This window comes from Heteronotia binoei, chromosome 2, assembly GCF_032191835.1.
Source record: "Heteronotia binoei isolate CCM8104 ecotype False Entrance Well chromosome 2, APGP_CSIRO_Hbin_v1, whole genome shotgun sequence".
In the NCBI taxonomy this organism is placed as follows: Eukaryota; Metazoa; Chordata; class Lepidosauria; order Squamata; family Gekkonidae; genus Heteronotia; species Heteronotia binoei.
This window is the reverse complement of record NC_083224.1, coordinates 19,727,396-19,968,767: the sequence shown is the minus strand read 5'-3', so window position 1 is coordinate 19,968,767 and position 241,372 is coordinate 19,727,396. Positions and strand designations below refer to the sequence as shown.

Genomic DNA, 241,372 nt, shown 5'->3' with positions numbered 1-241,372 from the left:
GCAACTTAAACAAAAATATAAGATGATATCCCTGGCTTTGGATGCACAGCTTTTATAAAAAAAGCTTTAACCTGATATGAAAAGGTACTGATTCTTATTGAAAAAGCTGTCAAAGTCATGACAAACTGAGAATAAGTCCCACGTTCTGCATCCATGCTAGATTGGTCAACATTCAGATTGCATTTAGTACTTGTGGTCACAGTCCCTGAAAAGCTAGCCCCCAAAGTGGGAGATGCTCCAAAGTATTATTCCAGTTACCCTTGTGGGGCTGCAGTTGAAAGGAGAAATTGGAAGGAAAAAAGGTCAAGAGCCTTTGGATTGCTTATAACACTGACGTTTGACACATAGTTTAAGATACCTCCTGTACTAAAACTTGGAAGAGAGTCCCACATCTTACACTAATCCCACACACATACATACCATTTTTAAGGTATCACAAAATGTTTAATGTACATGCATGTCAGATATTCTCAAAATGTAGTTACCTGAGAGTCCCCTCTTTGGATTTTTAAAATTTCACACACACCCAGTCCCTCTCTACCTTCTATTGTGGGCACACACCAGATAGCTTTTTTTAGAAGTATGCATCACAAGCAAGTAGGAAAGGGCCACTACTACATGGGATCAGAAGTGGCACTCAAGTGAAAAGTAATGGCATCTCAGTAAGTTCCCATCCTTCAAAAGTTTGGAAAGCTGCTAGTGACCCTTCCTTGAAGTGAAGAATCTCTGCCCCGAATCCTAGAAACAGAAGGCTCTGTTTTCATGTTAGCCATTGTGAACAGGGCTCTCCTCTGTCCTTACAAAAGCCCTGGGTGCCTCCAGGAGTTATGTCAGGATGTCCCAAGTACCCAGCTGGAGAAACACTGATCCATGGAGGTACAACGTTTACATCACAACAGGTAGCATTCTGACACATAGTAAACCAAACTACAAAAGATGGGACTATTGGCTGCGAGCATCCTGTTGCTTAATTATATATTTGAATTTGGGATTAGAGTATTCTCACCAACAGCTGAATCCATGATTGCAGAAGGGAAATTGAAGTTGATGTAAGAGAAAGAGAACTGAAAGTCACTGCTGAAAACTGATGATGCAGAATCTTAAATATTTCAGGCACGTGTAAAATTAAGGGTAGGACAAATGAAGTCACGAGTTTCGGCAAACTAGGCTCACAAGAAATCACAATGTAATTTTTGAAAGCCGCCTATTGGTTTATTGTGGGAATTATAAAAAGGTCCAAATAGAATTATAAACTGGTGGCTTTCCAGTTCAGATTCCATAGTTAATTTCTGATTATCCTTTTAATTAAATGGGGAAAATTTACATATTACAAAAAAGCAGTCACTATCAACAGGTTAGTACAGTTTAGCATGTTTTTATAATGTTGGGTTCCCCCCCCCCCCTTAAAGTTGCCTAGGAACCTTTAGAAGTCTTTTTCCTTTTGCATCTTCCAGTAGGTGGTGATATTACTCTTTCTGATGGCTAAGATTTGTCTTAATTCAGGAGAGAGGAGGCAGGCTTATAAAACTTAGTGGTTCAGGAAAGTGAATGTGGGAAGAAATGTGAAGGCTTTATAGAGAAAGGGAGGCCTCAAATTCTATGGATTGGTCTCAAGTTTAAGAGGCCAGCTGGGATAGCTCTACGTATGCACCCTTGGGAGACAGAATGAGTTGCAAGTTGTTAACAATTTTCCCAGTGTTCCCTCCAAACTGCACGAGTGGCTGCTTGCTAACACAGGAAGCCCCACCCAGCAGTGATCTGGAACCGTGCAGGGTCTTGCCCCATTGACCATTTTAAGATTACAGCAGTTATATTCTGCTTAGGGTGTGAATTGCTTAGCTCTGTAGGGGAGAAAATTAGAGGATACATTGTTTTCATGCAAAAGAACGAAATCAGTGAGTCGCATGACTTTAGAAATTCGTGATATAGAAATTGGCTCTCTGTATTTGGTAGAAATCAAGGGACCATTTTGTGCAAAGATTGCCATGATAAAGGACAAAAATGGTAGGGACCTAACAAGTGATCAGGAAGAGGTGGCAAGAATACACAGAAGAATTATACAAGAAGGATCTCAATGTCCCGGAAAACCATGACAGTGAAATTGATGACCTTGAGCCAGACATCCTGGAGAGTGAAGTCAAATGGGCTTTAGAAAACGAGCGGAGATGATGGTATCCCAGTTGAGCTATTCAAAGTCCTAAAAGATGATGCTATTAAAGTGATGCACACATTATATCAACAAATTTGAAAAACACAACAGTGGCCACAGAATTGGAAAAGATCAGTTTATATTCTAATCCCAAAGAAGGGTAATGCCAAGGAATGTTCAAACTTTCGCACCATTGCACTCATTTCACATGCCAGCAAGGTCACGTTAAAGATCCTACAAGCTAGGCTTCAGCAGTATGTCAATCGGGAACTACCAGAAGTTCAAGCTGGGTTTCAGAGACGTAGAACTAGAGATCAAATTGCCAACGTTCGATGGATTATGGAGAAAGCACGGAAGTATCAGAAAAAACATCTATTTCTGCTTCATTGACTATGCTAAAGCCTCTGATTGTGTGGATCACAACAAACTGTGGCAAGTCCTTAAAGAGATGGGAGTACCAGACCACCTTACATGTCTCCTGAGAAACCTGTATAAGGGTCAAGAAGCAACTGTCAGGATATGGAACAACTGATTGGTTTAGAATAGGAAAAGGAGTTCTACAAGGATGTATATTGTCACCCTGCTTATTTAATTTATATGCAGAGTGCATCATGCAGAATGCGGGCCCGGATGAAGCACAAGCCGGAATTAAGATTGCTGGGGAAAACATCAACAACCTCAAATATGCAGATAACACTACTCTAATGGCAGAAAGTGAGGAGGACCTAAAGAAACTCTTGTTGAGGGTGAAAGAGGAGAGCACAAAAGTAGGCTTGAAACACAACATCAGAAAAACTAAGATCATGGCATCTGGCCCTATCACACCTTGGCAAATAGAAGAAGAAGACATGGAAGTAGTGACAAACTTCACGTTTTTGGGATCCAAGATCGCTGCAGATGGTGATTGTAGCCATGAAATTAAAAGACGTTTGCTCCTTGGGAGGACATTTGGAATACTGTGTGCAATTCTGGTCACCGCATCTCAAAAAGGATATTATAGCATTGGAAAAAATCCAGAAAAGGGCAACTAAAATGATTAAAGGGCTGGAACACTTTCCCTATGAAGAAAGGTTAAAACGCTTTGGGCTCTTTAGCTTGGAGAAACGTCGGCTGCGGGGTGACATGATAGAGGTTTACATGATAATGCATGGGATGGAGAAAGTAGAGAAAGAAGTACTTTTCTCCCTTTCTCACAATACAAGAACTCGTGGGCATTCGATGAAATTGCTGAGCAGTTGGGTTAAAACGGATAAAAGGAAGTCCTTCACCCAAAGGGTGATTAACATGTGGAATTCACTGCCACAGGAGGTGGTTGCGGCTACAAGCATAGCCACCTTCAAGAGGGGTTAGATAAAAATATGGAGCAGAGGTCCATCAGTGTCTATTAGCCACAGTGTGTGTGTGTATAAAAAAAAATTGGCCACTGTGTGACACAGAGTGTTGGACTGAATGGGCCATTGGCCTGATCCAACATGGCTTCTCTTATGTTCTTATGACAGCTATGGTGAATCTGGGCAGTATAATAAAAAGTAGAGACATCACCCTGCCAACAAAAGTCTGTATAGTCAAAGTAATGGTATTCCCAGCAGTAATGTATGGCTGTGAGAGCGGGGCCATAAGGAAGGCTGAGAACAGAAGAATAGATGCTTTTGAGATGTGGTGCTGGAGAAGACTCGAGGGAGTCCCTTGGACTGCAAGAAGATCAAATCAGTCAGTCCTAAGGGAAATCAACCCAGGCTGTTCACTGGAAGGTCAGATGTTGAAGCTGAAGCTCAAATACTTTGGCCACCCAATGAGAAGGGAGCACTCCCTGGAGAAGATCCTGATGCTAGGAAAGACAGAAGGCAAAAGAAAAAGAGGACGGCAAAAGATGAGATGGCTGGACAGTGTTACTGATGTAACAAATACGAATTTGAGCAGACTTCGGAGGATGGTGGAAGACAGGAGGACCTGGGGTGACTTTGTCCATGGGGTCGCAAAGAGTCGGACTCGACTGCGACTGAACAACAACAACAGATTTGGTAGAATTAGGGTGTAGAGAAGAACAAGGCAGCAGAGTTAATTCACACATGCATTGACTACAATAGTGGAGGGTGAGTCATTTGTACAATCGTCACCACAGGCCGAATACTACACCATACACAATACTTTCTGAAGGAAGGAGTTCCTTTGGTCAGATTTTGTTGTTTTTGTTGTGATATGCTCCACAAAAGGAATTTCTTACACTGGAATATTTAAAAATGGCTTAAAAGTACATGTTTTAAGTTTAAAATTACTTTTATGGTCTGTTTCTGACAATGAAGAATCAATCAAAACTAAATTCTAAACATCTGCAGTGAATTGCTATTTGAAATGTAAAGTAAGTATGAATTTATGATAGTATATTAACCGGGGTTTAAATAATATCTCAGAATTCGTGGGACAAAGTACCATTTTAAAATAGAAATAAAACACACACATGAAAGTTGCTTTTTAAACTCTGTTAATGGTTATGGAGCAGGGTTATATGTATATACAAATTCTTGCTTTGCTAAAAAGATTTCTTTTGCTTTAGAAAACCACAGCTGCCCTCTGAGAATATACATCATGCATCAGATTAATTAATTTTTCTTTAGTCAATTATGTCCCACCTTTCTCCTTATGGATCTAAGGCATTTTACAACAGTCAAACCTACTGGGAAAAAAGTCACAAATTAGCATCAAGCCTCCTATAGGAACTTAGCTATCTGTATAAGAAAACTTTTAAAAATTCAGCCTTCCACAGCTTTTGGAGCTGTGTTTCTTGCATGTTCTGGAAGCCTGTTCTGCAAAGAACCAGTTATACAGCAAGCCCATGAATAGGCCTACAAGAGGGGATAACCATACATGAGCCCTGACTGAGCAAAGTTGCTGCACAGGTTCGTATGGGAAAAAAACCTTTCTGCAGTTAAGGACTTTAAAGTTGAGAGCCAGCACCCTGAACTGAACTTGGGTTGCCAACCTCTATGTGGGGCCTGAAGATCTCCCACTACTATAAGAAGACCTCTAACAATAGAAATCTGTTCCCTTGGAAAATATACAGGGACAGTATGACATAGTACCCTGCTGAGGTCCCTCTCAACCTGAAACCCTGTTTTTACCAAGCATCACCCTCATAAGAACATAAGAAAAGCCTAGGGTTGCCAAGTCCAATTCAAGAAATATCTGGGGACTTTGGGGGGTGGAGCCAGGAGGATGACTGTGACAAGCACAATTGAACTCCAAAGCGAGTTCTGGCCATCACATTTAAAAGGACTGCACACCTTTTAAATGCCATCCCTCCAGTGGAAATAATGGGGGCATCTTCTTGGGGGCTCATAGAATTCGACCCTCAGGTCCAATCTTTTAAGACTTGGAGGATATTTTGGGGAGAGGCACTGGATGCTATGCTGAAAATGTTGTGCCTCTAACTCAAAACACAGCCCCCCCCCACCAAGAGCCGCAAATAACAGCAGATCAATTCTCCATTTTCTCTATGGAAATCATAGGGAATAATGGAGCGTCCAGCAGACATTTCCCTCCCCCCAGCTTTCTGATGACCCTGAAGCAGGGGGAGGACCTCCAAACTGGGGGATCCCCTGTTCCCACCTGGGGATTGGCAACCCTAGAGAAGCCATGGTGGATCAGGCCAGCGACCCATCCAATCCAACACTGTCACACAGTGGCCAAAAAAACAGGTGCCATCAGGAGGTCCATCAGTGGGGCCAGAAGCCCTCCCACTGTTCCCCCCCCCCCCGCACCGCAGCACCAAGAATACAGAGTATCACTGCCCCAGACAGAGAGTTCCATCAATACTTTGTGGCTAATGCCCACTGATGGACCTCTGCTCCATGTGTTTATCCAATTCCCTCTTGAAGCTGTCTATGCTTGTAGCTGACACCACCTCCTGTGGCAGTGAATTCACCCAGGTCAGGCTGGTAAGTCTGGAATTACAACTGATTTTTAGACAGCAAAGATCACTTCCTGGGAAAATGGCTTCTCTGGAGGATGGAGTCTATGGCATTATATTTAGCTGATGAGGGCTCTCTTTCACCCAATACATGTCATCCTCAGGCTCTATCCCCAAATCTCCAGGAATCTGCAACCCTATTAAAACTCAGGTTTGTTGCCTATATAAAGACATTTTTCATTAGAACTAATGTTCCAGCTAGGAGATTTAAAGGAACAACTGGTTTAAACATATTACCCCTTCACGATGTATTAGCAGTCAAGATCATGGTATCAAAATAGAGGGGTGACCTCTCTTTAATTTTCAGTGCAGAGTTATATGGGAAGTGGAGAATTATGCTTTTGTCAGTACCTAACTGGGTAGTGCCCTCTGGATCAAGGTGGAATGAAATGGTGTGTCTTTGCTTTTGAGATGTTCATGTGAGAAGGTCAGCCAGGTTTGAGAAAGACAGGCTAAAATTACTAATTTTAATGAGAGGGGGGAATTACTGGGGTGGTAGGGATGCCCCTGGAATTATAGCTGATCTCCAGATTACAGAGCTCAGTTCCCCTGGAAGAAATGGATGCTTTAGAGGGTGGACTGTGTGGCGTGCTCCACGGAGGTTCCTGTCCTCCCCAGGCTCCGTCATCAAATAAATACATAGCATTGCCAGTTTGGTGTAGTGGTTAAGTGTGCAGACTCTTATCTTAGAGAATTGGATTTGATTTCCCACTCCTCCACTTTCAGCTGCTGGAATGGCCTTGGGTCAGCCATAGCTCTGGCAGAGGTTGTCCTTGAAAGGGCAGCTTCTGAGAAAGCCTCTCAGCCCCACCTGCCTCATAGGGTGTCTGTTGTGGGGGGGAAGATATAAGCGATTGTAAACTGCTTTGAGACTCTGATTCAGAGAAAAGGGCGGGGTATAAATCTGTAATTCTTCTTCTATATCCCAACCTGCATCTGGCAACCCTAGGCGATTATGTCTTCAGGTTGGTGATAATGGTTGCTTTAGAGAAGTTTGGTTATTGGTGACAATTCTAACTTCCACTGGTTAATATTATGAGAAAACAAAATTACGGGCGGAAAAGTGGGTTTTTAAAAATTATTTTTGTTTTTGTTATTTTTTTTTTTTTGCAAAGAAATTATGTTAGGGGACCGGAGAAGTTGGTTTTTTTCATGGTTTGAGTTGTCTTTTTAAAAAAAAAATATTGTGAATGACCTCAAGGAGGACTGTAGAGGTGGCACAGAAATATTCTAAAGAAATACATAGCATTGTACTTTCCGGCATTATAACTTTCAGTCCCTTGCTCAGCACTCAAGGCCTACTCTACAGGGTGCTTTTCGAGCAGGTGGAAAAACTCCTGTAGTATAAAACGTGGAGTACTTATTTTGTGGAGATTTGCCACGAGGTGGGTAAAAATAAACCCATGGTGACCTGGACACAGAAGCCTTAGCAGGGCTTGAAGAAGTGGGGAAGGGGGGAATTGCGTTGGATGCCGTGGTTAGGACTGGAAAAACAGAGGCTCAGCCCCACACCCAGTTACAAAACTCCCTGAGCCAGGGGTGGCCAAACTGCAGTATGATTCTTTCATACGCATTGTGTGGCTCTCCAAGCCCCCATTGCCTCACCAGGTGGTTTGGAGAAGGCATTTTTCTCTTTAAATCACTTCGCCAAGCCAAACCAGCTGACTGCTTGGAGAATGCATTTAAAGTTGCTTTCTTCCCACCTCTCCCTCCCTGCATCTATTTTGCTTTCCTTCCTTCCTCTCTCCCTGTCTCGTGGTTCTTAAACATCTGACATTTATTCTTTGTGGCTCTTACGTTAAGCAAGTTTGGCCACCCTACCCTACCCTAGGCCATTTGTTCTGTCAGCCGAGTCTACCTCACAAGGCTGTGGCCAGGACAACACGGAGGAGGGGAGACCCGCAGAAGCAGCAGCCCTGAGGGAAATTAATAAATGGAAGAAGCGGGCAAGGCATCAATTCAGGGGTCGCAATAACCCTTGCAAGAGGCAGAAGAAAATACCCATGTGAGTGAAATTTAAAAAGGCAAGTTTGTTTTTTTTATATACGGGGCCGAAAAGAGCGGGAAGAATTCCTGAGGGGAAAAAACGGCGAGACTGAGAGGGACGATTTGGATAGCGCCACGCGTGGAAACCGTTGACGCTACGGTGGGCGGAGCCTCCCGACGCAAGCGCCGCGCGCGGCACTCCCACGCTCTCCCCCCCCCACTCCCACCCGGAGGTTTTGTTTTTTCCGTTGAGGAGTTGAAAGAGGGGCATGGCTTTGGCGCGCACCGTTTGGGAGTTGACAGGGGGCGTGGCTTTGGCGCGCGCCGTTTGGGAGTTGACAGGGGGCGTGGCTTTGGCGCGCGCCGTTTGGGAGTTGACAGGGGGCGTGGCTTTGGCGAAGGCCTCGGGGCGGTTTGGAGAGGGTGACCGCGAGCCCGCATAAGGGGGCGGGGCTTCTCTCCTCGGCTAGCCTCCCGTCGGTTGCTAAGCAGGCCCTGGTTACCTGCCTGGGGGATGCTTTGGGGCCTAACCTGAGAAGGGGGTGGTTGGGGTATCACGGTGGCTTTCCTTTTGGAAGGCGACCCCCCCCCCCCCAAAAAAAAAAACTTTACCTACACGCATCTCTCACCACTTGCTGAAGGGTGCCCCGTCTATCAGGGAAGGGATGACATCCAGTTGGGAGGGCACACGCTCCATCCCACCTGGAGGTATTAGAGGAGGTTGCCTGACTGCCCCTCTGTTTTTAAATGGAGGCATTCCACATTTGGTGGGATAGTGTGCAATCTTGATTTTAGTAAGTGGCTTTCCGTTTTTAGGCATTCAATGTATGCACACCCTCTCTTTTTAAACTAGATGATCCCCACCCCGGTGGAGATAACTTTGTGTGGGTGGGTTGGTTGGTGGTTGTTTGCTTTTGGGGGGGAGGAAGCAAAAGATTAGATGTTTTATGCTGTTTTTATTGGGTGGCTTTCAACTTGAACCATTTTTATGCTAAGAACTTGTGGCCTCCGTTTAGTTGTTGACTTTGGCTGGGTGAAACGTTCTTGACATCTGGCGGTGCAGTCCAGACCCGGGAATGTTTGTGCTCCTTTTTCTTGGGGTGCTTAGGCAAAGGACAAGGTGATCCAACATCCGTTTTGTGTCATCAGTCCTTCTCCATTAGGGTTAATCTTTGGTTACAGCTATTGTTGCACATCACCGAGCAGGTGACTTTTTTTCTGCTTGTGTGTTCACATTGTCCAAAGGCTCTGTGGCTCTAGCATTCTTCAGAATCATGCCAGACTCAACTTCCAAGGAGCCTGAAGCTTCAACTCCCCGGGGTGCAGTCCCTACTGCTCCAGCTGCTGAAGGCCCCACTGATTCATCCTTTGGTGAACAAAACCTTAGCTTCACCACCACAGACCTCAGCCTGGTGGAGATGACAGAAATAGAATACACACAACTTCAGCATATACTCTATTCCCATATGGAGGCACAAGCAAATGAAAATGAAGCAGATAACAGATTAAATGTGAACTGCTTCTCAGCCAACAACCCCGTGAACAACCCACAATATCTGTCGTCATGCAATACCAGTCAAGGTAGCAGTTCGTCAAACAGCTCCGGCAACCAGTCACTATACCCCATTATTTGCCAGTCTGGCGTCGCCTCTGATAGCAGTTTCATGGGTCCCAATCAGTGCCTTGGACATATTGATTTCCAGGAGCTGAGAATGATGTTGCTTAGTGAGTCTAACCTTCCGCTCAACCAAGCTGAAAAAACACCTAATGGTAGCTCAGTAGATGCCACCGGGCAGAGTTTAGCGAAAGGTAAACATACTGAAAACATGGGTGGAATAAATTTGGAAAATTCAGCAGCAGGTCCTGAATCCAGAACCAAATCCGCAGTCCGTGTTCGGTTGGAAGATAGGTTCAACAGTGTCCAGGCTGAAATTCCAAGGTGCCAAGAATCACAGGAAACTGGAGTAGCCATTAACAAGTGTGTTGCATTTATGTTTCTTTCAAAGTGTAGTTTTTATCATTTATATTACCCACTGTCAATTGGCCCTTAGAAACAAGGAGCACATAAAAGTTCTGTGTTCTAAATGGCTAATCTCCCATTCTCGTTCATACCTCTTCTTGTGTTTGTAAAAGTGCATTTCAAATGAGTTAAGTGTGAATTAATTTGTGGTGAGTTCAACTTCTATACTTACATTATTTGTGCGTTCCTAGATTAAGCTGACTGTTAAACTAATCATAATTTTAAAACATGGGCCATAAATGATGCTTCTGACATTTGAACCAATCTGTTTCCTCTTATCTCCTGCTCTAATACTGTTACGTTAGTCTGATTTCCATAGCATACGCTTCATACACTTTGTCACAGTTGACTTTCACAATCTGTCTTGTGCTAACAAGATTGTTACAGTCCACATATGTGTGGCAGCATTCCAGCTAATGTTATGAGATCAATTCAGTTCAATTTATTCAAGGAAGTCCATTCAGCACACTGACTCTTAAGACACATAACAGGCAATAAAATTATTAAAACATATAGACTGTATGCTATTAGGACAAGATCGGAATATCAGGATGTCAAGAATGTAGTTTCAGTTCTACAAAGACTGTCCAGAGTCTTGTCTGAGTGTGGTTCCATTGACATCCCTTCCTCATAAATTGCAGATGGCAACTTGTTTAGCAATTAAAAAAAAACTTCATTTGCTTCTTTCATTTACTTAGGATGGCGTCAGATGGTAAATGTCGAACCTCAGATAGAATATCAGGATGTGCTTTCCAGTCTACAAACTTAGTGTCCTTGTTATTTGAGATAAATCCATTGAGCTGTGCTCTCAGTTGCATGTTTGTTACAAATGGTTGCTACTGTGTTGCACAGCTCTTCATCTGAAAGACTTCCTGCACACATTCCCAAGGTCCAGTCACAGTCTATGGATTTGTATGTTCAAAAGGGAGCTGCAGCCAATCCTGGCTCTCTGATGAGTGTTCCCTTATGATGTGTATCCAAACAGGGTTTGATCTGGCCAGCTTTTTAACTCAATATCAACCACTTTCCTTCTTTATTACAGCCTGTATCCCATATAGTGTTTGCCCGGTTGTGTCCCATGATCCCCAACACAGATCTTTTGGGTAATCAAAGGAGACCCCCCTCCTTTTTTCACCAGTGGAAAAACTGTAGGATCCAACCCATACGGTTAAGAACATAAGAGAAGCCATGTTGGATCAGACCAATGGTATACACCAAAATAGTAGTGGTGTGACGGTTTAGAACAGTTTGTAAGAAAACCCAATACTTGGCAAAAAACCTCTAATAATAATTATTATTATTAATTAATGAATAAATGAGTCCAATGCAGTGGAACTGGGCTATAAGACTACTGCGCTAGACTCATTTATTCATTAATTAATAATACTTATAATAATTTTTTTGTATAGTGTCAGGTTTTCTTAAAAATGGATCAGGCCAATGACCCATCCAGTCTAACACTCTGTGTCACACAGTGGCCAAAAAAAAAGTGCCATCAGGAGGTCCATCTGTGGGGCCAGGACACTAGAAGCCCTCCCATTGTTGTCCCCCAGCACCAAGAACACAGAGCATCACTGCCTCAGACAGAGAGTTCCAACAATATGCTGTGGTTTCATCCATATATTATTTTTATCCCATAAGAACATAAGAGAAGCCATGTTGGATCAGGCCAATGGTCCATCCAGTCCAACACTCTGTGTCATACAGTGGCCAAAAAACCCTCGTGCCATCAAGAGGTCCACCATCTTTGTTCAGAGAAGATCAAGATACCTTACATCCTCCTCCCACCCATTTTAGCATCATAAAAGTCCTGTGAGAAAGTTAAGTGGAGAGATAGTGATTGGCCCAGGATTACCCAATGAATTTCATGGCAGAGTGAGGATTTGAACCATGTTCTCTGTGGTTGCATAGGGTTGCCAGCTCCAGGTTGGGAAATACCTGGAGATTTTTGGGGTTGGAGCCTGATGAGGGCAGGGTTTAGAGAGGGAGGGACTTCAGTGGGGTATAATGCCATAGAATCTTTCATCCAGAGCAGCCATTTTATCCAGATGAACGATCCCTTTCACCTGGAGATCAGTTGTAATCGCAGGAGATCTCCAGCTACCACCTGGAAGTTGGCAACCCTGGGTTGCAGTCTACTACTCTACACATTGTACCACACAGTACACATTGTGCCCTATTAGCTCCATTAACTTAGAATGAGCCGCTGATATGCAAATTTGATTAATGCCATGCACACAGTTGCTGTGTGCATAGGGTTAACTAGATATGTAGTAGCCGAAATTATTTGCGAATGGCAACAGTGACATTTCACAGCCCTGCCCTGTATCACAACTTCCCACAATGCCTTTTAGTCTGCTCTGTATAGTAATACCGTTTGATCTGTGTAGTAATATTGCTTGATCTATGTAGTAATAATATTTGCTCAGGGACTGTAACATCAGGTACTAGTTTACATTCCCACAAGCACAAGTTGTGACATTGTATTAGGACAGGGGTAGTTGTGTAGGTCTCTGACCACTTGTTTTTTGTGGGTGAACTTTTCCAGGGAATTAGTAGCATCAAGATTATTTTTACTATGGCATTAGTAAAACTTTTGGTCCAGCTTTCCCCCTAGCTTAAAAAGTAATCAAATATAAACAAAGAATCATTAAATATAATCACAATAACCCTGAACCATGATGAAAGATGGTATATAAATATAGTAATTAATACATTTGTGTGTGTGTATGCTTCCTTTTATTTAGGTTCTGAGATGTTTTATGTATAAATGCTTCCTTTTATTTAGTTTCTCAGATTTCAATACATCTTGCAACATGATTTTGAGACTGATTTTCTAAGAGCCAAAAGAAAAGCTGGGAATAATAGGATTTTAATGATATGTCTCATGTGGAGACACATTATGCAGCCATGTGTTTTAAAAAATGCCATCTAAGCAAATGTTAACATTTTGGTTGCATGAGATTGTTATTACTCTCATTCGTTTTAGCGGCTAAGAAAAGATGCTACTAAGCAAGCTGATCTAGTTAGAAGCATATATAATTTTGTCTAAACTTGTAATCGAATGTGTGTTTGATATGAGCTAGGGTCTGGATGTAGTCTGAAATGATTACAGATATAAAAGACTGCACAATATGGGCTCTGGTATCCAATTCCTTCAAACAACTGCACTTGTTTTATTGATTTCCCCCTCATAGTTTAGTAACCCTCATTCGCCATCCTTCCGAAGTGATGGGTGTTCCTCTCCACCAGCAGCAGAACAAATGTACCACGCTAGTGAAAAATAAGACTGCTGCCACAACTACGACGGCATTACAGTTTACGTGCCCACTGTTTAACTCAAATGCTACTTCTCCTGCAACTGTAAATGCAAACCAGTTACAACAGGTCGGTAAAAAAATAAATAATTTTTTAAAAAAGATTGTTTCCTGTTTATTTTACAGCCCTGTTTTGGTTTTTTTTTTGAATAACTGATCTTGTGAAGATTAACTTTATACAGGAATTTATCAAAAGTCATGATGTAAAAGCTCATTTCATTCGTATTTTGAATTCTTAGAACAGGGGTGTCAAACCCATTTGTTATGAGGGCCGGATATGACATAAATGAATCCTTGTCAGGCTGGGGCATGAGTGTCATAAAATGTAATGCCAGGTAGCAGAGATATAAACTTTATAAAGGAAACAGACAAACACAAAGATTTTTAAAAGGCTTAAAATAAAAGATGCTTCAAACATTAGCATTCGTTGGTCTTGAAGGTGCTTTCTTTGTATCTCTCCTGTGGGATCCAGGGAACTGGGCAAAGGAAGCTCTGGCTCTTTCCTCTCTTCTTCAGGGGACCAGGAGGGGGAGGAGCCTCAGCCAAAAGAAGGAAGAGAGCCTTGGCTCAATAGCTCTGCTGTGCAATTGAGAGAGCCTGGCAAAGCAAGCTCTCCCTCCCCCCTTCCTCTCCAAGGGAAGAGCCTCAGCCAATGGAGAAAATAGAGGTTTTCTCTGTAGCTTCTGTGCGATTGAGCAAGCCTTGCAAAGCAAGCTGTGATGCAGAAGGAAGCAAGAGAGAGGGAGAAGGAAGCAGATGCCAGCCAGTTGCTCAGGGGCAACTGGCTGGCAGGCCTGATTTGGCCTCCCGGGCTGCATGTTTGACACTCCTGTCTTAGAATGACTGATAAATGTATATTTGTATTTGATAATGTATATTGATGATAATTGAAAAAAACACCTTTATACAGGAATTCATAAAGTCTGTGAGGAACCACATGTTTCAGTGCAATTCTGTGACGGTTTTGTAGATTTTGTTTTACAGAGTGAAACAATTGGAGTTAAAATTTATTTATTTGGGTTATATCCTGCCCTATCCCAAGCCAGGCTCAGGATGGCTCTCACAAGGATTGGCTAGACGGCAATAGTCTATAATAAAACCAAGTAAAAAAACAATCAACAATCAGACAATAACGCAAGCAAACAATAGAAACAAGATCGCAGTAAGCCAGATGAAACTCCAGGGTAGGATAGTCCTTAATGTCTCCTGGGAAGAACAGCGGGGGAAAGGTAATCTCATATCTCCTTCATATTGCTTTCCCACTGAAAACTGCCACCTTCAAGCTGATTTTACCGTCTGGCTTGCAGAAGCGAATACCTGTAACGTTGACAGTTTTCAGCAGGACAATGCAATGAGTGGAGAGGGTCTGAAAAACACACCCATTTTAAAACGGTCTTTGGAACTTTTGTTTTCTTGAGTGCCTTTTAAAGGTTTTTTTGTTTTAATATTTCAGAGGTATATTTTAGCTTTGACCTTCAAACCAAAGGTTGACCTTCAAGCTTGGTTCTAGTGGCTGCATGGTTTAACCCATTTTTTACAAACAATAAAAAGTTAGCGTGCACACTCAATTTAGGTCTACCATCCTAAAGCCTTTAAAGTGAAATCCTAAAAACATTTTCCCGGGAGTAGGCCGCACTGACTAAACCTGAGTAGGTTTCTGAGTAGACCTGCTTAGAATTTTTCTCCTGGAATCCAGGTTGAAAGACATTATGAAACAGTGGCTAAATGTAAATTTAATTTGGGGCACTGTACAAAATCTGTGCACTATGAATATAAATAACACTAAGTGATGTGCGGTTTGCTATATAGCCAGCTGTGCAATATTGTGACCCTGAGAAAGAAGAAATTTAAAAGTCAAAAAAATCCCAGTCATGTGTAATGTACAGCGATTTTCAGGAGTGGCTAGATGAAACATAAAAACATAAGAGAAGCCGTGTTGGATCAGGCCAATGGCCCATCCAGTCCAACACTCTGTGTCACACAGTGGCCAAAAAACCCAAGTGCCATCAGGAGGTCCACAAGTGGGGCCAGGACACTAGAAGCCCTCCCACTGTGCCCCTCCCCAAGCACCTGTGTTTAACCATTAGGTGATAGAAGGAGAAACTCAACAAAAGTATCTGGAGATTTTGATGACTGTGCCTGGGGATGGCAGGTTTTGGAGTGGAGGGACTTCAGCAAGGTACAATGCCATTGAGTCCAACCTCCAAAGCAGCCATTTTCCCCAGGAGAACTGATCTCTGTTGTCTGGAGATCAGTTGTAAGAGTAGGCAATCTCCAGGGTTCACCTGGAGGTTGGCACAGCTAGTACAACTAGATGTTATAGCTTCATTTTTTCCATGTAAATGTGTGTGGGGGGGCAGCATTTGTAGAAGGGAAATTAACGAGGTAAGTGGGAGCTTAATCCTTTCCCTGTCCATTGATTTCCCACCACCAATATTTGAAACTGTATGAAAGGAGTTAAGCCGTCTTCCTAGCCACCAATTCCCATTATTAGCAAAATGAGGCTGGGGAACAATTCTTAAAGACTGGTTCACCCGTCCCTCATGTGGGCCTTTGACAGATGTGTTCCAGGGTTCCACACTGGACTGGGATTGTGGCATGCAAGGAGAAGGGGTTTTCCCTCCCTGTCATTTTCCTCAGCTGAAACAGCCCTACGGAACTGCTGTTTGCCAACTTACTAGTCATGATGGGTATATCTCAATTTCCTCAACAAGGCAAAGAGGGCTCTCTAGAGCCATTTCAAGCAGGGAAAATGGTGTCAGATAATGGTGTCTTCTCTCTGTGTGCTGATAGCCTGATCTGAATTGGGCCCACCAATGCCGCAAAATTCCCAGCACAGAACTTCCAGTGCATGTCCCATTGAATGAACTTGTGATGGCTGTTAGTTCAGAGAACAGAGAGGACACAAGGACTTTGTAATGTGTGTGTGTCAGTCTCTTAAAGCTTCAGTACTTATTCTCTGCTCTAAAGGAAACTGACTGTGCATAGACTGCCTTGACCTTTCCATTTGTTGAAGAGAAGGGGAGCAATACCAATTTTAGCCACAAATTTGGTTTTGCTTAAAACTGACACTTTGTTTCTTTTAGAGCTCTGGAACATCTGTTTTGGAAGCTGCTAAGCATCAAGACCTTGGCTTACCTCGGACTTTTTCAATCTGTTACCAGCAGGAGATTGAAGCAACAAAACAGACTGTCGGGCCTAGAAACAAGGCTCTGCCTGAACACGTTTGGATTAAAGTAGGAGGCAAGTTGCCAAATATTGACTCATTTCGTTTTCAGTAGCCATAGCCTTAACATAGTTTTTAAGTCTTAAGAGAAGCATTGGTTAAAAGAGGGGAATCCCAACTGTCACGCATCTTTTTAAACATAACTTTCTGAAATATGATCCCAAAAGCATTTGAGACAATTTAGTTCTTTTGGAAGTTGCAAGCAAATGGATGACTTGGAGAAGAAGCTTATTCTTTCTCAGATCATTATTTGAGAAACTGCAAAAAATATATAATAGTTATACAAGATGGTAACAGATCTACTTGTTAGATGCTTTGCCTACTCTTTAAGAAAGCAGTATATACCACCATGTAGTCCTTATAGGGCAGGGGTGGCCAAACTTGCTTAATATAAGAGCTGCATGGAATACACATCAGATGTTTGAGAGCCTCAAGACATGAACAAATATTACACGTGTAAATGAAAATTTTTAAATACTTTCTTTGCTTAGAAAGATAAAATACATATGTATGCTCTATATAACCGAACCATTTTAGAAGGGGACTTTTTAAAAAACAAAAGCTGGGAATAACAGTCCCCATAAGACCAGCTTAGGGAAGACTTGAGAGTCAGTCTGCATTAAGTTCCTCCTTGACCTCTGGGAGGCACATAATATGTGTGAAAGAGTAGGAGTGTGCAAAAAAAAATAATTTGGAATTAATCGGATTCGGAAATATACGGAGTCAAAATATTCAGAATACCATATATTTCCGAATACTGGTATTCGGAATAGCCATATATATATATATATATATACGAGAAATATACGGCAAAATAGGGTATATTGGAAGCATTGAAATCAATGACTAAATAGGGTATATTGGAAGCTGCCTGGAGGGGAGGGGATTTGAGGGAGAGCCCCCAAATTTGCAGGGGACCTGCAGGGGACTCTCCCCTACAAATCCCCCAAGTCCCAAAAAGATTGGGCCAGGGGCTCCCATTCCCACCATTATACCCTATGGGCCATTGGATTTATATCCCGCCCTCCACTCCGAAGAGACTCAGAGCGGCTCACAATCTCCTTTACCTTCCTCCCCCACAACAGGCACCCTGTGAGGTGGGTGGGGCTGGAGAGGGCTCTCACAGCAGCTGCCCTTTCAAGGCAACCTCTGCCAGAGCTACAGCTGACCCAAGGCCATGGTAGCAGGTGCAAGTGGAGGAGTGGGGAATCAAACCCGGTTCTCCCAGATAAGAGTCCACACACTTAACCACTACACCAAACTGGCTCTCCATTGAAATCAATGGCAACATAGGGCATAATCAGAGGCTACTGGGGACAGGGGGTTTGAGGGAGAGCCCCCAAAACTGCATGGAACCCTCAGACTCCAAAAATAGATCTATAAAAACATAAAAGTGATCCACCACACACAGCCCACACACCAACCCCCTCACACCAACCAGAGGTAATTAAAAAAACCCAAAACGTGACAGAAAGAAACTTAACTTTTAACCCCGCCCCCCCTCCAAAAAAAAAAAAAAAACCAGAACCAGGAAAAGGGACAACAGGACAGGATGCAAAACCAACAACAACAGATCCAAACAAATCCAACTGAGAAAAGGGCAACAAACTCAACTGTTTAAAACTGAACTTTTTAACAATAAAAATTAGGCCAAACAGCACCCCCCCAAGAACCAGAACCAGAAGAGAAAAGGAACAACAGCAGCACAACACAGCAGCAACAAATCAAACACAGAATCCTTTTAAAACAGTAAAAAAACTTGACTTTTAACCATACAGAAACTTTACCAACCCTTCCCTCCCAAAAAACCTTCACCCTAACCCCAAGAAATCCAAGCCACCCAAATCAGGAAAAGTAAAAGGACACTGCACTTTTAAAAGTCCTCTCACTAAAGTAAGATATAAGCAAGTTGGCAACCCCCACCCCCACCCCAGGCCCCCATCCCCAGCAGAACCCCTTAACCCCAAATAAGCTACCCACCCACCCAAATCTGAATAAGTAAAGGGACTCTGAGTCTTAAAAAGTCCTTTTACTTTTATCCTAACTAAAATAAAAACAAGAACCCCAAGACTGTCTTGCCTTAGATGTCTTCTCCAGGCAGGTCAGGCAAGGCTGAGAGAGAGCAGCAACAGCTGAGGCCAAGGGCCAGCACAGCACAATCTCTCTCTCACAGCAACACCAACACAGCAGCAATGGAATGAAGTCCAGCCAGGCAGACTCCTTAAAAAGGTTCTCTGGCCCTACACAGAGCGGTTTCAAAAAATACTACTGCTCTGTGATTGGCCAGAGAACAGTGTTTACTTGGATACCCAAGTAAACAAAAGAACAACAATGTTGCTGATGGCTGGGGGATTAGCCCAGCCATCAGCTACACAACAGCCCTGCAAAGCATGCATTTGCAATGCATTTTGCAAATGCATGCTTTGGATTGGCTGCTGGGGCCCCTCTCCCTCCCTCCCTGATCCCAGGGAGGCTATGGGAGAGGCGAGAAAAGGCTTCCAAAGGCAGGAAAGGAGGCAAGCAGTTTCCCTGAGGCTGCAGAAGCTCTTTCCCGCCTTTTACATTGAGTTCTGTATACTTCCGAATATTGATTCGGAAGTATACGGGGAGCCATATAATGCATGCGAGCTGGATTCAGAAGTATACGGCGCCATATACTTCTGAATCGGGGGTATTTGGAGGTCTCTTTGGTTCAGCCAAACCGAATGCACACCCCCTATGAAAGAGCCACATGTGACTCCCGAGCCATAGTTTGGACACCTCTGTTATAGGGCTTTTCCACATTCTTGTTTTCCTTGTTTGCAAGTTCCTGTTTCTTCAGGGTGGGGAAGAGTTTCTGTTCTGCATGTGTTTTGTTCCCTGAAGACACAATAAAAGAAAATACCTTGAATAGCTCCATACTGTATACTGAAGAAGTGTGCTTCTGGTTATTTGGCAGTGTGTCTCTGAGCTGGGGGAGGGAGCAGCCTGAATACCTTCTCTTGGCACTTTTCAAGCTACCTTGTCTGAGCGTGAGTGGGAACTGGGTTTATAGGGTGCTGAAGTAACTCTGCATAGAATTGCACTGTTGATCAACTAAGGAAAGGAAAGGTCCCCTGTGCAAGCACCAGTCGTTTCTGACTCTGGGGTGACGTTGCTTTCACAACGTTTTCATGGCAGACTTTTTACGGGGTGGTTTGCCATTGCCTTCCCCAGTCTTTTACACTTTCCCCTGAGCAAGCTGGGGACTCATTTGACCGACCTCGGAAGGATGGAAGGCTGAGTAAAACTTGGGCCGGCTACCTGAACCCAGCTTCCGCTGGAATCTAACTCAGGTCATGAGCAGAGAGTTCAGACCACAATACTGCAGCACTGCTGCTTTACCACTCTGCGCCATGGGGCCGCTACTAAAGCCTTGCATTATTTATCAGTAGGGGCCTGTCTAAATAGTGAGAGTAATTTTGGATTGGTATTGGGGCTGCGAGTGAAAGGCCAGTCGCTTATTTCAAGGCCGTTGTCAAGTACATGTCAAGTACATGCTGTTAAGTAAAATGTCAAAGATGCTTTCCCTTCCAGCAAGGAGAGGCACCCCCCCCCCCGGTTGCTTACCTGTAACTGATATCTTCGAGTGGTCATCTGTGCAGTCCCACACATGGGTCTTGCTGCTGGCACCAGTGGTAGGGATCGTTGCCAGCAGCAAGACCCATGTGTGGGACTGCACAGAGACCGTGAGGAAGATCTGTGAGCTAGCTCACATTAACTCAGCTTAGAGGGAACACTGGATAGGATCTATTTTCTGCTGTGCCCATGCAGAATCACAACCTTCATTCACTGGTGTTCCAGATAGCAGGGTTGCCAACCTCCAGGTAGAAACTGGAGGTCTCCTGGGATTATAACTGACATCCACGCAACAGAGATCAGTTCCCCTGGAGAAAATGGCCGCTTTGTAAGGTGGACTCCATGGCATTATACCCTGTTGAAGTTCCTCCCCTCCCTAAACCCCGTCCTCCACAGGCTCCACCCCCCAAAAAATCTCCAGGTAGTTATCAAACCAAAGCTGGCAACCCTAAATAGGGGTGCATGTTTGATTTGGATCAAGACTGATTAAAATAACTTCATAATGCACAAAGCATGTAAAGTACTATTTCCCCCGTTCACGTTTTGCGCAGGAGAGGCTTTGTGTAAGCAAACGATAAACAAAAGGAGCCGCAGCCGAATACAGACGCTGGACACCAGCATGCAGCGCAAGCCCCTTGGGGACATTCAGAACGTGTGTGACAGCCAAAGCCAAAGTGCTGGACCGGCCCAGGGTGCCTGGCAAGCAGCACAGCCCTCTTCAAGTGCCTCCACGCAAAACGGAAGCCAAGGAGGTGTCTCTCAGCGTCGGGAGAGACATAACCGAATGGAGCGAGACAGAAGGTAATTGCGACAGGTGGCCTAGGAGCGCCAAGTCCCCTCTCTGTTTCATTTGGTGCTGACTGGCATGTTACGTTTTACTTAAAGTTTCCACCTAGTCAGATTGCATCAATTTATTTATATCCAGTGCTTTATAGGCCACTTCCAAATAGGGTAGTCTGGAAATGTGCCCTGGCAACAGCAGCAAGAAGAAAGGAAGAGCATCCCCATGCCCTATTCCGTGTCACTCGCTGCCACTGCCCCCTCACTCTCTAGGGTTGCCAGCTCTGGGTTGGGAAATCCCTGGAGATTTGGGGGGCAGAGTGTAGGGATGGCAGGGCTTAGGGAGTGGGGGGGGACGGTTATCCCTCGGCTTGCTTGAAAGGCTGTGGTGCAGTTGGTTCTTACCTGTATAGCTGGTGGCTTTGTCCTGTCTTAGCAGATTTTTGGAGTAGTGTCTTGCTTAGAATTAAGCAGTCAACTGGTCTGATCCTTCCGCTCTCACCTCAATTAATTTTATTGAATATATGGGATGACTTCAACATTTCAACTTCTCGCCCTGAACTTATCTCCATAATGTTCACAGTAGCGAAGCATGCCATAACACTGAAATGGAAGTCGGTTGACCCCCCTTCTATCAGGTCCTGGGCTTCCAGATTATGGGAGTTCTTCCTTTTAGACAAAGTGGCAGACTCTCATGGCTCTACATTGCATCTTGGTAGTAGGGAAAAAAGTATTACGTAAATGGGAACCCTTCTTAAATGGGAAATTCGGGCCCACCTGTGCTTCATCTGCATTGACTCACGAAGATTACATCTCCTGTTTAATTTTGTGTTAATATTGTACAGTGGGTTCTACACATGGAGGAGTCTCAGGATAAGTGACAACAAGCTCTTTAATAGAAGTAGCATAGTGTAAGGCTACATTACAAGACTGGAAACTGGGCCACGGGGCCAAACTTATGTACATCTCTGGGTTCTTGAGCAAGCATGTTATTGGGTCATTTAAACCGGTGGGGGCTTGTGATTGGTCCAGGGCTGCTGAGATTTGGATCCTGCAGCCCATTGTTCCCAAGTCCCCAAGCTCAATCCATATGGCTCCAATGAGCCAGGCAGGAACACTCAAAGTCTTCCCTTGTGTCCACATACATAACAGTTAAATAGCTAAATATTAGGTTAGTACAGTTTGTATTGCATTTGACAGCATACCTCTACAACATGGTTTTCCATTGGAAGGGAAAAAGGAGGGGAGGGACCTAAGTGGGGTACAATGCTCCAGAGTCCACCTTCCAAAGTGGCCATTTTCTCCAGGGGAACTGAACTCTGTAACCTGGAGACTAGATGTAATTCCAGAAGATCGCCACCAACCATCTGGAGACTTGGCAACCACAGTGAGATTCACCATAGGAAGGGAGGAGAAAAAGGCAATGCCTCCGTGAATAAACCGTTCACACAATTCTCTTAAAAGTCTTATCACACCTAATGAGTAGCTTAAAACAGACAGATAGTATTCCAAAAATACAGAACTTCAAAGTACAGAATACAAAACAGAAGGAGGACACCACAATCACTCCAGTTGCAGTTCAGAATAGTAAATACATTTCTTCCTCTTCCTTAAGGGGATGCCCATAGCGCTCATAATATCTGTGTGTTTCAAGCTACTCATTAAGTGATAAGACTTTAAGAGAATTGTGTGAACCGTTTATTCACGGAGGCACTGCTGTTTTCTCCTCCCTGCCATCTGGAGACTGGCAATCTCACACCTCTGTCCCATCTGGGAAAAAGCAGAGATGTGATGGCAAACATATCCTTTCATGATCTTTAAAGGGCCAAAAGGGGAAGGAATGCAGAACTTAACCTTACTATTTCAAGGACCATTCTTATCTTCCCCCTTGCCCTATATTGGTTGTGGGGTGTGTGTGTGGGGGGGGATGATCCATATGGACAATTTGCTCAGAGTGACCCACTGTCCCTCCTTGGAACAGGATCAAATAAGGTTTTTCTCTGATTCTGTTACTGGTAACACTATTTGTAACTAATTTTAGATGATGCTCTAGGTAAAGAGTCAATGGAAGTCGGCCTGTCAAGTGGTTTGTTATATTTCCCCAGTAGAATTTTCTGAAAATGGTTCCTTCTTTCTTTCTGAAGAAAATGTTGATTCCCACTAGGGTAGTAATATTATTCTCTCTTCTATCAGCAAGCAGTGGTTATTTATACAGTGGCATTAATTATTCTGCTAGAAGGAATTTGTAATGTGATGGGAGTCAACAGAGGGAGGAGAGACAAAAAGATAACAAATATATATAGAGAGGAGGGTGAATGTAAGAAAATGCGATGGCATATCACTTAGGCTTCATTGTGGTTGTGAATGAGGTGGAGGGATCAAGCTAAAGGCTTAGTGAGGAAAGTGGTTTCCAAGGAGGAGGGGTTTGAAGGGAGGAGACACACAGAAAACGTTTTTATTCAGCCTTGCAGGAGGAAATAGTTAACAAATTGAAACTTCTAGAAGACCTTCAAGATCTTAAACATTAGTCTCCCTGTTAATACACTGAATTAAGAAATGTTTTGAAAAAAGAATGGCAGTTTTAAGTGTTAGATTTTGAGCATGTTCCTTGTGATTCTAGGCGCAGAATCCGGATTTGTTGTGACGAATTGAATCTTCTGGTTCCTTTCTGTACTTCAGACACTGACAAGGCAACAACTTTACAATGGACAACAGCGTTTCTAAAATACATTCAAGAAAGACATGGGGATTCTCTGAAAAAGGTCATAATTCCAAATTAATTCACATTTTTTTTAAAGAAACCCACGTTACCATTTGAACATTAAAAGCAATAAAGAAGTGAATCATGACAGATACTTTTGTTGAACTTGTACCTAGTTTCACGCAGGAGCAGACTTTTTATGTGCATTATTTCCTCAGTGGGCACAATTCACAATTTATTTATTACTTTAAATGTCTATCCTGCCCTCTCCACAAGCGGACTCAGGGTGGCTGACCACATTCATATTCACAAGTTAAAAACCAGTAAAAACCAATAAAACATAATTACAATTTAAGATTTTAAAAACACTTTGTGGTGCTGTATCACTACAATATAGGCGAGTTGGACTCTCCTTCTTTGGAGGTTTTTAAGCAGAGGCTAGACGGCCATCTGACAACGATGCTGATCCTGTGAATTAGGCAGATCATGAGAAGGAAGGCAGGAAGGGTTGCACCAGTGCTTAGTTCTTGTGGCCCTTTCTTACATGCCTAGAGAAATGCTGATTGCCACTTTGGGCTCAGTCAGCAGTTTTTCTCCAGGCCAGTTTGGCAAGGGATCCTGAAGGTTTTTGCCATCTTCTGGGCATGGAGCATGGGTCAGTGTGTGCCTGAGGGAGGGAGGTATTTGTGAAATTTCTGCATTGTGCAGAGGATTGGACTAGATGATCCCAGAGGTCCCTTCCAACTCTATGATTCTGAGATCTGCTGTCCATATGCACAATTCTGAACCTAGCTCAGCCACATCTGTGAAATATTTTGTTGTACATCAACAGTGCTGTCCTTCCTCAGCCATGCTTCCATCTATTTACCATCTCATAGTAGACCCTTTCTTAAGCCTGGAGATAACACCAGCATAACCTGTGCTCCCGTACAGAAACATGTCTCTAATGATTTGTCTAAAGAGGAAATCTGTGCCCTCAGTAGCCATGTAATGGATGTGCTTTGTCTACTGCAGCACATATTTTATTTAAAGCTTTTTTCCCCCATGCTTGCAAAGGGGTTGATTGCATACCGATAGGCAATATCTAGCCTCTGGAATGTATTCTGTTAATATTATAAATTGCAGTTATTCTGAACAAGTGCAGTTTTCAAAAATGAATGTGCTTTTTGACATTTGGCAAGTACTGAAGGGGCAATACAAGAAACAACTGTGATGTACTGGCTAACAATGTTTAGTAAAACCTTTTTAAGAAACTGTGTGCAGTTCTGGTCGCCGCACCTCAAAAAGGATATTATAGCATTGGAGAAAGTCCAGAGAAGGGCAACTAGAATGATTAAAGGGCTGGAGCACTTTCCCTATGAAGAAAGATTGAAATGCTTGGGACTCTTTAGCTTGGAGAAACGTTGACTGTGGGGTGACATGATAGAGGTTTACAAGATAATGCATGGGACGGAGAAAGTAGAGAAAGAAGTCCTTTTCTCCCTTTCTCACAATACACAACTCGTGGGCATTCGATGAAATTGCTGAGCAGACAGGTTAAAACGGATAAAAGGAAGTACTTCTTCACCCAAAGGGTGATTAACATGTGGAATTCACTGCCACAGGAGGTGATGGCGGCCACAAGCATAGCCACCTTCAAGAGGGGTTTAGATAAAAATATGGAGCACAGGTCCATCAGTGGCTATTAGCCACAGTGTGTGTGTATATATAACATTTTTTGCCACTGTGTGACACAGAGTATTGGACTGTATGGGCCGTTGGCGTGATCCAACATGGCTTCTCTTATGTTCTTATCATAAACTCTTTTTGTACATTACAATATAATGAGAGCTCCATTCATTGAGCACTTGGATATAGGCCCATTTAGTCAGAAAACTTCCTCAGGAGTATTCCTTCCCATTTCCTTCAGGGTTATCAGCCTCTTACTACAATTCTATGTTCATGCTCTCTGCAACATCTTTATTTTCTTCAAGTTCTCTCATCCTCTATGCCCCCGAAGTGTATATATGTATATTAGGAGCTTAAACCAGTCCTGAATTCCTTCTCTAACCAGATGCAAAAGTCTTCTGGATTTTGCTGGCAAAGTGCTCTCTACAGTATTTATATTGGAAGCAAGCCGTTTTGATGGCAAAATGCTCTCAATTCATAATATAAGAGCAAGCCAGCCCTGAGCCTCTTCTCTTACCAAATGCACAAGCCTTCTGGACTTTGCTGGCTCAATGCTCTACAATTTTTATTTGGAGCAAGCCATTCTTGATTGATGGCAAAATTCTCTCAATGCCACTTAAGAGTATAATTTTTAAGCAAGCCAGTCCTATACATACCTCTTCTCTAACCAGATGCAGAAGCCTTATTGATACTTATTGATAAAAATGTGGAGCAGAGGTCCATCAGTGGCTATTAGCTACAGTGTGTATATATGTTCTTCTGTGACACAGAGTGTTGGACTGGATGGGCCATTGGCCTGATCTGACATGGCTTCTCTTCTGTTCTTATGTGACACAGAGTGTTGGACTGGATGGGCCACTGGCCTGATCCAACATGGCTTCTCTTATGTTCTTCTGTGACACAGAGTGTTGGATTGGATGGGCCATTGGCCTGATCCGACATGGCTTCTCTTATGTTCTTATGTGACACAGAGTGTTGGAATGGATGGGCCATTGGCCTGATCCAACAGGGCTTCTCTTATGTTCTTATGTGACGCAGAGTGTTGGACTGGATGGGCCACTGGCCTGATCCAACAGGGCTTCTCTTATGTTCTTATGTGACGCAGAGTGTTGGACTGGAGGGGCCATTGGCCTGATCCAACAGGGCTTCTCTTATGTTCTTCTGTGACACAGAGTGTTGGATTGGATGGGCCATTGGCCTGATCCGACATGGCTTCTCTTATGTTCTTATGTGACACAGAGTGTTGGACTGGATGGGCCATTGGCCTGATCCGACATGGCTTCTCTTATGTTCTTATGTGACACAGAGTGTTGGACTGGAGGGGCCATTGGCCTGATCCGACATGGCTTCTCTTATGTTCTTATGTTATGTTCTTGACAAGTACTGAAGGGGGGCATAATTCTAGGCTAGATGAAATAAAATGGGATTAGCAAACAGGGAGCTCCATTTTAGATCTGCCTAGTAAATTAACATCCAGATATGGAGTAGTACGCACAGAAAGAATTGTTAGCAGAAAGGGCTGCTGTTAACAAATCCAAACCGCTCACCTGTCTGCCTCCTTGGAGATAATTTTGGTGACTTCATGTTGCCATCAACTCACATCTGACTTATGGTGACCCCTCAAGGGGTTTTCAAGGCAAGAAATGTTCAGAGGTGGCTTGCCATTGCCTGCTTCTGTGGAGCAACCCTCATATTGCTTGGTCTTCTGCCATCTAAATACTGACCAGGACCGACCCCTGCTTAGCTTCCAAGATCTGATGAGATCAGGCTAGCCTGGGCTATCCAAGTCAGGGCAAGGTGACTGAATAGGCACTATTTTAAAATTTAAAATGTTTTGGAAACATTAACTTCTGTTGTACACCTCCACACAGCAAAATGTGAAGCCTTCCTCCAGACTAAGTAGACTTCATGCAGTTTAAGTGACTCACATTCTGTATATTCGCCAACTGCCATATTCACTTCAGTGGTAGAGGCTGGTCTTTATGATTGGAACTGTCCCCAACCTCCCATGAACTAGAAAAGGTAGTTGTAGTGCACTGGAACTCTATATGTTTATCAAAGTACTCTTCCCATAACAGAGAACTGAGACAAAGGATTTCTTGGTGGACAACTTTGTACACAAGAGTTTTCTTTATGCCTGCTCCTCTGTAATTCAGCATTGTAATTATTCTTTGTGCTTGATTTTTCTTTTTAGGAATTTGAGACTGTATTCTGTGGTAAAACCGGCAGAAGACTAAAATTGACAAAATCGGATTCAATAGGAACGTGCCCAGCGCAGGAGATTTCACAGAATAGTACATCCATGGAGATTAAATAATTCGCGAACTCCATACTCAGTTGTTGCTAGACAGTGTGAACACCCAAGAATTTGCGTGAGCTTCTGTTTCCAAATTCATTTGCTGGATTTTTCGTGACTGAAAAAAGGTATCGACATTGAAGAAAGACACATGCTATTCAAAACAGTGAGGAAAAAATTACCGACAATGTTTATTTATCAGTGCTGCTCCCAAGATGGGCCTTTCAGAAGAGACAACAGCGCAAGCACGTAAACCTTCTTCCATCCCCCCCCCCCCCCACACCTTATGAGTTTTCTGGGGGTTTTGTTTTGTTTTCCAAACAAAAGAATTTCGATACATTATAGAACAGCATCTTATTTTCCGTCTTGAGTACATTAATCCAAGTAATTATTAGAATGCGTCACAACAACTGATTTGTTATGTATTGGAAAATCTAAATGTTAGAAAAGATGGAAACTTGTATATATAGTAGATTCGATTTGCCTTCCATTTTCAAACGTTTGTCTCCACGAAACTAAACCATATAGAACAGGCTGCTGACTGTGTGTTAGAAATACAAGTGCTATTTAAAATATGTTTTGCCCCCTCTCAACTGGATTCAGTTAAGGAAATGTCACTTTTCTAAACAGCCACTGGAATGAATGAGAAAATTAAAAGCTGTGAGCTTCGGTGCCAATCTCATTTCCTAACTGGAAATCCCCAAGGGATTACATCTGTAATCTTTTTAGTGCAAGAGTGGTATTTTGTAAACAGTACATGGTTTATAAAGGCATAGGATATTTGATTTTTAAGACTAGTATTAGCTATACTTGTTAAGAAACCTGAAGTATTTGAGAAATAGAACATTTATTGAATTGAAAGTGGCTTTATTGATGTATCAAAACAGACGACGCTAGTAGGTTTCGCTTGTACAGAACTCTTCCCAAAATAAATATTGTTTAAATCACGGATATTCACACTTGTGTAGCACCTTTATTCCCAGACAGCAAGGAAAAGGAAGAATTGGCAAAACAAGCCATGAGGCCTATTATAATAGACAGGTACAACATTTTTTAAAAATGCTTATTTTTACAACAATTTATATGGAAATTTTTGGGTAGTGATAGTCTCCTGTGACAGAAGGGTCTTTTACAAATATTAGTGAATATTACTATATATTTTTCTTACAATATGCAAATGTACAAAATTGGCCCCTGTAAAGTAGATATATACATACATTATACCTGCAGTTGAGTCTATTGGTGGGAGGGGGATGACTCTCTAAAAGGCTACGTGGCAACCGTGATGTGCACAGGAAAGCATCCTTATGCTCGCCCGCACTCCCTTTCCTAGGGTAGACCACTGCTGCCTTCTCTCTTCAGAAGTGGCCTCTACTATGGCAGGAGCCGCTGCCAGAACCAAATCCTGTGAAAAAGCCAGGGTATTTTTTTTTTAGCAGGAATGCACAGGAACGCAGTTCCGGCTGGCTTGGCAGCAGGGAGAGGGTATGGCCTAATATGCAAATGAGTTCCTGCTGGGCTTTTTCTACCCCCCCCCCCCAAAAAAAGCCCTGGAAAAAGCATAGCTCCTATGGATTGTGTCTGGAGTATAAACATTCAGGGCAAACAGTTACACTTGCATGCCGTCCGTTTCATTCACTGTTTTTAACATTTATTGGCTCTGATCCTGCCGGGGAACACACACACAGCTGATGAATACCCACGAGCTCAAGCAAGCATTATGCGTGCTGTTCTTGGCCTATTCCAGGAGGGGGGGGAGCTGTTCTTGGCCTATTCCAGGAGGGGGGGGGTGAGCTGTTCTTGGCCTATTCCCGGAGGGGGGGTGAGCTGTTCTTGGCCTATTCCTGGAGGGGGGGTGAGCTGTTCTTGGCCTATTCCCCGAGGGGGGGGAGCTGTTCTTGGCCTATTCCAGGAGGGGGGGTGAGCTGTTCTTGGCCTATTCCCGGAGGGGGGGTGAGCTGTTCTTGGCCTATTCCTGGAGAGGGGTGAGCTGTTCTTGGCCTATTTCAGGAGGGGGGGTGAGAGCTGATCTTGGTCGTTTCCGGGAGGGGGGGGGAAGCTGTTCTTGGTCTATTCCGGGGGGGGGGGGGAGCTGTTCTTGGCCTATTCCAGGAGGGGGGGGGAGCTGTTCTTGGCCTATTCCAGGAAGGGGGGGGAGCTGTTCTTGGCCTATTCCAGGAAGGGGGGGGGAGCTGTTCTTGGCCTATTCCAGGAGTTGATGGAGCCCTGTGCAGATGCTGGTTTGCTGGTAAATGAAAAGGTGTGTCTCTGTGTGGGGGAATGATGGTTTTGTTTCTAGAAATAAAAAAGGAGCCACCGGAAGGCTGCACTGATCTTAGGACTTGGGAGAGCCCCCCACCAAAGGTGGCAGTGCTACGAGTGGGTGTGCCATCGCCACAACTGACATAGGGCGACCCCAGCCAATGGGCTTCTGAGGCGACCGAGAAGCAGAGGGGACTTGCTGTTGCTTTCTTCTGCCTCGCCTTCCTCGGTGATCTCCCAAGTACCCACCCTGCTCTGCTTCCGAGATCTGACTATACCATGCAGCCTTCCCTCCCACCAGTACGTACCAGTGCATACAAAAAGCCTTGGCTGTTCTTGGCCAGACGTGCTTGGTGCAACTCAAGTCCCAGCGTCTCAGGGATTTGCCTTGTGTTCAGTTTAGGAAAGTGCAGATCTAGCTAGGCGACGATGGGCGTAACCCATGCCTGTTGCCCTTCTCTCGCAAACTCTAGCCCTGGCACTGCTGCCCCTGCCTCGGTCGCTTCGGTGGGGGTCTCAGGTGCTGAGCAAAACGGTCTGGTGCGCTGCCGTCAGTGCGCATAATTGGGACTGCTTGCTTCCAACCATGCCAAATAATCCGTGCCATTACCGATTACCTGCACATGCCGCTTGGCCTGGGCTACGTTTCCACAGCCCTGGCTGCACAAGTATTTGGTTGGAGGAGTTTTCCATTAACATCTATTAGCGCAGGATCAAAGCGTCACAAACACTGCCATAAAACGGGAGAAGAAGAAGAAGACCAGATTTATACCCCGCCCTTCTCTCTGAAACAGAGACTCAGAGCGGCTCACAATCTCCTATATCTTCTCCCCCCACAACAGACACCCTGTGAGGTGGGTGGGGCTGAGAGGGCTCTCACAGCAGCTGCCCTTTCAAGGACAACCTCTGCCAGAGCTATGGCTGACCCAAGGCCATTCCAGCAGGTGCAAGTGGAGAAGTGGGGAATCAAACCCGGCTCTCCCCGATAAGAGTCCGCACACTTCACCACTACACCAAACTGGCTCTCTGGGTAAGGGGGATGACCTTAAAATTAAAAGGGCCGTTCACATTCAGGAACAACAGAGCATCACTTCAGGGGCAAATGAGATCCTCAGGAAAACTGGGAAGGAAGGGGAGACATGCTACTTTGCATACATTTCCGCTCAATGTTTTCCCTGTTTCACAGAACTAAAGTATAGCATCAAAAGACTCCACTGTATTCGTTTTCTTGTTGGAGAACCGACTTGCTGTTTTCGCCAGGAGGTGATTTCCGTCTTCTTGTTAGCCATGATTCACTTAAATATCCAAGTTCTCTTTTCCCGCCCACTTCTTTTTAAAAATGCAGCTTTATGACTTTTTGGACTTTCCTCCCCCGGCGAGAGCCGCTCCCATGCAGGCTGATGTATCACAGACTCCGTGGGTTCCCTGAACCCCAATTGCACCTGGTCTTCCAGGATCGCCCGGCAATCCAGGTTCACCGGGAGCACCATCCCGACCATCTTTACTCGTTCCAGGCACACCGGAGGGTCCTTGAAAAAACAGGGTTTGAAAAGAATCAGCATAAAACACATTGTTTAGATGATATGCTTACTTATGAAATAAGGGGAGGCACGGTGGCTCAGTGGTAGAGTATCTGCTTGGTAAGCAGAAGGTCCCTGGCATCGCCAACTCAAAAGGGTCCAGGCAAACAGGCATGAAAAACCTCATCTTGAGACCCTGGAGAGCCGCTGCCAGTCTGAGTAGACAATTCACTATAAGGCAGCTTCATATCACAGAATCACAGAGTTGGAAGGGACCTCCAGGGTGATCTAGTTCAACCCCCTGCACAAAACTCACAAATACCGCCCCCTAAATTCACATATGTTCATACGCTGCCTTGTTCACACAGAAATGGTGACCACCAGGGCATTTTTTGTAGCAGGTACTCCTTTGCATATTAGGCCCACACCCCTGATGTAGCCAATCCTTCTGGAGCTTACAGTAGGCCTTTGTACTAAGAGCTCTTGGAGGATTGGCTACATCAGGGGTGTGTAACTTAATATGCAAAGGTGTTTCTGCGACAGAAAAAGCCCTGGTGACCACCAATGTTCCCTCTAAACTGCAGAGTCTTGTGAGCAAAAATTCTGCTTTGCAAGCTATTGGCATTACAGTTGCGAGCTACTGCATAAATTAGTGTGCTCTGGGGTCATCCTTCCTGAGCTAAGACAAAAATGGGTGAGCTGGAGGCTAAAAATCTGTGAGCTAGCTTAGAGGGAACACGTGTAACCACACATGTCAAGAGGTTCATGTGCTAATGACTGAACAGAAGACTATAGTTTAATTGCATTGATCCACAATCCCTGGTTTGGACTAATCTGTAAAAGGGCCTCTTTGGGAAGGATTTGAGGCCAAAATAAAGATACAGGAATGAAATTCTTTCAAACTTTCTGCCATTCTATTTGGAACCTCTGCAAGCTCTTCCTCACTCCACACTTTTTGTCCCTTATGTGCTCCGATTGCTTCCCCCCCTTTTCTGCATGTATTTTGCTCCCTTTAGTGGTTGCTTTGATATTACAGCATTGGATCTCTAAGATCATAAGAGAAGCCATGTTCGATCACGCCAATGGCCCACCCAGTCCAACACTCTGTGTCACACAGTGGCCAAAAAACCAAAAAAACCCAGGTGCCATCAGGAGGTCCATCAGTGGGGCCAGGACACTAGAAGCCCTCCCACTCTCCCCCCTGCCCCGCCCAAGCACCAAGAATACAGAGCATCACTTCCCCAGACATAAGAACATCAGAGAAGCCATGTTGGATCAGGACAATGGTCCATCCAGTCCAACACTCTGTCACACAGTGGCTAAAAAAAACCAGGTGCCATCTGGAGGTCCATCAGTGGGGCCAGGACACTAGAAGTCCTCACACTGTGGCCCCTCCCAAGCACCAAGAATACAGAGCATCACTGCCCCAGACAGAGAATTCCAACAATGCACTGTGGCTAATAGCCACTGATGGACTTCTGAGCCAGATGTTTATCCAACTCTCTCTTGAAGCCATCTATGCTTGTAGCTGCCACCACCTCCTGTGGCAGTGAATTCCATGTGTTAATCACCGTCTGGGTGAAGAAGTACTTCCTTTGATCAGTTCTAACCCAACTGCTCAGCAATTTCATTGAGTGCCCACGAATTCTTATCTTGTGAGAAAGGGAGAAAAGTATTTCTTTCTCTGCCTTCTCTATCCCATGCTTAATCTTGTAAGCCTCTAGCATGTCACCCCTCAGTCGATGTTTCTCCAAGGAAAAAAAGCCCCAAGAGTTTTTAACCTCTGGCATACGTCCATGCTGGAAATATGCTGGAGGGACGCTCATGTAACATCAAAGCAACCACTAGAAGGAACAAAACACATGCAGGGGAAAAATGAAGCAATAATGGCATACAAGTGATAAAAATAAGAATGTGTAGAGCCCCATGTTTCAGAGGACTCTCAGCCATGTCCTCAGCTCATGAGATAGGCTTGCCAATCCCCAGGTCCCAGCGGGGGTTCTTCCGCTTTCCCAGGCTCCTTCCCGCCCCCAGTCAGCTGGCCGGCAGGGGAAGCCCCGCCCCAAAGGACCATGTGCCTTTCCACCTCTGGAGGCTTCAGTCTCCGATTGAAAGGCTTCCTCTTGGGATGGTGTGTCTGTGTTACTTGGAAGAAGTTGGCAGCAACTTGTGAAAGGCCAATCCCCCTTCAGAGTCCCCAGAAACGGGGGGTGGGGGGGGAGGGAAACGTCTGCTGAGCACTTCATTATTCCCTATGTGGAGATCGATTCTCATAGGGTATAATGAGGAATTGATCTGGAGGTTTCAGGGGCTCTGGGGGAGCTGTTTTTTGAGGTAGAGATGCCAAATTTTTAGTATATTATCTAGTGCCTCTCCCCAAAGTACCCCCCAAGTTTCAAAACGTTGGACCAGGGGGTCCAATTCTATGAGCCCCAAAAGAAGGTGCCCCTATCTTTCATTATTTCCTATGGAAGGAAGGCATTTAAAAAGGTGTGCCGTCCCTTTAAATGTGATGGCCAGAACTCCCTTGGAGTTCAATGATGCTTGTCACACCCTTGTTCCTGGCTCCTCCCCCAATGTCTCCTGGCTCCACCCCCAAAGTCCCCAGATATTTCTTGAATTGGACTTGCCAACCCTATCACGAGAGCAGTGCTGGCCAGGCCTGTTGGCTTTCCTATCTGACTTGTGAACTGACAGCATGTCCTAGCACACACCCAGGACTTTGCTGTTGTTGGGAAAGGCTAGTTGGTGGTGAATAAGAAAATGCGGCTTCTTATTGAGGCACCTTGATAAGCTTCAACAGAATCTCGGGACCCTCAGGGCAAACCCTGAACCATGGCTCCATAGTAAAAACAAGTGGGGGACCCAAAAGAAGAAGAATAAGACCATAGATTTCTGCCCCACCCTTCTCTTTGAATTGGAATCTCATCAGAGTGGCTCACAATCTCCTTCCCCTGCCACATACACCCTGTTAGGTGGGTGGGGCTGAGAGAGCTCTCCCAGAAGCTGCCCTTTCAAGGACAACTCTTGCGAGAACTATGGCTGACACCTAACTGATACTTGGATGGAACATCTTTGGATGGAACAAAATGCTCTTATAGACCGCTGGCTTTATTTTATCTTGTTTTATTAACTATGCTTTTATTGTATCTGTAAATGTTTTAAATGGAATTGTATGAATTATTATGTTGTGAGCCGCCCTGAGACACTTCGGTGAGAAGGGCGGGATATAAGTTTATTAAATAAATAAATAAAAAATAAATAAAATTAAATAAAGGCCATCCCAGCAGCTGCAAGTGGAGGAGTGGGGAATGAAACCTGGTTCTCCCAGATAAGAGTCCGCACACTTAACCACTACATCTCATTTCCCTCCATATTCCCCCTCCCTATGCTATTTCCTCTTTCTGTCCCCCCTGGCAGCCCCCATAGCCTCTCCTCTTTTCCTGCTTCCTTTTCACCCATCCACCAACCTACCTTTATCTGCCCCCAGTCTTCGGCTTTTCCTCCTTTCCTCCCCCAGCAGACTCTTCCCTCTCACCATTTTTCTGTTTGCTCCCTTCAGCTTCTACTCCATCTTTCTCCTATCGTTGCTTCTTTCATTTCATCTTTTTCAGTCTTCCCCACCTACCCCTACTTTTGATTTACACAAACTGAAGTTTGGCAGGCTCAGCTGAACATACGAACCTATGAAGCTGCCTTATACTGAATCAGACCGTCAGTCCATCAAAGTCAGTACTGTCTACTCAGACTGGCAGCGGCTCTCCAGGGTCTCAGGCTGAGGTTTTTCACGCCTACTTGCCTGAACCCTTTTTAGTTGGAGATGCCGGGGATTGAATCTGGGACCTTCTGCTTACCAAGCAGATGTTCTACCAATGAGCCAAGCAGATGCTCTACCAATGAGCCACTGTCCCTCTCCAGTTATATGATTGTGTTGCTCGCAACCCCCTAAATGGCCACCAAGAATACTGTCACACAACATTTCAGTAGGCATTCATCTCTTAAAGCTGCAGGCATCACTTCTATTATTTTAGGCTTTTTAAAAACCCCAATGCATTTTTTAAAAAAAATATTTTTTTTTCCTGCAAATCTGAGGTTCTCTCTGGGTTTGCAGGAAAATCTCCCATTTGTCCCAGTCACATTGTATGGACTTTTTGATGCCCACACTGAAGTCTGGTTTAGAATCTGATATTATAATCATGGGAAGGGGGCAATGAAACTTGGAGGAGGGGGTCTTCCACCCATCACTGAGACCAGTGTGGGCCCCACCATACACCTTAAAATCAAACAATTAAAAAAAATGGGGGGGGGGAATACAACCCCCCAATATATATTTTTAACATTTTACATTTTTCTGCAAACCAGAAGGTCCCGCAAATCTGTTGAGTGTCAGCGTGGCCCCAATCCGTGGAGTTAAAAATCCTCTGGTGGAGGCCAGACTTCACTGTTGAATAGACAGATGATTTTCTGCCAACTTACCTTGAGGTCCTTGATCCCCATCCGGTCCATCGATGCCCTTACCGATGGCACCTTTGTCTCCTCTCTCACCAGCATCACCTGCAGTGCCGTAAGAAAAGTTTATTGAAATTACCGAATGGGAAAAGATTTGGAAAGAAAATTTGAAATTGACGAAATCTGCTTTATTTAAAGAAAATTTGTACAAATTGATTTATCGCTGGTATTATACCCCAGATAAACTGTCCAGAGCATATCCAGAGGTTTCAAATAAATGTTGGAAGTGTAACAAAACAAAAGGTTCTCTCTTCCACATATGGTGGCTCTGTGATAGGGCAAAGAAATATTGGATTCAGGTGTCCATATGGATTCAAAAGATATTAAAAAAACAAATCCCCCATCTACTCGAACTTTACTTATTAAATGTCTGTAAAATTGATGTGTCCAAATCGGAAAAAAAGTTCTGCTCCATATACTAACTATTGCCAGAATTCTGTACGCCAGATATTGGAAGACCTATAATATTCCAAATAGGAATGAGTTTATAGTTAAATTAATGGAGACTGTAGAAATGGATCTCTTAACCATGAGGTTGAGAGATGGTAATATTACGGAATGTAATGATACTTGGAAATCGGTGTACGAATGGATGGAACATTTAAGATTTGAATAGATAGAATAAGATATAAGTGTTAGAAAGTTATCTATACGTTCCTTTGTAAATGGTGGTGGGTATGTTGAATTCTCTGAGTATGTATGTTTGGCTATGTTATATGTTGTATGTATAATATAATAAAACAACTTATTTTTCTGGAAAAAAAAAAGAAAAGTTTAAACCTAGGCAAGGAGCTAGGAGTAGGTTAGTCTGTAAGCCAAAGAATGGGATGCAGTTGCAGAGAAACGGGTTTGTGGATTAAGCAAGTTACTTGATTTGAGTCCTAAACTCAGGGCTTCTTTTGTAGCAGGAACTCCTTTGCATATTAGGCCACACACCCCTGATGCAGCCAATCCTGCTGGAGCTTACAGTAGGCCCTGCACTAAGAGCCCTGTAAGCTCTTGGAAGAGTGGCTTTATCTGGGATGTGTGGCCAGAGCCAGCACGTGGGAGTCAGTGAAGTAGACGGCTGCCTGGGCTGCCACTTCACCACAAGGGACCGAGACCTCTTCTTGGCTCCCTCTGAAGCAAGGGAAGGCAGGGCTGAGTGCTCATGCAAAGTGCACGTGACCTGATGAGGTCATGACGCCCCCCCCCCCCAACAACAGACACCCTGTGAGGTAGGTGGGTCAGAGATCCAGCCAACCCAAGCAGGCCTCACTTGCCTGGGACTCTCCTCCCCGCTCCCCCAGTCAAAAGGCTAGCATGCCACCTGCCATCCAAAATCACATAAGAAGTAGAGAAAGGGTAGCATGGGCTTCTCCAGGGGTTAATGAGGGCTGCTGGGGGTGGCAAAGCCCCTGGTGGCTGGCTGGCTGCCTGCTCTCCTAATCCAGGGATTGTTATGCAGCTGCACCTACTATTCAATGGACAAGGTAGGTAGGTGGGGAGGAGGAGGGGGAACCCTCAGAAAGGTTCAGGAGTTGTGCTCCTGTGAGTTCTTGCTGAATATGAGGCCTGCATCTATCCATCCCTCCATGCACCCATCCATGCACCCACCCAACCATCCATCCACTCACCCCTCTCTCCCTACATCCATCCACACACCCATCCATCCACCCCTCCATCCACCCACCCACCCACACACCCACCCACCCATCCATCCATGCACCCATCCATCCATCCATGCACCCATCCATGCACCGATCCATCCATCCATCCGTCCGTCCCTCCCTCCCTTCCTCCACCCATCCACACACCCATCCACCCCTCCATCCACACACCCACCCATCCATGCACCCATCCATCCATCCATGCACCCATCCATGCACCGATCCATCCATCCGTCCGTCCCTCCCTCCCTTCCTCCACCCATCCACACACCCATCCACCCCTCCATCCACACACCCACCCATCCATGCACCCATCCATCCATCCATGCACCCATCCATGCACCGATCCATCCATCCATCCGTCCGTCCCTCCCTCCCTTCCTCCACCCATCCACACACCCATCCACCCCTCCATCCACACACCCACCCATCCATGCACCCATCCATCCATCCATGCACCCATCCATACACGGATTAATCCATCAATCCATCCCTCCCTTCCTGCACCCACCCACCCACCCACTCATCCATCCACCCATCCATGCACCGATTCATCCATCCCCCCTCCCTCCCTCCCTCCACACACCCATCCACACACCCACCCATCCATCCATGCACCCATCCACGCACCAATTCAACCATCAATCCATCCCTCCCTCCGGCCACCCACCCACCCACCCATCCCTCCCTCCCTCCACACACCCATCCATCCATCCATCCATGCACCCATCCATGCACCGATTCAACCATCAATCAGTCCATCCCTCCCTCCCTCCCTCCACCCACCCACCCACCCACCCATCCATCCACCCATCGTGCTGGCCAGATAGACAGGAGCCTACATATCACTTAGGGTCTGCTTCAGGTAGAAATCTGACTCACCTCGCGGACCAGGATCTCCCAAGTCGCCTGGTGGCCCTCTGTAGCCAGGTGGACCACGAGCCCCAGGATGCCCAACACTTCCCGTTTGCCCGGGGGGACCCGGAGGACCGGCAGGCCCAGCCCGACCAGTGAGTCCAGGAGCCAAGGGCTTTCTCAGATTAGCAGCTAACTGGGCAATTTGTTCTAGAGAGAACACAAACAAACAAAAAAGGACAAGTTAGCTTCCCTCCCCCTGTATGAATCTATGTGTGGTTAATCTAGCTTTTGTTTTTGGCTGTCATGTTGCAGCCGGGTGATGCCGACCCTGAAGGGCTTGCGAGGCAAGGGAAAATGGAGGTGCTTTGCCATGGCCTATCTCTGCAGAGCAGCCCTTGACTTCCTTGGTAGTATCCAGGGGTGGGATTCTAGCAGGAGCTCCTTTGCATATGAGGCCACACACCCCCTGACATAGCCAATCCTCCAAGAGCTTACCAAAAAGAGCCTTGTAAGCCCTTGGAGGATTGGCTACATCAGCGAAGTGTGGCCTAATATGCAAAAGAGCTCCTGCTAGAATTCCACCCCTGGTAGTATCATGTCTGAGTGCTATCCAGGGCTGACCCTCATCACTTCCAACAGGGCTTCTTGTTTTTGTAGAAAGAGCCCAGCAGGAGCTTCCCCATGCCTTCTCCAGTGTGCCCGCCACACAGTGAGAAGAAGAGAAGAAGAATTGCAGATTTATACCCCGCCCTTCTCTCTGAATCAGAGACTCAGAGCGGCTTACAATCTCCCATATCTTCTCCCCCCACAACAGACACCCTGTGAGGTGGGTGGGGCTGAGAGAGCTCTCACAGAAGCTGCCCTTTCAAGGACAGCTCTGCGAGAGCCACAGCTAACCCAAGGCCATACTAGCAGTTGCAAGTGGAGGAGTGGGGAATCAAACCCGGCTCTCCCAGATAAGAGTCCGCACACTTAACCACTATACCAAACTGAGCACACTGGGGAAGGTTGAAGCTATCACCCTATCCAGCTCTCTGATTAGAAACCCTGTACAGAAGAAGACGATGATGAAGAAGATTATATTGGATTTATATCTCGTCGTTTATTCTGAATCTCAGAGCAGCTTACAATCTTTTACCTTCCTCCCCCACAACAGATAGCCTGTGAGGTGGGTGGGGCTGAGAGAGCTCTCTCCCACAAGCTGCCCTTTCAAGGACAACCTCTGCCAGAGCTATGGCTGACCCAAGGCCATGCTAGCAGGTGCAAGTGGAGGAGTGGGGAATCAAACCCGGTTCTCCCAGATAAGAGTCTGTGCACTTAACCACTACACCTCTGTCTGATTCACTCCTTAGATTCTTAGATGTACAGCTGAAAAAAGGCCATGCATGAAACAACAGTGCCTGTGGTCTGTTGACCCTCTCCTGTGCCTGATGGATACACAGCAGGGGCACAAGTCACTGATTACACACGGAAGGATATTTCTTTCTGAACTTGCCTGTTCCAGATTTGGCTCAGGATGGGTAACCTGGTCAATACCGAGGGCCACAGCCCAATATATCCAGAGCTGTGCACGATCCCAAAGTGCTGTGAGGTTGCTTTATTAAGAGGCAAACTTCCTCTCTTCCCCTTCCTCCCCACCATGGTAATTCTGACATTCTTCCAGACTGTACTGTTTGAAAGTGCCGCAGGTTCTTATCTGCCTTCTGATTACTAAGCCCTAAAACTGGGTGCCTTGGTATTTCTGACATTTCTCCCCATGACATTGAGGACTAGAAGATAAACTGGGGAACTCCCTTTTCCCAGGGCGTTTGTGTTGGAGTGAGCAATTCAACATGCCTGGACATAGGAGGGTGGGGGCGCTACATCTCTCGAAATGTGTCTAGGCATGGCTTTTTTGTCGCAGGAACTCCTTTGCATATTAGGCCACACCCCCTGATGTAGCTAATCCTCCTGGAGCTTCCAGTAGGCCCTGTACTAAGAGCCCTGAAAGCTCTTGGAGGATTGGCTACCTAAGAGGGGTGTGTTGCCTAATATGCAAAGGAGTTCTGCTGCAAAAAAAGCCCTGTGTATGGGTGTTGTCTCCTTGAATGGGATGCCTCTCTTGGTCTCAACCTGGGAACTGCCCTCTCTCACTTTGTCCTCTCCCTCTCTGCACATGGCCTTCCATGGAGACACATGTTTCTGCAGTTCTCTCCTGTAGATATGACGCCCTCATACTCACCCACAAGCTGGCCATTTGTGATAGGGAAAGTACTCTTTAGATCGGGCTTCTTTCTCTCCTTTTGACTGGAATCTGAAGGTGAACTGGATCTACTTGAATAAAGGTACCTTTCTTGGAATATACTACTTGGGAGATTTAGTTACTCAGCATCATGCATCTATGACTGGGCAAAACTCTGCTGTATTAACCAAATATCCCAATAATTTGTCTGCCCCTTGCCACCATAGTCTTATGCTGGGGAGTAAAAATGTTTCTGTTTTGCTGGTTGTTCCCTTAGTGACCCTCTCCTTCCTGCCCTATCCTGCCCTGGTTTTTTTTTTAAAAAAATACATTTTTGGTATAAATTGTTTTTATAATGGGTTTTTAACATGTTCCACTTTCAATAATTAGGTTCCTTGGTGGCCCTTTGGGCCAAAATGTCAGGATATAAATCTTGAAAATAAGAGAGAGAGGAGGAGGAGGAGGAGAAGAAGAGATTGAACATAAGAATTTAAGAACATAAGAGAAGCCATGTTGGATCAGGCCAATGGCCTATCCAGTCCAACATTCTGTGTTACACGGTGGCCAAAAAGCCCAAGTGCCATCAAGAGGTCCATCAGTGGGGCCAGGACACTAGAAGTCCTCACACTGTTGCCCCCCCCCCCCCCAAAGCACCAAGAATACAGAGCATCACTGCCCCAGACAGAGAGTTCCAACAATTCGCTGTGGCTAACAGCCACTGATGGACCTCTGCTCCAGATGTCGATCCAATCCCCTCTTGAAGCTGGCTAAGTTGGATTTATATCCACCCTTCACTACCCGAAGGAGTCTCAGAGTGGCTTACAATCTCCTTCCCCTTCCCACAACAGACACCCTGTGAGGTCGGTGGGGCTGAGAGAGCTCTGACAGAAACTGCTGTCGAGAGGAACAGCTCTGCGAGAACTTGTGACTGACTCAAAGTCACATTGGCAGGTGCATATGGAGGAGTGGGGGATCCAGTCATAATGCATCATAAGCACTGGAAGCCATCAGCTTTGTCCCTGAGACTTCTGGGCTGGCAATGTCCTGGATATTTGGGAGTGGAGCCTGAAGGAGGCAGAACTCGAAGAGGACAGAGATCCCTCAGTGAGGTCCAATGCCATAGGATCCACCCTCCAAAGCAGCCATTTCCTCCAAGGGAACTGATTTCTCTAGTCTGGAGATTTGTTGAAATTCCAGGAGATCTCCAGGTCCTACCGGGTGCTTGGCAGCCATAGAAAGATAAGTAGCTATGCTGTGGATATAGCTACTTATCTTACTACAGCTGGTGCAGAACGCAGCGGCCAGGCTGTTACAGGGCCTTCCCAGGTGGGAGCACATTCAGCCAGGGCTGCGGGAACTGCACTGGCTGCCAATAGTATTCCGGATTTGCTACAAGGTGCTGGTTATGACCCTTAAAGCCCTATATGGCCGAGGACCTGTCTACCTTAGGGACCGTCTCTTCCAGCACGTTCCCCAGAGGGTACTTAGATCCGGTATGCGAAATCTATTAACGGTCCCCGGGCCGAGGGAGGCTAGACTAAAATCTACTAGAGAAAGGGCCTTTTCAGTCGCCGCCCCCCTATTGGTGGAGCCAACTACCAGAGGAGGGAAAGAGCCTCGCGGGACCTTGCCAAGTTCCGCAAGGCCTGCAGGACTATACTTTTCCGACTCGTCTTTAATTGATCCTAACATGCCGATATAGTAGCAGGAAGAACATCCGTCATCCAATTGAACTGAAAGGATATCCTGATATTAGTACCATATTGCAGGGGTGGCCAACGGTAGCTCTCCAGATGTTTTTTGCCTACAAGTCCCATCAGTCCCAGCCAGTATGGCCGATGGCTGGGGCTGATGGGAGTTGTAGGCAAAAAAATATCTGGAGAGCTACCGTTGGCCACCCCTGCCATATTGTTTTAAAGCGTTTTAGATTGTTGTAATTAACGGCTGACCTGAACCTGTTTCAGTGTAATTGTTAGCTATATTGTTATTGTGATTTTACAGGTTGTGAGCTGCCCTGAGCCCGCCCTGGCGCGGAGGGCAGGATATAAATCTAATAATAAATAATAAAATGAATATTGCTAGATACCTTCTCTCTTTGGTGTAGTGGTTAAATGCGTGGACTCTTATCTGGGAGAATGAGGTTTGATTCCCCACTCCTCCACTTGCAGCTGCTGGAATGGCCTTGGGTCAGCCATAGCTTTCGTAGGAGTTGTCCTTGAAAGGGCAGCTGCTGTGAGAGTCCTCTCCAGCCCCACCCACCTCACAGGGTGTCTGTTGTGGGGGAGGAAGATATGGGAGATTGTAAGCTGCTCTGAGTCTCTGATTCAGAGAGAAGGGCGGGGTATAAATCTGCAGTTCTTCTTCTTAAAAACTGAGAGAAATCTTGCCTTATTTTAAAAAAGTACCTAGCTATGGTGGCTATGGAGAAGAGCTTGAAAGGTAATGATAGGGTTGCCAAGTCCAATTAAATAAAAATCTGGGGACTTTGGGGGTGGAGCCAGGAGACATTGGGGGTGGAGCCAGGAACAAGGGTGTGACAAGCATAATTGAACTCCAAGGGAGTTCTGGCCGTCACATTTAAAGGGACAGCACAGCTTTTTAAATGCCTTTCTTCCATAGGAAATAATTAAGGATAGGGGCACCATCTTTTGGGGCTCATAGAATTGGACCCTCTGGTCCAGTCGTTCTGAAACTTGGGGGGTATTTTGGGGAGAGGCACTAGATGCTATACTAAAACTTTGGTGCCTCTACCTCAAAAAACAGCCCCCCCAGAGCCCCCAATACCCACGGATCAATTCCCTATTATTTCCTATGGGAATCGTTCTCCATAGGGAATAAGAGTGCCCAGTAGACATTTCCCTCCCCCCATGCTTTCTAAAGGGGGGGGGAGGGCCTCCAAACCAGGGAATCCCCTGCCCCCTCCCTCTCTCTCACACACAAATACTTACTAGATCTTCTTCCTGCAGAACTTTACTTGCTGTGAAAACGAAAGCAAAAGAAAGGGAGGGGCCGTTCTCCATGGAAACTATTACTGACCCTTTCCAATGAAGCCCTTCCTGTTTCCTGCGCTGCCTTCAAGGCACACATTTTACAAACGGATCAGTTTGCATGTTCTTTTCTCTCACTGGCCCAGAGCGAGTGGCACCAAAATTTGCGCCGTTTCTTCCCCCTGCTTCTGGATTTTTGGAGAGCGGGGGAGGAGGCTGCAAATTCGAGGGTCCCCCGCCAGGGCGGGGGGGGGGGGGTTGGGAAGCCTAGGTATTGATGGGTTAGATCCAGAAAGAAGAACTATCATGGAGAATACAGTACTCCCCTCCACCCCCAGCTCTGGCTGCCTTTACTTACCACTGATCATACCCCCACAGAGTTCTCTTATGTGCTGCTCGCTTGCTTCTTTTCCCTGAAATTAAGCAAAGAAATCTTCACAAGCAGGAACTTATTTGCATATTATGCCACACCCCATGATGCCACCATTGTTTCACACAAGGCTTTTTGAGGTAGGAAAAAACCTAGCAAGAACTTATTTTCATATTAGGCCAAACACCCTAGCACCAAGCCAGCCGGAACTGCATTCCTGTGCGTTCCTGCTCAAAAACACCCCTGCATATGGTTCGTTATCTTCTTGTTACCGTGTGGAACTGTGTTGCCCAAGGGAGTCAGAAAGCTCTCCTTCCCCTGGCTTCCCACAAACTACACAAAACGGAACTATTTAAAAGGGCTTTTCTGCACAGGCAATATTGCTGTGCTGCAAAAAAATAGTTTTGCAAACTTGCTTGGATAAATTGTTAGGGACTGTGTATAGCTTATTGTCAGAACATCAGAAGAGCCCTGCTGGATCAGACCAATGGTCCATCTAGTCCAGCATCCTTCTCACACAGTGGCCAGCCAGTTCCTCTGGAGGGCCAACAACAGGGCATAGAGGCTGAGGCCTTCATAAGAACTTCAGAAGAGCCCTACTGGATCAGATCAGGGGTCCATCTAGTCCAGCATCCTGTCTCACACAGTGGCCAACCAGTTCCTCTGGAGGGACAACAGGACATAGAGGCTGAGGCCTTCATAAGAACATCAGAAGAGCCCTGCTGGATCAGACCAATGGTCCATCTAGTCCAGCATCCTGTCTCACACAGTGGCCAACCAGTTCCTCTGGAGGGCCAACAACAGGGCACAGAGGCCGAGGCCTTCATAAGAACTTCAGAAGAGCCCTGCTAGATCAGACCAGGGGTCCATCTAGTCCAGCCTCCTGTCTCACACACTGGCCAGCCAGTTTCTCTGGAGGGCCAACAACAGGGCACAGAGGCCGAGGCCTTCATAAGAACATCAGAGGAGCCCTGCTGGATCAGACCAATAGTTCATCTAGTCCAGCATCCTGTCTCTCACAGGGGCCAATCAGGTAGGTTTGCAAAGTCTGACTCAAGAAATATCTGAGGACTTTGGGGGTGGAGCCAGGAGCAAGGTGGTGACAAGCATGATTGCCAGAATTCCTTTTGAAGTTCAATCACATTTTAGAAGACCGCACTCTTTTTAAATGCCTTCTTTCCACAGGAAATAATGGAAGATAGGAGCAACTTCTTTGGGGGCTCATAGAATCGGACGCCCCGATCCAATCTATTTGAAACTTGGGGAGTGTTTTGAGGAGAGGCACCAGACTGCTATGCCTCTACCTCAAAAATCAGCCCCTCTTGGGCCCCAGGTATCCACAGATCAACTCTCCAGTATCCCCTATGGGAATCAATCTCCATGGGGTATAATGGAATGGCCAGCAGCCGCCCCCAATGTGAACCTCAAGCAAATGGTATTGCCAGGGCTTTTTTTTTTGTAGCAGGAACTTCTTTGCATATTAGACTACACCTCTCCCCCGATGCAGCCAATCCTCCAAGAGCTTACAGTAGGCCCCGTAAGAAGAACCCTGTAAGCTCTTGGAGGATTGGCTACATTAGCGGGGTTGTAGCCTAAAATGCAAAGGAGTTCCTGCTACCAAAAAAAGCCCTGACTTATACAGTGACTTATACAGCCTTTGGGTATGGGGGCTGCATTCCAGACTCTGACCCCACTCCCTCCTCCATGACTCCTGCTATCTCCCCACCCCAGGAGTCTAAGAAATTATCTCTAGTAACCAGGGGTGGAATTCTAGCAGGAGCTCCTTTGCATATTAGGCCACACCCACCTGATGTAGCCAATCCTCCAAGAGCTTACAAAAAGAGCCTTGTAAGCTCTTGGAGGATTGGGTGTGGCCTAATATGCAAAGGAACCCCCACTAGAATTCCACCCCTGCTAGTAACCATCAGGGCACATCTTACATAATTGACATGTATTTTACTTACGGTATTTATTATTTGCATTTATACCCCACCCTCCCCAGTTGGGTTCAGGGCGGCTAATAGGGTTGCCAAATCCAATTCAAGAAATATCTGGGGACTTTGGGGGTGGAGCCAGGAGACTTTGGGGGTGGAGCCAAGATCAAGGCTGTGACAAGCATAATTGAACTCCAAAGGGAGTTCTGGGCATCACATTTAAAGGGACGGCACACCTTTTCAATTCCTTCCTTCTATAGGAAATAATGGATAGGGGCACCTTCTTTTGGGGCTCAAAACTAAACCAACCCCCTGGTCCAATCTTTTTGAAACTTGGGAGGTATTTTGGGGAGGGGTGCTAGATGCTATACTGAAAATTTGGTGCCTCTACCCCAAAAAATAGCACCCCCAGAGCCCCAGATACCCGCAGATCAATTCTCCATGATTTTCTATGGGAATAAATCTCCATAGGGAATAAGAGTTCCCAGCAGACATTTCCCTCCCCTCCCCCCGCTTTCTGACGACCCTGAAGCAGGGGGAGGGCCTCCAAACCGGGGGATCCCCTGCCCCCACCTGGGGATTGGCAACCCTAGCGGCTAACGACAATTAAAACAATGGTAAAATGATAGTGTTAAATTATTACAATAAAACATTATTTAGGAATATAACAATATGAATTAAAATGCAGTTTGTCGTTCCAAGATGGCGTTAGTGGTGCTAGTTGTTAAAATTCTTTGATGTTTTAAGCGATTTCTTTTCTGTCTGGTTCGGAAGAAAAGTTTTTCTGTGGGGTGGTGGGCATTAAGCGCCGCTGCCGGATGTTAAAATGCCTCCAGTTAGACATTAGAAGCCTGTCTAAACAGGTATGTCTTGCAGGCCCTGCGGAATTGTGGCAAGCCCCGCAGGGCCCTGACCTCTTTAGGGAGTATATGCACACACACACACACACAAAAATACCACCTAATCTACAACGTGGAAGTTTCTGTTTCCGGAGTCATATCTTGGTTTCCAAGATGCAAAAGAGAGCAATGAAAAGGGTGGGGGCAGACCTTAGGGAGGGCTGAACTGTGACCCACTTTCGTAGGTGTTGTGACTCACTTTGACCCAAGCCACAGGCTAAGAAACACTACGGCAGAGGAAATAACCTAATAGAAGTGGGAAAATCTGGCCAGCCTAGTCTCAAGGGGATTGTGTTGGAGACGTGCAGGTGACTTACCGGAGGACCTGGTTTTCCGGTAATCCCAGGTACCCCTTGTTCTCCTTGCAAACCCAGCTTGCCTGGATGTCCTGGAATTCCCGGCACGCCAGAGGTCCCATTGGGGCCCTGAACTCCTTTGGGACCCAGCTCGCCCCTTTTTCCAGCCTATAGAAACAGCAAAAACATGTTGCTAAGGTAGCACAGGAAGTGACATCATCATGCCAAGGAAGGTCGTCAAGTCGAATTCAAGAAATATCTGGGGACTTTGGGGGTGGAGCCAGGAGACATTGGGGGTGGAGCCAGGAGCAAGGGTGTGACAAGCATCATTGAACTCCAAAGGGAGTTCTGGCCATCACATTTAAACGGACTGCACATCTTTTAAATGCCTTCCCTCCATTGGAAATAATGAAGGATGGGGCACCTTTTTGGGGGGCTCCTAAAACTGGATCACCTGGTCCAATCTTTTTGAATCTTGGGGGGCGGTATTTTGAGGAGAGTCATCAGATGCTATGCAGCAAATTTGGTGCCTCTACCTCAAAACACGCCCCCCCCAGATACTCACAGATTGGTTTTCCATGGGAATCGGTTTCCAAAGGGAATAATGGAGTGCCCAGTAGACAGACATTCCCCCTCCCACACTTTCTGATGACCCTGAAGCGGGGAGAAGGGCCTCCAAACCGAAAGATCCCCTGCTCCCCACCTGGGCCACAGGGTTGCAGTGAACAACATTTTAATGACTCAGTTTTAGCCCCTGTTCACAAAACCGTGAGAAGTTCAGGGCTGCATTCCACATGGCCACAGGGTGACTGCTTCAGTTAGTGGTGCGCCAGACATCTTTCTGCTGCATCATCGCTCAAAACTAAACCAACCATAAACCTCACGGGGTTCCTTAGGAGAAAGTGCAAGTCTAAGGCCTCGGCCTCCACCAAGGAGAGACAGTGCTGAGGTTCAGGACAAGGTTTGCATTTTGATTTGGGAAATGTGTCAGTTTCCACTGGATCTGGATGGAGGCAACATGGCTCCTAGTCAGGCCTTTTTTTGTAGCAGGAACTCCTTTGCATATTAGGCCACACACCCCTGATGTAGCCAACCTTCCAAGAGCTTGCAGGGCTCTTCGTACAGGGCCTCCTGTAAGCTCCAAAAGGATTGGCTACATCAGGGTGTGTGGCCTAATATGCAAAGGAGTTCCTGCTACAAAAAAAGCCCTGCTCCTAGTTGCAAGCCCCTCCCAAAACAATATGGTGGCCATATTGGTGTTTCATGCTGTAAATTTGAGAGTGCAAGGGAACTTCTGCAAACTATGAATGCTACGCCTGTAGCTTTTGAAGGAATCTTTAGGCTTGTCTTGCGGTACCTTTGTGAAAACTGGTCAAAGTGTGAACAGGCTACGGAGGAATGGATAATGAGGACAAGAGAGCAACACCCCCATTTTAAGCGCAAACTCAACAGAATTTTTAAGAACATTACAGTAGATATGACAGATTAGAGGAGAAGCTGTATTAATTACTATGTGGCTCTTACCTCTCCCTTTTGCCCAGGGGGGCCAAAAGGTCCCTGCAAGTGAAAAAGAGGAAGAAAAAGGTAAATTTCATTCATGGGAAAAGACTACAGTTAGCTTTTCCATATCTTTGGGATCCTTCTGTTCAGGGGCGGGATTCTAGCAGGAGCTCCTTTGCATATTAGGCCACGCCCCCTGATGTAGCCAACCCTCCAAGAGCTTACAGGGCTCTTCGTACGGGGCCTCCTGTAAGCTCCAAGAGGATTGGCTACGTCAGGGGTGCGTGGCCTAATATGCAAAGGAGCTCCTGCTAGAATTCCACCCCTGCTTCTGTTCATAATTATTGGATTGGCCACCTATATATCATTGAAAACGTCAGTTGTTTCAGCCCTTGAACTCAGAGATCCTCTATGCAGATTTCCTTTTTTGAGGAAATGAGGTTAAGCGATGCGTGGATCCATCAAACGGGATGAAAAGAACCCCATTTGCAAGCAGGGGCAGCCTTAGACTGTCTGGCACCCTACGCAAGGCTAATGTCCGGCGTCCCCCTGCACTGATAACATCACCAAGTCAAGTGGCGGCACCCTGTCTGGTGCCCCCAGAAATCCAGCGCCCGAGGCAATCACCTGCTCGCAAGAAGTCAGGACAAAGCAAGGCCAAAGTCTGGGAACTGATCGTGAAGGTTGGCCGATTATTGAACTTCTGAAGTAATCAACAGCTATTTGATCACCGTGACCTGTCACCTCAGGTGGGCTAGTTCACGCTGCATACAGTTCTTGAAAGTGCCTATGGCGGAAAAGAGATGGACTCCTCCTGCCTCTCTTCCTTTGCTACAAGGACTGAACAAAGAGTCATAAAAGAAGAAAAGCAATGAACGGACTTTAAAAAGGTCAAGGAAAGGTCCCCTGTGCAAGCACCAGTCGTTTCTGACTCTGGGGTGACGTTGCTTTCACAACGTTTTCACGGCAGACTTTTAACTTTTTTTTTTTAAGTATATTTTTTATTATTATTATTCATTATCCATTTCTCTACGTGCTTTCTAGTATCCATTTACAGCAGACTTTTAACTAACTTTACCCAGGCCCATTATATGGCCGGAAGACCCCTGCTCTACCAATAAAGAGGCTGTTCTTCAGCCCATCTGAACTGGAGTACTCTAAACTACATATCCCATGATTACTTGGCCATTTAAAGGCACAGAACTATTTTTCCTACTTCATACGCTTGGCTCTCTGCCCTGCAAAAGCACAACAGTTACCGTTGTTTTGTGAGCCTTAACACAGCATCTTTTTGTTCTGCATGCATTTCGTGTTGCTGTGATCCTTTGTGGTCGTGATCTCAGCACGAGCAGCGCAGTTCTAGATTGAATGCCACTTACCAGCTCTCCCTTGTCACCCGGCAGGCCGTCCGCTCCCGCAATGCCCTGAAAGTGAAAACTGACATCTCAGATAGTGTTTTCCTTCTGCATGACATCTGCTCTCATTTGGGGAGACTCCGGGCATCCTTATAATATACTGGAAGTTAAGGACTCTTACCTCCAGTTTGGTGTAGTGGTTAAGTGTAAGGTTGTCAAGTACAATTCAAGAAATATCTGGGGACTTTGGGGGTGGAGCCAGGAGATTTTGGGGTTTGGGGCCAGGAAACACAGGGGTGGAGCCATAAGCAAAGTTGTGACAGGCACAATTGAACTCCAAAGGGAGTTCTGGCCATCGCATTTAAAGGAACCGCACACCTTTTAAATGCCTTCCCTACATTAGAAAGGATAGGGGCACCTTCTTTCGGGGCTCATAGAATTGGAACCTCTGGTCCAATCATTTTGAAACATGGAGAGCATTTTGAGGAGAGCCATCAGATGCTATGCTGAAAATTTGGTGCCTCTACCTCAAAAAACAGCGCCTCCAGAGCTCCAGATACCCCCAGATCAATTCCCCATTATACCCTATGAGAATCGATCTCCGTAGGGAATAATGAAGTGCCCAGAAGATATTTCCCTCCCCTGCCCCCGTTTCTGACAACTCTGAAGTGGGGGATTGGCATCTCTACTCACAAGTTGCTGAACTTCCAACTTCTTCAAAGTAACACAGAGCAACCATCCCAAGAGGAAGCCTTCTCAAGCCTCCAGCAGTGGAAAGTCACATGGGGGCTGTGGGGGCGGGGCTTCCCCCCGTCGGCCAGCTGACTGGGGGCAGGAAGAAGCCTGGGAAAGCGGGAGAACCCCCACTGGGACCTGGGGATTGGCAAGCCTAGTTAAGTGTGCAGACTCTTATCTGGGAGAACGGGGTTTGATTCCCCACTCCTCCGCTTGCAGCTGCTGAAATGGCCTTGGGTCAGTGAAATCTCCTTCAGATCCCCGGACTGAAAGAAGTTCGATTGTCCACCACTAGAGCCAGAGCATTTTCAACAATAGCCCCCACTCTGTGGAATGCCCTCCCCGAAAACATCAGGGCCCTGCGGGACCTGCCACAGTTCTGCTGGGCCTGTAAGACCGAACTATTTAAGCTTGCCTTCAACAGTTAAGGGGAGGTAGCAAATGCACCACAACACTGGCAATCCCATTGGACAAATACAGATATCCAGAAACACTGATGTGCATCTTGGATTTTACGGTTAAAAATGTGTGGAATTGATTTTTTGTATAGTGTTTTTAATATTCTGCGTGTTGTTAACTGCGTGTTGTCAACTTTAACTGTTGTTAGCCGCCTTGAGCCCGTTAGGGGAGGGCAGGATATAAATTTGATAAAATAAAATAAATAAAGTAGCTATCACAGAGCTTGTCCTTAAAAGGGCAGCTTTTGTCAGACCTCTCTCAGCCCCACCTACCGCACAGGGTGTCTGCTGTGGGGGAGGAAGGTAAAGAAGATTGTAAGCTGCTCTGAGATTCAGAGTGAAGGGTGAGGTATAAATCCAATATCTTCTACTTTTTCTTCTTTTCAGAGTTGCACCTAATGCACTCTTTTGAACATGAAAAACACATCTGACAATTTTTTTTAAAAAAAAACCCTCCTCAAGAACTGCTGTAAGTCTGTAGTTATCAAAATACATGCATAGCAATAGTCATCATTAGTAACTTATAAATCACTCCTGATACTAAATTCACAAATACCCATAATACAAACGCAGCTGGAAAAAGAGAGCCGGAAACAGAAAGAGCAATTAACATGCATTGATTCAAGTTGTTAAATGTTGTACTGAGGCTCCAGGATAAAACACTGAGAGAAAAAGGCTGACGAAGGTCTGAAACCGTGAGGAATCCCGGGCTGCGATCCCTTACTCTCTCAGGGACAAGCTGTGCTGGATATTTATGAACTCCACCCAAGCAGCTGAACATAAGGGAGAACAGCAGGAAGGCAATTGCCTATGAGGAACTGTACCTTGTTATCTTCATACAGCAGACAGTGTGTGGGAGTGAAAAGAACCCTTTTTCCAGCTGTGTTTGTGAATTTGGTATCAGGAGTGGTGTATAAGTTACTAATGATGACTATTGCTATGCATGTATTTTGATAAATGTAGCTTGCATATATACTATACTGTGTAAAAGTGTTATTGTTATTCCGGTGGTTTTTTACTTTATTATTCACTCACATCGGAACCTGTTGATATTTACCATCGTAAATCTGTAGTTGGCTTGTCTTAGGAACGTTATGACTTCATTTGTGTCATATTACAGAGAGTGCAACTCATTTGGCACAACACCCCTGCAAGGCAGGTCAAATTTAAGAGATGTTTCAGCAGAAGTAAGAATTTGGAGCGTTCATTGAAACTCTACAGACCTAAGGTCAGAAGTTCAGTCTTGTTCCTACGCCTGTCATATGTACTTCTTTGTGTATATGTGGGTGGGGGGGGGGCAGAAATATGCTCTGAACATTGAGCTAACTACTTAGGAATATTTATTTTTAAAAACGTTTTTAATGTTAAAATATTCAAGAAAACAAAACAGAAGGAAAACACACTGCAGAATGTGAACCCCTTTCAACTAAATTGCATTCTTTACATCACCATGAATAATAATACCCTTATTTAAATTATGCAGTTCCCAGGAAAAAAAACCCCACATACTAAATGTTGCAATTTCAATTAGGGAAAGATGGAAGGGAGGGAGGAAGGAAGGAAGGAGGGAGGGAAGGAAGGAAGAAAGGAAGCAGGGAGGGAAGGAAGGAGGGAGGGAAGGAAGGAGGGAAAGAAGGAGGGAAGGAGAAAGGGAAGGAAGGAAGGAAGAAAGAAAGGAAGAAAGAAAGAAGGGAGGGAAAGAAGGAAGGAAGGGAGGGAGGGAAGGAAGGAGGGAGGGAGGGAAGGGAGGAAGGAAGGAGGGAGGGAAGAGAGAGAGGGAAGGAAGAGAGGAAGGGAGGGAGGAAGGGAAGGAAGGAGAGAGGGAGGGAAAGAGGGAAGGGAGGAAGGAGGGAGGGAAGGAAGGACGGAAGGAAGGAAGGAGGAAGGGAGGCAGGGAAGGAAGTAGTGAGGGAGGGAGAGAGAGAAAGAAGGAAGGAGGGAAGGAAGGAAGGAAGAAAGGAGGGAAGGAAGGGGGAAAGGAAGGAGGGAGGGAGAAAGGGAAGGAAGGGAGGAAGGGAAGGAAGGAGGTTGCTTTTAAGAGAAGGGAATATCTGGTCACTGGTCAATTATGATGCAATATTCCTCCACAGTTACTCTTATATCAGGGGGAAAAAATTTCTAGCCTGCTGAACCACTGCTGTCTGTGCGCATTATACTCTTCTATCCATTACACATTTTCATCAGAGCAGCCTTTACCTCTTTGAACCAAAAGAGGGCGCTTGCGGGTCAGGTATGTGCAAAGACCTGACAGCAGTACAGAATTTTTTTATTCACAGAGATAAGGATTTCCTGTGTCACGGGGGCTGCAAAAAGGCCTTTTGGCTGCTTTTAAGGATCGTGTCAATGCCAGTTGCAGCTCACAAATCACCCCAGAAGTCCTTTAGCTTGTGGTTTGCCAAGAGCAGGAGCTTGGCTTTTCCTGTTGCTACCATATCCTGAAATGGTTCTTAGAACAGGGGGGAGGACATTTCAGCTGAAAACAACATCCCTGTAATACCTTTGTTAGGGTAAAGGTTGCCGGCTCTGGGTTTTGGGAGGGGAGGGACATCAACCGTAGAATGCCATAGAGCCCCCTTCCAAAGCAGCCATTTCCCCCGGGGGGAACTGATTTTAATTGTCTGGAGATCAACTGTGACAGTGGGAGATCTCCAGGGGCCACCTGGGGGTTGGCAACTCTAAAAGTGCACCCATGTATGCCCTCTATCATCTGAAAATCCCATTCATAAAGGTTTTTGAAGTTAGCTGAAAGTCATAATCAGGGGACGTTTTGTAGAAAAATGTGGTGGAGCTCATTAGCATTACTCATTAGCAATCTGATGCAAGAAAGGAGAGCCCCGGGAGGGCAAGACCTGCTTGGGTTGGCTAGAGATCCAGCCAGCCCAAGCAGGCCTCGTTCACCTGGGGCTCTCCTTGACCCCCCCCCCCTCAAAAGGCCAGGAAGCCACCAGCTGCCCAAAATCACATCAGAAGTGGAGAAAGTGTGGCACGGCCTTCTCCAGGGGTTAATGAAGGCTGCTGGGGGCATGGCAAAGTCCCCGGTGGCCAGCTGGCTGCCCGCTCTCCTAATCCAGGGATTGTTATGCAGCTGCACCTACTATTCCATGGACAAGGTAGGTGGGGAGGAGGAGGGGGAACCCTCAGAAAGGTTCAGGAGCTGAGCTTCTGCTGAATTCAAGGCCTGGCCGTAATAAAGCTATGGGTGAATTACTGAGGATGTGTTGAATCGAAAGCTTTTACTTACCTGGTTACCTTTGGGACCAGAAGCTCCCCCGGGGCCCTGGAACAAGAAGAGTAATGGCGACAAATCACCCAAGGGGGGAAAACTGGTTTAAAGAAAACATGTGAGATATTACACTAAAGTAGACACAAGAAGCCCAAGGCTTATTTTGAGCAGGAACGCAGTTCCAGCTGGCTTGGCATCAGGGGTGTGTGGCCTAATATGCAAATGAATTTCTGCTGGGCCTTTCTACAAAAAAGCCCTGTGTGAAACAATAGTGATGCCAGGGGGTGTGGCCAAACAGGCAAATAAGCTCCTGCTGGGCTTTTTCTACAAGTAAATAAAACTCTGCTCAGAGTTTTTTGAGCAGGAACGCAGTTCTGGCTGGCTTGTCATCAGGGGGTGTGGCCTAATATGCAAATGAGTTCCTGCTGGGCCTTTCCTACAAAAAAAGCACCCTGGATTCAATCAAGGAAGTGACAGCCCTCAGTTTTCAAGATCTAAGCAAGGCTATTCTTGATAGGATGGAGGTCATTTATTCATAGGGTCACCATAATTCGGAAACAACTTGATGGCGCACACACACAAACAAGTCCCACTGAAATCAATGGGTCTCTCTTCCAACGAAACGGCAACTGGTTTCCCTGGATCCTCGCTGATCAATTCTCTATTATTTCCTATGGGGGTGGAGCCAGGAGACTTTGGGGGTGGGGCCAGGAGACATTGGGGGCGGAGCCAGGAGCAAGGGTGTGACAAGTGTAATTGAACTCCAAAGGGAGTTCTGACCACATTTAAAAGGACTGCACACCTTTTTAAATGCCTTCATTCCATAGGAAATAATGGATAGGGGCACCTTCTTTGGGGCTCATAGAATTGGACCCCCTGGTCCAATCTTTTTGAAACTTGGGGGGTATTTCGGAGAGAGGTGCTGGATGCTATTCTGAAAGTATGGTGCCTCTACCTCAGAAAACAGCTCTCTCAGAGCCCCGGATCCTCACTGATCAATTTTCTATTATTTCCTATGGGAATAAGTCTCCATAGGGAATAACAGAGTTCCTAGGAGACATTTCCCTCCCCTCCCCTTGCTTTCTGATGTCCCTGAAGCGGAGAAGGGCCTCCAAACTGGGGGATCCCCTGCCCCCACCTGGGAATTGGCAACCCTACCAAGGGGTGCCCAATTCGGCGGTCCCCCTAAGGTTGCCTAATGAGCGCGCTGGCCCTTACCAAGGGAGGAGGGGCCTATTCAAATGTGCGGAAACTACCCTGGGTATGTTTCTCTTTTCCCCTGATGAAGTCAGCCCTGTTTTGCTGAACGGCTCCTTTGCCAAGGACCATCGTCTTACCCTCTCCCCGTATCCGCCACGGATTCCAGTAGGACCAGGAAGGCCAGGCTCTCCGCTTGCACCTTTACGACCCTGGGGGGGAAAAAAGAGGCATTTAATCAAGACTTTTTGTGTGGATGGGGGAATAACAATTCCTCTCTCCTATGGTGCTTTCTTGTCCCCCCAGGAGCAATATGGGGGGCATTTGGGGCTACAGTGAGAGGGGAGAGCAGGGAAGTCACACTCCATGATAGCAGGCCTCTTTCGGGAGCAGGAGCTCACAGGAGTGGAGCTCTGGAGCCCCTACATTTTATGGTGCTCTTTCTTTCTCACCTCCCCCCTCCATACACTTGCTTCTGGGCTCCATTGTTCAAATCCCCTGTGAGGATTTTGCTGAACTCTAAGATTGGACAAAACGTTCTAACGTTTTTCCCCACCCCCAAAAAATGGGAAAACAACCAAAAAACGTATCAAGCAGACAGATGGAAATCGTCATCCTGCTGCTGTGGCCACATAGGAGAAAGTCATTTTAAAAAAGTATGATGGGAGTAAGGTTTCATCGTCCCAATTCTAATTCAAGAAGCCTTTTAAGGGAGATATAATTGAGCACACCTTCCGGTGATGTCAGCGGTGTGTGGCATATGCAAATAAGTTATGCTCAGGGGTGGAATTCTAGCAGGAGCTCCTTTGCATATTAGGCCACACGCCCCCTGATGTAGCCAATCCTCCGAGAGCTTACAAGGCTCTTTTTTGTAAGCTGCAGGAGGATTGGCTACATCAGGGGGCGTGTGGCCTAATATGCAAAGGAGCTCCTGCTAGAATTCCACCTCCGGTTATGACAATGAGCTCCGGCACCTCTTTTTCTACAAAATGAGCCCTGCGTAAGAAAGTGCTCCCAACGGCACACATTTTAGGTGGGGCCCAAACCAATATTTAATTGAACTACGATTAATTGTGATGCCAACGATCCGCTTGAAGGTAATCACTGAAGCACTGGTCTGCCTCAGTGAATGCTGGTTTCGTCACCGCTGCTTTCTCTGGCTTGGACCACAGAAGCCTGGCCTACCATTATGGAGAAAGAGGTGGCCAGAGAATCAGCCAGGATGTCCCTGTTCCTCTGACACATGACACCACCATCACGATTAACCGCCATCAAGATAAAATGGCTTCCACCATAGAGTTTTTGCCCAAATACTAGAGCATTCCAGCATCATTGGTGAGATGATGATGTCACTTCTGGAGTGCACCAGACGTTACATTGCTGTGATGCCCAGCTAGGCCTTCCTGCTACTGCTAAGTCCCCCCACCAGTTGCTATGTGACAACCCCATTTTGACGGATCCTAGCTAACCTTAGTTAGTAGAGCAGCCCACGTTTGGATAATCATGCAAGGCATTCTTGATTTAATGAAACAAAGGTTTCATGTGACATCCAAGGCTGCACTGGTGTGTGTGTATTGGATGAATCATAGAATCATAGAGTTGGAAGGGACCTCCCGGGTCATCTAGTCCAACCCCCTGCACAATGCAGAAAACCCACAATTACCTATCCCAAATTCACAGGATCTTCATCGCTGTCAGATGGCCATCTAGCCTCTGTTTAAAAACCTCCAAGGAAGGAGAGCCCACCACCACCCGAGGAAGCCTGTTCCACTGAGGAACTGCTCTAACGGTCAGGCAGTTTTTCCTAATGTTGAGCTGGAAACTCTTTTGATTTATTTTCAACCCATTGGTTCTGGTCCTACCTTCCGGGGCCACAGAAAACAATTCCACACCATCCCCTGCAGGACAGCCCTTCAAGTCCTTGAAGATGGTGATCGTATCACCTCTCAGCCGCCTCCTCTCCAGGCTAAACATGCCCAGCTCCTTCAACCTTTCCTCATAGGACTTGGTCTCCAGACCCTTCATCATCTTTGTCACCCTCCTCTGGACCCGTTCCAGCTTGTCTATATCCTTCTTAAAATGTGGTGCCTGTGTACTCTCACTAGATAGATTTCTAAAGGTGTCACATTGGGTGCTTTAAGCCATGGATGAAGCAAGGTTGTCCAGCCTTGGTCTTACTTAACTGACCTGGAATCCTCTCACACCTGGTGGTCCCGCGGGGCCCTGTAGACCAAGCGCTCCCTGCAGGAAAGAGAAGAAAGAAAGGACATGCATGGGTTTAGCAGGGATACTTTAGCTTGGATCTCTTCTCCCGCTGGCCAGCTTTAGGTATAATGGCCAGCTTTTGCCATTATACAATGAACTAAGGTTGCCAACCTCCAGGTGATACCTGGAGATCTCCTGGATCTCCCGGAATTGCAACTGATCTCCAGACAACAGAGATCGTTCCCCCTGGAGAAAACAACTGCTTTGGAAGGTAGACTTTATAGCATTATATTATACTGAGTTCCCAAACCCTGCCCTCTCTAGGCTCCACCCCCCAAACCTCCAGGAATTTTCCAACCCAAAGTTGGCAACCCTGCCAAGAACATAGGGTTGTTGGCCCTTGGAAGTGAAATTCCTGGGGATCTGGCGGGGGGGGGGGGACACATGAGGAGTTCTGGGCTTGGGGAGGGAAGGGAATTCAATAGGGTATAATATCCTAGCATCCGCCATTCATTGCCATTTTCTCCAGAAGAACGGATCTTTGTCATTTGCCAATCAGTTGTAACTTCAGGAGATTTCTAGGCCTCATTTGGATGCTGGCAACTCTAAGAATACATTGCACCCTAACCTACTCAGCAGTTTGGGGCCCTTCCTAGTAGGGTTGCCAAGTTCCTCTGCTGTTACGGTGAGGGACTGTTCTCTTGCACGCGGTGCAATGACGTCACCCAGAAGTGATGTCATCACACTGGGGATGTTGCGCCAGGGACGCTCTAGGACTCGCGATAAAACTCTATGGTACCATAGAGTTTTACTGAGATTCCTAGAGCATCCCTGGTGTGACATCCCCAGCATGGTGATGTCACTTCTGGGTGACGTCATTGTGCAGGGCATGTTGTGTGCTGATGGGGCTCTTTGGGGGCAGGGATCCCCCCCAGTGGACTGCTCCCTGTCGGTGGGTTGGGGCCCTCCAGACTGGAGGATCCCCTACCCCTGGTGGGAGCTTGGCAGCCCTATTTCCTTGGTTCAAAAATCTCATTCAGTTTCCCACTCGGATGGGTTTCCTCCAGCTGCTCAGCTGCTCAGCAGCTTCTCATAAGGTTGCCAAGTCCAATTCAAGAAATATCTGGAGACTTTGGGGGTGGAGCCAGGAGACTTTGAGGGTGGAGCCAGTAGCAAGGGTGTGACAAGCGCAATTGAACTCCAAAGGGAGTTCTGGCCATCCCATTTAAAGGGACAGCACACCTTATAAAATGCCTTCCTTCCATAGGAAATAATGATGGATAGGGGCACCTTCTTTTGGGGCTCATAGAATTGGACCCCCTGGTCCAATCTTTTTGAAACCTGGGAGGTATTTTGGGGAGAGGCATTGGATGCTATACTGAAAATTTGGTTCCTCTACCTCAAAAAACAGCCCCCCCCCCGAGCCCTAGATACCAGTGGATCAATTCTCCATTATTTCCTATGGGAATAATACTCCATAAGGAATAATAGAGTTCCCAGCAGACATTTCCCTCTCCCCCCTACCGCTTTCTGATCACCATGAAATGGGGAGAGGGCCTCCAAACCGGGGGGGGGGGGATCCCCCGCCCCCACCTGGGGATTGGCAGCCGTAGCTTCTCAACACAGAGGCCGCTGCAATCTGCAGATTATAAGAAGGGCCCCCAGCTCTCTCCCACTATGCTGCAGTTTCTAACACATCATTTCCCTCCTCGAATGTTTTCTTTGCTGGATGCATTTAAATATTTTAGAAGCCTCCTGCAGCAGCATTTCTGCATAGCTGCAGGACATCACAGCTTTTTTGGGGGTGGGGGGGCAGGGAGGACAGACTTCCTTTTGGTTCTATGGTGTTACAACAGCGTCATTAACGACAAGGAAGCATCTAAGATAAGTGGCGTTTCAAAGCGACTGCACTGAAATCTAGCCTCCGGCCTGTCTAGCAATGGCTCAGCGCCTCCCACAGCCTCAAGAACGTGGGCAACACTTTGATAAAAAGAACGATATTGTCACACAAAGTTGCCTTATGCCCAGTCACTGGTCCATCCACCTCAGTATTGCCTGCTCACGCTCTCCAAAGTCTCAGGGCACAGAGGTCTTACATACCACTTGGGTTGCCAAGTCCAATTTAAGAAATATCTGGGGACTTTGAGGGTGGAGCCAGGAGACATTAGGGGTGGAGCCAAGATCAAGGCTGTGACAAGCACAATTGAACTCCAAAGGGAGTTCTGGCCATCACATTTAAAGGGACCACACACCTTTTCAATGCCTTCCTTCCATAGGAAATAATGAAGGATAGAGGCACCTTCTTTTGGGGCTCATAGAATTGGACCCCGTGGTCCAATCGTTTTGAAACTTGGGAGATATTTTGGGGAGAAGCACTAGATGCTATACTGAAAATTTGGTCCCTCTACCCCAAAAAACAGCCCCCCCAGAGTCCCAGAAACCCATGGATCAATTCTCCATTATTTTCTATGGAATAATAGAGTTCCCAGCAGACATTTCCCTCCCCTCCCCCCGCTTTCTGATGACCCTGAAGCAGGGGGAGGGCCTCCAAACCAGGGGACCCCCTGCCCCCACCTGGGGATTGGCAACCCTACATACCACCTATGACCTGATCCTTTTAACTAGTAAGGTTGCCAGCTTCCAGGTGGGGCTTGTAGACCTCCAGGATTACAAATGATCCGAGAAGAGACATCGATTCCTGGAGAAAATGGCTACTTTAGAAGTGTGACTTCTATGCCACTGTACCCTGCTGAAGTCCCTCACCTCCAGGATTAATCGATTTAATTTTTCCTGTTTCGCTTCCAATACTTTATCCAAGCCAAAGCTTCCTTCCCACGGATAAATACTTTTACTTCCGGATCAATGCATTTCCTTTTTGCTCTGCACCCAGCTCTAGAGCAAAAAAGAAATGCGTTGATCCGAAAGTAAAAGTATTTATCCGTGGGAAATAAGCTTTGGCTTGGATAAAGCATTGGAAGCGAAACAGGAAAAATCAAATCGATTAATCCTGTCGCATATTTGATCTATCTGCTGCAAAAAATAGAACCCACGCAGCTGAAGAGGAGGAGTATTTTTGTGAATAATTATATATAAACTCTGTACAATATGCACTTTTCTAAAGCTTATGGCTTCTGTGGATAGGGTTGCTAAGTCCAATTTAAGAAATATCTGGGGACTTTGGGGGTGGAGCCAGGAGACATTAAGGGTGGAGCCAAGATCAAGGCTGTGACAAGCATAATTGAACTCCAAAGGGAGTTCCGGCCATCACACTTAAAGGGACAGCACACCTTTTCAATGCCTTCCTTCCATAGAAAATAACGAAGGATAGGGGTACCTTCTTTTGGGGCTCATAGAATTGGACCCCCTGGTCCAATCTTTTTGAAACTTGGGGGGTATTTTGGGGAGAGGCACTCGATGCTGTACTGAAAATTTGGTGCCTCTACCTCAAAAAACAGCCCCGCCCTGAGCCCCAGATTCCCGTGGATCAATTCTCCATTATTTTCTATGGGAATAAATCTCCATAGGGAATAATAGAGTTCCCAGCAGACATTTCCCTCCCCTCCCCCCGCTTTCTGACGACCCTGGAGCGGGGGGAGGGCCTCCAAACCGGGGGATCCCCTGCCCCCACCTGGGGATTGGCAACCCTATCTGTGGAATAAATCTGGGTTGGAATATAGACGTGTTCAAGTGGACTTTATTGTTTCTAAGACACTGTGGAGGCTGATATATACACGGAACCCGTTGGGGTCTTTTTCCTGCATTCCATTTTTCCGTGGGACTTTTTTGGTTGCTCACCACCTGGAGGTTGGCAACCCTAACTCTATGGCATTATACCGACTGGGGTCCCTCCCCTCTCCAAATCTAGGCTCCACCTCCGAGTCCCCAGGAATTTTCCAGCCCAGAGTTTGCAACCCATTTCGACAGTCACACCACCTTCTTTGTTCCCAGTTCTATTGTCAGTCTCCAATTAGCACTCGTTTCCTTTACCCCAGATTTGTGACAAAATCTGAAGATCCATAATAATACATTGTTTTCTCCCCTTTGCAAACATTAGCAAACCAGTCAGGTAGTGCCATGTCTTATTTGGACATGCGCGAACTGGCGCAGGGCATCTGCGAGAAGTCAGCTTAGATGCTGGGTGAGCTTTCTGTATTTTTTTTTAAAAAAGAAGCAAAAGCAGAAATGAGATACAGAAAACAACTAAATAAAATCTCAGGACAACCCCAGCTGCCTGCTGTGAGCAAATTGCTGGAAAGTGCTTATGAGCTGCAGGAGGAAAATAAATATTTATCTGAGCATGGAAGTGGCTTCTTTTCCAAATGATGTTGGGAGAAAAGGTTGCCCAGATGTGGAGACGGCTTTAGGGCTGAGCCTAAAGGCTTCATGCCAGTCACGGCTGGGTTTGTAGTGTCTGGCAACCAGTGGAGGGGGGGTTGTTGTGGAGCTGCAAAAAACACCAGAAGCAATAACACTTTCACCAGGGCTTTTTTTTTTTAGCAGGAACACACAGGAACACAGTTCCGGTTGGCTTAGTGTCAGGGGGTGTGGCCTAATATGCAAATCAGTTCCTGCTGGGCTTTTTCTACCCAAAAGTCCTGTGTTAGACAATGGTTATATCAGGGGGTGTGGCCTAATATGCAAATGAGTTCCTGCTGGTCTTTTTCTACCAAAAAAGCCCTGACTATCACACTGTAAATGTGTAAATGTATTCTTGTTTAGTGCAAACATAAAATAAGACAAGGGAACATGTATTGTTTGAAACCCCCCACAAAGTCACTGCACCAATCTCTCACTGGCAATTGCCTCTTCAAAATAAACTGTAGACGTGGGTGGAGTCTTTTGGTGTTCTGTTCGTGATCTAGACGGAGAGAATAAGGGACCGCTTATTAAAGGAATCCTCATGGTTTTGCTTATGAAGTTCTTCAGCCTTTTCTCCTGACATTACAAGGAGTCACAGTACTTTTTCCTATAACACAGATCAACGCATGCTCTCAACATCTGAGAGCCGATAGCAGATGTTGAGAGCATGCGTTGATCCGTGTTATAGAAAAAAGTACTGTGGCTCCGTGTAACATCGGGAGAAAAGGCTGAAGAAAAACTTGTTAAGCGAAACCGTGAAGATTCATTTAATAAGTGATTCCTTATTCTTTCCATCTAAATCAGGAACGGAACACCAAAAGATTCCACCCACATCTATGGTTTATTTTGAAGAGGCAATTGCCAGTGAGAGACTGATGCAGTAACTTTGTGATGGTTTTCAAACAATACGTGTTCCCTTGTCTTATTTTATTTTGCACTAAACAAGAACGCATTTTCACACTTACAGTGTGATAGTATTACTGCTTCCGGTGTTTTTTGCAGCTCTTTCTATATACACCGGTCCCAGTCCCAGTTGTTCTAATCCGTTCTGACCACAGAGCTGCTGGTGATTCCTAGAGCTACCCTTGTCATTTATGAGTTACTCTAGAACTCTGTGGTCAGAACTTCCTGTAAATAGACAAGGCCTTATTTTTCTGATCCTTGTAACAGTGTCTTGTGCAGGAAAAATGTTCTGGGTGACTTGCCCCATTGCCAAGGAGTGAAGAATCATTGGATCTGACCCTTGGAGGTTTTGCTCTCTCTCTCTCTCATTCTCTGGCCTTCCTTTCTTTTATCAGGCAGCCTTGTTGTGTGGCTTTAAAAGAAGCACCAGACCAACAGGGAATGGAGAAAGCAGCTGAGATCCTAAGATTGTTTGGCAGCCAAAAGTTCTAGCTCTTTTAGGGTTATGCACCACAAGGTGGTGAGCAAGACTCGCTTTTTAAAGCAAGGGACATTTCAGAGGTGGTTTGCTATTGCCTGCCTCTGCATCCCGCCCCTGGTATTCCTTGGGGGCTGTTCATCCAAATACTAGCCAGGGCTGACCCTACTTAGCTTCCGAGCTCTGACGAGATTGGGCTATCTAGGTTAGGGCGGCTTGAATGCCCCCCACCCCTGCTGGGTTAAGAACCCTGGAACTACACTTTATATATGGTATCCAACTTCATAAGTCAAAAGAGACAAAGTGGCGTAGAAAAAGAAGATGATATTGGATTTATATCCCACCCTATACTCAGAATCTCAGAATGGTCACAATCTCCTTTACTTCCCTCCCCCTCCCACACACACACAACAGACACCCTGTGAGGTGGGTGGGGCTGAGAGGGCTCTCTTAGCAGCTGCCCTTTCAAGGACAACTCCTACGAGAGCTATGATGGACCCAAGGCCATTCCAGCAGCTGCAAGTGGAGGAGTGGGGAATCAAACCCGGTTCCCCCAGGTAAGAGTCCGCGCACTTCACCACTACACCCAACTGGCTCTTAGTGATTAAGAGTGTCAGACTAGTATTTGGGAGACCCAGGTTCGAATCCCCACTCGTGCCTCGGAATCTCACTGTGTGACCTTGGGCCTGTCGTGCTCCCTCAGCCTAACCTACCTTACAGAGTTGTGAGGATTAAATGGAAGTTATGATAATGATATCAGCCGCCTTGGGGGTCCCCACTGGGGAGAAAGGCAGGATAGAAACGGATTAATCAATCAATAAGTCTGAGGTCTTAAAAATTAATTCTGGGACAGAGTCCTCACTCAGATTAGGCTCTGAAGTTACTAATCCTACATGTGGAATTAATCCTACATGTGGAATACTACATGTGGAATTCACTGCCACAGGAGGTGGTGGCGGCCACAAGCATGGCCACCTTCAAGAGGGGGTTAGATAAAAATATGGAGCAGATGTCCATCAGTGGCTATTAGCCACAGTGTGTATGTGTGTGTATATATATACATATATTTGGCCACTGTGTGACACAGAATGTTGGACTGGATGGGCCATTGGCCTGATCTAACATGGCTTCTCTTATGTTCTTATGTTCTTATCCCAGGTCCCCATGCTTCAGGATGATTGTTTGCCCCGTGTGTGGGCTGCAACATTTTGCTGGATACTTACAGAAGATCCCCTTGGCCCCGGATCGCCTCTCTCACCGGCAATACCACGATCCCCCTGGGAAGAATCATACAAAGGGAACTGTTAAACACATGACAAACACTGATGAGAAAGGAAGAGATGGTTTGAGAGACTGCCAATGGTGACACCAATGATGACACTAGCCTATTACACAAATGAGTTCCTGCTGAGCTTTTTTCCTTTTATTTTTAAAGCCCAGCTTTTAATCCTATTGGGAGTAGCAAGACTGGCCCCGGAAGTGGAAAAATCATACAAAACCATTGACGGGGTGGCACTGGGGTTTTTGCCGCCCCAGGCTGCCCCCACGCCTGCGCACCCACCCAGGGGGGTTGGAGTGAGGCCACGCTGCCTCTTTTGTCCCGCCCCGATTCCAGGCAGACGGAAGAGGCAGCGCAGTTTCGCTTTGGGCTGCCTCCCTTGCAAGAGGAGGCAGCCTCAGAGAGAGGCCGCTCTCCTCCGAGCCCAGCTAGAAAGCTGAGCACACACTGGCATGTAGTCCCGCCACTCTCAGCTTCCCGGGTCTGCAACCTGGGAAGCTAAGAGCGGCAGAGCAAGTGGAAGTTCCAGGGACTATCTACAAAGCAAGAACTGGTCGGGAAAATATCGGAGACAGCTGAGATGGACTGTTTATCTTCTTTACTTGGTGGCAAGTCTAAAGAGGAAGGAAAGAAAACATTGGGAGCCATTATATACCTGGCTCGATATTTCCAGCTGATTCTCAAAATGGTATTAACTGATGGTAATTGCTGTTGTTTACTATGGTGTCTATTGGGGGAAGCGGCCCCGTGGCGCAGAGTGGTAAAGCAACAGTACTGCAGTACTGTGATCTGAACTCTCTGCTCACCACCTGAGTTCGATCCCAGCGGAAGCTGGTTCAGGTAGCCGGCCCAAGGTTGACTCAGCCTTCCATACTTCAGAGGTCAGTAAAATGAGTACCCAGCTTGCTGGGGGGAAAGTGTAGATGACTGAGGAAGGCAATGGCAAACCACCCCGTAAAAAAGTCTGCCGTGAAAACATCGTGAAAGCAACATCACCGCAGGGTCGGAAACGACTGGTGCTTGCACGGGGGACCATTCCTTTCCTATCGAGGGTAAGATCCAATTTAGATATGTGTAAGTTTGAACTTACAGTACACATGCCAGATTTGCTATTCTAACTGTAATTGGAATTCATTAATTTATTTTTATTGCCCTTTATACTCGATAGTATATTGATATGCAGAATGTAATATTTTTAATGTATTTTTCATTCGTCTTTATTCCCCTTCCCTTTGTCCTTTCTATATGGAAACTTAATAAAACTTTTAAAAGAGAGCGGCAGAACTGTGGGAGAGGGTGCCTGAAGGAGCCCTATAGGCGAGTTGGTGCTCGAGGCGGTCATCTACCTTGCCTACTCCCACCCACCGGCCATTGATAAATGACTGAAGAATCAGACTTTGGGACTACTTCATCCTTGGGAAAATAAATAAGTATTCCTGCAGATCTCAGGATGCCTTTGTGAAGTCATGGCTTCTGATTGTCACCTATTCAACAGACATTGATAGCCTACCTAAGACTCGAGCAGATATTACCAAAATCTGATATATTTCTAATGATTTAAATCTGAGATGAGATTGGTTGAAGAAAGCTATGGATGTTTATGATATGGAGAGCCAGTCTGGTGTAGTGGTTAAGTGTGCGGACTCCTATCTGGGAGAACCGGGTTTGATTCCCCACTCCTCCACTTGCAGCTGCTAGAATGGCCTTGGGTCAGCCATAGCTCTGGCAGAGGTTGTCCTTGAAATGGCAGCTGCTGTGAGAGCCCTCTCCAGCCCCACCCACCTCACAGGGTGTCTGTTGTGGGGGAGGAAGGGAAAGGAGATTGTGAGCCGCTCTGAGACTCTTCAGAGTCGAGGGCGGGATATAAATTCAATATCTTCATCTACCTCACAGGGTGTCTGTTGTGTTGGGGGGGGGGAGGGAAAGGAGATTGTGAGCTGCTCTGAGACTCTTCGGAGTGGAGGGCGGGATATAAATCCAATATCTTCATCTACCTCACAGGGTGTCTGTTGTGGGGGGGGGGAGGGAAAGGAAATTGTGAGCCGCTCTGAGACTCTTTGGAGTCGAGGGCGGGATATAAATCCAATATCTTCATCTACCTCACAGGGTGTCTGTTGTGTGTGGGGGGGGGGGGAGGGAAAAGAGATTGTGAGCCGCTCTGAGACTCTTTGGAGTGGAGGGCGGGATATAAATCCAGTATCTTCATCTACCTCACAGGGTGTCTGTTGTGTGGGGGGGGGGAGGGAAAGGAGATTGTAAGCCGCTCTGAGACTCTTTGGAGTGGAGGGTGGGATATAAATCCAATATCATCATCTTCTTAACTACATCACATTTCAGAAATACGGAGCCCTCTGTCATTTTCATTGCTTCGCTGTACACCCACCAGCATAATTCAGAGTAATTTGTAGTTGTATGGTGCAATTTAGATACAAGAATATAAGGACTGTAGTAAATTATTCAATTAGCTGTAAGGATCATTATTAGATATAAGGTATACTGATCCTAGACAGGTTTATGATCAAATATTCAATTTGGGGATAGGTTTTAAACATGAGATTAATTGCAGTTTGACGTATGTGATTTACTGCTTTAATATGTTGAGGATGTTGGGAAATTAAAAATTAAAACAAAAACAGAATTAAAAGAAAGAAAAAGGCCCTTGAGTCACAGGAAGAGAAGCAGGTTCCAGGCTGGTATTCGGAATCCCTGCAACGCATGAAGAATCAGAGGCTGCCTGCATTTTGGTGGACAACATGAAAATGGGTGCAAGCGTTCCTTGAAGCGGAGGAAAAACAGCTCCTCTTCTCACTTCGGCACGGAAGAGAAAGGGGCAGCCCACTGGGGACTCTGCCCATGGAAACCATGCCGAAAAGCAGCAGAAAGTGCACAAGGTTTGATTCCTGTTCAAATAAACCAAAGGGCGTGCGGGGAGATACGTACAGGTATACCTGGCTCTCCTGAAGGGCCCGATTCTCCCATCTCTCCTTGACTCCCCTGCAGGAAAAAGAAGAAAGAAAATACGAGCTGGTCATTTCTATAAGATGATTTGTAAAAGCAAAGGTTATTCACTCACCCAGACAGGAAAGAATGGGTTGGACCTAACAAATCCAATTCCACTAACCAGGGGTGGAATTCTAGCAGGAGGCGGTGCTCCTTTGCATATTAGGCCACACACCCCTGATGTAGCCAATCCTCCAAGGGCTTACAAAAAAGAGCCTTATAAGCTCTTGGAGGATTGGTTACATCAGAGGGTGCGTGGGCTAATATGCAAAGGAGCTCCTGCTAGAATTCCACCCCTGCCACTAACTGTATATCTTTCCTCTGGATCACGGAGCTTTCCTATGATCTCCTTGCACCAGAGAAAAGCCCTACTGCTTCTAAAATAGCTCTGTCCTTACTGCTTCTGAAATAGGACAGGAGGATCCAGCCCAAAGCTATTTTCTCCACCAAACTGATAAGTGCAGATAAAGGTATGGAGAGGACAAAAGACATTGTCACTTTACACTTCTCAATTTGGCGGAGAAAATAGCTTTGGGTTGGATCCTCCGGTCCTATTTCAGAAGCAGTAAGGACAGGGCCTTTTTTTTTGAGCAGGAACGCACAGGAACTCAGTTCTGGCTGGCTTGGTGTCAGGGGGTGTGGCCTAATTCCTGCTGGGTGTCAGGGGGTGAATTCCTGCCGGGCTTTTTCTATAAAAAGTCCTATGTGGAACAATGGCGACATCAGGGGTGTGGCCTAATATGCAAATGAGTTCCGGCTGGGCTTTTTCTACCAAAAAAAGCCCTGAGTAAGGCTTTCCTCTGGTGCAAGGAGAGCATTGGAGTGCACCTGGAGTGTTGTGTGCTGTTCTGGGGGCCTCATTTCAAAAAAGATTTGGCCAGAATGGAGCGCGGGCAGAGGAGAGGGACGAGGACGATCAGGGGCCTGGAGACCAAGCCCTAGGAGGAAAGGCTGAGGGACTAGGGGTGGTTCAGTCTGGAGAAGAGGAAGTTGAGGGGGGACAGGATCGCTCTCTTGAAGTATCTGAAGGGCTGTCCCTTCGAGGAGGGCAGGGAGGTGTGCCTCTTGGCAGTAGAGGAGAGGACTCACAATAATGGGTTTAAATTAAGGGTGGGAAGGCACCGGTTGGATATTAGGAAAACATTTTTTACAGTAAGAGTTGCACAACAGTGGAATGGGCTGCTGAGGGAGGCGGGGAACTCTCCTTCGCTGGCAGTCTTAAAGCAGCAGCTGGACAAACCCAGCCAGTTTGGTGTAGTGGTTAAGTGTGCGGACTCTTATCTGGGAGAACCGGGTTTGATTCCCCACTCCTCCACTTGCACCTGCTAGCATGGCCTTGGGTCAGCCATAGCTCTGGCAGAGGTTGTCCTTGAACGGGCAGCTGCTGTGAGAGCCCTCTCCAGCCCCACCCACCTCACAGGGTGTCTGTTGTGGGGGAGGAAGGGAAAGGAGATTGTAGGCCGCTCTCTGTCCTTGAAAGGGCAGCTGTTGTGAGAGCCCTCTCCAGCCCCACCCACCTCACAGGGTGTTTGTTGTGGGGGGAGGAAGGTAAAGGAGATTGTAAGCCGCTCTGAGACTCTTTGGAGTGGAGGGCGGGTTATAAATCCAATATCTTCTTCAAACCCTCATCAGGGATGCTTTAGGCTGATCCTGCATTGAACGGGGGTGGATGAGATGGCCTCTATGGCCCCTTCCAGCTCTATGATTCTATATTACCACTTGGCAACTCTAGGTGGCCACACAGGACTGTGCTTTATAGCAAACAGACCATCCAGACTCTCTACTGGGTCAGTATTTGTGTTTGCAGCTGCCTAAATCCCATTCAATGAGGGTTTACTTACTAGTTGACCCTTTTCGCCTTTCAGTCCTGCTCTCCCGGGTAGTCCCTGAGGGAGGAAAGTTGTTGCCATCAGTATCACAAAATATGGAGTCAAGTAGAAAATGACATTTACTGTTTTGCGCCCGAGAACACAAGAAATCGTTCCGGAGAGACAGGCAATGTTTTCAGAAACAATTCTTCGCAGTAACAGCAAGAAACGAACCCTGAATTGTAAAGAACACCACGCAAAGTGTTTGCTCCCCACCCCCTTAACGAGGAGATGTAGTGAACACGTAGCCGCAGGGGTGGAATTCTAGCAGGAGATCCTTTGCATATTAGGCCACACCCCCTGATGAAGCCAATCCTCCAAGAGCTTACCAAAAAGAGCCTTGTAAGCTCTTGGAGGATTGGCTACATCAGGGAGGTGTGGCCTAATATGCAAAGGAGCTCCTGCTAGATTTCCACCCCTGTGTAGCACTGTTAAATTTCCCCACTTAGGGTTGCCAATCCCCAGGTGGGGGCAGGGGATCCCCCGGTTTGGAGACCCTCCTCCCGCTTCAGGGTTGCCAGAAAGCAGGGGGAGGGGAGGGAAATGTCTGCTGGGAACTCTATTATTCCCTATGGAGATTTATTCCCATAGAAAATCATGGAGAATTGATCTGTGGGTATCTGGGGCTCTGGGGGGGGGCGGTTTTTTGGGGTAGAGGCACCAAATTTTCAGTATAGCATCTAGTGCCTCTCCCCAAAATACCCCCCAAGTTTCAAAAAGATTGGACCAGGGGGTCCAATTCTATGAAACCCAAAAGGTGCCCCTATCCTTCATTATTTCCTGTGGAGGGAAGGCATTGAAAAGGTGTGCCGTCCCTTTAAATGTGATGGATAGAACTCCCTTGGAGTTCATTTATGCTTGTCACGCTCTTGCTCCTGGCTCTGCCCTCAATGTCTCCTGGCTCCACCCCCAAAGTCCCCAGATAATTTTTTAATTGGACTTGGCAACCTTATCCCCACTTGGTAGCAAGCTAAGTGAGCTGATCAACTTGTTGATGGTGGTGGCAGGACTCATCAGGTCAGTCATGGGGACACCGTGGGGTTTTCAAGGCAAGAGACACACAGAGGCGGTTTGCCATTGGCTGCCTCAGAGTAGTGACCCTGGTATTCCTTGGTGGTCTCCCATCCAAATACTAGTCAGGGCCAACCCTGCTTAGCTTCCGAGATCTGACGAGACTGGGCTAGCCTGGGACAACCAGGGTAGGGCAACCCACTTTTTAGAGACATCATCTCTTTCTTTCCATGAAGACAGTTTCAGACAGGAGCTGTGTTGGGCCTGTAGTAGAAGGGCTCGATTCAAGTCCAGTAGCGCCTTGAAGACCAACACGATTTTTGGGATAGAGAAGATAGAGAAAAGAAGGGCTTTCCCTCCTTTCTCACAATACAAGAACTCGTGGGCACTCGATGAAATTGCTGAGCAGTCTGGTTAGAATGGACAAAAGGAAGTACTTCTTCACCCAAAGGGTGATTAACACATGGAATTCACTGCCACAGGAAGTGGTGGCAGCTACAAGCATAGACAGCTTCAAGAGGGGATTGGATAAACATATGGAACTGAGGTCCATCAGTGGCTATTAGCCAGAAGATATAATTGGAACACTCTGTCTGGGGCACTGATGCTCTGTACTGTTGGTGCTTGGGGGGGGGAGCAGTGGGTGGGCTTCTAGTGTCCTGGCCCCACTGATGGACCTCCTGATGGTCCCTGGGTTTTTTGGCCACTGTGCGTCATAGAGTGTTGGACTGGATGGGTCATTGGCCTGATCCAATATGGCTTCTCTTATGTTCTTGGGGGTATATGACGAATGGAGCTTTAATTCTTCAAAGCTTATATCCTGAAAACCTTGTCGGTCCTCTAAATTTTTCTCCTGTTTTCCATTATTTCCTAAATCTTTGTCTTCAGGGAGGTCCTGAGATCCCATCTGGAGATGGTCTCCGACTAGGGTTGCCAAGTCCAATTCAAGAAATACCTGGGGACTTTGGGGGTGGAGCCAGGAGACTTTGGGGGCGGAGCCAGGAACAAGGGTGTGGCAAGCATAATTGAACTCCTAGGGAGTTCTGGCCATCACATTTAAAAGGACAGCATACCTTTTTAAATGTCTTCCTTCCATAGGAAATAATGAAGGATAGGGGCACCTTATTTTGGGGCTCATAGAATTGGACCCCCTGGTCCAATCGTTTTGAAATTTGGGGGTACTTTGGGGAGAGGTACTAGATACTATACTGAAAATTTGGTGCCTCTACCTCAAAAAACAGCTCCCCGAGAGCCCCCGAAACCTCTAGATCAATTCCCCATTATACCCTATGAGAATCGATCTCCACATAGGGAATAATGAAGTGTTCAGCAGACGTTCCCTCCCCCCCCCCATTTCTGGCGACTCTGAAGTGAGGGATTGGACTCTCTACTCACAAGTTGCTGCCAACTTCTTCCAAGTAACACAGACACCCCATCCCAAGGGGAAGCCTTTCCAATTGGAGACTGAAGCCTCCAGAGGGGGAAAGTCACATGGGGGCTGTGGGGGCGGGGCTTCCCCCCACCAGCCAGCTGACTGGGGGCGGGAAGGAGCCTGGGAAAGCGAAAGAACCCCCACTGGGACCTGGGGATTGGCAAGCCTATCTCCCACTCCTTTGGCAAGTCCACAGTGAGATGATTGTGTTGCAGACGTGACTTCTGTGGAAAATATGGGGTGTTTATGTCACAACATCAGAAGCATAAAAGTCCTATGGGATAGGCCCTGCTCTTCCTGTGAAGGAAGGCTGGCTGTAGGTTTGTAGGCCATCTCTCAGTCCTCTAGAACTCACTGGATAAGATAGACATCTCCTCGACTTACAGGAGGACTGAGAGGAGAATTCTCCCACTCCATCGGCAAGTCTACAGGGGGACTATTGTAAGCTGCTCTGAGTCCCTGATTCAGAGAGAAGGGCGGGGTATAAATCTGCAGTCTTCTTCTTCTTCTTTCTTCTTCTTCTTCTTTCTTCTTCTATCAATGTTCCCTCTAAGCCATGGAGTCTTCTGAGCGAAAATTCTACTTTGTGAGCTACTGGTATTAAAGCTGAGAGCTGCTGCATAAATTATTGTGCTCTGGGGTCATCCTTCCTGAGCTAAGACAAAAAATGTGTGAGCTGGAGGCTAAAAAAATTTGTGAGCTAGCTCACACTAACTCAGCTTAGAGAGAATGCTGGTCAGCATGAGTTGGTACCACTTTAGACAAAACAAACACTTTGTGTCTTTGTTTGGATTTTCGGGGCAGAAATACTCACAGGCAGTCCATTTGGCCCTTTTTCTCCGGGACCTCCAAAACGAGCTGCATCACCCTGTGGAAAGCAAGAAGGTGTTAAGATGGGAGATGTGCCGGCAAGGGAAATAGATGATTATGAAAACTATCAGTAGGAAATTCAGTGGCACTTAACATTAGATCTTATGGTAGTAGTAATAGCAGAAGACGACCGTAGATTTATACCCTGTCCTTCTCTCTGAATCAGAGTCTCAGAGCGGCTTACAATCTCCTATATCTTCTCCCCTCATAATAGACACCCGGTGAGGTGGGTGGGGCTGGAGAGGGCTCTCACAGCAGCTGCCCTTTCAAGGACAGAGAGCAGCCTACAATCTCCTTTCCCTTCCTCCCCCACAACAGACACCCTGTGAGGTGGGTGGGGCTGGAGAGGGCTCTCACAGCAGCTGCCCTTTCAAGGACAGAGAGCGGCCTACAATCTCATTTCCCTTCCTTCCCCACAACAGACACCCTGTGAGGTGGGTGGGGCTGAGAGGGCTTTCACAGCAGCTGCCCTTTCAAGGACAGAGAGCGGCCTACAATCTCCTTTCCCTTCCTCCCCCACAACAGACACCCTGTGAGGTAGGTGGGGCTGAGAGGGCTCTCACAGCAGCTGCCCTTTCAGGGACAACCTCTGCCAGAGCTATGGCTGACCCAAGGCCATTCCAGCAGGTGCAGGTGGAGGAGTGGGGAATCAAAGCCTGTTTTCCCAGATAAGAGTCTGCACACTTAGCCACTATACCAAACTGGCTATCTAGAAGCAGAAAGTTCACTCAAATTGCTGCTGACATATGGCAACCCTGGAAAATTTTCAAGCAGGAGTTCTATCAGGAGCTCCTTTGCACATTAGGCCACACACACCTGATGTAGCCAATCCTCCAAAAGCTTAGAAGGTTCTTTCTTGTAATCTCTTAGGGGATTGACTACATCAGGGGTGTATGGCAAAAAAGCTCCTGCTAGAATTCCACCCCTGTACAATAGCCTCAATTTAGTCATTTGACCTTCTAGGGAGAGTTAAGGCTTGACGATGTAGAATTATATTTTTGGCAGTCCAACAATATCTGCGCAATTCTCCTCCAACCTCCCACCCCACATTTCAAAGTAATCGCTTTTCTTCTGGTCAGCTTTCTTCATTGTCCAACTTTCACACTTGTACACAATAGCGGGGGATACCGTGGAATGAGTTAATTTGTTCTTGGTCACCAGCAATGCATCCTTACCTTTAAGAACCTTTTCTAGAAATCATAAGCAGCGTGCTACTACTGTTATTCATTTCCACAATCATTATATTTTTTGCTTTAACAGTTTGATGTTTTAAACATTAGGTGATTTTTTTTAAAAAATGGTTTTTAATCTGTTGCCTGCCCTTGGGTCTTAGCTGCCTGGGAGGCTGCTGGGATTATAAACGTGTGTTAAACAGATAAAATAACAGGTTGGATCCTGCTGCGAGAAAGATAATACTAATAATAAGACAATGACGACAGATTTATACCCCGCCCATCTCTCTGAATCAGAGTCTCAGAGCGGCTCACAATCTCCTATATCTTCTCCCCCCACAACAGACACCGTGTGAAGTGGGTGGGGCTGAGAGGGCTCTCCCAGCAGCTGCCCTTTCAAGGACAGAAAGCGGCCTACAATCTCCTTTCCCTTCCTCCCCCACAACAGACACCTTGTGAGGTGGGTGGGGCTGGAGAGGGCTCTCACAGCAGCTGCCCTTTCAAGGACAGAAAGCGGCCTACAATCTCCTTTCCCTTCCTCCCCCACAACAGACACCCTGTGAGGTGGGTGGGGCTGGAGAGGGCTCTCACAGCAGCTGCCCTTTCAAGGACAGAAAGCGGCCTACAATCTCCTTTCCCTTCCTCCCCCACAACAGACACCGTGTGAAGTGGGTGGGGCTTAGAGGGCTCTCCCAGCAGCTGCCCTTTCAAGGACAGAGAGCGGCCTACAATCTCCTTTCCCTTCCTCCCCCACAACAGACACCCTGTGAGGTGGGTGGGGCTGGAGAGGGCTCTCACAGCAGCTGCCCTTTCAAGGACAGAAAGCGGCCTACAATCTCCTTTCCCTTCCTCCCCCACAACAGACACCCTGTGAGGTGGGTGGGGCTGGAGAGGGCTCTCACAGTAGCTGCCCTTTCAAGGACAGAGAGTGGCTCACAATCTCCTTTCCCTTCCTCCCCCACAACAGACATCCTGTAAGGTGGGTGGGGCTGAGAGGGCTCTCACAGCAAATGCCCTTTCAAGGACAACCTCTGCCAGAGCTATGGCTGACCCAAGGCCATTCCAGCAGCTGCAAGTGGAGGAGTGGGGAATCAAACCCGGTTCTCCCAGATAAGAGTCCGCACACTTAACCACTACACCAAACTGGCTCTCAGTACACTGAATGCCAGAAAACGGTTATCACACAGTTGAATAAAGTCTATCTGCTAGCTCTGGACTGGAAAATGCTTGGAGATTCGGGAGTGGAGACTAAGGAGGGTGGTGTTTGGGGGAGGGGAGGGACCTCAACTGCGTATATACCCATAGTGTCCACCTTCCAAAGCCACCATTTTCTCCAGGTGAACCAATCCCTGTCTCATGGAGATCAGTTGGCAACACTACAAAGCAACCAGAGGTGTTTAAAGACAGAGGGTGAGCATGATATGTGGATCAGGATTCATACAGCTAAGCTGCGAAAAGGCAAGCCTCACTGCAACATAATCACAACAAACTGTAAGATAATTCAATTGTCTAATCCAGGGGTAGCCAAACTGTGGCTCGGGAGCCTCATGTGGCTCTTTCACACATACTGTGTGGCTCTCGAAGCTCCCACTGGCCCCTCAGCTGGCCTGAAAAAGGCATTACTTCTGCAGTGGCTTGGAGAATGCATTTAAAGTTAAAGTTGCTTTCTTTCCACCTCTCTCTCTCTCCACCATCTTCCTTCCTTCCTTGTTCATAGGGTTACTGTCTGTGGGTTTTTGGGGGGGGTGGAGCCTGGGGAGGAGAGGAAGTTCAGAAGGAATGTGATGTCACTCTTCAACATCCATTTCTTCAAAGACTCTATGGTATACCATAGAATCTAACCCCCCTGCCTTTCCTCCAGGGGAATTGATGTCTATAGTGCAGGGGTGGCCAATGGTAGCTCTCCAGTTTTTTTTTTTTGCCTACAACTCCCGTCAGCCCCAGCCATTGGCCATGCTGGCTGGGGCTGATGGGAGTTGTAGGCAAAAAACATCTGGAGAGCTACCGTTGGCCACCCCTGCTATAGTGTGATGAATACTTGTAATCTCCCAACTTTACTTTTTCAGCATTCGTCCCGACCCTGATCATAAGCAAGTAATTTTAAACTTCCCCATGAGAAGGATCTGTGTTGGAGATAGATGGATTTTTGGATCGATTCAGCAGTCCAATCCTTAACACTTTAAATGCCTCTTTTTAAACTGGGTTTTTAAATAGGACTACAAACCTTCTCACCATCGAGTCCGGGCGTTCCATCTCTCCCATCTTTTCCAGGCATGCCCTGAAACAATACAAGGCATTCTATTAAAGCAGTGGAAGGAAAGACAGACAAAAAGTGGACAGAAGTGCTTATCGATGCATCACAGAAAGCAAGAAGGGGTAGCTATTTATTAAAACATGCCAACCCCACCCTGCTCTCCCGTAAAAACACTGCAGAAGGGCCTGCGAGCGTGCATTGAAATAATCCAGCACAATACTTTAAACCCCAAGAGAACAGCAAGGGGTAAAAGACAAATCAGCCTAGTCGAAAGACACACACTCGCATAAACCCCTGGATACCGGATCAGATATAAGGACGTTCAGCTACCCAAGACATAAGAACCAAAACTAGCTACAAACTGTTGGTGGAACACTGATAAAGAAGATGCTTATTAGCTAGATCTCCCTTGGAAAGGCAGCCTAAATCCACGGTTCTTTCTCTTTCTCATGCAGGGGTGGAATTCTAGCAGGAGCTTCTTTCCATATTAAGCCACACCCCCCCCCCGATGTAGCCAATCCTCCAAGAGCTTATGAAAAAGAGCCCTTGTAAGCTCTTGGAGGATTGGCTACATCATGGAGGTGTGGCTTAATATGCAAAGGAGCTCCTGCTAGAATTCTACCCTTGCTCTCATGGATCTTTAGCAGGCCTTAGTGGCGGTGGAGGAGACAACACAAAAAGAGGGACTTCAAATGATGGCCTCAGCTTCTGAGTAGGCCTGTGTAATGTAAGTTATGTAAAATTACGGTTTCAGGTGGGTAGCTGTGTTGGTCAGCAGTAGGAGAGCAAGATCTGAACCCAGTAAGTAGCACCTTAAGCTGTCCAGGATACCAGTTTAGCTGTCATTTTTAGAGAAGAAAGACTTACCGGTTCCCCTAAGGGCCCAGCAGTCCCCGGTGTCCCTCTTGGCCCAGAGGCACCCTGGAAGTACATACAAGAAATTATTAATGGCCAACAGAATACTCTCCAAGAAACAAAAAGGAGACAGGCTCCTGCTGAATGCGGAAGGGCGAGAAGCATCATCGTTGCGATTCCTTCTTTTTGGTGGCGTCAGGAAACCTTTAGAACTGTAAATATGGAAGTGCAATGTTCTGGGCACTCTCTGTTGAGCATTTTGGTAACTGGGGCTTTCACCGTACTTACCGTGTCGCCTTTGGGTCCTCTGAAACCCTGGGGCCCTCTGTCTCCACGGGGTCCCTGAAAGGATAAAACCAGAAGCCTAAGAATAGCTCCTTCCTGACTAAAGGCCAGTTCACACATCAATATTTATTTAGACACATACCTAATCTGTTTTACATATGCAGTTCAAGAAGTAAAAAATGGAACAACAAATAGGCACAAATCTGTGTTTGCAAACACACATGTACTGTACAAAGCCACAATTTAAACGAGGGCTGCCAGACACCTCTTCCCCGTCCCCCCCAGTGGAGGTGTGGGGGACCCTGGTGACAGGTCCCACCTCCCTGCTGCTGATAATCTAGCCAGTGTGTGTGTGGGGGGGACTTACCAAAGAGGGAGATCCATCCAATGTGCAGCAACACATGCTGAGGAAGTGATGTCATCACAACTGGGGCATCAGGGCAACACTCTGGTATTTGGGCAAAAAACTATGGTAGGAGTCAAATTTACCATAGAGTTTTTGCTCAAATGCAAGAGCGCCACCTTGTGGTGACATGTCGCTGTCAGATGGGCCTCCCTGCTGTTCCCGGTAAGCCCCCCCTCTCCCGCCGGTTGCCAGGAGGGACCTAACAACCCTAATTAAAACTTGACGATAAACCATAGCTTGCGGAGATTGAGCAAGAATGGGGGACTACAAAGTAAATAAGTGCATGAAATTGTTATGGGAGTGAGACTGGGGGCAAGCCTCAGGTTTGGTATGCACCTCCTTCCTGTTTAAAACTCAGAGTCGGGTTGACAACCCTGACTTGGGAAATTCCCAGTGATAGGGGGTGGAGTTTGGGGAAGGCGGGGCTTGAGGGGAGAAGCTGCCTTTTCTCCTGGAGAACTGATCCGCCGTAATTCCAGGAGATCTCCAAGAGCTTGGAAATCCTAACTTAGGGAGCTTTCAGGACTTTGTGGTCTGAGTCCACTGCTCAAAGGGGGAGGGAACCCAAACATTGTTATCCTGCTTAAGTTAAACAGGTTATTGAATTATTTCAAACAAAATCTGAAGCACATTCTCTAAAACCGGCTATCCATAGGTCAGTTGTATGACTACATCCACTAAGAAAATTATGACCACCCCTAGTTTTCTGTAAGCGACTGTAAATGAGCAAATAGAATTCCAAACAGATGAGCTTTAAAGCGGCCCCGTGGTGCAGAGTGGTAAAGCAGCAGTACTGCAGTACTGTGGTCTGAACTCTCTGCTCACCACCTGAGTTCGATTCCGGCGGAAGCTGGATTCAGGTAGCCGGCCCAAGGTTGGCTCAGCCTTGCATCCTTCCAAGGTCGGTAAAATGAGTCCCCAGCTTGCTGGGGGGAAATTGTAAAAGACTGGGGAAGGCAATGGCAAACCATCCTGTAAAAAGTCTGCCGTGAAAATGTTGTGAAAGCAACGTCACCCCAGAGTCGGAAACGACTGGTGCTTGCACAGGGAACCTTTCCTTTCCTATCTTTCTTTTTAGGCAAAAACTAGTTTCCTAAGCAGCTCACGGGAATCAATACGCAGGGCTTTTTTTTGTAACAGAAACTCATTTGCATATTAGGCCACACCCTCCTGATGCAGCCAATCCTCCTGGAACTTATGGTAGGCCCTATACTAAGAGCCCTGTAAGCTCCTGGAGGATTGGCTACATCAGGGGTGTGTGTGGCCTAACATGCAAAGGAGTTTTTGCTACAAAAAAAAAAGCGCCCTGTCAATAGATAATACAAATGGCAATTAAAGTTGGACAGGGGGCTCTTGGGCTCAAGCACCGTGAAGGGATATCTACTTTCCTCCTGTTTCTGTGGCTGATTTGATAATGAAAATTCAACAAGAATTTGTACTTAATTAAGCCGCAATCTTAAAGCGTGATCGTAGCTAGACAGAAAGCCTGAATGTACACGGATAGCGTTGTTCTCTTATTTGTAGTCATTTTGCTAGTAAAAAAAGTGTAACAGTAGGGTTGGGAAAGAGAAAGAAAACCAACAGAGCAGAAAGAGATAACTGAATTTCCTGAAACGAATGAGTCACGTTTACATAGCTGTCTTCCAGGGATGCTAAGCACCGGTCGTTCTAGCCCAGAAGGGTCTGCTTTGCTTCCAGCTGGCTATCCAAGATGATGGACAGATGTCCTTTCTGGTGCTACCTGAGATCACCTTTGGACACTCACGAGAAAATCTAGCAATGTAAGAAGAGCATCATACCGCTTTTCCTGGAGGTCCTGGAAGTCCTGGCGGCCCTCGAAAACCTAGGGTTCCCTGAAAATGAGGTCATAAATGCCTGGTTTAGAAGGTGAAATCGTCTTTAAGGGAATTGCTGTTAGAAGGCATAAAAATGTGAGAAAGGAAGACCGATTTCGCACTCACCTAACGCTGCTCTCACGTTCGTCTTCTCAGCGCAGTTTCCCCCCCGATTTCCCACTATCTGCCTCCGGGCTGCAGCAAGGATCGGCGTTTTCACACAGCAAACAGAAACTGGGTTTTAGCGGTTTCTGTTTGCTGCACGAAAACGACGATCCTTACTGTAGCCCCGGGGCAGGTAGTGGGAAATCGGAAGAAAGCCGCGCTGAGAAGATGACGTGAGAGCGGTGTAAGGTGAGTGCGAAATTGATCAAAGTGTTTGACACATCCTGGTAATTCATAGAGTATTCCTGAAAAGTCGGCTGGCTTTACTGCTCAAACTGATTAGATCACATATCTCATTTCCTTCTGCCCATAAGATGCAAAGGACAGACTTGTGCTGCCTCAATTCGCCTCAGGACCATGCGGGGAAGGGAAGCTGCATTTAACCCTTCACTTGTTGTCCCTCTCCGAATTCCTGTTTTGTTATTTGCATTTTTAAAGACATATCTTTTGTCCCCTAAAATGCTAATATAATGAAGTCGCACAAATCAGATCCTTAGTCAATCTAGATCAGTATTGTCTACTCGGACTGGCAGCAGCTCTCCAAGGTCTCATGACCTGCTAACCAATGTTCCCTCCAAGATGCAGAGTCTTGTGAGCAAAAATTCTACTTTGTGAGCTACTGGTATTAAAGTTGTGAGCTACTGGCATTAAAGTTGTGAGCTACTGCATAAAGTATTGTGCTCTGGGACCATTTGTCCTCAGCTAGTACAAAAATGTGTGAGCTGAAGGCTGAAAATCTGTGAGGTAGCTCACGCTAACTCAGCTTAGAGGGAACACTGCTGCTAACTGGTCTTTTTAAAATGGGAGATACTAAGGACAGCTGCAGTCTGTGAGTGTTTTGTTAGAGCTATCTTTTAAATAATTGTTCTTAATTTGATTGGATTTATTCAATTTTTAGCCCGCCCTTCCCGCGAAATAATGTTATTTCATATCACAATCCCTTACTGACGTTGGTCAATTTTCTCATGTTTCAATTTTTCTCTCCCTTAATTTATTTACCCTATTTTATTACATTTTTATTTATCTTCACTGCATTTGGAAGCCCAGGACCTCTGACCTTTCCCATCATTCTTCAAACTATCCAGGTGGTTCAAGTTCCCCAAAAGAGAGTCTAATTCGTTTACTAAGCTAGGCCTCTCTCTGTTCAACTCCTCTCTCATTCCCCCCTTCATTCTGTAATTTTCTGTGAAAATGAGATGCCTTCTATCTTCCCATTATGTCCAAAGAAGCGAGCTCTTTCTCACAAAAGCTCTTGCTGGATTAAATTGAGTTGGTCTTTAAGGTGCCAACGAGTGTTCTATTTTGCTTTGTTAAAGAATTACAGGTTCAAGATTGTTGGAATATTTAGCAGCATAACGAAGGCAGCCCCACACGTGTGTATTAGTTTAAGAAAAAAAAAAAACTATATAAAGGAGAAAAAGGGTTACATTTGGAGAAAAATAGCAAACATCCTGTCTAACTAGTTCTAAATTTCTTAACAGCTTCCCTACTTCCTGCATAGGTGCCCAAACACTAGGGTTGCCAAGTTCTCTTCATCCCCCGGCGGGGGACATTCGCGTGCGCGATGCGTGCATGATGAAATGACTTCACCCGGATGTGATGTCATCAAAATGGTGGCACCTGTGCGGGGCTGCTCTAGGCGTTTCCGGGAAAAAACTATGATTTTCCCAGATGCTCCAGCCATTTGGGAGGTTAAAACTCTATGGTACCTATTGTACCACCATTTTGATGACATCACATCCGGGTGACATCATTGCGCCAGCGATGCAGGGGGAGGTTCCCCTTGCCGGCCCAATGTGGGCCAGCGGATTGAGAACCTCCCGGGCGGGAGATTTCCCATCCGGACCGGGGGTTTGGCAGCCCTACCAAACACACATAGCACCTCAATAAAACATGAACTGCCAATAGACATTGTAAAATTCTATTTGTCAGGGGTGGAATTCTAACCAGTGCTCCTTTGCATATTAGGCCACACACCCCTGATGTAGCCAATCCTCCAAGAGCTGACAAGGCTCTTTAAGAATTGGCTACATCAGGGGTGTGTGGCCTAATATGCAAAGGAACTCCTGCTAGAATTCCACCCCTGCTCTTCATTAGGAATAATATCACCATTAGGGTTTGTAGAATCTTTCGGGATCAAGTGCCGTGTTCTACTGGAGAAAGTTTTCCTACCAGACGTTTCGTTCTCAGCTGCGGAGAACATCCTCAGTGGCGCTGCAGCCGGAGCAGGCGCTCAGACCTTCTTGGCTGCTGTGCATCACTCAATGCACAGCAGCCAAGAAGATCTGAGCGCCTGCTCCGGCTGCAATGCCACTGAGGATGTTCTCCGCAGCTGAGAACGAAACGTCTGGTAGGAAAACTTTCTCCAGTAGAACACGGCACTTGATCCCGAAAGATTCCAGAAATCCTAATGATGTTACCAGCCGTGAAAACCTGAAATCTTTGATAATAATGTCACCTTCTTTCTAGCTATATGTGTAAGAGTGCATTGGTCCTAACCTCAATAGCAAACATTACCATGCCAACATTAATAAGTTAAATCTTTAAGGATGAACTTGCAAACTCAAACATAGGTAGTGGCTTGCGAACTGGTGGCCTGGCAAGAGATCTGGATTTAACCTTTTCCCACCTCCCTCTCTTAACCACTACAATACACCAACCTACTGCAGAGTCACCAGAATTCTTGAACAGAAAACCATTGTTTGGGCAATAAGTACATGGATCTGAGGGGAAAAAACAGAGGAAAAAGAGCCAGACTTACTCTGTCACCAACCGGACCGACTGGTCCAATAAGCCCTCGTAATCCTCTTGGCCCCTGAGGAAGAAAGACAATTGAGAACAAGGTCTTTCAGTTGAGTATCACAGCTGAGTGGGAACTCAGGTCTTATCTGATACCCTAACCCCTACACCATACTGAACTACAACTAAATTAGAGGATTTGTAGCAAAGTCAATAGGTAGGGTTGCCAGATAGACTTACCTGGCCAGCAGGGGGTCTCCTGACGCCCTTCCGGGAAACTGGAACTGATATTGGGCATTTTTGGACCTCCTTCTGGTTTCAGGCCTACTTCCAGTTTGGGTGACACTGGTTTTTGGACAAAACTCTATGGTAAATTTAGCTTCAAACTATAAAGTTTTGCCCCAAAACCAGAGCATCGCCCCTAACTGGAAGTAAGCCTAAAACTGGATGTAAGTCCAAAAAAGTCAATTTGGGGTGAGATTCCCCCCCCCCCGGCTAGCTAGCCAGTAGTGGGCAAAAGTCTATGAAAGTGGGGATTCCCCTGCTGCCACGGGGGCCTGGCAACCCTATCCATGGGCTTAGAAGGGTGTAACTTTGTTTAGGATTGCACTATTACCTTCCAGGTACATCAGACTTCCAGAACATTCTCTTTTATGACTTAAGCACGCTAAAAAATTAGGGGTGCCTTGAAGGAAAAATTAACAGGCCACAGGCATTTAACAGGCAGGCTTCTGGAAAATGAGATTTTAAGCAGTGTATGAAAAGGCTGGATACAAAACCATTGGCAGCTATAATGTATGCAGAGTGGTGGGACAGAGGAAATCTTGAGTTTAAGTGCAGAGGGGAAAGGGTAAAGAGTAACATGTAGAAGGCCAAGAAGTAGATTTTGTCTCGATGCTACAAAAGGCCGGACCGAAAGGGCTCCAGAGAAGGCACCCTGGTTGCTGAGGTGGATGCATTTGGTGTAATTTCGCCCTACCTGAGGGGTTGGCAGACCTGTTCCAAGGCCTCATTCACACTGAATATATGTATAATCAGAGTACACTTTATTTTCCTTTACATGCACATCAAGCAATTCTCACATCACATTCAGTGCATGTCCATTAGAACATGTGATTAAAACCTCATATTTATCCAGCTACTGGGCCCTTGTTTCATTTATAAAGTGAATATACCTTTGGTCTTTCTTTAAGCAGTCACCCCCTAGCATTTCTCACTTGCTCTAATGAAGCAGTTTCCATGCCACCTCTGCATCCCGACTCCTTTCTCTGCAATGCCCCTTCGGCCCCCTGAGATATAAAGACGCAAGGGCCTCCATTCCTGCTTGTATCTGACGAAGGCCACGTTGGCTCTCGAAAGCTCATAACCCAAAAATCTTGTTGGTCTCCGGAGCTTTCTTGGCAGAAAAAGCCCAGCAGGAGCTCCTTTGCATATTAGGCCACACCCCCATGACATCACCAGAAATGGCATCACCTGTTCAGTAGGTTACTTTCCGCATATTAACACAGAACAGTACAGTGCCATCAGCTGCATTTCAAGGATGTGTGTTCTCACAGCCCAATGAGAGATCTTGTTTTGCCCCCCCACCAACACGGCCAGAGAGAGAGAGCCACGTGCAGTGGAGTGGGCAGTGGCAGGCCCAACGTATCCTGGGAAGGGGCACTCATGGGTGGCGCCATATCTCTCGCTCACTTCGCAAGCCCAGGGCTCTTCTTCTAGCAGGAGTTCCTCTGCATATTAGGCCAAGCCCCCCTGATGTAGCCAATCCTCCAAGAGCTTAGAGGGCTCTTAGTACAGGGCCTACTGTAAGCTCCAGGAGGATTGGCTGCATCAGGGGTGTGTGGCCTAACATGCAGAGGAGCTCCTGCTGGAAAAAGAGCCCTGCGCAAGACCATTGGAGGCAGGACCGGATCTACATGTTTTTTGAAAGGGGGGTGGAAATTAAAAAATAGCACCCCCGTATGGGCCCATTCTACCTTATGGGCCCATAGAATAGAATGGACTCCATACCCAATTTGGCGCCCCACCTCCGGTGGCGTCTGGGGCAAGCAATTGGAGGATGGAGGCGACAGAGAAGATGGAACGTGCAGTCTGGGAGCACGTGGGTGCCTAGTGTCTTCCCTCTGCCAGAGTCCTTTTTTTTGAGCTGGAGCCCTGACCAAGCCAGCTGGAACTGCGTTCCTGTGCGTTCCTGCTTTCAAAAAAGCCCTGTTGGTCTCTAAGGTGCTGCTGGACTTGAATTTAGATGACTGCATGGGCATGGAGGGACAGGGCGTAACTAAGCCACTCACAGACAAGGCTTAATCCCATCACACTTTCAGTGAGCGGACATTCTAGCCATCAAAAAAGGTTAATTGTGCAGTTGCTGACAGCTGAGGCTGAACACTGCATCATGGAAAGGCCTTGGGCAGCCAGGCCCTTTCAAACAAGGCATCCGCAGCCAGTCTGTTTCCAGTTCACCGCTATGCTGTCGGCAAATGGTTCGTGCCGTTGGCAGCCCTGGTGGAAACTGCTGATAAGAAACCACAGGCGGCAAGGGGGCCAGAAGGTTGTTTGGACACAAGCATTTCCAGCTGGTGAATTCTAAGAAAAGGCCCAGGGAAATCCTAAGATGTAGGACATCGGTTTTACCTGCAAGCCAACACTTCCTGGAGGTCCCGCAGGGCCTGGCGGTCCTGGTGGTCCCTGAGAGCAAAGAATAACACAACACATGAGACAAGGTGCATTGGCAAGCCCCGTGTCTTCAAAACGCTTCCCAGTTTTCCTCTAATTTCATCATCCCAACCAATGCAAGAGGTAAGAGCTTAGGTGCATGGCATTGCCTTGTCCAATGCCATCTACGGATCAGACAACCACATGCAGCTGAGTTCTTAGGGTTGCCAAGTCCAATACAAGAAATATCCGGGGACTTTGGGGGTGGAGCCAGGAGATGTTGGGGGGGTGGAGCCAAGAGCAAGATTGTGACAAGCATAATTGAACTCCAAAGGGAGTTCTGGGCATCACATTTAAAGGGACCGCACACCTTTTCAATGCCTTCCCTCCATCAGAAATAATAAAGAATAGGGGCCCTTTCTTTTGGAGCCCAAAGAATTGAACCCCCTGGTCCAATCTTTTTGAAACTTGGAGGGTATTTTGGGGAGAGGCACTGGATGCTGTGCTGAAAATATGGCGCCTCTGTCTCAAAAAACAGCCCCCCCACGAGCCCCAGATGCCCACAGACCAATTCTCCATTATACGCTGTGGGTATCGGTATCCATAGGGAATGATGGAGTGCCCAGCAGATATTTTCCTCCCTCCCCCCCGCTTTCTGATGACCCTCCAAACCAGGGATCCCCTGCCCCCACCTGGGGTTTTGCAATCCTAGTTCTTCTAGGTCTCCATCAAGCCTGGAATGATCTACTATGACAGACAATGGCCTCTTGATTCAGGCTAGACTGCTCGAGGTCCCTTCACCAGATATGTCTGGATCTGAACTCAGGACTTTTTGTAGGCAAAGCAGGTGCACCACCCCTCAGACACAATTTCTTCCATAAACATATAAAGCTGCTTCATGCTCCAAGCACAGAAAGCTTGAAAAGGGGAGGGGATGAACATATGGAGCAGAGGTCCATTAGTGGCCATTTGTAGGCCACAAGATGGGGCACTCTGTCTGGGGTAGGGTTGCCAATCCCCAGGTGGGGGCAGGGGATCCCCCGGTTTGGAGGCCCTCCCCCCACTTCAGGGTCGTCAGAAAGCGGGGGGAGGGGAGGGAAATGTCTGCTGGGAACTCTATTATTCCCTATGGAGATTTATTCCCATAGAAAATCATGGAGAATTGATCTGCGGGTATCTGGGGCTCTGGGGGAGCTGTTTTTTGGGGTAGAGGCACCAAATTTTCAGTATAGCATCTAGTGCCTCTCCCCAAAATACCCCCCAAGTTTCAAAAAGATTGGACCAGGGGGTCCAATTCTATGAGCCCCAAAAGAAGATGCCCCTATCCTTCATTATTTCCTATGGAAGGAAGGCATTGAAAAGGTGTGCCGTCCCTTTAAATGTGAGGGCCAGAACTACCTTTGGAGTTCAATTATGCTTGTCACAGCCTTGATCTTGGCTCCAACCCTAATGTCTCCTGGCTCCACCCCCAAAGTCTCCTGGCTCCACCTCCAAAGTCCCCAGATATTTCTTGAATTGCACTTGGCAACCCTAGTCTGGGGCAGTGATGCGCTGTATTCTTGGTGCTTGGTGGGGGGCAACAGTGGGAGGGCTTCTGGAATTCTGGCCCTACTGATGGACGTCCTGATGGCACCTGGTTTTTGGCCACTGTGTGACACAGAGTGTTGGACTGGATGGGCCGTTGGCCTGATCCAACATGGCTTCTCTTATGTTCTTATGTGACACAGAGTGTTGGACTGGATGGGCCATTGGCCTGATCCAACAGGGCTTCTCTTATGTTCTTATGTGACACAGAGTGTTGGACTGGATGGGCCGTTGGCCTGATCCAACATGGCTTCTCTTATGTTCTTATGTGACACAGAGTGTTGGACTGGATGGGCCACTGGCCTGATCCAGCAGGGCTTCTCTTATGTTCTTATGCTATTTCAAGTCTGAGAAGGGATTTGGACTGGGTATCTCCCCCGTATCTCAAGCTAATAGCTTATTCTATCCTGCAAGGCCTCTCTCTTTCTTTATCCAAAAATATTTTCCAAAACGTCGCCTGTTCTTTCTACATCCACTGCTGTTGGGTGACAGTCTGAGGAAGGGTTCTATTTGTACATCTGGAGAGGGGCCTTGATATTTGTCATATAATTTTATTGTTAAATTTAGGAGTTTTTTTTCATATTGTCTCATTCTCAAGGTGTGTCTGAAGAGAAAATTCAACCATCACACAAACAAAAAAAAATAAAAGCTATGAAACTAGCAGTAGTATTAGCACAAAGGCAATAAAAGCAACTATAGTAAGGATCTGTTGAATATAATATTACTCTCATTTTCTCTCCCACAATTCAGCCCTTATTTGAGAGTTGGTGAGTTACGTATATAAAATAGCTGCTGAGGTGTGCACAACATTAGTGTTATTATACAAGTCCTTAGACACATCTGAGCATCCATAGATTTGATACTCTAAAATTACTGCTTTCTCGTAAGAACATAAGAAGAGCTTTACTGGATCAGACCAGTGGTCCATCTAGTCTAGCATCCTGCCTCACACAGTGGCCAATCAGTTCCTCTGGAGGGCCAACAACAGGGTATAGGAGCTGAGGCATTTCCTTAAGGTTGCCTCCAAGGAGACAAGGAGGATCATAGCAGTAGTGACAGACAGTACTGGTTGCATTATCTGAGTTGTGTGGAAAGAAAGTCATCAAATTCCCTTTCAAGCCAGACATCTGCCACATTCTTTATTCTGTCTTGTTCCTAAAAATAACTACTGACTATTATCCAAGGCTGAAATTCTCACAGGCAGATGGCGTTCCTCATAAGTATGGTTACAATGGGCAGCTCTAGGAATTGCCAGAAACTCTATGGGTTTACCATAAAACCATAGAGTTCCAGCAATTCCTAGAGATACCCATTGTTAATTCCAGGTTGTGCAATCAACGGGAGGCCTGGTACTCCTACTCATAATGCTGTTGATTCTGAAAGTCTGCCTGGTCCTACACAAATCAGTTAAAAACATCTTCAGTGCCCTCCCCTACTAAGGGTGCCATATACCCACCACTGCAGTGTCCCCTGGGTGAAAATAAAAACCATTTTTGATTGCAAGACATCACTTCCCATATAAACCTGGACATGGCATCATGCTTTGCTAGGAATCACTGGAAACTCTATGGTGAAACCATCACATTTTTGGCAATTCCCAGAGAGGACTGGCATTACTTCTGGGGAAAACCAGTGATTCCTAGAAAGGTGTGATGTCACTTCCTTTTTTCAAGAAGTGACATCATGATATTGCTGACAGCCACCACCACCCCACCCCACTCCTGCTGGGTGGACATATTGGAATACAAGCAGAAGTCACTCAAGACTGTGCAGCAATAAACTACCCAAACAGGTTACAGTGACCAAAAATTACTTAAGTGTAATGTACTACAATTTACAACATTGACAGGCAAAACATAGTTCATAAGAACACTCTCAGTGTTAGATAAAGTCCCACAAGGGAGTTTCCAATAGGGTTGCCAAGTCCAATTCAAGAAATATCTGGGGACTTTGGGGGCGGAGCCAGGAACAAGGGTGTGGCAAGCATAATTGAACTCCAAGGGAGTTCTGGCCATCACATCTAAAGGGACAGCACACCTTTTTAAATGCCTTTCTTCCATAGGAAGAATTGGACCCCCTGGTCCAATAGTTTTGAAACTTGGGGGGTACTTTGGGGAGAGGCACTAGATACTATACTGAAAATTTGGTGCCTCTACCTCAAAAAACAGCTCCCCGAGAGCCCCCGAAACCTCCAGATCAATTCCCCATTATACCCTATGAGAATCGATCTCCAAATAGGGAATAATGAAGTGCTCAGCAGACATTTCCCTACCACCACCACCCCATATCTGGCGACTTTGAAGCGAGGGATTGGCCTCTCTACTCACGAGTTGCTGCCAACTTCTTCAGACACACCATCCCAAGAGGAAGCTTTTCCAATCGGAGACTGATGCCTCCAGAGGGGGAAAGTCACATGGTGGCTTTGGGGGCGGGGCTTCCCTCCGCCGGCCAGCTGACTGGGGGCGGGAAGGAGCCTGGGAAAGTGGAAGAACCCCTGCTGGAACCTGGGGATTGGCAAGCCTAGTTTCCAATGTAGTGTAGAGTTCCAATGTACAGGAGGTCGACTTGCTATCCTGCCTCGAGGTTTCTTCCAGCAAAGGTATACTCTACAATCTTTTCTTCAATGAAGACAACTTCAGTGAATTCAAGACCACTCCAATTGGAAGGCAACTTCAAGTTCTTCCTCCTCCAAATATTGTAACGGAAGTCTCATACAGTACATTCACAAGTGGACACAAAGTCTCTGTATCAATTCTCAAATGGCAACAGCTCAGAAACGGCTCAAGGTGTCCATATTGGCCAGGCAACCAAATTCTCTCCTTTCAGAAGTGGCTGTTGGCTGATATTCTCAGTTTATGGAATTACCTACTAGCCAAGCACCTGCCCTTGATTATTTGGCACCAGGTGAAAGAGATTTTACTGACCTAGACCTCCCTCTGGTAGAACCTAAGCAGATCTTCTGGAGTTCCACAACAGTTTGCGCTTCTGCTGTCTTATTAATTTAATGTTCTGATGCACTTATTTAGTTTTATTATAGCAGATGGTAACCTGCCTCGAGACCCCACTAGATTGTTAGGCAGAAGATACACATTTTAAATAAATATGTTCCAGCTTCTGTTCTTTTTCAAACACAATTTTTTTCGAATTATTCACCAGAAACAAAACTGATGGTTTAAAGCCTTACCTTCTCTCCATCTTTGCCTGTTTCTCCAGGCTCACCTTTGTAACCAGTATGGCCCTAAGAATAAAGCCACAATAATTAGAATCACATTCACGTGACCATGTGGATCATTTGACGAAAAGCGAGGGCTAGGGCTAGTGAGGGTTTTAGAACACTTTTAGAAGAAGAAGAAGAATTGCAGATTTATACCCCGCCCTTCTCTCTGAACCAGTCTCAGAGCGGCTTACAATCTCCTATATCTTCTCCCCCCACAACAGACACCCTGTGAGGTGGGTGGGGCTGGAGAGGGCTCTCACAGCAGCTGCCCTTTCAAGGACAGAGAGCGGCTCACAATCTCCTTTCCCTTCCTCCCCAACAACAGACACCCTGTGAGGTGGGTGGGGCTGGAGAGGGCTCTCCCAGCAGCTGCCCTTTCAAGGACAGAGTCTCAGAAAGGCTCACAATCTCCTTTCCCTTCCTCCCCCACAACAGACACCCTGTGAGGTAGATGAAGATATTGGATTTATATCCCACCCTCCACTCCAAAGAGTCTCAGAGCGGCTCACAATCTCCTTTACCTTCCTCCCCCACAACAAACACCCTGTGAGGTGGGTGGGGCTGGAGAGGGCTCTCACAGCAGCTGTCCTTTCAAGGACAACCTCTGCCAGAGCTATGGCTAACTCAAGGCCATTCTAGCAGGTGCATGTGGAGGAGTGTGGAATCAAACCCGGTTCTCCCAGATAAGAGTCCACGCACTTAACCACTACACCAAACTGGCTCTCTTTAGTAAGATTGAAACAAAAGACTGTCAGTTCAGCTTATTAATTGAAAAATTTCATTCTTCCCTGTACGAACTCAAATTTTGGTGGTGGTGATGCCGTTTCGAAGTGTTTTAAAAGTTCCCCATCATTTATTTATTTTTTTGAAATAAAAGTTCTCCAGAAGTCAGAGCAAATGCTAAGGGCAGAATCAAAACACCATGCCATTGGAAGCTACTTTAGACAAAGACTGATTTCCCACTACCCTTATGCCGCTCTCACTCTCCTCTTCTCCGCGGGGTTTCCGTCGGATTTCACGCGATCTGCCCCGGGACTGCAACTCGCTCCACCTCTTTCACACAGCAAACAAGATCCTTTAAAAATCAGTTTCTGTTTGCTGCGCGAAAAAGGTGAAGCTAGCTGCAGCTCCGGGGCAGATAGTGTGAAATCCGACGGAACCCCTGCGGAGAAGAGGAGCATGAGAGTGGCATAAAGCTAGTGGGAAAGTCAGACCACATGGGCTTTTACCAAAGAGTTTTTGCCCCAAAAAACTGAATGTCACCCCTGACATCCTCATTGTGCCAACATCAGTTCTGGATCATGTAGGCATGTAATTCCCCACCACCACCAGCCAGCTGGCTGGTAGCAGAGAGGTGCAGCCTGGCAGAGGGAGACCCACTTCCCCAACTGGGGGGGTCTGGCATCCCTGTTAGGGTCTGTACTACAATGTACAGCTTGCTGAAAGAAGGATCCTACTGTGGAATTTTGCATCGTTTCATGTGTTGCATTAAGACTTATGCTTTGCTGCAGTTCTGTTTTCAGACTTCTGGTTGGTTCTATGACCCCAGTCTTATTTCATTGTTTATTGAATGCCCTGTCTTGTTTTTTTTTTTTGTAATTTTTATGTGCATGTGAGTTTGTGTGTGTGCACCTGGAAGTCATGGTGACCTCTGGTGACTGACCCCTACTGGGGGCATGGAAGATATTCAGAGACGTGGCTGAATAAAGCCTGCCCCCCCTCCCAACCGCTGGTATTCCAAGGAGGTCTCTCATTCAATTACTCGCCAGAGTTGACCCGGCTTAGCGCCCGAGATCTGACCAGATTAGGCGTGCCTGGGCTATCCAGGTAAAGGCAAACGTCACATCTTGTTGATTGTATCGGCTCACTCCTTACAATCCACCTCGAGCCCAAGGGAGAAAGGCAGACTATAAATGATATAAATACATAAATATTGTACCCAAATGTCTCTTTACCTTGAATCCTGGTACTCCTGGTGGCCCTGGAGGGCCAGGAGGACAGAGGGCCGGACACTAAAGCATAAAACAAGAGAGAAGAAGTCATATTTAACTATCACAAAAGAACCCACAAGAGGTTCTGTCTTCCCTATTATCCCTTCTGAGGAAGAAAGAAGGCCGTCATGTAAATGACCCACCAAACATTAACTGCAGAAAGGAGAACCTCATGAGAAGAAGATGATGTTGGATTTATATCCCGCCCTATACTCTGAATCTCAGAATCTCAGAGCGGTCAATCTCCTTTACCTTCCCCCCCCCCCCCCCGCACACACACAACAGGCACCCTGTGAGGTAGGTGGAGCTGAGAGACCTCTTACAGCAGCTGCCCTTTCAAGGACAACTCTGAGATAGCTATGGCTGACCTAAGGCCATTCCAGCAGCTGCAAGTGGAGGAGTGAGGAATCAAACCTGGTTTTCCCAGATAAGAGTCCGTGCACTTAATCACTACACCAAACTGGCTCTCACATCAAACTTGAGCAATCTTAGCAAAGTGGAAAGATGGTAAAGCCACCAGTGACCACTACTGTGAAGAGTCTCTCGATTTTCTGTATTATATCCGAAGTGTACATAGTTATTCCACCCCCTGCGCTGCCTGAATTTGATCACACGGACATGTGATGCTGCCTTATACTGAATCAGTCAAAGTCAATGCAAATAAACTGTGATCACAAAGCGCTAATAAAGTACGACAGCATTTACGGGCAAGTAACAGACAAAGCAGTCCTCTTAAATAAGCACACAAATATATCAGAATTTCAATAATAAAAGTCCATAAAAAGTTTCAACAGCATAGAGGCAATGCATCCATAAAGGAATCCACCAAATTATACATGCATTCCGGATTAGGGGTGTGAATTCTGTTCAGCCAAACTAAATACAACCCTGCAAAACAGTTGATTCTGGCCGCGTACAGCCGAATTCTGGCCATATACAGCCGAATCAGATTCTCAGAAAGTGCTTGTGCAAAGTCTTCTTCAATAATTGGTGCCAAAAATGGAGCATTGTATTGGACCTCCTAAACCAATCTTCTTTATTGGATGAGTACCACAGCGTTGGAATTGATTGCGCTGAAAAATCATTTGGACTAATGTGTATGAACTGTGATTGACTTTGCACGAATATGCTTTATGAAATAAGAATAGCAAGTGTCTTTAGTAATTAGACCATGGTCTTATCTTTGTATTTGTGCTGAACCTTTCGGTGGTGGCTGGAGATCTCCCACTATTACAATTGATCTCCATCCAGCAGAGATCAGTTCCCCCAGAGAAAATGGCTGCTTTGGACATTGGTGGCTACGCAGGGGTGGAATTCTAGGAGGAGCTCCTTTGCATATTAGGCCACACACCCCTGATGCAGCCAATCCTCCAAAAGTTTACAAGGCTCTTTTTTGTAAGCTCTTGGAGGATTGGCTGCATCAGGGGTGTGTGGCCTAATATGCAAAGGAGCTCCTCCTAGAATTCCACCCCTGTGTCTACGGCATTATGCCCTGCTGAGGACCCTCCCCCAACCTGGCTTTTCCCAGTCTCCACTCCCCAAATCTCCAAATAGTTTCCAAGCCCACATCTGTCGACCCTCCTCCCGTCACGTCCCATCCCCAAACCCTTCCCTTTCCAGGCTCCGCCCCCAAATCTCCAGGAATTTCCCAATTGAGTTGGCAACGCTATTTAAGATTATTAATGTTATATACAGGAATGAAATATAGAGGCTCTTTTTGAGCAGAGACATAGAGTGATTCCTCACCGGCATTTGCTCCGCCCCCATGCTTCTCCCTGTACCGGCTCAAACGATGGATTCCCCATTAGTTGCTCCGCGGACGCCTCTTACATCGTGGCTACTTCCTATTACTGTCGCAGTAACAGGATGCTGGTTTTTTGGAGTTCCAGTTGCTGCAACGGGAAACGGAAGTAGTCCGGAAGCAAGAGGAAGTGCGGAGCGACTGGTGGGGAATCGATGGCTTGTGCCAATGCAAGGAGAAGCACAAATGCGGAGCAAAGGCCGGTGAGGGATAATCACCCATAGTTTTCAGCCTTGCTTATCTTTGTCGGAAGTCAGATGTGAGATTAGCTATATTTTGGGGAGTGGTTGTACAGTAGCGGCTGAACAAATCCGCTGGAGTAAAAACGAGACATTTCCCCAGTGTCTTTTGTCTTCCAAGCATGTAATTTCATGCCAGGGGTATAATTTTCGATTAACTTCTACAGGATGTTCTTTTTGTAAAGAGAAAAAGGAAAGAAAATGCTGTCATTTCCCACCCAGCCTCTAGAAGATTTTTCAATAAGGCGGTACAAGGAAATTATCGGCTTCTCCTCGAGTGCTCCAATTAGGAAACTAAAGAAGCTGTCATAACAGCAGATGGGAAATTCTTGAAATGCAGCTCGCTGGCTCATTAATGTCATGTTTGTTTCATCGCGAACCATCCAGACATTTTTTGCTCAGAACTGAAAAGAACAAACAACAATCGCCACCCCCTCCCCGCTTGGCTCCTGTCACCTCCAGAAACAAACCGCTAAATAAATCTGACTTTTCCCCAATTTCAAAGGTGAGCTTGAAAGGGAGGCCTTAAAAAAAAAGAAGAGATACTGTCGAGCGATAGGCTTCTTTATCAAGATGCCAACTCAAGATATGCAGAACCAGCGCTAGCCGTCATAAATCATATTTCATGTTTTCTGGCCTGAAGTGAACACCTGCATTTTGGAAAGGATCCAAGAATCGTTGCGGGAATGAACTGGGGGATGGCAGGAGGAGAGAGAAAACTCTTTGCAAAGCATCCTTACAACAGATCTCTCTCAGCATATGCAAAGCATACTTCTCTCTCCCCTCCCCCCCCCCCAGGCTTGCCAACTCCGTTGGAAAATTCCTGGAGATATGGGGATGGAGCCTGGAGAAGGTGGAGTTGGGGGAAGGAAGGGATGATCTTGAGAGTCCCTTAGACTGCAAGATCAAATCAGTCAGTCCTAAGGGAAATCAACCCTGACTGTTCCCTGGAAGGTCAGATGCTGAAGCTGAAGCTCAAATACTTTGGCCACCCAATGAGAAGGGAGCACTCCCTGGAGAAGACCCTGATGCTGGGAAAGAGAGAAGGCAAAAGAAGAAGGGGATGGCAAAAGATGAGATGGCTAGACAGCATTACTGATGTAACTAACACGAATCTGAGCAGACTTCGGAGGATGGTAGAAGACAGGAGGGCCTGGCGTGACTCTGTCCATGGGGTCGCAAAGAGCTGGACTCGACTGTGCGACTGAACAACAATAACCAATGTGCAGGAGTTTTTGAGATGGAAGGAAGATGCATTCAAATATACTCTTCCTCCAAACCACATGCCTTCTGGAAACTTTGCAAACTCTTCCCAATGCCCTGCTGAACATTTGCTATTTGCTGTCATTCTTGCTTCAAGACAGAACCAAGGGAGCTGTTAGCTGAGATCCCCCATTCCCCTTGAATCCCAAATCAAAACCCAGTTCCACCCAAATAAGCCTGTCTGTGATGCAGGAATGGCTGTGACCTTATTTTGCATAACCACTTAGGCAGAGATTAGCTTGATGGGTATGCAGAGTAGGGCCCTTTCAATGGCGGACCCCAGACTTTGCGACGGTCAGTGCAATATGTCGATGTGCAATAGCTCAAAAACTTTTGCGCAATACGTCAGTGCATAATACCTCAAAAACCTTTTGCGCAATACAGCAGTGCGTAAAACCTCAAATGCTTTTGCGCAATACGTCAGTGCGTAATACCGCAAACGCTTTTGCGCAATATGCCATTGGGTAATATCTCAAAAACATTTGAGCGGGTATAAGAAGAAATGTTACCTGAAGGTCTCCGTTGCCATCAGGAAGAACTCCAGGCACACCCTGCAACCAAGAAAATTTGAAAGTTTTATTCATCTACATCCACAAAGTATGTCACAGACAAAGGGTATTGTAGCAGTTACGTGTACACAGCATTGTTCAGGATGTCATTGTCACTGCACTCAGAGAACAGAGAATCCTCTTATCAAGTCTGAACACTCATATGAACATACAAAGTTGCCTTATACTGAATCAGACCATCTGTCCATCAAGGTCAGTACCGTATCTACTCAGACTGGCAGCAGCTCTCTAGAGTTTTGGGTCTTTCCCATCACCTACCACCTGATACTTTTAGCTGGAGGTAGCAGGGACTGAACCTGGGACTTCCTGCATGCCAAGCAGAGACTCTTGTACTGAGCCACAAGCCCTCCCCTGAAGTTCAGCTTCCAAAGAATCGACAACTGTGAATGAACACAAGGTCATCGAACAGCCTTCAACTATGAAGCAAGACCATCCACCAGCCCACCAGCTCAACAGGCCAGACCACAAGGGAATATATGTAGGCGACCCAGCAAAGTCTCACTGTATCATGGATGTCTAGTCCTTATAATTCCAAAGACTGTACTCTTCAGTTCTTGAGTCAGCCAGTGTATTTCTTTCCAATTCAACAGCACCGAGGTGCCCTGAAGTCTATTATGGTTGTTCATCAGCTGCTGCTATACAGAAAACAATGCTCTTATGCAGGGGAGGAATTCTAGCAGGAGCTCCTTTGCATATTCGGCCACACACCCCTGATGTAGCCAATCCTCCGAGAGCTTACAAGGCTCTTTTTTGTAAGCTCTCGGAGGATTGGCTACATCAGGGGTGTGTGGCCTAATATGCAAAGGAGCTCCTGCTAGAATTCCACCCCTGCTCTTATGCTAAGTAAAGGAAGTGTAAAGGAAGTGAGCCTGCCCCGGCGAGGAGGGCGGGATATAAATAAAATTATCTATCTAATCTAGTTGGGCATGGATGTTAGGCACTGAATGGATCCATCAAGTTGTCAGTACACTGCAATGATCTAAGAATCTTGACTTACTGGTGGACCTGGAGGCCCAGGTGGTCCAGCAAATCCTGGAAGTCCAGATGGTCCCTAAACAGAAGGAGAAAAGGACAAATTCCAGTATAACCACTTTATAATTATCTAATGACCATCTTCTGCACAAGCCAGGTAGAAAACCCTAGGTAGATGAAGCACATATGATACTTTGGGGGTCCGTCAGCCATTTTTCTCCAGGCCAGTTCGGCAAGGGATCTTGGAGGTTTTTGCCATCTTCTGAGCATCCCCTGGGTCACTGGAGATATAAGTGTGTGTGTGAGGGTGGTATTTGTGAAGTTCCTGCAGTGTGCAAGGGATTGGACTAGATGACCCTGCAGACCCCTTCCAACTCTATGATTCGATGATATGGTAATAAGAACATAAGAGAAGCCATGTTAGATCAGGCCAATGGCCCATCCAGTCCAACATTCTGAGTCACACAGCAGCCAAATATATATATATACACACACACTGTGGCTAATAGCCACTGATGGACCTCTGCTCCATATTTTTATCTAACCCCCTCTTGAAGGTGGCTATCCTTGAGGCTGCCACCACCTCTTGTGGCAGTGAATTCCACATGTTAATCAACCTTTGGGTGAAGAAGTACTTCCTTTTATCTGTTTTAACCTGTCTGCTCAGCAATTTCATCGAATGCCCACGAGTTCTTGTATTGTGAGAAAGGGAGAAAAGTACTTCTTTCTCTACTTTCTCCATCCCAAGCATTATCTTGTAAACCTCATCATGTCACCCCGCAGTCGATGTTTCTCCAAGCTAAAGAGTCCCAAGCGTTTCAACCTTTCTTCATAGGGAAAGTGTTCTAGCCCTTTAATCATTCTAGTTGCCCTTTTCTGGACTTTCGCCAATGCTATAATATCCTTTTTGAGGTGCGGCGACCAGAACTGCACACAGTACTCCAAATGAGACTGCACCATCGATTTATACAGGGGCATTATGATACTGGCTGATTTATTTTCAATTCCCTTCCTAATAATTCCCAGCATGGCGTTGGCTCAAAATATATAGATGACAGAAGTCCCCAGAATGTTTAGTTGCTAACAGTGTTCCCTCTAAGTAGAGTTAGCATGAACTAGCTCACAGATTTTTAGCCTCCAGCTCACACATTTTTGTCTTCGCTCAGGAAAAATAGCCCCAGAGCAAACCAATTAATGCAGTAGCTCACAACTTTAATGCCAATAACTTTAATACCAGTAGCTCACAAAGTAAAATTTTTGCTCACAAGACTCTGCAGCTTAGAGGGAACATTGGTTGTTAGTTGTTAATTGTTTCTAGCTGCTTCTTCTTAAGATAGGGTGAAGGAGGAGGTCTGCTAGTTTATGCTTCACCCAGAGCCAACCCGCTCTTTAATACCGTCCTGCATGTGATCCATGTTCAGAGAAGGAGGAGGAGGATTTATACCCTGCTCTTTACTCGGAGTCATAGAGCAGCTTACAATCTCCTCCCTTTCCTCTCCCCACAACAGATACCCTGTTTGTCTGGCATCGTGTGTGTATGGGGGCATCATATTTCCAGGAGAGATCTGCAGAGACATGTGACTCCATGGGAGGCCATGAGGATAGAGGGAGAGAACAAAGGGAGAGAGTGGAGGAGGTCAGAGGGCAGCTCCCAGGTTAAAACCATGAGAGGCATCCCATTCAAGGAGGCAATGCCTATATGCACTTAGAGTGATGTAGCACCTCCCAAGGCCCAGGCATGCTAAGTCACTACCTCCAACACTGGACACCCATCTAATTCCAGCATTGGGTTTTCTACAGAGCCCAACTAGATGCTTTTGAGAAACCAACAATCATACAAAGGCCTCAGCTGGCTCCAGAGCTCTTTTTCTAGCAGGAGCTCCTCTGCATATTAGGCCACGCCCCCTGATGTAGCCAATCCTTCAGGAGCTTACAGGGTAAGCTCTGTAAGCTCCTATTGTAAGCTCCAGGAGGATTGGCTACATCAGGGGGCGTGGCCTAATATGCAGAGGAGCTCCTGCTAGAAAAAAGAGGCCTGGCTGGCTCCACTATGAACCCCCAATCTCCTTCTCCTCTGCCAGAGCTGGAGTTTGAGGAGTAGGGTTGCCAGGTCCTCTGTGACCTCCATAGAGTTTCCCTCCCAAATTGCTAGAGCATCTGGGAAAACCATAGAGTTTTCCCAGAAGCTCCTAGAGTGGGAAGCACGCAATGTCACTGGCACGATGACATCATTTGCGAGTGAGGTCATCGGGTCGGCGACGTCGGGAGGGGATCCCCCTGCTGGCTCAATGCAAGCCGGTGGGTTGGGGACCTCTGGAGTGGGAGAACCACCTTTCTGGGAGCTTGGAAGCCCGATTGAGAAAGTATGCTCAGGGGGTGCTGGGTTGAGGAGATACATGAAGATGGCCGATGGCAGTGAAGAGGCTGGCAGCAAGGGGATCAATGCAGACAGGAAACTTTGGTAGAAAGAGACACTCACCGGTGGTCCTTGAAACCCGTTTGCACCTGGGAGGCCACTGGGTCCAGAAGGTCCCTGTAAAAGAGAGACAACAAAGCATCTATCACAAAATAGCCACAAGGAATCTTCAGCCTGAAAATATGTCACATCTAGATTTCAAACTGGGCTGGTTTCTCTTTTCAGTCCTCACAACTGATGACTGGGTAAGACCCAAGAGAGTATACGTTCTATTGCAGGGCGCTTTTTTTTTGTAGAAAAAGTCCTGTGGGAACTCATTTGTATATTAGGCCACACCCCCTGATGTCACCATTGTTTCACATAGGGCTTTTTTGTAGGAAAAGCCCAGCAGGAACACATTTGCATATTAGGCCACACGCTCTGATACCAAGCCAGCCAGAACTACGTTCCTATGCGTTCCTGCTCAAAAAAAGCCCTGGTTCTATGTATTTTTAGAGGTGTGCTTCCACATCTTTGTTTCTTCCTCCCAAAAGGCCAAGGGTGCAAGGTGAATATGTCGCGGTGTAAGATGCGCTCCTATTTTTGTAAGTAAAATTTCTTACTCTTCTTATCCTTGGAGTCAGATCATCTCTGTCATTTGTCTGAACAGCATTTTCCCCTTAACTGGGAAACATGGAGGATCAAGCATAATATGTAAAGCTTCTGTGCTTCCAAGGCAAATTATATATATATAGATTTACATTTAACCTTACGAGAACAAGGATAGAATACACAGACTTTGGGGACCTGCTTAGAGACTCTGTAAAAGGAAATGCAAAAATGTGAGCTTACACAATGTCATTATCCAACGATATCATTATCAAAATCTCCTTTCTAAAGAGGGCTGGCCTTACTTACCGGAGGTCCTGGGAGTCCTCTGTCCTGCAAAACAGGTTAAAATAATATTTTAAGAAGCACACCACTTTTTGCAAAACAGGCCACCATTTGCAAAGTCATCCCCTTTCCCTTCCTTTTACAAAAATGGACAACTGGAAATGGCTCTTGAGGAACCTGTTAGTACTTTGCATGACCTGAATGCTAAAGGCTTTTACCTGGCAGTGAATTCCATTCTTTTTAGAGGATCTTAAAAGATAGGATTCTGGCATATGGGTTATACTCGGAATCTGCCATTTTAAAGTGGGGGGGGGGGGATTGCCTGCATAGTTCATGGCTATTCCCCAGTTACAGTCATGGGAGATGTCACTCGAGTCTCTAATCTGTCCAGATGTTATACAAGGACTCCCAGTCTTATCCGTTCCACTTTTAATCAACACAATTTTTGTTTCAGTTTTGATAAAGGAAGTTGGAACACACAGGATCCATCCTACGAGCAGTTTCCCTTTCCTCTGGGGCAGGCAGCCTTGTCTCAGTGGAAGAGGCTCATGTGTCCAAGGGAAGGCCCCTTCCCTTCCACCAGAGGAAAGCGTCACTGCTACTGGCACAGGTCCATGAAACCCAGCCCACAGTGCTTGGGAGAAGTCAGAGGCTTGCAATAAGCATTAGAAGCTAAATGTGCTCAAGTGGGCTTGGTGCAATTCCACTCCCCTTCTTTCCAATCAGGGCTGGGTTAACAATTAGGCCAAGTAGGCACTGGCCTATGGGCCCCCACGCCCCAGGCCAGCTTTCCCCCCTGCTTGCAGCCCTCCCAGCCTGCAAGTGCAGCCAGCAACTGAGCCACTCTTTGCCTGCCTTGCCTGATGTGGCTACTGCTGGTGTCGTCACCAAGTTTGCCTCTCTCTGCCTCTCCCCTGCAGCTTTGTCAAAGGGGCTTTGGAGAAGGTGCCTGCAGGCTACAGTGAGAGCTGCGAGTGGTTGGGTGGGTGCTCCAACTCTGAAATAATTTGCAAGATGCCCCCATGATTTTGACTGCCTAGGGGCCTCCGTAGGGTTTAATCCGGCACTGTTCCCAATCCTGACACTTAGAATCATAGAGTTGGAAGGGACTTCCAAGGTCATCTAGTTCAACCCCCTGCACAATGCAGGGAAACTCACAAATACCTCCCCTAAATAAAGCTCCGTGGCGCAGAATGGTAAAGCTGCAGTACTGCAATCGGAGCCCTCTGCTCAGGACCTGAGTTTGATCCCAGCGGAAGCTGGGTTCAGGTAGCCGGCTCAAGATTGACTCAGCCTTCCGTCCTTCCGAGGTCAGTAAAATGGGAACCCAGCTTGCTGAGGGGAAAGTGTAAAAGACTGGGGAAGGCAATGGCAAACCACCCCGTAAAAAGCCTGCCGTGAAAACGTTGTGAAAGCAACGTCACCCCAGAGTGGGAAACGACTGGTGCTTGCACAGGGGACTACCTTTACCTTTAAATTCACAGAATCCTCATTGCTTCCCCTTGCAAAGATAACTGTGGAAATCTCAGACAACTCAGCGTACCAGACTGCCCACTGCTCTTCCTCTCTAAGATTTACATCCGCTACAGATTGGCCCCACGTCTATTTATGACAATAGGAAGAACATTCCCAATTGCTCCTTGTTAACCAGCAACAAGTAAACATTTGCACAGTTGATGTCCTATCTCATTATGGAAAATATATCCAGTAGGGAGGATATTCACTTACCGCTGGTCCAGCTGGTCCCGGAGGCCCAATGGCTCCCTGAAGAATTGAAACAGAACAGTTAATACTGAGTTCCTGAGAAGGTCCATTGTTTGGTGAGGTTTTGCTTTTTCACAAAGTTGTCTTTTCAGGGAGGGGAGAGCAGAAAAGATTGCAGGGGGAGAAACCCTACCGATCTCAATGATTTTCATCTGGACTGACTTTGCACTAGGGCTTGTTCCGAGCGGCGAGCCCTTTTGCTCCCGAGTCTTCTTTCCGTTTTCACGCAAGTTGCCCCTGGAGCTGCAAGTTGACACGGAGCTTTTCCACAGCAAGCAGAAGCCTCTTCCAAGCAGTTTCTGCTTGCCGCAGGAGAATGGCATGCTAACTGGCAGCTCCGGGGCAACTTGTGTGAAAACGGAGAGAAGCCCCAGGAGAAAAGGGGTTCTCCACCCGGAACAAGCCTTGTGCAAAATTGGTGCTGGTTTCTGAAGATTGCTGTCCTTCATGTGATCTTTGTGTTTGCGGAGGTTCCCTTTGGTCCCTAGTAGCCACTAGTAGACCTCTCCTCTATGAATCTATCTAATCCCCCTGTTGTGTCCTAGGCTCAAATGGGAGAACTGTTACTTTTGGAGGGAACTGTTACTTTTGGAGGGAAGCCGAACAAGCCAGAGCTTGAACTCCACACCAGGGTTCCAGAGAAGGCCTAAGAGTGCCCAATCAGGGGAAGGATTGAAACATAAGTAGCCAATCAACATCCAGGCTCATACTGTACCCTGATAGGCCCTTAGGGCCCTGTAAATAGCCAATCCGTGTAGATAGTTAAGGACCAATCAGAAGGGGGCAAGAATTGTATAAAGGAGCGGGAAGTTTGAACAGAGCTCAGTCTGTGTGTGTGTTCCTGAAGTAAAGCTTGCTGAAATCACTCTCTGACTCTGGTCTCTTACTGCGCCGACCCCAGTACTTTACATCCCCATTTAAAACAGTTTATTTCTTTGGCCACCGCTACATCCTCCAGCAGCGAATTCCACATTCAAACCACTCTCTGTACAAAGTAGTCTTTCCTTTGTCCATCCTGAATCTCCCTCCCATCAGCTTCACCGGATGCTCTCGAGTTCTAGCTTTTTGGGAAAGGGAGAAAAAGTTCTCTTTGGCAACTCTTTTCCTCACCCCAGTGCATAATTTTATACACCTCTAACCTAAGAACAATAAATTGCCGGCAGAAATTTTACAATTGCTTGATTAAGCAAAGTTGTAAATCTCCGCACTTCTTTCTCCCTAGGTGCTCACATGTAATACACCTCTAATACCACTGTTATTTTCTTGCAATTGGTGCTATTTGATCCTTCACGCAGGGCCTGCAGCTGCTGATCTTTGGCAGCATGTACCTGCGCCGAGAACATTGGGCAATTGGGATCGTTATTTCATTGGACTCCCTTAAATTTTCAGACTTGACAACCAGCAGATGGCTAGATTTGTAAGCTGGCCATAGGACTGCCCGCCGGTTGCGCTTTCCACATCCACAACCATCTCATTCTGAGCTCAGCACTGCAGAAAGATTAGGGGAGGGACGGTGGCTCAGTGGTAGAGCATCTGCTTGGGAAGCAGAAGGTCCCAGGTTCAATCCTTGGCATCTCCAAAAAAGGGTCCAGGCAAATAGGCGTGAAAAACCTCAGCTTGAGACCCTGGAGAGCAGGGGAGGGATGGTGGCTCAGTGGTAGAACATCTGCTTGGGAAGCAGAAGGTCCCAGGTTCAATCCCTGGCATCTCCAAAAAAGGGTCCAGGCAAATAGGTGTGAAAAACCTCAGCTTGAGACCCTGGAGAGCTGCTGCCAGTCTGAGAAGACAATACTGACTTTGATGGACCAAGGGTCTGATTCAGTATAAGGCAGCTTCATATGTTCATGTATGTGTGCGCGTTCAAAGATTCACAAGCTGTTCAGGTTTTCTACCTGTTGATTGCACCTTGAGGTCAAAACACCTTCTTCCGTTCACTCCTTCGGATTCTTGAAACTAAGCTGTGCTTCGGAGAGCGAGTTTGCGATCTAGAATCTGACTGCGAATTCAAGTTCACGGTTCAAGTGCATTAGTTTGTGTCTCATTAGGCTGTGGTCACACATGTTAAATAACGCCTTTTCAATCCACTTTCAATGCACTTTCAAACTGGATTTTGCCAGTTCACACAGTAAAATCCAATTGAAAGTGCACTGAAGGAGGATTGAAACTGCACTATTTAGCACGTGTGATCGCAGCCTCAGAATCATAGAGCTGGAAGGAACCTCTGGGGTCATCTAGTCCAACCCCCTGCACAATCCAGGAAATTCACAAATGCCTCCTTCCCACACCCCCAGTGACCTCTGCTCCATGCCCAGAAGAAGGCCAAAAAACCCCCACACCCTCCAGGATCCCTTGCCAAACTGGCCTGGAGAAAAAATGCTTCTTGACCCCAAAGGACAACCAGCATTTCCTTGGACATGTAAGAAAGAGCCACAAGAACGAAGCACTGATGCAACCCTTCCTGCCCTCCTTCTCATGATCTAGGGTTCCCAGGTCCAACTCAGAAAATATCTGGGGACTTTGGGGGTGGAGCCAGGAGACTTTCCTGTTCCCTAAATTAAATAAATAAATTTTTAAAACACAGTAGTGCAGCTCCCCTGAATACAGTCATTATTTCCTTGTCCCCCAGCAGCGGGCTGCACTTCCACTAAATGAAACTGAACAAAGCAGACAAAATAGACAAAATAAGCACAATTTTGCAAGCGCACACTTTTGTGATCTCACTGGGGCAATTTACTCATGAGAATTGTTGAATGTAACCATCTACTGTAATTCAACCACGTTCTTCAGACTAATGCTTGGAAATGAAAGGTTATTCTTTACTATCTATTTTACTGTGCAAATGACTTCTGAAATGAATGCAAAACAAATGGAAGGACTGGGTTCCTTCCTTTCTCACTGCTTCACAGACTCACCAGGAAGACATATATTACTCTGCCTGCTAGCCCCACCCCCATACACCCTCTTCTAGCAGAGATTTAAAGGCACACACACCTTCCAAAACACAAGGACTTTCCAAGCTTCTTCTAAGCCTTCCAAGCACATGGGGGCTGTTGGGGTGGGACTTCCCCCGCTGGCCAGCTGGCTGATGGTAGGGAGGAGCCTCCAAAGTCATGGCAAAACTTTAGCTGTTGCACTTGGTCAGTGCTTTGAAGCATTCTTACCATGTCATGATTGTGAAAAATTCAGCTACAGAAGAAGCAATTGTGAAACGGGGACAATGGAGTACTATCCTGTCCACTAAATAACTCCTTTGCATAGCTGTGTGGAAACTTTATGCTTCAGTGCATTTGGAAATATCATTGGAAGATTTGTCTTCGTTATCATTGGACTGGAAATTTTTGAATTTGCATCCTTCATTGGACTTTTACAGACTTTATTGAAAGGTGGTTCATCCCACTGTGTGAAGTTCCCTTCTTTATTAGTTTGATGTGGTTTACTTTCAATTATCTGTGGCTTAATTTCCAAAGTTAATATGTGGCTTTATTTCATATTATATGAGGCTTAATTTTCTACTTGATTATACATATTTGGGATGGCCTTTACCTAACTGAACGACTGATAATTCGCCTTAAATGATTCCACCATAGTATTTACACCTAACAGAGTAGCACTAGGATTGTTAATTTTAATTGGAATGTTTTTAAGTGAATGTGATTTTAAAACCTGTTGTATAATTTATTGTATGGATCGATGTTGTTAGCCGCCCTGAGCCTGCTTCGGCGGGGAGGGCGGGATATAAATAAAATATTATTATTATTATTATTATTATAAATTTTCTACAGTCTTGTTTCTTTATTGAGGCTGCTTACACAGAACCTTTGGTTTTTCCTTCTCCACCTGGGGATTGGCAACCGTATTGCCAAGATCGCCTCTAGCACGGCCAGTTTGGTGTAGTGGTTAAGTGTGCAAACTCTTATCTGGGAGAACAGGGTTTGATTCCCCACTCCTCCGCTTGCAGCTGCTGGAATGGCCTTGGGGTCATCCATAGCTCTCATGGAGGTTGTCCTTGAAAGGGCAGCTGCTGTGAGAGCTCTCTCAGCCCCACCCACCTCACAGGGTGTCTGTTGTGGGGGAGGAAGGGAAAGGAGATTGTAGGCCGCTCTCTGTCCTTGAAAGGGCAGCTGCTGGGAGAGCCCTCTCAGCCCCACCCACCTCACAGGGTGTCTGTGGGGGGAGAAGATATAGGAGATTGTAAGCTGCTCTGAGACTCTGATTCAAAGAAGGGCAGGATATAAATCTGCGGTCTCCTTCTTATAGGAGATGCATTAAAAAATTGTTGTGTGTCACAGAGCCACATATAAACAGCCCCTCGACTTCCTTGAACAGACAGCAGGAGCTTCATTTACGGTATACTCAGAATCACAATTTTATGACTGGGCAAAACCCTGCTATATGCATCACATATCCCAATACACAGTATGAATAAAAGCGCCTTTGGCTGTCGATTTGTACCCAAGTCACAACAAACAAATCCCTGCTACTCCTATGGGGTTTTCTCATAAACCTGACAACGGAAGACCTTCAAAACGACGCAAACACCGGCCTCTCAAGGTTACCGGAACAAAAGATTTTAATGATCGTCTTTGAAATAATTCTGTGGAGATACTTTTGGATCTTAGGGGAGAGGGAAAGCAAGCAATGTTATCCAAAGTGTCAGTGGACAGAGACTCAGTTTTGGGAGAGCATCCAAGTAACCGTTGGTTTTATCTGGAGATCAAAAGCAAGCACCCCGGTATTCTGCATACCAAACCAGATTAGCGATGCTTTTGTTTCCTCATTGGATTTTAAAGAGAGACCTAAATCAGAGGGACCGATTTGGAGATTCAAAAAGCATAATTAATTTCGCACCCCCCCTCACCCCTTGAAGAACAAGCTGTAATCCTGTAAAGATCAACTAGTAATTTTTGTCCGGGATTAAATTTACAAGAGACCACTGGAAGCCACTCTTTCTAACATAGAGCTGCCAGTCCCCAGGTGGGGGCAGGGGATCCTCCACTTTGGAGGCCCTCTCCCTGCTTCAGGGTCATCAGAAAGTGTGTGTGGGGGGGGAGGAAATGTCTGTTGGGCACTACATTATTCCTTATGGAGACCGATTCCCATAGGTTATAGTGGAGAATTGATCCATGGGTATCTGGGGCTCTGGGGCAGTTGTTTTTTGAGGTAGAGGCACTACATTTTCAGCATTACATCTGGTGACTCTCCTCAGAATAATTCCCAAGTTTCAAAATGATTGGACTGGGAGGTCCAATTCTATGAGCCCCCAAAGAACGTGCCCCTATTCTTTATTCCAAACGGAGGGAAGGTGTGAGGGGGTCGCTTTAAATGTGGTGGCCAGAACTCCCTTTGGAGTTCAATTGTGCTTGCCACACCTCTACTCCTGGCTCCACCCCCAAAGTCTCCTGGCTCTACCCCCAAAGTCCCCAGATATTTCTTGAGTCGGACTTGGCAACTCTATTCTAGCAAGTACACCAAGAGGCCCACATATTAGACAATATGCACCATCAGTACAGACAAGGAAAAGCTTCAGTCTTTTGGGTCAGCCACAAGTTCTCTCAGAGTTGTTCTGCTCGAGAACAGTTTTTGTCAGAGTTCTCTCAGCCCCACCTACCTCACAGGGTGCCTGCTGTGGGGAGGGGAAGGGAAAGGAGATTGTAAACCACTCCGAGACTCCTTCAGAAAGTGAAGGGTGGGGTATAAATCCAATCTCCTCCTTCCTTACTCTTAGGGTTGCCTGGTCCAATTCAAGGAATATCCGGGGATTTTAGGGGTAGAGCCAGGAAACTTCAGGGGTGGAGCCAGGAGCAAGGTTGTGACAAGCATAACTGAACCCCAAAGGGAGTTCTGGCCATCACATTTAAAGGGACCGCACACCTTTTCAATGCCTTCCCTCCATTGGAAATAATGAAGGATAGGGGCACCTTCTTTTGCGGCTCATAGAATTGAACCCCATGGTCCAATCTTTTTCAAACTTGATAGGTGTTTTGAGGAGAAGCACTGGATGCTGTGCTGAAAATTTGGTGCCTTTATCTCAAAAAGCAGCCCCCCCCCCCAGAGCCCCAGATACTCACAAATCACTTCTCCATTATCTCCTATGGTAATTGATCTCCATCAGGTATAATGGAGTGCCCAGCAGCATCCTCCCCCCCCCCTGGTTTCTGACAACCCTGAAGTGGGGGGAGGGCCTCTAAACCACAGGATCCCCTGCCCCCAAAAGGAGATTGGCAACCCTAGTTCTAGCCTTTTCCTATCATGATAGTTCCCTATATAGAGGTATTTCTGTTTACTACAGAGCGGCAATTAGTCATATGAGCCCTGCCCCGTCTGAAATGGGTAACAGTCCAGACACTTTGGTGAGAATCAGGGGTGGAATTCTAGCAGGAGCTCCTTTGCATATTAGGTCACACCCCCCTGATGAAGCCAATCCTCCAAGAGCTTACAAAGCTCTTTTTGGTAAGCTCTTGGAGGATTGGCTACACCAAGGGGTGTGGCCTAATATGCAAAGGAGCTCTTGATAAAATTCCACCCCTGGTAAGAACTATTTCTATGTCACATACCACTGTCAGGCCAGTACTGGCAGCCAGTGGGGGACTGAAGAAGAAGGGACATTACCTGATTGGGGAATTACCTGACGAGTGTCACAACAATAGCAGGGCATTGCTAGCTCCAACTGGAAGTGGCATAACTAGGTCAGTGCAATGCTTAACCATTCACCATAGAGTTTGGGTGAATCCTAGAGCGATGTACCAACATGATGGCTCATGCCAAAAGTGATGCGGTGGGATTGGCGTGACACTATATCACCTACACATTTCACTCTTCTGCCACACTAGAAGACCTGTAACACAAAGGTGAGCTACACAGTAGCAAGAACAGTCATCCAAAAGAAATCAGTGTGATCCACTTCAGAGGACTGTTGAAATTATGTCCCAGTTGAAATTATAAGAGAGTGACTGCCTGGAACCAAATCTAAACAAACCAGAAAACACCAGATATCTCCCTTGTATAATGAAAGCAATGTACAAATATCTCCAGCACATAAATAATACACATAACACTAGTATTAATTATGAGAAAAATTCAAAATGTTGTAACACACACACTGTTGCCAAGAAATACAATATCCAGAATAACATAAACCAAACCACCAAGTTCCTTTACAGTTCCAGGTTTCCAAGGAATATGTAAAGACTTGCGCAACACTCAAAGGTGATATAAATATATTCTCCAACTGTGCATAAAATATGTTCTCAATGGAATTTGGAATCCTTCTTCACCACATGTGGAATTCACTGCCACAGGAGGTGGTGGCGGCCACAAGCATAGCCACCTTCAAGAAGGGTTTAGATAAAAATATGGAGCAGAGGTCCATAAGTGGCTATTAGCCACAGTGTGTGTGTGTGTGTGTGTGTGTGTGTGTATAATTTTTTTTGGCCACTGTGTGACACAGAGTGTTGAACTGGATGGGCCATTGGCCTGATCCAACATGGCTTCTCTTATGTTCTTATGTGACACAGAGTGTTGGACTGGATGGGCCACTGGCCTGATCTAACATGGCTTCTCTTATGTTCTTATGAATTTACATATTCCTTGGAAGCCTGGAACTGTAATGGGACTTGGTGGTTTGGTTTATGTTATTCTGAATATTGTATTTATTGGCGACAGTGCATGTGTTACAACATTTTGAATTTTTCTTATAAGTAATACTAGTGTTATGTGTATTATTTATGTGCTGGAGATATTAGTACATTGTTTTCATTATACAAGGGAGTTATCTGGTGTTTTCTAGTTGTTGTCTTTCTCCCTGCCCCTGTTTTTTCATTGGAACAAAATCTAATCAGATCGGCTCTTCAAGAAAGCATATGGGAAACGTGTTTGGAATAAGCTAGCATTCACATCAGAGAAAGAAGGAAGATCTGTATGGTGAAGAAGAAAGTTTTGCAGACTAAAATTAAATACTTAAGGAGTTGTTCCTAATACTGTGACTTGGAACTACTATACTCCTTCTTTATGTCCTTTGAAGACAATTTGTATATTTATCTGTATGGTACAGTCTTTTCAAACATACAGAATTGTAGTGTATACTAATTTGTAATATAATAATTGGGATTTTATGTACAGTATCAATGCATAGTTCTTTTGGATTACTATACCAGAAGACTTGGCTGCCCTAATGTCACAGCTGGACTCATAGGCTACCTGGTATTTTTTTCTAGGAGTGCCATAAATTTACCACTTTGGGTATCTTTGCCACAGGTTGGTGACCTGTTTAATAGGCTAAAAATTTCTATGCTTGCCTGTAATGCTGTTAAACAAGGTGTCTTCTGTGCAGGCTCACATTGAGGCTGCGCTCGCACAGGCCAGCCACCGGAGGCTCTCTTCCAGCTAGTCTGGTATTTCTTTCACACTCCAAAGGGATCCCACCCCTACACAGCTCATTAGAGGTTGTCTAATGGTCACCTGCCCTGCATGGAGGAGTCTCTCCCTTTCCCTTAGTCTTTCTGAGCTGCTGCAAGTGTCATGAATGTAAACTGAATCCTATGAACTCACAGCAGAGTAGGAGGGAGGAAATGTGTGCCTTCACAGAAGACACCTTGCTGAACAACAGTTACAGGTAAGAGGTGGGAAGACAGTCTCTAATGAGGTCTACAGGGGAGGGGCTCTCCTTGCGGTGTGAAAGAAATACCAGAGTAGCTGGAAGATAGCCTCCAGTGGCTGGCATGTGCAAGTGCAGTCCAATGTGGAACTGCACAGAAGAATGAAGATGAACAGATTACTATTCTGATTCTACTGCAAGGGGGGGAGGGCGGATAACATTTTGCGATGGGTAGTTCTGGTTCCTTCTTCCCTCACCAATAAGGTCATGGCACTTACTCTTTCTCCAGGTAGTCCAAGAGGTCCAGGCGGGCCGTCCACCCCTGTTAAACCCTGAGAAAAAGAAGAAGGCAGAACAGCAGCAAAAACAGGGTTAGTAAATAATAGTTCTAAGAATTTTCATTTGTTTACATCTCCCTCATATTTCCCCCCACAAAAAGGGCCTGCTTAGAACTTTTAAAGAGGTACTCAAGGGATTAATAATAATAATAATAATATTTTATTTTTATCCCGCCCTCCCCACCTCGGCAGGCTCAGGGCGGCTAACAACATTTCATAAAAACATACAATAATAATCAAAACAGTTAAATTTAACAATATAAAACAGTATAAGACATTAAACTTAACAATTTTAAAAACCAGTCAATACAATTAATACAATTAACTTCATCTTCATCTGCCAGTACTGATGGAAATTGACGCTAGTTCTGCTAATACCAGCAGTGCGGTATAGATCTTTAAACCGCATTTGGCGGATCCCTGTTTTATGGTCCTCTCTGGCAGTCCGAATGTGCAAGTCTGAAAAGGGAGGTCTTGCAGGCCCTGAGGAACTGGTCAAGGTTCCGCAGGGCCCGCACCTCCTCAGGGAGTTGGTTCCAAAGGGCGGCGGCCGCTATTGAGAAGGCCCGTGCTCTGGTCTTTTGATATCTAATCTCTCTCGGCCCCGGGATGGTCATTAGATTTTTTCCGGTTGACCTCAGTGCTCTCTGGGGCTCATATGGGGAAAGACGGTCCCTCAGGTAGGCAGGTCCTTGGCCATATAAGGCTTTAAAGGTAATAACCAACACTTTGTACTGGACCCGGTATATAATCGGCAGCCAGTGCAGTTCACGCAGCCCCGGCTGTATATGTTCCCATTTCGGGAGTCCCAACAACAGCCTGGCCGCTGCGTTCTGCACTAGCTGCAGTTTCCGAGTCCGGCACAGAGGTAGCCCCAAGTAGAGGGCGTTACAGTAGTCCAATCTTGAGGTGACCATTGCATGGATCACTGTTGCGAGGTCCCGGCGCTCAAGGAAAGGGGCCAGCTGCCTCGCCCGCTTCAGGTGGAAGAATGCTGACTTGGCAGTGGCTGCTATTTATTTATTTATTTATTTGGGATTTATATCCCGCCCTTCCCACGGATGGCTCAGGGCGGCTTCCAACAATTAATCAACATAAAATTTAAACAATTTCAGGTATAAAAACAATTAAATATTTAAACAGTTAAAACTTTAAAACAGAATATTTCAATTTACTGTAAACAGATGGCTGGCCAGTTACATCAGTTGTCATTCTAGCTAGGTATAGGCTAGCCGGAAGAGGGTCGTCTTACAGGCCCTGCGGAACTGCGCCAAGTCCCGCAGGGCCCTCACCTCTTCCGGCAGCTGATTCCACCATACGGGGGCCATAACGGAGAAAGCCCTTTCTCTGGTGGCTTTCAGATGGGCTTCTTTTGGCCCGGGGATAGTGAGGAGATTTTGTGTTCCTGACCTCAGTGCTCTCTGGGGAACATGTGGGGAGAGACGGTCCTTCAGGTAGGCAGGTCCCAGGCCATATAGGGCTTTGAAGGTGATAACCAGCACCTTGTACCGGACTCGGTATATCACTGGAAGCCAGTGCAGAGTCCGGAGACCCGGCCGGATGTGTCCCCACTTTGGGAGACCCAGTAACAGCCGGGCCGCGGCATTCTGCACCAGCTGCAGTTTCCGGGTCCGAGACAAGGGCAGCCCCATGTAGAGGGCATTGCAGTAGTCCAACCTTGAGGTGACCGTAGCATGGATCACTGTTGCTAGGTCGTCGCGCTCCAGAAAGGGGGCCAGCTGCCTTGCCCGCCTAAGATGAAAAAATGCGGACTTGGCAGCGGCTGCTATCTGAGCCTCCATCTTTAAGGAAGGCTCCAATAGCACCCCCAAGCTCTTGACCCTGTCCGCCGCCATCAGCGGCGCACCGTCAAAAGCCGGCAGGGGGATCCCCCTCCCCAGGCCGCGGCGACCCAAGCAAAGGACCTCTGTCTTCGTAGGATTTAGCTTCAGCCCACTCAGTCTGAGCCACTCAGCCACGGCCCGTAATGCCCGGTCAAGATTTTCCGGGGCGCAGACAGGCTGGCCGTCCATCAGTAGATAGAGCTGGGTGTCATCAGCATACTGGTGACACCCCAGCCCATACCTTCGGGCAATCTGGACAAGAGGCCGCATGTAGATGTTAAATAACATCGGGGAGAGAACCGCCCCCTGGGGCACACCACAATCGAGTGTGCGCCTCCGGGATAGCTCCCCCCCAATTGCGACCCTTTGTCCCCGACCTTCCAGGAAAGAGGAAAGCCACTGTAAGGCCAACCCCTGAATCCCCGCGTCGGCGAGGCGGCACGTCAGTAGCCGATGGTCTGGGCCTCCATCGATAATGAAGGCTCCAGTAAAACACCCAGGCTCTTTACCTGGCGCGCTGCTTTCAATGGCGCGCCGTCGAAGGCCGGGAGAGCTATTTCCCTTCCCAGGGCGCCGTGACCTACACAAAGGACCTCTGTCTTCGCTGGATTCAGCTTCAGCCCACTCAGCCTAAGCCATGTCGCGACAGCCTGTAAAGCCCGGTCGAGATTCCCTGGGGCGGAGTCGGGCCAGCCGTCCATTAGTAGATAGAGCTGGGTGTCATCTGCATATTGATGGCAACCCAGCCCAAACCGCCGGGCAATCTGGGCAAGGGGGCGCATATAGATGTTAAACAACATCAGGGAGAGAACTGCTCCCTGAGGCACCCCACAGTCCAGTGTGCGCCTCCGGGACCGTTCACCCCCAATAGCCACCCTCTGTCCCCGACCCAGGAGAAAGGAGGAAAGCCATTTCAAGGCCAACCCCTCAACCCCAATGTCGGCGAGGCGGCGCGTTAGTAGCCGATGGTCGACTGTGTCAAATGCAGCCGACAGATCTAACAGCATCAGCACCGCAACGCCGCCTCGATCCAGTTGCCGCTGGAGGTCATCACTAAGGCGACCAGCACCGTCTCCGTCCCATGGCCCGGCCGGAAACCAGACTGGCATGGGTCTAGGATTAAGGTGCAGGAATGGAATCCAAGGTGGACATGTTGTTTTAAAGAACAGGTGAAACCTATCTTGCTATTATTATATTGAAGTAGGGTTACCAGGCGAACAACAGGAGTCCGAAGGTAGCAGGAAAGGGAAGGGGCAGCCATCAATGAGGGCATGACATCACTTCTGGGAAAACACGGAAGTCATGTCAGTCCTCTCTAGGAATCATTGAAAATTCTATGGCCTTCCCATAGAGTTTCCTGCAATTCCTAGAGAGGTATGACATGTCATGCTGTAAGCCAATGATACCCCCATGTCCCTCGGTCTGGCCTCAAGCCAGTTGCCAAGCCGTGCCTTTAGTATTTTCCCCATACCTCTCCCATCCACCCAACCCCTGTTATGGTATTGCTGACCTTTTTTGTTGTATTTTGCAGTTAACTTTATGACTTTATTTTTCAGCTATTATTTTAAACTCATGTGAGTATAGTCTGTACTGGACCTTTGTTAGCCACTGGAGAGACACCTTCAGGTTGACAGACAGTGTAGCAGTGTTTCAAACCAGCAGGATGGATATTTCAGTCTAAACCGCACCCTATAGTTGGCCATTTCTTCAGACTGACCTTCCTACATATCACTTCCAGTGTTTCTGTCAACTCCCATTGTAGTCTCACTAAAATTCGTGTTTCCATCAAGTGCATACATCGGGTCCCCAGCATGGTGTCCAGTAGAAACAACACACCTTTCTCACCCCCACCAAGTACTTTTAGAAAATGGATTGGGCTTGGTGGACCTTTTGCCCAGCAGGGCTTCTGATTGGCTCTGTTAATAAAAGGCATCCTGTTATCCAGAACTTCTACCTGACATGTTGAAGAATCACTGTTAGAGTTCTATATAACCTTTATCTCTGATATTTTGTGGTTGGCTCTACCTCCTCCAGCAGCTATTTTGTGACTGTTTCCACCTGTTGCGGCAGCCATTTTGTGGTTGCGTCTACTGTCCCATGTCAGAATTCCAACTGTGCCTGAAGTCTCAAAAAGGCTGTGGACCCCTGACTTACACCTTCTCTAATTCAAAGAATAAAAGCCCCACTTGGGTGTTTCAAAGAATAATCAAGACCCTTCACAAAAGATGAAGAATATTCAGAGAATGGTTGCCTTTCAAACTCTGAGGAGAATTGCAAGGGAGGGAAAGTGAGCCATTTTAAAAACCAGATGATTGTGTCAGCGAAGGGGCATCGAAGTTTCAAGAAGAAACAGACTTGGCTTTGTTCAAAACAAAGTTTCCATTTATTGATTACAGCAATGCTATTCTCTACGCAGGTTCATGGATACTAATAACGAGAGGGGTGCAAGCATGAGCATTTACGGATACACATCAAAGCATAGGGGTTTTAAATCACTTCTCATAATAAAACTGGGGCTCTTCCGCTGAAAGTAACCAGTTCACATATCTGTTATCTCCCACATACATAGTCTGTCTCTCCTCCCCTGCTGTGGCCTTGCTTGGCTCTGCCAGGCGCCTGGGAACTAGCTAGATGTTTTGCACTTCAAAGACCTTTGGCACCTTAGTTCCCCCTCCCGGCCATCCTTCACATTCTCCTGCAATACTATGGTTAGTAAAGAAAGGGGTTGTAGGGTTAGTTAGCAGGAAATAAACCAGGGGTCCTCAAACTACGGCCCGCGGGCCAGATGCGGCCCGCTGAGGACGTTTATGCGGCCCGCCGGGTTATGGCAAAATCAGACCGGAAGTGACGTTCGACCTGAACTCGCGTTAGCAACGCACACTTCCGGCACTGGGCTGAGGCGGCGGAGACAGAGTGTGAGGTGATACCGAAGTGAGGTGAGTTCCCAGGCCGGGATGTGTGGTGCGGGGAAGGGAGAGAGATGCAGAAGACGGAGAACTGACGGCCCGCGGCCTTGTACAGTAACGGCAGTCCGGCCCTCCAACCGTCTGAGGGACAGTGAACTGGCCCCCTATTTAAAAAGTTTGAGGACCCCTGAAATAAACATTTCATGCAATAAAGCAAACTTCAAGGCATACAAGCTGACAGATTGTCTTAGACAATATAATTTTTATATTTCAAATCGCAGACATGAGAAACTGCAGGAAATGAGTTTAGCCTCTCTCATGGGCACAGGTTTCCAAGGGCAGAAATGCACTCTGGGAAATTCTCTCACAAGCAAACAAGAAAAAGAATTCTACTTACATCCACCCCTGGAAGGCCAGGTAAACCTGCATCCCCCGCCTTCCCTGGTTTTCCTGGTGTCCCTTTGGGCCCCTAAACCAGATTAAGAGGCAGGCACTGTTAATATAACAATCACAGAGATATAACACGATGATAGGACAAAGAAGGTCAACACTTCCTTAAAGCATCAGCACAGAAGTTCTTAGAGTCCATGCACTCAGCTCTGCACATTTTACACCGTGCAAGCATGTTCACAAACTTTACACAACTGGCAATTCCCCAACAAAATCCCACCTATTTTATAATCGGCTTAGTTTTCCCCTGTAAAAGCCAGTTTTGGTCTCAAATCAAAAAGAGCAGGAGTCCAGTAGCGCCTTAACGACTAGCAAAATTTGTGGCAGGTTTTGTGAATCATCTCCAGAAGCGAGCTGTGTGACTCACAAAAGTTTATCCCCGCCACAGATGTTCATTTTTAAGGTGCTACTGGACTCTTGCTCTTTTCTACTGCTACAGTTAGCCTAACACAGCTACCTATCTTGATCGATCAGTATCAGTCTTCCAGCTTTTTGGGAATGTGCTCCAGCTCAGACTTTGGAGGGCCTCCCACAGGACTGCCCAGAGTTCAATGACTCAGACTAGTCTGATATTATCAGATCACGGAAGCTAAGCAAGGTCAGCCCTGGTTAGTAATTGGACGGGAAGTCTACCAAGGACGTTGAGGGTCGCTACACAGAGGCAGGTAGCGGCAAAGCATCTTTGTCTCTTGCCTTGAAAACCCTATGGCAGTGGTGGTCAAACTTGCTTAATGTAAAAGCCACATAGAATAAATGTCCAATGTTTGAGACCCACAAGACATGAATGTCAGATGTTTGGTGGGGGGAGGAAGGGAGGAAAGGGAGGGAGGAAAGGGAGGAAAGGGAGGAAAGGGAGGGAGGAAGGAAGGAAGGAAGGAAGGAAGGAAGGAAGGAAGGAAGGAAGGAAGGAAGGAAGGAAGGAAGGAAGGAAGGAAGGAAGGAAGGAAGGAAGGAAAGGAAGGAAGGAAGGAAAATAAATTGATGGGAGAGGTGAGGTGGAAAGAAAGCAACTTTAACTTTAAATGCATTCTCCAAGCCACTGACTGGCTTGGAAAAGTGATTTAAAGAGACAAATGATGATGATATTGGATTTATATCCTGCTCTATACGCTAAATCTCAGCGTCTCAGAGCAGTCACAATCACCTTTACCTTTCTCCCCCGCACACAACAGACACCCTGCGAGGTAGGTGGGGCTGAGAGAGTTTTCCCAGAAGCTGCCCTTTCAAGGACAACTCTGCCAGAACTATGGCTGACCCAAGGCCATTCCAGCAGGCGCAAGTGGAGGAGTGGGGGAATCAAACCCGGTTCTTCCAGATAAGAGTCCGCACACTTAACCACCACACCAAACTGGCTCTCCAAAATGCCTTCTCCAAGCTGGCTGATGGGGCAGTGGGGACATTGAGAGCCACACAATATATATGCAATAACCACATGTGGCTCCTCAGCCACAGTTCGGCCACCCCTGCCCTATGGGGTCACCATAAGCTGGCTGTAACTTGATGGCACTTTTCACTACCTCAAGAGGATGAGATTCCCCAGTTCATGACCAATGCCCCCTCTAAGCTGTGGAGTCTTGTGAGCAAAAATTGTATTTCATGAGCTACTAGTATTAAAGTTCTGAACGAGCTATTTGTAGGACTGCCAAGCCCCCAGTCTGGGAAGGGGTTCACTCGCCTGGGAGGTTCTCAATCCGCTGGCCCACACTGGGCCGGTGGGGGGAACCTCCCCCTATGTTGCCAGCGCAATGACATCACCCGGAAGTGGCGGCCACTCTAGGAGTTTCTGGGAAAACTCTATAGTTTTCCTGGATGCTCTAGCCATTTGGGAGGGAAAACTCTATGGCACAATAGGTACCCCCTGCTGCAGAATGCAGCGAACTTGGCAACCCTAGTTATTTGGCTAATGCATAAATTAGTTTGTTCTGGGGCCATCCTTCCTGAGCGAAGACAAAAATGTGTGAGCCGGAGGTGGAAAAAAACTCTGAACTAGCTCACGCCAACTCAGCTTAGAGGGAACACTATTCATGACTTCTTCCCCTGTGCCTTTCTGGGGCATTTCTGTGAGTCTGCATCACAACTCACAAACCCATATCATTCCTTGTAAAAATGCTTGCAAAGGAACCAGATCTTGCTTTGATTGGTTCTCTTTCCCATGAATATATGACCCTTTGTTTTTCTTCCTGACCAAAATTTCTTATGCCTTGTGCCTAATTCTATTTTTTCCCTCCAACCCTTGAGAAAAAAGAATTAGGTAAATACTTACTGGTGGTCCGGGCAGGCCAGGTGGACCAGGCTCTCCCTAAAGAGAGAAGAAAAGACAACAGACTTAATTTACACACTTCAAAGTGACCCTTTCCCCCAGGGCTTTGTTTGTAGAAAAAGCCCAGCAGGAACTTATTTGCATATTAGTCCGCACCCCCAACATCACCATTGTCTCAGGCAGGGCTTTTGGGTAGAAAAAGGCCAGCAGGGACTCATTTGCATATTAGGCCACACCCCCTGGCACCAATCCAGCTGGGATGGCATTCCTGCTCAGAAAAAGCCCGGCTTCCTCAGGTTGCCAGCCTCCAGGTGGGGCCTAGAGATCTCCCAGAATTACAACTGAACTCCAGACTACAGACATCTTCCCCTGGAGAAAATGGCTGCTTTGGAGGGTGGACTCTGTGGCCTTGTACCCCACGGAGGTCCTTCCCCTGCCCCAATGTTGCCCTCTACAAACTCCACCCCCAAATCTCCAGGAATTTCCCAAGCAGGTGTTGGCAATCCTATCATGCACACATGGAATGCAACACACCAATATCTCCCAGAAGATACTCTATTTGTGCTTTAATGTGCATGGCACAGGGCTTTTTTTGAGCAGGGATGAGCAGGGGATGCACAGCACAGTTCTGGCTGGCTTGGTGTCAGGGGGTGTGGCCTAATATGCAAATGAGTCCCTGCTGGGCTTTTTCTACACAAAAAGCCCTGGCATGGCATATTGTTCGACTTGGCTCTAGAATCTTTGCACCGGGATTATTTGCTTGAGCTGCCTATAAAATCTACTTTTGCAAAACGGAGAAGGAGAAAGTGTGACTAAACAGAGATACGGCATGGGAAAAGGCAGCGTTCATTTTCCATGGAAGCAGGGCTCTTTTTCTAGCAGGAGCTCCTCTGCATATTAGGCCACGCCCCCCCTGATGTAGCCAATCCTCCAAGAGTTTAGAGGGCTCTTAGTACAGGGCCTACTGTAAGCTCCAGAAGGATTGGCTACATCAGGGAGAGGAAAAAGGAAAAGTCCCCTGTGCAAGCACCAGTCATTTCTGACTCTGGGGTGACGTTGCTACATCAGGGGGGTGTAGCCTAATATGCAGAGGAGCTCCTGCTAAAAAAAGAGGCCTGCATGGAAGAAATCCCATGGCTGAAGCCACTTTTCATCAGGAAGAAGAGAATGAAGGATTGGATCCTATGAACAAGTTCCTCGTGACAGGGATGCCAGCCTCCAGGTGGGACCTGGGGATCTACTGGATTTACAGCTCATCTCCAGACTACAGAGTTCAGTCCCCCTGTAGGAAATGGAGGCTTAGGAGGGTGGATTCTATGGAATTGTACCCCACTGAGGTCCCTGCCTTCCCCTGGCTCCATCCCCAAATCTCCAAGGACTTTCCCACCAGGATCTGGCAACCCTACGGTTGTGCACTAGATACCCTCTGCTGTGGAGTGTGCTTTCTCTGAGTGTGTCCATTTGTACAAGATCTGTGGTTTTCAGTAGCAGAGAATTTGTTTATAGGATTCAAGCCAATGAACAGAAGAATTCCAAATGTCGTCTCCCCCCGTGCTGAAATTTCTCTGCAGTGCAAAAAAGGGTTTAAAGAGATCCTAAAATTACAAAGCAAGGTGGATGTTACGATTGCCTAGAGAAAGTAGATCAAAGAAAACAGAAAGCAGCAGCTACCTGGAGAAAAGCCAGGAAGCCCAATCTCTGACCCCATGATAAAGGTTGCCAAACTCCAGGGGGTACAGGGGAAAGGTACAAAACCTCCATGAAAACCAGCCTCAGAAGGTAACACACAGAAATGAACGAATAGAAAAAAATGAATATATTCTTGAAATGAGTGAAATCAATCACATAGAATTTAAAGTGACAAAACACTAACCATGCCAGAGTCTTAAACCGGCAATTAATGCAGAAAAATTCCAATTTGCGGTCCGGGGTGTGGTATAAGGTTGGTTTCCCAACTGAGTCCAATGCTCCAATTCTTTCCAAGAAGACGGGTGGAGTGGTATGTTGCAGCAAGGCAAATAAAGACAACGACAGAGCTGTAAGAGATTCCCTGCATTTTGAAGCTTGTGGGAGCTTTGGGTGAAACAGAGAATCTCGTACAGCCCTGTCTCGCTTTCCCTCCCCAGGGATTGATAACCCTGCCTCCTGCAACTTTTGATCACAGAGTTAAGCCCAGCAGAACCATCTGTTTATGATAAGAGCCAGGGTACCCTATGGCACAGAGTGGTAAAACTACAGTACTGCAGTCCTAAACTCTGCTCACAACCTAAGTTTGATCCTGGTGGAAGCTGGGTTCCGGTTGCTGGCTCAAGGTTGACTCAGCCTTCCATTCTTCTGAGGTCAGTAAAATGAGTACTCAGCTTGCTGGGGGGAAAGTGTAGATGACTGGGGAAGGCAATGGCAAACCACCCCGTAAAAAAGTATGCCGTTAAAACGTGATGCGACGTCACCCCAGAGTCAGAAACGACTGGTGCTTGCACAGGGGACTGCCTTTACCTTTTTTTTACCACAGCATTGGAGCTTACAGTAGGCCCTGTGAGAAGAGCCCTGTAAGCTCTTGGAGGATTGGCTACATCAGGGGTGTGGGGCCTAATATGCAAAGGAGTTCCTGCTACAAAACAAAGCCCTGGGAAATAGGATAAATTGGTTTAGTACAGTCATTCTACAACAGGTGCCAAATGCTTTTAGGGGCTAATTGCCAGGCTCTCAGTCTTCTGAATCCAAACCTTTCCTTTTCGAAAGGTCAAAAAATCTGATGAAAGAGGTAGGATCATTTCCAGCCCACTAATAAGTTACAATTAATGACTTCCAGCACAAACTCGCTTTCTCAGGAGTTTACATATTCCCAGCAGGAACTCATTTGAATATCAGGCCACACCTCCTGATGTCACCATTGCTTCGCATAGTGCTTTTTTTGCAGAAAAAGCCCAGCAGGAACCTATTTGCATATTAGGCCACACCCCTGGTGCCAAGCCAGCTGGAACTGCGTCCCTGTGCTTTCCTGCTGAAAAAAGGCCCTGGATATTCCCCCAAAATCTGCATCCAGCTGTAGATGGGGGAGATACTGTCTAAAAACTGACATGTTAAAACACACTCTCTCTCTCTATAATCTTTAAAGTCAATCATTTGATTGACAGAATTATAAGAATTTTCTATTCTTGGGAGCAAAGCAATTACCTTGTTACATTATGTCATGTCAAGCTCATTAGTTTTTTTTAAAAAACAAGGATGCTATAAAAAAAAAATTAGGGGGTTGAAAGTTATGAAGCAAATCCAGTCCCAAAGTAAAAGAAACAGCCACATTGCAAGGGACTCATTAGAAAGAACAGTCTCCTAGTTTTTACTTAGAGGACCAGCTGTGGAATTTTGTTTTCGTTCCAAACAGTAGGTTCAATCTCATCGCTGACCTGAAAATTTTGTTTTTCGAAAAAATTAATTGGCCCCTGCAGTTGCATTGTTCCCAGCACCCGATATTATGTGATCCATGAAAAGGTATTTTGAGGTCATTTGGGGGCTACACTCCCTCCCCCTTTACATGATGGAGTCCCTTGACTAAAATAAAGAGCTTTCCGTTCAGTGCAAGTCGCAAGTGAATCCCAATGTCCAGGGGTGGGATTCTAGCAAGAGTCCCTTTGCATATTAGGCCACACACCCCTGATGTAGCCAATCTTCCAAGAGCTTACAAAAAAGAGCCTTGTAAGCTCCAGGAGGATTGGCTACATCAGGGGAGGTGTGGCCTAATATGTAAAGGGACTCCTACTAGAATTCCGCCCCTGCCTATGTTCCTGATCAGTTTCGCGCAAGCCACTTTGGGTCTCCTTTAGGGTTACAACCTGGAGAGAGATCTCCTAGTCTTTAAACCAGTTTGGTGTAGTGGTTAAGTGAGCGGATTCTTATCTGGGAGAACCGGGTTTGATTCCCCACTCCTCCACTTGCACCTGCTGGAATGGCCTTGGGTCAGCCATAGCTCTCGTAGGAGTTGTTCTTGAAAGGGCAGCTGCTGTGAGAGCCCTCTCCAGCCCCACCCACCTCACAGGGTGTCTGTTGTGGGGGGGGAAGATAAAGGAGATTGTGAGCTGCTCTGAGACTCTTCGGAGTGGAGGGTGGGATATAAATCCAATATCTTCTTCATCTGGTGTTCTTTTGAAGAACCTCTTGCTTCAGTGAGGTGAAGGAAAGCTAAGATTGGCTTTTTGCTTTGAGAGAGAAGTGAAAGTCATTGATGGGCCCCATGGACTAAAAGTAGGGAGACTATTTGTCCATTTGTAGCAGGAAGTCTCTAGTGGTTGAGTCCTTCCTCGGAAAAAACAGGAAAAAAGATCTGGGTCAGAAATGACCTCCGGCAAAATGTGATATCACATCTGCCCAATGTGCTTACATCATGTCCAGATTTTTGCAAGGATGTGACATCACACATTGCCAGATGTTATTTCTGTCCAACCTCCCACCTACAAAACTAGAAGAAGACTGCAGATTTATACCCTGTCCTCTCTGAATCAGAGACTTAGAGTGGCTTACAATCTCCTATATCTTCTCTCCCCACAACAGACACCCTGTGAGGTGGGTGGGGCTGAGAGGGCTCTCACAGCAGCTGCCCTTTCAAGGACAACTTGCCCTAATATGCTAATAATAATAATAATAATAAATTTTATTTATACCCCGCCCTCCCCGCCGAGGCAGGCTCAGGGTGGCTTACAGGACATGGCATAAGCCATGTTATAACAATAAAAACAGGATAATACAATTAAATACAATTCACAATTAACATTAAATAATCTAAAAACAGTCTAAAACAATATAATTTAGTGGTGCTACTATCTCAGTTGTGTTAAAGATGGTGTGATGCTTATGCCAGGTTCCATCTCAGAAGGCTAGTTGGAAGAGGGCGGTTTTGCACGCCCTACGGAATTGATTAAAATCCCATAGGGCCTGCACCTCTTCCGGCAGCTGGTTCCACCATTGGGGAGCCTTTATAGAGAAGGCCTGTTCTCTAGTTGTTTTTAATTTGGCCTCCTTTGGCCCAGGTACTTCCAGGAAATTTTGTGAGCTAGATCGTAGTGCTCTCTGGGGAACATATGGAGAGAGGCGGTCCCTAAGGTAGGCAGGTCCTCGGCCATATAGGGCTTTAAAGGTAATAACCAGCACCTTGTAACGAACTCGGTATACAATTGGCAGCCAGTGCAGTCCCTGCTGAGCGTTTTCTACAAAAAAAGCCCTGGGCAAGGCCAATAAAATTTTGCATTTAAAAAGACACATTAGCCGCCTGTTTTACACTGTAAAGCACATTTGCATATATCAGGAGTTAAAATGACTCTATAATTACATTTAACTAGAAAACAGCACCAAATTCAGTTGCATGACTGAGAAAATGGATGGATTTGAAAGGGGGCATGATGGAGGTTTATAAAATTACGCACAGGGTCGGAGAGAGTTGACAAAAAGACATTTTTCACCCTCTCTCAAAATACTAGAAATTGAAGGCACCCAACAAAGCTGATGGGCAGTATGGTCAGGACAGACTACTCGACAAAGAGAGTGATTAAAATGTGGCATTCATTGCCAGAGAATGTAATGATGGCTGCAGGAACAAACAACTTTAAAAGAGGATTCGATACATTCATGGAGGATAAGTCTATCAATGGCTACCAGGCAGGATGAATGAGAGGAACCTCCACATTTGGAGACACGAAGCCTTTGAATCCCAGTGTCAGGAGGCAACATCAGGGGAAGGAATCAGCCTCTATGCCCTGTTCTGTTGTTGGTCATCCAGAGGAATTGCCTGGCCACTGTGTGAGACAGGATGCTGGACCAGATGGGCCACTGATCTGATCTAACAGGGCTCTCCTTATGTTCTGATGAAGTGTCCTTTCCAGGGGTAGAATTCTAGCAGGAGCCCCTTTGCATATTAGGCCATGCCTCCATGATGCAGCCAATCTTCCAAGAGCTTACAAAAAAGAGCTCTTGGAGGATTGGCTACATCAGGGGTGCATGGCCTAATATGCAAAGGAGCTCCTGCTAGAATTCCACTCCTGGTCCTTTCTAAACCATCACTGACCATTTATGATGTTATCCTTCTGAATGCCCAGTTCTGGAGAATTTTCATTACGGTACGGTTTTGGGTTTCACTGGACTTGAGCATAGGATTGCAAACTCTGGTTTGGGAAATTCTGGCAGATTTGGGGGTGGAGCTTGGGGAAGGTGGGACTTGAAGAGGGGAGGAGCCTCAGTGGGCTAGAATGTCATAGAGTTCACCCTGCAAAGTTATTATTTCCTCAAGGGGAACTGATCTCTCTAGTCTCTAGTCTGGAGATCAGTGGTAATTCTGGAAGATCTCCGGACTTCACCTAACTGTAGATGTTAGAACCCACTGTAGCCTGCCACTCTAGATGGTGACCCTATGTTTCCTCCTCTCCCTCTCCCTAGTATCCTTTGGTAGAACAAAATATGTTGTAGAAAAAGAAGAAGATATTGGATTTATATCCCGCCCTCCACTCCGAAGAGTCTCAGAGCGGCTCACAATCTCCTTTACCATCCTCCCCCACAACAGACATCCTGTGAGGTGGGTGGGGCTGGAGAGGGCTCTCACAGCAGCTGCCCTTTCAAGGACAGAGAGCGGCCTACAATCTCCTTTCCCTTCCTCCCCCACAACAGACACCCTGTGAGGTGGGTGGGGCTGGAGAGGGCTCTCACAGCAGCCGTCCTTTCAAGGACAACCTCTGCCAGAGCTATGGCTGACCCAAGGCCATTCCAGCAGCTGCAAGTGGAGGAGTGGGGAATCAAACCCGGTTCTCCCAGATAAGAGTCCACACACTTAACCACTACACCAAACTGGCTCCCCAGAATTGGGGTCTGAGTTTCCCTGACCCTGGAAATGGCAGCTAATGAAATTCAAAATGGAAAACTCCAAGTCTGATGTCCAACAATTTATGAATCTGTATTATAGGGTGAGAGAACAGGAGACCCAAGGATACTGTTTTGACAGTAAGCCCTCATCCTCTACAATGCCAAGTTCCTCCCTTTGACTGAGCAGATTCAAACCTGTTTGTTCCACAAGAAAAATATCCATGGCATTTCTATTAAATTCATTTACACAACATAGCTCTCGTACACGTGCATGTACTACGAATGGTTCCTTATAATATAAAGGGAGTGGGGAGGGGGATGACAATCTAGTCTGAACAATTGCCAACAGCAATTTCTAGTTCAATTTGCCTCACTCTGGGAAATTAGTTGAACAATTTGTTTTGTGTAAGCAGCACTTGACATTTCTTTTTTTTTTCCTCTCCCAAATTTTGAACTTCATTCCGTTATGCAGCCGATTAGAAGATCTGTGACGATGCAAAATAAAATAGCAAAAGATCTGTGGTGCATTACCAGGTTTACCAACTCTGAGCTAACCTAAATGCCCACTGATTGAAAGGTAAATAGCTAAAATCAACTGGATTCAAAAGGCTTCAAAATGGATAGATGGGAAAGCTGAATATTCAAGATTTGGTTGGTCAGATATTGCTTTTCTGGATTTTGTCCAATGGAAAAAGGTGACCATTACAGAGGACACCAAAACGGAATCAGATCAGACGTCTTGATCAGAATTTATGTCTGAAATGCACAAGATAATCTGAATTTACAATAATTTCTGAGTTCTTCCACAGAGTAGCAGGTTGGCTCGTCCTTGTGCAACCTTCAGTAATTCCAGCCATCCTATCAAATCTGTCCACCCATGACTCCACCCCTTTAGTCCCCTACCTCAAGCCAACTATAGGCTGCCCAGCACTTACATCTATGCCATCCTTGCCAGATGGTCCGGGGGGGCCTTGCGGTCCGACAGGGCCTCGTAATCCTGGCCTCTGAGAAGTGAAGGAGAAAAAAAAATGAGTCTTTGCATCACAGATATACATCCAAAAGTTCAGGTACAAGAACGGGATTATAAATCCCTACACAAGACACCAATGGAACTCTAAAACTATAGGGTGGTACTTGAGGAACCAAATAGAGTGATATTCAGACTCTGCACCAAAACTCTTATAGTACCCAGATTCTCTTCAAGTTTTTTAGTGTTCTTGAAGCTGCTCCTACAAAAGAACTCATTTTGGAAACTGACTCTATGCCTTAGAATATTTCCCCCCACAAAGATGCCTTCCCCAATCCACAGCGTTTAGTAATCCCCTTTGTTATTTTTACCTCAGAAATGTGGACAACCCATATCTACATAACCACCCAAGCAACAAACATTAGTTACATTTACATTGTTATCCTTCCTCCAAACACCTCAGGGTGGCATATGCTGTGTTATCCCTTTTTGTTCCATTATATTTACTTTTTTTAAATTAGCGTTAGCTTAGGCTGACAGACAGCTACTAACCTGGGCCACCCAGTAAGCTTCATGACAGAATACTGATTTGAGCAATCCTAATCAAAGTTAGACCCATTCACTTTGGGTGACCATGTCCCCCCCACCTCCGGCCATCAGTGGGGGACAGGAGGGTAGGGTGGCCAGCTTAGTTTTGGGGAACTCCTGATTTGGGGATGAAGTCTGGGGAGGATAGGGACGTCAGTGATACAACGCCTTAGAGTCCACCCTCCAAAGCATCCATTTTCTCCAGGAAAACTATCTCGGTAGTCTAATTAGCTGTAATTCCATGGGATCTCCAGGTGAAACCCTGTTTAGGATTGCGCCATTGGTCTCCTTGGCTTAAGTCTACCATGCTAACCACTCTTCTGTGCTGACGGTCAAGGATTTTCTTGGTGCCTATCACATATCTCTAGGTTATCACTCCCTCTCCCTTTCATTTACTCCGAAATTTCTACTTAATAGCTCCAGGTTCTTTTCAAACCACTCCAGCTCCCTCAAAAATCAAGATACCCACACTTACCTAGAACAAAACATTATCGAATGTAGGAGGAAAAACTCAAATGGTTTAGCAATCTCGAAGTCAAATCATTTTAATGGCAATTTTTAATCTGTCCCCGGATCGCGCTTGGTTTTCATGTCTCTGACCCCTCATAACCTCCTCTGAATGGTGCAGTTGTTGAGGGGGACTGCTAAAAATACAACGATGTATAAATGCTTTTCTTTATGAGACCTGGTGGTAGGAGAAAGAGGTCTTTCCTGCGGGTAGGGTGAACACAGAATCCTACACAAACGGAGCTGCTCTGTGAATGTGCCCAGTGTCTGAGCTTTCTCAAAGAAAAAAAAAGGCAGTAAATGTTTCTCAATGTGGGGTGGGGGGGAAAGCCCTTGAGAGTAACTTGCAACCAGACTTGAAGCACAAACGTTCCATTGTACAGCCAGGGTTGCTCATGGAAGATGAGAGACGACTTCAGACTCCTGCGTCTGCCTGAAGAAAGTGCCTTAATTTTTTCCCCAAAAGCAATAATTGCAAATGTTCCCTCCATTATCTAGTCATTAATACCCTTCTGGGGGTGCTTGTTAAGAAGAAACTGATGTTCGCTGCATAAAAGGCTTCACCATAAAGGCTCTTTTCTTTTTAACGTGACTTCAAAATAGACCAACTGCAGCAGAAGAAAGGGGGGGGGGAATCAAACACACCTCTGGAGAGTAGGGGAACTGAGAACACTGGAGGTTTTGTTCGGTGAGAAACTGAATGCTTTTATATGAAGCATTTTCTCTTTCAAGTCAACTTTTTCTCCTCTCTCACATTCCTATTCTACAGGAAACCAAATTTGGAAGAAAATAAAAGCTTGTAAGAAAATAAGTTCGAGGCTGTTGTTTTGGATGCGGGGTGTGAATCCAGCGCCAATTAAAACACAAAAGGAATAGAACCACTCATCTACGATTACTGCTGTGTCGATCCATATCCAGAATCCGTAAAAACATTCTTGGTATGGTCATCCCATTTATCAGAATGCAATTAAAGGAAGGCTCTCTAACCCTGATCCTTTGATTAACTGAGCAGACAACAAGGAAGTGATTAATATAGACCCCTCTCTACTTAAATCACTAGCGAACCCATTGATTTCTTGCTCATTATTTACTCAGTTCTTGGACACAGATATACAAAGAAGTGAAACTTAAAAAAAAAAATTCAAGAAGATGGAGCTAGTGTAAGCTGTCAGATGTACGCCTTTTTTTTGGGGGGGGGGGGGGAAGCCAAAAGGGTAAAAAAAATTCCTTACCTGGGCAGAGGAAAAAGCTAACATTTGAAAGAGAAAGAGTAATCCAAAACTTGAGAATCCAGCCATCGTCTCCACCATCAAATTCTCCTCAGCTTAGCAGGAAAGCCAAAAAGGCTCACCTCTCTTCCCTTTCCCCTCCTCCCGGGGCCAACAAGCCACTTTCCACTTTTCAAGCCTCCTCTCCGAAAGGAGTACCCTCCACCTCCAGAGAAACCTGCATCTCCTGGTTCGGAGGGGAGAGAGGCCCACTGGCAGGAAGGCACAAGGGGCTGAACTGGGGACTGAGACACAGCCCAGGTTACCAACAGGGGAGGGGAGGGAGGAAGGAGGGCTGGACCAGTTCTCTGCCTTGTTACAGTTAGCCGCTCAAATCCAGAGCCTGCTGTGCTGCAGTCAAAGGAGATCAAGGAAGGGGCCCATGCAGAGAGAAACAGTTAATAAGAACGTAAGAGAAGCCATGTTGGATCAGGCCAATGGCCCATCCAGTCCAACACTCTGTGTCACACAGTGGCCAAAAAAGAAAGGAGGTTCACAAGTGGGGCTAGAAGCCCTTCCACTTTGCTCCCCAAGCACCAAGAATCCAGAGCATCATTGCCCCAGACAGTTCCAATAATATGCTGTGGCTAATAGCCGCTGATGGACCTCTGCTCCATATTTTTATACAAACCCCTCTTGAAGCTGGCTATGCTTGTAGCCGCCACCACCTCTTGCGGCAGTGAATTCCACATGTTAATCACCCTTTGGGTGAAGAAGTACTTCCTTTTATCCGTTCTAACCCTACAGCTCAGCAATTCAGTTCCTTGAATTATGTCCCGCTCAAGTAGCAATCTTTATTGGAGTTTTCCATGTAGAAAACGTTAATATTCCTCACTCAGTTTGGTGTAGTGGTTAAGTGCACGGACTCTTATCTGGAAGAACTGGGTTTGATTCCCCACTCCTTCACATGCACCTGCTGATGTGACCTTGAGTGTCAGTCACAAGTTCTCACAGAGCTGTTAAGAACATAAGAGAAGCCATGTTGGATCAGACCAATGGCCCATCCAGTCCAACACTTTGTGTCACACAGTGGCCAAAAAACCAGGCACAATCAGGAGATCCATCAGTGGGGCCAGGACACTAGAAGCCCTCCCACTGTTGCCCTTCCCCCAAGCACCAAGATACAATTCCTCTCAAGAGCAGTTTCTGTCAGAGCTCTCTCAGCTCCACCTACCTCACAGGCAGTGTTTTCTCCAAGCTGAGAAGAAGAAGAAGATGATATTGGATTTCTATCCCGCCCTCCACTCCGAAGAGTCTCAGAGCGGCTCACAATCTTCTTTACCTTCCTCCCCCACAACAGACACCCTGTGAGGTGGGTGGGGCTGGAGAGGGCTCTCCCAGCAGCTTCCCTTTCAAGGACAGAGAGCGGCCTACAATCTCCTTTACCTTCCTCCCCCACAACAGACACCCTGTGAGGTGGGTGGGGGCTGGAGAGGGCTCTCACAGCAGCTGCCCTTTCAAGGACAACCTCTGCCAGAGCTATGGCGGACCCAAGGCCATGCTAGCAGGTGCAAGTGGAGGAGTGGGGAATCAAACCCAGTTCTCCCAGATAAGAGTCCGCACACTTAACCATTACACCAAACTGAGTTAGTGTGAGCTAGCTCACAGATTTTTAGCCTCCAGCTCACACATTCTTGTTTTAGCTCAGGAAAAATGCCCCCAAAGCACAATAATATATGCCGTAGCTCACAACTTTAGTACCAGTAGCTCACAAAGCAGAATTTTTGCTCACAAGACTTTGCGGCTTAGAGGGAACATTGCTCACAGGGTGTCAGTTGTAGGGAGGGGAAGGGAAAGATTGTAAGCCGCTGAGACTCCTTTGGCTAGTGAAGGGAGAGGTATAAATCCAATCTTCTCCTCCTCCCTCTTTCTGTGTTAAATGCCATCAAGTCACCTCCAACTAATGGTGACCCTACAAATTCATACCCTCAAAAAGTCTTGTCATTAACAGTCTTGCAAACTGAGGGCCGTGGCTTCCTTGACTGAGTCCATCCATCTCCTGTTGGGTCTTCCTCTTTTCTTGCTGCCTTCAGCTTTTCCTGGCCTTATTTTCTTTACCTGTCTTCTCATAATGTGACCAAAGTATGATAGAAGCCGTGTCGGTTTGAAGCAGAAGAAGATATTGAAGAAGATATTGGATTTATATCCCGCCCTCCACTCCGAAGAGTCTCAGAGCGGCTCACAGTCTCCTTTACCTTCCTCCCCCACAACAGACACCCTGTGAGGTGGGTGGGGCTGGAGAGGGCTCTCACAGCAGCTGCCCTTTCAAGGACAGAGAGCGGCCTACAATCTCCTTTCCCTTCCTCCCCCACAACAGACACCCTGTGAGGTGGGTGGGGCTGGAGAGGGCTCTCACAGCAGCTGCCCTTTCAAGGACAACCTCTGCCAGGGCTATGGCTGACCCAAGGCCATTCCAGCAGGTGGAAGTGGAGGAGTGGGGAATCAAACCCGGTTCTCCCAGATAAGAGTCCGCACACTTAACCACTACACCAAACTTGAAGCAACAGAACAAAGTTTGAGTTCAGTGGCATCTTTAAGACCAACGGAGTCTAAGTCTGGGTATAAGCTTTTGTGTACACGCACACTTCTTCACACAAAAGTTTATACACAGAATTAAGAAGACTGCAGATTTATACCCCACCCTTCTCTCTGAATCAGTCTCAGAGCGGCTCACAATCTCCTTGATCTTCCTCCCCCGCAACAGACACCCTGTGAGGTGGGTGGGGCTGAGAGGGCTCTCACAGCAGCTGCCCTTTCAAGGACAACTCCTACAAGAGCTATGGCTGACCCAAGGCCATTCCAGCAGGTGCAAGTGGAGGAGTGGGGAATCAAATCCAGTTCTCCCAGATAAGAACCTGCACACTTAACCACTACACCAAACTGGCTCTCAACTTTGTTGGTCATCTTAAAGGTGCCACTGGACTCCAACTTAGTTCTACAGACTCAGTTTAGTCATTTTAACTTCTAGGGAGTGTTCAGTCACTATCTGATCTGGAACCCACTGATTTGTCTTTTTGGTGGTCCATAGTATCCATAAAACTCTCTTCTTGGTGCTTGAGGGGGCAAGAGTGAGAGGGCTTCTGGAGTTCTGGCCCTGCTGGTGGACCACCTGAAGACACTTGGGTTTGGCCACTGTGTGGCTTCTCTTATATTCTTATCCAGAGATTCCGGGAAATCTCCAGGCCCCGCCCAGAAGTTCTCAAGAACTGCTAATGCCATAATGAGAAATTGATTAATGTGCATACATTGTTCTTGAGCATTGGTTCCAGATTTTTGAAGTATTTTGGTCAGAGGAAGTTGGCATTGAAACACGTAATTCTACCTAGGAAACGTGTTATCGATTATATTGCACTTCAGTTACCCAGTCTTCACTACATTGCAGCATTGTTGTTCTGAGAGTTCCTTGCACAATAACGTCACTTTTCTACAGAGAGGTCTGCGCGTCAACATTAATACTCTCCAATTTGAAACGGTTCATCTTGGTGGACTCTTAGTGACTCATGCCTTGTACTGTTGAAATTTGTTGTACTATGTCTTTATAAGTAATATAAGTTTGTATTTTTGGTTTAGTGCTTCAAATGTACAATACAGTTTGAGATTTAGTCATGAATTTATTTTCTGCATTATGCCTGTGTAATTTTCTGAAATCTTAAGGAATACTTTGAGTGATATTGATCAATTTTAGAACATGGGCATCTCCAGGCTTTCCACCCAGAAGCTGGCAACCTTACTAATAGGGAATGTTGGAGACAGTAGCTTAATAGTAACCCCTGAATCAGAGCAATTCCACATAGGATTGTGCTGAGAGCCATTGGCACAAGTCCTCAAATACAGCAGCATTTAACTGCTGACTTTCAAGTGTCGTTTGATGCACAAAGTCATCAGACATACCATTGAAATGTAGACTTTTCAGTGCTGTTTGAGGACAGAGAAAATTTCTCTGGGTTTGAGCTACCTCTATCTCTAGTAAGAGGCTGTATACAGAAAGGTAGGTGAGCCCAAACAATGCAGCTAATGCCTTGCGGTTACTTATTATGTTGGCCTTCCAAATAATGAGAACAGCACATTAGTCCATCTTCCTAATGGAGCTTGAAATGAACATTTTGGCTTGCCGCCCTGGGATCCAGACATGGGCATTTTTCTTGAGAAGTTCTTCTTGCACTGGTGATTGTAATTTGCAAACTTAAATGGACACATCCTATCAGTGGAGTATCTCAAAGATTCCACTGCAAAAACATTTACCCCCAAGCTCCCTCAATGACTTCAGGGAACCAATTCACATACAAAACAAAGCAGGAAGGTACCCCCAAGGGTCATCTAGTCCAGCCCTTGGCACAATGAAGAAAATTCACAGCTACTTCCTCCCCCCACTCTCCTAATGACCCCAGCTGTATGACAGAGGAAGCTGATATAGTAATATACAGGCTTCGGTATAAACATGGCAAAACTGAAAAATCTACCGAGGAAAGGAAAGGAAAAGTCCCCTGTGCAAGCACCAATTGTTTCCGACTCTGGGGTGACGTTGGTTTCACGACAGACTTTTTACGGGGTGGTTTGCCATTGCCTTCCCCAGTCATTTACATTTTCTCCCCAGCAAGCTGGGTACGCATTTTACTGACCTCGGAAGGATGGAAGGCAGAGTCAACCTCGAGTCGGCTACCTGAAAACCCAGCTTCCGCCGGGGATTGAGCACAGGTCGTGAGCAGAGCTTAGGACTGCAGTACTGCATCTTTAAACAAAGCAATATACACTTTACTATATATATAATCCATTAGAATACCAAGACATTCACACACACTACTGTATTCAAAAACAGAACTTTACAAGTACATTCACCAGGGGTAGAATTCTAGCAGGAGCTCCTTTGCATATTAGGCCACACCCCTGATGTAGCCAATCCTCCAGAAGCTTACAAGGCTCTTTTTTGTAAGCTCTTGGAGGATTGGCTACATCGGGGGGGGGGGTGGCCTAATATGCAAAGAAGCTTCTGCCAGAATTCCACCCCCGACATTCACACACACTATGTTCAAAAATGAGTTTTACAGCCATACAATTGCATGCACTTTCAATAATACATTCACAACAGCCACTTCTCTAGGATTCTGTCTCTTTAAACATTCAAGTGTTGCTCCAGAGCGCTAAGTATAAGCTTCTTCCCTGCTGTGTATCAAATTCATGGGGGGGAAAACAACTGAAGAGAGGAGAACTCGTCCTTTCTGGAACTCAGAAATAGTTTCAAATGTCTTCTTCTGCTCAGTCCCTCATTAATGCGAAAATTCTTCTCAGGGTGTCTGTTGTGGAGGGAGAAGACATGGGAGATTGTAAGCTGCTCTGAGTCTCTGATTCAGAGAGAAGGGCGGGGTACAAATCTGCAATTCTTTTTCTTTTCCACAAAAAAAATATTTTCCACTCTCGGATCAACACATTGCCTTCAAGGAATCTGCACGGGGGTCTTGGCACATGTTGCCTCCAATTTTTGCACACAGCAGTTATTTTGAATACAGTGTGTGTGAATGTTTTAGTATTCTAATGAATTATATGTATAATATTTCAAGGTGTATATTGCTTTGTACTTTGGTAGATTTTTCAGTGTGCCAGAGGAAGAAAAAGATATTGGATTTATATCCCGCCCTATATTTGTGAGTCTCAGAGTGGTCACAATCTCCTCTACCCCGCCCCCCACACACATACAACAGACACCCTGTGAGGTGGGTGGGGCTGAGAGAGCTCTCCCAGAAGCTGCCTTTTCAAGGACAACCTCTGTCAGAGCTATGGCTGACCCAAGGCCATTCCAGCAGCTGCAAGCGGAGGAGTGGGGGATCAAACCCGCTTCTCCCAGATAAGAGTCTGCGCATTTAATCACACCACCAAACTGGCTCTCAAGGCCAGACAAAACAAAACCTCCAGGATCCCTGGACCAGTCTGGCCTGAAGGAAAATTCCTTGCTGTCCCCAAAGAGGGATCAGCCTTAGCCTGGGCATATAAGAAAGCGCCATGAAAACCCAGCACTGGCTCATCCCTTCCTATCTCCCTCTCACAATCTGCCGAAGTTCATAGTGAGAAGTAGAGGAGTCCGATTTCATACCCTGCTTTTTCTTCAGAGCCCCATGGCGCAGAGCGTTAAAGCTGCAGTCCTAACCTTTGCTCATGACCTGAGTTCGATCCCCAGAGGAAGCTGGGTTTTCAGGTAGCCGGCTCGAGGTTAGCCTTCCATCCTTCCAAGGTTGGTAAAATGAGTACTCAGCTTGCTGGGGAGAAAATGTAGATGACTGGGGAAGGCAATGGCAAACCACCCCGTAAAAAAAAAGGTTTGCCCTAAAAACGTGAAAGCAACGTCACCCCAGAGTTGGAAACGACTGGTGCTTGCACAGGAGACCTTTCCTTCCTTTTTCTACCATAAGGAGCCTCAGTCTTCCTTTCCCCACAATAGGCACCTCGGGAGGTAGGTAAGGCTGAGAGACTTGAGACTCCTGTGACAGGCTCAAGGTCACCCAGCTGGCTTTATATGAAGCAAGGCTTTTTTTGTAGCAGGAACTCCTTTGCATATTAGGCCACACACCCCTGATGTAGTCAGTCCTCCAAGAGTTTACAGCAGGCCATGTAAGCTCTTGGAGGATTGGCTACACATGGCAACATACACAAACCGACAGTGCTCAGAACTTGTGGGAGAATGAATACGTCCTTCAGAGGTGCAGCTACAGGGAGATGTATCCCAGGAGTGCCAAACCCAGTAGCCAAGGTTCTTTAGCTTGGAGAAGCACTGACTGAGGAGTGACACAAGGGAGGTTTATGAGATTATGCATGGATAGAGAAGGCAGAGAAATAAGTCCTTTTCTCCCTTTCTCACTGCACAAGAACCCGTGGGTACTCAATGAAATTGCTGAGCAGTCAGGTTAGAACGGATAAAAGGAAGTACTTCTTCACCCAAAGGGCAATTAACACATGGAATTCACTGCCACAGGAGGTGGTGGCGGCTACAAGCATAGCCAGCTTCAAGAGGGGATTGGGATAAACACATGAAGCAGAGGTCCCTCAGTGGCTATTAGCCACAGTGTATTGTTGAAACTCTCCGTCTGGGGCAGTGATGCTTTGTATTCTTGGTGTTTGGGGGAGAGTTTTTAGTGTCCTGGCCCCACTGATGGACCTCCTGATGGTGCCTGGCTTTTTTAGCCACTGTGTGACACAGAGCGTTGGACTGGATGGGCCACTGGCCTGATCCAACAGGGCTTCTCTTATGTTCTTATGTGACACAGAGCGTTGGACTGGATGGGCCATTGGCCTGATCCAACATGGCTTCTCTTATGTTCTTAACACTTATCCTGACTACATGGAGAGCGTCTTTTATTGAAGACAGCAGCAGAGCTGACATTGAGAATTTAGCTCTGCAAGGACTTGGGATTGACCCAAGGTCACCCAGCTGGCTGCATGAGGAGTGGGGAATCAAACCCAGTTCTTCCAGATTAGAGTCTGCCGCTCTTAACTACTATACCAGATTGGTTCTTTGAAGTATACATGCTAAGATTTTGAAAAAGACAACCAAACATTTATATCCTGCCCTTCTCTCTGAATCAGTCTCTGAGCGGTTTACATTCTCCTTTACCTTCCCCCCCCCACCGCACCAGACACCCTGTGAGGTAGGTGGGGCTGAGAGAGCTTTCAGACACCCTGTGAGGTAGGTGGGGCTGAGAGAGCTTTCGTAGAAGCTGCCCTTTCAAGGACAACATCTGTGAGAGCGATGGCTGACCCAAGCCAATCCAGCAGCTGCTAGTGGAGGAGTGGGGGATCAAATCCAATTCTCCCAGATAAGAGTCCGTGTACTCTGGGGTGAAATTCCAGCAGGAGTCTCCTTTGCATATTAGGCCACACACTCCTGATGTAGCCAATCCTCCAAGAGCTTACGAAAAAGAGCCTTGTAAGCTCCAGGAGGATTGGCTAAATCAGGAGGGTGTGGCCTAATATGCAAAGGAGGCACCTGCTAGAATTCCACCCCTGCGTGCACTTAACCACTATGCCAGCCTGGCTGGGACCTGAGCTGCTGAGTCACTTCCTCTGAAGACCATTTTGTACAGCTCAAAGCCGAAGAAAGGAAGCCAGAAGCAACTTTGCATCCAAAAAGTTATTTATTAAAATGTTAATTTAACAATAAATTGCTTCAGATAAGCTATTAACATTGAAAAAGTCAGCCGAGAAAGGGACTGAAGTTGTCAAAACGTCTATTTAATTCACTACCCTCCCTCCCAAACTCATCTTTTTTCAACCCGAGATGCTTGAAATCGTTAGCAACGAATGCAGGATGAGGAGAAAAAAAAATATTTTCAGTGCCTCTAGTGAACGTTGCGTCCAACTTAGGTCAGAAAATAACCACCCTGAAAAGGTTTTCCCCCACCCCTGCTCAGGATAACCCACTTTGGTACTTTATAAAACAGGCATACAAATAAAACAACTCAACCAGGAAAACACATATATAGAAGACACACACACATACACACCACAGGCAGTGTGAACTGGAGTCGTTCTGTGCTTGTGTGAATTTCACAACCAGTCACCTGCCTTCAGAGTTAGTTGTTTTTATCTGGGTTCCCTTTCTGCTTCTGGTTTTGCTAGGGAAGCGGCGCTGTCTATACCTTTTTTTGTTCCATCAAGATAGACTGCCTCCTCGGCCTTTCCTTTTCTTCCTGCCTTTTCCTGTCCTGGACTACCCTCTTCCTGTCTTCCTTTCATCCTGGCCTCTTCCTGTCCTGGACCACATTCTTCCCGCCTTCCTTTAATCCCCACCTCTTCCTGTCCTGGACCACCTTCCCGCCTTCCTTTAATCCCCGCCTCTTTCTGTCCTGGACCACCTTCCCGCCTTCCTTTAATCCCCGCCTTTTCCTGTCCTGGACCACCTTCCCGCCTTCCTTTAATCCCCGCCTCTTCCTGTCCTGGACCACCTTCCCGCCTTCCTTTAATCCCCGCCTCTTCCTGTCCTGGACCATCTTCTTCCTGCCTTCCTTTCATCCCCGCCTCTTCCTGTCCTGGACCATCTTCTTCCCGCTTGCCTTTCATCCCTGTCTCTTCCTGTCCTAAACCACCTTCTTCCTGCTTTGTTAGCAGAGCTGAACAGGACTGGGATTCTTTGCCCTCTGTTGTGGAGGTAGCTATGCGCTTCTTAGATGTATCTGGCTCAGAATCCCCAGAGGAAAGGCCCAAATCAGCAGCGCTAGTTTCAGAGTTCACCAAAACATCCACCCCTCTTGCAGTCCTGCAATCATTTTGCACTTCTGAGGGCACGCTGTTGCTTATTTGAGGGCAGACCTCAGCTGTTTCCTCAGGACTGGGGACTTTGAAACCCAGTATTTGGCTTTTGAAGGGAGTGGCTTCAGCTTCCAGCTTTGCGGCCGTTTCCACGCTCCTCTCGCCGAGCACCATCTCATCGACTTTCCGCCTTTTCACCACAGTGCTGACCGTGTCAGCTTCTTTCAAATCTGGACCAACACTGCTGTCTCCTTCTAGTATGGACGGTTTCAACTTCTCCGCGAGCAGAAGACTCTCTTGGCCTTCCTGGTCAATCACCACCTCTTCTAGGTTGGAAGAGATCTTCTCGATGTCAGTGGGCGATCTCGATAACCTGGCACTTTCTCCTCTGTGCTTGCTCGCCTCAAACTTCCTCTTCTTGGATTCCTTGAGGCATTCGCTGTCTGTTCTGCCACCTCCAAAATCACCGGCAGGGGGATCCTTCCCGTCTAGTTTCAGTTTACCACCTGGAGAACCTGCTTTCATATCTTCCCCTTTAGCCTCGGCATTAGCTCCTGACCTGGCATTAGCTCCCTCTGTCTTTTCTGAATTCTTATGTTTGCTTGCAGCCTGTGTTCCTGCAGCGTCCCCACCAGAATTAGGCTGTCCCTTCACATTATCCTTTGCTCTACCTGCAGCATCCCCAGCCTCGTCTGTCTCATTCGGCAACTGGGATTCATTCTGTTCCACACCTTCCTCCGCTCCGTCCTTTGCCAGCTCTGGCTCTTCCTTCAGGACCGCGTTATTCAGGAGCTCTGGAGATCGAGGCCTGTATTCCAAAAGTTTCTTCCGGGGCCCCCAGACAAACTCGTGCTTCGGCTCGAAGTGCTGCCACGCAAAATGCACCAGCTCCCGCCTCTTCTGCTTACTCCGGACAGTGAACATGAAGTAGTCCAAAGTGCTTCTCATGACCCGCGGGAGCGTCTGGTGAACCAGCGTCTCGGTCAGGAAGAACTTCACAAGGTGTGCCTGATAATGCTCCATCCCCATCTCTCCCAAGCATTTCAAGATCCGAGTGATGCGCAGATTGTTATGGGTATACCTGCAAACAGAGAGAGAGAGAGAGAGAGAGAAAATTAGAGAAATATGATCATGTTGATTTCAAGACCAGCATAAAAGGGAGAGGTAAAGGGATGTCTTTACACCACTGTGGTCATCTTTGGAAGCCCTGCTTCAGGTGCTACCTTGCCTTAGAATAGAAGAAAAGCCATGTTGGATCAGGCCAGTGGCCCATCCAGTCCAACACTCTGTGTCACATAAGAACGTAAGAGAAGCCATGTTGGATCAGGCCAGTGGCCCATCCAGTCCAACACTCTATGTCACATAAGAACATAAGAGAAGCCATGTTGGATCAGGCCAATGGCCCATCCAGTCCAACGCTCTGTGTCACATAAGAACATAAGAGATGCCATATTGGATCAGGTCAATGGCCCATCCAGTCCAACACTCTGTGTCACATAAGAACGTAAGAGAAGCCCTGTTGGATCAGGCCAGTGGCCCATCCAGTCCAACACTCTGTGCCACATAAGAACGTAAGAGAAGCCATGTTGGATCAGGCCAATGGCCCATCCAGTCCAACACTCTGTGTCACACAGTGACCAAATTACCCAGGTGCCATCAGGAGGTTCATCAGTGGGGTCAGGACACTAGAAGTCCCCCACTGTTGTCCTTCCCAAGCACCAAGAATACAGAGCATCACTGCCCCAGACAGAGAGTTCCAACAATACGCTGTGGCTAACAGCCACCGATGGACCTCTGCTCCATATGTTTATCCAACACCCTCTTGAAGCAGTCTATGCTTGTAGCTGCCACCATCTCCTGTAGCAGTGAATTCCATGTGTTAATCACCCTTTGGATGAAGTACTTCCTTTTATCCATTCTAACTCTTCTGAGATTAGGTGGGTGGCAACCCAGCAGATGGCCTTCTTAGGGTAGCACCAAAGCTCTGGAAACTCTCTTCCCCAAGAAAATTCTCCTCTCCACTTCTGCTGCCCTATTCCACCAGTGGATGAAAACTTTTTCGTTTAGTTTGGGATTCCCTCAGCGAACCCACTTTCCTCCCCCAGTTTTATCTCATTTTTTACATTTTTAAAGTTCTGGGTGCTGGTCTGTGTGGCTTTTAAGGGGAGATTTTGATTGATATGCTTTAATTTGTCAGCAGTCTTGAGGGCAAAAAGGCCAGGGTAAAAATCTTGTTAATGGATAAATACACGTAAGCCAGAGTGGGCTAGTTCACCAGGAGGTGGTGGGCTCTCCTTCCTTGGAGGTTTTTAAACAGAGGTTAGATGTCCATCTGACAGCAATGAGGATCCTGTGAATTTAGGGGGAGGTGTTTGTGAGTTTCCTGCATTGTCCAGGGGGTTGGACTAAATGACCCTGGAGGTCCCGTCCAACTCTATGATTCTAAGGGTTCCAGGTAGGGATGTGCATTCGGCTAAAACCAAGCTGAAAATATATCTGAGATACATTCGGATCCTCCACACAGACATGGGAGTTTTCAGGATAGCAAAAAATTTGGGTTCTAAAATATCTGGGGAATACTTGGGATTAACCACGAATATAACAATCAGGTGTTAGCAGGCTCCCATTGACATTTCCTCCATTTTCAACCGCCTGCTCCCGTGTTTATGTCTCTGGGGCTTGGTATGGGCCTGCCAGGCTGCAAAAGGTAAGACCTGTCACTTTCGAGTGCTTTTGTTGTTTTTTAAAAGTCTGTTCTTTGCTGGAGTTGGTTTGCGTATAGTTTGAGGGTGTGGATTCTCGAGTCTTCCATCGCCTGAGAGTCACATGCATCACACAGCTTGAGATTCACATGTTTTACAGAGGTCGGGTTCGGCAGTAACTTCAATGGGGTTCCTATGAGGGAGATTCTTGCATGTTACATTTTTTATGTCCCCCTCCCCTCATGGGAAGCAGTGGAGGGTGGCTGAGGGCACCTTCTTCAGGGCTTTTAGTCCAACTGACATGACATTTGGTGGGCTTTTTTAAGCAGGAGTCCCCAACCCCCGGTCTGTGGTCCGGTCCCAGTCCGTGGCCTGTTAGCAGCCAGTCCATAAGTTGTATAATTACTTCATTATATATTATAATGTAGTAGTAGTAGCAGTAATAATAATAATATAACATTGGATTTATATCCTGCCCTCCACTCCGAATTTCAGAGTCTCAAGAGTGGCTCACAATCTCCTTTACCTTCTCCCCTCCCACCCCCACAACAGACACCCTGTGAGGTGGGTGGGGCTGAGAGAGCTCTCCCAGAAGCTGCCCTTTCAAGGATAACTCTGCGAGAGCTATGGCTGACCCAAGGCCATTGCAGCAGCTGCAAGTGGAGGAGTGAGAAATCAACCCCGGTTCTCCCAGATAAGAGTCCGCACACTTAACCACCACACCAAACTAATAGAAATAAAGTGCATAATCATCCCGAAACCATCGCCCCCACTCCCCGGTCTGTGGAAAAATGGTCTTCTACAAAACCGGTCCCTGGTGTCAAAAAGGTTGGGGACCACTGTTTTAAAGGACAGGTATCAGCAATTTCTCTGCAGTTCTGGTGCCAATGTCTTTAAAAGTATCTTCCTGCGCCTCGAAAAAATTCCCCAAAGGGAATTATGGAGCAGAAAAATATGGAAACTTCTCCCCCCAAATCCAGATCCAAATATCATATTGGTATATGGAATCCTGGATACTGGGAACACTGATATTTTCCAGCTCCGATAATCCTGTATTTTAAAAATACCAATTTTTCCTTTTTTTGGGTGGGGGGGGGGAGTTTGTGCTGCATGTACCTAGTCCTAGGCACCTGAAGTAGTGAGCTGTGACTCAGGAAAACTCATGCTGTAGTGTAGGGGTGTCAAACTCCTTTATGATGAGGGCTGGATCAGACATAAATGAGACCTTGTTGGGCGGGCCACGCATGTCATAAAATGTAATGCCAGGTAGCAGAGATATAAACTTTATAAAAGGACACAAACATTTTTTTAAAGCCTAAAACATACTTAAAAGATTAGCACTCCTGCAATCTCTGATAACTGATATTTCTTGCTCTGAATTATTGCACCAAAAACTAGAGACAATGTCTGTGCTGTAGCAATCTTCAGTATGCTGTTCAGGTGTGTATCTGTAAGTTGCAAACCTGACAAAGCAAGCTGTGATACAGAAGGAAGAAAGAGAGAGGGAGAAGGAAGCAGATGACAGCCAGTTGCTCAGGGACCTGATAGGAACCCTCCGGGGGTCTCATTCGGCCCCTGGGCTGCATGTTTGACACCCCTGCATTAAAGTGTCAAGTCATCGAGAAATATGCACAGAGGTATGACTCAGCACAAATGGAGGTCAGCCAAAACTTACTGGTTGAGGTTCCAGAACCGCTCAAGATAGTTGTCAGCTCTTCTCAACTCGCCCGTTTCTTCGTTGATCAGTTCGATTCCATAAAAGCCCAGCATGAGCTTGTACGCTCGGACAAACCTCTCCATGACTTCCTTGGATTTCTTGAAGGCCTGAAATAGACAGAGTGTCAAATGCCCTGTGTCTGGGACACATGGATCTAGGGGGGCGGAGGAGGAGACTCTAGGGACAGGATAGAAGAAAACTTGCATGGAAACACATGAAGTCCAGATTTTAATGTAATTTACAGCAGGGCTTTTGTTGTCGCAGGAACTCCTTTGCATATTAGGCCACACCCGTGATGTAGCCAATCCTCCTGGAGCTTACAGGAAGCCCTGTACGAAGAGCCCTATAAGCTCTTGGAGGATTGGCTACATCAGGAGTGTGTGGCCTAATATGCAAAGGAGTTCCTCCGACAATAAAAGCCCTGATTTATAGTAAGAGGTGTCAGTTATTAGAAACTGTTAAATAAACATAGTAGTGCAAGAGTGCTAATTTTTAAGCCTATTTTATTTTAAGTTTTAAAAAAGGTATTTCATTGTGTTTGTCTGCATCCTTTATAAAGTTTGTATCTTCACTACCTGGCATTACATTTTATGACACACTTGGCCCAGCAAGGACTTATTTATGTCAGATCCATCGCTCATAACGAAGGAGTCCGACACCGCTGAGTCCTAAGTCATCTTCTGGCCGCACATATCAGACTGTTAAGCAGTGTGGTGTAGTGGTTAAGGCGTAGGACTAAGATCTGGAAGACCCAGATTCGAATCCCCCCATCTGCCGTGGAAGCCTGCTGCGGGACCCTGGGCCAGTCACACACTCTCAACCTAACCTACCTCACAGGGTTGTGGTGAGGATAAAATGGAGAAGAGTGATATAAGCCACCTTAGGTCCCCCCATTGGGAAGAAAGGCAGGATACAAGCAAGTAAGGTTAAAAAGTGCGGCTTGCAGCAATTCTGCAGAAACCTGTGCCATGAAGAGGACTCCTGCCACCAGGCGTCATTTTGTAGAAAAACAGGTGGTGCTCATTAGCATAACACATTAGCATTTGCCACACACCCCCTGCAACCAGCCCAAAGCAACCTGACGCAAGGAAAGAAAGCCCCAGGTGAGCAAGGCCTGCATGGGCTGGCTAGAGATTCAGACAGCCCAAGCAGGCCTAGCTTGCCTGGGGCTCTCCTGGGCTGCCCCCCCTCCCCCAGTCCAAAGGCCAGCAAGCCACCTGCTGCCCAAAATCACATAAGAAGTGGAGAAAGGGTGGTATGGGCTTCTTCAGGGGTTAATGAGGGCTGCTAGGGATGTCGTAAAGCCCCTGGTGGCTGGCTGGCTGCCTGCTCTCCTAATCCAGGGATTGCTATAAAGTTGCACCTGCTATTCAATGTACGCGGGGAGGAAGAGGGAGAACCGTCAGAAAGGTTCAGGAGCTGTGCTCCTGCTGAATCTGAGACCTGCCTTTTACAGAGAAAGCTCCCTTCTGCAAAGCTGTCTGCTGAGTCAGATCCTTCATCTACCAAGGTTAGTATTGCCAACTCTGACTGGCAGCAGCTCTCCAGAGTCAGAGGTCCTTCACATCACCTGCTACCTGATCTTTTTTTAACTGACAATGCCAGGAATTGGAACCTGGGATCTTCTGAATTCATAGAAGACAATCTTATCACACAGCAACAATCTCTCCCCTCCCCAAATTTCCTGGTCAGCGGTGGGATGCTCAGGGGAAACCAAGAGATCCTGCTGCGTGAAACCTGGCAACGCTCAAAAGGAACCTGCTGCAGGAAGAGAATCCAAAATGGCCACCAAAGCCCTGACTCCTACCTGGATCTCTTTACACGTGAGAAGCTTTGCACGCCAGTTCATCCCTTGTTCGCGTAAAGGGAACAGCCTTGAAAGGAAGAGACATGCCTCGGTTTAATACATAATAATAATAATATTTTATTTTTATATCCCGCCCTCCCCGCCAAGCGGGCTCAGGGCGGCTAACAGACATGGGAGTCCCATGATTCATATAAAACAACATAAACAATTTTAAGTATATCAATTACAAATAAATTATTTAAAATAGATAAAATATATAAAATAGGTGCTAAAATACTGTAATCATAATGTACACAAAATGGCTAGGTGTCCGCTCGTTGGATTAATCAGGTTCTATCTCGAATGCCAGCTGGAAAAGAAATGTTTTGCAAGCCCTGCGGAATTGGTTCAAGTCCCGCAGGGCTCGCACCATCTCTGGAAGGTCGTTCCACCAGCGAGGGGCTATCACCGAGAAGGCCTGCTCCCTAGTAGCCTTCAACCTAACTTCTCTTGGCCCAGGGATTGTTAGTAAGTTCTGAAAACTAGATCTCAGTGCTCTCTGGGGCACATATGGGGAGAGGCGGTCCTTTAGGTAGGCAGGTCCTCGGCCATATAGGGCTTTAAAGGTGATAACCAGCACCTTATAGTGAACACGGTATACATAAAGCAGGGCAGGCGGAAAGTCACAGATCAAACACAGAACAACAACAAAAAATTAAATTCGAAAAACAGCAGAATGCGGGGACAGACAGAACGTCACGATTCATGACTATGAAGTGCACAACTCAACTCACTAATGGGGCTTCCCTTGACCCTGCTCCAGAAACTCCAGCGGTTGCAAAATGCAGCAGCCCGGTTGTTGGCATCGAGGTCTATGCGGGCGTGGGTGCATCCGGTGCTGCGCGAACTGCACTGGCTACCTCTTGAGTAACGGATCCAGTTCAAGGTGTTGGTCCTTACCTTTAAGGTCCTTTATGGCCAGGGGCCTGCATATCTTCAGGACTGCCTCTCGCCATATGAACACCACACCCCTCCCCTGGCTCGGAGGTCTGCTGCTCAACACCTTCTCATAGTCCCTGATCCTAAAGATGCCCAGCTGGCTTCAATGAGGGCCAGGGCCTTTTTACTCTGGGCCCCTACCTGGTGGAATGAGATCCCACTGGAGATCCGGGCCCTGCGGGACTTTATCAAAGTTTTGCAGGGCCTGTAAGAAGGAGCTCTTCCGCCAGGCTTTTAATTAATCCAGCGGGCGTCCTCTGAAAGTCATCGCTTCCCCCAGCATTTCACCATTATGGTGTTATGTCATGCTGCTAGCCGTCAGCTGCGTGCTGCTTACTGTGCTGTTCCTGTTTGTAATGTCTGTTTTTACAGTATTGTCTTATTGTTGTGAGCTGCCCTGAGCCCGCTTGCGGGATAGAAGAAGAAGAAGATATTGGATTTATATCCCACCCTCCACTCTGAAGAGTCTCAGAGCGGCTCACAATCTCCTTTCCCTTCCCCTCCCCGCCCAACAGACACCCTGTGAGGTAGATGAAGATATTGGATTTATATCCCGCCCTCCACTCCGAAGAGCCTTAGAGCGGCTCACAATCTCCTTTCCCTTCCTCCCCCACAACAGACACCCTGTGAGGTGGGCGGGGCTGGAGAGGGCTCTCCCAGCAGCTGCCCTTTCAAGGACAGAGAACGGCCTACAATCTCCTTTCCCTTCCTCCCCCACAACAGACACCGTGTGAAGTGGGTGGGGCTGAGAGGGCTCTCACAGCAGCTGCCCTTTCAAGGACAACCTCTGCCAGAGCTATGGCTGACCCAAGGCCATTCCAGCAGCTGCAAGTGGAGGAGAGGGGAATCAAACCCGGTTCTCCCAGATAAGAGTCCGCACACTTAACCACTACACCAAACTGGCTCTCCAAACTGGATAGGGTGGGGTATAAATCTAAAAATTAAATTAAACGAATGTTCAGATGAGGATATGAAGAAGCTGTTTAGAAATAAAAACTACAATTTTTTTTTTTAAAAATCTGTACTAGTTGTGTGGCCTATTGAATTTGTTCGGCTTGCGTGGAAACTTTTACTTGTGGAGAGACGTTCCAAAGATGTCTTCGTTTCTGGGTGTTGTATCCAGGTCTTCTTCGTAGGAACTCCTTTGCATATCAGGCCGCACCCCCTTGATGTAGCCAATCCTCCTGGAGCTTTCACTAGACACTGTAAGAAGAGCCCTGCAAGCTCTTGGAGGATTGGCTACATTGGGGTGTGTGGCCTAGTATGCAAAGGAGTTCCTGCTACAAAAAAAGGCCTGGTTGTATCTATTTACCTTAATGCCCCATCACATCCCAAGGGCTCAAACCGGGAAAATAAAGAAGTATTTTCTCCAATTCGTAACACCTAGGAGAACCATATATGCTGATATGAGCTCCTTAGGGTAAGGCCAGGATTGAACACAATTAAGGTCAAAAATTCAGTAGAGAAGAGCAAGCGCCTAGCCTCTAGTAGCACCTCAAAGGCCAACAAAATTTGGAGCAGGGTATGGTCTTTTGTGAGTCGCTGTGCCCTTGGAGCACTGCCTCACAAAAGCTCATACCCTGCCAGGATTTTTGAGTCTTTTAAGGTGCAGCTGGAGTCTTGCTCTTTTCTGCTGTGAGAGCCAGCTTGGTGTAGCGGTTAAGCGTGCGGACTCTTATCTGGGAGAACCGGGTTCGATTCCCCACTCCTCCACTAGCACCTGCTGGCATGGCCTTGGGTCAGCCACAGCTCTTGCAGAGCTGTCCTAGAAAGGGCAGCTGCTGTGAGAGTTCTCTCAGCCCCACCCACCTCACAGGGTGTCTGTTGTGGGGGAGGAAGGGAAAGGAGGTTGTGAGTTGCTCCCAGACTGTGAGATCTGGAGTAGAGAGCGGGATATAAATCCAATATCATCATCATCATCTTTAATTTTAACTTTTTACTCTTATTGAAGGATGGTGGGATTTCTGGTGGCAACCAGGAGTATCCTGGCTGGGCCAAGCAGGCCGGAAGCACCACCAGGGGAAGGGCCTTGGCCACCACACCCTGCCTGTTAGCCTTCCAATGGGATGCTGCATTGGGAGCCCATCCGGAACTCATTTGAATATCAGACTACACCCCCCTAACAGCACCATTATTCCACACAGGGCTTTTCTGTAGAGAAAGCCCAGCAGAAACTCATTTGCATACTAGGTCACACCCCCCTGGTATATCCCATTGTTTCACACAGGGCTTTTAAGCCCAGCAGGAACTCATTTGCATATTAGGCAACACCCCCTGACACCAAGCCAGCCGGAACTGCATCCCTGAGCCTTCCTGCTCAAAAAAAAAAAAAGAAGCCCTGGATTTGACCCAGCAGGGCTCAGCTTCCTTGCTGAAGGATGCTCTGGGTCAGACTGCGAAAGAAAGAGGGGACAAGACAGAAGGAGAGGAAAGAGCAGCACCATTTCAGACGCTGTTACAATCTGCAAGCAGAACTACTGACCACTGAATGTAGGAATGGTTTTCTTCCATGACCGCATAATCGTGCTGCCACGTCTCGAGGAGGTCTTCTATAAGGAGGCCTAGAAAAAAAAGGAAAACGGATGTGGTTGGGAAGTTGGGGAAAAGGTAGATGCGCTTTCAGATCTCTTTGGGGAAAGACAACTGGCCTCGGGCAGCAAAGAATGATTGGCTTTTATGCCCTGCTTTCCTCTACCTTTAAGCGGCCCCGTGGCGCAGAGTGGTAAAGCAGCAGTACTGTGGTCTGAACTCTCTGCTCACGACCTGAGTTCGATTCCGGCGGAAGCTGGATTCAGGTAGCCGGCCCAAGGTTGACTCAGCCTTCCATCCTTCCGAGGTCAGTAAAATGAGAACCCAGCTTGCTGAGGGGAAAGTGTAGGACTGGGAAAGGCAATGGCAAACCACCCTGTAAAAAGTCTGCCATGAAAACGTTGTGAAAGCAACGTCACCCCAGAGTCGGAAACAACTGGTGCTTGGACAGGGGACCTTTCCTTTCCTTCCTCTACCTTGGCCCCGTGGCGCAGAGTGGTAAAGCAGCAGTACTGCAGTACTGTGATGTGAACTCTCTGCTCGCGAACTGAGTTCGATCCCAGCAAAAGCTGGTTCAGGTAGCCGGCCCTAGGTTGATTCAGCCTTCCATCCTTCCGAGGTCGGTAAAATGAGTCCCCAGCTTGCTGGGGGGAAAGCGTAGATGACTGGGGAAGGCAATGGCAAACCACCCCGTAAAAAGTCTGCCGTGAAAACGTTGTGAAAGCAACATCACCCCAGATTTGGAAACGACTGGTGCTTGCACAAGGGATCTTTCCTTTCCTTCCTCTACCTTTAATTTAATTTTTCGATTTATATCCTGCCCTATCCCACAAGCGGGCTCTGGGCGGCTTACAACATTAAAAAATCTTACAAAACATCAAACTAGATAATCTCATAATTACAGAACTGACAAAAACCATGATCCACAACATTGGCAACAAGTCATAAACCACATATAGGCTGGTAATGTTCAGCATAACATAAGCATAAGGGGCTGGGGGCAGCGAGGATTTCAGGGGACACCTGCTGGATCAATTAAAAGCCTGGCGGAAAAACTCTGTCTTACAGGCTATGCGAAACTTAGATAAGTCCCACAGGGCCCGGATCTCCAGCAGGAGCTTATTCCACCAGGTAGGGGCCTGGACCGAAAAGGCCCTGGGCCTTGTTGAAGCCAGTTGGGCATCCTTTGGCCCAGGGATCACAAAAAGATCTTGTGCAGCTGCCCTAAGAGTCCGGGGGGGGGGGCTCATATGGGGAGAGGCAGTCCCGAAGATATGCAGGCCCCAGGCCGTAAAGAGAGAGCCAGTTTGGTGTAGTGGTTAAGTGTGCGGACTCTTATCTGGGAGAACCGGGTTTGATTCCCCACTCCTCCACTTGCACCTGCTGGAATGGCCTTGGGTCAGCCATAGCTCTGGCAGAGGTTGTCCTTGAAAGGGCAGCTGCTGGGAGAGCCCTCTCCAGCCCCACCCACCTCACAGGGTGTCTGTTGTGGGGGAGGAAGGGAAAGGAGATTGTGAGCCACTCTGAGACTCTTCGGAGCGGAGGGCGGGATATAAATCCAATATCTTCTTCTTCTTCTTCTTCTAAAGGCCCTTAAAGGTAAGGACTTTTTCAGACTACCTTAAGGAGTCTCAGAGCAGCTTACAATTTCCTTTCCCTTCCTCTCCCCGCAACAGGCCTTGTGAGGCAGGTGCGGCTGAAGGAGTTCAGAGAAAACTGTGACTGGGTTGAGGTCACCCAGCAGGCTTCACGTGTCTCAAAGAGGCTTACAACTGTCTTGCCTTCCCCCACAACAAGCACTTTGTGAGGGAGGCAGGGGCTGACAGAACTCAGAGAGAATGGTAACTGGCCCAAGATCACCCAGCTGGTTTCACGCGGCGGAAGAATGGAGAATCCAACCCGGTTTGCCAGATTAGAGTCCACAGCTCTTAACTGCAACACCATGCTGGCTCTCAAAGATCTAGCACGTTGTAGTGGACAGAAAAATCAGGCTCTGATCTGGGAGATCCATGTTTAAATCCACACTCTGCTATGACACTTGATGGGTGACATGAGACTGGTGACTCTTTCAGCCTGACCCACCTCACAGGGTGGTTGTGAGAGTAAAATGTTTCTTACGCTAAGCAAGTTTTGCCACCTCTGATTCACCTACTGATACTGGCCCATCTAGCTCCAGAAATCTACTAAAGTGATCATTCACTTTTAATCCACCACCGACCATACAATATTATCACTGAATGCCAGTCAGAAAAGCCAGGGAAGGAAAACAGCTCTCCAATCAAGACAAATATATATTCCTATAGATGTAATGATGACCCATGCATATTACAGTGTGGTACACATGCATGAGCCAACATTGTGTCGAGGTTGCTGCGTGCATTGGGCTTGATACACTGAGGGGATAGTAGGCTTAGAGAAATCAGTGTTGGTAATAAGACAGAAAACCCAGGTCTTGATTCAGTCCAGGAGAACACACTGTCTTGAGCTACATTATCGGTGGCAATTCAGCAGTCTCTTTTTCTAATCTCCCTTTGAAATTCCTTTGTAAGAGCACTGCTACTCATAGGTCAACAACTGAATGTCCTGGAAATTTAAAATACTACTGGTTTTTGAAAGTTGTGGTTTCTAATGTCAGACTTGTTTCCATTGACACTTTGTCACAGGGACTGGCCTGTTAGATCAATGCAGAGGGTGGACAGGCATAGCTGACTTTACTTCTCATTTCCTTATTGTCTCCTTTGCAACTACCACAGCAACTTCTCTCCACTCTGTTTTGTGGAGTATCAGGCATGCATGAAACTTTACTCTGGATCTGGGGCGGCCAAACTTGCTTAACACAAGAGCCACACGGAATAAATGCCAAATGTTTGAAAGTCGCAAGACATGAATGTCAGAGGTTTGAGAGCCAGAAGGTGGAAAGAAGTAGATGGTGGGAGGGAGAGGCGGAAAGAAAGCAACTTTAACTTTAAATGCCTTCTCCAAGCTGCCGGCTGGCTTGGAGAAGCGATTTAAAGAGACAAATGCTTTCTCAGAGCTGGCCAACAGGGTAACAGGGGCTTCAAGAGCCAGACAACATGAAATAGCTGCAGTTTTGTCACCCCGCTCTAGATAAACAACACTTTCCCCCCATCCGCTCCTCTACCTCCACATCCCGCCCCTTGCTCTAGACTGGGAAAGGAGCATTTCCATTCATTCATTTATAGCCCACTTTTCTCCCCCACCAAGATTCACAGCTGCTTTGAACATCGCTCACCCCTCTTTCTGTTTTCTCACAGCCGCCCTGTGAGGTAGGCTAGGCTGAGAGTTTGTGACAGGCCCAAGGTCACCTGGTGAGCTGCCATGGCAGAAGTGGGGATTTTGAACCTGGGTCTATCTACAACACACTGGTTCTCCAGTGTGTGCTACTGACTCTATCCCGATATGTCAGAGCTGCTGTTTTCCTCTTCCAGGGAAAACGCTGAAGGGAGGTGCATATTTTTCCTCTGCAGAGCAGGGCCTTTTTTGTAGCAGGAGCTCATTTGCATATTAGGCCACACCTCCCCGATGTAGCCAGTCCTCCAAGAGCTTACAGTAGGCCCTGTACGAAGAGCCCTGTAAGTTCTTGGAGGACTGGCTACATCAGAGGGGTGTGGCCTAATATGCAAAGGAGCTCCTGCTACAAAATGAGCCTTGCTGCAGAGTAAGTTAAATCTGGGGCCTGAGAGATTGGTTTGCTTTGGTAAAACAGCAGAGTAGCCGTTTCCCCATAATGTTGCTTGGTACGAGATGCAATTTTGTGACTTAGTATCTGGAAATCACTTAAGCACATTTCTGGGCCTGGGGGAGAAATCTAGAACGCGGGAATGAATCCTCAGAGCGACATAAAGCAGCTCTCCTGGGCTGGTTGCTGAGAGAAACGGCAAGCAAGGAGAAAGGGCTGCCTCAAATAATAAATTATCCTCCATTTGCCCACCAGAGTTCCGAGGGCCCCTCTGGGTTCGTTGATTACCCCCTAGAGGGCCATATAGGCTCTGTTTAAAAACCACTTGCTCTGTTCTCGAGGTTCCTTAAAAACAAATGTTTATTTCAACATGAGCTTTTGTGAGTCACAGCTCAGTTTCAACGATTCCCAAAAGCTCATATTGACATAAACATTATTGGTCTCTAAAGTGCCTCTGAACTTTCAGGTTTTTTTGTTACTGATGTTAAGAACATAAGAGAAGCCATGTTGGATCAGGCCAATGGCCCATCCAGTCCAACACAGTGTCACACAGTGGCCAAAAAAACCAGGCGCCATCAGGAGGTCCACCAGTGGGGCCAGGACACTAGAAGCCCTCCCACTGTTGCCCCCCCCCCCCAAGCACCAAGAATACAGAGCATCACTGCCCAGAAAGAGAGGTCCAACAATACGCTGTGGCTAATAGCCGCTGATGGACCTGTGCTCCAGATGTTTATCCAATCCCCTCTTGAAGCTGTCTATGCTTGTATCTGCCACCACCTCCCACGGCAGTGAATTCCACACGTTAATCACCCTTTGGGTGAAGAAGGACTTCCTTTTATCTGTTCTAACCTGACTGCTCAGCAATTTCATTGAATGCCCATGAGTTCTTGTGTTGTGAGAAAGGGAGAAAAGTACTTCTTTCTCTACCTTCTCTATCCCATGCATAATCTTGTAAACCTCTATCATGTCACCCCGCAGTCGACGTTTCTCCAAGCTAAAGAGCCCCAAGCGTTTTAACCTTTCTTCATAGGGAAAGTGTTCCAAACCTTCAATCATTCTAGTTGCCCTTTTTCCAATGCTATAATATCCTTTTTGAGGTGTGGTGACCAGAATTGTACACAGTATTCCAAATGAGACTGCATCATCGATTTATACAGGGGCATTATGATGCTGGCTGATTTGTTTTCAATTCCCTTCCTAATAATTCCCAGCATGGCGTTGGCCTTTTTTATTGCAATCGCACACTGTCTTGACATTTTCAGTGAGTTATCTACCACGACCCCAAGATCTCTCTCTTGGTCAGGCTCTGCCAGTTCACAACCCATCAACTTGTATTTGTAGCTGGGATTCTTGGCCCCAATGTACATTACTTTGCACTTGGCCACATTGAATCTCATCTGCCATATTGACGCCCACTCACCCAACCTCAACAGATCCCTTTGGAGTGCCTCACAATCCTCTCTGGTTCTCAGCGGCATTATGATACTGGCTAATTTGTTTTCAGTTTGTTGTTGTGAGAGACTAACATGACCACCCCTTTTCTAATAGACTTGAGAACCTAGCTACACAATGCGTTATTTCCGGGTCCACCCCAGGTCTAGCCAAGCACACACGTGCTTCAGAATTTAATTACGAATCGAAACATTCTCCCCCCACTCCCCCATGGTTCAAGGAAGCTTACGAGAACCGTTAAGTTCAAACTAAAAATAAAACAGCAACCCCCCAATCCCTCCCCCTCTCAAAAGAGTCCTGCCATTCACCCCCCCTGAGAAGCCCAGGCAGGCAGGCCTTGCAGCACATTCTGAGGATCTCCAAGGAGAGGACCCCCCCCACCTTTTCGGGTTGCCCATTCCACAGAGCTGGAGCCACAACGGAAAAGGCCCCGGCTCTGATCGATGCCAGACAGGGCACCCTTAAGTAGTGGGCAGCTGACAAGATGGCTGCCTGACCATTGTGGCTGGCACACCCAGGGAAGGTGATGGTACTCAGTTTAAACTTTGTTTCTCAGGCACATGAGGACCAATTTGAATCAGGACCACAGAATGTGGGGAGAGCAGCCATTTTCCTGACTTGGGAAACAGCTGTTTGTCCTAACGGGGACACTTACGAATACTGATGGTCTACACGAGGGGTGTCGAACTCATTTGTTATGAAGTAGAAGAAGACTGCAGATTTATACCCTGCCCTTCTCTCTGAATCAGAGCGGCTTACAATCTCCTATATCTTCTCCCCCCGCAACAGACACCCTGTGAGGTGAGTGGGGCCGAGAGGGCTCTCACAGCAGCTGAAAGTGCGGTGAGGAATCAAACCCGGTTCTCCCAGATAAAAGTCCACGCACTTAACCATTACACCAAACTGGCTCTCTGCCAATCTGAGTAGACAAGATTGATGGACTGATGGCACGATGCAGTGTTAAAGCAGTTTCAGTTGTTTCTTTGTGTAACTGAAACACGATTACCTCCTACAGCAAGGGCCAGCAGAAAACCTGATCCCTTGGGCAGCCATTTCGCCAAGAAAACAAAACAAAGCCGAGGCACTTACCACGAGGCACGAACGAGATTTCGTTTTTGTAAAAGCTCAGATTCCACATTTCGTCCTCTTTGGCTTCGGTGTCTGTTTCTTCCAAATCCTGAGGGAGACATTGAGAAGCAGCATTCAGCAATGAAACACTAATGTTAGAAACAATGGAACAACAATCAAAGAACATCAGAAGAGCCCTGTAGGATCAGACTGATAGTCCGTCAAGTTCAGCATCCTGTCTCACACAGTGGCCCCAACCAGTTCCTCTGGAGGCCAAACAACAGGGCATAGAGGCTGAGGCCTGCCCCTGATGTTGCCTCCTGCCTCTGGGATTCAGAGGTTTAGTGCCTCTGAATGTGGAGGCTCTCCTCAGCCACCATGGCTAGGAGCCATTGAAAGACTTAGTAGAAATGGCCACTGACAGATCTATCTAGTTCACCTGTCTTCAAATTGGTGTCCCAGGACTCTTACCTTATATGACCTGGGACACCCAGCCAACTAGATATGTCTGTCAGTGGCTACTAGCCATGGCTATTAGATCTTTTAATGACTCCTAGCCCTGGCGACTGAGGGGAACCTTCACATTCAGAGGCACTGATCCTCTGAATCCTAAAGCCAGGAGGTAACATCAGTGGAAAGGCCTCTATGCCCTGTATGACCCAGGATATACCAGATGGGAGTCCCACATGGGATTGATATTGGTCTGGAGCTATTTCGTTTGTTCGAAATCGGTGCAGTTGGCAAATGATACCGAATTATTCGAGAGCGAAAGGCAAGGCGAATCGATCTAAACTGGGTAAGGAGCTCTCTAAGCTGGGTAACAATCTGGGAGACAAAAGTTCAAGATGGGTAAACGTAAGGTGATGCACGCTGAAATAATCCTAACCTTAAATATACGCTGATCGAGCCTGAACGGGCCGAGCCAGAGAGATCTTAAGGTTGTAGTGGAAAGCTCAAAGAAAATGCTAACGCAGCACGCAGCCAATAAAGAGGAAAATCCCATGCTGGGGATTATTAGAAAAGGGAATGAAATAAAGTGGCCAGTGTTGTAGCGTGCGTGCATATGAGCATGTCAAGTGCTATCAACCTGCTTCTGACTTATGACCGACCTATATATTGTCCTCCAAAACATCTTATCGTTAACAGCCTTGCTGAGGTCTTGCAGACCGAGGCTGGGGCTTCCCTGACAGAGTCCATCCATCTCGTGTTGGGTCTTCCTTTTTTCCTGCTGCTTTCCACTTTGTCCTTGCATTATTGTCTTTGCCAGTGACTCGTATTGTTATGCCTATATAGAAAACGACGGCGTGGCCTCACTGTCTGACAAGTAACCTACTGAATTTGGGGACTGGATAAACATGTGGAGCAGAGGTCCATCAGTGGCTATTCAGCCACAGGGTACAGATGGAACTCTGTCTGGGACAGTGATGCTCTGTATTCTTGGTGCTTGGGGTGCAACAGCGGGAGGGCTTCTAGTGTCCTGGCCCTACTGATGGCGCATGGATTTTTTGGCCACTGTGACAAGAGTGTTGGACTGGATGGGCCATTGGCCTGATCCAACAGGGCTTCTCTTATGTTCTTATGTGACACAGAGTGTTGGACTGGAGGGGCCATTGGCCTGATCCAACAGGGCTTCTCTTATGTTCTTATGTGACACAGAGTGTTGGACTGGATAGGCCACTGGCCTGATCCAACAGGGCTTCTCTTATGTTCTTATGTGACACAGAGTGTTGGACTGGAGGGGCCACTGGCCTGATCCAACAGGGCTTCTCTTATGTTCTTATGTGACACAGAGTGTTGGACTGGAGGGGCCACTGGCCTGATCCAACAGGGCTTCTCTTATGTTCTTATGTGACACAGAGTGTTGGACTGGATAGGCCACTGGCCTGATCCAACAGGGCTTCTCTTATCTTCTTATGTGACACAGAGTGTTGGACTGGAGGGGCCACTGGCCTGATCCAACATGGCTTCTCTTATGTGACACAGAGTGTTGGACTGGATGGGCCACTGGCCTGATCCAACAGGGCTTCTCTTATGTTCTTATGTGACACAGAGTGTTGGACTGGAGGGGCCACTGGCCTGATCCAACATGGCTTCTCTTATGTTCTTATGTGACACAGAGTGTTGGACTGGAGGGGCCACTGGCCTGATCCCACAGGGCTTCTCTTATGTTCTTATGTGACACAGAGTGTTGGACTGGATGGGCCATTGGCCTGATCCAACATGGCTTCTCTTATGTTCTTATGAATATAAAGCAGAATATTTAGATTTCCAAACTACTGAAAAAAACCCCAGATGAGAACCATGTTAAACTGCAACTTGAGATTTGAGTTGTTATCCTTTATAATATACTGAGTTATTATCCTTTATAGTCTCTTGTGGCTAGGAAGAATAGCTGAGATTTTTATCCTTTATAATATACTGAGTTATTATCCTTTATAATCTTTTTGCGGCTAGGCAGAACAACTATCATATAACTGGTTTTATTGCCCAATATCTTACTTCTATTTTGGAGTATTCCTCTTCATAAGGAGATCAATACTTTAAATCCGGGGACAACAAATCTTGTGAAATTTTTATGGCAAGGTCCTCTTAAGAGCGGCTGAGTTGTATCACCATCCGTTTTCCCCATTTAAAAGATGAATGAAGGTCTAAACTATCACATGTGAAGCAACACAGATTTACTTTCAGCTATGAAAGTCCAGAAAGAATTTCTGCAACTTCCCTTCATCCTGCCCGCTGAGCTGCACCTTTCAGAATACCCTGTTCTGCCCAGCTATTAAAAAGTGACAAAATATATTGCTATTTTTGTATTTTTTGAATGTGCATGGGTGTGTGCACCTGGAAGTCATGGTGACCTCTAGTGACTGACCCCTGCTGGAGGCCTGGAGGATATTCAATGAGATAGCTCAATACAGCCTGTCCCTGCATCCCAACTGCTGGTATTTCAAGGAGGTTTCCCATCCAAGTACTTCCCAGAGTTAGCCTTGCTTAGCTTCTGAGATCTGGAGATCGGTCTTGCCTGAGCTATCCAAGTCAGGGCATGCGGAACCCGTTTCAATCCCACTCACCGATGAATGCGGGAAAGGAATCTTTCAACTAGGTCAGGGGTCCTCAAACTACGGCCCGTGGGCCAGATGCGGCCCACTGAGGACATTTATGCGGCCCGCCAGGTTATGGCAAAATCAGATCGGAAGTGACGTTCGACCTAAACTCGCGTTAGCAACGCACACTTCCGGCACTGGGCTGAGGCGGCGGAGACAGAGTGTGAGGCGATACCGAGGTGAGGTGAGTTCCCAGGCCGGGGTGTGTGGTGTGGGGAAGGGAGAGAGATGCAGAAGATGGAGAACTGACGGCCCGCGGCCTTGTACAGTAACGGCAGTCCGGCCCTCCAACAGTCTGAGGGACAGTGAACTGGCCCCCTATTTAAAAAGTTTGAGGACCCCTGAACTAGGTAATGACATCATTGTGACAAGGGCAGAAACAGGAACACGTGATTCAACACCATACTGAGGCAATCCCCAAAGATCCAAACTCTGGCGGGTGAGCCAAACCACCCATAATTCAAGAGAGGGTCACCCCTTCCCAACCATCTCTGTTCAAAATAACAAACCTCAAAGAGACACATTCAAGCCTTCTTATAGTATTCCCACTGGACACATTCTGCGGCTCAGTGGAAGAACCTCTGCTTGGCATACAGAAGGTCCCAGGTTCAATCCCCAGCATCTCCAGTTTAAAAGGACTGGGCAGGAGGTGGGGCTTTTTGTGTAGCAGGAACTCCTTTGAGTATTAGGCCACACACCCCTGATGTAGCCAGTCCCCCAAGAGCTTACAGGGCTCTTAGCGTAGGGCCTACTGTAAGCTCCAGGATGATTGGCTACATCATGGGAATGCGGCACAATATGCAAAGGAGTTCCTGCTATGAAAAAAGCCCCAGCAGTAGGTCATGGGAAACACCCCTGCAGAACATCCTGGAGAGAAAACAACAGATTTATATCCCGCCCTTCTCTCTGAACCAGAGTCTCAGGGTGCATTCACACGCTACACTAAATTATACATTTTGCAACTGGATTTTTACCGAGTGTGAATAGCAAAAATCCAGTTGCAAAATGCATTATTTAGCATAGTGTGAACGCACCCTCAGAGCAGCTTACAATCTCCTTTATCTCCTTCCCCCACAACAGACACCCTGTGAGGTGAGTGGGGCTGAGAGAGCTCTTCCAGAAGCTGCCCTTTCAAGGACAACTTCTGCCAGAGCTATGGCTGACCCAAGGCCATTCCAGCAGCTGCAAGTGGAAGAGTGGGGGATCAAACCTGGCTCTCTCAGATAAGAGTCCATGCAATTAACCATTACACTAAACTGGCTCTCTCTGCCAACCTGAGTCGACAAGCAGCTGCCAGTCTGAGTAGACAATACTGATGGCACGATGCAGTGTTAAGGCAGCTTCAGTTGTGGCTTTGTGGGCCATGCGCTTCCAAGCAAGAAATTCTGTTTGACTTTGCCAAGGTGACGCTCTCCTCTATGCGGATGGGAATTCCACCAACCTCATCCTCCACCACCGGACTCAGAAGCTGAGCAAAGGAAATGACAGAACAAAGTCGGGGAGTCCAGTGACACCTTTAAGACCAACAAAGTTTAATTCTGGGTAAAGCTCTCCTGTGCACGCACACCCAAAAGCTCATACCCAGAATTAAACTTCGTTGGTCTTAAAGGTGCCACTGGCCTCCACAACTTTTTTTCTGTTGCTTTAGACCAGGGGTCCTCAAACTTTTTAAATAGGGGGCCAGTTCACTGTCCCTCAGACTGTTGGAGGGCCGACTGCCGTTACTGTACAAGGCCGCGGGCCGTCAGTTCTCCGTCTTCTGCATCTCTCTCCCTTCCCCACACCACACACCCCGGCCTGGGAACTCACCTCACCTCGGTATCCACCCCCTCAGCCCAGTGCCGGAAGTGTGTGTTGCTAACGCAAGTTTAGGTCGAACGTCACTTCCGGTCTGATTTTGCCATAACCCGGCGGGCCGCATAAACGTCCTCAGCGGGCCGCATCTGGCCCGCGGGCCGTAGTTTGAGGACCCCTGCTTTAGACCAACTCGGCTACCCGCCTTAATCTGTGTTCATTAAACAGTGACTGACAGCTGCAAGTCCTTACCGGGTAGTGATGTCTGTACCTCTGCATGTCTTTAGCAGCCATCCAGTTGCGTCTGCTTGTGCTCTAAGGAGAAGAAGAAGATATGGGATTTATACCCTGCCCTTCACTACCTGGAAGAGCCTCAGAGCAGCTTACAATCTCCTTCCCCTCTCCACAATAGACACCCTGTGAGGTAAATGGGGCTGAGAGAGCTCTTTCCACAACAGCTTCTGACAAGTTATGGCTGACCCAAGGACACACCAGCAGCTGCTTGTGGAGGAGTGAGGAAGAAAACCCAGTTCTCCCAGTCTGTGCACTTAACCACTACACCAAACTGGCTAAGGAGAAAGAAGAAATCAAAAGTTGGGGGAGAGGGGGGAGTCTAAATCACTAGAAACTGAACTTTCCCAGAGGGAAACAAAGCTCCCTTCTTTGTTTCTGGCAAAAATCACTTGACTTAGAAGGGTATAATTCTACCCAGGGGTGCACTGTTAACTAGGGATGGGCACAAACCAGTTCACAAGCCAGAATTTGGCATGAACTCGGCCCAATTAGAAGCCCCCAAACCAATGTTCAGGGAAAGAGCCTTCCCTGAACATTTCCCAGACTTTTGCCCAGTATGGCTGCCCAGGCCATTTCCGCCTAACAGTGGATGGGCGTGCCCCCCCTGCTGTTATCTGAACCTCAAAACGAACCGGAAGTTTTAGGTTTGTGCGCATCCCTACTGTTTGCTGCCCATCTTTTGACAACTAAACTTCGCCTTCATGGAGCCGACAGAATGGACTCCTTCGACTGTGCTGGATATAATGGCTGTCTTCTGCTACCGCATGGTGCTCCTTGTGTGCCGTGGCCCCCGCCAACACCTTTCTTGATGCCCCCAAGTGTTTTCAGGAGGCAGATATGACCAGGGGGGTTTTTGTAGCAGCGACTCCTTTGTATATTAGGCCACAAACCCCTGATGTAGCCAATCCTCCAAGAGCTTACAGGGCTCTTCTTACAGGGCCAACTGTAAGCTCCAGGAGGATTGGCTACATCGGGGAGGTGTCGCCTAATATGCAAAGGAGCTCCTGCTACCAAAAAAGCCCTGTATACGACCAAGCGGGGCTTCTACCCTGCAGGGCTCCTAACTGGCCACTGGAGATCCAACTGCCTGGGCAGATTTTTCAGAAGCTGCTTTGGCAACAGCTGCCACAAAGAGTCTTCGCTGCGTGACTGAAAGTGTGTCTGCAAGACAATATTTGCCAACCATACAATCCTTTCAAAAGACATCTTGTTAAACAGGGCTTCTTCTTGAAATGCCAAAACAGATGCTATGACCTCACTCCTGGATATTTCGCGGTTGGCCCTGCCTCTTGCAGCAGCCATTTTGTCACTGGCTCTGCCTCCTCCTGCAGCAGCCATTTGTCCTTGTGGCCACCACCACCACCACCCTGTCTCAGAATTCCAAAGGTGCCTGCAGGCTCAGAAAGTTTGGGGGTTTCCTCTAACCCAGAAGGGGATTGCCACTGAAGTAAGACGGACAGAAAGGAATCATTGGATCCAAGTTGTCAGGAGCAGGTAGTTGACTCCGACCCACAGTTCATTGAATTGGACCCACAATTATCTTCTATCTGTGCTTTTTCATCCTGCCCTTCTGCCAAGGAGGTCAAGGTAGATTCAGGGACATGGTTTCCTGCTTCCATTTTACAACAGCCTTGCTAAGTTGTAGTGGAAATTAATCATGAGGAGAGAGGCTGTATGGCTCACCACCTTTCTCCAAGTGAATGACAGTCCTAGGGCAGCAGGAGGTTAAAAAACAACAACAACAAGAAGATTTATTTTAACCCTGCCCTTCTCTCTAAATCAGAATCTCAGAATGGCTTACAATCTCCTTTATCTCCTTGCCTCACAACAGACACCCTGTGAGTTAGGTGGTGCTGAGAGAGCTCTCCCAGAAGCTGCCCTTTCAAGAACTCACCTACAAGAGTTATGGCTAACCCAAGGCCATTCCAGCAGCTGCAAGTGGAGGAGTAGGGAATCAAACCCGGTTCTCCCAGATAGGAGTCTGTGCACTTCACCACTACACCAAACTGACTCTCCTGGGATGAGAGGGCTGTGTAAATAAGAAGCAGGCAACTTCGAGAGAAAGGCGGCTTCAGACAGCAGAGGGAGAACAGCTTCAAGCACAGAAGAGGCCTCAGCGAGAGAGGACAAGCTGTGTGGAAGCTGCAGAGAAGCTCTGCACTCCAGCCTGGTTTCCTGGACAGACTGCTAGCCTAGTAAAGTAGACTCTTCTTTCTCCTCATAAAGCTCACTGGGTGGGTGAGAGATATTCTCACTGTTATCATTGTTAAAGCTGCATTCCTTTATTCACAATTATTTCTTATAGAAATTACCATGGGTAATACCGAAGTATGTTAGGCTGAAAGCAAGAGGGGCTACTGGTACAAAGTCCCCCAGTGATTCCCCCGTTGCTAGTGCAGGCCGTTGCTAATGCTTTCGGGATTTGTCTGCGGATCAACAATGCCAGTCTCTCATATTACAAGCTGCCCGTCTGAGAAAAGAATGTTTGTGCATCCTGAGAAAACACCACGTCTCTTGAACTATTCCCATCTGGTTCCTGCTTTAGAGGTGCTTACCTACTGAGCTCTTTCAAAAGAAGGGATTTATCTGTTTCTAGGAAAGTCCTGACCTTATAGAGAGAAGGCTGCTTCCAAGTGACGTCCACTGACTCAGCTGAAAGCCTGGCGAAACAGCTCTGTTTTAGAGGCCCTGGGGAACAGAAGTAAATCCTGCAGGGCCCAGATCTCCAGGGGGAGCTCATTCCACCAGAAAGGGCCTTTTTGGCCCTGGCCCTTGTTGAGGCCAGAGAGAAGTCTCTGGGGCCGGGTATCACCAAAAGGTGTTGGTTGCTGATCGTAAAGACCTACAAGATTCATAAAGGGAGAGGAGGTCTCGAAGATATTCTGGCCCCTAGCCATATGGGCTTTAAAAGTAAGTACCAGCACCTTGAACTGGATCCAGTACTCAATAGGTAGTCAGTGCAGTTCGCGCAGCACAGAATGGGTCCGTGCCCATGCAGGAGACGATGTCAACACCCGCGCAGCATATACTAAGAGACATAACGCTGTATGAAAGATACTGTTCCATGTCTTAATGGTGAATTTTTAAAAACTGTTTTAATAAGACTAGGATATTTATAGGCTTAAATTTTATATCATAAAACATTCTTATGAGCTGCATCAGGGGTCTCCAACCTTTTAGAGCCTGTGGACGCCTTTGGAATTCTGACACACTGTTGTGGGAACAACTACAAAACGGATGACGCTGGCTCTTATCTTCAGCCACACTGCGAGGGTCCTTGTGTTGTGGTGCAACTGCTGCCAATGCAACTTTTTAAAAAGGCCTGCACAGCCAATCAAATATCGAAGGGCCAATCAGATGCTTTGTTGGGTAAAAGATCATCTGGCCCTGCCACCCACTTTCTAAAAGTAGTTGGTACGTGCCAAGAAAGCCGTCTGAGGAAATTTTAACCCAGGTTCTCCTATTAATACTTTTTAGTCTTCTTATCGAAAGCTTACTTTAGTGTATTAAAACCCTCAAGTAAGCTTTAAATGAAATGAATAAAGAGTACTAATGGGGAAACCTGGGCTCAAATTCTCATCCAGCCACGAACCAAAGAGCATCTAGTAACTGTGGGAAAAACTTTCTGATCCACAGCCGAGTCTCTTCACTAAGCCACTTCCCTAAGGGACGACATGACCCACAGTGAATTAGAGGTTTTGTTAAATGCTCTTCAGCTGAACCGCTGTAATTGCTCAGGTGAACCCAATTAGAAGGTCTCTCTCGTTTTCCCAAAGAGCACTTATCGAGTTTCTTCCGGGATCCTGAGTGACCTTATTGCTCTGAAAAATTAGTATGGCTAGGTCGTTTGCTTGCCGTGATACCAATTCATGTCAAGGTGAACAGACGTGGCGGGAGAGCAGACGCTTCCGATAACCTTTCAGCTTCCATAAGGCAAAAAGAACCCTTTTCTTCTCTTGAAATTCTTACCTTGTACCTTCCGAAACCCATGGCAGAGCGATTCAGCCTTCGCCGCTCCTGAAGAGAAAAATATTCATTTCAAGACAAAGTTTTTGACAGAATTCAATCCCTGAGCATTACAAACGCAGGCATCTGCACAACCTATGTATCTTTCCCCACTGCACTGCACTCTGAAAATTCTGAAAACAGAGATGCGGAACAAACGGTAGCCTTTGCCAATTTACCTCAGGCATTTCTACCCCAGCGACATGGTGGAACAGCTACTATTATCATTATTATTTAAAACATTTTCATGCCACTGTTCAGCCTGACCAGGACCCAAAAGGTAGTGAACGTTTTTAAAAGTTGTGCAATTAAAAATGAACTTTAATTTATAATATAATTCAATCAAAAACACATAAACATAGAAGGAGGACCAGGGATCTAATAACACAGCGGAGAATTGTGTAATTATTTCTACTGGGGCTTTGCAGAGTCCCCAAAACACGCCCTTGGGCAAGTCCCACACTCTCAGCCTAACCTACTTTACAGGGTTGTCGCGAAGACTAAATGAAGGAGAAGAGAAGCTACTTTGGGTCTTTTCTGGGGAGAGAAGCGAGATCAAAAATGAAGAAAAACAAATAAGCAAGTAGCTCTTGCCCAGAAATAGTGTTTTACCTCACCTGCAAAGTCAGAACCCTGCCCGGCTGTGGGAACAGAAGCATAAGACTCCCTCTTCTCCCTTTCTTCTCAAAGCAATACTCACCTGAAGGTACAAACAAAACTCACTGGCTGGCGATCGCCAACACTGGAAGGATACTCTATATCAGTGGCCCCCAACTTTTTTGGCACCAAGGACCAGTTTTGTGGAAGACAATTTTTCCACGGACTGTTGGGGGTGCCAGGGTTTTTGCTGCCCCAACCCAATCCTTGCCCCCCACGAGGGTCTTCAAATGAAGAGTAGGTGAAGGTCTCTGCCTCACCCTGTGGCCCGGTTGCTAACAGGCCACAGAACGGTACCGGTCCACGGCCCAGGGGTTGGGGACCCCTGTTCTATGTCTCTCCCCCTGGAAAAATATGGGGAGAGTTGGGGGACACTTGTGCTGGGTAGGCAATTGGCAAATTGAGTACTGAGACAAGAAACACTGTGGTTCCAATATAAATCAAATAGTGTACACCAAGTCACAAAAGGAATACATATAAAGCCTGTATAAATCACAAACACAATTCAGCAGCGATGTTATTGTTGTTCAGTCACACAGTCGAGTCCAACTCTTTGCGACCCCATGGACAAAGTCACGCCAGGCCCTCCTGTCTTCCACCATCCTCCGAAGTCTGCTCAAATTCGTGTTTGTTACATCAGTAACGCTGTCCAACCATCTCATCTTTTGCCCTCCCCTTCTTCTTTTGCCTTCTGTCTTTGCCAGCATCAGGGTCTTCTCCAGGGAGTGCTCCCTTCTCATTAGGTGGCCAAAGTATTGGAACTTCAGCTTCAGCATCTGACCTTCCAGGGAACAGTCTGGGTTGATTTCCCTTAGGACTGACTGATTGGATCTTCTTGCAGTCCAAGGGACACCACAGCTCAGAAGCATCTATTCTTCTGTGCTCGGTCTTCCTTACGGTCCAGCTCTCACAGCCATACATTACTACTGGGAATAACATCGCTTTGACTATACAGAGCGATTCCATTATTATGCTGTGAACCTGATATCCAGATGCTGAAATCGGGTTCCACTGAAGCAGCCTACTAGATGAATTTTGCAACCGATGAAGAGACACTGAAACACCTCAATCCCTGAAATGAGTGTCTTATTTTTGCTTAATTGTGAACGGAATAATAAAACTGCTTACAGTGGAAAAAACCCTGCCATTTCCATGCAAGTTCAATGCAGGCTGAACCCCTCAGATGTCCCAAATCAGAACTTTTCTTGTAGCAGGAACTCCTTTGCATTTGAAGCCACACACCCCTGTTGTAGCTAATCCTTATTATAGGGCCTACTGTAAGCTCCAGGATTGGCTACATCAAGGGCAGGGGTGGAATTCAAGAAGGAGCTCCTTTGCATATTAAGCCACACCTCCCTGATGTAGCCAATCATCCCAGAGCTTACAAAAAAGAGCCTTGTAAGCTCTTGGAGGATTGGCTACGTCAGGGGTGTGTGGCCTAATATGCAAAGGAGTTCCTGCTACAAAAAAACTGCTACCTTGAATGATCCTGCAGCCCCAAAGCAATCCTGGCTCTCAGTGTCTGGCACTGCGACCCAGAACAGACCTTCTCCAGTTGCAGCACAGTTCAGGCTGTGCCCTGCCTCTATAAAAAGAATGCTCCGATTTCAGTTTCACTTCTCAGAAGGCAGGAAAAAAATCTCAAGGAAGAAACTGAATATAACCTTCAGGTAGCTTTAGAAGAACATTCTGGATTTATACCCCACCCGTCACTCAGAGTCTCACAGCATCTTAAAACAGGGTTGCCATTAAAATTTTATTTTTCATTTCCCTGATTTTTCCTGACCAACGTTTGTCAAGTTCCCTGACCACCATTCAAATATAACCACAAGTTTAAAAAGGAATAGCCCCGTTGCATTAATGCAAGGCTTAATGAAACGTTCAACGCTACAACTACAAGAAGTCTCAACTGCAGAAACATTTGTCAAAGTAAGTGATTTAGTATCAGCTTCTTTCAACATTAACGGCAGCAACATCTGTTTTGCAACTGCACCAAAAATCAGACCAAGATACAAACTTCAATTCAAGTAAACTCTGAATGCTAACAAGTAGGAACTTTCCAAAAGTAACAAGCACATTAGGCTGGTTGCTGAGGTGGAGTTGAGAAAAAGGTGGTGCTGGGAAAGGGCATCATTAAGTTTTACTTGTGTTCTGCCACTTCTCTATTCCGGTTGCTGCAAGAACAGATCATGCTCTTGCGGCAGCAGGTCAAAAATCCATGGCTTGAATATATTTTAGTCACAATTTCCCTGACTTCAGACCAATTTCCCTGACCAATTTCCATTTCCCTAACTTTCCTGAAAGCGGCAACCCTGTAACATCTCCTTCCTCTCATCTCCCCATAACAGACACCCTGTGAGGTAGGTGGGGCTGAAAGCGCTCTGAGAGAACTGCTCGAGAGAACTTGATTAGCCGAAGGTCACCCAGCAGCTGCACGTGGAGAAGTGGGGAATCAAACCCAGGTCTCCAAGGATTCTTATCTGACACTACTCCATGCCAGCTCTCATGAACCTGCTGTGGGGTATTTTAAAATGGTTGTCTTTTAGCGTCCCTCTTTCTCATGGCGACTCAAAGCAGATGACATCATGTGCGTCACAACAACCAAAAGGAGGGGGAGACAGGCAGTAATGTCTGTAGATTGAGGATGGAATTGATGCTAGGTACTCTAGCCCTGCACATTGCTGGTCCCCCTAAATCTTCCACCACAGGGGACCAAGTCCCATGAATAAAGATTGAAATAGCTGGGCATGTTTAGCCTGGAGAGACGGCGGCTGAGAGGTGATATGATCACCATCTTCAAGTTCTTGAAGGGCTGTCATCTAGAGGGTGGTGTGGAATGGTTTTCTGTGGCCCCAGAAGGTGGAACCAGAACCAATAGGTTGAAATTAAATCAAAAGCGTTTCCGGTTCAACATTAGGAACAACTTCCAGACTGTTAGAGCGATTCCTCAGTGGAACAGGCTTCCTTGGGAGGCGGTGGGCTCTCCTTCCTTGGAGGTTTTTAAACAGAGGCTGGATGGCCATCTGACAGTGATGAAGATCCTGTGAATTTAGGGGGAGGCATTTGTGAGTTTCCTCAGCGGAACAGGCTTCCTCCTTGGGAGGTGGTGGGCTCTCCTTCCTTGGAGGTTTTTAAACAGAGGCTAGATGGCCATCTGACAGTGATGAAGATCCTGTGAATTTAGGGGGAGGCATTTGTGAGTTTCCTCAGCGGAACAGGCTTCCTCCTTGGGAGGTGGTGGGCTCTCCTTCCTTGGAGGTTTTTAAACAGAGGCTGGATGGCCATCTGACAGCAATGAAGATCCTGGGAATTTAGGGGGAGGGATTTGTGAGTTTCCTCAGTGGAACAGGCTTCCTCCTTGGGAGGTGGTGGGCTCTCCTTCTTTGAAAGTTTTCAAACAGAGGCTAGATGGCTACCTGACAGCAATGAGGATCCTGTGAATTTAGGGGGAGGGATTTGTGAGTTTCCTCAGTGGAACAGGCTTCCTCCTTGGGAGGCGGTGGGCTTTCCTTCCTTGGAGGTTTTTAAACAGAGGCTAGATGCCCATCTGACAGCAATGAGGATCCTGTGAATTTAGGGGGAGGGATTTGTGAGTTTCCTCAGTGGAACAGGCTTCCTCAGGAGATGGTGGGCTCTCCTTCCTTGGAGGTTTTTAAACAGAGGCTGGATGGCCATCTGACAGCAATGAAGATCCTGTGAATTTAGGGAGAGGTGTTTGTGAGTTTCCTGCATTGTGCAGGGGGTTGGACTAGATGACCCTGGAGGTCCCTTCCAACTGTATGAGTGTATGATTCTATGACCTTGGGTCAGTCACGCCCCCTCAGTGTGAACTATCTCACCAGGCTGCTGTTAGGATAATAAGGAGGGGTGAGAACAAGTTTTCCTTGGGCCCATATGGGGAAGAAAAAGTGGTCTGTGTATGAATAAAATTAATAATAGCAGAACTGTAGAAATGCTGCCAGAAACAATGAATTAGTGTTCCAAACAGAAACTTGAGCTTTGGATACCCATTTTACAGCCTCATGAACTGTAGAAGACCAGGGGTGTCGAACTCATTCGTTACAAGGGCCAGATCTGACATAAATGGGACTTTGTGGGCCGGGCCATGTGTGTCAAAAATGTAATGCCAGATAGTCGAGATATAAACTCTATAAAGGACACAAACACAAGTAAAGATTTTTTTAAAAAAAACTTAAAACATGCTCAAAACATTAGCACTCTTGCAATACTTTGCTTATGTAACAGTCTCTGATAATTGACAACTCTTACTCTGAAGAGCCTAGGCCAACAGAAAGAAGAGAGGCTTGGCTCAGTAGCTCTGCTGTGCGACTGAGAGCCTGACAAAGCAAGCTATCCCATCCCAAGGGAGGAGCCTCCGCCAATGGAGAAAACAGAGGCTTTGCTCTGTAGCTCTTGAGCAAGCCTTGCAAAGCAAGCTGTGATGCAGAAGGAAGCAAGAGAAAGGGAGAAGGAAGCAGATGACAGCCAGTTGCTTGTGGGCCTGATAGTACCCCTCCAGGGGTCGGATTTGGCCCTCAGGCTGTATGTTTGACACCCCTGGGCAAGACCGTCTGGGAAGCTGGATTTATCTTTTTGTTTTAACACCCAGGTTAAAAAAACACTGTGTAAGATTCAATCCTAAAAAGAGAAGTTCTTTACAAACTCCCATTACAAAAGAGGGACAAAAAGTGTGTGTGTGTGGGGGGGGGGGGGAGAGATGCTCCTAAAACTAACTTCTTTACTGGGTGCTGTGGCTCAGCGGAAAGAGCCTCTGGTTGGCATGCTGAGAATCCGTGGTTCAAGCCCTGGCATCTCCAGTTAAAATGACCAGGTAGGATGAAGTGGAAGATCTCTACCCGAGACAGTAAGAGGGAAAGGGAGAAATGTGAATCAGTGACCCACAACGTAGCTGGGTCTGTGAAGGTCAAATTAAAAAAAAAAAATGTGGGGGAGCATTTGAGCCAAAACTGTTATCTGTGTTTTCAGCTGAAGTCTCCAAAAGTCTGCATTTCTCATAGGGCAAACTAACCTAACCTTTAACACAGATCCTGTTTTCTTAAACTACAGGAGTCAGCAGTTTATGCTGCATTTGTAGTCCCATAGCTAAGGTGGTAGTATTCTTAATAGTACATTAAGAAAGAAGTGGAACAGCCTTCCTCCTTGGGAGGTGGTGGGCTCTCTTTCCTTGGAGGTTTTTAAACAGAGGCTAGATGGCCATCTGACAGCAATGAGGATCCTGTGAATTTAGGGGGAGGCATTTGTGAGTTTCCTCAGCGGAACAGGCTTCCTCCTTGGGAGGTGGTGGGCTCTCCTTCCTTGAAGGTTTTTAAACAGAGGCTAGATGGCTATCTGACAGCAATGTGGATCCTGTGAATTTAGGGGGAGGAATTTGTGAGTTTCCTCAGTGGAACAGGCTTCCTCCTTGGGAGGTGGTGGGCTCTCCTTCCTTGGAGGTTTTTAAACAGAGGCTAGATGGCCATCTGACAGCAATGAGGATCCTGTGAATTTAGGGGGAGGTGTTTGTGGGTTTCCTGCATTGTGCAGGGGGTTGGACTAGATGACCCTGGAGGTCCCTTCCAACTCTATGATTCTAAGTATGCATTGATTTCCTACTGGTTTAGAGTTCTGGACTTAAAGCTTCTTTAGAAAACCACTATCCTCTCCTCCACTCTCCTAATATTGGATTAAATTAAAAAATATATATATCATTTGCCTTAGAATCACAGAAGCTTTCCACAGTATCCCTAAGCCCTCCACATTTCCCAGTTAAGGGGAAAATGCTGTTCAGACAAATTACAAAGATGATCCGACTCCAAAAGTAACAAGAGAAAGAAATTTTTACTACCAAAAAATGGAAGCACATTTTACATCGACGTATTTATGTAGGTACAGATAACTTATTGTGAGCAGACTATTTTCAAAAATTTCAAAATGTAACTTCAAAAACCTTGCTACAGCTCCAAGCCTATGTGTGAGAGAGAAGAGAGATCCTATATAAAATGAAAAAACACAAGGGCCAAAGAGACTCAACATCTAACCCCTGGGCTATGGACCAGTACCGGTCTGTGGCCGAGCCATGAGTTGTATCATTATTTCATTATATATTACAATTCAGCAGTAGTATTAGTAATAATATCCTGCCCTCCACGCCAAATCTCAGAGTCAGAGCGGCTCACAACCTCCTTTACCTTCCTCCCCCACAACAGACACCCTGCGAGGTGGGTGGGGCAGAGAGAGCACTTGCAACAGCTGCCCTTTCAAGGACAACTCTGTGAGAGCTATGGCTGACCCAAGGCCATTCCAGCAGCGGCAAGCGGAGGAGTGGGGAACCAAACCTGGTTCTCCCAGATAAGAGTCCACACACTTAACCACCACACCAAACTAACAGAAATAAAGTGCACAATTGTATCATCCTGAAATCATCGCACCCCCCTACCCCCCCCCAAGTCCGTGGAAAAATTGTCTTCCACAAAACCGGTCCCTGGTGCCAAAAAGGTTGGGGACCACTGATCTAACCAGTGAGAGGGTGGGACTAACTACCAAGTGTATCCAAGTGAGAGAATTGGGGCTCTTTAGCTTGGAGAAACGTAGACTGCGGGGTGACATGATAGAGGTTTACAAGATTATGCATGGGATGGAGAAGGTAGAGAAAGAAGTACTTTTCTCCCTTTCTCACAATACAAGAACTCGTGGGCATTCGATGAAATTGCTGACCAGTCGGGTTAGAACGGATAAAAGGAGGTACTTCACCCAAAGGGTGATTAACATGTGGAATTCACTGCCACAGGAGGTGGCGGCGGCTACAAACATAGCCAGCTTCAAGAGGGGGTTAGATAAAAATATGGAGCAGAGGTCCATCAGTGGCTATTAGCCACAGTGTGCGCGCGCGCGCGCGTGTGTGTGTGTATATATATATATATATATATATATCAATAAATTTTTGGACACTGTGTGATACAGGGTGTTTTCGCACTCACCTTCAGCCGGCGCCGCGACCCTCTTGACGACGGAGGATCTGTGCTGATTTCCCACACGAAGCGCTGGAGCAACCAGAAGAGCCGCCAATTTCCGGCGCGAAGCCCGCTCAAACGTAAATCGCCAAGAAGCAGGAAAACGCTTGAGCGGGCTTCGCGCCGGAAATTGGCGGCTCTTCTGGTTGCTCCAGCGCTTCGTGTGGGAAATCAGCACAGATCCTCCGTCGTCAAGAGGGTCGCGGCGCCGGCTGAAGGTGAGTGCGAAAACACCCACAGAGTGTTGGACTGGATGGGCCATTGGCTTCTCTTGGCTTCTCTTATGTTCTTATGACTCTCTCCCTCCCAGATCCTTTTGCATGCAGAGTTAACAATATCCAACAACCACAACAACAGCCATGTAGGATAGGCAAGGGTGAGAGTTTGCAAGAGGCCCAAGGTCACCCAGCTTCCAGGGCAGAAGCAGGGATTCAAATGCAGGTTTCCCAGGGTCCTAACTTTACCCCTTGCACCACAACAGCTGTCTGCTGTTCTGAAAGATACTACATCATCACCACTACACCAGTGTTTCCAGAAAAGTACGCATAATTTTAAAAAACAGGGTAAATAAGATCCCATAGCCAGAAAAATAAGACCTCTCACACAGAAACCAGAGCAAATTAGTATGCTCAAGATTCGGTTCTTCCCATACTAAGCCTGTAGAAAAGCGATCACGTAACTGGACCTTTTGCCACCAATGACTCTGCACTGTACACATGGAAACAGAAGTCAGGCTGGTTGACCTGGAATTTAGGACTGAATTAAAACACTCCGTGAAATCACACAAATCCATTCCTGCCCTGTACTAGTTCAAATCGCAGGTGGGCAGAGGGCATTTTAAGTCCGCTCAAGTCATATACAGAACTACTAGTTTTGTTTCCACAAGAGAGCTAGCACAACTTTTAAACCCGGAGCATTAAATTTCTACACAAAAGTACTCAAAACAAAATAAGGGTGAAGACTTAAAAGCACAATTCACCCTCTCAGCTTGAAATGCTGATTACAACAACAAAGGCTGACCTTGGGAAACCCAGCTTCAAACATCCACTTTGCCGCTGCCTCTCTAGGAGGCCTCAGTCGCTGCCTCCCCTCTAACTGCCCCAAGAGCAAAATGAGAGCCACCACCATCTGAGGCCATGCAGAACAGGGGCAGCCAAACTGTGACTCGGGAGCCACATGTGGCTCTTTCACACATGTTGTGTGGCTCTCAAAGCCCCCACCACCCCATCAGCCAACTTGGAGAAGGCATTTCTCTATTTAAAACATTCATTTAAGCCAAGCCAGCTGGCAGCTTGGACAATGTGTTTAAAATTAAAGTTGCTTTCTTTCCACTTCTCTCTCCCCCAACTATTTGCCTTCCTTCCTTGCAGCTCTAAAACACCTGATATTTATGTCCAGCGCGAGTCCTGACAAGAACACCATGGCAGCACATATTCTACCTGTGCTGTGCCAGCTACACTGATTTCTGGTTGAGTACCGGGTTAGATCCAAGATTTTGGTTATAACCTTTAAGGCCCTGAGCAGTCTGGGACCGATGTATCTATGGGACCACCTCCTCTACTATATCCCAGGAAGGGTGTTGCGCTCCAGTATTCGAAATCTGCTGATGATCCCTGGCCCAAAAGAGGTCCGGCTGTCCTCAGCAAGGGCCAGGGCTTTTTCAGACCTGGTCCCAACTTGGTGGAACTGTCAAGTCTGTCTGTAAACTCTGGCTCAGTCAGAGAGCATTCTGGGTAGAACCAAAGTATAACCAAATGCTGCTAGTTCAAACCTTCCCTACCCCCCTCCTTTCCTGTAGTGGATAGCTTTGCTTTGAAATGGAAAGATGTGAAAGTCTTATCTGTACCTTCTCAGGCCTGGCTCTCAGGAGGGAGTCAAGAGCCCAAAACGATCAAGGCCATGCAGGCCTGAGAACGAATTGGTAACATCAATGTGTGAATGTTCCCTGCATAATCCCCCCGCCCTTAGGAATTCCTCAGAAGTAACCCTTATATGCAATGTATCATGATATGCTCTTTAGTCTCTCAATGCTGGCTTAGCCTCAAGTATCAGTATCAATAAAGTAGTTTCTTTGTATCAACAACGACTCGTTATTGAATCTGCCGACTTGACAGGAACGCTCTGCCAGAAGATATCAGGGCCTTTTGGGATCTTTTAGTTTTGCAGGGCCTTTGCTTAACGACAATGACGGGTGCCGTGCTGGCACCTTTTCCTCTCCACCCCCTCTTTGGGGAATCCCCCCCACCCCTGGCGTGATGCAGTGACTGAATAAGAGCACTTTAAAGACACGAGCAGGGATTGTAATTTTTTTAATGTAACTGATTTGGGAGGGACGGTGGCTCGGTGGTAGAGCATCTGCTTGGGAAGCAGAAGGTCCCAGGTTCAATCCCCGGCACCTCCAAAAAAGAGTCCAGGCAAATAGGTGCGAAAAACCTCAGCTTGAGACCCCGGAGAGCCGCTGCCAGTCTGAGAAGACAATACTGACTTTGATGGACCGAGGGTCTGATTTAGTAGAAGGCAGCTTCATATGTTCATATGATTTTATATGTATTTTTATTGTTGTGCATTGCTCTGAGCCAGGCGCTAGCCAGGATAGGGCGATTAAATGTAAATAATAATACTATTAATAATAATAAGATGCCTTGCGGCTCTCAAAAAGCTGACGTTTATTCTATGTGGCTCTTACATTAAGCAAGTTTGGCCACCCGCGCAGTAGAAAGATGTTCAAACAGGTTCATATGCTGCTGCACAGACCAGTTCACAATCGATTGGTCCTCACTCACTTGTTTTAACTCAGTCTCTCTTTCTAACATCTTCTCTTTGGGCGGTTTGCAGCTCTGTATATAGATGCATCTGCCTAGCAGTTAAACGTTTCATGCATCTGATGAAGTGAGTGCTGAATCAACGGTGTTATCTTTCAATGGGCCGCTGGTCTCCCTCCCCAGTGGACTCCTGTTCTAGCCTTCCTCTCCAATCACCATGAAATTTTAGTATTATTTTCTTAGGCCACTGAAATACACCCTGGTCAGTTAAGAAGAAGATGATATTGGATTTATATCCTGCCCTCCACTCTGAAGAGTCTCAGAGCGGCTTACAATCTCCTTTACCTTCCTCCCCCACAACAGACACCCTGTGAGGTGGGTGGGGCTGGAGAGGGCTCTCCCAGCAGCTGCCCTTTCAAGGACAACCTCTGCCAGAGCTATGGCTGACCCAAGCAGCTGCAAGTGGAGGAGTGGGGAATCAAACCCGGTTCTCCCAGATAAGAGTCCGCACACTTCACCACTACACCAAACTAACACACGGCAGAGGTCAGCGAGGGAGTGGGGGGGGGGGGGGGGGAGAGAAGTAGCTGTGAACTCCTTGCATTGCACACAGGAGGTTGGTCTAAATCAGGGGTCCCCAACCCCTGGGCTGTGAACCAGTACCGATCCGTGGCCTGTTAGCAACCAGGCTGTGAGTTGAATAATTATTTCATTATATATTACAATGTAATTTTAATAATATCAATAATAATAATAGTATCCTGTCCTCCACAACTCAATGTCTCAGAGTGGCTCACAATCTCCTTTACCTTCCTTCCCCACAACAGACATCCTGTGAGGTAGATGGGGTTGAGAGAGCTCGCGCAGAAGCTGCCCTTTCAAGGACAACTCTGCAAGAGCTATGGCTGACCCAAGGCCATTCCAGCAGCTGCAAGTGGAGGAGAGGGGAATCAAACCTGGTTCTTCCAGATAAGAGTCTGCGCACTTAACCACTACACCAAACTAAATAAAAATAAAGTGCACAATTGTATCATCCCAAAACCATCATGCCCGCCCCCAGTCCGTGGAAAAATTGTCTTCCACAAAACCAGTCCCTGGTGCCAAAAAGGTTGGGGACTGCTGGTCTAAATGACCTTTGTGTCCCCTTCCAGTTTATATTCCTCTCCAGCTACCTCATTTCCCAGTAACTCACAGACTCGACAAAACTTTGACATGACATGTATCTTTTTCAAATATTATTATTAGTGTTAATGATGGACAACTGCTATCTAAGAAGCTTCTATAGCAGGGGTGGCTAAACTTGCTTAAGGTAAGAGCCACATAGAATAAATTTCAGGTGTCTGAGAGCCGCAAGGAAGGAAGGAACGTAAGAGAAGCCATATTGGATCAGGTCAATGGCCCATCCAGTCCAACACTCTGTGTCACGTAGTGGTAAAAAAATCCAGGTGCCAACAGGAGGTCCATCAGTGGGGCCAGGACACTAGAAGCCCTCCCCCTGTTGTTGTCCCCCCGCCATGCACCAAGAATACAGAGCATCACTGCCTCAAAAGGAAGGAAGGAAGGAAAATAGATGAGGGAGAGAGAGAGAGGTGGAACAACTTTAACTTTAAATGCATTCTCCAAGCCACAAGCTGGCTTGGAGAAGAGATTTAAAGAGAGTAATGCCTTCTGCAAGCTGGCCAACAGGGCTGTGGGGGCTTCAAGAACTACACCGATATGTGGGAAAGAGCCAGTTTGTCTACCCCTGTTCTACAGTATTTTTTCACCCGTGGTGGTGGTGGTAAGGTCCACCACTTGACTATATTAGCCGTTTTGCAGGATGCGTTTCTCTTTAAGGGGTTTTTAAAATAAATCTAGGGAGAATCGAGGGTTATATTCCTTTCTACAACCCAATGTCCTGGTCACAGCCAGTGATGATTCTTTAGCCCGACTGTAAGGGGAAGGGGGTGTCTATTCTATTGGTTGAAAAACAGAAGGAATGGACCTTCTGGTGAAGCTCTCTCTCCGGGCAGCATCCAGCCAATGCTCCCCTCTCCCTAGGATTGCCAAATCCAATTGAAGAACTATCTGGGGACTTTGGGGGTCGAGCCAGGAGCGAGGTTGTGGCAAGCATAACTGAACTCCAAAGGGAGCACCGGCTATCACATTTAAAGGGACCACACACCTTTTAAATGCCTTCCCTCCACTGGAAATAATGAAGGATAGAGGCACCTTCTTTGGGGGGCTCATAGAATTGGACCCCCTGGTCCAATCTTTTTGAAACTTGGAGGGTATTTTGGGGAGAGGCACTGGAAGCTATGCTGAAAAACTGGTGACTCTACCACAAAAAAACAGCTCCCCCCAGATCAATTCACTATTATACCCTATTGGAATCGGTCTCCACAGGGAATAATGGAGTGCCCAACAGACATTTCCCTTCCCTCCCCGCTTTCTGATGACCCTGAAGCGGGGGGAAGGCCTCCAAACCTGGGGATCCCCTTCCCATACCTGGGGATTGGCAACCATTCTCCAAGGAGAGCCCTCTCACCTGGCCGCCGAAGGCCTGCTTGGCGGAGGGTGACCGCCCCCTCCGAGGCGGCCGGAGCTTGTCGGGCTTTTCAGGCTCTTGCGCGTCCGCCTCCGAGCTCTTCTTCCTCGCCTGCTTCTTCTCCCCCTCCTCCAGATGCCCTTCATCCCTTCCTCCGCCTTCTTCCTCCTCCTCCTCCCCTTCGTCTTCCCAGGTGGAGTCGTACTCCCAGAGGCCTTCCTCCTCTTCCTCGCTGCCCGGATCTTCCTCGGCCCCCGCCTTGAACCACGCCGCCATCATCATCCCGGGAAAGGAAAGCGAAAGGAAAGCGGACCCGGCAGCACCAGCCGCCCGCCCGCCCACCTACCTCGGCGAGGAGGAGGCGGCGGAGGAGAAGGAGGTACAAAGCGAAAGACACGTGCAGAGGCGGGGTGAAGAAGGGGAGGCGCGCGGCCCCGCCCCCTGACTGCAGCCATGGCCGCGCCGCCCCCTCATTGGCCGGGGCCTCTCGTTCCGAACGTTGGCGGATGTCTCGGTGTTCCATTTTCGAACGCGGCGAAAGGGGAGTGGGCGTCTGTGATTGGCTGTGCCTAGGCGGTGGCGGTTGCTCCATTCAGGCTTTAAAGCCGTGCGCTGGCCTAGGGCCGGGTTAGATGACTTCATTATTTATTAGTTTTGTCGCCCGCTTTCCTCGGAGACTAGGCTCAGAACCGGGAATGTCCTAATCTGGCTTTTCCGTTGATTTTTGTCCAATTCATTCATAACGCGTCTTTCTCCACAATATATTATTATCATTTATTTGTATTTATGTCATTGGTAGAATCATAGAGTTGGAAGGGACCTCCAGGGTCAACTAATCCAACACCCTGCACAATGCAAGAAACTCACAAACACCTCCCCCTAAATTCACAGGACCTTCATTGCTATAGTACTCCATCTTTCTCCCCAGTGGGGCCCAAGACACCTTACATCATTCTCTCCATTTTTATCTTCACAACAACCTTGTAAGGCAGGTTAGGTTGAAAGAGTGGGACATGCTCAAAGTCATCCTGCAGGTCAGTGTTGGAAAAGTGGGAGATCTCCAGGCCCCGCCTGGATGCTGGCAGCCCTAGTAAGGACTAAGTTTTATTGCTTCGAGAAACTAGCCTGAGACACACCATGTATGAATATGAACGTGGTGGGATGGGGGTTTGAGTAGGAACGCAGTTCCGGCTGGCTTGATATCTGGGGTGTGTGGCCTAATATGCAAATAAGTTCCTGCTAGGCTTTTTCAACTAAAAAGCCCTGTGTGAAACAATGGTGACATCGGGGTGTGTGGCCTAATGTGCAAATGAGTTCCTGCTGGGCTTTTTCTACAAAAAAGACCCTGAAACTATCTGTTCTCTAGGTTCAGAAATACCTGGAGATTTGAGGGTGAGGTTTAGGGAAGGGCAGGGATCTTGGCAGAATATAGTACCATGCAGTCCACTTTCCAAATATCCAGCCGGTACCTTCCCGCCCTGAATTTAAACCCATTCTTGTGAGTCCTCTCCTCTGCTGCCAGCAGGAACCTGGCACAAAACACATGAGAAAAGGCAGCTAGCGTGGGCAAAAAGTGCCCCTGCTGGTGGAAACGACCCACAAGATCCAGTCCACACGCCAGGCCTACTCAACTTTCTTGAGCTTGTGGGTTCCTTTGCAATTCTGGCCCAGGGTGGCAGGCGCTGGCACAAAATGGCTGGCACAGGAGGCAGAACCATACATACAGAAGAAGAGAAAGATATTGGACTTATATCCCGCCCTATACTCTGAATCTCAGAGTGGTCACAATCTCCTTTTACCTTCCACCCCCTCCCCCAACAGACACTCTGTGAGGTAGGTGGGGCTGAGAGAGCTCTCCCAGAAGCTGCCCTTTAACGGACACCTCTGTGAGAGCTATGGCTGACCCAAGGCCATTCCAGCAGCTGCAAGTGGAGGAGTGGGGAATCAAACCCGGTTCTCCCAGGTAGGAATCTGCACACTTAACCACAACACCAAACTGGCTCTGAAGGACTTGCCGGGCCTGCCTCCACCCACTTTCAAAAACACTTAGTGAGCACCAAGAAAACTGTTAGCGGGACCACTGCACCCACGAGCACCGCGTTGGAGAAGAGTAAACAGGAAGGAAAAACCCACAGTATGACTTTCTATCTATCTGACTCTCTTGTAACCTGCCTCTGGAGGCTGAGGCTAAGAGACAGTGGCTGGGCCTTCTCTTCCAACACACGGCATCCTTTTTCTATGAAGGAGACCAAGAATATTAAGCGAAAGTTGTGCTCAGATGTTCCCCCTGCCCAGCACCTTATGCAGGAACATCTGTGGAAGACGTCATCAGTACTGTTGGAAATGTAGCAATATCAGTGGGTCAGACAGAGGCAGTGTTGTCTAGCTGTGTTGTTGTTGTTCAGTCGCACAGTCGACTCCCACTCTTTGCGGTCCCATGGACCAAGTCATGCCAGGCCCTCCTGTCTTCCACCATCCTCCGAAGTCCGTTCCATAGATCCAAGTGGGCAGCCGTGTTGGTCTGAAGCAGTAAAACAAGGTAGGAGTCAAGTGGTACCTTTAAGACCAACCAAGTTTTATTCAGAATGCAAGGTTTCGTATGCAGGTAGGGTTGCCAAGTCCAATTCAAGAAATATCTGGGGACTTTGGGGATGGAGCCAGGAGACTTTAGGGGGTGGAGCCAGGAGACATTAGGGGTGGAGCCAAGATCAAGGCTGTGACAAGCACAATTGAACTCCAAAGGGAGTTCTGGCCATCACATTTAAACGGACAGCACACCTTTTCAATTCCTTCCTTCCATAGGAAATAATGAAGAATAGGGACACCTTTTGGGGCTCATAGAATTGGGCCCCCTGGTCCAAGCATTTTGAAACTTGGGGGGTATTTTGGGGAGAGGCACTAGATGCTATACTGAAAATTTGGTGCCTCTACCCCAAAAAACAGCTCCCCCAGAGCCCCAGATACCCACAGATCAATTCTCCATGATTTTCTATGGGAATAAATCTCCATAGGGAATAATAGAGTTCCCAGCAGACATTTCCCTCCCCTCACCCCGCTTTCTGAGGACCCTGAAGTGGGGGGAGGGCCTCCAAACCGGGGGATCCCCTGCCCCCACCTGGGGATTGGCAACCGTATATGCAGGCATACTTCTTCAGACAAGGGGATGGGGTACAGTGGGCTGAAATAGATGTAGTTGGTGGGTTAAGAGTGTAAACTGAGACAAAGTTAGGATCAAATGGCAAAATAGTGTAATAAATTGAAGGACCATTTGGTCAAATTCATGTTAGTTACATCAGTAACGTTGCCCAGCCATCTCCTCTTTTGCCGTCCCCTTCTTTTGCCTTCTGTCTTTCCCAGCATCAGGGTCTTCTCCAGTGAGTGCTGCCTTCTCATTTGGTGGCCAAAGTATTGGAGCTTCAGCTACACACCAAGCGTCTAGCTATACGATATTGCATTTGGGGTACTGGGAAGCCAAATCCTTATTTATCTGTCCAGACCTGGCTTTTGTCTCCAGTTACGTGGGAACCCGAAGGGCCTTACATCATACTCTCCCATTGTATCTGCACAACAACCCTGTGAAGTAGGTTAGACTGTGTGTGGTGTGTGAGAGAGAGAGACTGGTTCTAGGTCACCCAGCAAGCGTCTCTAGCAGAGATTTGAACCTGCCTCTCCCAGATCCTAGTCCAACTGAGAGCCAGCTTCGTGTAGTGGTTAAAAGCAGAGGACTCTAATCTGGAGAACTGGGTTTGATTCCCTTCACACGCAGCCAGCTGGTGGAGCTTGGGTCAGTCACAGTTCTCAGAGCTCTCTCACCTCCACCTACCTCGCAGGGTGCTGGTTGTAGGGAGAGAAAGGGAAGGAGACTGTAAGTTGCTCTGAGACTCTGAAGAGTAAGGTATAAATCCAGTCTCCTCCTCCTTACTGTTTGAAACACATTTTTTAAAAAAAGTAGGGGGTTTTTTGGGTGTGGACAGGCCTTGAATTCAGCAGGAGCTCACAGGAGCACAGCTCCTGAACCTTTCTGACAACCCCCTCTTTTCCTACCTACCTTGTCCATTGAATAGTAGGTGCAGCTGCATAACAATCCCTGGGTGAGCTCCACCACCTGTTTTTCTACAAAAAACGACCCCTGGGTGTGGGTGGGTGTAAATGTGCACCTGGAAGTCTGATAAAAGGAAGTACTTTTTCATCCAAAGGGTGATTAAAACGTGGAATTCACTGCCACAGGAGGTGGTGGTGGCTACAAGCATAGACAGCTTCAAGAGGGGATTGGATAAGCATATGGAGTAGAGGTCCATCAGTGGCTATTAGCCACAGTCTATTGTTGGAACTCTCTCTCTGGGGCAAGTGATGCTCTGTATTCTTGTGCTTGGGAAGGGGCACAGTGGAAGGGGCTTCTAGCCCCACTGGTGGACCTCTTGATGGCGCTTGGGTTTTTTGGCCACTGTGTGACACAGTGTTGGCCTGGATGGGCCATTGGCCTGATCCAACATGGCTTCTCTTATGTTTTTATGTGACTCAGAGTGTTGGACTGGAAGGGCCATTGGCCTGATCCAACATGGCTTCTCTTATGTTCTTATGTGACACACAGTGTTGGACTGGATGGGCCATTGGCCTGATCCAACATGGCTTCTCTTATGTGACACAGAATGTTGGACTGGATGGGCCATTGGCCTGATCCAACATGGCTTCTCTTATGTTCTTATGTGACACAGAGTGCTGGACTGGATGGGCCATTGGCCTGATCCAACATGGCTTCTCTTATGTTCTTATGTGACACAGAGTGTTGGACTGGATGGGCCATTGGCCTGATCCAACCTGGCTTCTCTTATGTTCTTATGTTAAGTCATGTCGACCTCTGGTGGCTGACCCCTACTGGGGGCCTAGAGGATATTCAGGGAATTGGCTGAATAAGGCCTGCCCCTGCCTCCCGACTGCTGGTATTCCAAGGTCTCCCATCCAAATACTTGCCGGAGTTGGCCCTACTTAGCTTATGAGATCTGATGAGATCAAGCTTGCCTGGGCTATCCAGGTTAGGGCGAAACACAAACATTCAGTATTCTCTGATGTTGCCATAGAAAATGAGTGCTTGAGATTGTCACTTCCAAAACTTCTGGAGCGAAGAGGAGGAGGTTTTAAAAAATTAATCTTCAAAAATTTACTTTACAACTTGCAAGGTACACGTAGACAATACAAATAAATCTCCAGACATCTTACGGGAGCAGCCGAAACTGCGGCGTTCTTCCGCCTCATCTTGTGCTGTTAGTCAAAATATATTAAAAGAACTTTGTCAATATTGTCGAGCAGTGAAATTTCGCTTTGTATAACCGCATTCTGTGCTCAAGCAATTCCAAGTTATGAAATCATAAATTATAAAAATGTAATGCTTCAAATATGTTCCGTTTGGACTGGTTGTACCACGGCGTTCTGTTGCTCAGTTGAAAGTTACTGTTCTTCGACAAATCCATTTCAAAGGGATTGAAATCCGGAGAGAAATTGCTGAATTAGAATTTATCCCTAGGTTTAATATTTATCATTCACTAGGTTTGAAACAGGAGTAACATTTTTCTTAAACTACGACAGGTCTTAAATTGCTAGACTTAATTGCATTATATCGAGTTAACACCACCTCTGAACATCTTGTTTGGTGTAGTGGTTAAGTGCGCAGACTCTTATCTGGGAGAACCGGGTTTGATTCCCCACTCCTCCACTTGCAGCTGCTGGAATGGCCTTGGGTCAGCCATAGCTCTGGCAGAGGTTGTCCTTGTAAGCGCAGCTGCTGTGAGAGCCCTCTCCAGCCCCGCCCACCTCACAGGGTGTTTGTTGTGCATGTGTGGGGAAGGTAAAGGAGACTGTGACCGCTCTGAGATTCAGAATATAGGATGGGATATAAATCCAAAATCATCATCATCTTCTTCCCTCTGATTCACATTTTCTGTGAGGAGGAATATTTTCCTTTCGCAAGCCCATATGACGTCATGCAAGCCCTCACTTGCAGTATGGAACAGAACAATCAAGACACATGTTTATTAAAGCCTCTGCTATGTGTAAGAACCCAACCTTTATCAGTAAGGCAGGATTCAGATAAGGCTGGTTCTTATTTACGCAGGTTATATGGAATGTACCTGACCTCATTTATCTAGGTTATTCTCATTTATTAAGACCGGAGGCAAAACCACAACAACGCAGACTCTCTGGAACTCTTTTATTGAACTGTAAAGTTAATACAAAAATGAAATGGGCAACTCTTTAGCTGCCTTCATTCATCAAATCATTTTCTTTTTTTCTTATAAAAAAATATGCTTTCCACCCCAATAAGGGGAAAAATTCATTATCTGGACATCCAGAAACTACGAATCTAGCATAAACAACTAGCATAAAAAACAACAACAAAGCACTTTAAAAACTAATATCCACTGAATTCTAGTAGAAACATGACATTGCCGCTTTCAACATTATCTCCATCTAACAACTCCAGATGGTGATAGTATTTTTTTTTTAAAAAACCATGGCTTTATTTGTAGCAGGAACTCCTTTGCATATTAGGCTATGCCCCCCCCTGGTGTAGCCAATCCTCCAAGAGCTTAGAGTACGCCCTGTAAGAAGAAGCAGCCTAACATGGCCTAATATGCAGAGGAGTTCCTGCTACAAAAAAAGCCTTGTTAAAAACTAAATTAAATAATGCATACAAAAATATATACGCACATACATTTATTACCCCAGTGTGGCAAATGCCTTTGATGCAAGCAACTTCAAAGACTTTAAAGGAACACCTTACATCGAAGACACAGAAGTTCAGGGCATTAATACAGTACGAAAATCGGATGCAACAACTTGTTTCGTCTACTCCTCGCAGCTTGTGCTGAACCTCTCGTTTCACACATCACGTTGTTATTTTAAGCTCCCTCTGGATAATCTGCAGCTCAGACATTAAACAACGTTGCCTGGTTTTTAAGACGTCTAATGAGCTATTCTGTCTTGAAATTGTACCTTCTTTGTACTGCTTAATGGTACACTTCTCTACAATCTGAACAGTCATTTACGCTGGCAATTTCCAAGAGACAAAGCTTAGCACAAAAGAAGCCAAGAACATTTATATACAGGTGGTCTCTTTTTTGTGTGCGCTTCTCTGATGAGATTCTCTGGCCTTTGGCACATCTGGTGTCTCACAGAGCCGATAACTGACTTAAGACGATGTTGCGGTTGTGAAAACTTAGCAATGCCAGTGCATGCGACAAATGTGTCTCAAAGGGCAGCCGTCTGAGTCCTCCAAAAACTGTACCTCCTTCCCATCAGCTGACAAATACTGGATTCAAGAAAGGTGCTAAATATATAGCGAGAAACTGGTATGTAAAAAATGCTACCGCCTGACTTGCTCAGTAAACATCCTGGCTTGTAAAGCTGCCAGACTCCTACTCATCCCAGCATTTTGAGGATAAAGACACCGTTCAGCTGCTCTCTGCAGATCAGCAAACTATCTGTTCTCGGGGGAGACAACCAAGCTCATGCTCACCCATGGGGCCCAAGCATTTTCCACTCATTTTTTTTTTCCCTTTTGCTAACTAGAGGCTACCAAACTTTCTGCTGCCCAGGTTTCGGAGTTAAACGCGCTCCTATCTTTTCCCACCGCCGCTCATGTTCTGCGCCGTTTTGCGGCACTCGGACTGGAAGGGTTGCTGTTTGCGTTTAAGACCTTCTCGGTGACTCTGTTCCGCTTTCTTTTGTCTCCTCCTTCTTTGGATCCGGACTCAGAGGAAGTTCTCTCTTTCTCTTTAGTGCTTGGCTTTTCGGCTGCTTTCCCCAGGCTTCCCAGAGATGCGTACACTGAAGGAAAAGGAAAACAATTAGGGGACCGGTTAAGTACTGCGCAACATCCGTCCTATCAAGGCAACAAACGAAGGCTGCTGGTTCCAGCAATGGGGCTACTGTCTGCGATCAAACTGCTCCTGTTCCGTCGCTGTTCATTATTGACAACATTTACAGTATATCACACCTTTCTGCCATTAACTGTAAAGCCCCCTGTTTATTCTTAACCCTTTGCAGCAGTAATTTGTGTTTTACGGCTTAGGCCTGTGTTGTGTCATGGACATATGAAGCTGCCTTATACTGAATCAGACCCTCAGTCCATCAAAGTCAGTATTGTCTTCTCAGACTGGCAGCAGCTCTCCAGGGTCTCAAGCTGAGGTTTTTCACACCTATTTGCCTGGACCCTTTTTTGGAGATGCCAGGGATTGAACCTGGGACCCTCTGCTTCCCAAGCAGGTGCTCTACCACTGAGCCACCGTCCCTCCCCTTGTCTTTTAAAGCAGTGGCCCGCAACCTTTTCGGCATCAGGGACCGGTTTCATGGAAGACAATTTTTCCATCGACCAGTGAGGGAGGTGGCACTGGGGTTTTTTTGCCACCCCAGACTGCCCGCCCACGCCACATCCCTGCCCCCCATGGGGGGTCTTTAAATGGGGGGAGGGAGAGACTGCTGATCAGCTGATCGGTGGCCTATAAATGAGGGGTAGGCTAAGGTCACAGCAGTGCTGTCCCTTCTGCCGGGCTGACCTTGGAGCAAGACCGTGCCATCTCTTTAGTCTGGGGCAGCTCTGCCTCGCTCCGTGGCCCAGTTGCTAGCAGGCCACGGCCTGGTACCGGTCTACGGCCCGGTGGCTGGGGACCCCTGTTCTAAAGAATGTGAGATGGTGAAGCTAAGGTGTTCAAGGTCTCTGATCCCCCCTTTCGGTTCTCAGGTCTTTCTCTCCCATATCACTTCCTGCGTGCCCCATACTATTATTAGTGATGCAGTTGTATTATTCTAACCCTGTAACCTTTTAGCAGTTTGAAATATGTGCGCCATCATTTGATTAGTAGTAACGGCCGTCAGCTACGTATATAATTCCTTGCTTTGATTCCGCTAGCCAATTTCCTCACTGATAGTGTCTACAACATGTCATACCCTTCTACAATAATGAGCTTATTTAAAAATACAAAGCGTCTCATTATTGAAAGACATGGTGACTTGGTCTCCCAAGGTGGCTAAACAGTTAAAAAATGATAAAATTACATTTAAAAATAATTAAAAACTGCCCCCCTCCCAAACACACACCATTAAAACTATTTAAAAAAGAATTAAAATACATACAAGACATAGAAACACTCAGGGCTTTTTTTTGTAGCAGGAATCCCTTTGCATATTAGGCCACACACCCCTGATAAAGAAGAAGATAATTGGATTTATATCCCACCCTCCACTCCGAAGAGTCTCAGAGCGGCTCACAATCTCCTTTACCTTCCTCCCCCACAACAGACACCCTGTGAGGTAGATGAAGATATTGGATTTATATCCCGCCCTCCACTCCGAAGAGTCTCAGAGCGGCTCACAATCTCCTTTACCTTCCTCCCCCACAACAGACACCTTGTGAGGTAGATGAAGATATTGGATTTATATCCCGCCCTCCACTCCGAAGAGTCTCAGAGCAGCTCACAATCTCCTTTACCTTCCTCCCCCACAACAGACACCCTGTGAGGTGGGTGGGGCTGGAGAGGGCTCTCACAGCAGCTGCCCTTTCAAGGACAACCTCTGCCAGAGCTATGGCTGACCCAAGGCCATGCTAGCAGGTGCAAGTGGAGGAGTGGGGAATCAAATCCGGTTCTCCCAGATAAGAGTCCGCACACTTAACCACTACACCAAACTGGCTCTCCAGTTTGCTGGATGTAGCCAATCCTGCAAGAGCTTACACTAGGCCCTGTACTAAGAGCCCTGTAAGCTCTCTGAGGATTGGCTACATCAGGGAGGTGTGGCTTAATATGCAAATGATTTCCTGCTACCAAAAAAGCCCTGGAAACACTGGTTAGGAAGGAGAGGTCACCGAGGAAATGCCAAACAAAACAGAAAAGTCTCCACCCACTGGCAGAAGTCAGCAACAGAAGGGGACAGACAAGTATTGCTGGGGGGAGAGTTCCGGAACTTTGGTGCCGTGACTGAGAAGGCCCTGCCCAGGGTTGCTTACTGCCTCATCTCAGAAGGTAGGACAACTGAAGCGGGGCCTCTGAAAATGACCGTAATGGTCAGACAGGTTTTTAAGGGATTAGGTGATCTTTCAGATCCGTTGGTCCCAAACTATACAGGACTTTGAAAGTCAAGACAGCACCTGGAATCCTGGTTGGAAACAAACTGGAAGCCAGTGTAAACGGCAGCTAAATTTGGAATGGAGGATCCGTGTGTTGGTGAACACTGCAATCGTTCATTTTCCTTATTTCCCCATCCACACGGCGTGCGCGTGTTATGGAGCACGTGTCACGATCGTGAATCTGCTTCCATTTTTGTTCACGTACGCTGGCCAAGGTCTATTTTTGACCAGGGCCGTAAGCCAGGATTTTACAAGTCGGGGGGCTTTTTAAAATGTCAGGGGGCACCCTTTCCCATCCACTGCGGGGCTTGCTGCTTCTCAGAAGCTTTCTGGGGTAGGGGGCGAAAGCTGGAGGCTCTGAATGTGGCCAAATTGAGGCAGCCGATCCTAAAACTCTGGCGTCAAGAAGGGACTGCAACTTGCGTGCCAGCAGGGTGGGTTTCCTTCCACCCCCCTCTCTCCCACCCTGGCACTTTGCAGCCAGGAGCTCCATCTGCCCTCCCCCCCCTCCCAGCCCATTCCACAGGGCTTCGTCTGCCTTCCTCCACTCCGCCTGCTGCTTTTGCTGCTGCACTGCACTGTGCCCTGCTCAGCTCTCCTGGCTCTGGCTGCCATGGATGACGCTTCTCTAGTCAGGGTAAAAAGAAAATGAAAAAAGCAGACTGCACTCAGGAGGCCCCCGGGAAGACAGGGGGCAGTGCCCCCCCTGTGGCTACCGGCCTGCTTTTGCCCCAATGACAGTAGTAAGCAGCGCTATTACACACCAGAATAGCATATCGCTATTCGACTGGTGAATTTCCCCATCTCCCCTGTCATGATCCTGGGCCTAGGAGGCTTGCAGGCCCCAGGGAAGCCTGCTTAGGAGTTATTGGGAAGAGCCTACACTTCCCAGGATCCTTCCTATCCCTCTGTTTGGGTGGCCACGTTTCGGAGGGAAACTGGCCCAGAGAGGGGTGGGGCCTGGGAGGAGAAGATAAAAGGGCCAAGCCCAGGAAGGGGTGTTCTTTTCCCAGGAGGCAGAGCTGGGGAAGAGCTGCTGCCAGGAAGAGACCCTTGCCCTGTGAGGAAGGGTGAGTAGGCCCAGGTCTGACTGACAGTTTAGGGACAGTAAGTTCAGACGCTTTAGGGCATTTGGTTATTTTCCCCTTCACCCCTTTTACTGTTTTATGCACCTTGTTTGTTATATTGCACTGATCTTTTAAATAAATCCTTTTTCCCCTGTTGTTCACTCTGCCTGGTCCTCACGCCCATTAGTTGGCCTAAGCTAAGGTCGGCCTGGAAGGGCTTGGGAGGGGACTCTGGGCCTTCTCAAGGGAGACCCTTAACCCAGAGTGGTGGCAGCAATCGGTAAGGCCCCCCTGAGTCGTGACATCCCCGAATGCCAAGGAGATCCAAGAACTCCTTGTGCCACCTCAGGAGAGACCATGCCCTCCTCAGATATCCCGCAGGAATATGACCCAAGCGTAGAAAGGGCAGCAGTTTGGACTGCTGTCATGGAATAATGAACAGCAGCAATGCTAAAAACGTACAAATAAAGGTTGTATGTGTGTGACTGCGGCAGAAACTGAACACCGGGTTATTTCCTGATGCACAAAAGCCTACGTCCTTCTGAGAACACGGCAAAATTATTATTATTAATAGTTTATTTATATTCCGCCCATTCCCCCCGTACAGGCTCAGGGCGGAGCACAACATAAGTAATAAAATCATATAATAAAAATCAATTACAGTTATTCAATAAACAAAATAGCTCGGCAGAACGATTATGATGAGATGGCGCAGCTGGACAGCGCAGTGAATCGGCGTAGTGAGGTATACCGATCTAATGGGCAGATGCCCGCCGGCTCACCCGAAGACCTGGCGGAACAGCTCTGTTTTACAGGCCCTACGAAAGGCCAACAAGCCACGTAGGGCCCGGATCTCTATAGGAAGCTGATTCCGCCAGGTTGGGGCCAGAACCGAGAAGGACCTGGCCCTGGTAGAGGCAAGACGGGCATCTCTCGGGCCGGGCATAGTCAGCCTATCCTGGGAGGCCAAACGAAGCGACCTCTGGGGCATATACAGGAAGAGACGGTCCCGCAGGTATGCTGGTCAGAACTAACACCTTGAAGCGGATCCGGTACTCTATGGGCAGCCAGTGGCAGGCCACGGAGCACCGCCCCCATGCTCACCCGTATAGGTGATGCAGTCAGCAGGTGGGCTGCCGCGTTCTGCACGGCAGTAATGCAAAGACAGCTTCTATTCTGCACTAAAGCAAAAAAATCTCAACGAAACAGCTCGGGTGAGGCCTGGATTGGGCAGCCGTTAAGAGTGCACCTGTCTCTTTCCAAAGCAGCAAAGGAAATGACTCGCAGGGTGCTTTTCCATGGAGGACTTTGGGATGTCAGGCCCACTGATTCAGGATGCGTGAGAACTACAGAAGCTCAGCAGGTTCTCAGGAGCTCAGACATTCCTGCCCCACAGTATATACATAGGCTATGCTGCAGACTGGTGGTGGAAAGTGGCGTCAAGTCGCAGCAGACTTAATGTGACCCCGGTAGGGTTTTCAAAAGCACAAGAAGAAGAAAAAGACATTGGATTTATATTCCGCCCTCCACTCTGAACCAGAGTCTCAGAGTGGCTCGCAATCTCCTCACCCTTCCTCCCCCCACAACAGACACCCTGTTAGGCAGGTGGGGCTGAGAGAGCTCTCCCAGAAGCTGCCTTTTCAAGGACTGCTCTGCCAGAGCTATGGCTGACCCAAGGCTACTTCAGCAACTGCAAGTGGAGAAGTGGGGAATCAAACCTGGTTCTTCCAGATAAGAGTCCGCACACTTAACCAAGACACCAAACAAGGTGTTCAAAGGCGGCTTGTCATTTGCCTGCCTCTGTGTCGTGATCCCTGGACTTCCTTGGAGCTGGTCTCCCATCCCGATACTGACCAGGGCCAACCAATTCTCCCTCTAAGCAGTGGAGTCTGATGAGCGAAAATTCTGCTTCGTGAGCTACTGGCATTAAAGTTGCAAGCTACTGCACAAATTAGCTTGCTCTGGGGCCATTTTTTCCTGAGCTAAGACAAAAATGTGTGAGCCGGAGGCTAAAAAACGGTGAGCTAGCTCACACTAACTCAGCTTGGAGAAAACACTGAGGCCGACTGTTCTTAGCTTCTGAGATCTGGTCAGGGCAGACTAGGGATCAGCAAAATCATGGGTGGCAACTAATTGTCCTTCCAGGGCAGGGCTTTTTTTTGTAGCAGGAACTCCTTTGCATATTAGGCCACACCCCTCTTATGTAGCCAGTCCTCCAAGAGCTTACAGTAGGCCCTGTAAGAAGAACCCTGTAAGCTCTTGGAGGATTGGCTACACAAGAGGGGTGTGGCCTACTATGCAAAGGAGTTCCTGCTACCCTGTTCCGGTGTCCCAACCTGACTGCAAATTGGCAACTCCTATTTGTAGCATCTTTTCTCCCTCTTGTCCAAACCACTGGCAGATGAAACCGCTGCATTCTACAATGTGCTAGCAGCCATTTCCCCACCACTATGCCAGCCCAAATATATATATATGAGGTTCCTTATAGGATGTGCTTAAAGACCAGGATGCAGGAATATTACAGATCTTACAGATGACCTGGTCTTTGGAGGACTAAAATTAATTGCTCTGACCTTCATCGGGCCCCGCGTGAGATTCCATCTCTTCCTTTATTTCTTCCTTCACATCGTCTTCAATCATCACTTTACCTGCAGAGATGATTACGAGTGAGTGATGGGACAGCGAGCATTGATAACATGTTCAATTTCCTCCTACTTGTATTAAAGTGTACAGGATTTGCTAAATGTGCTTATGGCAACAATCTCGTATTGCATTAAAGGGAACTGCTGCTACCTCCCCCCACTCAAGATTCTTACAAATCACTTACAAGGAAGGAAAAAGAAGAAGACTGCAGATTTATACCCCATCCTTCTCTCTGAATCAGAGACTCAGAGCAGCTTACAATCTCCTCTATCTTCTCCCCTCACAAGAGACACCCTGTGAGGTGGGTGGGGCTGAGAGAGCTCTGACAGAAGCTGCCCTTTCAAGGACAAGCTCTGCCAGAGCTATGGCTGACCCAAGGCCATTCCAGCAGCTGCAAGTGGAGGAGTGGGGAATCAAACCCAGACTGGACGGACCATTGGCCTGATCCAACATGGCTTCTCTTATGTTCTTAAGCAACCACTGGGTAACTTATTACCACTGACATATATGACTCACCCAGGCTTGGCTGCTTCTACTGCTTCACCACTCTACAAAAGCCAGTATGGTGTTGACGTTGGATTTTCAAACCAGCATCTGGAAGACCCAGGGTTGAGTCTGCACTCTGCTGTGGAAGCTCACTGGGCAATTTCAGGGTAGTCATATACACAATCAGTCTAACCTACCTTGTAGGATCGTTATAGGAACATAAGAGAAGCCATATTAGATCAGACCAGTGGCTCATCCAGTCCAACACTCTGTGTCACATAGCGGCCAAAACCCAGGTGCCATCAAGAGGTCCACCAGTGGGGCCAGGACTCTAGAAGCTCTCCCACTGTTGCCTGCCCGCCCCCACCCAAGCACCAAGAAGACAGAGCATCACTGCCCCAGATAAAAGAAGAAGATATTGGATTTATATCCCGCCCTCCACTCCAAAGAGTCTCAGAACGGCTCACAATCTCCTTTCCCTTCCTCCCCCACAACAGACACCCTGTGAGGTGGGTGGGGCTGGAGAGGGCTCTCACAGCAGCTGCCCTTTCAAGGACAACCTCTGCCAGAGCTCTGGCTGACCCAAGGCCATTCCAGAAAGTGCAAGTGGAGGAGTGGGGAATCAAACCCGGTTCTCCCAGATAAGAGTCCGCACACTTAACCAGTACGCCAAACTGGCTCTCCAAGCATAAAAGAAAATAAAAGAACACAGGAGAAGACATTTGGATCAGGCCAATGGCCTATCCCATCCAACACTGTGTCACACAGTGGTCAAAACCCAGGAGCCATCAGGAGGTCCACCAGCAGGGCCAGGACTCCAGAAGCCCTCCCACTGTGCCCCCCCAAACACCAAGAAGACAGAGCATCTCTGCCCCAGATATAGTGTGCCCTCTATACTTTGTGGCTAATGGTCCTTTGCTCCATATGTTTATCCAATCCCCTATTTAACCCGTCTATACTTGTTGCCACCACCACTTCCTGCAGCGGTGAATTCCATGTGTTAATGTCTCCTTGGGTGAAGAAGCACTTAACTTAGCCTACTTCTCCCTAATTTCAAGGAGTGCACACAAGTTCTAGTATTGTGAGAAAAGGAGAAAAGGACTTCTTTCTCTGCCTCCTCTGACCCATGCATCATTTTCTCTGTAAGGTCACCCCTCAGTCCTCATTTCTCCAAGCTAAAGAGCCTGAACCTAAGTTTGTGAGGATAAAATGGGACGCAAATGCTGTAAGCTGCTTTGGGTCTCCATTGTGGAGAAAAGCAGACTATAAATGAAGTAAATAAATAATAAATATAGCTGAAGAGGGGGGGGGGTCGATAGGAGACAGGTTAGTGAGTGAGCGTGAAGGAGAGAAGGGAAAGGAGGATATGGGAACTGCTAGGAGGAGGGAAAGAGGAAATTACATGGGGAAGGGATTCAGGAAAAAATAAAGCGTCAATCGTCAAGTTCTTGTGGGTTCCCCCCAGTACAAATGGGCGCAGCTCAGCTGGCTCTGTGCAACTGGGCCAGTTTTCCTGGGAAGAGGTGCCAGGGTAGGGAAAGGAGGGAAAACTGAAGATGGAGGCAGGTAAAAGCAAATTGGCTGGTGGGTGGAAAGGAGATAAAAGAGGCAAGAAAAGGGGAGAGGCTGTGGTGGCTTTCAGGAAAGAGAGTAATAAAAGTTGGTTTTATACCCCGCTCTTCACTACCTAAAGGAGTCTCAGAGTGGTTTACAATTGGCTTCCCTTCCTCTCCCCACGACAGACGCTCTGTGAGGCCGGTGGGGCTGAGTTCAGAGAACAGTGACTGACCAAAGGTCACACAGCTGGCTTAATGTGTAGAAGTAGGTAATCAAACTCAGTTCTCTAGATCAGCCGCTCTTAACCACTACACCAGGCGGGCTCTCAAGGAAATAAATAATGGAGAGAAAATAATGAACGGGAAAGAAATGAGATACCCCCCTCAAGTCCTTGTAGGTCCTCCACTTGTTATTATATACCAAGGGTTAAGCATTATTGGTATGAAACAACTGCTATCAAATCTTACCTTCTTTTACCTCATGAATAATATCTTCAGGGAGGATGAAATTTTTTTCTGAATTCGGGAAGGGAAGAATCTCAGACTCATGCTTAAAAAGGAAAAAAAACCCCTTTAAACAACATGTTTACACCAACAATTCGTATTTTCTGAACACCTGGCTAGCCCAATCTCTTCAGATCCTGGAAGGTAAATAGGATTGGCCCCTGGTTAATGATTGGATGGGAGACCACCAAGAAAAGCCAGGGTTGCTACACAGAGGCAGGCAAAAAGGGTGATTAACATGTGGAATTTACTGCCCCAGGAGGTGGGGCATAGCCAGCTTCAAGAGGGGATTGGATAAACATATGGAGCAGAGGTCCATCAGTGGCTATCAGTCCATCTTCTGGGCCTGGAGCAGGTGTCGTTGGGTGTATGTATGGGGGAGGCAGGGCTTTTTTTGTAGCAGGAGCTCCTTTGTGTATTAGGCCACACACCCCTGATGCAGCCAATCGTCCAAGAGCTTACAGGGCTCTTCGTACAGGGCCTGCTGTAAGCTCCAGGAGGATTGGCTACATCAGGGGTGTGTGGCCCAATATGCAAAGGAGGTCCTGCTAGAATTCTTTACAGGGCTCTTAGTACTGGGCCTACTGTAAGCTCCAGGAGGACTGGGTACACAGGGGTGTGTGGCCTAATATGCAAAGGAGTTCCTGCTACAGAAAAAGCCCTGGGGGGAGGTATTATTTCCTGCATTGTTCAGGGGGTTGGACTAGATAACCATGGAGGCCCCTTCCAACTCTATGATTCCATTTTTTGTTGTGGTTTTCACATTTTCCCGCAAGCCTGGGGAATGCCTCAGATCTGCAGGTGAAAGTCCCTTATCTTAACCTGGCCCCATTGTTTGGGTCTATCAATCCACACGGGGACCAGCTTTAGTGTTAGATATGGCCATGCGGTGAATAGGTCTCCAGCAGGCAGATCAACAGCAGGCGACCGACTTCAGTTTCTCGGCAGGCCAGACTCACCAGGGCTTGCATGTCATACATAGTGCTGAGATGATCCCAGATGACTTTGGAAGAGATCTGCCTCCCAATATTCTGGCTGAATTTATCTCTGATGCAGATCATATGGAAGTGGCGGTTCACACCTGAAGGTGGGAAAGGGAGTAGGAAAGGAGAAAAAGAAGAAAAAACATTCAGAGAGAAGAAGAAGAAGGTTTTGGATTTATATCCCACCCTCCACTCTGAATTTCAGCGTCTCAGAGCGGCTCACAATCTCCTTTACCTTCCTCCCCCACAAGAGACACCCTGTGAACTGGGTGCAGCTGAGAGAGCTCTGACAGAAGCTGCCCTTTCAAGGACAACTACGAGAGCTATGGCTGACCCAAGGCCATTCCAGCAGGTGCAAGTGAAGGAGTGGGGAATCAAACCTGGTTCTTCCACATAAGAGTCCACACACTTAACCACTACGCCAACTGACTCTCAGAGTCATCTGATAACAATGCTGATTCTGTGAATTTAGGCAGATCATGAGAAGGAGGGCAGGAAGGGCTGTACCAGCGCTTAGTACTCATGGCCCTTTCTTACACACCCAGGGAAGTGCTGCTCGCCACTCTGAAGAAGGTGGTACTGGATTTATATCCCACCCTCCACTCTGAATTTCAGCGTCTCAAAGCAGTCACAATCTCCTTTACCTTCCTCCCCCACAACAGATACCCTGTGAAGTGGGTGGGGCTGAGAGGACTCTCACAGCAGCTGCCCTTTCAAGCACAACTACGAGAGCTATGGCTGACCCAAGGCCATTCCAGCAGGTGCAAACGTGAGTAGTGGGGAATCAAACCTGGTTCTCCCAGATAAGAGTCTGCATACTTAACCAGTACACCAAACGGGTACATTTTGGGGACATTTTGCATCACAGCACACAACAGCCACAACCATCTGATTACGAAACTGGGCTGTGGTGCCTTTATGGAGAACATCTCAAAGCAGATGGACAATAAACCTTAAAACAAGTGGGATCAACAATGAGACCATCACAGGACAAAACTCCATGGGTAGTATAACTCATATGCTGATCTTCCCTAGGAGCAGGGCTGTTATCTCTCAAGGGGGCCTGGAGATCTCTGGAATTACAACTGATTTCCAGACTACAGAGAACAGTTTCCCAGGAGAAAGCAGCTCTTGTGGAGGGCAGGCTCCATGGCAGGGGTGTCGAACATGAGGTCTGGGGGCCGGATCAGGCTCTCGGAGGGCTTCTATCAGGCCCACGAGCAAGTCTGCTTCCTTCTCCCTCTCTCGTTTCCTTCTGTTTTGCAGCTTGCTTTGCCAGGCTTGCTCACTCACACAGGAGCTACAGAGCAAAGCCTCTACGTTCTCCATTGGCTGAGGCTCCTTCCTTGGGTGGAAGGGGCAAGGGAGAGCTTGCTTTGCCAGGCTGTCTCAATCTCACAGCAGAACAAGCCTCTGCGGGTTTGATTCCCCTTTCCTCCGCTTCCAGCTGCTGCAATGGCCTTGGGTTAGCCATAGCTATTGCAGGAGTTGTCTTTGAAAGGGCAGCAGCTCTGAGAGCCCTCTCACCCCCACCCACCTCACTGGACGTCTGTTGTGGGGGGAGAAGATATGGGAGATTGTAAGCTGCTCTGAGTCTCCGATTCAGAGAGAAGGGAGGGTTTATATTTGCAGTCTTCTTCTCTTCCTTCTATTGGCTGAGGCTCCTCCCCTTCGTCGCCTGGAGGCGGAGGGAAAGAGCCAGAACTTCCTTGGCCCAGTTCCCTCGATCCCACAGGAGAGATACAAAGAAAGCACCTCTGTGTCCTTTATAAAGTTTGCATCTCCCCTTCCTGGCATTACATTTTATGACACACGTGGCCTGGCCTGATAAGGTCTCATTTATGTCACATCTGGCCCTCATAAATGACCCTTCTCTATGACACACCCCGTTGATATCCCTCCACTCCACAAACACCAGCCATTATCCCAAGCTCCTCCCCTACATCCTCAGGAATTTCCTAACCTGGAGCTGGCAACTCTGCAAGGAGCCCCAAAGTCAACAGCCTCTGGGAGAGGGATGGTGGCTCAGTGGTAGAGCATCTGCTTGGTAAGCAGAAGGTCCCAGGTTCAATCCCTGGCATCTCCAACTAAAAAGGGTCCAGGCAAATAGGCATGAAAAAACGCAGCTTGAGACCCTGGAGAGCTGCTGCCAGTCTGAGTAGACAATGGACCAAGGGTCTGATTCAGTATAAGGCAGTTTCGTATCTTCATATCTTCAAGTTGCATTAATACAGCTAGGCCTACACACAGGCTTTCATCAGCTTGCCAGTGGCAGGTAAGAACTGCTTCAAGGTGGTGAAGCGTCCTCACATCAATGCACCCCTCCTGCTCACAGAGGGCAAAAAATGCCACACTAAAAGCACACATCTCCATTAGTCCAAGGACCACCGTCCTCACTACTTGAAAATGCATTGCTCTTTCCCTAACCTGCACAAACAGCATTAGAGAAAAGCCAAAAGAAGGGCATTTGAACACCAATCTGAAGCTGCTGCAATTGGGACAATCCAGGAAACGTCTAAAGCTGGGGAGTCGAACTCATTTGTTATGAGGGCCGGATCTGACATAAATGAGACCTTGTCAGGCTGAGCCATTTAAGATTAGGTTGCAGAGATATAAGGACACAAAAACAATTGAAGATTTAAAAAAAACCCCTTTAAAACATGCTTAAAATATTAGCACTTGTTGGTCTTAAAGGTGCTTTCTTTGTATATCTCCCGTGGGATCCAGGGAACTGGGAGAAGGAAGCTCTGGCTCTTTCCCTCCTTCCCCAGGGGACCAGGAGGGGGAGGAGCCTCAGTCAACAGGAGGAAGAGAGGCTTGGCTCAGTAGCTCTGCTGTGCGATTGAGAGAGCCTGGCAAAGCAAGTTCTTCCTCCCCAAGGGAGAAGCCTCAACCAATGGAGAAAAGAGAGGCTTTGCTCTGTAGTTCTTGTGTGATTGAGCAAGCTTTGCAAAGCAAGTTGTGATGGAAAAGAAAGCAAGAGAGGGAGAAGGAAGCAGATGACAGCCAGTTGCTTGGGGGCCTGATAGAAGCCCTCTGGGGGCCTGATTTGGTCTCCAGGCCACATGTTTGACACCCCTGATCTAAAGCTTGGGGTAAATGGTAGGGACTGCAGACTATACCACTGTGTATAGCTCATACTATCTGTTGCTGTAAGTAGGTTCCTAATATGCGATTCTTGCTTTTGTTTAATGTATCATGTTAATATTCCTGCTGAGCTTTACCTTTTGTTGGTTTCCAGATTTCTACACATTAAATCCTATTGCATTGCCTATTGGATGTCCACCCCTGTTGACTGTATTGACACTTCTGTGTAATTTGCTTTAAGTCCCAGAGAGAAAAGTGGACTATAAATAACGTAAATAAACTGCCTGTGTGTTTAACAAGATTCTCAGCTTCTCTGAGTATAAGGAGATAGGAGAAAGGAGGAGGAGAAGAAAGAAGAAAAAGAAGGTATTGGATTTATATCCCTCCCTCAATTCCGAATCTCAGAGCTGTTCACAATCTCCTATAACCTTCCTCCCCCACAACAGACACCCTGTGAGGTAGGTGGGGCTGAGAGAGCTCTCCCAGAAGCTGCCCTTTCAAGGACAGCTCTGCGAGTGCTATGGCTAACCCAAGGCCATTCCAGCAGCTGCAAGTGGAGGAGCCGGGAATCAAACCCGGTTCTCCCAGATAAGAGTCTGCACACTTAACCACTACAACCAAACTGGCTAAGCGCAGGAAAAATAAACCCCAGAGCAAACTAATTTATGCAGTAGAACAAAGCACCTTTAAGACCAACTACATTGCAACTAAAGTGCACCTTTAAGACCAACTACATTTTATTCAGCTTTCATATGCTTTTAAGCAGAATTCATCAGATAAATGGGAACGGAAGCAGCAATTCTTAATATAAGTGGACTGTGTGTTATCATGGGAATGTTTTTAGCAGATTAAAAGAATCACAAATAGGGATCTGTGTTTGTTAGTGTTAGGACAAAACGGCTGAAAAAACACTAGCTGGTGATAAAAAGCAGACTGCTGTCCTAGCTCACAACTTTAATGCCAGAAACTCACAAAGCAGAATTTTGGCTCACAAGATCCCACGGCTTAGAGGGAGTATTGGTTTTGAGTCTCTTTTGTCTCTCACACACACATGGAAAGAAATGCGATTATTAGGGTTGTGAGTGACAAGAATATACTGGCTACAGCTGCGAAAAGAAGGAAGGAGGCCAAAACTGGAAAGAAAGAAGAGGCCAAAATTGGAAGGAAGGAAGGAAGAGGCCAAAATTGGAAGGAAGGCAGGAAGAAAGGAAAGAAAGAATACGGAGAGACCCAGCCTCCCTCCCTCCCTCAGGAGCTCGTAGCTTTGCCCACTGCGGCCCGCCTGGAGTCGGCCCCCGCCCCCTATCGCCCTTCCCCGGCCGGCGCCTCTACTCGAGCCCGCGGCTCGCGTGCGGCCTACCCGCCGCCTTGGCTCACCGACGGGCTTGTGGCCCAGCATGGCGTGGAAGAGGCACACCTCCACCTCGGGGCTCCAGACCACGGGCACCGGCGGCACGGGCAGGGGCGGCGGCAGCGCAGGAGGGGCCGCGGCTGCCGCCAAGGCTACGGCGGTGGGAGTGGCGGGCGTCGCTTCTTCGGCCGCGGCGGCCTGCAAAGCCGGCTCGGGTGGCGCCGACACGGAGAGCGGGCCCACCCCCACCGGGCACGGGGGCTTCGCCTCGCCCACCCCCGCCGAGCCCTCCGCTTCGCCCATCATCGCGGCGGCCTCGGAGCCCGAAGAGGCGGCCCGGCCGAGAGCGGAGCGCCCCCTGGCGGGCGGCCCGGTCTCTGCTGCAGGCCCTGCCGAGGAGGCTCTCTCGAGGACCCGGGTGGCGGCCTCGGTTTCCCGCCCTCGCGGCGTCCTCCAGCGCTGATGAAGGTCCAGAGGAAAGACGTTTTCTGGCTGCGAGCCTTCCCTGTGCCTCCCTGCGGAGGAAATTGGGCGCTCTGCCCGTGCTCAGGTTCTTGTTGCCATGGAACGACTCTGGGGGTAATGCTGCAGGGGCGGGCATTTTGCACTCTGCCCATGCTCAGGTTCTTGTTGCCATGGAACGACTCTAAGGTTAATGCTGCAGGGGCGGGCATTTTGCACTCTGCCTATGCTCAGGTTCTTGTTGCCATGGAACGACTCTAAGGGTAATGCTGCAGGGGCGGGCATTTTGCACTCTGCCCATGCTCAGGTTCTTGTTGCCATGGAACACCTCTGGGTGTAATGCTGCAGGGGCGGGCATTTTGCACTCTGCCCGTGCTCAGGTTCTTGTTGCCATGGAACACCTCTGGGTGTAATGCTGCAGGGGCGGGCATTTTGCACTCTGCCCGTGCTCAGGTTCTTGTTGCCATGGAACACCTCTGGGTGTAATGCTGCAGGGGCGGGCATTTTGCACTCTGCCCGTGCTCAGGTTCTTGTTGCCATAGAACAACTCTGGGGGTAATGCTGCAGGGGCGGGCATTTTGCACTCTGCCCGTGCTCAGGTTCTTGTTGCCATGGAACACCTCTGGGTGTAATGCTGCAGGGGCGGGCATTTTGCACTCTGCCCGTGCTCAGGTTCTTGTTGCCATGGAACACCTCTGGGTGTAATGCTGCAGGGGCGGGCATTTTGCACTCTGCCCATGCTCAGGTTCTTGTTGCCATGGAACACCTCTGGGTGTAATGCTGCAGGGGCGGGCATTTTGCACTCTGCCCGTGCTCAGGTTCTTGTTGCCATGGAACACCTCTGGGTGTAATGCTGCAGGGGCGGGCATTTTGCACTCTGCCCGTGCTCAGGTTCTTGTTGCCATAGAACAACTCTGGGGGTAATGCTGCAGGGGCGGGCATTTTGCACTCTGCACTCTGCCCATGCTCAGGTTCTTGTTGCCATGGAACGACTCTAAGGGTAATGCTGCAGGGGCGGGCATTTTGCACTCTGCCCATGCTCAGGTTCTTGTTGCCATGGAGCAACTCTGGGGGTAATGCTGCAGGGGCGAGCATTTTGCACTCTGCCCATGCTCAGGTTCTTGTTGCCATCGAGCGACTCTGGGGGTAATGCTGCGGGTGCAGGCATCTTGCGCTCTGCCCAGGATATTGTTTCCATGGAGCAATTCTCTGGGTAATCCTGCAGGGGCAGGCATTTTGCACTTTGTCCATGCTCAGGTTCTTGTTGCCGTGTGGAGCAGCTCGGGGTAATGCTGCAGGGGTGGGCAGCTTGTACTCTGCCCGTGCTCAGGTTCTTCACACCCTCGCTTGTTGCCGTGGAACAGCTAGATCCAAGTTCAGAATAGGGTCGGCAGCTCCCACTGGCCACTTGTGGTGGATGTGGGTTTCTTTGATTTGTGTTCTCCATGTGGTAGTCCAGTGCTGTCAAAGTAATCTGTTATACGGGCCGGATCTGACATAAAGGAGACCTTGTCGGGCTGGGCCATGTCGGGACAGGCCATGTGTGTACTTACGTAAGATTCGGTAGCAGAGATATAAACTTTATAAAGAACACAGACAAAGATTATGAAGATTTTTTTTTTTAAAAAAACCCCTTTAAAATATGCCTAAAATATTAGCACTCAGTCTTAAAGGTGCCTTCTTTGTATTTCTCATATGGCATCCAGGGAACTGGGCAAAGGAAGCTCTGGCTCTTTCCTTCCTTCCCCAGGGGACCAGGAGGGGGAGGAGCCTCAGTCAATAGAAGGAAGAGGGACTTGGCTCAGTAGTTCTGCTGTGAGATTGAGAGAGCCTGGCAAAGCAAGCTGCCCCTCTCCCCACTTCTTCCCCAAGGGAGGAGCCTCAGCCAATGGAGAAAATAGAGGCTTTGCTCTGTAGCTCTTGTGCGGTTGAGCAAGCCTTGCAAAGCAAGCTGTGATACAGAAGGAAGCAAGAGAGAGGGAGAAGGAAGCAGATGACAGCCATTTGCTTGGGGGGCCTGATAGGAGTCCTCCGGGGGCCTGATTTGGCCCCTAGGCTGCATGTTCAACACCCCTGTGGTAGTCCTTTGTTTTGGCTACCCACTTGGAGGTTGGCAACCCTATGATTCCCATGGTGCAGAGTGGTAAAGCTGCAGTACTGCAGTCGGAGCCCTCTGCTCACGACCTGAGTTCGATCCCAGCGGAAGCTGGTTCAGGTAGCCGGCTCCAGGTTGACTCAGCCTTCCATCCTTCCGAGGTTGGTAAAATGAGTTCCCAGCTTGCTGGGGGGAAAGTGTAAATGACTGGGGAAGGCAATGGCAAACCACCCTGTAAAAAGTCTGCCATGAAAACGTTGTGAAAGCAACGTCACCCCAGAGTCGAAAATGACTGGTGCTTGGACTGTCTTTACCTTTTTAACCCTACAAGCTCCTGAGGCACCGGTTGCATGGCTGTATCTGGGCTGTCTTCCAGAATGTCTTATCAAGTTCAAGTACAATGACTTCATGTCTGCTTCCCCACCTCCCCCAGTTTAATACTGGGTTTGATGCATGAGGAGGCTGTTTGCATAGGGATTAAAGCTCTTTATTAGTGATACTGCATGTTTATTAAGTGACTACAAACTACTTCCAAGCCCTCAGAACATGTGACAATATATCCAGTTGGGGCAGGGGAAACCCGGCCTCGTGAAGCAGAGACCACCCTGTGATTGCACCCTTTTTTGAATCCTGTATTAGAATATGCAACCTCATTGGCAGATCCTAGGATCTTCTGATACTGCCTCCCGATTGGCCAGTTTGAATTATGCAATCAATCGGGATGCAGATCTTTGGATCCCCTCAGTCTGTTGTGTTCCACCTTAAGCTCAAGACACACTATTCAACATGTCCAGGCATGCCTTCACATACATAACACCGCCCCCCATCACTGTGGTTTAAAAAATTCGTTAATCCTGCTATGTACTTAGCAGTGGATGTTAGTGAAAAACCTGATCTGTCTTAAACTTGGAAGTGTGTCCTTACTCTTTTTCTGTCTTGATGGTCTCAAGAGGCAGGAAAGGTAAAGAAGGAGGTGAACAGTATTAGGGGTGAGAAATAGCTATGACAGGGGTGTCAAACATCTGACCTGGGGGCTGAAGCAGGCCCCAGGAAGGCTCCTATCAGGCCCAAGCAACCGGCTGTCATCTGCTTTCTTCTCCCTCTCTCTTGCTTCCTTCTGTGTAACAGCTTGCTTTGCAAGGCTTGCTTAATCACACAAGAGCTACAGAGCAAAACCTCGGTTTTCTCTATTGGCTGAGGTTCCTCTCTTGGGGAGGAAGGGCGGGGGGAGGAAGAGCTTGCTTTGCCAGGCTATCACAATTGCACAGCAGAGCTACTGAGCCAAGCCTCTCTTTCTTCTCTTGGCTGAGGCTCCTCCCCCCCTCCTGGTCCCCTGGGGAAGGCAGGAAAGAGCCAGAGCTTCCTTTGCCCAGTTCCCTGGATACCGCAGGATAAATACAAAGAAAGCACCTTTAAGACCAACGAGTTCTATGTTTTAAGCATGTTTTTCTTAAAAAAATGTATATATATATTTAATTGTGTTTGTCTGCATCCTTTATAAAGTTTATCTCTGCTATCTAATCTTACATAGGTACACATATGGCCCAGCCCAACATGGCCTGGCCTGACAAGATCTCATTTATGTTAGATCCAGCCCTCATAACAAATGAGTTTGACACCCCTGAACAATGGCTTAAGTAACTTCTGGGCTGGCCCTAGGCCATCTGGCACCCTAGGCAAGGCTAACTTCTAGCACCCCCCCTCCCGCATTGATAACATCACCGAGTCACATGGGGGGGCACCAGTGTTGAGCCCCCAGAAGGCTGTTGCCCAGTGTTCCCTCTAAGCTGAGTTAGCGTGAGCTAGCTCACAGATTTTTAGCCTCCAGCTCACACATTTTTTGTCTTAGCTCAGGAAGGATGGCCCCAAAGCACACTCATTTATGCAGGAGCTCATATCATTAATGCCAGTGGCTCACCGCTTGAAGGCCCGTAGCTCACAAAGTAGAATCTTTGCCCACAAGACTCTGCACCTTAGAGGGAACATTGCTGGTGTCCTAAGCAGTCGCCTCGTTCGCCTAGTGGCAGGGCCCACCGTGACTGCAGTTAGGCTTGCCAACCTCCAGGTGGGGTCTGATGAGTTTCTGGAATTATAACTGATCTCCTCACAACAGAGATCAGTTCCTCTGGAGAAACTGCTGCTTTGGAGGATGAACTCTGTGGTGTTCTACCAGGGGTGGCCAAACTGTGGCTCAGGAGCCACATGTGGTTCTTTCACACATACTGTGTGGCACTCGAAGCCCCACCCCATCAGCAGCTTGGAGAAGATATTTGTTTCTTTAAATCGCGTCTTTAAATCATTTCCCTTCCTTCCTTCCTGGACATTGGGGAGGAACGGTGGCTCAGTGGTAGAGCATCTGCTTGGGAAGCAGAAGGTCCCAGGTTCAATCCCTGGCATCTCCAAAAAAGGGTCCAGGCAAATAGGTGTGAAAAACCTCAGCTTGAGACCCTGGAGAGCCGCTGCCAGTCTGAGAAGACAATACTGACTTTGATGGACCTGGGGTCTGATTCAGTATAAGGCAGCTTCATATGTTCCTTCCTTCCTTCCTTCCTTCCTTCCTTCCTTCCTTCCTTCCTTCCTTCCTTCCTTCCTTCCTTCCTTCCTTCCTTCCTTCCTTCCTTCCTTCCTTCCTGTCCTCAAACATCTGATGTTTATTCTATGGGGCTCAGTCTTACTTCAAGCAAGTTTGGCCACCCCTGTGTTATATATACTGTCCTGAGATCTGTCCCCCTCCCCAAACTCTGGTGTCCCCAGACACCGCTCTCTAAATGTCCAGGAATTTCCTAGCCCAGAGTTGGAAACCCTAGACTGCTTAAAGACAGGCTAAAATGATAAAAATCCAGTAAGTCTGGAATGTGATAGTGAACCGGTTTTCCTGAATGGCCATTGATTGATTCAGAAATCTGGGACTGTTTGGTTGGTCCCCCCCCCCCCCCCCCCCAAATCCCATGTCAGAAATGCGATATGGAAACCAGAGTGCAACTCGCAGCTTGAAAGATGAAGTCCTGAGATAACATTATTACAACCATAATACCAGTTATACTAAATCTAATTCCTCCCTTTACTAATTAATTTTGCGCTTGCAGAGTTTTCCAATTACCTTATACAGGATAAGAGGCCAGACATTTCCATGATCCAGCCCTGCAGATCAAGGGTGGCCAGACTTTCTCAACATAAGAGCCACACAGAATAAATGTCAACTGTTTGAGAGCCTCAAGACATGAACATCAGATGTCTGAGAGCTGGGAGGAAGGGAGGGTGGAAGGAAGGAAGGAAGGGAGGAAATAGATGGGGAAGGTAGAAAGAAAACAACTTTAACTTTAAATGCACTTTCCAAACCACTGGCTGGTTTGGCTCGGAGAAGTGATTTAAAGAGATAAATGCCTTTCCGAAGCTGGCCGATGACATGGTGGGGGTTTTGAGAGGCACACAATATGTGTGAAAGAGCTGCATGTAGCTCCTGAGTTTGGCCACCCCTGGGATAAATTCTTCCTTTGCTGCTAACCTCCGTAGAACGATTTGCATCTATTGGGCTAAAACAGGGGTTCGCCGCCCAAACCTTTTCAAGCCTGTGGGCACCTTCTGGAATTCCAACCCAGGGCAGTGGGCACAACCACAAAATGTCAAAGTATTTTATTGTTGCAGCCGTAGGCCGTAACAACCCAACGAGACCCCCAAAGTATACAGTTTGCTTCTAACCATAAAAAAACCCCCAGAGAAATACAAAGCGAAATACTGAACGACGAACAAGATTAAAAACATATATGATAAAACAGAATGGCAAAGTAAGACTGTAACTTGGCCCACATTTTTGTATGGATAGCTGTAATTTTTTTTTAAAGGTAAAGGTAGTCCCCTGTGCAAGCAGCAGTCGTTTCCGACTCTGGGGAGATGTCGCATTACAACGTTTCCACGGCAGACTTTTTTACAGGGTGAACATATTAATGAACATATGAAGCTGCCTTATACTGAATCAGACCTTCGGTCCATCAAAGTCAGTATTGTCTGGCAGCGGCTCTCCAAGGACTCAAGCTGAGGTTTTTCACGCCTATTTGCCTGGACCCTTTTTTAGTGGAGATGCCAGGGATTGAACCGGGGACCTTCTGCTTCCCAAGCAGATGCTCTGCCACTGAGCCACCGTCCCTCCCCTGGTTTGCCATTGCCTTCCCCAGTCCTCTACACTCCCCCCCCCCCAGCAAGCTGGGTACTCATTTGACCGACCTCAGAAGGATGGAAGGCTGAGTCCATTATCTTCTTCCTTATTTTTATTGCTAAAAAGATGAAAGTAGCCGCCTTAAGGGGGACATCTGGAATGTCATTGGCAAATAAAAATTTTATGCGTTCCTCTTCTGATCTAAATTTTGAGAGAAATTGATTCTGCAATTTATTTTGAATGGGCCCGTAGAATGGACAGAAGAGAATACAGTGCACAATATAAATAAAATGTTGAAAAAAAATGTTGACAATGTCTTCTATCTGATTGGTACCACAGAAGCAAAGACGCGAAATGGCTGCCATAGGAAGTCAGCTGCAAAATGTCAAGAGAGCAAGATTATATAGAACTCCTATGGTATCTCTCAGGGGTCATTTCATAGAAAAAGAGGTGTTGGAGCTCACTTGCACAACTTGCAAATGCCACACACCCCTGACATCACTGGAAGGTGGACTAAGTTATATCAGCTCAGCATCTACCTTAACATGCTTCTTGAATTATAATTGTCCTCATAAAACTTTACTCCCGTCATACTTTTTAAAAGTACTTTCTCCTGTGTGACCACAGTAGCATGATGAAGATTTCCATCTGTCTTTTTTATATATTTGGGATATTTTCCCATTTTTTTGTTGGGAAAAATATGAGAAAGTTTATCCAATCTTAGAGTTCAGCTAAATTCTCACAGGGGGTTTGAACAATGGTGCCCAGAAGCAAGTGTGGTGGTGGTGGTGGGGGGGGGGTTAGGAAAGAAAGCGCATTAAAATTTAGATGCTCTGGAGCTCCTCTCCTATGATCTACCCAAAATGAGGCCTGGTATCTCTCCAACATTTCAGGCAAAGGCTCTGTTTTAACAAGATGCCTTTTAATCAGCATAGCCAATCAGAAGCCCTGCTGGGCAAAAGTCTCACCTGGCCCTGCCTACTTTCTAAAAGCATTTGACAGGCATCGGGGAAAGGTAACTGTGGATGTCATGATGTAAATAGTTTGGCTGGCTGCTGTGCTGTTTGAAACAGGTGGCTGGACCAGATGGACAACTGGTCTGACCCAGCCAGGCCTTGCTCAACTTCTTATAGAACCAGAGGGGTAGAAGGGACCTTTAGGGTCATCTAGTTCAACCCCCTGCACAATGCAGGAAAGCCACAAGTACCTGCCCCTTACACACACGCACCCAGTGACCCTTGCTCCAAGCCCAGAAGATTACAAACAGCAACAACACCCCCTTTCTAGGATCTCTGGCTAAACTGGCCTGGAGAAAAATGGCTTCCTGACTCCAAAGTGGCGAACAGCATTTCCCCAGGTGTGTAAAAAAGGGCCACGAGAACTGAGTGAGCACTGATGTGCCGCCACCCTTCGTGTCTTCCTCATGATCTGCCTAAGTTCACAGAATCTTCATTGCTGTCAGATGGCCATCTAACCTGTTTAAAAACCTCCAAGGAAGGAGAGTGCACCACCTCCCGAGGAAGCCTGTTCCACTGAGGAAACTCACTAATCCCTCCCCCTAAATTCACAGGATCCTCATTGGTGTCAGATGGCCATCTAGCCTCTGTTGAAAAACCTCCAAGGAAGGAGAGCCCACCACCTCCCGAGGAAGCCTGTTCCACTGAGGAACCACTCTTAACGGTCAGGAAGTTCTTCCTAATGTTGAGGCAAAAACTTTTGATTTATTTTCAACCTGTTGACCTGCTGGTGCAACTGCTCCATTCCATGACCAAGACGGTGATCGTATTACCTCTCAGCAGAGGTGGAATTCCAGCAGGAGCTCCTTTGCATATTAGGCCACACACCATCTAGCCAATCCTCCAAGAGCTTACAAAAAAAAGCCTTGTAAGCTCTTTGAGGATTGGCTACATCAGGGGTGTGTGGCCTAATATGTAAAGAAGCTGCTAGAATTCCACCTCTGCCTCTCAGTTATCTTCTCGATGAGAGGTGGTATGATCAGCATCGTCAAGAGTCAGTTTGGTGTAGTGGTTAAGTGTGCGGACTTTTATCTGGGAGAACTGGATTTGATTTCCCACTCCTCCAATTGCAGCTGCTGATGTGACCTTGGGTCAGCCACAAGTTCTCTCAAGGCTGTTCTGCTCAAGAACAGTTGTGGGAGAGCTCTCTCAGCCGCACCAATTTCACAGGGTGTCTGTTGTGGGGAGGGAAAGGAGATTTGTAAGCCGCTCTGAGACTCTTTTGGCTAGTGAAGGGCAGGGTATAAATCCAATCTCCTCACACCTCCACTTGCAGCTGCTGGAATGGTCTTGGGTCAGCCCTAGCTCTCTCAGGAGTTGTCCTTGAAAGGGCAGCTGCTGTGAGAGCTCTCTCAGCCCCACCCACCTCACAGGGTGTCTGTTGTGGGGGAAGGAGATAAAAGAGGATTGTAAGCCGCTCTCAGTCTCTGATTCAGAGAGAAGGGTGGGGTATAAATCTGCAATTCTTCTTCTCCTCTTCTTGAAGGACTCTCATGTGGTTGAAATGGGTTCCACACAGAACGTAGCATCGTATTCCCCATTAAAAAAAATCTACCCCTCAGTTAAGATCTTACCATATGTCTACTTCTAGGATGTACATCCCATTCAACAATGGTTCCATTTATCCCGGGCAATTCCCCATTTCTTGCTTTGTCTTCATATAATTCATGCATTCATCCTGCTGTCTCACAGCCAGCTTGTTTCTCTTTGGCATTCATAAATCAACGCTTAATGACCATTTCTTGTTCCTTCTGGGGGACTCCAAGCTGCTGCTTGGTTGTGATTGGTTTCTGCTCGTGTGAGTACAAACGAACGATAATTTATACCAAATAACGAGCAGTAGTGATTCAAAGCGCAAAGCAGTGCTTCAAACGTTCACCCAACACTGGGGAAAGACCGGAAAGTTTATAACTCAACCTCAGACGCAGTAAGAGAAAGTAATTGTTCCAAAATAGTAACCCTAGCAGGCATTTTCTCCAGGGGAACTGAACTAATCTGGAGATCAATTGTAATAGAAGAAGAAGACGACTGCAGATTTATACCCCACCCTTCTCTCTGAATCAGGGACTCAAAGCGGTTTACAATCTGTATCTTCTCCCCCCGCAGCAGACACCCTGTGAGGTGAGTGGGGCTGAGAGGGCTCTCACAGCAGCTGCCCTTTCAAGGACAGAGCAGCCTACAATCGCCTTTCCCTTCCTCCTCCACAACAGATACCCTGTGAGGTGGGTGGGGCTGGAGAGGGCTCTCTCAGCAGCTGCCCTTTCAAGGACAGAGAGCGGCCTACAATCTCCTTTCCCTTCCTCCCCCACAACAGACACCCTGTGAGGTGGGTGGGGCTGGAGAGGGCTCTCACAGCAGCTGCCCTTTCAAGGACAGAGCGGCCTACAATCTCCTTTACCTTCCTCCCCCACAACAGACACCCTGTGAAGTGATTGGGGCTGAGAGGGCTCTCACAGCAGCTGCCCTTTCAAGGACAGAGCGGCCTACAATCGCCTTTCCCTTCCTCCTCCACAACAGAAACCCTGTGAGGTGGGTGGGGCTGGAGAGGGCTCTCACAGCAGCTGCCCTTTCAAGGACAGAGCGGCCTACAATCGCCTTTCCCTTCCTCCCCCACAACAGGCACCCTGTGAGGTGGTTGGGGCTGAAGAGGGCTCTCACAGCAGCTGCCCTTTCAAGGCCAAAGTCTGCCAGAGCTATGGCTGACGCAAGGCCATTCCAGCAGCTGCAAGTGGAGGAGTGGGGAATCAAACCTGGTTCTCCCAGATAAGAGTCGGCACACTTAACCACTATGTCTAGGTGCCACCTGGAAGTAGGCTAGGGTTGCCAGGTCTGTGTTGGAAAATACCTGGAGACTCAGGGGGTGGATTCAGGAGAGGGTGGGTTTTGGGGAGGGGAGGGTCCAAGGCTATAGAGTCCACTCTTCAAAACTGCTGTTTTCTCCAGGGGAGCTGATCTCTGCCAACTGGAGATCAGCTGTAAAAACGGGAGATCTCCAGGCGCCACCTGGAGTCTATGCAACAGAAAAAAGCCACACGGACAGAAAGTTTGAAAAAAAGCAACAGCTCCGTGTATAAAGTACCTCTTGTCCAATGATAAGTACCCACAAAATTTCTCAATAAAGATGCTTTCTCCAACGATTATAGAAATGTCAGTTTCTTTACTGATGTCAAACAGTTCATAAACACTTCAAAGAAATTCCGGATTAGCTCATTGTATGCAAAGGTAACTCAAATACATTTTCCAAGCACCATCAGCTTACAGGCATAACCGGTCTGAATTCCTGTTTCGCATTACTGCTTTATCCAAGCTGGAATTTCATACCACTATGTTGCTTCGCTCTTCACACTGAATTATAAACCTGCTTTCATTTTACCAACATTTACTAGTTCTTCCTTTTGCTTTTTTTTCAAGCCACTTGGAGACTGGAAACCCTAGACGGAAGGTTGGCATAGGGTTGCCAACTCCAGGTTGCAAAACTCCTGGAGATATGCGGATAGTACCTGAGGAGGATAGGGACCTTAGTGGGGTATAAAACCCACCTTCCAAAGCATCCATCCCACCCCCCCGGGGGAACTGTTCTCTGTAGACCAGCCCTTGAGATCACTTAGTCTGACCCTCGGCGATTACTGGGCCAAGCACCCTCCCCCTCTTGTGGGCATTGTGAAGGACTGCTTCTGAGGTATGTGGGTGCCTTTAAAGGTCTGCTGGGAGCAGCTGGAGGGAGGGAGGGAGGGCTGGCAGGGGTAGGGGGTGGGAGCAGCTACCACCAGTTCAATTTGCACGTGATTATCCCAGATGGTGTGGCCTAATATGCTAATGAGTGTGTGACCTAAAATGCTAATATTAAGGGATGTGATCTAATATGCCTTGACCTTGGCTGCCTAGGGGGTGTGTGTGCCAAATTAGGCTCTCCCTGCATGACTTCAAATAGAAAAGCAATTATTTCCATTCATTTTGCCAGCCTGAATCATTCTCCCTTGGCGGAGCACTGTTTTTTGATAATTTTGTATGACTCGCGAATGATGTTATATATATCCAAATGGCCCTTGGCAGAAAAAAAGGGTTCCCCACCCCTGCTGTAGACTAAAGATGAGCTGGAATTCTAGGGAACCCCCAAGCCTGGAGGCTGGCATTTCTAATTAGATGTGATATCATCCTAGGGTTGCCACCCTTCAACTGGCACCTGTTGATCTGGAGACCAAGTCCTATGAAGAAAGGTTGAAGGAGCTGGGCATATTTAGCCTGGAGAGGAGGCGGCTGAGAGGTGATAGGATCACCATCTTCAGGTACTTGAAGGGCTGCCATATAGAGGATGGTGAGGAATTGTTTTCTGTGGCCCCAGGAGGTAGGACCAGAACCAATGGGTTGAAATTAAATCACAACATTTTCTGGCGCAACATTAGGAAGTACTTCCTGACCATTCGAGCGGTTCCTCAGTGGAACAGGCTTCCTCCTTGGGAGGTGGTGGGCTCTCCTTCCTTGGAGGTTTTTAAACAGAGGCTAGGTGGCCACCTGATAGCAATGAGGATCCTGTGAATTTAGGGGGAGGTGTTTGTGAGTTTCCTGCATTGTGCAGGGGGTTGGATTAGATGACCCTGGAAGTCCCTTCCAACTCTATGGTTCTATGATCTACTGTTACAATTGATCTCCAGACTACAGAGATCGATTCTCCTGGAGAAAATGGCTGCTTTGGAAGGCAAAATCTTTGGCATTATATCCTATAATTCCCTCCCTTCCTCAGGTCCCATCCCCCAAATCTCCAGATATTTCCAAACCAGCAGCGACCCTAAGGCATCCTATCGTGAGCCATGGGTCTATGGCCATTGACAGGTATTAACAAGAATGTTGTGAGGGTCTGATGAACGGGGCAGGCTGAGGGACTCTTCTCACCTCCTTACACCTTTTCAGGATTGAAAGCAGAGGGGAGGGGTGCAGCTGTGTCAGCACATGAAAAAGAGTCGGAAGGAGGGATAACAGCTCCTCAACCTGCTGTGCTCCAAGTCTAATCAGGATCGGGTCCTTGTGGCATTTCCCAAACACTCTAAAAATGGTGGTGGTGGTAGCGTTGCCAAGTCTAACTCAGAAAATACCCGGGGACTTTGGGGGTTGAGCCAGGAGATTTTCCCGTTCCTTAAAATAAATAAAAATACAGCAGTACAGTTCCCCTGAATGCAGTCATCATTTCCTTGTTCCCCAGCAGCTGGCTGCACCTCTTTCCCCCCTCTCTCTTACACACACACAGAGCAGCAAAATAAACAGTTTGAAAGCACCAGTTTGTGGTCTCACTGGGGCAATTTACTCACCATGAGAGTTGTTGAATGCTGTATACTCAACCAAGTTCTTCAGACTAACACAGGGAAACCAGAGGTTCTACTTCACTCTTTACTCTTTTTTTTACTGTGCAAATAACTTCTGAAGGGACTGTAAAACAAACGGAAGGACTGGGCTGCTTTCCTTTCCTTTCTCGCAACAGCCTTGTTGTTCTGCAGGCTCACCCCACCCCCATTCAGCCTGGCTCTGGAGATTTAAAGGCACGCACACCTTCCAAAAACCAAGCTGTTCCTAAATGTATTCTAAGCCTTTGTAGAGGGCTTCTAGTGTCCTGGCCCCAGACCTCCTGATGGCACCTGGTTTTTTGGCCACTGTGTGACACAGAGTGTTGGACTGGATGGGCCATTGGCCTGATCCAACATGGCTTCTCTTATGTTCTTATGTGGTGGCAGCTACAGGCATAGCCAGCTTCAAGAGGGGATTGGATAAACATATGGAGCAGAGGTCCATCAGTGGTCCAACAGCATATTGTTGGAACTCTCTGTCTGGGGCAAGTGATGCTCTGTATTCTTGGTGCCTGGGAGGGACAACAGTGCAAGGACTTCTTGTGTCCTGGCCACACTGATGGACCTCCTAATGGCACTTGGTTTTTTGGCCACTGTGTGAGACAGAGTGTTGGATTGGATGGGGTATTGGCCTGATCCAACATGGCTTCTCTTATGTTCTTAAACCTGATACTGCGTGCTTTCGCCTTTGAATTCCCAGCTAGAATTAAAACAGATCGAGGATTCCAGCCTAAACGTGTTTAAGGTGTAATTCCCCCCCTCCTTTTCCATTTGTGATGTTTATCTAACTCCCTTCCAATTCCATTAATTTGCTTTTAAGTGTTTAAACAGAAACCGACAGCCTGATGGGCAAGTTCTTTGCGTTCTCCGGAAGGTATGAATTACTCTTTGGACGGATGACTCTTCATTGGCACATGTATTCCCCACCTCCTTTTTCCTTTTTCCTTAATAAGGTAATTTGTGTGTGGAAAGAGAGACCTGAATGCCACGGGGCTTTAGCTCCTGCTGTTCTTTATTCCCAAGAAGAAGTTGTTCTGGGTCTCTGATCCCATACTTGTTTACATTGGTTATTTATTATAATGTCTTGTGGCGGATTAAGATTTCAAACTAATAACAAGCCATGGGAGCTCCTAATCTCCTAAGCAACACAGATGTTGTTCTGAGCTTGTCAGCCGAATGAGAAAAAGGGGAAGGGCGTACCTACCACACAGAAATACAGGGAACACTGCTCTGACGCTTTCAGCAGGCAATGTGATAAAATAGGAAGATGTAGCCAGGATCTTACAGTAGGCCCTGTACGAAGAGCCCCATAAACTCTTGGAGGATTAGCTACATCAGGGGGCGAGGCCTAATATGCAAAGGAGTTCCTGCTACAAAAAAAAAGCCGTGGTCAGACATATATCACAAAATCCGTAGTGATAGCCATTCGTGGGAGGTAAGGTTGCCAAGTCCAATTCCAGAAATATCTCGGGACTTTGGGGGTGGAGCCAGGAGACATTGGGGTGGGGCCAGGAGCAAGGGTGTGACAAGCATAATTGAACTCCAAAGGGAGTTCTGGCCATCACACTTAAAAGGGACCGCACACCTTTTAAAATGCCTTCCTTCCATTGGAAATAATGAAGGATAGGGGCACCTTCTTTGGGGGCTCATAGAATTGGACCCCCTAGTTCAAAACTTGGAGGGTAGTTTGGGGAGAGGCACTGGATGCTATACTGAAAATGTGGTGCTTCTACCTCAAAAAACAGCCCACCCCCAGAGCCCCAGATACCCGCAGATCAATTCTTCATTATTTTCTATGGGAATAAGTCTCCACAGGGAACAATAGAGTTGCTAGCAAACATTCCCATCCCCCCCCCCTGCTTTCTGATGACCCTGAAGCGGGGGGGGGGGGGAGGGCCTCCAAACCGGGGGATCCCCTGCCCCCACCTGGGGATTAGCAACCCTAGTGGGAGGGGTGGGGTATAAATCAACAGAAATAATAAATAAAGTAATAGACAAGTCCATTCATGCTTTTTCCTCTCTTCACGATAAAACAGATCCCATTCCATCCATTGAAGAAGAGGATTCTGCTCTGGACAAAGTGAAAACTTTGGGGAGGGATGGTGGCCTAGAGGTAGAGCATCTGCTTGGTAAGTAGAAGGTCCCAGGTTCAATCCCCGACATCTCCAACCGAAAAGGGTCCAGGCAAATAGGTGTGAAAAACCTTAGCTTGAGACCCTGATGAGCCGCTGCCAGTCTGAGTAGACAATACTGACTTGGATGGACCGAGGGTCTGATTCAGTATAAGGCAGCTTCATATGATCAGGTGTACAGCCACAGAGCTAACAAGTCTTTCTGGAATATCTAGGACTCGGTTTTCTCAAGAAGCTTTATCCAAGCTATATTCTTACACCTCTTTGTGCTTCAAAGTTCCAAGCAGGGTGAAGTGTGAAGAGATGTAGGATCTATGAGAAATCTCTCTGTAAGGATTATAACTCCAGGGTCATCTAGTCAAACCCCATGCAAGGAATTCACAGATCCCTCACCCCCACACATACATCCCCTGTGACCCCTGCTCCATGCCCAAAAGATGGCAAAAACTCCAAGATCAAAGATTTCAGGTTTTCACGGCTGGTAACATCATTAGGGTTTGTAGAATCTTTTGGGCTCAAGTGCCGTGTTCTACTGGAGAAAGTTTTCCTTCCAGATGTTTCATTCTAAGCTGAGAACGAAACGTCTGGAAGGAAAACTTTCTCGAGTAGAACACGGCACTTGAGCCCGAAAGATTCTACAAACCCTAACTCCAAGATCCCTTGCCAAACTGGCCTGGAGAAAAATTTCTGACTGACCCCAAAAGTGTCAATCAGCATTTCCTTGGGCATGTAAGAAAGGGCCATGAGAACTAAGCACTGATGCAACCAATACTCCCTCTAAGCTGTGGAGTCTTGTGAGCAAAATTTTTACTTTGCGGCCAACTGGCATTAAAGCTGTGGGCTACTGAATAAAAACTAGTTTGCTCTGAGGCCATTTTTCCTGAGCTCAGACAAAAATGCGTGAGCCGGAGTCTAAAAGGACTGTGAGTTAGCTCATGGTAACTCAGCTTCGAGGGAACACTGGATGGAGCCCTACCTCTTCAAAGATTCCTGGGGGTTCAGGTTGATGGCAATGTTCCTTTTAAGCTTCAGAGTCTTGTGAGCCAAAAATTCTACTTTGTGAGCTACTGGCATTAAAGTCGTGAGCTGCTGCATAAATTATTGTGCTTTGGGGTCATCCTTCCTGAGCTAAGACAAAAAACGTGTGAGCAGGAGGCTAAAAATCTGTGAGCTAGCTCACGCTAACTCAGCTTAGAGGGAACACTGGTTGATGGAGGTTCTAGCAGGGGAGCGCAGCTATCGTATACCCTTGACCGAAGAATGGTACACTCCTCCTATCTGGGATGGTTGTCCTCTTCCACTGAGCACGCAACTTTGGGAGGGACACACACGGAGTGGTGAGGGAGGTATGGGACACCCACCTAGCCAGCCAAATCAGCCGAATCAACCCTGGCGATCAGTGGAGTGACAGATGTCGCAGCCAAATCACCCTTACATCCACTGGTTGACGGGCACTAAGACCTCTAGGGGCACCATTTAGGGACCCCTGATCTAAATTATGTTAAAAGTCAGCTGTTTAGAGGGTCTCAAACAATCCGCTAAAGAGGCGTGTCAAACAAGGACACTGTGCGGGTGCACACACCCGCACAAAGAGTTCTCATTAGATATTTGACAAGTTAGACCTTTCAGTCAGAATTCTACCTGCGTTGCACTCTGAACGGTTTAATGAGGTACAGTAGAATGCTAAAAAAGCACTTCCTAATTATGCCATTAACAGTAATGAAGCTCATCAAAAAGTGACGAAGACAGGCAGCTCATCACCCAAAAGTCTTTGCAGGTTAAATCCTTCCAATGCCATGATCTAGCGACCCTAAACTTCTAATAAGAGAGGTGATTAAAAGTTTTTGGTCCACGGCCCAAAGAGTCACATGACTGAGAGGTCTGTAATGTGATCTTCTTTATGCTTTACAGAGGTGAATACCTAATGTGCAGGGTTCTAGTTTGGAGTGGGGCCACGGGATACAGGAGGAAGGGTTTTGCCTTGGGTTGCCAACCTCCAGGTGGGGTATGGAGCTCTCGTGATATTACAGTTGATCTCTCTAGATTACATTGATCAGTTAACTCTGTGGAAAAGGGCCATTTGGAGGATGGATTCAAAAGCAGGCGTGGCCAAACCAGCTCAGGAGCCACATGTGGCTCTTTCCACACATATTGTATGTCTCTAGAAGCCCCCACCACCCTGTTGGCCAGCTTGGAGAAAGCATTTGTCTTTTTAAATTGGAGAATGCATTTAAAGTTAAAGTTGAGTTCTTTCCACCTCTCCCTCCCTCCCCCATCTATTTTCCTTCATAAGAACATAAGAGAAGCCATGTTGGATCAGGCCAATGGCCCATCCAGTCCAACACTCTGTGTCACACAGTGGCCAACCCCCCCCCCCACCAAGTGCCATCAGGAGGTTCATTAGTGGGGCTAGAAGCCCTTCCACTTTGCACCCCCCCCCAAGCACCAAGAATACAGAGCATCACTGCCTCAGACAGAGAGTTCCAACAATATACTGTGGCTAATAGACACTGATGGACCTCTGCTCCATATTTTTATCCAACCCCCTTTTGAAGCTGTCTATGCTTGTAGTCGCCACTCCCTCCTTCCTTCCTTCCTTCCTTCCTTCCTTCCTTCCTTCCTTCCTTCCTTCCTTCCTTCCTTCCTTCCTTCCTTCCTTCCTTCCTTCCTTCCTTCCTTCCTTCCTTCCTTCCTTCCTTCCTTCCTTCCTTCCTTCCTTCCTTCCTGTCTTGTGGCTCTCAAACATCTGATGTTCATTCTAGGTTACGCAAACTTGGCCACCTCTGCTGTATAGCATTATACCCTACAGAGGTCTCTCCCCTCCCTAGGCCTTATCCTCCTCAGCCTCCACCCCTAAATCTCCCCAGATTAGGCCACACACCCCTGCTGTAGCCAATCCTCCAAGAGTTTACAGGGCTGTTAGTACAGGGCCTACTGTAAGCTCCCGGAGGATTGGCTACATCAGGGGGTGTGGTCTAATATGCAAAGGCGTTCCCGCTACTACAACAAATGCCTGCTAGGACTTAAAGCCTCCGACAGTTTTTTCATTAAAAAGCACTTGCTACTTGGGCTTTGTAATTTATGAGAGGACCTGGACACTCACCTTGATAATTAAGAAAAAGAGGCTCACATAGGGTTGCCAAGCCCCCGGGCTGGGCGGGGGTTCGCCTACCCTAGAGGTTCCCAACTCGCCGGCCCACATTAGATCAATGGGGGGAACCTCCCCCGATGTTGCCTGCACGATGATGTCATCTGGAAGTAACATAATCGTGCTGGCGAAGTTGCTCATCAGTCGCTCTAGGCATCTCCAGGAAAACTCTATGGTTTTCCTGGACGCTCTAGCGATTTGGGAGGGAAAACTTTATGGTACGATAGGTACCATAGAATTTTTCCCTCCAAAATTGCTAAAGTGTCTGGGAAAACCGTAGTGTTTCCCCGGAGACGCCTAGAGCAGCTGGGGAGCGATGTCACCGGCTCGATGACGTCACTTCCGGGTGACATCATTGTGCCACACACGCAATGCACACACGACAAAAGTCCCCCGTCGGAGGCTGCAGGGGACTTGGGAACCCTAGGCTCACAATGCTATGCTTTGCAGAATAACTCCAGTCTAGCTCTATGAGCTTAGACAACAGTCTCTTGGCATAGGATTGCACAACCATTCTATTTTTTTTTTTAAATTGTCAGTCCCCAATCGCACGGTATTATCATTTGTAACCTGATTTTCCACAATCATTGCTGAGCACTGCTCATTTACAGGCCCCCATGATTATTCTAACCGGCGCCGTTCTCATCATGTTCATTAGCGGCCAGCTTGTTCCTTCCCTTCTTTGAATGTATCTCCCAATTGGCATTTGTAAAACGGCGGCTCTCAGGGGATGACTGAAATCTCCTGATTGTAATACATTAAGCTCCTGCAGAGTTGAATTATTTCTTCCGTTTGATGGATGCTTCCCCCACCACCCCTCCATTCTTTTGAAGTCCTGTGAGTTCAAGAAGTTGCAGGCAAAACTTTTGGGCCAGGGAAATAAAAAATGTGGTCCGTTAGGGTCTCCAGCCTCCAGGCCAAGATGCCAGCCTCTAGACCGGGGATTCATCCCCCCAGAATTGCAGCTCATTTCCAGACTATGAAGATATGTTCCCCTGGAGAAAATGCTGCTTTGGAGGGTGGACTCTATGGCATTGTACTAGGGTTGCCAAGTCCAATTCAAGAAATTTCTGGGGACTTTGGGGGTGGAGCCAGGAGCAAGATTGTGACAAGCACAATTGAACTCCAAAGGGAGACTGGACATCACATTTAAAGGGACCTCACGCCTTTTAAATGCCTTCTTGTTTCTATTAGAAAAAATGAGGGATAGGGGCACCTTCTTTTGGGGCTCATAGAATTGGACCCCCTGGTCCATTCCTTTTGAAACTTGGAGGGTGTTTTGAAGAGAGTCACTGGCTGCTATGCTGCAAATTTGGTGCCTCTACCTCAAAAAACAGCTCCCCCATCCAAGCCCCAGATACCCACTGATCAATTCTTCATTATACCTTATGGCAGGGGTGGCCAACGGTAGCTCTCTAGATGTTTTTTGCCTACAACTCCCATCAGCCCCAGCCAGCATAATTTTTGTAGGAAAAGCTCAGCAGGAACTCATTTGTATATTAGACCACACCCACTGATATCAGTATTGTTTCACACAGGGCTTTTTTGTAGGAAAAGCTCAGCAGGAACGCACTTGCATATTAGACCACACCCACTGATATCAGCATTGTTTCACACAGGGCTTTTTTGTAGGAAAAGCTCAGCAGGAACTCATTTGCATATTAGACCACACCCACTGATATCAGCATTGTTTCACACAGGGCTTTTTTGTAGGAAAAGCTCAGCAGGAACTCATTTGTATATTAGGCCACACTCCCTGACATCAGCATTGTTTCCCACAGGGCTTTTTTGTAGGAAAAATTCTGCAGGAACTCATTTGCATATTAGGTCCTGACACCAAGCCACCTGGAATGGTGTTCCTGGGCGTTCCTGCTCAAAAAAGCCTTGGGGTGCACTCAATGGCATTAAACCCTGCTGAGGGCCCTGCCCTCCCTAACCCCAGTATCTCCAAGCTCCACCCACAAGTCTCCAGGATTTTCCCAAGGTGGTGCTAGCAACTCCATTTAAGACAGCTGATCGGTAGATTTGGATGTCCTCATTTCCTTATTCTTCTCATGCCAGCCCATCACTTCATTAAAAAAAAAAAACAACGGTAGCACAAAGCAGCCACTTAAAAACCATAACAGCATAAAGTGACCAAAGGATGCACATTTTCCCTGGTGAGACCCTACCTATTAGGATTGCCACCCTCCAGGCAGGGGCTGGAGATCTCCTGGAATCACAGCTGCTCTCCAGACTAGAGAGATCAGCTCCCCAGGGTGGGGGTGGGGGAAATAGCAGCTTTGGAGGGTGGACTCTATAGCATTCTACCCCATGGAAGCTCCTCTGCAGGCTTCACCCTTCAAAACCGCAGGGATCTCCCTACCCAGAGATGGCAACCCAGCCACTCAGTGCATTGGCCTGGCAGATGAGATGAGGAATGTCACCTGGCCAGGGCTTTTTTTTTTGGTAGAAAAAGCCCAGTAGGAACTCATTTGCATATTAGGCCACACCCCCTGATGCCAAGCCAGCCGGAACTCTGTTCCTGTGCATTCCTGCTCAGAAAAATATACATACAGAGGGCTCCATTTGCATTAAAATCATGTATTGCTGTGGTAAACAGCACGATTGGAACCCCTGTAAGGGCTTTGCTGTCTTTTGATTTGGCTTGTTTATTTGCTCCATTTATAATCCATCCATGATACATAAGGCAGATTGCACCATTAAAATAATGGGGTAAAAGAAGTATAATGCATAGGATCACCAGCTCTGGGTTGGGAAATATCTGAAGATTTTGGAAGCTGAGATGGAGGAGGGCGGGGCTTGGGGAAGGGTGGGACTTCAGTGGGCTAGAATACCATAGAATTCAACTTCCAGAGTCACCATTTTCTCCAGGTGACCTAATTTCTGTCGCCTGGAGATCAGTGGCCATAGCAGGTGATCTCCAGCCACAACCTGGAAGCTGGCAACCCTAGCACGTATCGATATGTTACTTTTGAAGAAAGCCATGGTTCAGGCTCCTGCTTCCATCCTGTTTTCCAGAATTATCTATTAAAACCCAAGGCTTGCCCTGTCTTCAAAGCAGACCTCTGTCTCATGCGTGTTTCAGTCTGGTGTGAGAGCCAGTTTGGTGTCGTGGTTAAGTGTGCGGACTCTTATCTGGGAGAACCGGGTTTGATTCCCCACTCCTCACTTGCACCTGCTTGGAATGGCCTTGGGTCAGCCATAGCTCTGGCAGAGGTTGTCCTTGAAAGGGCAGCTGCTGGGAGAGTCCTCTCAGCCCCACCCACCTTACAGGGTGTCTGTTGTGGGGGTGGGAGATAAAGGATATTGTGAGCCGCTCTGAGACTCTGAGATTCGGAGTGGAGGCCGGGATATAAATCCAATATCATCATCATCTTCTTCAATGCAATCTTCGGGTGAATGTTCTCCAGGTAATTGTGACCCACCTAATGGCTGTCATTTCAAACCAGAAATAAGATTAATCTTCCTCTCAAGCAGGTGCTCAAATTGGTCTCTCAGACTCCTCGTCAAAGAACCGTCGCCTGTGTCAGCCACCCATCTTTCCATGTTTCATACTGTTGCTCCGATGAGGTCTAAACTGTGATTTCTCCAGCCGGAACAAGGAATGGAACTAAGTAATTACCCAATAACAGAGCAATAATGCTATAGATTGGATGTAATTGTAGAGGGTAATTCTGCTGGGAATGTCTCCTCCTTAGGCCTCCTTTTGTCCTGTTGCTAAACTGAGACAGGAAATACCCACACATGGCCATTAACAGTGCTCTAACGTTTATATAATCTGAAAAGAAACCAGATCTAACACGTTTTTAAAAAGAAAAGCAATCTCGAAAGGGGGTTGTTTTGAGCAGAGGAGCGTGAGGCAAAGGGGTGTTTGGCCCCTTCTCTGTTAGCCATTTTCTACACAAAATTGACTTCTCAGCTGCTTTTGTCTGCTGTGTAAGAGGACACATGTGGAACCCACAGGGCTTGCTGTATTCCTTCTAGAAGAAGAAGAAGAAGGTATTGGATTTATATCCTGCCCTCCACTCTGAATCTCAGAGTGGCTCACAATCTCGTTTACCTTCCTCTCCCACAACAGACACCCAGTAAGGTAGGTGGGGCCAAAAGAGCTCTCCCAGCAGCTGCCTTTTCAAGGACAACTCCTACTAGAGCTATGGCTGACCCAGGGCCATTCCAGCAGCTGCAAACGGAGGAGTGGGGAATCAAACCTGGTTCTCCCAGATAAGAGTCCTCACACTTAACCACTTCACCAAATTGGCTCTCAAACTGGAGCAGTCCTAAGGAAGAACATAAGGGAGGCCACTGCTTAGTGTGCCCATTTGCCTGCTTATGGCAAGAGAATGTCAGGTAATTGCAGCCATAGTTACCCACAGATGTTCCCTTGATTGGTGCTTGGCAGGGTGGAAACGGGCCAAATGGGGTGTGAGGTGCAACAATTAGGCTTGCCAGCTCTGGGGAGGGAAACAGCCCTATCCAGCCCCCAAATTCCACCAAAGACCACCACCAGTCTCCAAACTCCATCCAAGACCATCTCGTCTCCTTCCACAAATCTGCAGCCTGTGCCACGGGCGGCAGATAATATAGAGCCCACCCTCCAAAGCATTCATTTCCTCCAGGGGATCTGATCTCTGTAACATAGGGATGATCTGTAATTCCAGGGGATCCCCAGGTCCCACCTGGAGGTTGGTATCCCTAAACACTACATTCCTAGGAATTGTTCTAGCTCTTTGGGCTAACAGGTTTGTCCAGTTCATTAAATGTAGACTTTCTTGGTGAGTTTGGCACTCCAATCTCTCTCTCTCTCTCTTTCACCTCTCTTCCCCCATCTCTCTCCTCCCCTTCCCCTCTTCCTCTCGCCTCCTCTCCCTCTCTCCCTCCCTTTCTCGCTGTCTCTCCTTCACTTCCCAATTTATTTCTGCCCCGTCACACTCAGAAATGCATGAATGCTATCTCTGAAGCCTTTGCCTGGCTTGACACTGAATTAATGCATAATGCAGATCTAGATTTTTTTTTTTAAAAAAAATCCATGTTTTCTTTTTCTTTCTTTTTTTTTTTCCTGGAAAAGTCACTCCAGTGCAAAATAATGCTTCTTACAGTCAAACGTTCAGACTGCTGCTAAATATTTACAGCTCCAGAGCTTTGCTCTTAGGAGCGGATGTATTCCAGCTCTCATTTTCCCACCTTGCGATCCATTAGCTTCACTGATCTGCCAATTTTTTTTTAAGTATGATATAAAATGGAATTGCCTCCATAGGACAGTGGGAAAGTTTGACGCTCTCGATGAAAATATTTAGCACTGTGGTAAATTTGGAAAATAACACCTATTTATGTACTTTTAGCAATGGAAAAATATGAATCCCAATGAGAAAATGATATGTATATTGTCATAAATGGTTTATTGTTATACTTATGACTTGGGCCTCTTATAACTTCATTGTAAAATTATACAGCCTAGATGAAACCCCTCCAGGAAAGCTGCCATTTCTGAGTCGAGGGTGGGCTCCTGCCAGAATTTTGTAGAAAAATAGGTGGCGGAGCTCATCCAGGGATTGTTATGCAGCTGCACCTACTATTCAATGGACAAGATGGGAAGGAGGAGGTGGAACTCTCAGAAAGGTTCAGGAGCTGTGCTCCTGTGAGCTCCTGCTGAATCTGAGGCCTGGCTAGGCTTATCATTTCTAAACTTCTGCCTCTTCTTTCAGTCTCTCACCCCAATTAATTTGCGAAGCAGGAGACCAAGTATTGGGGGTGGTGTTGATGGTGAATCTCTAGGAATTTCACCCAGTATCTGTGCGTCCAGGAACTCAAACCTGGACCCTGCAAGTTCTCAACGCTAAATGTACACAATAAACCAGACCTTAGTAAAATATTTAAGGTTTATTAAATACATAAAGAATAAGAAGAAGATATTGGGTTTATATCCCGCCCTCCACTCTGAAGTCTCAGAGTGGCTCACAATCTCCTTTAACTTCCTCCCCCACAACAGACACCCTGTGAGATAGGTGGGGCTGAGAGGGCTCTCACAGCAGCTGCCCTTTCAAGGACAACCTCTGCCAGAGCTACGGCTGACCCAAGGCCATTCCAGCAGCTTCTAGTGGAGGAGTGGGGAATCAAACCTGGTTCTCCCAGATAAGAGTCCGCACACTTAACCACTACACCAAACTGGCCCTCCAAACACAGTGCTAGGAAACACAGTCTTTAGAACCTTGCAGCACAAAAACAAGAAAGCTAACTTTTCCTATTCATACGTTGGCACCTGGTATTAGATGGCGCAGTTAAAGTTTCAAAGTCCAAGGTAGAGGCTCAAGCGTTGTCTATGTAGGTTTTCTGGGCTGGTGTCTGTGGTCTTGGCAAGACCACAACCACACAGCCCGGAAAATCTACAACAACCAATGGACTCTGGCCGTGAAAGCCTTCGACAGCATATTGTCTATGTAGCTACTTGTTGCAATGCAGTATTAACAGTGGGCCGGAAGGTCTGTGTTGGAATATACCTGGAGCCTTTGTGGGTGGAGCTGGGAGAGGGTGGGGTTTGGGGAAGGGAGGGGCCTCAGCGGGGGTAGAATTCTGGCAGGAGCTCCTTTGCATATTAGGCCACACACCCCTGATGTAGCCAATCCTCCAAGAGCTTACAAGGCTCTTTTTTGTAAGCTCTTGGAGGACTGGCTACATCAGGAGTGTGTGGACTAATATGCAAAGGAGCTCCTGCTAGAATCCCACCCCTGGGCTTCAGCGTGGTGCAATGCCATAGAATCCGCCTTTCAAAGCAGCCATTTTCTCCAGGGGACAATATATCCTGCTGTTTGGGCTTATTATAAACTGTGCACTAAATGTTTGTTTATACGCCGGTGAGGTGTTGAAGGATATATTGTGCTTCATAGGAGACCTAGTAGCAGAGACTTGAGCATGTACGCGTTGATCCGTGATTGAATTCTTTGTACTATGGCTCCAGTTAAAACAGCATTGAGAGAAGACTGACGAAGGGTAAAACCAACGAACCCGTAGGAAATCCAGGAAATACGGTCTTTTGATCTCTTTGTGAGAAGTTGTGCGGAACGACGCCCCCTTTCTCCACCCAGATTCTGAACTGCAAGAAGCGGCTGAAGGCACTGCCTCGGAGACGTGACTTTAGAAAACAGTCTGGGGACCGTCATGTGGGTGTTTGTTCTAGTATTTTGCTGTATGGACTTCTTATAAACTGTGCATTAAATGTTTGTTTACACACTTTTTGTGTGTGAGTGATAGTTCAACCGGTGAGGTTTTGAAGGATATATTGTGCTTAATACACCAGTACCTGTGCTATTGTATATTTTCTCCAGAGAAGCTGATCTCTGCTAACTGGAGATTAGTCGTAAAAGCGGGAGATCTCCAGGCCCTATCTGGAGGCTGGCAACTCTAGGAAAATCACAAAGTTAGCATGGCTTCCCTCTGGCCTTTAGGTCAATTCTGGTCTCGAGCCATCTGGCAGCAGATGCTGTTCCACATCCAATCAGGACGCACACTTACTGAAACATCACTCCTGCTTCCCCCCTTCCATCCAGAAGAAGAAGAATTTCAGATTTATACCCCACCTTTCTCCCTGAATCAGAGACTCAGAGTGGCTTACAATCTCCTATGTCTTCTTCCCCCACAACAGACACCCTGTGAGGTGGGTGGGGCTGGAGAGGGCTCTTACAGCAGATAAGATTCCGCACACTTAACCACTACACCAAATTGGCTCCCAGGGGACCAGGGGTAGGGAACAGTGGCTCTCCAGATGTTTTTTGCCTACAACTCCCATCAACCCCAGCCATTGGCCATGCTGGCTGGGGCTGATGGGAGTTGTAGGCAAAAACATCTGGAGAGCCACTGTTCTCTACCCCTGCAGGGGACCGTAGGTTCCCAACAAGGGTGGATTATCACCAGGGGTCGTTTTGTAGAAAAATAGGTTGTGGAGCTTGTCAGCATAACTCATTAGCATATGTCATCACCACCCCAGCCAAAAGCAGCCCGAAGCAAGAAAGGAGAGCGCCAGGCAAGCGAGGCCTGCTTGGGCTGGCTAGAGATCCAGCCAGTCCAGGCAGGCCTTGCTTGCCTGGGGTTCTCCTGGGCCGCCCCACCCCAGTCAAAAGCCCCAAATCACATAAAAAAGTGGAGAAAGGGTGGTGTGGGCTTCTCCAGGGGTTGATGAGGGCTGCTGGGGGCGTGGCAAAGCTCCTTGTGGCTGGCTGGCTGCCCACTGTCCTAATCCAGGGATTGTTATGCAGCTGCACCTACTATTTAGGGTTGCCAAGTCCAATTTAAGAAATATCTGGGGACTTTGGGGGTGGAGCCAGGAGACATTAGGGGTGGAGCCAAGATCAAGGCTGTGACAAGCATCATTGAGCTCCAAAGGGAGTTCTGGCCATCACATTGAAAGGGCCATCACCTTTTCAATGCCTTCCTTCCATAGGAAATAATGAAGGATAGGGGCACCTTCTTTTGGGGGTCATAGAATTGGACCCCTGGGTACAATCTTTTTGAAACTTGGGGGGTATTTTGGGGAGAGGCACTAGCTGCTATACTGAAAATTTGGTGCCTCTACCCCAAAAAACAGCCTCCCCAGAGCTCCAGATACCCGTGGATCAATTCTCCATGATTTTCTATGGGAATAAATCTCCATAGAGAATAACAGAGTTCCCAGCAGACATTTCCCTCCCCCCCCCCTTCTGATGACCCTGAAGCGGGGGGGAGGGCCTCCAAACCGGGGGATCCCCTGCCCCCACCTGGGGATTGGCAACCCTACTACTATTCAATGGACAGGGTAGGTGGGGAGGAGGAGGGGGAACCCTCAGAAAGGTTCAGGAGCTGTGCTCCTGTGAACTCCTGCTGAATTCAAGACCTGATTATCACATTCTTGACTCTGACCTTAGAAGAGTGTAAGAAGAGAGGCCCAATTACAGACACCTGCAGGCTGGAACAGGCCTCCTAGTGTTCATGTTAACCCTTTGCAGGAAACAGGAGGGTGCTTTGCCTCACGCTATGACAAAGATCATTGGGGGGATTTTTTTGAGCATCACTCAGAAGTGACGTCACCTCCATCACTCTTCCATTAGGTACTAACATCTTATTTTCCATGCCCTCTCCACGGCGCTCGCAAAGCGCTGGGTTTGCAGTGGGGCCACGTGGAGCGATCCCAGCGCTTGCTGGAAGAAGCTGGAGCCAGGCAGGCAGGCAGGCGCGGGGGAAGCGCCGGGATCGGAGGCGGAGGCAGCGGATCGCCCCCCCCCCGGAGGAAGGTACGTACCTTCACTCCATAAGACGCACACACTCCCCCCCCACTTTTTTTGGGGGGGGGGGAATGTGCGTCTTATGGTCCAAAAATACTGTAAGTACCAACTCTGTTTAGCTTCTGAGCTCTGATCAGTGGTGGATTTTTTTTGTATATTTTTTATTATTATTATTCATTATCCATTTCTCTACATGCTTTCTAGTATCCTTTTACATTTTTCCCCCAACCCACCCCCCTTAGTCTATGCATCCTCTTCTTCTTCCAGCCAGGGACAAAGGACTTGTAGCTTCCACTGAATATCCACTCTCCTTTCTTCCTTCGCCCAATTCAGGTAGGTCCACCACTTTTCTTTGATTCTTGATCTTCTTTCCTCCCATGATTCTTCTTGCGACATTATAGCAGCTATATCTGACTGGATAAAATCGAAGAGATAGTTATGCCAAGTTCTTTCCTTCCATTTACTTTTAACCTTCCATCCTGCCGCTATTACCACTTTACCCGCTGATATCATTGCTTTTAGTAAATCTTGATTATTCTTCCCTATTATCTCATTCCCTAATATACTCATCTGCATTAATTCAAAGTTAATTCTCAACTCTACCTGAAAGAATTTCTTTATCCTTCCCACTACCATTTCCCATAATTTCTTGGCCTCAAGGCACTCCCACCACATGTGGGTGTACCATCCCTTCTCTTTCTTACAGTGCCAACACTTAGGGCTCAACCCAGGAAACATATTGGCCAAAGTAGCCGGAGTTCTATACCATCAGTGGTGGATTAAACTCTGGGGAGGCCCCTTGGAAATTATCTCAGAGTCTGAGCACCTGCCCCGCTGCCCATGGCCCCCGCTTCAGCCTGCAGGCACTTTCTCAAAAGCCTCTTTTACTAAGCTTCAAGGCAGAGGCAGAGAGAGGCAAACTTGGCAACAACACGACCAGCAGCCATACCAGGCAAGTCAGGCAAAGAGCAGCTTAGTTCTTGGCTGCACGTGCAGGCTAGGAGAGCTACAAGCAGGGTGGAAATCAGAGTGGGGGGAAGCCTGCCCAGGGCTCCGAAAGGTGTGGGGGGCGCATAGGCCAGTGCCTACTTGGTCTAATTGTTAATCTGGCTCTGATGAAATTTGGATAATCCAGAATAGTAAAGGCATCAAGTGGTTCAGAAGAAGGGTCTAGCGATTCCTGGGTCAAGTGGTTCAGAAGAGGGGTGAAGGATGGTGGATAATCTATATTCTCTATGGGTCAAGGAACCTATAGCGGCTCCGTGGCACAGAGTGGTAAAGCAGCAGTACTGCAGTACTGTGATCTGAACTCTCTGCTCACGACCTGAGTTCAATCCCAGCAGAAGCTGGTTCAGGTGGCTGGCCCAAGGTTGACTCAACCTTCCATCCTTCCGAGGTCGGTCAAATGAGTACCCAGATTGCTGGGGGGGGGGAGTGTAAAAGACTGGGGAAGGCAATGGCAAGCCACCCTGTAAAAAGTCTTCTGTGAAAACATTGTGAAAGAAATGTCACCCCAGAGTCGGAAACGACTAGTGCTTGCCCAGGGGACCTTTCCTTTACTTTTCCAAGGAATTTATAATCTGCTAGAAGGTATCTTAAGAAAAGGTGGTTCCCTCAGAAACAACAAAGCCCAACCAGCAGATGGGGAATGAGCCGTATTTCATAACAACACAGGTTCATAGAACTCTGGTTCTGATTACATAAACAAGCCAGGTATTAGGTGCAAATTCAGTTGTTATCTCAGGATAACAGATTGTATAAACAAGTCCTTATCTGCTTTCCTCAAATTGAAAGGCTGCGACTGAAATTTGATGTCCTCCGGATGCAGCTTTTGGCTGATGGTATTGATTTTGCTCCAGACACATTACATCCTAGGAGGTGAAATTGGAAAAATACAGTACCTGAGGAAGTTTACAACTGACTTGATACCTGGTCCGCAGGGAGCAGCCACGTGTGCAGCTGTAGACGGCAAAGCCAATTTTGATAAACGGCAACATTTGGCAAATATATGATAAGCGCTTGCAATTTTCACTATTGCAGTACAAGCTGTGATTTTGTTTTTAGGAACACAGGTGCCATGTGATGGGGGGTGACATGGATTTCCATCTCCCGTGACAACCGAAGGAATTAGCGGATGGGTGACGTTCCCTTCACAGCAGTGTCTCTGTTCTGGAAGAACAACAGGTGAAGATCTTGCAAGGCTAATATGAGAAGACATCATATTGCTCAGGACAAAAAGGGAGCGGGGTCACATTGCAAAATCTCACCACCGCTACAAAAAAGCAGAGGGGTCTAGCGATTCCGGGGTCAAGCAGTTCAGGAGAAGGGGCTAGAAGTTCCGGGATCAAATAGTTCAGGAGAGGGATCTAGTGCTTTCGGGATCAAATGGTTCGGGAGAGGAGATTAGCTGTTTGGGGGTCAAGCAGTTTAGGAGAAGTGTCTAGCGATTCCAGGTTCAAGGAGTTCAAGAGAGGGGATTAGCAGTTCTGGAGTCAAGTGGTTCAGAAGAGGGGTTTAGTGGTTCCAGGGTCAAGTGGTTCAGGAGAGGGAGTAGCAGTTCTGGGGTCAAGAGGTTCAGGAGAGGGGCCTAGTGGTTCCAGTGTCAAGTGGTTCAGGAGAGGGAGTAGCAGTTCTGGGGTCAAGTGGTTCAGGAGAGGGGTTTAGTGGTTCCAGGGTCAAGTGGTTCAGGAGAGGGAGTAGCAGTTCTGGGGTCAAGAGGTTCAGGAGAGGGGTCTAGTGGTTCCAGTGTCAAGTGGTTCAGGAAAGGGAGTAGCAGTTCTGGGGTCAAAAGGTTCAGGAGAGGGGTTTAGTGATTCCAGGGTCAAGTGGTTCAGGAGAGGGAGTAGCAGTTCTGGAGTCAAGAGGTTCAGGAGAGGGGTTTAGTGGTTCCAGGGTCAAGTGGTTCAGGTGAGGGAGTAGCAGTTCTGGGGTCAAGAGGTTCAGGAGAGGGGTTTAGTGATTCCAGGGTCAAGTGGTTCAGGAGAGGGAGTAACAGTTCTGGGGTCAAGAGGTTCAGGAGAGGGGCCTAGTGGTTCCAGTGTCAAGTGGTTCAGGAAAGGGAGTAGCAGTTCTGGGGTCAAGAGGTTCAGGAGAGGGGTTCAGTGGTTCCAGGGTCAAGTGGTTCAGGAAAGGGAGTAGCAGTTCTGGGGTCAAGTGGTTCAGGAGAGGGGTTTAGTGGTTCCAGGGTGAAGTGATTCAGGAGATGGGTTTAGTGGTTCCAGGGTGAAGTGATTCAGGAGAGGGGTTTAGTGGTTCCACGGTCAAGTGGTTCAGGAGAGGGAGTAGCAGTTCTGGGGTCAAGTGGTTCAGGAGAGGGGTTTAGTGGTTCCAGGGTCAAGTGGTTCAGGAGAGGGAGTAGCAGTTCTGGGGTCAAGAGGTTCAGGAGAGGGGCCTAGTGGTTCCAGTGTCAAGTGGTTCAGGAGAGGGAGTAGCAGTTCTGGGGTCAAGTGGTTCAGGAGAGGGGTCTAGTGGTTCCAGTGTCAAGTGGTTCAGGAGAGGGAGTAGCAGTTCTGGGGCCAAGTGGTTCAGAAGAGGGTTTTAGTGGTTCCAGGGTCAAGTGGTTCAGGAGAGGGAGTAGCAGTTCTGGGGTCAAGTGGTTCAGGAGAGGGGTTTAGTGGTTCCAGGGTCAAGTGGTTCAGGAGAGGGAGTAGCAGTTCTGGGGTCAAGAGGTTCAGGAGAGGGGTTTAGTGGTTTCAGGGTCAAGTGGTTCAGGAGAGGGAGTAGCAGTTCTGGGGTCAAGAGGTTCAGGAGAGGGGTCTAGTGGTTCCAGTGTCAAGTGGTTCAGGAGAGAGAGTAGCAGTTCTGGGGTCAAGAGGTTCAGGAGAGGAATCTAGTGGTTCCAGGGTCAAGTGGTTCAGGAGAGGGAGTAGTAGTTCTGGGGTCAAGAGGTTCAGGAGAGGGGTTTAATGGTTCCAGGGTCAAGTGATTCAGGAGAGGCAGTAGCAGTTCTGGGGTCAAGAGGTTCAGGAGAGGGGCCTAGTGGTTTTGGGACTGAGTGGTTCAGCAGAAGGGTCTAGCGAATCCTGGGTCAAGTGGTTCAGAAGAGGGGTTTAGCGATTCCTGGGTCAGAAAAGGTTGCTTTATTCTTGAGTCTGGTGATCAAGGATTGTCCAACGTATAGCTGTATATGATAGGTTTATTTTGATATTTCTGTATCTCTTTTTTGCCTTATTTATAATCTGATTCTATATTTATAATCTGATATATGCCAATAAAGGCTTGTGCTTCTTTGTTTGATTCCTGGGTCAAGTGGTTCAGAAGAGGGGTCTAGTCATTCCTGAGTCAAGCGGTTCAGAAGAGGGGTGTAGTGATTCCTGGGTCAAGTGGTTCAGAAGAGGGGTCTAGTGATTCCTGGGTCAAGCGGTTCAGAAGAGGGGTGTAGCAATTCCTGGGTCAAGCGGTTCAGAAGAGGGGTGTAGCGATTCCTGGGTCAAGTGATTCAGAAGAGGGGTGTAGCGATTCCTGGGTCAAGTGATTCAGAAGAGGGGTGTAGTGATTCCTGGGTCAAGTGGTTCAGAAGAGGGGTGTAGCGATTCCTGGGTCAAGCAGTTCAGAAGAGGGGTGTAGCAATTCCTGGGTCAAGCGGTTCAGAAGAGGGGTGTAGCGATTCCTGGGTCAAGTGATTCAGAAGAGGGGTGTAGTGATTCCTGGGTCAAGTGGTTCAGAAGGGGGTCTAGCGATTCCTGGGTCAAGCAGTTCAGAAGAGGGGTCTAGCGATTCCTGTGTCAAGCGGTTCAGAAGGGGGTCTAGCGATTCCTGGGTCAAGCGGTTCAGAAGAGGGGTGTAGTGATTCCTGGGTCAAGCGGTTCAGAAGGGGGTCTAGCAATTCCTGGGTCAAGCAGTTCAGAAGAGGGGTGTAGCGATTCCTGGGTTAAGCGTTTCATAAGAGGGGTCTAGCGATTCCTGGGTCAAGCGGTTCAGAAGAGGGGTCTAGCGATTCCTGGGTCAAGCAGTTCAGAAGAGGGGTGTAGCGATTCCTGGGTCAAGCGGTTCAGAAGAGGGGTGTAGCGATTCCTGGGTCAAGTGGTTCAGAAGAGGGGTCTAGCGATTCCTGGGTCAAGCGGTTCAGAAGAGGGGTCAGCGATTCCTGGGTCAAGCGGTTCAGAAGAGGGGTCTAGCGATTCCTGGGTCAAGTGGTTCAGAAGAGGGGTCTAGCGATTCCTGGGTCAAGTGGTTCAGAAGAAGGGTCTAGCACAGGGGTTGGGAATAGTGGCTATCCAGATGTTTTTGCCTATAACTCCCATCAGCCCCAGCCATTGACCATGCTGGTTGTGGCTGATGGGAGTTGTAGGCAAAAACATCTGGAGATCCACGGTTCCCTACCCCTGGTCTAGCAGTTCAGGGGGGTTCAGCAGTTCAAACTCAGATTAACAAACGGATGCTCACCTTTGTTGGTGGTTGTGGCACAGAGGAAATTTGCAACAAGAAGTGTACCACTCTAGTCTTGTTATCTGTTCCACGCCCACCTGCTGGATATGCCTCGTGGGTTATCCTAAGTGGGAGAGGGCTGGGAAACAGGTGTGGGAAGAACAAACAAGGGAAGATGCTAGTGACTCAACACATGCTGTGGGGGGAATTGAAAGGTCCTGTAGCATTGCTGTTAGCTTGAACTGGAAGCATGCAAGCAGATAGGAGGCTGCCTGAAGATAGAGACCACCTAAAACAGGGGTGTCAAACGTGCAGCCTGAGGGCCCAATCAGGTCCCTGGAGGGCTCCTATCAGGTCTGTGAGCAACTCACTGTCATCTGCTTCCTTTTTTCTCTCTTGCTTCCTTCTGCATCACAGCTTGCTTTGCCAGGCATACTCAGTTGCACAGGAGCTGCAACTGAGGGATTATGGCTCAGTGGTAGAGCACCTGCTTAGTAAGCAGAAAGTTCTAGGTTCAGTCCTCGGCATCTCCAACTAAAAAGGATTCAGGCAAGTAGGCAAGAAAAACCTCGAGACCCTGGAGAGCCACTGCCAGTCTGAGTAGACAATACCGACTTTGATGGTCTGATCCAGTATAAGGCAGCTTCATATGTTCAAAGCAAAGCTTCTATTTTCTCTAGTGCATGAAGCAACATGTACAAAAGATTGCAGTGCCCACCCATTTCATGTTTTCCCTGGGGTCTTAGGCCCGAAGCACTGACCATGACATTTCTGTAATGAATGTCAATAAATCAAAAAGTAGGTCTGCAATTTACAGACGCACAAACCTGAACAGCATACTCCAGACTGCTACAGCACAGACATTGTCTCCAGATTTTGATGCAGTGATTCAGAGCAAGAGGTGTCAGTTATCAGAAACTATTAAATAAACAAAATATTGAGATAATATTTAAATTAAAAAAAAATCTTTGCATTTGTCTATGTCCTTTATAAAGTTTATATCTCCGCTGGCATTACATTTTATGACACACATGGCCCAGCCCAACAAGGTTTCATATATGTCAGATCTGGCCCTCATAACAGATGAGTTCGACACCCCTGACCTAAAGGTTCAGTGACCTGACCTGGATGGCTCAGAATAGATGGATCTGATCTTCTCAGATCTCAGAAGCTAAGCAGGGGCTGCCTTGGTTGGTATATGAATGAACAGGAGAACACCAGGAAGTCCAGGGTTGCTATGCAGAGGACTGCAATGGCAAATCAGCTTTGGTTGTCTCTTGCCTTGAAATCCCTATGGGGTTGCAATAAATCAGCTGCGACTTGAAGGCACTTTACACCAGAAAGGAACAGTCATTTCAGGTGGGTAGCCATGTTGATCTGAAGTAGCTGAGCAAGATTTGAGTCCAGTAACAAGATTCTGAAGAACTATGGACAGAGGTTCGTGACATTGTACAGAAGGCAGCAAGCAGCACCATTCCAAAGAAAAAGAAATGCAAGAAAGCAAAGTGGCTGTCTGATGAGGCTTTGCAAATAGCTGAGGAAAGAAGGAAAGCGAAAGGCAAAGGTGAAAAGGAAAGATTCACCCAATTGAATGAGGATTTCAAGAGAACAGCAAGGAGAGATAAGGAGGCCTTCCTGAAGGAACAATTCAAAGCAGTAGAGGAAAGTAATAGAATGGGAAGGACAAGAGATCTATTCAAGAAAATTGGAGAAATCAAGGGAACTTTTCGTGCAAAGATGGCCATGATAAAGGACAAAAATGGTAGGGACCTAACAGAAGCAGAAGGGATCAGGAAGAGGTGGCAAGAATACACAGAAGAATTATACAAGAAGGATCTCAATGTCCCGGACAACCATGACAGTGAAATCGATGACCCTGAGCCAGACATCCTGGAGAGTGAAGTCAAATGGGCTTTAGAAAGCATTACTAATAACAAAGCGAGTGGAGATGATGGTATCTCATTTGAGCTATTCAAAGTTCTAAAAGATGATGCTGTTAAAGTGATGCACACATTATGTCAACAAATTTGGAAAACACAACAGTGGCCACAGAATTGGAAAAGGTTGGTTTATATTCCAATCCCAAAGAAGGGTAATGCCAAGGAATGTTCAAACTATCGCACCATTGCACTCATTTCACATGCCAGCAAGGTCATGTTAAAGATCCTACAAGCTAGGCTTTAGCAGTATGTAGATCGGGAACTACCAGAAGTTCAAGCTGGGTTTCGGAGAGGTAGAGGAACTAGAGATCAAATTGCCAACATTCGATGGATTATGGAGAAAGCACGGGAGTATCAGAAAAACGTCTATTTCTGCTTCATTGACTATGCTAAAGCCTTTGATTGTGTGGATCACAACAAACTGTGGCAAGTCCTTAAAGAGATGGGAGTACCAGACCACCTCACATGTCTCCTGAGAAACCTGTATAAGGGTCAAGAATAGATGGAAGGACAAGCTGGTTCTACTGGTGTGCTTGCTGCAAAGACATGTCATATCATCCTTCACTTGCAGAAGTTGCAACCTGGCCCTGTTAGCTGAACATTTGCAGCTCCTTGTGCCTGGTGGGGGGTGGGGGTGGGTGGGCGGGGTTGGTCCCATGTTTTACTGAGCTGGGAAGCAGAAGCTGCACAGCCTAGGATAAACAAGGAGATCATCAAGCTAGTCTCACTTCCATAATCACGCTGGGGCTCTTTTGCTCCCCTTCGGCACAGCTGTTATCCTCTTGTTCAGGGGTCATGTAGAAAAAGAGGTGCCAGAGCTCACTAGCATGGAAAGGGAAAGGACAGGTCCCCTGTGCAAGCACCAGTCGTTTCCGACTCTGGGGTGACGTTGCTTTCACAACGTTTTCACAGCAGACTTTTCACGGGGTGGTTTGCCATTGCCTTCCCCAGTCATCTACACTGGGTATTCATTTGACCGACCTCGGAAGGATGGAAGGCTGAGTCAACCTCAAGCTGGCTACCTGAAAACCCAGCTTCTGCCGGGGATTGAACTCAGGTCGTGAGCAGAGTTTAGGACTGCAATACTGCAGCTTTAACACTCTGTGCCATGGGACTCTTATTCATTAGCGTGACTCATTTGCATATGCCACACACCCCTGTCATCACTGGAAGGTGGACTCAATTATATCAGCCCAGCATCTACCTGAAAATGCTTCTTGAATTAGAATTGCCATCAGAAAACCTTCCTCCCATCCTACTTCTTAAATGGCTTTCTCCCATGTGGCCACAGTGGCATGAGAAAGATTTCCATCCGTCAGCTTTATTGGTTTTGGTTATTTCCCCATTTTTTTTTGGTGGGGAAAATATTAGAAAGTTCAGCAGAATTCTCACAGGGGGCTTGAACAATGGCGCCCAGAAGCAAGTACGTGGGAATGGGGTAAGAAAGAAAGAGTACAATAGAGTTTAGAGGTTCCGGAGCTCCACTCCTATGAGCTCCTGCCAAAAACGAGACCTGCTCTTGTGGCTTGCACTGTTCTAGGAATGCCAGCCTCCAGATGGGACATGGGGATCTCCCAGAAATACCACTCATCTCCAGACTACAGAGATCAGTTCCCCTGGAGAAAATGGGGAGGAGTGGGGTACAATGCCCTAGAGCCCACCACGCTGGACTCTAGAGCATTGCACCCCACTCCTCCACAGACTCTATCCCGACGTCTCCACGAGTTTCCTAATCTGGATTTGGCAGCCCTACCCTCCAGTCCCTGTTGGAGACTGGGGGGAACTGGCAACCCAAGTTCTGTATAACAAAGGGTCGGGGCTTTTTTTTTTTTTAAAAAGCCCATCAGGAACTCATTTGCATATTAGGCCACACCCCTGAGATCACCATTGTTTCACACAGGGCTTTTTTGTAGGGAAAAAACACAGCAGGAACTCATTTGCATATTAGGCCACACCCGAGATCACCATTGTTTCACACAGGGCTTTTTGTAGGGGAAAACCCCCCAACAGGAACTCATTTGCATATTAGGCCACACCTCGGATGCCGGGCCAGCCGGAACTGCATTCTTGTGCATTCCTGATCAAAAAAAGTACAGGATCCAGGAGAGGGTGGGGTTTGGGGAGGGGAGGGGCCTCAGCATAGTACAATGCTCTAGAGACCACCCTTCAAAGCAGCCATTTTTTCCAAGGGAGTTGATCTCTGCCTGCTGGAGATCAGCTGCAAAAGCAGGAGATCTCCAGGCATTACCTGTAAGCTGGAGACCCTAGTTGTTAGGGTTATCAAGCTCCCGCCAGGGGTGGGGGATCCCCCCACCCAGGAGGGCCCCAACCTGCTGGCAGGAAGCAGGCTGCTGGGGGGATCCCTGCCCCCGAAGAGGCCGTCGGTACACGCCATCGTCATCGCGATGACATCATCCAGAAGTGACATCATCATACTGGGGATGTCGTGCAGGGACGCTCTAGGACTCACAATAAAACCTCTATGGTACTATAGAGTTCTATCGTGATTCCTAGAGCGTTTCCAGTGTGACGCTTTAGGAATTGCGGTAAAATGCTATGACACCATAGAGTTTTTAGTCCTAGAATGTCCCCGTGTGACGTCTCTGGCATGATGCCATCATTTCCGGATGGTGTCATTGCGCCCCACGCTCTTTGCAGCAGAGGGACTTGGCCATTCTACTAGTTGTGAGTCTCCATCTTGGAGCTAACAGTAACTAAAAAGATGTAGCCAGACTGATAGACTGTTTATTGTTTTTATCCTTATCATGTGACCCCTCCTAATTTTATTAGTAAACTTTCTTTTGGCTAATGTACAGAATGCGTGCTTTGTGGTTCCCTTTTTTACTCTGCTAAAATATCCCAGAAAAAGGCAAAAAAACCTCCAGGATCCTTGGACCAATATGGCCTGACCGAAAGTGGCAATCGGCATTACCCTAGGCATGTAAGAAAGGGCCACAAATGCCAAACATTGGCTTGTCTCTTCCTGCCCTCCCTCGTGCAATCTGTCAAAATGAACAAAGCCAGGATTGCTGTTAGATGGCCATTAGCCTCTGCTAGGGCTGCAAATCCCTGGTGGGGGCAGGAGACCCCCCAGTTTGGAGGCCCTCCCCTCGCTTCAGGTCATCAGAAAGTGGGGAGGGAAATGGGCACTCCATTATTCCCTTTGGAGGCTGATTCCCATAGGGTATAATGGAGAATCAATCTACAGGTATCTGCAGCTCGGGGGTGTGTTATTTTTTTGAGGTAGAGGCACAAACCTTTTAGCGTAGCATCGCATGCCTCTCCTTAAAACACCCTCCAAGTTTCAAAAGGATTGGACCAGGGGGTCCAATTCTATGAACCTGAAAAGAAGATGCCCCTGTCCTTCATTATTTCCAGTGGAAGGAAGGCATTTAAAAAAGGTGTGAGGTCCCTTTACACCCTTTGCAGTTCAATTATGCTTGTCACAAACTTGCACCTGGCTCCACCCCCAAAGCCCTCAGTTATTTCTTGAACTGGACCTGGCAACCCTAGTCTCTGCTTAAAAACCTCCAAAGAAGGAGAGCCGGCCCACCCTCTCGCAAGGACCCCTGTTTCACCGAAAAACCGCTCTCAGTGTCAGGAAGCTACAAAGCATCACACAAAAGGTGGGAATGCTGCCTTTTTAATAATAAATCAGAAACAGGTTCCAAGAAAGAAAGAAAGAAAGAAAGAAAGAAAGAAAGAAAGAAAGAAAGAAAGAAAGAAAGAAAGAAAGAAAGAAAGAAAGAAAGAAAGAAAGAAAGAAAGAAAGAAAGAAAGAAAGAAAGAAAGAAAGAAAGAAAGAAGAGAGAGAGAGAGAGAGAGAGAGAGAGAGAGAGAAAGAAAGAAAGAAAGAAAGAAAGAAAGAAAGAAAGAAAGAAAGAAAGAAAGAAAGAAAGAAAGAAAGAAAGAAAGAAAGAAAGAAAGAAAGAAAAGAACAGGCAGCAGACCTAATTATATGAGATATCTTTCCAGACCGCCAGTGACAGAAAGTACCTGCCTCTTGAATGAGAGATGTGCTCCCACCCACAGTGTGAGAAAGTGCCGCGGACAAATTTCATGCTTTTGAGAACAGATCTCTGGGCTCTCCTACCCACACACAATAATGCGGCTGAATGACGCAGTTCCAGCTCAAAAAGATCAGGGCCTCCCCTTCCCATTTAGAAAATGCTTTCAATTTGATACTTTTAGCTGTGCCAGCACGGCGTGGAAACTAGTTAAGCGTTTGATCATTAAGACGCAACCGGAACGGCCAGTCTGAACGACTGAGATCGCTGGTGAGAAAGGGAAAGCTCAAACTTCCTTCTTTCTTTCTTCTTCTTCTTCTTCTTCTTTTTTTTAAAAACTACCTTTCTTGAAGATGCTTGAAATACACTAATTGGGTAGGTAGCTCTCAGCGGGGGTGTAAATTGCAGTGTTGTAATAGCCGGCGCTGTCATGTCTTACGTTGCTACATGAATGCTTCCAAATCAGCATAATTTGGAGCATCAGATTGCCAGTCTGATGCAATTCATCTGGAAATTTCCCCCGCCTCAAATGCAACAGGAAATTTATGGCCAGTAGGGCTCGAGGGAGCATTTACTATACAGAGGAAAAGGAAAGTATAACGCAGGGGTCCTCACCAATGTTCCCTCTAAGCGGCAGAGCCTTGTGAGCAAAAATTCCACTTTGTGAGCTGCTGGCATTAAAGTTGTGAGCTCCTGCTAGGCTTCCCAATCCCCAGGTCCCAGCGGGGGATCCCCCAGTTTTACAGGCTTCCCCCCCTCCCACAGCTATTATGCACCGCCATGAACAATTCCCATAAGGAATGATAGGAAATTGATCCGCTGGTATCGGGAGCTCTGGGGGGGCTGTTTTTTGAGGTAGAGGTGCCAAATTTTCAGTATAGCATCTAGTGCCTCTTCCCAAAATGCCCCCCAAGTTTCAAAAGTATTGGACCAGGGGGTCCAATTCTACGAGCCCCAACAGAAGGTGCCCCTATCCTTCATTATTTTCTATGGAAGGAAGGCATTTTAAAAGGTGTGCTGTCCCTTTAAATGTGATGGCCAGAACTCCCTTGGAGTTCAATTCTGCTTGTCACACCCGTGCTCCTGGCTCCGCCCCCAATGTCTCCTGGCTCCACCCCCAAAGTCTCCTGGCCCCAAAGTCCCCAGATATTTCTTGAATTGGACTTGGCAACCCTAACTCCTGCGTAAATTAGTGTGCTCTGGGGTCATCCTTCCTGAGCTAAGACAAAAAAATCTGTGAGCTAGCTCACGCTAACTCAGCTTAGAAGGAACACTGGTCCTTATCTTCTTTGAACCTGTGGGCACAATGGAGGAACAGGCCTGCTCTGACCTTCAGACCCTCCCATTGCCCCCCACCAAGGCTTTCCCAACACCTGGGGAGGCTTTTCTCTTTCTTTGGTAACTCACCGCCACCACCTGACCTCTGCAGGAATTGCCCACTGGGAGGGTCCGCTAGGGTTGCCACCTTCCAGGTGGGGCCTGGAGATCTCCCACTTTTACAACTGATTTCCAGCTGGCAGCAGGGTTGCCAACCCCCAGGTGGGGGCAGGGGATCCCTCGGTTTGGAGGCCCTCCTCCCGCTTCAGGGTCATCAGAAAGCGGGGGGAGGGAAGGGAAATGTCTGCTGGGAACCCCATTATTCCCTATGGAGATTTATTCCCATAGAGAATAATGGAGAATTGATCCGCGAGTATCTGGAGCTCTGGGAAAGCTGTTTTTTGAGGTAGAGGCACCAGATTTACGTTATAGCATCTAGTGCCTCTCCCCAAAGTACCCTCCAAGTTTAAAAAAAAATGGACCAGGGGGTCCAATTCTATGAGCCCCCAAAGAAGGTACCCCTATCCTTCATGATTTCCTATGGAGGGAAGGCATTTCAAAGGTGCGTGGTCCCTTTCAGTGTTCCCTTTGGAGTTCAATTATGTTTGTCTCAACCTTGCTCCTGGCTCCACCCCCAAAGTCTCCTGGCTCCACCCTCAAAGTCCCCAGATATGTCTTGAATTGGACATGGCAACCCTAGCTGGCAGAGATCAGTTCCCCTGGAGAAAATGGCTGCTTTGAAGGGTGGACTCTATGGCATGGTGCCATGCTGAGGCCGCTTCCCTCCCCAAACCCCGCCCTCTCCCAGATCCACCCACAAAGTCTCCAGGTATTTCCCAACACAGACCTGGCAACCCTAGTCAGGACTCCCAGCTTCCCTTCCTAGGATTGCCAATCCCCAGGTGGGGGCAGGGGATCCCCCGGTTTGGAGGCCTTCCCCTTGTTTCAGGGTCAGACAGAAAGCGGGGGTGGGGGGAGGGAAATGTCTGCTGGGCACTCCATTGTTTCCTATGGAGACCGATTCCCATAGAGTATAATGAATAATTGCTCTGTGGGTATCTGGGGCTCTGGGGTGTGTGTGTCTGTTTTGGAAGCAGAGTCATCAGATTTTCAGCATAGCATCTGCTGCCTCTCCCCAGAATACCTTCCAAGTTTCAAAAACATTGGACCAGGGGGTCCAATTGTATGAGCCTCCAAATTAGGTGCCCTTATCCTTCATTATTTCCAGTGGAGGGAAGGCATTTAAAAGGAGTGCAGTCCCTATAAATGTGATGGCCAGAACTCCCTTTGGAGTTCAGTTATGCTTGTCACACTCTTGCTCCTGGCTCCAACCCAAAGTCTCCTGGCTCCACCCCCAATGTCCCCAGATATTTCTTGAATTGGACTTGGCAACCCTATCCCTTCCAAGTTCTGAGGCCTTGCCTCTTTGTTTCCCACTACCCAGTGCCTGGTCATCACAAGGACAGTTTACTGCCTTGTGTGCCCATGGAGGAATAACCTTCCCCCTGGCACTCCTTTTGAAATAGCATGTCCAAAATGGTGGAGGTCTATGTGGTACAGAGAACTGCTATCAGCATCAAAAGTATTTCAAGTATACTATTTCAATTATTAGTATAAAGTTAGCATAAAGTAAAGGTAAAGGAAGTCTCCTGTGCAAGCACCAAGTCATTACCAATCCATGAGGTGACATCACATCATGACATTTTCTTGGCAGGTCTTTTAAAGGGTGGTTTGCCATTGCCTTCCTCAGTTGTCTACACTTTACCCTCAGCAAGCTGGGGACTCATTTTACTGACCTCGGAAGGATGGAAGGCTGAGTCAACCTTGAGCCAGCTACCGGTGTTAAACTCAGTTGTTATGAGGGCCAGATCGGACATAAATGAGACTATCTTGGGCTGGGCCACGTGCATCGTAAAATGTAATGCCAGGTAGCGGAGATAGGAACTTTATAAAGGACACAGACACAATTAAAGATTTTTTAAAAGCGTAAAATAAAATTTGTTTAAAAGATTAGCGCTCATGCAATATTTTGTTTATTAAACAGTTTCTGATAACTGACACCTCTTGCTCTGAATTATTGTGTCAAAATCTGGAGACAATGTCTGTGCTGTAGCAATTTTGAGTATGCTGTTCAGGTGTGTGTCTGTAAGTTGCAAACCTACTTTTGACTTATTGACATTCATTACAGAAATCTCCTGGTCAGTGCTTTGAGACTGACCCAGGGGGAAACATGAAACGGCTTGGCATTGCGAGCTTTTGTACACAAGTTGCTTCATGTTGGTATGTTTGTGAAAGAGCACCTCATTTTGTTGCTCTCATTTTCTTTTTTGAGAACAATGACAATGAATTTATCTATTATCTATCTATCTATCTTTCATGCGCTGCTCAGCCAACGGAGAAAATAGAGGCTTTGCTCTGTAGCTCCTGTGCGATTGAGCAAGCCTGGCAAAGCAAGCTGTGATGCAGAAGGAAGCAAGAGAGAGGGAGAAGGAAGCAAATGATAGCCAGTTGCTCACGGGCCTGATAGGAGCCCTCCGGGGGCCTGATTTGGCCCTTGGGCCGCATGTTTGACATCCCTGCACTATGAGGTCACCATAAGTCAGCTGTGACTTGACTGGACTTTCCACAAGTAATGTTTTATTGGCCCTGGCCTGCATAGCCCTGAATAGTCTGATCTCATCAGATCTCAGAAGCTAAATAGCATTGACCTTGGGTACAAAAGCTCGCAATGCTGAGCCATTTCATGTTTCCCCCTGGGTCTTAGTCTCAGAGCACTGACCATGAGATTTCTGTAATGAATGTCAATAAGTCAAAAGTAGGTTTGCAGACACACATCTGAACAGCATACTTGGGTAGTACTTGGGTAGGAGGAAGTAGTACTTGGGTAGGAGGAAGGTTTGCGGTTGCTATGCAGAGGCAGGCAATGGTAAGCACCTCTGGCCTTGAAAACCTGTTGAAGTCCCTACATGTTGACTGCAGCTTGACGGTTCTTTCCATCCCCATCGGAGAATGCTTTGTTTCACCGTCTCTCAAGTGGTGCCACCTGTGTTTAGCATGGAAAGCACTTCGTTTTGGGTATTAATAGCGACTTGTCATTTGAAAGCAGAACAGGGTACTGCCGCTGTTTATATTTGAATTGTTCTCTCCCTGGGCATGGTTTGAAGCAGCTGTTTGAGACATCCCTCCCCCGACAGATTACTAATTACAACTTCAGATTTTCACATGTTTCTGCTGCTCAGAGATGTTTTTTTTTACAATAGCTTCCCAAATCTGCAAAGAGAAACAGTCACCTGCTGCCTAGTTCAGGGGTTCCTAA

The 241,372-nt window shown here is 47.2% G+C and overlaps 4 protein-coding genes across 4 annotated transcripts; 1 reads left to right on the top strand and 3 right to left on the bottom strand.

The window, feature by feature from the left end:
* Window positions 1-9,321: 9,321 nt before the first annotated feature.
* TCFL5 (transcription factor like 5) lies at window positions 9,322-27,964 on the top strand. Its single transcript, XM_060233216.1, has 6 exons — window positions 9,322-10,080; window positions 13,320-13,509; window positions 16,526-16,682; window positions 20,814-21,063; window positions 23,663-23,804; window positions 27,606-27,964. Exons 1-6 carry the CDS (start codon window positions 9,377-9,379, stop codon window positions 27,726-27,728), a joined length of 1,566 nt encoding a protein of 521 aa, XP_060089199.1. The 5' UTR covers window positions 9,322-9,376; the 3' UTR covers window positions 27,729-27,964.
* A 3,308-nt stretch (window positions 27,965-31,272) lies between these two features.
* Window positions 31,273-128,947, bottom strand: COL9A3 (collagen type IX alpha 3 chain). Its single transcript, XM_060232937.1, has 34 exons — window positions 128,666-128,947; window positions 126,307-126,375; window positions 118,532-118,567; window positions 116,216-116,287; window positions 110,988-111,062; window positions 103,368-103,465; window positions 102,102-102,137; window positions 100,398-100,421; window positions 99,564-99,617; window positions 97,110-97,163; window positions 96,053-96,094; window positions 92,205-92,261; window positions 90,217-90,270; window positions 85,428-85,481; window positions 82,819-82,872; window positions 80,387-80,519; window positions 79,857-79,910; window positions 77,655-77,708; window positions 77,379-77,432; window positions 76,482-76,535; window positions 73,030-73,083; window positions 69,746-69,790; window positions 67,845-67,898; window positions 64,849-64,902; window positions 57,868-57,921; window positions 55,821-55,892; window positions 54,502-54,537; window positions 50,092-50,136; window positions 48,737-48,769; window positions 47,234-47,380; window positions 44,072-44,126; window positions 38,530-38,712; window positions 35,966-36,043; window positions 31,273-31,498 (listed from the first exon to the last, which is right to left on the bottom strand). Exons 1-34 carry the CDS (start codon window positions 128,741-128,743, stop codon window positions 31,317-31,319), a joined length of 2,298 nt encoding a protein of 765 aa, XP_060088920.1. The 5' UTR covers window positions 128,744-128,947; the 3' UTR covers window positions 31,273-31,316.
* Window positions 128,948-136,802: 7,855 nt separating this feature from the next.
* OGFR (opioid growth factor receptor) lies at window positions 136,803-176,419 on the bottom strand. Its single transcript, XM_060230647.1, has 9 exons — window positions 176,039-176,419; window positions 163,047-163,094; window positions 159,036-159,098; window positions 153,910-153,997; window positions 147,622-147,700; window positions 144,162-144,228; window positions 142,313-142,461; window positions 137,632-139,016; window positions 136,803-137,451 (listed from the first exon to the last, which is right to left on the bottom strand). The coding sequence occupies exons 1-9, from the start codon at window positions 176,318-176,320 to the stop codon at window positions 137,270-137,272; spliced, it is 2,343 nt and encodes a 780-aa protein (XP_060086630.1). The 5' UTR covers window positions 176,321-176,419; the 3' UTR covers window positions 136,803-137,269.
* Window positions 176,420-182,229: 5,810 nt separating this feature from the next.
* Window positions 182,230-198,166, bottom strand: MRGBP (MRG domain binding protein). The gene is made up of 5 exons (XM_060233215.1): window positions 197,859-198,166; window positions 193,371-193,492; window positions 192,376-192,457; window positions 189,796-189,870; window positions 182,230-183,862 (listed from the first exon to the last, which is right to left on the bottom strand). The coding sequence occupies exons 1-5, from the start codon at window positions 198,136-198,138 to the stop codon at window positions 183,672-183,674; spliced, it is 750 nt and encodes a 249-aa protein (XP_060089198.1). The 5' UTR covers window positions 198,139-198,166; the 3' UTR covers window positions 182,230-183,671.
* Between the last annotated feature and the right edge of the window lie 43,206 nt (window positions 198,167-241,372).

Coding starts and splice junctions, on each gene's coding strand:
- COL9A3 (XM_060232937.1), bottom strand. CDS start 128,743: ATGGTGGAGACGATGGCTGGATTCTCAAGTTTTGGATTACTCTTTCTC. Junction 116,288..118,531: donor CTGGCCTGCCCGGACCACCA/GTAAGTATTTAC, acceptor AATCTGGTTTAG/GGGCCCAAAGGGACACCAGG. Junction 69,791..73,029: donor AAGGGCCAAATGGACTGCCT/GTGAGTATTTCT, acceptor TTCCTCCCTCAG/GGACTACCCGGGAGAGCAGG.
- TCFL5 (XM_060233216.1), top strand. CDS start 9,377: ATGCCAGACTCAACTTCCAAGGAGCCTGAAGCTTCAACTCCCCGGGGT. Junction 10,081..13,319: donor ACTGGAGTAGCCATTAACAA/GTGTGTTGCATT, acceptor TCCCCCTCATAG/TTTAGTAACCCTCATTCGCC. Junction 21,064..23,662: donor CGAATGGAGCGAGACAGAAG/GTAATTGCGACA, acceptor TTGTGATTCTAG/GCGCAGAATCCGGATTTGTT.
- OGFR (XM_060230647.1), bottom strand. CDS start 176,320: ATGATGATGGCGGCGTGGTTCAAGGCGGGGGCCGAGGAAGATCCGGGC. Junction 163,095..176,038: donor AGCAGGCCTTCGGCGGCCAG/GTGAGAGGGCTC, acceptor TTTTCTCTTCAG/GAGCGGCGAAGGCTGAATCG. Junction 153,998..159,035: donor GGTACAGACATCACTACCCG/GTAAGGACTTGC, acceptor TGTCTCCCTCAG/GATTTGGAAGAAACAGACAC.
- MRGBP (XM_060233215.1), bottom strand. CDS start 198,138: ATGATGGGCGAAGCGGAGGGCTCGGCGGGGGTGGGCGAGGCGAAGCCC. Junction 193,493..197,858: donor GCTGGGCCACAAGCCCGTCG/GTGAGCCAAGGC, acceptor TCCCACCTTCAG/GTGTGAACCGCCACTTCCAT. Junction 189,871..192,375: donor TATTCATGAGGTAAAAGAAG/GTAAGATTTGAT, acceptor TCATCTCTGCAG/GTAAAGTGATGATTGAAGAC.